Here is a 288,358-nt window from a genome sequence, read left to right as displayed (position 1 = left end):
CTCTGGATTGTGTCTTGACATAGTACTGAGGACCAAATGCGAGCTCTGTAGAAGATCCGGGAGGATCCAAAGGTACCAAGAAAGATCACCGAGGGGGTTTTAACGGTTAGGAATCCAACATAATTCTGTCGTTCCCCCAGAGGGTAACATATCTAAATAGTTTCCATTCAAAAGATTTAGTAACACTACAGTGGTTGAAGGTGATAGCTGCTACAAAGACAACAATGCTGTTGATGGGCTGGCCAGAGGAGGCTCCTGCATAGTCGTTTACTTCCCGGAGCCCGTCATCTTACTGTAAGTCGATGAGGCCAAATACTAAGCGATGGACGAGCCATGGAGAGTGCCAACAATAAAAAAAAAACAATATCTATATATAAATATATATATATATATATATATAAATATATATATGTATATATGTATATATCATAACCCCTTATGGTAACCCGTTATGCCCTGCACAAGGTCAAGTCTGCAAAGGGTCCTCTTGGCAGGACATGCCTGGAAGAGGACGAGACTGTTGTTCACGTATTACTTCGGTATAGGGGGGTAGTACTCCACAGTGTTACCGATCACGAATCACAGCCGTCGACACAAAGATCAACTGTGATTTCTCGAAGTTAGCTTGAGTAGGGCTAACTCCGACACAAAATGAAAGCGCCACTGCTTGGTTACGGAAATCAGCCCGTAGAGACGAGACAAATATAAAGCGTTGGTTAAAACACACTTATTATAAATACAGTCAATAATTCTTGTTTATGGTTTCTATTTTCATTTATAATTTTTGAACCCAACGAACCAGTAATAATTGTTAATAGTATCTTTATTTTGAACATTTCCTATCATTTCATCGAGACATAAACCAATAGTAATATAATAAGTTTACATACGTACAGGATAATTGGTTTTAGGTGAAAAGGCTTTAAAGGAGTAAATGTACAGCTCAACTGTCATTTAATACACCCATCCCAATATCAATGGTAAATAACAAATTAGGTATCGATAATATATGTGGTAATACTTTTTAAATGAAGATTTTTATTTTAAAGTAAGAAAATAATTTTTCCCGTACACTTTTTAACACCAGAAGTTATTAACCCGTCGCAATTATAAAAAAAAATTCAAAATGATCACCCTATACATGGTGATTGGATGACGTTCGCACGTAGCAAACCGCTCTACCTGAGTAAAGGCGAGTAGTGCATGCTGCTTAGGACGGCAGCATGGACCACAGGCAAACCGAAGACCACAGACAAAGCACTACAAAAGTAGGGATCGGGATCCAATCTCGGTTCACCTACACTGATCGCGACTGGGGAGCGGACTGCCTCCCCCCCCCCCCCCGCAGTCCGCCGTGCGGAGTAGCGCAGGCTTGCAGTGTTGTGTCTGCAGGATACGGTGTGGCGCGTCTTCGATGAGAACGCTGTGATGGGCATGAGGAGTACGCCTTTGACACATCTCTTGGTCTTTGAGCTTTGAGGGGGTTTGGGTGTGAAGAACGACTCAAAGTAGGTATTTGAGCAACCTTTAAAGAATTCTTGGACCGTTGGAAGTTTGAGGCCATTGTTTAGTGCTACATCGCGCTGGTATTAGTCCACCTAGTTAGCAATCCGAGTAAAGCTCTTTTGGAGCGTCTGTAATGGTTTGAGTGCGGTTGGTGAGGCGTGCGCGAATATAACGCTTGCCTAAGACTGGTTTTACGTAAGTTTTGTATAAGGGCAGTTTTTGTTCGAAAGGAAGTTTGCTTGAGGAGCATAAAAGGGTGAAGCCTATTAAGGTTGTGACCGGCTTTGGTCCTGACCAGGCGGATATGTTTGCAAATTCGCCATTGGAAATAGTTGTAATTTCAATCCTTTAAACTGTGCACCTTGGTTAATTTTGTAGACGCCAAAACGAGTATAGTCATGCACAGAGGTAAAAAAAAACTCAAAAGAAAATATTTCACCAGTTATAAGGGAATAAAAAACAGAAAAACTACACAAGTAATGTAAAAAGTCTCTAATAAGAATGTCCTCTAAATCAACGTTTTTTTCTGTGGTGGTGGCTAACCACAGGAAACAAGTTAAAGAATATATTTTTTTAAGCGGTCGGTTTATGTTAGCAGTTTTAAAAAGTTTTCTCTCTTCATACAATAGACGCCCACTGCGAGGTATTCTCTTTCTTAGCATGTGTAATAAACTTAACTAATGTTGACAAAAACAATTATGTAATATACTTCACACTCTTACCGAAATCTCAGATGGAATTAACGTCTCACTAACAATGCCAGCCATATCTTGTCTGTAATATATAAAATAAAATGTTTAGTACAATTTAGTGCATCCAGACTTACACTTGTATCTTGTATAGATTTAGTTTAGTACTATGAAGTTTAGTTCTTCCAGCATAGACACCCACTGCAAAGCACAGGCCTCCCTCAAGGATATATATATATATATATATATATATATATACCACAATATATATAGGATATACCACAATCGTCACGCTTGACAGGTCGGTTGGATGCTACCGCCTATCATCTGGAACACAAATGCCACTGTCATTTTAAATCATGCCAATGCAGTATAATGTTTTGTCTGCGGTTTCAAGAAAGGAGTGTTACTCGAAAGTAATTGTTGGTGAAATTGAGAGAAGTATACATTTTTAGTCAGAACCTTATAGACCCTCACAACAAATGTGACAACTTTTTGACTTAAATTTCGTTGAGATTACTCTAAACGATATCACTGTTAGTGCGATATTATGAAATTCTCCGAAACTGTATTTTTTTTTTTGGAAGGAAAGCAACAAAAAATAACACCAGTTTCACTGTTCACAATAAATGTTCAGTGAAAAAGTTTTTGTATAAAACTTTATTTTAGGGTTTTTAAATTAATTATAAACACTGCAATAGAAAACACTACATTTAATATAACTTTTATTTTAATCAGTGGAATAAAAAATAAATGCGAAAACAAATTAATTAAACATAAACTAATGTATTCGTATGATTATTAACTGGGATACTTTTTAAAGATAAAAATAAAAATTTTATTAAATATTTACGCGAATTGTTACCTATGACAACAAGCTTATGGCAACATTGCAAGATGTCACAAAGTGCGTAAATATTTAATTTGAAATTATGGTAGTTTTTGTGCATATTTTACCTAAACACTTTTTGTTACAATTTATATACATGTTTTAAATTTACAAATAATTAATTCAATTTAAGTTAGTATGGGGGAAATTAATGTTTGATACCATCTTTTAATATATTCATCGGGCATTAAATTACTAGAATTTATAGCAATGAACGTAATGACTTTCTGACTTGTCTTCGCATACAGCAACATTACAATGTCTAAAAATATTAATTAACAAGGATATGACAAAATATTATAGATGAATAGTAAATAGCAAAATGGGAAGCACTTGCATAGATGATCAGGCTAACAATAGTCGGCTAATCTTTGTAACTGCAAGTTTCAATCACAAAATCTTCCACAGCACATTAATGCAGTCAGGTGCTTGACTTTATAAACATCTTGGAATACAGACTTATTTATTTATTTCTTCATTTTCCTATTTTTATACTTCTTATGCCGTTTACATTTACCTTAAAAAAATAGAAATAAATATAGCTAGGTATGATAAACATAAAGACAAATTTGCAGAAAAATTTAATATATTATTATAAGAGATTTGAACGCTTTCTGAAACTTTTCCAGTAAGAGCCCTATCCCATAATGGTCCACTTTCAGCAGAATCCCATTGACGGGCACTTGTTTCATTATCATCATCATCATTTCAGGCGAAGGACGTTCACTGCAGGACATAGACCAAGTCTATATGTTTCCAATAGGACCGGTACGAAGCTTGCATACAGCGGCCACGAAGTCCTCTGTCAATATTTATTTTCTACACTACGCTTGCCAGTCTGTCGTCGCATCTCCAGAACGCTATGATCCCGCAAGCTAGTCTGCTAGTACAAACTGTAAATAGTCCAGTTAACAAGGATCCAGTTTAATTAAATTTATAGTTAAGTGAAAGTGTTTCAACATATTTCATAATGTATTTTACTGCATCGGGTGATGGTTATATTAAAAAAAAAAACTTGAAGATCTTGATTTCACTATCTTGAAGGTTTTCGGTTTCCTTAAAGGTCGCAACGATGACCGATCCTGCGCTGCCCGCATCCAGTGGCTTCCAGAGATCTTAAGTACGTCGTCGGTCTTAGTGGCGAACCTACCCACACCGCGTCTACCTGCATTTGGCGTCAACAGTCGTCGACTGTACGTGTGATATGCCACTTCAGACAACTGATTCTTTAAATTACATCAACGATCTTGGCTCTCTGTTGTCATACATAACCATTAACATTTTAAAGTTATTAAAAAGTTCTGATTGATATTTTCACATGTCGCCAATGTGCTTACAAATAATACTACTCAATATTAATAGTTTATATATGAATTAAACTAAAAATATTTTTTTTTATTTCGTCATGTTTTAATTTCGATTTACTAACAATAAACATAATAAAGGTTTTTACATGATACAATAAAACCAACTGGACTGTCGTCGTGGGGAAAAGGCTCTAAAATTGTCCCTTTACTCAGTATAGAAAAATCATACCTCGATTAGAGATTCCCGGTATCTTCTTCAAACAGTCTTTTACCGCCTTTTAATATCTTCTCCGAGTCGTTGTTAAACTTCTTTGTGTACTCTTCTAGTCTAATGAGCCACTGGGCCCAGTGCTCTCTCAGTTTGTCCGTGGATAGATGAAAAACATCTGCCTTTGAGCCGTCCGTGTACGCAATAACAAGTAAAGCATCCCTCACATTCAAATGTTTGTAATTCAGATCATTGCAAACTGCACCAAAATATGCCGCCAATTGTACGGGATTGTCATACGTCATGGATATTGCCTTTCTAAGCTTATCGGATTTCTTCCATTCAATCAAAGTAGGCTTGTCCCTGGAATGTCATAGATTCGATATTACAAAAAAAAAACATACTTATAGCTGGGGCGAGCGTACTTTTAATACAAAAACTAACAAATTTATCAATTAAAACTGCCTCTTTTGCGGAAATTATTAAGGTCACTATATGTTTTAGAAAAAATAATTTTTATATTACACCTAAGTCTCTTTTTGCACGGTCTTTTTCATAGAGTCCGTTTAAAACGTAAGAATTTTTTCGTCTGAATCAAACTCGGTTCATCCAGTCCAATCCTTAAAACACGTTGGTTATCAAAGAGCGATTAAGATTTACAAAATTTATTTTTATTCCAAATTTCATTGTGGACTAATTTTCTTATTTTTAATAAAAATTAACCGTTTTTGTTTTATAAATACAGTAATATGGTTATCATTATTACGTAATTTGTACGTTTTTTTTTGGAAATTATTTTGAGTTTTTAATTTTACAAGTTCTTTTAAAGTTGTCGAACATAGCTCCGAATTAACCATACGTTTTTTTTTTTTTTTGCATTTTTATCACTATTTTTTTTCACGCTTTTCTAAGGAACCATGTAAAATGAACTGGGTGTATCTTGTTGATCATTGAAATTTAAGAATGCGCGCGCGCTTCAAGCTTATGACTTAATTTTTTTTTACATTTTATATAAATGCAAAGTGAAGGTGATCCTCAGAAGTTTATTCCGTACAAGTTAGGCATAACCGCAAGCGCATAGGTAAGCACTTTTACGTAAAACAAACATTTAACTAATTATAAAAATATGACTAAGAAAGGAACTAATATCTATGATAATAGCTAACTAATAGCTACTTCCGCTATGCAGCAGTAGTCACGCAATGAAGTGCACCGTCCGCCAGACCGACCAGTGCCAAACACCGAGTCTGGGTGTTTGGCACTTGTCGATATAAATTATCTACAAAAATACACTTTTTTACATGCATTTTTAGCATATATATTGGTAAAATACATATGGCTCTAAAAGGGTTAAAACATCTCGCGTCCTAGAAATTTTAATTTTTCTATTTATTTAGCTTAGTTAATTTGATGTATAACCTCGCCTGTTCAGCTAGGCATGCTGATCTTAAATATTTAATGGATTCAGGCGTTACATTGCGGAAGTCCATCCTAAATAAGAAAGGACCAATATTTAGCCACTTCCGCACATGCAGTGGTTGTCGTGCATGAAAGTGCACCGCCCGCCAGCCTGCTACTCGGTGTTTAGCACTAATCTGTGTAACAACTCCTGAAGATGCCCCGTGGAGGGGTGAAACACGTGTTGAGTGAATTTACGGTGGCGGTTGTGTGGTTGGCATTGTCTGTCGCATGCGCATTTACGAGCGGGCTGGCGGGCGGTGCACTTTCATGCACGACAACCACTGCATGTGCGGAAGTGGCTAAATATTGGTCCTTTCCTATTTATTTAGAGCCATTACCAGAGAAAACTATAAATTACATACAAATTATAGGTGTAAAAGCTTTAAAGATATGCATATAGAGCTCATTTATGAGCAAAAAAACTTTAAAGTATCTTACACTTCCTAATCATCCTGTGTAAAGTGATCACTTTGAAATATATATTAATTAAATTTATTTTTTTAAATGCAACAGGCCAATAACTTCTCACAATGTCTTCAAGGACAGATAGAAAACAATAATTAATTATATTAAGTAGTAATCCGACTTTTTTTAAACGCTTCTTACTATGTAATCATTACGTTATTATAGTCATTACGTAATATTTATAAAACGTAATAAATAAATTATCTTTGGATATGATTTAGCATACATTAATAGACAGAAAATGGGCTATGTTTTAGCCACTTTAAATCTTTTTACATCTAATCACCCTACCTACATTCATCACATTTTCACTGAATCTCCCGTTATAGATGGACAAAACGTGACATGTTATATATTATATATAGACATATTATATATTATATATAGTGTAAATCAAGTTATTTTCTTTATTAAGCTATTATTAGAATATTTCGCGAGGGCAATTGGTAACCAAGTTAAAAGGCATATGCACTGTGTAACATCATGCAATGGAAGAATTCTAAACAAGATTGTTAAAGTACTTTCTGATAATAAATACGTGATCGTGTTATATGGGACACATTAACACATTTCATGTGGGGCGTGTATGAACCCCCGCAGCGCTTTCCATTCAGGCCATTTGCAGTTCTCATTGAAAAACAAATGATCCTTAAAAAATGAATTGTAAAGTCGAATATATGTTGAAAACTTCATCGCGTACGAGCGTACGTAATGCATATTAAAATTTATAACCTTTTCCAGCTAACTATAGTTTTGCAGTATTGAAAAAGTGTAAAGCATTCGTCTTAAATTAGTTTTTTTTTTAATTTTTAAAGTGTGGGTCGTATACGCCCCACGCGCCCTAAATGGACACGCGATACGGAACGTGTTAAGAATTGTTATACTTACTCATAATCGGCGATTGCATCAAAAATTCCTCTGTATTTTAAAACTGGGTGGACAACGTTTGACTCTATTGCTTTAGGCATTGATATGTTTTTTAATACATCCGCAACTGAGACCCATACTCCTTCGACGTCCTTGTCGATGCGTAGCTGAGATCGGGGCTGTGTGAAATAATTCTTCAACGTACTGTGAAATTTAGTCCCCAGGGCCAATTGTGCTGGAAAATAGATAACATATTTATTAAAATTATATATTTACTATGATTATCGATAAATATTTTTTTCCTGTGGCACTCATAGACCATCAAGTTAGAGATTACAGATCACTGGAATCTAAGAACTAATTTCTAGAACATCGTTTTATTTCTACGCATTTAGATACCTCAGGATTCAAAATCGAAGGAGTAAGGTCGCTAAGCTCTGCAATTGGACCTCGGCTTTGGCAGTCGCTCGAAACATGTTTAGCCTTTAGATTCCAAGGTACTTGAGAGGATGATACCTCCTGCTCTCTGATTGTTTTCTTTCTTACCAGTAATAACTAATCTACACTATATGAAGAGTAGTATATTGTATCATTGTTATCATTTGTACCGTAGCATGTCCACTACTAGATATAGACTTCTCTTAAAGGTTTCCAATAAAACCGGCTAGAAGAGGCTATCATCCAACGTTTACCGAGGACCTCATAAAGGTTGTCTGCCCACATTATGGGTACATAACCTACGCTGCTTTTGCCGATCCGTGCTCGCCACTTCCGGAAAGCCTCCAACCGCCTATCTGTGCTGAGCTCTGTGTGCCTTCTCATAGCCCACATTAACTTGCCACTACATTGGACTAGTCGGATAAAAGTATCCGTAGTCCAGTATCATGAATAGAATGAGATGAAAATTGTCGAGAGACTTTTACCTAAGAAAGGATCATTAATATATCTAAATAAAAGAGCGCTTATTATTTAATTAATTCCTTAATATAACAGGAGAATGTATATCGAGTCACCTAGTATATAAAATTAATATATCATAAATTAACAATGGATATACGATATACACTACCAGTGTACCATCAGGTCTAGACTTTTAACCCTAAATTAAATATTCATATGTCATTATATATTCATGTTATATTTTAACGTATGAAAAATATTGTATGTTGAATTAGATCGATAAACAACTTTGTTTATTTTATTCAACTTGGCTGGAATCCAAACATAAATATATATTTCTGTTGATAAACAATTAATATATACATTCTATTTATATACTCATCATTACTAATATGTTAGAGGAACAAAGGAGACCGTAATTCAGGGTTGTCAAACTCACGATCGCGTACCGCATGCGGCTTATGATGAACATTTATGCTGCCCTGTCAAAATATCCGATGCGTAATAAAAATAAAATAGAAATTTTAACGTGAAATATCAGCATATATTAGGGGAACCGGAAAGTAAATCGTTTCTATCGACATGTTTTACAAAAAAACGATTGATTTTTACCGCTCTGGCATTGAAAATGTGTATTCTATATGGCAAAAGATTGTTGACAACCTAGGTGAATATATTGTTGATTAGAAATAAATATTTGTTAAAAATGTAGTCGTGTGAATTTAACTCAAAAAAGCTACATTACTTTCCGTTCCCCCTAATAAAATTATAATACATAATAATACACTATATATAAACAATATAGATATTACGGGTCAATATTAAAAATTGTTTAGGCAAGTGAAATTTCTTCCGAAATAGGAAAGATTATGTATGTTTATTAAAATTTACTAATCAAAATAAAAGTATTTTTATCTATGAACATTAAACTTTTTTTGTGGACCACCTATAGTTAAGCATTCATATTTTCATATTTGGCACAAGTTAACTTTTGAATTTGACTACCCTAATCAGTGACTGCATTTATTGGTCACTCTTTATTATAATTAATGCAATACATTTGTAAAAATGGGTTGCATATACCTGAACAGAATTGTAATTCATACTAGTAAGATATCCAGTCTGCTTCATGATTCCCAAACAGACTATTATGAAGTTACACACTGGGTAAGATCATAGAAGACTAACTTAGTCTAAAAAGAACACAAAAATCTGATGTCATGTTATGACAGACATCACTAATAAAGGTGCTCTCACCTAAACTCTTAAAGTATTGTTGAAAGATCCCATCAGGGATAACGCTTTCGAAGCGGCTCCAGGATATGATAAATAAAAAAAGACAAAAGTCATGAGAAAATAAATAAGTACTAGCTGCAGCTATTTTAAAAGTCCACCATTACACAATTACAAAAAATATTAACAATGCATAAAATTAACACCAAATATTAATAAATTTGAAATGCATAGTTTAACAAAGGTTTGTAATAAATAGGTAATTTTATTATTATTAGTGTCAAAGTTCAAAAATTCTCAATGGCAATAAATTTTTTTTAGTGTAGTAATTAAAGTTTACAAGACAATTCACCTGGTAAATTAGTAATGGATACTTTGTGATTGAAAATATTACATAACTACTTCTATATTTAAATATTGAAAAAAAAAATGTCTTGATAGATAAATGATTAAGCATCCAGTGGAGACAATTACCATAAAGGTAGTGCAATTTTTCTCCTATCACATAATTAATAAAACAATAAGAATATTTTTAAAATCACGTAACATAGATAAACTCTTGCTTTTTTGTGTTAGTTTATATTGGAAACCATATTATAGTATTTTGAAATAATCATAATTTATGGGACATCATTTTTTTTTCATTATATGAAAAAACATGTAGTCTATTTTATAAAAAAAAATGGTAAATAGCAATTAAATATCTAATACAATTAGTAAAGCTTTCAATATATTTCCTCTTTTTCTAAAATGTTTATTAGGTATTCATCTTAGCCAATATTTTTTTAAAAACCTCTGTTGTCCAAAACACAAGTTATTCTTACCATGGAGATTAAAAATAATATCCATCAATGATCATGTCAATAACTAGTATATAATGAATAAGCTTTAAACTTTTGTTGTATGGAAATAAAATTTTATTTAAGGTTATTCTAGTATAACAAAGTTTCACGGTAATCAGTTCACAACTCTCAAAATTCAGGACAGATAAGAAGATACTGGATGTAGACCATTTTCATCTGGTCTAGCTTAAAATCTATAGCAGAAGCTTATATCCCGCAACGTCACATACAATAGCCAAAATTATATTGATGAATAATATCAATACTGTGGCAGCTTTTATTAAATTAATTTTTTTTAAATAGCAATTTAAGCAAAAGGAATGTCTTATTGTATGTGGTACAACTCGCCTATAGCATTTTTGCAAATAAACAGTGGTATTTGATGTTAATATTTACTGCTATTACAGCTTTATTGAACAGCAGGTTATATAATTCATGAAATAAACATTTATGATGGCTAGACAGTTTAATGCTTTGAAAGTAAGGCATTGAACCAAAGTACCTTTGGTGTGTGGTCACCAATTCTGATGGTAATGGTGTCTGTATTTGAAATATTAGGAGGACTAGAAAGTAATGTTATCTCTATTGATATATTTGTACCGAAAAATCAATTAATTTTTACCACTCCGGCATTGAAAATTTGTATACTAGATGGCAAAAAGTTGTTCATAACTAAGGTGAATATATTGTTGATTTGAAATAAAAATTTTACTTTCGGGTCCCCCTTATACATCATCAAGTATTAATACTTTTTTTTGTTTCATTCTTGCTACTGTACAATGTAATGAAGTTAAAATATATTGTGACAATGACATTATATCAGAACATTACATTATCTTATCAAAGACATTAATGTAAAGGTCAAGGTAAACATTTTTGTAAAGTATAAATATTTTTGGGTTATTTTCAACCATTACTTTAAGTTATTAATGTAATATAATATGATATTTAAGGTTATTATTGATAGTAACCTTCACAAATGAAAGGCTGCAACTTTCACTGGGAATTTATTAATTCAAGGTTAATAATGTGTAAAACATCAATAATTATCAATAATATTTAGTATGATATTAAAAATTAACTAGAATTAGATATAAAATATTGATAATATAAATGTTAACCCTTCATTAAAATTACTAATAAATTTGAATAATATCCTCAGCACATTTCTAAGGTAATTTAAATTTTTTAAAATCAATTTCAATTAAGATAACATATAAGTTTAGCATATAATAAAGACCTACCTTCACAGAACTTATTAAATTCATCCTGTCCTAGTTCTGCAATCCTTTCCTGTTTCCATTTCTCAAGTGCAGCTTTAGATTCTTCAGTCATGGTCTTGTTCAAGACCAAAGTGACAGACGGGATTTGCTTTGCAAAATCATTTTGATGTGGTTTGATCTGAAGTATTTTGTCTTCACTCACATAACCAGGTTCAGCTGGGGAGCTTATGGCAGCATTACTTGCAACAAATGTCTTAATTCCTCTCACAGTGGAGTTGTTAATTAACACTGCAGCATAATTCAAACAAGTTTTAGTATTCTGCCACATATTTCTTTTTATTATATCAAATGTCTGTTTGTAAGTTAAACACAGGCCATGCACATTTTCTGTCGCACTGAATTTCTTCGCACTTTCATTTGATACCCCCGCTTTTATGTTTTGATGAGACGTTAGGCTATTTTTAGCTGTAACAAATAGATATTTACTTGCGAATTGCGTCTTTCTCTAGGCGCCAGTGTCATATGATTCTGAAATTTTGGCACTGGGTGAATTGTTATTTACACTGTGTATCAGCGCTACAATCAAAACACGTTTTTGTAGTTGTTACAAATACGCGACAAAGTAACGTTTGAGCATCTTAAGATCTAGAAAGGTAAAAGAAAAATAGACTGTATTATTTCCAAGGTTAGGCGATACATATGTTATACTCACAGTTCTTTTGTGAACGATATTTCTTCGATTTCTTCTTATCTAACAATGGCCCGAACAGTTCCTTATTTTCTTTGTTGTATAATTTAATTTTTTGTGCTGGTGTCAGTATTGAAGAGGCCTTAACCACTTTTGTCCGGATTAGCTCTAGTTTTGTTTGCACAGCCACAAATTTGCAGCCTGTTAGACAAGCAGATCGAAACATTGAATAAATTATATAGCAGCAAATTTTTTCAAAATTCAAATTTTGTCAAAGCTGATATATTGTATAGAATCAAAAGAGAAATTTAAAAGAAATCAATGAATCGCAGATAATACATAATAATGTTTGACTTAAAAATATAAGACATAATTCTTTCGTTCAGCATTTCCCTTCATTATATGTAATGAGCATGGATATATGAGATTCCAGAAAAATTGATTAATAAATTCAAACTTTAATAAAGATTATTAATAACTTTAAGTTGACATGATTAAAATTTATTACTGAGAAGTTAATGAAAGTGCCATCTTTTGTTATTTTAATGTAATACGATGCGTTGTCTCAAACTTGATATAATGTTTATACTACAAATGTAAAGATGTCACTAAATATAAAATTAGAAAATAACAAGTAAAAGTATACTTTACATTTCAATAAAAAGTAAAATGGTATAGATATTATAGATGTAACGATCTTTATACTATATTTTTTTTCTTTATCGGAACATAGATTCTAAAAACGAAACCGTAACACTGGAAACCAATACGTTACATATATGGATTGCGATGTAACATAGCGTATGGTTTAACATATTTAAAAATCATTATTAGGCTTTAACAAACATACCCTTGCTGATTAAAAAAATTAGTTATTTTAACCATATGCCCAACATTGTAAAAAATTTAAAGTTAATTAATTAATAACAATTTTTTTTACTAAACTATTGTTTTTTTTTCTGTAATATTTCGAAGCATTTTTGTAATACAAATACGAAAAAATTGGTACTTACGTATTAACCCCACCAAAGCAGAACTTACGTTAATATGCTGATAGAGGGAAAGATTATTTTAAACAAAAAATGATAGAATTAATTTTATCATTTATTTTTGTTTTCATGATTTTTGACGCTATATATTGTTGCTACGAAAATGGGTATTAAAATCTCACCAAAAACTTAACAATATGCAAATTAGTATTATGAAAAAAAATTAAAATGTACCAATTTATCAGTCTTCTTGTGGCAGTATTAGGTTAAAGAAAATAGAATATGTTTCGAATATTCATTTAAGTCTACATCAGCCCATCTTCCACCAAAACTCGATCAACTACTTTTTTTAAATAAAGTATTTTTATCTGGACTTTCCCTACTGCACGAGTGGAGTTTGCTGTTTGAGCTAATTTGAAGCGGTAGGGCTTCCACCTAAGAGTTCTTTCAAGGTAACGAATCTCTGGGGTTCCCGGAGTTGCCTCGTTTCGGGCCAAAACATGCTACCATTTCACCGAATAGGGTGGCCGCCGAGCTGGAGGTGGGCGGGTCACGACCTCGGACCTCGGCTTGATCTGTTACTTGTTGATTCTCGATTGGGTCAGTTGCAATTACCTGTCTATTGTCACTACTCCCACTTCAAAAAGCGTTAGCGCTGAGAGAAGTGAAGAAAAGATCTCCAGCAACTCTCCTATTTTGTATAATCTGGGGTTAGAGTCAATTGTAATCTTTTGATTTTTAATATATTGTTTTATTTTACGATTTATTGCAAACGCTTTAGCTGCAGTGGCGTTAAAATACCAGCCCCAATATAAATAAAATAATGTAAAATAGAATAACGAGAAGGTGATGTATAAATGAAAACTAGAACGAAAGAGAAAAACAGATTGAATTGTGGTATGAAAGAATATCACGACAGATTATTTGAAGAATGACAGTAGAGAATAAAAATAAAAAAGACATTGAAAAAATTAATAAGATAAAAAACAACGGGAGCCATTAAAAAAATTTGTACCAGCTTTTACTTTGAAAAATGAAACATTTTATTTTTGTAAGTTAACGTAATTAAGATGTGTCATTACTTACGTCGCCTCATTCGTATTACTGGTGCGGTACAAGTTTATAAATTACATCATGTGTACAGTAACCCACATAAGTCTCGCGTTGTAAGTTGAAGCTCTTCCGCTTTTGGAGTATATTTTTACGATAATGATGTTACGTGTTCAGTAAATACAGGAAGAAATTTGTTTGGATTTGCTGCAGCTGCGCTAAGATGAAAGAGTTGTGGTACAGTCGCGTGCATGACTTGTAATATTCAAACTATGTTATATACCTTAACAAGTATTAACAAAAAAAATAATTTATTTTTATTTGTGCATCTTATTTAATTCTAATAAAAATTTGTTTACGGTACGTCCACGATACGATATAATACGGTATAAACTTACAAATCTTACATTTACTACTATAATACTTATTTTAAAATAATTTATCTCATTCATTTATTTATTACAAGTTTTGAGAAAAGGTAAGAGAGCAGCGATGTCATATATTATCCGTAAATAAAACAATGTTTCAATCCGTAATGTTTTATTGAAATCCTATCGTAATAATCAAGATTTATTTCCTTTTTTTATGGATTATTGAGATTTTTCTCTTTATAAATTTTGATCATATCATAAAGAAATAAGATCAAAATTTTATACAATTTCTAGTTCTCCAGCCTCTGCTAAATTTTATGTAGCTTATTTTTAAATAAATCATAGTTTAACTTAAAAATTACTCGAAGTAATAATGCAAATTGTGATCACTGTTTCAGAATATACAAGTTTTTTTTTGTTACGTAATTTTGTCATTAAATAAGATTTGTATATTTTCAAAATGTGAACCAAATAACGAAAAAAGATTGCTTTTTACATCATAATTATTGTGCTATTTATTTACGACAAAATACCACAATTCCTGAAGACGAAGGTCTTTGACCAATATGCGTTGCTGGTGATGAGGCCTATGCTTTTCATTTGGCATTTATAGGCCGAAAAGAAGAAGAAATAAGTGAGAATTGTGTGTTCCACATTCAAATAATGAATTTAGATTTATAGGCGTCCAGTAGCCAGCAACACGTCCTTCATACTAAAACCACTGTAGACCTTAACTAGTTAATAACGAAGTTATCTCACTAAGCTTATAGTTGGCCCGGCACCGGAACAGGAACTTAGATCATATAACTTCTCAAATTTAAGTTTTACCCCGGACACAGTGCATTTGCAGAGTATGTACGTGGACACGAAATTGCACTTGGAAGGGATTTCATTTCCCTCTCGTGTCTGCAAATTATTGCAAAACGTGTCATGGTATACAGGTTGATTTGTTATAGGTGTAAAACTTTAAACGAGTCAATATGTGTCATTCTGAATATCTGTTAGAATGTTTCATGCACCTTTTAAAAATTTCAAACATGTCTTTATATATTGAGTATTGTATTCGGAATACTTTAGTAAAACACCTACTCGTATACTACAAATTGAAAAATTCACATTAGCTTTAAAATAAATTGATATAAACATTTCGAAAACCTATGTACAAATTTTAAACAATATGTACTTTTTATTATACTTCATATTTAAAACGTGCAAGAACAAATAGTACACAATAATTCACTTTTACACCAATAATCAGTCAACTTGTATATATTTCATTTCCGTCATTTATAAACAGTTATAATGGTATTCGAGAAACGCACTAATAAGTCTATCCTCGACTAAGACTCTTTACGACATGTTAATAACGAACGAATCTTAAGTTATTTTGGGCATATCGCCCATAGACAAGCAAGGTAAAAGACCACGTGAACGATGTACCATATCGCTGACCTGATCAAGTCAAGTCATCAACTGGGCTCTATTAGTACTACTCTCAGGAAGACACTGAGCACTGATGGATGGATCAACAATCAAACAGCTGGTCATCAATTCTATTATGAAACTTCAAGACGAACACGACCTTTTGTAATGAAAAAACGTTTGAGAAAAATATAATTACATCAAGTCACAAAGAAATAAATGCAAAAGGAAATGAGAAACGAATTGTTATTTTACTTTCAATAACGTTTACCTTTCATAGTAAAAATAAATTGATTCAAACGAATCGTCTTGGAGTCAAAAAATCACACATCCCCAAGTTAAAGTTCTTGTCTGTGTTGACTTTATATTTAGAATGATTTTTTCCAATTTCCGGCCAGTATGTTAGACGTTTTCTACTGTGATATCGGAATTTAAAAGAAATACATTTCGATATTGTATTTGTTTTTCTTCGTTTATTACATTTTGGATTCATCGTATGACTTTTAATATTAATACTTTTATAGTCATATAGGTCATTGCTCATTTTCAGTCTCCCATCATTTTCCCATCTCTACCTTAAGATATTCGTTTTATCGAGGAAATTATTACTATTTCAACAAAACATCAACTTCTGAACATAAATCTCTTTTTAAGATTTCCAAAAAAATACTTTGGAAGCAGCTTGCATCCAGCATCTTTTGATGAAATAAATAAATTAGCAATTCCTTGGTGTTTCTAATCAATTTTTTCAAACAATTATAATAACAAACTTCGTAACTAGTATTGCAGAAACCAGAGTCTCCCAATTATAATCTATAACTCCAGGCTTTGTTGAAAAAATATTATGTAATATTCATATATTCTGAAGAGATTACTGAAAAAAATGCCTAATTATGAAAAAAAATTCACATGTTTTTGATGTTTGTGTTCATTCGTGTTTGTCCGTAAATGTGGTGTGTGTATAAATTCTCATTTCAGTCGTCTAAGAGTTTGTAAATTACGTTAGCCTTGTCACATTCTTTTCTAGGCTTTTCTATTTAAATCGAAACACAATAATTGTTTTAAACCCTATCGTTGCCTCCTTATTACGTATCACTAGCTCTTTATATAAGATACCAACTGTCCCCCGTCGACATCACGAATGAACGCAGTTTCAACGCCCCAGGCGGGTAGTCTTTATTTTAAGCAAAATCAATTCTGAAACGAAATCTATTCAGCGAACGGAATATTCTTACTGAACTTCAAGTCCCTAAGTCTTGCGATTCTAGAGATATCATGATGAGTGGAGGTGGTAATCTCTTATACATAGCGATTGGTTCTCACAGTAAATGCTACAAAACTTTTAACGTGATGTTAATGTAGTAAGAAACATCGTTTTCAAAATTTGGATTCTCTGCGGATTTTGTACTGCCAGGAGTTCAAGAAGTTCATCAGCCTGTTGCATTTCAATATAAAAAAATAGATTAATGTAACATATTTCAGAGTCACAAGTACAGAGAGATTGAAAATAGGTGTATTAGCTTTAAATATTGTAGCTGACAAATGAGTTATCATCCTATAAAACTTTTACACCTGTAAACAATCAACCTATATATAAATGAAGTGTTTAATCAGGATTCTCTATCTATTTTCTTATACATAAAATATTAATAAAAATTAAACTATATCTCTTTAAATAATTCTTCTCGCGAATGTTTCTTATATATATATATATTAAAAATATTTTCGTGTAGAATCGTAAAATAAAAAACAAACAGAATCCATTGCGAAGGTCAAACATTATTTCATTTAAATGAAAGGAAATTTCTCGCGGAAAAATTCTTGCCTTGAACTTATAAATCTTGTCTCCGTCATTAATTCTGCTGGCATAAAAAAGGATTTCAACCTTCTATGAATAACAATAGGGTCACGTACATTAATTTCGCAGAACAACCTTTGTTTCAACACATTTTTTTTCCTAAATTAGAAAAACGGAAAAAAAATTTCAATCATAATTTGAATATTAAAAATAGCACATGTTTATATTTATGTATTAGCATAGTATGTAATATATATTGTTATATACATTTAAATACAACGTAATGAGAAATAGACGTGGATTTGATTGGTATTCCAAAATCAAATATCTATTATTAAATTTATGCTTCTTTAGGCGCGGCATGAAAAAATGACGAGAGTGAAATTTAAAAATGGCGCGCGCATCACTAACAAAAGTAACAGGTAACGAGTTTCAGTTTCATATAAGTGTGAATTATATATGTTCTCTTAATTTATAATTATTCACCTTTAATTGTTGAACAAAAGAGTTTAAATAAATGAAATAAATAACGAAGGTATTTTTAATTCTTTAAAATTTTTACGCCTATTTTCTATCACGTTGTATAAAATGTACAATAATTGTAAGTGTACATATAATAATCCGAACTAGGATAACGATTTTTCTTGCTTTATTTTGAAACCATTCCTTGTAACACCCTATAAAGGGTGCACTGTACATTACTTGGCAGCGAATGAGCTATACATTGACTCTTTTAAAGCTATGAATAATGCGGAAGTTTCATTAGGCAGCAGTATTTCTATGTAGAACTTAATGTCAAACCATATACCCCAAGAACGTTTGTATTATTATGTTAAAAAAATTCAGACACTTGACCAAACATTGTCGCGTTTCCTGGTCTAAAATGTAACTTTTGTAAGTATATTCCACCATTATCCACGACCGTGGAAATCACCTCAAATGTACTTCCCACCTTCGTTACTATTAAAACTTTCTCAACTCCGGACGGACACTTGATCCTTGTTAAATTGAAGTTTGATAAAGTGAAAAGTTTTATCTTTTTGTTTTATGTCTGTTATAATGAAACCTTAATAATCTCTTCCGCGAGTTTCTTTTGGTGTTATATAAAGGGTCTTAGTTGTAATGGTTTGTTTATTGTAACACGTGTAAAATTCAGTTCACAAATTTGTGATTTTTTTACCGTTAATCGTTCTTCGGTGCACGCGGCATGGATAGGCCTTCCTCTCAGTAGACAATATAGTCAAGGTCACGGATATCCGACATCGGGTATTACACCTTTATTTGACTAACGGAGTATTTCTGAGATATTTCAAATCTCTAAGCCTTATGGTTCCAGAGAAATTGTAATATATATCTATCTATATCTTAGAGAGAATAGACTAATTCATTGAGCATTAAAAATAAATTATTTATTATTAGTCTGTAAATTCTCCTATGCAGTTGTAGCCCAGTGGTGAAGGACTGAGACTTTCGATTATAGGTCACAGGTTCAATTCACAGGATACAATCTAGTATAATTTACAATTTGTGCTTTAACTATGTAGAATGCTCATTGCTTACGACCAAGTTTCCAGAGGATGAGCAGAGCAGCGTCTTGTGCGTTCTGTAACACCACACTGCGATCACCAACGCGCCAGCCAAGAGTAGCGATTATGTATTACCCTCCATATCTTAAAGGAAGCCTATGTATTATTGTGGGCGATAATGAGTTGAAACAACGATGACGAAACTTTCCTATAAAACGTATAGTTAGTTTGTATGTAGTTGGAGGGAGGCAGTGCAACACCGGTCACTGTGGCGACCTTCGGGGGAGGTTTATGCGTTTCAGCGGGCATTTATCAACTTATATGGTGATGATGATGTAGCTTTTTAAATGAATATCTAATATATAAAATTCTCGTGTCACGGTGTTCGAACTTGAACTCCTCTGAAACGGCTTGACCGATTTTTACCAAATTTTATATGCGTATTTAGTAGATCTGAGAATCGGCTACTATCTATTTTTCATACCCCTAAGTGATAAGGGTTGTTCACCCTTAAATTTTTTTTTTTATTTTTTTGACGAAATTTTTTGTTTTTATTTTTTTTATGATACAACGTACAAAAATACATACATCCCTAAATTTTCACCCCTCTACGATCAACCCTTATTTTTAAATTGAAAATTAAAAATATTTTTTTTGCAAAACAACGTTTGCGGGATCAGCTAGTTACTTATAAAAGTGTTTTATTAATTTACTGTCATATTTATATCAATAGTAAAATACACCGAGCTATATCACTATAACATATCGTTGAGAAAAGTATTCGCCTATGTTTAATAATTAAATGATTTCGAATGATTATGAATTTATGAACATGTACTTACTTACGTATCTGCGTAACTTGAATAACGTTCCACGTATCTACGTGAGAGGATTTCACTCAACCTTTTGTCTTTTCATATCCGCCACACCTGGCGCCTATTTTTCATACTTACCTGACACAGAGCCCAGGCGCCCTAATATTAGTGCCAGGAACACGAAAATGTCGCCAGATGCTCGTAAATCTTTTATATAGCTCTTTCATAAAACCTCTAAATGCACCACTTAACTTTACATCTCCTTCATATGAAATCTAACATATTTCATACGTAACGTTTTGCTAATAGAAAAGATAGAAGTAATTTTGGCCTACATATCTTTACTTTTATTGTTTTAACTAGTCTTGAGGTGATTTTTACTTTTACATCTAGTGATTTATCATATTTTTGTTTGTTATTCTTTTACGTCATTTATTATTTTATTACTCTATGTCAAAATAAATGATAATTGGAACAAGATTGTTGATCGCAGTCCTATTAAAGACTTAGTTTAGTGTTTCACATACTGCTTAATGTAGAGGACATTAAAAACGATAGATTTAATGACATTACATAATTTAGAGCTGGATCTCGGCTTTTTGATACATAAATTGTTGTTATTCATAAAATAATTATTTGCTGATAGTTGAAACTCTTATAACCTATTTCACGACTATAGGTGAGAATTAGTTTTCAAATTTTGAGATAAATCAGTAATATTAATGAAATAATTATTATCTGTAAGTTTTTCGTTTAGTATATTTAAAAAAAAAATTAAAATAACCATACGAACGGTATGTGTGTTCATCATCACCACTAAAATTACAATTTACGTTATTTAGGCATTTATTTCGGAATTTCTGCAATTGTAATGAACGGATAACACAAAGATTAACCCCTTTTTTTTAGTAAAAGAACAGTTTTAAATGAATATTTTTTAAATTAAAATATGCACAAAACATTGCGGAAGCAGCCAAGATAGCAATTGTATACTACGATACAATAGATGTCAATTAAAATCTTTCAGTTCCTTGGCTAATATAATAATAAAAAATTTCAACGTCATTCAATGAACACATTTTTAATTTAAAAAAGCAGTATAAATTATTTTATTTTTCATATAAAGACATACAATTGAAATGCGGTCTGAAATGCTTACTGGTTCTATTCTGTATCCTAGAAGAGGCCTATGTAAAGCAGCATACGTTTTGCAGATGAAATCATAATCATGAACTAGATTTTGTTATGAATTTTATTAAATAACTAAGTGAATTAGTACTACTAATATATTTATATTTAAATAATAATATGAACGGTTTTAAAATGTGTCTTAGATTGCTTGTACTTAACACTTTAAAGTATTCTTTGTCATTGTTTCATAACATAATTTTATGAATCTTTATTAGCATTCCAGTCCAGCACTATTGTAAGATATGAGATTTGAAGTCATGAAACACTATATTCGCAGCACAGAGTAATGGAAACTCTTTGAACTCTATTTTTATAATCTAAGTATGAGACAGAATACAGTAGTGGGCATGAATATTTAGAAATATAAAGATGTGTTTACAATAAGTGCACGAGTAATATAGTTTCAATAAATTTTAAACTTATTTTCTTTCATTAATGATATGTTTTCAGATAGTTTCCTCCTCACTCAAAAGAGAATGCCTCCGCACTGAGCAAATAACAAACCTTAACTAACAATTTGCTCCGTGTAAACGCACCCTTAGTTAAAATCCTGTAAATGCTTCAAAAGTATCTATATCGATTTAAAATAAAATATTTCCCTTGTATTTTATAAAGATAAAATTATAATACTTCTACTATCTCTTAAGTTGATATTCAGGGTTCAAAATTTTGGAAAAAAATGTTTTGTTAATAAATTATTCAATAATAAATTTACAAACTGCTTTTGGTCTTGAATTTTCAATTCATAATTTATACCTTTATATTTTTATTTACAGATTTCATTGTTTGTGTATTATTTTAGATTTGTTTCAAATTCAACGGATTTTCATAATTCGAATAAAGTGGCCGCCATTGTTTTACTTTTTCAAGATGGCGGTAAATTTTAATTGACGTCAATTATTTTAAAGAGTCCTTGCTTCTCGTAATGAATGTGTTGCTCCGAGCGAAACGTAGATATTGAAGAGCGGTTCTCATTAATTATTTTAATTATACCATCCGTGTTATATGCCCCCATAATTGTCTCCTATTCATTCGGAAATGTTTTTATTGCCACATTTCTTTAAATTAATGTGCTGATGGTATGGTGCATACTTAGTTCTTAACGTAAACGATTTAAAGGGGTGAATGTATAACTCATTTCTCAGCAAAAAACTTTACACCTATTTCCAATCACCCTGTGCATAATAATTACTCGGTGAAATAGGTTTTTTGTTTTTAATAATAATAATAAAAAGTTAATTTATTTTTTTCTATCGCGATGATTTATTTTACTATAACTGCAATTCAGTTGAAATCTCTTGTTCTATATTATCATTAGGTTATTCATTATTTCTAAAACCATTTTTGGATAGGGTATACAATACATTCTTCTCCTTCTTTTTAGCCGATAGACGCCCGCTTCAAAGCTTAAGTTTCATAATTAATTGATTATTTATTGACAGCAAATTAGCTATACATTCACCCCATTAGTGCCCTCATACCTATTTCCAATCATGGTATTTAGAAAGATATGGTGTAATCTGGTAGACGTTATCGTGACGTGCATCGGCTGAAAAGAAGACGAAGAAGATATAGTTGAATGATTTATACACACAGCTTTATTTTTGTACAGATTTTTAAGAGAATATATTTTTGAATCGGCTTTACATATTCCGGCTGGAGGAGGCAGAGGGCAGGAGGCGCTTATGCTGAACCTCGTCTTGGTAAGTTAGCTTGTGAGCTCCGAGGAACCTATGCCCAGGTTGTTACATGACATGCAATATTACCTGATTAGGAGGCCGCCAGTCCCTTAGATTACTTGAGGTTCCAAGGTGCACTCACTACACATTTACCACCCGACGCAAGCGTGACCTAGATAGCTAAACCTCAACTTGATTGTTTGATATTCCCTGGATAATATTAATATTACGTCGGAAAGGCTATGCCGGTAAAAGAAGTGGCAAAAGAAACTACAGATCGCTGTCTAGGATACTGTTATGATGACATGTGGATGAGTTTATGAAACAATTCTTGTAACAATTTATTAAAAGTATATCTAAATAAATAACAGGTAATCTTCAAAATATTTCCACTATTCAGGGTTAGATGTTTTGATATGATATCAACATTCACCAAAAGTATTCTTATTCGTAGCATGATATTACGCGTGCCTTATTCAATAGCTCAGGTGCCAAGATATCGTAAAATATAAAAGGATTCTTATCTACATAAAACTGTCGCATATGAATTGTTTTGTCAACTCTTTATGTTTCACTATGAATGAAAATCGTATTTTATTACTTATCAAGATACATTTCACCTCTGATCACCAACTTAATACGGAATTTCACCTCTCTATCATAATAAGATTAATATGATAAAAATGATTTAATATTTTAAAATGGTTTGATAAGCCAATGAATGTATCCATATAATAAATGAACTGCTATATATATTTTAGACTAGATTTTCTGTAATCGGTTTAACATAAATATTTACTAAATATTAGTATTTTACTGTTTTAATATAAATACTATTTTTATCTTAAGTAAGCATTCGTACAATAAAACACAAGGTATATTAAACTAGGTATATTCGTAGACGGTTTGCTGTTTAAGCATCTAATTAAAAAACTGAATCAAAAGGCAGTTTTGATGACCGCAGCATAAACTAAAAAAAATAATATTTCAGAATCCTTCCCGGGGATATACCTAATAATTTTCCACATTAGCGGCGATTGGATGTATGGTTTTTAAATATATTGAGTCCAAACAGAAACACTAATTCATTCACATTCAAGCAGTAAAATGCTTATACGAAAAACGCTTTACTTTTTTTGCTGATTTTATAAAGCGTTATATAAAAATAAATGACACATGACCTTAGTTTAGCTCACAAGTCGGGTCGCTATTTAAAAATTTAATATTATTCTGGCCTCGGAACAATCTAGACATTTAGGCGTGCGGGTAACTGAAGTATATTTATTCGGAATTAAAATTACATATTTATAATACATAGTTGGAGTGTATTCTATTAGCTTTATTGTAATGTATGTTCCCACATCTGAGACAGAAGCTTCGTCTGAGGAATCAAAACCAACCAAAGGGTTTAACGAATCTTTCATATTTTTGAAACTGGAATGACTGTTAGAAATCTTATACAGGGTGATCGGTTATATGTGTAAAAGTTTTAAAGCGTTTGTAGGTGGAGTTTAACAGGTTCGGTGAGCAATGTTAGAGACAACACCTAACGAGCTGTAGCACGAAAACTAAAACGCTTGGATGGATTGGAACGCTTACAACTTCAGATACACCAACGCCGTAATAAATTATTTGTCATTCAAATGAAATAATTTTTATACAAAACTTTCACCACTCATTTGTAAATATTAAACATTGATTCGAAATTGATATAAGATTTCGAAGTTTTTAATTCCATATTACATCATAGCACTAAATATTTAATACAAAATTACAAACAACAACACATAATTATGTCACTTGACGCCGTTCGCCATTATATATATTTCATAATATTTTTCGGTGTGAGACGCGGTTTTGAAAACCGCCTACAAATCATATTCCGCGTGTCCTTAGTTTTTGCGCATGCGTAGACCGATGGATTGACAGATGAGCGAAAGCATTTTGACAGCTGTGATTATTTCGCTACTCATTGATTGTATCTTATTTTTCGGCAAAAGATTTAATGCTTTTAGACCTACATCGTCATAATGGTCAGTCTTGCGCTGCCTGTTTCCAGCGACTTCCCGCGAGCTTAGCTATGTCGGCGGTGCATGTAGTTGTCGACCTACCCATGCCGAATCTCTCGCGTCGTGGTCGTCGCTCGAAAATCATTCGGCTTCAGACTTAAATAATGTTTATGGTAAATAGTCAAAGCGATTCTAGATTGTTACGATTTTTACTGATGGAGGATACCATTAATAGAAGATTCAAATTAATGTCAAACATATCTAATCTAAATAGATTAAGAATAGTCTTCGAAGATGTGTGTGAATATGTATGTACGTACTTTGGGAAAATTTATGGCAACACTTCCACAATCAAGATGGCGACCACAAGCGGTATATAAGGCAATCCGGGCGGCTAAATAAAGAAGCATTATTAGTTAAATTGCAATTTTTAATCAAATTTTATTTATTAATTTAGTTCCTCGCCCGTTGACCCACGCATTATATGTAAGCACGGGAATATGTAACATCAAATACAGCGACCAGTTTTTACAAATGTTCAAATACGAGGATATTATTAAAGCCAACACAAGATGATTGCAACACCAATGCTAACGAAGTTACATTCGGTACGCTCGGTTATATAAATGTACAACAGTTGAAACCTAATTCCGATTCAAACATGCTCAAATACTTCGCCGTCCCAATTTATATAGAAGCCAATTCCACCTAACTCTATCAAATTCTCAACGTTGTTGCGCGATGTTTTAATAAAAAGACGACACTGTATTTTTTATTACAATGTGGCAACTTAAAAAGAATCATATAGAAGTGGAATAAAATATTATTGATAGTGATTAGAAAATCTATTTTTGTGCAGCCGTTTGAAATTACGATAACTATTAAACCTATTGACCTAATTCCTACCTATCCTAGTTAAATAAAAAGAGATTATATTCATCATATAAAAAGAGTACTTTGATATTCTGATTAAATCTCATGCAGTCAAGTGTCTATAGCTGATAAAGGTTTTTAAAAGGAAATTCTACGCTTCAGTGAGAAATACTTTGGTTTAATTTAACGATAATTATCATTGAAAGTTTTTTCTCTAATACCCGTTGTATTTTTTCTTTTTGCTGCAAGTATACGGTTGTTCAATTTGATTCTTGTTTATTTAATATAAATTAGTTCCGCTGAAATTCTACTCAAGACATACCAATGTCATAAAATAAGAAATGATTAGATTGCAGAAGATCTATGGTCACTGATGTAGCTTAAACAAATGCTCATCTGAAATGCACGTGGGTGGAGCATATCGCTAGTCCAAACGACATCCGTTGGGGTAGACAGGTTCTTGAGTGGCAAGACTCTAGCTGTACTATGTTACTAGCCTGTAGTTGCGGCGTGGAAAGACCCAACACTTGGTGGACCAACCTCATAGTTAAGGTCAGGAAGGCGAAGACCTAAGGCTTTGAGGGAGCGTCTATCTGATGATACAACAAAACTCTTTGTAATAGTCTCGATCATGGAATTTGTTTATATTACATCAATGATAAACTCCTGGATAGTAAATACGGTCATTTGCTACGAAACAGAAGGTTAGATATGTTACTAAACAGAAATCGAAGTTAGTGTAATTATTGAGCTTACTTACAACCATTAAAATAGAGTTAAGTACAGAATTTTGATTGCGATTATACTTTTACATCGTCCCTGTTCCTTTGTATTGTGATGCCGTTTGATTTACCATCAAGTGAATTTCCAGCTAATCCCGTTACCTTGTTCAATATAATCCCAAGTTCGTCAGTTGAAGATAAATTCCCATGATCTGCTCATCTACGTTTACCAACTATTCTTACCATGGAATCAGTGACCCCATTCACTATGTTTATAAATGAAAATTCCCACTCGATATATTTCATGTGCTTACGTATTTTACGTCGCTGGAATGCCAAAGCGATAAGGCTCTACAATTTTGCGTGCCACTATAGCTCGATGAGATTTATTATGACAATTCCATTAAACATGTACAGCATTCTGTATATACTGAATTACAGCTTTTTAGTACAGATGCGACAAAATGAACTCGTAAACGAATTTATTAATGTCTCAAACTCATGGAAATTTGGAATAAAATATAAGTTAACTGCACTGTTACTTTACTACTTACAAATAATCTTTTACTACTGTCTTTCTTACAAATGTGACTTGGTTCGTTCTTATGTTTTTTGTTCTAAATGTTCTGTAATAAAACCTCCTTCGGTAGTGGGTCAACAAAAAGTTCAACATTATTTCAGCTGTAGGAAGCTTACTTCTGTACATAGGCCTTCTCTTTGGATTTCGTTATTATAACACTGGTTGAAAAATGCCTGCCAGGTCTTTCGAGGCCTTAACGACTTCATCTGTCCACCTTGTGAACAGACTATGTTGGTGGACGTCCTGTGTTACGCTTTCCAGTCTGTGGTCTCCACTCCAGAACCTAAACCTGCTTTTATGTGTTTTTCTATCCCTCGTTCCACCCACTATTTTGTAGGGAACAGGGTTTTGTTGAGGCAATGAATTTTTTAGTTCCTTTTTATTTTATAGTTCTTTTCTCATCTTTCGCTTTTTCACATTTGCTTTATTACATTTTTCATTTATCTTTATTCCTTTTATTCGTCACCTTCCATCTTATCCTCAGTCACTACAATCTAGGTCTATTTTATTGTTACAATGTATTACATTTTTACTTAGAATATTTATATATACATTTCTACAGTTTTAACTTCATTTTTTTTTTCAATTAGTATTTTATTTACATTTTGTTTTGCTTCCTTATTTTAATATTTATTCACATTTACATTAGTATTGATTATTTACTATTAGCCGACCGTTTAAACCTAAGTTTTATTTCTTTCTATGATATTTTCTACGACCCTCCTGCAAAAACTGAAGAAGGGTGTTCTGTTTTCTATTCTGGAGGCAATTCTTGCCTTCTCAATCTTTATACCTATTCAGCATTTAGTCTCGATTCGGGCCCTCTCGAATGCGGGACAATCAGCAACCAGGTGGATTACGGTCTGGCTCTCATCCGGTTCACAGTAACACGAGAGATCCTCTCTGAGCTTGAACCGGTGAAGGTATTAAGAGAACTCCCCGTGTCCCGTGTAGAGTTGGACCAACACCGCTTACACCCCGCTATTATATATTAGTAATTCATTAAAATCTCTTTCGTAATTCATTAACGATAAATAAATCTACTAAATACATAAACGAATGTCCAATATCAGATTAATTAAAGATGGTACCTTATTTTACATTTACATTAAAATTTATTTTTTTCTGTAATTACATTTTTTTTGTATATGTATTTTAAAATGTAACGAAATTTTTAGTAAAGTACGTACGAAATATAAAACTTATATTATGTTTTATAATTACTTATTATTTAATCAATTAATTAAATAATCACATTGAAATGCGTTTTATTATTATTTATTCTATTTGATGGCCGCTATGGTCTTAAAGATCTGCGGTATAGACCGGACTGGTTAGTGCAGCGTAGGAACTGCCCTTACAAGATGGACAGGTCACCGCGCTGAGGCCGAAGGAGGAGGATATTTATATAGTATGACCGGTTGGAAGCGGCCTGCTTACAGGTAGGTCCAGGAGAACACGTATACAAGCTAATCAATTTTAATAATACGAAGTTCATTAGGACATTTAGTAAGTATAAAAAAGAAATCACATGGAATTATGATACGAAAATCTAAATTAGTGCACATAATAGTAGCTTTCGATAACGTTTGATCCGTACGGTTACCTTTATATGAAAGCCCGCAATCGGTTTACGGTAGTGTGCGAAGGTATGCGCATAATTAATACTGCATCACACACACATTGACCCAAATGCGGCGCTCCAGTTGCAAGTAAATTAGAGCATTCCGCATCGCTGTTAATCCTATTTTCTACTTGCCTTTTATATGCGGACAGTTACTTTTTAAAAAAAAATGATAATGTAATTCGATTGTGTTTCTCTCTTTTAAGCCCAAAATTTTGATTTAAAATTGTACTTATTTTGTAAGTTTCCCAACACACAGAATACAATAGAACTTCTTTTTAAAACCTAAAGAACATAAATTATTTATGAAATAATTAATCAACTTTTCATTTTTTTGATACAATCATGGTTTAGCGACTCACCAACATATATAAACATGGAATTTTTAAAAAAAAAATCAAATTGTTTTTGTTGCAGGATGGTTGGTGAAGTAAATAAGCGTAACAATACCATGTAACAAGACAAGAAATGTGGCGAGGGATGGGAGGCGATGCGTGCACGTAATGTGGGCGAATTCTGTGCGATTGATGAATTGTGAAGGATGAGAGAAAGAGGGTGAAAATAAGAAGGCATATATATACCTGTCACAAAAAGAAGATGAGCGTAAGCGTATTAAAAAAAACATGTATAAACAGCTGTTGACTAGTCAGTAAAATAATGAATAATACATATCTCTGTTATTCTATAGTATATTGTTGATATTTTGAAAACATAAATAACAAATATCAGCATTTGTTGTTATTTCAATTTGACAAATTAACCTATCATAATCATATTAAATATCTAATGTAAAAATATGTGTATTAATTCCAACTCATATGATCACCGCGTTGTTATCGGCTTTAAAGATTAACTTGTGATACTTTTCCATATGTTTCATTAAAATGATAACTCTTATGTTAGTAACTGCATACAGTATTACAATGCACTCTTCTGTAATATCTTATAATATATGTAGAAAGTAGATTTATCAAAAAAATTATATATTCCTGTTGTCTTGTCTTGTCGCAACCAAACGGCGCTGTGCTCATTTTGGGTTGGGGTTGGCCCTACCCAAGCTAACTTCTCGAGAAATCTCAGCAGATCGTTGATGTTACCGGTGATAAATGGGTGAGAAATGTTCCTATTACAGCGTGAATGTTATTAGTGATAAAGTTTGGGAATGAATTGTTCTATATTAAGAAGTAACCACTGTTATGGAGAGTAACTGGATGCGAGCAGTACAAAAGCCATCGTAGTGGTGAATTCTGGGGAGGCCTATACCTTGTAGTGGGCGTCTATCGGCATAAGAAGAATATCACAAAAAATTCGCTTGAGTTTTTCGACGCTATTCTCTTATCAGGGCACGTTTGGAAACCTTGCAGCTTTGTCTCATCATTGAAGAGTTGAAGTTGATTGATGATTTCTGCTTTTAATTAAATTAGGCTCTTCCAGCATTCTCGTGATTATATGTTATAATAATTAGCGTAAATGACCTGATTAATTTCTTCCAAATGAATATCCACTTATACTACCATTAATGTCTTTCTTCTACTACCAATTTATAAAATCCGTTATCATATTTTATGAAATAAATCAAAAACGAAATTTGATTTTCAAGACGAAATTCGTTTTAAAATCGTCTTGTTTTGGAATCATCCTATCTAACGTAATGACTCAATCGCGTGCGATAACAGTCCATTCCATCCTTACTCTGAATAAAAGAGCATCCAAATTTTCTGTAACAAGTTATTTAAATCTAGATCCTTAGAAAGTAAAGATAGCTTGTTCGTTCCATTTATAATTCTTCACTTTTGTATCTTTTCATTATATATTTTATTGTATACGTATAAAACTACATTTTGTAATGGTGTTCACGTGACAACGCTCTGTATTAATGGCCACTGCAATCACAATACTTTTTAGAACTTAAATATTCTTTTATTATTCTTCGAATTTAAATTCAAACACCGATTTGAATTCGGAAGCCATCAAAGATATTATTACCATGGTGTTTACGTCAAAGTTGTAAATATTGCAAGATTGTAAATAGTCTCTGTATATATGTTATACTAACCCAACTTGATCACTCTTGGCTTTTATTGTTATCGCCTTCGCCGCACGGGTGGTTCTCAAGGCATACCTAACCAAATACAGAATATTTGTTGAAATTAGCAGCGATACAACGCAAAGAGGAGTAAAACCTCCAGATTCAATCATCATTATATATAATTGTACATTTGATTTAATTATCTGAGAGTTTATTTAGGGAGCTTGTATCTATTACTTACTTAAAACAAAGTGTACGTGTAATCCAAAGCTTTGCTTGTAGGCGAACAACCTACTCTAGCAACCTGTAACTCGCGTGGAAGCAATATAAAGTTAAACCAAGTTTCAACCATATGTTATGGAACAAGTTTATTTTTATTACGTTATATTCGAGTTGTCAGCATGTTTACTCACGCATTTCTTCGTCATTCGGATTAAATGACGACGTTTGCGTGGAATGAAGATAAAAGATTGATTGCGCTTATACTGAACCAAGTTTTTATTAACTAAAGTGGAAAACTCTATCACATGTTTTATTAAAAAGATATTTTAGCGTATTTAGACGTGCACTTAGACAGACGCTCCCTATTATTAGGCCAAGGGTATTTGAGAAAGGACCAAACGAGGTATAGTAGCACATCTGGTTTTAATTCCGTTTCAGAGGCAACTCACAGTATTAAAACTTGACTTAATCGTTTGTTATTGCTGGGCTATCATTAGTACCACTGCAAAAAAATAAACATTGAGAGAAGTGGCGGAAGAAACTCGCGCAACCCTTATAACTACCACTGGAAAAAACCTTCTATGTTGGTGAGGACTACGTAGATTTATATAGCTTCACTCAAGTGGCGTGAACGCAGTTACGTCGACAACATGTTGTAGCCAGCGTGGGCAACTTTGAGTGAGCGAAGGTGCTCGTTGAACTTGGCACAAAAATCGTCGTCACCAAAATACTTAAGGTGATTTTACAAGTTAAATCTGACAAGACCGAAGCACTATTATTTGAACAATTACCACGTTCGATCGGAGTAGTATCAGTGCGTAGGAATCCTACATACTTTTTTTTTCAAATAAAATTTTACACGTTGTTGTCTAAGTAAGAAAAGGAGCAATATTTAGCCACTTCCGCACATGCAGTGGTAGTCAAGCAATAAAGTGCACCGCCCGCCAGCTCGCTGATAAATGCGTATGCGGCAAACAATGTGAATCACACAACCGCCACCGCCAAATTACTCAACACGTATTTCACCCCTCCACGGGGCATTTTCAAGAGTTATGTTACACCGATTAGTGCCAAACACAGAGTGTGTTACTGTGTACTACCACTGCATGTGCGGAAGTGGCTAAATATTGGTCCTTTTCTTACTTAGGATGGACTTCCGCGAGGTGACGCCTGATTCAATTAAATACGTTGTTGTCTGTTAGAGATCGCCACGAGCGATAAGTCTGCCTCTTGTTCCACATGAATTGTTTCTTTTTCCCTATATTTATTATCTATGGTGTGTAAAAAAGTGATAATAAATAAATAAATAAAAAATTGTACTCGTTATTTTTAATTTCATTTATATACGATTATCAAATACGCCAGAGTTGCACGTGACAACTGTACAAAGGATACAGCGGTGCCATTTTTATTTCTCTTTCTTGTGAAGTCAGTCGTTTATACTCATAGACAATAGCCCGCCATTTTAGGTATCGTTCGCTTTGACGGATGACATATTGGTGTGTCGTAAACCAAAGCTACTAAGCTACTCTATATCTAAAATATAAAATTTGGAGACAATCCTAAATGCCTTAAAAACGATGTTTTATGTATTAAATGAGGAACGTTCATCATGATCATATTCTTCAAGCCATAAGAACTCTACTGCTAGATATTGCCTTCCTCTAGGATTATGAAAAGGACCGGTAGGTGACCAGCATTCAGCGTCTTCCAACGATCTTGACAAGGTCTGTCATGTTTGTGGGTGGACCTCGCTTCGCTACGCTTGCTGGCCCGTGGTATACGCATTATAAACTCTATTATTAAAGCCGTATGTCAACAGTTAGACATTGGCCTCTCTGTAGATATTCAAAATGGCGATTATAGCCTGTGTAATACTCTGCGCTTGCCGATTCGTGGTCACCACTCTAGATTCTAAAAGTCTAAGCGGCCATCTATTCTAGGCGATTTATTGCCTGCCTTATTAGAAATGTTCATCGGTGGTCAGCCTTTTTCAGTTGTCAAACCGCATCGTTTATTCATCCCTATATTGCGGTTTAAGTTAACCGTAACTTTACGGTCTAATGATCTCATTATGAGGTCATTATGCTAGTAATTTTAAAGTCGTATGTACATGGGTGAATCATTCGTAAATTTATTTCTGATACACACATTTTATTTAAAAAAATATATACTATATCTATACGTATATTACGTATATATATATACAAACGTACACAATTTTTTACACAAGTAATGTAAAGTAATGACAATTCTTTCGCAAACAGATCTCTAAACTTCTTTTTAAATATATAACGATTTGCTGAGTCTCCATTTACAGAGAGAATTTGTCTTGTCTTGTCCCTGCGGGTTGCTTTCCGTAGATTATTCAGAAGAAGTTCGGTTTGAATAGTAAAAGAAGAATGAACGAAGCTTTAGTCAATAGAAGAACTGCTGAAGATGTTAACAAAGATATAATACCGTAGAAAGAAGCTTAAATGAAGGAGAAGAAGAGAGAGCGAAGCAGAGATGAACAAGGTTCTACATCCCCCCCGTGAATGGAAGTTAATCGGTAAATGAGCTTTTATATGAAGTGTTTAGATAATAGTATTTCTGTACTATAACATAATGTGGAAAGATGACCTTGTTAAGGTCGACAGATACAGTTGGTTGCAGATTACTTCCAATTGTTTTATTGGAAATCCAAAATGAAGTCCCATGTCCAACAGAGGACGTCAATCTCTCAGAATGATGATGATATATGAAGGAGTAAATTCAAAAACATCTCGCTTCGTATTAAAAACAAGGTGTGAGGATTATTAATCAATACAAGATATTTGATAAAAAAATCATCTTTTTTTTCCTGCTAGTACAAAACATGTTGATCATGTGATTGCTTCGTTCACGGAGCAGTTAAGTTTCAGGACTGATCGAAAGCATCGATTATGTAAGTATTAGGTTCGAGGGTCTGAATTAGGTTAAAGCCTGCTTTTAAAGGCATTAAAGAAAGATATAAATACTCTCTGGAAGAAGAAATACGTGCCTCATTGCCTTAAGTAGAAGTATTTTTATTATTTCACCAAACCGGAAACTTTAGCGACTTTTAGATTAAAACTTAATAAATATTTGTTAGTCGTATTGTGATGATATATATTTAGAGATACAATAAAAGTGAAACAATTGAAGTCAAACTTACGAATATTTTGTTGTATCATCATTGTTGGCGACTGACTTTGTCACTTAGAATCATATCATATTTTTATTTCTTTTTTATATTTTTTATATATAGACAGTTTGTGTCGCGATGCAGTTTAGCATGTTCATTTGTTTTATCAGTCTATTGTTACGTATTATTTTACGGTCGCCTAGTTTTGTAAAATTATAATTAAATTAGCAACATAATTTTAATTTATTTAATGCGTTCATGTTGTATCAAGAAAATCCTTGATAATTAAGTTCAGTGAAAACAAAATAAAGGATCGTATGTAAATAGATAGAATACTTAATAAAAAACAAAACATTTCTATTTTGAGTCTGTATAGCTTAGACAAAATTTGACAAAAGAATTCGAAATCATCGCGCCTATTGTGACAGCGCACCTAGCTGTCACATGCCAATTTTGGAATGGTTTATTACTTTGACATATTGTGAATGACAATCAATCACACTGTACGCAATAAACTATAACCTCATTGTTATATAAACATTTAAGCATCAAAAATATTCGTAAAACAATTATAAAAACAGATCAAAATGAAATTATTAAATATAATTGACAATAAAAAGCACATACGCATAAATCATAAAGGTATAATACAATTCTATAATTTATATCATTCCGGCAGCTTGTTAAGCATTTAAATTTTTTAAGTTTTACCTAAAATGACAAATATACAAGAATTTTAATTGCTTTGTATCGTAACCAAATTTCATAGAAAGTATATATACATTGACCTCTTTAATAATGGCATGCTTCAATTTCAAGCTCTGTGAGTACCAGCCGCGTACTCTGAGAAGAATTTACAACAAACTCAGACGGTTTTTGTTTAATTATAACTGTCCGAAGCGAGGTTTCCGAGGGAGCCCTCTTAGTAAGTTAGGCAAACGAGATTTAGACTAAACGCCTTCCGCGTTTTGCCTTTCAAGCCGAAAAACAGACATTTAACCGTTTGTCTACTAAGCAATTCGAGCAAAAACGCACGAAAACTGCCGGATATTTTTAGACTTGATGTTGTTAAATAAAACACACTCGTTTCAATAAATATCAATCAATTTCAATAATTCTTTTATTTGATTTTCACTAACCATAATCAAGCAGTGATTTGGTAAAAATAAATTAAAATATGTCATAGATGTAGCAACGGGGAGAGGCGCACATTTAGGAGCAATAACAACATACTGAAACTGACAGCGCTTTTGCGCTGCGTCGCGGTTTTAGAGACAAAATAACGTAGCGCTTTTACGCCGCATAGCAGTCGAACGGTTTTAAATACTTTTTAAATTTATTGCATGATAATTCAGAGAGAAGCTATAGTTATATAAAGAGCGGAGCCATCATTGTTTGGTAAGTAATAATTAATTAATTTATATGACATGGGTGGTCGAACAGTTTTTAATACAATATAAATAAATCAATCCTAACCCTACCGAAGCTGTTTTGAAAGTCGTACTAGAATTGAGTTAATGTTTGTCATTGATAGATCTAACACCTTCAGTAGGTCACAGAGATATTTCGCTATTATATCTTTTGCTTCTATATCCACCGATTACAAATTTACTATCAATTTATTCCTAGTAATTTCGTTCAATAGGTATATTTGTTTGCCAAAGAACATTAAGTTTTATTAGTACATTCCATGAAAATAGTAATAGCTCGGGTTTAAAAGACTTTACCACCATTGCCTCAAGGATTCTACATAGTTTCTCCTACGTATCAATATAATTGTCCGATAACAAGGTGTGTGCAATATAATCGTACACACTAGTGGAATCTAGACCATAAATTCTCGAAAACTGTGGGACAGCAGACATTTCTTGAATAATGTTATTATTGACCTGTGCAACCTTCGCCCGTAAGGTGGGCTCTTAAGATACTCCCGGATAAAAAAATTGGGCGTAAAAGTGAAGCAATATCTGGGCTCTAGGGAAGTCAAGGAATGTTACCTCCAAAGGACATAATTTTTCCTCTAAACAACTGTTGAAAACCCATTGGACGTACCGGATGTCGCGCTATCGTGTTAGCACCAGGTTTAGCTGTTGTAGATTTCAAAATTTGCAGTTGCGGTTATAACTTTTTATTTAAAATTGATATTTGCACGCCTTTTACGGCTCTCCTGTACCTTTTTGAAACATAACAATTGTACACACACACACACACACACACACACACATATATATATATATATATATATATATATATATGTGTGTATATATATATGTATATATATATATGTATATAACGAATATATTTATATCTATATCACCCAAAGGCTATACGTTTATATTATCACTTTTTCGTATGAAAATGTTTGTATTTGAAACTTACGTACTACGTTCCGTAACCATTTATATACACAGTTTAAAGAACGTCTACTAAAAATGATGATATTATAATGTTTCAACAGATATTTTTTGCATTATTTGAATAATTAGTACAGGTTAGTAATTTAATCATTACTTTTTTTAATTTTTTCTTCTATCATTATTCTTATTTCTTCTTATTCATTTTTTGTCTTCTGTTTACAACATTATTATTATGAATTATGTTATCTAACACATTAACATCGATCCCCTTATTGCGTCTATTGAGATCTGTTCTTGATGCAGCATCTGTAATGGATAACGTAGCGTTGGTAATTAAGAAAAAATCCCAGGGCACTTGAAATTTATTCATGAGGTAATAATCTATGTAAGCATGGTGAACGCCGTCTTTGTGTAGCCGTTGTGTTATTGTGTTTAAGATAAAAATAATTACAATTTATGCTTTTGAATAAGTTAAATCAATACAGCTAAAAAAATGCATTAGGTCAAAGATTTCGTTAGCTACTCTTTATCAGGTCAGACTCTTAAAATTTGCTTACAGGTAGAACGCAGCCCGGTTGAATGAAATCGATTTATAGAACTGAAACGAGGTTCCTTACTCTAGACCTTATTAACAAGCTTGCAGTCGCTTAACGAGCTATAGCGCTATACAAGGGATTAACCGAATGAAAAATGAGGAGATCTGTAGATGAACAGGAGTGCCCAAGATAGCCCAGTGGATTATCAAGTTAAAGTTGCAGTGGGCAGACCACGAACTTGAAGAGCCGTTGGCCACCGGCAACTTAAGGTTCTTGAGTGTTGACCACGGACTAACAAGCGCAAGGTAGACATCCAATCACAAGGTTAACAGATGACCTTATTGTGGATAGACGACTCCTGGATGACAAACTAAATTTCAAAGTGCGCGTCGAAAACGAACGAAAAAATGCGGCCGGACACGAAAGCCATCTATCCATTGCTATACAGCGCAAGTAAAAAGTCACTCTCGAATAATGTTACACTCTTTAAAGATGTAACCAGACCCGTTCTTGCATACGTAAGCCCGTGCTTCGCACTAATCCGTACATTATTCAGACGCCAAATCGTAGAGAAGAGGTTTATCCGTAGGGCAACAATGAAACCTGCAGGTTGACATGGAACTACCTGCAACCACCCAGTTTCTAAAACGGACATCAATTTATTATTTTGACTCGCTCAACGCACAAATTAATTGATATTAGGTGCCGCCACCTGCAAATTACACGTGGTAAATTCAAACACAGCACCGACCTGAGACCGAGACACATTTACGAGTTTCTATACGACGCGACGACTATAAGACAGGCTGCATATCATCATCATCACCATTCAATACCCAGCCATTGTCGTTGGAAACGAGGTAGGATCGTATATCACAAGGAACACCAACTCCAAATCATACTAGATAGAAGCGAAGTTCTGTGCTGAAGTTATTTCCGCTGCTCCTCCCAGCGCTAACTCTTTTCGAAGTTGTAGTAATGATATTAGCCAAGCAGTAGCAACCAAGTACTCGTATAGCTTCAGCCCTCTTGAACGCCTTTGCTTCGGTATGTATCAGTATTATTGACGATATTATCCCAAGCCGAGGTCGCATCGTGTCCCTTGAGCCTTGTGACTCTGTGGAGCGTTCCCGAAGCGATCTAAGAGCTTGGCGGCCTTCTAATCCTGTATAATAGTAGAAAGTAGCGGCCGAAGTCACGGCTCCCTTGGTGACCCTGTGCTTCTCTACTTAGTACTTAGGCTAGGCCTCAGCGCCTTGCCACCTCTAACCTGCGGAATCAGTGACAGTCCGGTTAAAAAAGCTAGATTCTGTAATTTAATTTGGGCGCCACGATTTTAGATCGAATAGGCGGTCGCGATCGATGCTATTAAGATATTTAAAAATAAATTAGTAGTTAATGTTCCTGAAATAATATTTATATTTACTTGTGACAATTTGAAGTCTATCGGAAGAGAAATACTAAAAATAAATAACGTATAAAGAGTAAAAAATATTAATTGTTAGCAAAGAGTCAGTCACCGTTCCGTACGAAGTTAAAATAAGAACCGATATCCAGTTGCGGTTAAAATTGTCACCTACATATCAATTATCAAATTTATTACTGACATGTGCATTTAACCTTGAATAGTAATCCAAATGGCATTCAATTAACTTTGAACTCTGTGTGGACAACAAAGAGTCTTTATTGAGTAAACGAGATTGTAAGTTCTATTAATATTACAAATTAGGGGCGAAAGCGATACTAGGCGGCAGTCGTTATTAGCTGATCTTTATTTGAAGGTTAAGGTCAGTGAACTTTTGTCAAGATTGTTTGAAAACGGAAATCAATACCCGATAGTGTGTACTATTATATCTATAGATATATAAAAATGAATTCCTATTTATAAGATTCTCTTAAAGAAAAGTTCGTGAAAAAAATATTATTACGTTATATAGTCTATATATAAATATATTATAACAACTTGCTTTAAAGATGATTATAAATATAAGTAAAATGACCTTCTCTAGGCTTTATAACAATTCTCATAATTTCAACTAGAAACTCTTTTACGTAACTGTGTACCATATTACAATAAACTCCTATGTTATATCTACACATTATCTTGTGTTGTATTTAAGAATTATCATAAAACTAAAAGTTTGGAAAAAAAATGGTATTATAATGTGAAAGAGTTTTGGAGTAATAATAGAACTTACCAAGGAAATGTCTCTACTTTTGTATTAAGGATATTAGGTATAACCCTTAAATGCATATTGTTGTTTTTAAACAACATACTAAAACCCTCAGATAAAATTGACCTTCTTTTAATTTTTTGTTAAATTTGACAATTAGTTCTTATTTGTGAACTAATTTTGTACATTTTTTAATGTTAGCACTATCCAATGTTTAAGAGCATTGAAAATAAGTTAATTTCAAATGTCACTTTGAAGAAAACTTTTCTAGTGGCGCGAAACTAAGTTTTGTAGCTGTGTTTGGACTTTGATAAAATATCATGTAAGTATATAATATATTTTTATTTGCTTGATTATATCTTCAATTACATATTTACGTTGTAAAACATTGAAAATCTCTTAATGCTACAGTCGAATAGGACGAAATCTGGTATGTTGTAGGAAAACTACAATGCGCATTGCCTGCTAAATAAATGCATGTTTGGTGAAGGATTTTTCTTATGGTTTTTACCATGCCGCGATTACTAGAAAGCAAAATTACAAAGTATTTAGAAACTCTTGAAGATTCAGAAGATGGCTTAGACGGGTGAGACTCAGATGAAGTAGAGGATGAAGGTCACTTTTATCGAGATATTCTTCGAGACCTTGAATATAGTGATGACAGTGAGAATGTCCAGCCTGATGAAGTGGATGCTGATCCTCTTCTCGTTATTGACAAAGATGAAAATATGCCAGACCCTCCTATTTTGGAAGCCGAAGAAGCAGCACCCCAGAGTAAATCACAAGGGATTCCTAGACGACCTCTGGTTTGGCGAAAACGAAACCTTGTTACTGCTGAAAACAGCCTTATTTTTAGGGGAGAAACTCAGATAACAGAAGCATTGATGTCTTGTAACACGCCGTATGTTTTTTTTTTACATTTTATTTTACATCAGATGTAAAAAATAAAAATGTAGAACAAGGTAACTTATACGCAGCCCAGATACAAATCTACTACTGCAAATGGCGCTAAACGTGGTCGACCTAGTGGGAGCACCATACAAAGAGAACTTGTAATGAAGAAGTTCCGAAACCAGCTCAAGCAATTCCTTCGAAAGACGTCAGATTGGATCAGAAATGTCATTGGGCAGTTTGGCTGGATAGGCAGCATCAGGTGCAAATTCCAAAAATGTTCAGGCTTTATATTCAAAATGTGCCAAAAATGTCGTGTATCTTTATATGATACGAAAAAAAGCAATTGTTTTCATAATGAAGCATAAATAAATACTTCTCAAAAACAATATACACTCTTATTTTACCCATACTTGCAAAATCTCAATGAATGCGCAATGTAGTTTATAAACAACATTCACATTATTGCAAAAAAAGTATAGTAAATTCATGTCTAGATTTTTTTAATCATTTTTCCTAGGCTGTAATACATGTCTATTAACAAATATATTTTTTTCAAACGTAAAACAAAAATCGTCCATTTAAGGGATAAGTATTTGGAATCATCTTAACTTTAAGTTAAAAGATGCCAATGTAAAGGAATTCAATCTGATTCTTTTTTCTATGAAATTAGGCTCTTTTGGCATTCTTTCCATGAACTTACTTTAACTGTAATGATCCTATGTATTTAACAATATGAAGAAATGAATAAATTTCTCTGGTCGTACTTGAAAACGACGACATCACCGATTTCATTCTTCTATATAGTATGTTTTTCTTTTACAAGTTTCCTTGTACAAAGTACAAAGAAGCTTGTAAAAGATTCCTCTTCTTCTTTTCTGTCCATAGACGCCCACTGCAAGATCTAGGTCTTCCGTAAAAATCGCCACGATGATGCAGACGACGCTGCTATCTTCTGGAAACTTGTCTGTGAGTAATGGCAATCCTATATAATTGATGCATAAAGTGTGAGTTATATAAGATTGTATCTCGGGGATAGCCCCGCCGCCTACAATTGTGTGTTAGTCCTCTACCGCTATCATGCTGCTCAGTACTGAAGTAAAGTACTAAAATATTAATATTTATTTTTAAATTTAAACCAATTAAAACCGGTTCTATGATTTAAGTAAAAAAATGTAAGCCGATTAATTTAAGTACTTCAAATTTTTCAATAAAATTTTTGAAATAGTCGATGGATTTCGTGATCATTGAAATTCCTGCGGTATTTTTCAACTTTTTTTTATGAAATGAGTTTAAACGAAGTTCAAGACGTCAATCAAAAACATGAAACGTGCTGGAACGGGGTGCTTTGTTCGGAATTTTAACAGGGTCGATTTCCATTAGGGTTTGATGAAATATTTAAAAGTCGACGGTGGCGGATGGTTCGTACCTCTATATTAATGTTATAGTAGAACCTACTTTTTTCATATTTAGTCACAATTATGAATCACAATTTTGCTCTTGTTATCATTTTCGCCATAGGTAATCCATTCCTGAACTTGTGCCGGTTGTAAGCGGCAAACAGCGTCCTATGACGACTTTAACAAGATTGTTTGTTCCCTTTGTGGTTAAGATACGCTTTTAAGATACGCTGCGCTCGCGGGTCCTTACTCTTCTCTCCAGTCTTAAAGCCTCACTGGCCATCTATTTTACGTGCTTTGTCTGACCACTGCTAATTCCACTTGCGTAAATTTAAATTGCCATCTTCTTCAGTCACTGATCGACTACGAGCTTTTCAATAAAACCCGAAGTGAGAGACCATTCAATGGCGTAAATTACTTCTGGTAACATACATTTTTTTAAATTTAATATTCTTTGTAATAAACGCTAGGATGTATTTGAATCGTTTCAAAATAATGAATTAACCAATTATTAATTACAGTTCTAGTAAATAGTTCCGAACATTTGTTTTAGTACTTAAATCATCGTAACTAAGCACATACATTCAACTCTTTCTTTACACGGTAGATATGTTTCTTAGAAAAGCGTGCAAAAAATCATTTAAAAATACATGCGACGTATGGTAAATTTTTCCACAACACTGAAAATTGTATAAAATCAAAAAAACTAAACTATTTCTCAAAAAAAACGTGCAAAAAAGTAATAATATAGCTGTATTTATTAAACAATTCATTTTTATTATAGTAAAAAAATTTAAATAGTTAACAATAGAAATTTAGTCTGTAAACACTGAACATAAAAATTCAAATTGAAATTAGAAAATAAAAATAAATATTGATATCGCTACTTGATAACACGCGTGCACGTTTATGGACGCGACCAAAAATGCTATCATCACTAAATATGTCCGATATGTCTAGCACAACCGTCGAATTTAATTCAAATGTGGAATTTCGTTCATTTGTAACTTTTTTTATTGTTATAAAATAGAACAAGTCAGACACATCTATACCCATAAGCTGACCGACGGTTAGTTTACTTGTGTATATAGATAAGTTTCTGTAAAACACTGTCAGAATTAGAATAAAAGGAGTTTTAAGACGTCTGTGCTAGAATAAGAGATTCTTGTAAAAAGTATCACCATAAAACTATGTATATACTAGCATAAAACAGTCCGTGTTTCCATTTATTAATAATTTAAAATATTAAAAGCAATCTCAGTAAAAGAATTGTTTTGTTTTCAACGCAAAACTTCATAAAAGATGTATTAAACTAATTATGAAAGTATAACGTAAATAAGTTATGATTTACCAAAGCAAAGACTCGCTAAAGTTTCTCAGAATCTGCACTTACTGCAGGCCATGTCTCCAGTTTATGGCAGCCACTTTATCTTATGCTTTAAGAGCTCGCTGTCCTTCCGCTAAGTACCATTTTATTTTATGTCAACTTCAGCGCTAACTTTAACTCATGGTTATACCTTATAAAAATAACTAACTTATTTACGTTTAAATACAATACTATGTATTGATATGAATACGAAATCACATGAATTATGATAACATTAAAAAATGCATGAATAATCCGCATAATTGTTTATTATTTAAACTACTATTATATAGATTGATTAATTATTGCTATAAAGCTATAAATGTCACATTTGCTGTCTATTAACGTATGGTATCTTAAGATCACTGGATTCAAAAATAATAAATACCGATAAAATAGTCAGAAAAAATATTTTTTTGAGCATGGAATTTTTTCTTCCGCTTTTTAGCTGTTGGGCGCCCACTAAAAGGCATATGCCGCCCAATAAGATCCCAAAAACGACCGGTCGGTCCAACTATAAACTAGTTTTTTTTACTGACAGAAGTTATATGCTTGTTATATTCCGATGTAAATAATAAAAAATAACACATTTCTTAGTGATCATTTTAAATAATATATAATTGACAGCGAATAAATAAATTCGCCTTTTTAAACATATATTATAAACTTTTTATACATCTATAACCAATCAATCTGTATTTATAATAACATTCCTTTGTTCGTTAAACATGGTTGTATATATAATTAATATTCCTTTGTATAGTGACATCGTGAATATTGTTCATTTCGGATTAAAGTTTCAAATTACGGATAACTTCTGGCAACTAGATTGCGGTCGTAAACGGTTTGAATATATCCGATTAGCGTTATACTAAATCATACAGTCGAATATCTCGCGGCGGGAGCAAAATAGAATTATTCAAGCTTTAAGTGTTATTATTATGGTATGCGTTAGTATCCATAAATATTGTTACTTATTTCATATGGACTATAGTTATGGAAATAATAAATAATACAATGACAATGTACTAAATGCATTTTCAAAATTCAGATTACTATATATTAAAATTAGTTATTCTTTACTATATATCTCTGCAAATCTTATATAGTCAGAAATTATTGATCGGTTGTTTTCCAATAGAAAAAAAGTAACGTATTTCAGACATGTCACTTTTTTATAATGTAATTAGAAATAGGTGTAAAAGTTAAAGCTTTTTGAGGAAAAATGAGTTTGAGACCATTTTCTAGTTCATTTAATATTCAAAGTTCCCTAACGCAAAACTAAACGCTTATGACGTCATCCGCCTTGGAAATATAGATCTGTTCGATTTTCTTGTAGATCTATATAATCTGTATATACCTACTTGTATAATGTTATAACATATAAGTCAACATGGACTGCCCCGGTTCTATTACATCAAAGCAGAAGACAATTTCCCATACGTTATACATTCACCCTTTTAAAACTTTTACACCAATCAATCTTTAAATAAATGATAGATTATCAGACAACCATATGATACTTTTCTTCATTAAAATGTGTTACTAATCTGTAGCTATTGTGTGAAATATTTTATAATTTGAGTACAGAAGTATCCATTGAAGAAGCAATTATACAATTCAATAATTGCTAATATTGTTGTCAATTGATTAACAACCTTATCACTAATAATAATGATTCATATTGGTTTGAATGTTGTCCATCACATGGTTGTGAAATCTGTCCTTGTACCAATTTCTCTGAAGAGGGGAGGCGGTCTTCTTTGGCTATATTCTTATGCTGATTACTGCAGGAATGCAACGCACATGTGGCGGCAAGTTATTTTTTTTAACTTTTTGCAAGTCCATATTTGCGGCTTCGCCAATATGGCGTATTTAATTTCGCTTCAAAGTTGAATACAAAATTAAATTCACCATGTTTTTGTTGAGTCTTCTTGAGTGTTTATTACGTAAGTGTTGTATTTATTATTCGACTTCGTACACATTCGCGAAAAGTATTAAATTATTATATACTATTATGGGAGAGTTCAATTTGATTTTAAATCTGTCGAATTTAGTTCTTTTATTCATCATTTAATTCTATTTTTTGACTTCGTTCGTCGCTTGTAACTTTTAATTTTTAATACCTAATTGTGTTTTTGCACATGGCGTGAATTATAATTTCTGTAACAGAATTTCAAAAGTTATCGTTTCTCTCTTAAATATATTATTTTTTGTAAAATTTCCTAACAAGCTAATATTTCCCTAGACAAATTTATTTACTGTTCTGTCTACGCTTGTTAGAGGGGTTGGCTGTCTGAAAGAAAGGTCAAATACCTATATTAAAAAGGTAGGTAAAGCTTTTCGACTTGTCAATGTAATATTTCGTCTATATATTTTTGCTTACTATTGGATACGGACATATTTTTATTTTGTCTTTTTACACGTCGCGTAATGGCGGAATTAATGAGTAAAGTCATTCTCTACCAATCAACCCAAGGTAGTGCAGAGACAACAAATAGGAAGATATTTAAATGTTCTAGAAAATACATAATATATATCGTATTATAACTGAGTAATAATACTTACTAATATATTGGAATTCTTATCATTTGACGCCCGCTCTTTATTTCCTTGATAAGAAATCTAAAGTTTCTCTGATCTCTTCTAGTTTTGACTATTTCATATAATTTATTCACGTTAAATTTAATAAGATGTGCAATGACAAAATAAATATAATAAGTGAATGAATAAGACAGAATACTTCTGGTCCATATACAAAGATCGATCCACCAATCGTTACTAACCCAGCATTTAGGAATACAGCCTGTATGAAAGATCGAATTAAGAATGAGAGTTTCCGTAGAATTTTACGTTACTCTCGGCTACTTAATTAACATAGCCTTGTGGATTGTTGAGGTGTTAGTGAGAATGTCACAAAGCGCGGAAAACAGATTAATGATTCGCTTATGGATTTGAAGATCACGAACCAGAAACCGTAGCGCAATAGAACCTCTACCCATGGAGCTGACACTTTACCTACTCTCCTCTACTCATTAAGGTCATCGCAAGACGCCGGATGCAGGGCAATTTTAACCGATCCTTCTAGAAATCTATATAGAAGGCCTGTGTACAGCAATGTGCTACAAATGATGATGATATAAGCTCTATCTCATCTTTATCACAGTTTCAGCACCCAGACGCCCACTGTAAGGCATAGGCGTCCTCTAGACAAATCTACGAGAGGATATACGTATAGCAGGCTAGTTGGCGATCGTAACATGGTATAATGGTACCCATAGGACACTGTTAACCGTCATATGGTGACTTTTTTTGAGCAGCGACGACTACATAATGAATGCACAAAGTAGGAATTACATAAGATTGTAATCCCAGAATCGAACCCGTGACCTATGATCGCAAGCTTCAGTCCTTTACCGCTTCGCTACCACTATCTCATATCAGGTAATAATAAAAGAAACGAAAATATATCTCACTGGTGCCTTATTAAATTTTATTGGCGAGAATCTTCAAGAGACCCGTTTTAATGAGAGATAAGAAAGTTCCTTGAAGTATTCGGCTGGATCTCAAGGGATAGCGTGTACCATTGTAACGAAAAGTTAATTAAGGTCAGTGACATGACTCACATCCGTTGCGTGTAATATTAAATGGTATGTACATACGTTCGTCTTGTTTTACGTAACAGCTTTGCCTGTACTTAAAAATTTGTCAAAGAACTTTTTTATTCTAAGGCTTACTACAATTTAATTTAAGATGGCACACCTTGAAAATGAAATATTCGTTTATTAAATGTGTATGTTTGTTTTACTAAAAAAATATGTATTGTCATGTTGAGTTTAGTCTGTGCGTGCCTGGGGCATTTGATACTTAGGAATTTATGAATTGAGCTTTTTGTTTGGTTTGTACTAATAAACGAATATATTTTATTCATATGATAGAGTTAATATAATATTGATTCAACAACACAACGATAATAAAATGTACCATTTATAAATAATTACACTATGATCATCATTTTAGTCGCCCTTATCGTCCGTTGGTCTCCCCTACAGGTTTCCAACGGGCCCAATTAAAGCGGCTTGCAACCATCAAAATTTGCCATCTCGTGGGTGGACGCCCAACGCTTAGCTTGCCGGGCAGTTGTCTTCACGTCATAACTTCAAGGTACCGGTCGAACGTTCAGATATGATTGAAAAAACAGAAGAGAAAGATAAAAAGGAAGAAAGAGAAAGATGAAACAAATCGCTTTGAAAATTAATATATTTTTTTGTCCTACGAAAAGATGTAAATTTATATACACGTCACAAACAGTTAATATTAGCTGATTGCACCTTGTTAGCGTTTGCATTTACTGTATAAAATTTTCTTTTATTCTTAAATTCCGCCGCCGCAAGCAACAAAATTTGAATGGGTCACGGAGTCAGTAATCTTTGTATAAATATCTCATCAAACTTTATAGGAAATCGATCTACTTAAAATTCTAAAGGAGCTCTGTCGTTGAAACCTTTTTACTGTTTTACGTTTTACATCCTCCTTCAATTTATTAGATGAATTAAAGATTTTATCGGGTCTGTTAACGTAATTTGTTTGGCTAGGCTATCGATAAAATAGTTATGATTTTTGATATAGTATACTTTTGTATTTGATTTTTAAAAAATAAAGTCTGTTCCGTAAGAATCGGTACTATTAAACGTTAGCGACTCATTATAGATCAGTTTAAAAAAATCTGTACATTTAAAACCAAGTCGTGTTAGATACACTATTTGTAAACCAAAAACAATTGCTAGGAAAATTTTTGTCGGGATTTGGATAAAAAGACTTAAAATGGGATACAAAAAAAATAATAAAAACATCACTCAGAACATTAGCTTAGACTTTCATGTCTATTTTTACTTTTAAAAAACTTACGTATTAATATTTTTTATTTGTGTATATCAGTGTAGTTACCATTAAATAGATGACACTTTAGAATAATAAAAAAACTAACAATAGCTGCAAAGTATTTTGCATTAATTAAAAAGTCGCTTCTTAAACGTGATGATGTCGATGACGATGATGATTTTAGAGTGATCACTTTAAACAAAGTAATTAGAAACATGTGTAAAAGCTTTAAAGCTTTGAAGTTTTTTGCTGACCTTTGAATACTTTTATAACTATAAACAATCACTCTGTATAGTTATAATAAATATATATGTATACTATAATAATTCCAATAACAGTACAAATACAGTTTTGCATCTCATCTTTATCATTTCCAATACGTAGTAATCCAAATTTTACCCTTAAAAATACCTGTAATTAATCATCCTGTATATGTAAACACATAAAAATAAAATGGGAACATGAATTGTCGAAAGTTGTGGCAATATAAATGCCTCACGATCCAATTTCGAATCCGGCTGCCGATTATGGAATGAAATAGATTCCGCAACGGTACATGGAACGAAAACTTTTCCAAAATAAATCTTCGCACAAACTTTGGGCGGTTAACAGGAATGTTAATAATGTAGGCAAAGACAAAAAGTCACAGCGCATGGTTTATAATTATAATCGCATGTCGCTTTTCGTACATGGTTCGTAAAGAAACAAAAACGACTCCATGCCACATTTAGATGAAATGACATTTATGATTCATAAAAAGTTAAACATGCGACTCTCGCAATAACCGCCGCAAGTTTTCAACAAAAGAATCGTCGCTTCTTTAAAAATGGAACAAGGACAGCTAGTACAATTTTTTTAAATAAATTATTAATTTGCAGTTATTGGTGGCCAATAACAGCCGCGAATTCAAAATATCTGCTTGTGCATTTTATTTTTATTTTTGTTTAAAAAAGATATGTATTTATTAAATTTACACCCCCACAAAAATAAATATACTGGATACGGCTGCATTTATGGATGCATTCACTCTATAGAATTAATAACTCCTTTGTAGGTACTGTGTACAGTTTACAAACATGAAAAATAAAAACGGAGATAGATTATTATTTAAAAAAATATTACAGATACAATATAGCATATAGTGCGAAATCAATGGGTACATTATACGACATAGTTGAGAATATAATAAATGTATAATTTAATCAAAAACGAATACATAATGTTTTTTTTTAATTTTCTTATACTTACCAGTAATAAATAAATAAAAGAATTGTCACTACTTTTAAAAATGGAACAAGAATAGCTAGTGCATTTTATTCTTTTATTTAATGATTTTTATAGCATTATTAGTGGCCATTGACAGTCGCGATTTCGAAATATTTGCTATTGTATTTTATTTTTAAACTAAAGTTTTACGTAATATTGTAGATCTTAACTACGTTTTTTCGTGTAAATACATGTTTCTTTCGTTAAAAATCATCTAGGTTTCTTATTTTTTATATATATTAATAGCTATTTTTTATGAGAAACATTGTTAAATGCAATTGAATATAGAATTTGCAGCAATAACGTTGTGACATATGATGCTTAACAAAGTATTGTGAAGCTTATAGCTAATTACGTAAATTATTTATTGGGATAAATAAATTGAGTAATAATGGTTTGTTTAATAATAATTTTAGTTTTATTAAGTACAGGGTTTTAATGAGAAATGCGGTAAAATTTTTTGTTTGTCAATTAAAAAAAAAACGCTTACGTTAAAACGCAAATGAAAAGTAAATCTAAAAATAAAATTTTAGTCAAAGTAACAGAAAAAAACATTACATGGTGCATATAATGCGTTTACATTTCTTTAATGACTATAATTTTTAAAATTAACGATTAAGATTTTTTTAACGGACGTTTTGGCAAAGGAAATAGAAGCGAGAGGTATAACAGTGAAATCTATTCACGATCTGTTAAATAATTTAGGCTTCTTAAGAGCTAAAGTAGTTAGTTAGCTAGTCATTTCTGGAACGAGCTTAAAGCAGTATTGGTACGGTCATTAAAATTTGGTTAGGTAGGTATCGGAATCACGTAGGTGAAGGTAACGTTTCCTCAAATTTGCAAAGCAAGTCGTCGGCTCCGAGTTCCGTACTCAGCCCTTCATTCTACAATATCATAGTCATGGCATTTGAACGCTGAACACACAGAATGCTGAGAAGTTACGTCTTTTCTTGAGTTAGTCACTCTCTTTACTATAACCCGATTTAAAGTTGACGTTGAAGTTTTTAGGACATTCTTTAAATACCGTCTATACGCGATAAGCTCGCGGAGGTTAGTTACCACCCTAAGACGCATGTTTCTTTTAGATGACAAGGAAAATGATAGCCGAATTCAAAACGTTATGTAACCTTAAAATAAAAATATTCTTTATCCAAATAAACTGTTAAAGGAACATTTAAATCGTCAATTAAAAAATCTATATTGTTAAGCCTAAAGAAAGCTGCTGTCGACTCTGATAGCAGTTGTAATGAGAAGAGACGTCGATAGACACAACAGTTCTATTTTCAAATATAGTTGTAAAATGTGTCCATGGTAATAATTAGCTTCCTGAGTGAGCATCAATAACATTTAATTCCACAGATTAATATTAGTGCAGTGTTTTTAAATAAAATAATATACTTTTTTTAAATAATGTGTTTTTAATGTTGATTTTAAATTCCTCTATTAGCAGATCTGAAATTGTGGGTTTTTTTATACATATCGTTACAAAGCACGAGTTACAGAAACCTCTAAACAATAAACATGGAAAATTACCCTACCTTGAAGCTATTTATACATTTTTGAGTATTGTCCTCAGAAATTCTAACAGAGTACTATCGCGAACTTTCTAGAACTTTCTCCGTGTACATAGGTATATACCCAATGTCGACATTTCAGTGTTGTTTTTTGAGTTATAAGATTAAGATCTACGATTAGTAATGCACAGTGACTATTTGGTATGTTATTTACACAGTGATTTCTTGAACGATTTGGAAGAGAAGTTTGGAATAAGCGAAAGTATACTTTGTTTTAAAGTAGGGAGACCATCTGATTTGTAAATAAAAGACTTCTTGTAAACCAGTGGTGTTTCATTTCCAGTCAGAACCCACAGTAATAACCTTGTGCCATAAATGTGTTATATATTACACAGTGGCTATTAACAATTTACAATTTCGATCTGAACATGACAGCAACTATATTATTGATAGCTTTTGAATTAAAATCGGCGTTCGAATTTAAATTCGGACGCGCAAGAATTATTTGACACTAAAAAGTATTGTAGCCGTAGTGGACAGCAATATAGGGTGTGAACGCTACGAGTTTAAATTAATTATTGAATAAATACATTACTATTGAGTTGCAAGCAGTAGAAATTATGAATGAAGGGCCGACTTTACAGAGCAATCCATTGTCTTCGTATGAATGTATGCTATTGTATTGTTTATTGTATTTAGGTTTTTATCGTCGGCGATATGAAATGACACAAACGTGACCGGCGTACTACAGATGTGTTTTGTTTACTATTGTCTTGGTTAAGCGTTTCAATGATTCTCTTTGTTTATCCACGGCTAAGCGAAATCAACATAACACAGTTACAAACAAAACTTAAAATAATTTAACATTTAATAATAATGTAACTGCTGTTTTAAATTTGTCTGGTAACCGTAAGAGTACATATGTTGCTAAACGATGTCATTTACTTACAAATCGCCTTATTCCTGATTTGATTTCGAGAGAGAAACACTATGCTTAGATCTCTCCATAGTTCGTTCGTTAATGGGGTCTAGTGGAAAAGACATGTTTCAACGCCGTGAGTCATTACTAGTAAAATACATTGGTAAACTTTCCTCTTTAGGCAAATAGTAAATATTGAAATAGTATGTAAATTATTCTTCTTAACAATCCATTATTTTATATATACTGTTCGTCGTTTCTGCCCATAGACGCCCACTGCAAGGCATAGATCTCCCCCAAAGATATCTATGAGGGGATATAACATAATTGCCACGCTTGGTAAGCGGATTTGAAATCGCAGTGTGATAGTACGGTACGCAGAGGATGCTGTAGCTTCTGGAAAATTTGTTTATGAGCTATTGTAATCCTATATAAGCATAATAATTTATACCAAGAATCGAACCCGTGACCTCCGCTAGCAAGTCGGACTGTGACTTGCTACCACTGCTCATAAATTGCTCACATACGATTCAATACAGAGACAAAAAAACATTGACAAAACAAAAAAAAACATTGACAAACAAAAAAAAATTACCGATTCTTATTATATTTAGCTTGAATCCAATTCGGACGAAGTACGGCAAGTGGGTAATATAAAAAAATAATATTGATATGATCAGCAATCATCGGTGCGGAGATATTCAGGTAATGATTGATTGGACCGTTTCGATTTACCGAATTGTATTGGGTTACACAAGGTATTTTTTATTGTTTATAGGCAAAGCATTTGACTTTTGTCTCGCTTGATGTTAAGCGATGGTACATATTTATCTAGAAGATACCTATTCACTCTAGACCTGAAGATTCCTAAGTTGTAACTATATGGAAACTAAATACCGGTAGTATTTCTCGGTTGTTCGCACTAAAAGTGTAGGTGCAAAACGCTTAATGCAGATTGAATTGATTTCAATCGCGTATGGATGCCGGGAATGCATCTCAATTTCCGACGAAAGAAAGGAGATAGGGGATTATTTCATTTAATTCCGACGCACACTTTCCAAAATGCAGTTACGAAGCTTAATGTAATATATTTTTAAAGCCAGGACACACTGGTGTATTGATTAGCTTTTTTGTTTGAAATTTTTACATTATTCTTGCGAAAATAATCTTTTAGAATCCTTTTTTTTAAATTACATATATATGGGTTTATCAGAGTACAGGAGTCGTACAATACTGTATAATATTAAAATATCTAATGTATTGTGTACGATATTTAAACAATAAACTCCCATATCATTGTTCTTGATTTTTGTATTGGTATATTTGGTTAATCCTTTTTAATATATATTACTTTACACTATAGGGGAAGCCATAAGTGAAAATTACTAAGCTGTCTGCATGCTTATATTATTTAAATTTCGAACGTCTGTATCTATAATTACAGATTTCTAAACTGAACGGTGATAGTTTCAGATTAAACGTTCGTTAATCGCTATGCCGTTTGGACGAACCGACTTTATAGGCCGATGAAATGTTGTAATTTAAAGTCGATATCTCCGTTTAGTGTGACTATGTCGCCTCGTGCATCTCATTTATTTAATATCATTAAGCTACGCTCTGCGTAAGGGGAAAAGTAACAATAGGTTTTTTTCACATAATAAAACGAAATAAACCCAGCAACGGGTGTCAATATGATTATGTAAAACATTATGTTGTAAAGTTAAAAGAAGGTGATGTCAGTTACAAAAGAAAGTTATATATTTTTTAAAACGTGATAAATCTCCCAAGCTATCATCATTATATCAGCCGATAGACGCCCACTGCAAGGCATAAGCTTCCCACAAAGATCGCATATATATATATATATATACACATATAATTATATCGTGTGACAGAAAATTAGCTATTCATCCATCCCTTTTAAAATATTTAAGCCAATAATCATAATCGTAAATGGTAATTTGTTGAAGTAATTTTATTTGTCATGTATTACTTCACAAGGGAACTCGTATTAAATGTTACATTACAACCGGGCTATTAAGCTGAATGCACACACTTAAACCGTTGCCGAGCGCCATGTGACAATGGCTGCACTTTATTCCGACGAGCTCTTCGTCTATTGCATTTTCTAGTCTCGCCGAGAGTAACTCTTCCATTATGTCAATTGCGGTTATAGTTTTAAGTGTTACTATTATCTGACTTGTAAAATGATTTGTATTTTTTTTTGTTTCGTCTAGCTATTAAATTGCTTTAAATAAATACAATCCTGTTTTAATGACAAACAATATCATGATAAATAAATTTATAATTGACAAAATTAGAAAATCAACATTGGCAGGTCAGGCAATATAATTTATTTTAATTTATTTATACATTTATTTTTTGAAATAGGAACAGTCAGTTACAATCGCTAGTATATAGAATGATTGATCAAAAAGCTTCAAAGTTGCGAATGTATAGTTAGTTTATTCGTTGTCAATCTATACTATATCCTATCAATATAAAAATGGTTATAAATAATTATTAACGTATTGAGAATACAAGTAAAAAGTGTGTTTTAAAATGTATATTATAACATAATAAAATTAATTATTGTTTACTATGGTGTTGCAGACTTAATGAAAGAAGTTATTGTTGTATCGTATTTCAATAGAAAATATAATTTAACATATTTCAGAGTAATAACTTTATATATGATGATTACAAATAGATATTATATCTTTAATACTAAAAAGAGCTATATATTTACTGACTTAAAGCTTTTACAGCTATAATGAATCAAGCTGTATATTGGTTCAAATTAAATGAACTTAATATATTATACTAACACAGCTAGAACCCGATATACAGCTTGTGCTGTTCCGTAAATAGTTTTTTATTGACACAACACTTGATGATCTCATGGCGGCACCATTAGCAATCAGCAATTTTAGGTCGAATGCTTCAGTTTACGGCCTGTAAAATGGCCGCCGTAAAACGACCGAACCGGTGCCCAACATTTCATTTAACACACGTCCTAAATGCTCTTTTACATTTGGAAGTATATATTGTAATGGTTTGTAGATGGCATATATACTTCAGTTCATTGTTTCCGGTTCACTGAACTCGTATCGATTTTTATTTTTTTTTATAAATTTATTACGTTATGAACATAGACCTCATGCGATAATATCGCTACTATATCGTGTGCTTTGACTTCCATCGTCTCTTTTACTTGTTTCGCAAGTTCAAATTTAAGGGACACTATTCAAAAGCATCGATGTAATGGAAATAAAAATAATTGCGCTCACAGTTGATCAGGTATTGGATAACTATATAATATATAGAATTACCAAGGTCATATCGGCTACGTCTTCTAGACTTTTTTCAAAAAAACATAAATACGACGAATAGGTATTACTTTTATATATGTCACCTTGTCAAGGAAATTCTAGGAATGCATTAATTGTGAACTTGCAAGCGGTGTACGTAGAATTGAGAGGTAATACAGCGGATTATCTGTTAAAATATTTAGGCCTAACAAGCGCAAACATCAGATGATTTATTGAAGCGGATTTCTAAGGGAAAATTGCTAGAATCATTTAAATTTTGGTTAAACAGGGAGAGGAGTTTGTTCTACGATGGTAATCTACACATTGATAAGTAAAGGTAAAAGCCTCCAGACCTTCTTGGATTACTTCCAGAAGGTAGTTAACAAACTAATGAAAGGTAAGAAAACGCAGTAGTAATTGAAAACAAAAACGGTAACAAAATGTGATAAACAAACTATATGATAATACTGTGATATAGACATTAGTCGAAACATTAAAATAAGAAGTTAGAATGTAATATAATTCGAAATAAAGTAAATAAATAAATCGAAATTGTAAACTAACAATCCAGGAGGAGCGGTGAAGGATATGCGGCAAGGTATAAAAAGTAAAGAAATGTGACGAATAAAGGAAGAATGAGTGAGATATATTAAAAAGGAAACGTAACTGACCGTGGGAACCTAAGACAGAGGTTTTACGTGAGGTAGAAAAAAAATAGGCGCGGTTCCTGCATTGTCATAGTTATTTAGTTGTTGTCATAGTTATTTTATTAAAATTATCCCAATCTTTTAAACGACACTTCCTTTAAGGCTATATTTTGGCTAAAATTATTTTTTTTAAAAAATAATGATTATATATTAACCCATCATAATGGTGTTATTGGAAAGCTTATTTTCCAAGATTTAAAGAAACGAAGGTAGACGCCAATGCTTTGCAGGAAGACTGCCTTAAGCCTGCTACGTGGGGCGTCAGCTCCGAGCACCTCATCCGTTTACAAAAAGGTTAACAGAACTCACACACGATGACACTATGGAATACTGCAAAGTTAGTCTTGAACTGCAATTTTTATCGCAGTATGCCTTAATCGGTATTTATTACCGATATTTCAGAAATTCCAATTTAATAATAGTGGTTATAACCGTCTAGATAGATTCTATTTTCTAAACATTCTATTGTTCTATACTTCTACTATTCTCTTCTTATACTATTTTATTATTCTGATATATATCGCCCAGCTGCCATGTTTATCGAGTTCGGCATCACGTTTTTTACGTCGAATGGTTACTGGATAAATAAATTTTTATACTACTTTATAATAACAAAGCATTGGATATCTTATGGCTCAAACAATGATGATGATAACAACAGAGTGCTGTTAAACTTTTCATATTGTAGTCAAGGATCTTTCCGTCCCGTGAACTTAGTTCCGGTGATGCTGTTAAAAACGCCCGGGCTAACAGCATGAACATCATACGAGAAAACACATACTGTAGTATCCTACTCAACATCGTGTTGATTAATAAGACCTTGAGGTATGAAATGATCTCGAACTGAAAAGGAGGTTTTATACGATTCTACCACTGGGGATTTCCCTTATATAACTATACCAACAGATATCAACATACGCATGAGCTTCAAATATTTATAACGGTTAAATAAAATTAGTATAGCTTTGGGGACAACTGTCTACGGTTTAAAACACACTCATGGGAATAAATTATTAAACACATAGGAGTTTGTGGTAAATACTACTTGGTATATACTTTGACCTTCGTAAAGTTATTTGATTAAAACGAAACTCTTAATAATCATGTAATAGTGTATTTGTTCAAGTGTTATTCGGAATAAAATTTGTTACTTAAAAATTTAGTATTATCGTAGAGTACATACGGATCGAAAAGTGAAATTAAGACAAAAGTCCATTAATTATTAATCAAGAATGGTCCTAGGTAATTAAGGTCAGATACGGAGCGTGTAACTAAGTTAGGTGACGATTAGTTAAGGAACATAAGTTAATTGATTTATAGCGGACCCTATGCCGCAAGTCCAAGTTCGATAAACCTAAATTAAAACAGAGCTTTTAAAATGGATATCAACAGATACTATATTTGTTAAAAAAAACAGACTGAATTTGAACTGAACACACTATATTTCAATACGTAAAACAGAAATTTAAAAAAAATCATGGAAAGTTGCCCATAGTAACAAACTGCTAAAGGTACAAATATGTCAATAACATAAATAATACATGTGTGGCAAACGGTATTTGCTTTAAATTGGACCATCGCCTTATTTATGATAGCGTCATATGAAAACGCACCGCTTATGCTGATTGTACCATACGCAAAAATAGCATGGTACGCGAATACATATAACTGCACTTTCTCATTTTTGCTTGTCTATTGTATCTTCTTTTTTCATTTAATTTCTTTTCCAAACTATATTGCTTTCCTTAATAATAATATAAGTTTCCTTTATATTCTCATGATTATTTAACTTCAGTTGTTTTGCTTTTATTAATGCTAAGATTGCAACAGTTTATTTTGGTGAAGATATACTAATATTCTGCTATGCATATAAAATTTTAATATTTCTATTACAAAACTAGAAATAATCTGCTTCAAAAATTTTTAATATTTGAAGCAGAGTTGGTAAGCGTCAGCATAGATAGCTTAAAAAAGATTACTATAAAAGACTCATTTTTTTTCCAAAATTAAGGCTAACTAAATACACCCAAAGCAAGTCAAATTACATCTAAAATACGATATAAGCTTTGTTGAAAATACAAAAAAAATCATTGTTAAAGCTATTGGCTGTTTTTGAACACAACGGTCAGCTTTTAATCCGGCACGCGTCGGATAAAAAAGTTATGGCGGACATCGAACTTGATTGGACGAACGTCGCCACGAACATCGCGGTTAAAAAAAAGCAATAAATTGGCTTGGAGGGAATTAGATTTCCCGCCATTTCTAACGTTTGAAAGGCCAATCGATAGTTTTTTTTATTGAATTTTTTTATCTAATATTTATGTAATTAATTTCCAATTTTGCCTGATCTATGTTTTATCCGATCGTTTATTATTTTATGTTAGATCGATTGCATATCGTAGCAGTTTTAAAACTTTAAAAGCTAAAATGGCACAAGAATATATAGAGAAATATATAAAAATAAAAAATTGGCTAGTAAGCAGGTGATCCTATATGATGTTACTTTAGCTAAGTTTGGAATGGGGTGGCGTGTGAGCTAAATCTAATGTGCTTATATATACAAAGTGGGGTACTGCAGCTCTATCCTTAGGAGTTGAGACACTGGGCCACTCTCGTTAAAACTACGGTAGTATGCGGACCTTTTCCGTAGTTTTTTTTTTTAAATGACTTCCGTTATTGAGGACCTATCATTTCACCCCTATCTTGTGAGGGACAGTATTTTACAATTCTATAATTTTTTCACATCTATTTTTATTTTTTTCACTCCATTTTTCTTCAAAATATCTCACATTTCTCTGGCTTAATAACCTTCTTCTATACATCATATTTCTTACTTCTCCTTCGCTCCCAAAATATCAATTGCTTTCCTTTTACATCACTGTACAATTTAATACTTGTCTTTGATTATATAGCTCCCATTGTCCTATTAATTACAATGTTATGAAATTTTCTTAATATTTCAATTATGATATAATATATATATTTCCCATAATTTTAGCCAAAAGTGCTTCAGAAGATAGCGGGGTTTTAGACGGTAGGAGTTCTACATAACTGTTTCATTGCCTCCGCAGCGGAGGGATATCCTGTGCAGGATTTACCCAAGAAAAAAAAGAAGAATGATGAGGCTGCTGTTTTGAAATTGGAAACAACATCAGACAACTGGCTCACTACCTTCCGTGGTTCTAGCATGGACATAATAGAGACGTTTTCACATCGTCCAAAATTATCTCCGTCGCAATATATCTTACGGTTACGGATATACTTTAGTTATTTAAACTGTCACTTCACTATACATTGATGCTCTTTCCTATTCACCTAAGTACATCCTTAATTAACCTTACATGCACCTCTGTATCGATTTCACTTTTCGTAACGTGTAAAAATGTATTCTACATTTGTTTTTATAACACTACATGTTTCAGTTGTAACTTTTATTTAAAACAATACTTGAACAATAATCATTATCGCATCAATATTATTGGATTAGTCTTCATCAAATATCTTCACGAATTTCTTCATACTCTTACTATTGAACGGGTGATATAAGTACACTTTATTTATTATTTCAAAAACCATATATTTTTTGGAATAATTGACAGCGTACAAGCTATATATTCACCTCCTATAAAAATATTACATCTATAACATTCTGTGTATACTGAATATGAACTCGTGCATATAAACGTTGCGATGAATTTATAATTTTCTCACTGCTTGGGACCACCGGCGGTGCATTACGTCATTGATGACGTCATAGTCAATGTATGTATTATACGTAATAAGTATTCCGCCTCTTGTACCTCTAAATGAATTTTTTCTTCTTTTAGTTATTATCTATGGTGTACAAAAATGTAAATTAATAAATGAAATAAATAAGTATTCTCTTCTATAAATTTATAATGTTTAATGTACTAATAATGTTCGTCAGGAATTATTGACAATTTTGTAACACTTGTTTAATTAATAATATGAAAATGTAGGCTATTTAATATAGAGATACAATCTAACCCGACAAACATTTAGCTGTATTAAGTTAACTGAATTGTTAAAAAAATGTACGAATGTATAATATTGCTACTGTTTTCTTGCCTGTTCTTGAGTTTTTGAGATATTCAATAATAAACAAGTTTTTGTCTTTAGTTTAATTTATTATTGTATTGTATGTGTAATTCTGTATGTCATTTTGATGTAAAATAAATTTTATCTTATTAGACTTTAATAGTTATAACGACTTTAATTGAAAATGAATGGAAAATATTCGTTAACAAAAATATTTTACACAGTTTACTAACACTTTAATAAAACTAATCGTATTTTGTCGAAATGTAATAAAAACATACTCCAAATATTTGCGATATACAAATTCAAAGTAATTACATTCAATGTGAGGTCAAAGGAATTTGATAACGAAGTCGACCCAACAGAGCAGCTCTCAGCAATATCGACTGAGATGTCTATCGCCCTTAGCTTGAGGTAATTCAGGCGTAGATATGGGGAGACACGAAGGGAAGCCATTTTATGGATTTCTAAGATTTGAGTATAACAGTGGACTTATTCAAAAAAGTGTATAAAACGTATTAGGACAGGCAAAAAGTCCTTGCGCAAATACTATGTACAAAATTGTTATAAAATATTTTTGGGTGTACTATTTCTGTCTCTGGTTGGTTTTGATTGTATTAAAAGTGTTACATTTTAAAAACGGAACAAGTTTTCTTTCTGACAAAATGTGCGCATCTAATAAAGAAATTCGCCACATTATAAAACTTTGTTTAAAAAAAATGAAAACTTTCTAATTCAGCATCAAAAGTAAACGGCCAAAACAATAATTAGCGTTGTTTTTTTATACTACAAGATCCTAAATCTCTACGGCAACAGCATCATGTCACCATAGGATGGTAAAAAATCATCGACAAAAATGGCGTCTACATATATAATATAGTTAAATGTAAAAAAATACTCGAATTTTCTGTACATCTACAACCCCTATAAATTTTATTTTGGTTTAAATTTATTTCGTGATTCGTTTCCGAAAAGTAACATTCAATATTCTGTTTTATTTGAAACTAACTGTCCGGGCAGACTTTCTACCGCCAAATGTGTTTTGCCTGCAGCATTTCAATAAAAAAAAATAATGTTTCATATTCCAGTGAGTGATCACTTTATTTGTTGAAATGCTGCAAGCAAAACACATTTTAAATATTCACAAATCAATTCTGTGATCATTAAAAACTGATGTATGTAGCTGTAAAACGTCAATATAAATTCGCAGAGCGTGAACTGTCAAATGCGCGAGGTTCATGACGAATTGCACGAAGATTCAAAGGTCATCCTAATATTTTCAAATTTTATGAAAAATTCTTCGTCGTTCCAAAGTTATGGCCTGTAACAATTTTATAGAAAATATTTTTATTTTTATTAAATGGCAACACTACTCGACCCCGTCACTCTTTTGTGACAACTTCCCGTAAAAGAATTGAGAGTGGTGGGGTTAAAACAGCGTTTTGATTATAGAGTTGGGAGCTCGGTCACTCGTTATATAACCATCGAAGTGATAAGTTGTCTAGTGGAAACTATGCTAGTTGGCCTATAAGAGTAATTACTGTGCTGTGAATTGGAGTTTTTTCTGACAGGGATGTCCAAGGAAAATAGAGATTCATTTATCTATGTAAAAAAGGCACAATGATGACTACCTATAAATAGATAGAATAGGTTACGTCACCGGTCGTGTACGACAGCCTTTTCTCAATTGAACCGAATAAATCACAATAATGTCTAACGTAGCTGCTATCTAAAATCAAACTTTATGCTATGAAAATTTGAATATACAAATTTGAATTTAACTTTGAAAATAAAAAAAACGTCTCAACGAAGGGGATCGTATGGAATTTTAAGTAGATAGATTTCCAATAAAGGTTGATGAGATATTTACGAAAAGCTTACCAAAGTCGCAACCCGTTCAAGTTTAATTTTAGGCATAAGGGAAAGAAATAGCCGAAATATTTTTGAGAGTAAAATGTTTAATAAATGTGAAGATAGAGTTTTTCTAATAAGCATTTTTCTGTGTACGTATTTCAAACAAAATTTATGTCTTGTCAGAATCGAAAGGGTAAAGAAATAAAAAGCTCGGCAACATATTAATGTGACATTTCTAGATTCGTTTTATATTAGATTTGACTTTTTATTGAAATTTACTTAAATTTACTTGCATGGTTCTCATAACGTTGTATTGTTTATGTTTCCAATGCGAAATTTACAGAGTATTTAAAAAAATTGTATGATGTCACTTTAATATTATTGTCAGCAAATCACAAAGTGATTTCTTAACGATACCTTTAAAGTATTCCAATTCATAAACTTGTCTACCTTTATTATAACTTATAATAACTAAAGAATTATAAATTGAATGAACTTGCAAGTTTACTAAAGGAGCAGCAAAATAAATTAATTATTTTGAAAATAAAATCATAAATTGATTTTTTTTTTGGTGTCTTAGTTAATCTGATTTTTCAAACTGGCAAAGAAGACATATAACGTCTAGAATGTCAAGGTGGTACGCTGCAAGCACACTTTTTAATTGCAAAATATTTACTACCAACACAACAACAGATTTTGTATTGTTATTGGGTTGCCGAATTACAATATAAAAAAATAATAATTTATGAAACATATTTCAGATAATTTAATAATTCAATGTGAAATAAAGTGAAAACTCTTTATGCTAGTTAAATACTGATAGAGGCAGACTTTAAACAGACAGTGTAAATTTGCGTCGTCTTAAACTGTCAAGCATTCTAATTTCAAAACGATCTGTCAAAAGCGTAGTTACAATACATATTATATTTTTTTCCATACTTTTAAATTTCGCATTTATTTTTTCTACAATTACCTTCAGTATTAGGAAACTTTTAAGAAATAAATAAAATCTGTCACTTGTTTCTTATGTCATAACATTTTGTGTTTATATAAATGCATAATTACCATATACTTCATTTAAAAAAAAAAACATAAATAGAAAAGCCAGTTATACCAGCCAAACTCGTAGATAAAAAGTTAATTTTAAAGTCATTTGGAATATACATAGAATGACACAGATAGCATAAAAATAGAACATTCCCTTTTGGGAAATTTACGTTGTTTCAATCTTATTTTATTGGGATTACTTTTTAAATGCACTTAAATAGAGGGCTTATTTGTAGTCTGTTTTTACAATTTACATAACAAATAAATTTAGTTAAGTATTATAACATCATAGCAAAAACATTATTAAATTATAGATTGCAATTGTCATAATTTTACATGATCACTAAATAGCATTTAATTAAATTTACATATAACTGTATTTTAAGTGTTCGTTGCTACGTTTAATGAATTAATGAGTCAATTAGCTGTAATTTAGTAACGGTGTGGTATCAGAACAACTAATTACTCTCCGATATATATTTTCATTTTAGTTGTCAAATGAGTAGAAGCTAAGATTTGCGAGAAGTAATTAAGTCGCATTAGGGTATTTTTTGTCGGAACATTTCTGTGTTTATTTTAAAAAGTTCTTTTTGTATTATTTACAATCTGTAGTATATGTTGACCACATGTCGCAAAAAAAATGAGGCTCCAGGGTCTACAGATAAATTACTATACTTTAAGAAACAGAGATAGAGTGAGAAGTGCAGCCGCACAGTCTATACGTTTTGCATTAAAACCTTTTTGATAAACTTAATTCGAAAAAGATATGAAAGTAACACGTCAAAGGTCGAAGTCGAAGCTCACAAAGCTCAACTTACCATGGAGGCTTTGCTCAAAATTTCTCAAAAAAATCGAATAAGGGCTTATTAAGATCGTGGAAAGACATTGAGTGTGGGCAGTCCTGAAGGAAATATATGACGTAGGCCTATGTCCAGTAGAGGACGTCTTACGACTGAAATTATAATGATTATGAAACCCTATTGGTCTAAGTTTAACTATTCTATATTGTATTTTACTTTCACTGTGCTGTTTTAGTCAGCAATAAATTATGTAAAGTTAAAGGGACTAGTTTGTATTTAATATTAATAATAGTCAGGATAAAAAAAATTGTTTATTTTTTAAATAAAACCATGTCACTTCTCTCAGAAAAAAAAATTTCAACATTATCTTTGATGAACTTTTTAAATTAAATGTACGACGGATGGCGGACCTCCTGGACCACTACCACCTTTACAAAGTGGAGTTCTCTTGGCGGCGTACTAAGCGGTTCAATTCTACGTTTCTAATCTGCACAGCTCGAGTATCGAATTATCTGCCGAATTTCTTATTTCCTGAGAAATATAACTCAGGTAGTTTCAAGGTCAAAGTGAACAGGTACTTACTGAGTCCGCTGGCTTCATATTCGATCACATTGTCGCTTTCCAACAGACGAGTTGCTGATGTAAGGCTGATTAGTAAACTATAAAAAAATAAAATTACATAATTGTTACGCATTTCGAGAAAGGTTATTGTAAAAGCGTTTACAGTTGCCTGTAAAGGTGTTAAAATTTTCACGAAACCCAGGGAAAGTATACAACGTAATTGGTAATATATGTAAAAAGTATTAGAGACGAAAATCGATGTTTTCAGAAATAATGAATAAAGTCCTTATAATATCCTTATAGCATACTAATAAAAAGTGTTTTTAAAATCAGATTACAATGTTATAAAGTTAATTATTGTTTACTGTAGGTCCCTGCAAACTGCTGCATTTGTACTACCAAAAGTTATTGGCCAGTCACATTCTAATAAGAAATAAAATTGAAAATTCCTGGCAGCGCAAGATCAGTCATTGAGGCAATCTGTGCGTTGCATCTGGTCACGCAGGCCTGTGCATTGCAGTTTATCGGATGTCCTTATGATGATCATTTCAAAACCATCACTTTATACAGGCTGATTGTAAAAAACGTGTAGCGTTAAAGTTTTTTTTTTGCTGACAAATGAACTTTGCATTCTCTCTCCAAAGCTTTTATATATGTAATCATTCTGTATACTGTAAAAACGCGAACAGTGTCCTACAAAGGAGCTATTATTTTTATGCAACCTTTAGCAAGCTTGACATAAACAATGGTGATATAAAGAATGATAATGTTACTTACAGAATAATAATGACAACACATCTGAAATTACTTCCACTTGGTGATATATTGCGCGACATTAGCTGCCTTCAGTCTGGTAGCGGCGATCATTAGTGTAGTCCATCACATGGGAAAATACAGGTGCTTGTTAACCGTAATTGGATAGAGAGGTACTATGGTCTTCTTTAATATTTTTTACACGTTTGCAATATCTATAATAGACTTCATATAAACTCAACAACGTTAATACAAGCGTACTATACACTAAGATTGGTTATAATTGTTTGGAGATAAATGTATGAAGTGTTTTTAATAAATTTGCGATATCAGCTTTGCCTGCATTAATAATAAAATTTGGATGCATACACCACTGTTCCATTACATCCCAATGACAGAGTTTCGAAGAATCTGTTTATATTTGAATAACAACATAGCAATATATCGTTAATGTCTGAGCCTTAGTGTGAAATCATGAACTGGCTTGCGTAGCGCAAGACTTCACCCACAAGTTGACAAACAATTTCTTTAAAGTGTGTATAAGCTCATTTTTCAGAATAAGGCTTTTAAAACACGTATTTCATGTGTATGTTCAATATATTGAACTAAATTTATTATAAAAAATATATAACGTGTTTAATTTTATCGTAATTTTTAATAATTTTATGCAAATTAACGTCTTGTATCCACAATGATTTTTGCATGTTTTGATAGCGAACATTTATGACGGTCAACGTGCTTGACATGTCCAAACAAAGATAAGACCCCAATGTAAATTAAAAATAGAAATGAATTACATATAGTCTAAAAATTTCTTAGCACGCACGATACTGCCCTTGCATGGTAACGCAAGTTTCAATCGCGTCGTGCAGTCTGTGTAGTCGATGATGTCATAATCAACACATTTAGAATCGAAACCGCTATTGCGGCTTTACCGCTCTGAACTGAATCATTGATGCCCCATGACACATGCATTATTGCATGAATAATAATAGACGCACAACTGCACACGTTTTCAGTTATAACAATTTGCAAATCATTTTATGATGGTTATAGAGGATGTAACACGATGGATCAAACTAGGCCTAAATATGGGGATATTCAATACCCATTTTTACACAAATCTTAATTTTCTTACTATGAATATAAACATAATTTAGTCATGCCTAGATTAATTTTGTGAAAGCCTTATCGTGATTGCTGTTTCCCTGGTTATTTCCGAAAAACCTTTTCGAAAACGATTTGTACAAATCTGAGATTATTAATAAAGTAATTACTACGTACCGGTAAATAGTTTTAGAATTTTGCGATTTAGTACTGATTCTTTATGTACACATGCATACATTTAGTTTTTCCTGAGAAATAAGCGACTTTGAATTTGAAAATTTCTTCAGGTATCAAAGATGACTACACCAGTAAATTTAATACCATGACTAAGAATTTATAAAAACTAATCCGCCGTTGCAATTCAAATTGTCACCGATACGTTCTTTTATCACATATGAATTCAAGCTTAAACTCAATAGTTTTTTAATTTTCGACTCAACCGCAATAAACACACGATCTATATTTCAATGAAATGTTTTTATAAATATTGTATACTAAAGCGAAGTGGTAATAAATCATTGAAGTTTGCTAACATTGAAATCTCTAAATTTCTGTAGATTTCAAGTTTAGCTAACTTTACTTAGCAACAGTTGAGTATAAAGTTATGTTCACAAAATGAAGGCCTGCGAATCAAAATTTAGGTTAGTGAAGTAAAACTTCTTCATACAGTCTATGACGAGCATTTGCGACAATTGTTTAACTTAGAAAGAAAGTAAAAGACATAGCTCAGTGGATTGGCATATTGTGGCAATGGGCAGATCAGATAGCGCACTAGACAACGGACCTGCTAGTGTAGAGCAGACGTTCGCTCACGAGTACGATCTTATAACAGTCGCTGAATGCAGGCCACTTCACATAATGGCGTCCTATAGCTGAAATGATGATAAGGAATCCTATGATAACAATTAATCAAGATTTTTTGCTGCCTAGGATACCTTACGACCTATAAATCTATATATAAATACGAGATTTCTACATAGGTAAAATAAATAGATATTGACTCATCGTGATATCTCTGGAACCATAGAGAGACTTGAAATTTTAGTAAAAATGTTTTTATTTCCAAGTTGAACTCAACTAAGAACGAATTTTCCAGAAATACACCTGTAAGGAGATTGAAGTCAATCAAATTGTAAAATGGTAGGTATAAAACAATGACAGAATATTTTTTTTTAGCCAGTAATATTTTACCAAAAGTTGATTTTATATGACTGTAGCAATAAAAGCCAGTGCGGGCTATGCGAAGATGGCGGAAGGCGGTTTGTATTATAGAAAAGAACTAGACCAAGATTTCTTCTTTAATATTAAAATAGATACTGAATAATTAAAATTAAAGGTCGATACGTTATGATTCTGGAGTGGAGACTGCAGATTGGCTGTTACATAATAAATTTTGTCATTTAAAATAATTATTTATATTTGCGATTGTAAATGAGCCCGAACAAAATTAAATTCTACTAATAATTTTAGATATATTTTTTATGAAATTTTCAGGAAGTAATATACATTTCGCAACGTTATCTCATATAAATAGATCAAAATAAACAAAAAGAACAAAATAATATTCGGGAACTAGTTCAAATGCATTCAGTTAACTTTAACCCATTTATGTTCTGTTTATTAATTTAGGATCGCGTAACGTGATGCGTTTGTTATGTTATTCTATAAACGCAGCAAGATATCTTATTTATTTTTCTAATATTCAATTTGTAGACGGCTATTGAACAGACTTGAACGCATTTTTGCGTGTACATGTTTATCTTTTTTAAGGAAAAACGAATAGCAGATGTAAGTTAATATAGTCGATACAGCAGTATTTCTTGAGCTAACTTGAGTCGCAAAACTACAACTTACTCCTAATATTTGCTATTTATCAAACAATATATTTTGCAATATATTTAATTATTAAAACCAGTCAAAACCAAGTTAAACAGATATGAGCAGTATTTTCATTTAATCGAATTAAGTCGTATCGTGAACAGTAATAGCTCAGCGGATGAGTGATAATCAGGAGGACGAAGACCATGACTTGCTAGGTCGCGGGTTCAATTTCCGGGATACAATCGACGAAACGACAATGTCCTGCCGCTGTTGATATTCATATAATTTTTGTACCATAAAAGAGAGCTATTCGAGCAAACTATAATATGAGAGCTAGAGGTTCCTTAAGAGAAAAGTTTCATGAAGTAATTATTAGCTACCGTATGAAGGTAATCGATATTTCTATACATATACACACATATACATATTTTAACAATATAGTAACTATCAGGTAATAAATGTAAGAAGTTCATTAAATAAGTTAGAAAAATTTTGAAAAATCGATTCATGATTTTCGTATTTCTGTTTCACAAAAGTAAACACTTAAAATTACAAATATTTATAATTTGTATAAGTTCATCATTAGTTAAATAGTATACATAAAATAAAAATTATTAAACCCATGATTTACATTTAGACCTCTGTTCTACATCGATATTTGAAAAGTTATGAAGTATACACGTAAGTAATGTTATATACTTAAATGTTTTTTTTAATAAGTAGTAAGTAACGGCTATTCTCAAATCATTTTTTTTCTATTCATGAATATACTGGCTGCGTTAAGATATTATTGTATCTTCGGGTAGTACTCTGCTCTATTTATTTTAAAAATTATCTTTTTTTATATCTAAAATTACTTGCAAAAAATAAACTTAGTAAAGCGTTACATTAATTTTCGTAATGCGGTTTAACACATTCATTAATTCATTAATTCAAATGTATTACGAGAGAAAATTATTTCATTGACAAATAAAACATAATCTGTTATAAGTGTTTTAATGTGCACTTGAAAATATCACATACAAGTACATATTTCTAACACAATATTATTGTGTATATGACGTCTGGTTTCTGAATTTAATCACTAAAAATGTTGGGAAAAGAATTTGTATTTCAAAACTCTTTTGTGCCATTGCATTTTCATGCTACAAAGAAATAAGCTTACTGTATATGCCTTCCCTTTTTATTCTATGTTATTAAAAGACATTATTTCTCCAATATTTTCCAATAATATATTAAATTATATGTATTTATCATAATTAATAACATTTATTAAAAATAAACTAAAGTAAATGCGTGATAGGAAGCAATGTATTACTTTGGGATTTAAATTTTTATTTTGACATCCACCGCCACTGTCACGGTTTGCTGTTATCTGCGCTCAACATGAAAATCGCGAGGTTTTTAGTGACGTAAAAATAAATCGTAAATTTACAATAAATACTGCTTTTATTGACAAAGTTGAAAAATAGTTTTCAATAGCTTTTTTTAGTTTACAAAGAATTAAAAATATCAATAGATTTCTCCCAACCGTTCTTAATTAAAATGGCTACTTACTAGTCTATATTTAGATAAATATTTTCTAACTTACAGCACGATATATATCATATAAAAATGAGCAGTCATGGGTCGTAGGTCGTGGGTTCGACATCCGATAATCTTTCGTAATTTACATATTGTGCGTTATTATATAGAATATGCAATAGCGTCCTCTGCGTACCATAATACCAGACTGCGGTCGTCAAGCCGGCTGCTAAGCGTGGCGATTAAACGTAGCCTATTTTAGATTATGCCCAGGAACACTAAATAATACTTAATTATTTAATAAAATACAGTTTTAGACAATTCAGTATAACATCATAATTGAAGTAAAATTTGGGTCCGATTATAGCATTAAAGTTTTCATTTTATAAAAGATCACAAAGCAAGTGAAATGATCTACAAGCTGTGTTAAAGACTTTTGTAAAATAATTTCAATAAAACTCTCAAAGTATGTTTTGGTCTCATCTCTGATCTGCCTATGAACACACTTACTTTTATTTAAGTATATAAGTTCCAGTTCGTCCGAGAGTTTGATATGATCAACATAGTCTTTATCATTTTAGTCGCAGGACCTCCACCGCTGGACATAGGTCCCAACTACAGAGTTCTAATGGAACCAATTGGATACAACCTATTTACAGCGTTTTCCAATGACCTTAACAAGGTCGTCTACCACACTGGTATCTAAGTTTGTCCACCTTGGGAAATGACGTCCCATGCTGCGCTTACTGGTCTGTGATCTCTTTGTCCAAATTCTACGGCCCCAGCGACCAAGCTCACTTTGGTCTTAAAGCCCTGCTCTGACGCTATGTGGACTGTCTTATCACTTCAATTTGCCGATCCGCTTAACTAATTCGGTCACAAAATCACATGGAACTTTCTTTTAATTTGGGCTCTACTTGTTATTTTCTCTTGATTTACATAAGTAATATAATTTGTTGAACTTTGATTTTCAATTTATTCAAAGTGGAAATTAAAGTCATTAAATACATAATCAGAATTTTACTTTGACAACATATTAAATTAAAATACTGTGATACGCATTTAAATATAAAATCTATTTATCCTATGTAATTATGATCTTTTTGTATGTATTTGAAAGTAAGAGTAGAAATAAATATGAACAAAAAAGTGGAAAAACGAAGATAATCCTTTCGTCTGTCATATTAATACAACAGACATATTGTTGCATCGAACGCGGCGGATTTGTGGTTTGCCTTGTTAATATAAACTAGGGCTCGTAAAATAAAATAAAATAAACTCTAAAATTCCTCACTCATATGTAATAAAAATGTCTATAAATCTAAGAGAGAATGGATCATCTCATATATTTATATTTAGAATGATTGTTTACGAATATTTTGTACATCTGTGGACGACAGATATATTCAAAGTAATGATTCACCTTATTCCTAAGAATGTATTATTAAAAACAATTATACTGAACTATATGTTCTCATTACGAGCAGTGGTAGCCCAGTGGCGGAGGACTGATACTTGAGATGGCAGGTTGCGGGTTCGATTCCTTAGATACAATCTTATATAATTCACACTTTGCGCATTAATTATATAGAATTGCCACTACGCCAAAATAAGTTTTCAAAGGATCGGCAGCAGCGTTCTCTGCGTATCAAAACACCACACTGCCATCGCTAACCCGCCTGTCAAGTGTGCCTTTTACGTTATATCCTACCTTAAATATTTTTGGGGGAGGCCTACATCTTGCAGTGGGCGTCTATGGGCTGAAACGAAGGCGACGATATGTTGTCATAAGATTTGATTGATTTAGGTTATGTATTATTTGTATATATACCCATGTAGATTATTTCCTAATATCGATGAATACAGTTTTTAAACATATGATAACATATGTTGAGCTCCAGGACGTGTAAATCATAGTTTAATTTCCTGAAACAAATCCTATTAAATCATTTATAAACTGAACACGAGTTACTCCCACATTCCAGGTGTTATGTGAACGATCATGATATATCTAAAGAATAGTAAAACGAATCAAGGAAAAATTTTTTAATAAAAGTTTCATAAAAATCTTTTATTTATATTTGTACCTGAATGTATTTTGTTTTGAAACGATTGCCTTCACAAATCAAAAGGTCTCTACAAAGTGCCTTCAAAAAAATAGCTGACAGCAAGTAACAAGAAATTGCTTTCAGAGTGATTAAGTGACTCTTGGGACAAAGGCTCTATGACCAAAAGTGTATTTGCAGATACGAAAGGCCCGTATATAAATTTTACGGCCTATATAAATCTAATTTCACAATACCCAAACCTCAGTATTTATTACTTTGTCCAAATGTTTTCTTTATTTTCACTCGCTGAAAGTGATTTTTATGATGTACATGTACTCCTTGATATAGTTCCTCATCATACATTAAATTAGTTCATTTAATACAGTGTTTATTGTTAAAATTCTTATATACATGCATAAGCGGCAACCGACCGATAGAAGTCCAGATTTTGCTTTAGATGTCATTTCTAATAACTAATAATCAATGTAAATATTGATTTCTGATTCTTTTCAGTCATTAGGAAATGTAAAATGTTTACAATACATTTAAGCGTACTTTTCCATTAGCTGTGCCCAAACAAAAGTTTCTTTTCCTTATAGGTATATATATATAAATGGAATGTATGTTTAAGATATTCGATCAAAGTTTTTCATTTTTCAATATTTTTTTTACCTTTAATAAACGTTTATTTTTTTAACATGTAATTTAAACCTTCGTAAAAAACGCAACAAGCGATTAGTAATATTAGATTAGATAAGTTTCGTTGTCATAGTCGTTTCAGCTTATATACCTACTGCATAGCATAGGCCTCCACCAAATTTATCTATAGATATACACCATAATTGCCACGCTTCGAAGTGTTCCTGGGTTGATGAGCGCAGTGTGGTTTTATGGTTCGTAGAGAACACTGTACACAAAAACACCCCTCTGAAAGCTTGTTTTTGAGCAGCGGAAATCCTATAAAATTAAGGTATGAAGTGTGAATTACATAAGAATGCATCTCGGGAATCGAATCCGCTACCTACGATAGCAAATCTCAGTTCTCTTCCACTGTGCTATCACATTAGATAAAAAAATAAGTATTAATAAATTCTCAACAATACTGTTTTACATTTTAAAATGCTTATTATATACATTTGGTTCACAAATAGATTAAAAAATCTGTGTACTAACTTATTTTTTATAACTTATTAATTTTAATTAATGTAATTATATTCTTTTTGCACATATACATGAAAAAATAAAATATATCAAACTAAAACACTAATAAAATAACTAATATAGAATAACAGAGAATACATACACAATTTCAAAAACAAATTATCACATTTTTTCGTAAGATGCCGTCCTCTTCATGGTAATTAACACACCTTACTCAAGGCGAAATGACACCTAGTCAATACAAATAAAACACCATATTTCTGCTTGATACCTTGAGATAGATGAGAATTCTTGTAATACATTTTTACACCGTGGAATGATAATCAACAAGAGGCTTCATCAATCTTGTGAAATGTAAAGTCACCTACTATTTATTTAAGTATATAAAATTGTGAATTATTACGTAAAAATATATTTCAACTAAATTAAGTCAGAAATTATATAACACACAACATAAAATAATTTTACATAGCAGTTGTGTTTTATCGAGGTTATTATACTTTCAATAAATTCAGTTTGTTATTTATTTCATAGTAAAAATTGAAAATTTACTGTATTGACTCGAAGATTTGTTCATCCGTTTATGCGCAGAATCAAATTATCCTATTATCTAAAAAGATTTCATCTTTTTTGTACCTACGGTTCGAAGTTATATTTTTATCTTATAACTTGAAGAACTTCGTCGTTTCAGTCCTTAGATGCCAACTGCAAGGTACAAGCCTCACGTAAATATATCTATGGGGAGTTATACCATAATCGCCATAATAACGGGTTTGCGATCGCAGTGTGGTATGGTACGCAGAGGATGCTACTCATCCTTTAAAAGCATTGAACCATCTCAGTCCTAAAGCTAAAACAAACATGGTATTTGTTATATGTAATAATCATAAAATTAGTGTTTATATTAATAATAAACATACACATTTTGAAAGTTCATGCTCAGCAGAGAACAACCTACCACTGAAGTAATGAAGTACACCACATTTTTTTAATTTAAAACAAAAACAGTTTCTTCTATTTCAATTATTAGATTCACTGTTGGGTTTAAAACAATAATTACATTTAAAATGTTGTAATCCGAATATTGAAAGCTCTTATTTCACAATAAATCATTACGTTGTTTATTGTTTCTGGAAACTTTGATTTTAGATAGAGTGTACCGTACATTATCTAACCGCAAATTAACTATACATTCACGCTATAAAATAATTGTCAAAAAAGTAATAATAATATAAGTACACGCGAAAGTAAATAAACATAGGGAAATACAAATTACGCTTTGATTTGCTTCCACGTTGTACTCTCCTGATTAGGCCCCTAGCGACTGCTCGCTTTTTACAGACATGAAAAAGATGAAAATCATTGATTATCGTTAGATTGAATGTTTCACTCTTTAAGACGGTTGTCTTATTGAGTGATAATTAAAAGAAAGCTTTTGATTTTAGCTTGCCTTAATAATTCAAAATCAAAATATCTTCATTTAGGTAGGCGATTGACATGCGATTTTGAGTATTCCGTTATTTTAACTGTGTAAATAAGCTACCATCGGTACGGAACGCTGATCTGTTATAAGAGCTGATCAAAAACTCTTCAGATGCTCTCTTAATTGAAATTTAACAATTTTTCATTTGTACTTTATAATAACAATCATGTAAATAAGTCAACAAACCTAGTTCAACACATTTTAATCATCTAAAATCTGTTTAATATTTATTTATAAGATTTATTTAACAATTTATTTTTATTTTAGAATTAAAACTAAAAAAACGGTAGGCCTAAGATATTTTGTGGAAATTATATATGCATACACCTAGAATCCTTCATATTTATTAAGTTTTGAAAACGAAATTTAGGTGTTACGAGTTTATTTTTATTTCTAGTATTTCTCACTTGTATGTCTCTATTTTTCATACAATATTTTAAATAATAGCGCATAAATAATATGTAACTAAAATATACTTCGAAGCAATCGTTAGAGTACCATTTTACTTAAATCTCTCAGCCTTTTAGCTATAAATAGAATTTATTTTACCAAAGAAAAATGTTAAATTATCTAAGCAATGTTAAGTTGTATGTTAAGTATTGTTATCTTTGCATTGCCATAGGTTAATTGTTAAAGAATGCGTATAAGGCATTAAGTTTCTACAATGTGTGAAAAGTGTTAAAAAGTAAATTATTTAATAAACCACATGAAGTATTTTTATCAAACTATTGATGTCCTGTTTTATTACAGGTTTATGACACAAAAAAAAACGTTTAACTCTTTGGATGCTTTACGACCCACCAGTGGGATTAGCATACTGCTCCATTGTGACCGACTAAAAGCAGTAAATCAATCATTTTTATTAATTGAAATTTAAATTTTGTAGTATGTAAATTATTTACTTTTAACGCCTACTTATAACTCTATATCAATAAGACTAAAACAACGGTTTTTATTAGTTTGGAAAACCCCGTCACGTTGTCCAGTTTGGCAATTGCAATATGTGGTTCGTATAGCGCTTCTGACGGACGTTAGACACGGGTCACGGGTGACCCCTATTGCTCCGGTGAAAGATGGCTCACCGGTGACCCGCGTGGCCTGCATGAAAATACTCGATTTTTCACATAGCGTTCAACATGTTAGAATTGCATAAATATCTTCTCCGATTTCTTGTGATTACGGTAATTTTTTGTAATACCCAGGACTTTAGGTATGATTCCAAAAAGAATATCAGTTGCCTATAGATAACGAATGATATAGTCACGGGAGAGATGCGAGCTGAAATAGTCAGAGCGCGCTCGTCGGCAAACGACTATGGGTATTCGACGTAGACGGTCGTCGCTCTGTGCTCCCCTGCGTGTCGTGTCTCGAGTGCTTTGAACTACGTAAATAAATAATATAACTAATTGATACTTTATCATAGTGCTAGTGGCAATTAGTGGACTAATTTCATACAGTTTCTGGATATAATTTTCACTTGTAAGTATATCCATTTTATTATGAATATATTAAATATTTCTAATTATTGTTTTATAGTAAACATGTTTGATATTAAAAAAATATAATTATTAAACCGAAGCAGTTCCCATATATTTATATATTATTACACATATTTTTTTAAATATAGTCGCTGTTATAAAAACCAAAACAATAAAATATTTATTAAAACATTAACAAATTAAGATAAACGATTGTATTTTAACTTCATATAGTTTTTGTTTGTTAATAACAACAATTCATGTATTAAATTGATATAAATATTAGTCCATATTTCATAAATTATCCTATGTTAAGTGGAAAACAAAAAATTATATTTTGCCGGCTTCAACTTGATATAAATGAGTTAGCTTGTTAATGTGATACATAAGACGTAATTTGTTTTGTTCGCAACTTTTTGTTTTTTGATTGCATGTTTTTCCGATTTTTTGGAAACTATTTCAATTGGTTAATTAACAAAATTAACTGTTTGACCTTCAAAAGCTTAGTGTAAACACCGTACTGCTTACAATCATTTGTAAATTCAGTAACAGGTACGAGTATATAAGGGTATATAAGGGTTTTCATAAGAATGTGAATTGAAATATCAGAGATCGCTCTTGCTTGAGACTCTTTTTGGAGGTCGGCGTTTCTATACCGGCCGGAAAACAGTAGTGAACTGTCATTAATGTTTTTGAAGGAATATTTGAAAACTCTTAATAAAAAAAATTATCATAAAAGTACTATAGTTAAAGGATATTTGTAAATTTTAATTAAATATATAGATATTTCTGAATCGTCGAAAAATGCTTTCTTCTTTCGTCGGAAATACAGATGTTAAAATCCTTTATATACGTATATGAGGGTGTAAATAATACATATGTTCATAGAAATATATATAAAAAGAATAGCGGCATACATCGTCGTCATTTGTAATAAAGACAAGCTTATTAAAAATTTCTCTAGACTAAAATTAGAATTAACTCGTGTGTGGTTTTACGAAAAAATTCTTCCTTGTGTTTATGAATTATACAAGAAACTTATTAAGTTTTTTCAACATAATCTTGTAAAAAATATTCTGAAAAGGATTTTTAAATAGCTAACTACTGTGGCAAGGATATTATGGAAGTATTAACAAAAAAAGATCCTGTAAGGCTTTGTTATACCTTTTTTTTAAAGTCATGGAGCATTTTAAATTTAAATAAAGAAAAAAAAAACACGTACAGAAGTTAATAACATTGACAATTGTAACATAAATGACTCGAATATGTTAGCAAGTGTTTAATGACATGGATTTTTGACTAACCGGTGTGAAACTGGAGGCTGTTGTAAGTCAAAAGACATCGAGACAAAAATTAAACAAGATATATTTTTAAAAGTATACGAATTTCAAGTTATACAGGATGATTGCTTGTAGGTGTAAAAGCTTTAAGAATATAAATATATAGAATTTGCAGTCAGTCAATATGTCGTATACCCTATCCAAAATCAGTGGTTTAAAATATAATTCATAATGTATATAATTCATAGTAAGAAAAAACGTCTACAAAATTTGGATTATATGTGTAAATTATTTATGGTTTACTATCTATCTCTGCTTTATACCGTCAGAAGTTGTTAGCCTGCTGCAAAAATAACTTATTTTAACATATTTCAGTGATCACTTAATGTAGATAGTGATTAAAAAGAGAGTACCATGCCACAGAGTAAGCCGGTAGTGGCGGAGGACCGTTCTAAGCCTCTACTACCAGAATATGTCGCCTTTAAGTCGACATCTATGGGTCATAATGAAACGGAATGGTGATTAGAAATCTTCTAATCACCATCCCGTTAATCTTTTACACTTATAAACAATCACCCTGTATTCGCGGCGTTCTTATCAATAGTGTATTGGTTAGTTTTACAACAAAGAGGTTATATTATATTGCAATATATGTCCTCGCCGACATCTGTGGTAATTCGATTACTATTCGACACGATAAATTCGGGAGGTTGTTCGCACTCTGACTATTGTCGACTTGGAAATCAATAGTTCCTGTAAGCTTGCTCCAAAGTCCCTTTGACATTTGATTCAATAAGAAGCTCGTATATAAAACAAGCTTCGAGTTTGTTATTAAAGCAATGAATTTTACTTTTCAAACATAACATTAGAAGATAGATTAATGAAATTAGATATTTTGTTTGTTAATTAATATTTCATAGAAATTATTTAAGTACATACACTCATTTATCAGTAACTTATTTATTATTTTCCACTTTTGATCATTTATACTGTATAGTAATCATTTGTGTAGGAGTATTTGATTTTATAGAAAAGAAAATGAAATTGAGTTCCAAAAGTGTTCTGATCTGAGAAAAGCTCATAATAAACTAATTCGTATTTTTTTCTAATAAATTGCAAAGTTATATTATAACTTAAAAATTATTTGACTGTAGTAGAACTTTTTACTCGTGTTTGTTAGATAAGAATTTAAAAATTAAGGTGATATAAATAACATGATATAAAATATTCAATTTTTTTTTCTCATCGTTAGGGAAATCTTGGTTTAAAGTTTTGCTGATTCAAACTAAAAACACCCAAGGGATCGTCTTTATTACCGTTACAAGTGCATTGGAATAGCACTTCAGTTCATTCGGGAATATTGTAAAATCTTGCTGCGTCGAGAAAATCTCAGCGTATTATATTGATTAGGGTTATAAATACATTTAGAATTCAGAGACAAAGTTCATCTCTGACTTTAATCAATAATACATAAGTTATATCATCAGTTAATATTTCCATTATAATAAAAATTTCTTTATTTTACTACTAGTTTGAAGTTTAACTACAATTGGTCACCGGATTTTTCTGTAAGAAAATTAATAGTTAAGCCTTCTCGTTTTCCATAAGTTGCTTTAAAACAGCTTATTGAGCAGTGGAAGCCTGACTTTAAATGACTGCGATTACTGATTCATACTTTGTTCATTAATTATATAGAATTGTCACTGTCTCACAAACTATTTGCCAGAGTCCATAGATCATCAGAGACCATAGATATCTCTAGGTGGAGGCCTATTCCTTGCAGTGGACGTCTAAGGGCTGAAATGACAGCCTCACGACAAATATTTCTACCCCCTGAGCCAAGTATCCTTCTACCGACTGTAATTTTGGCCAAATAGCCAAGAAGGACTATCAAAACCTTGTAATTAATAGCTATAGGCAATGTCGATGGAAAACAAGAGGTTGTAATAGCATCAGTTAGTCGGATTAAATACGTTCATATCTTAGACATGAATCTTATTACTGCGATCGACGATGCCTAAGGAGCCACCGCTTCCTGTAGATGAAGATTATTCCATGTCCAGAGGGTTACTACCTTCAGAAATGCCGACAAAGATATTAGGACGATCTTATCAATAACAATGAAGTATACTTGTCAGTTAAAACCTACTATCTTACCTCTCAAGGTTTTAAAAACTGTGGTTGGTTTCTTTAGAGGTGTCTTGTAATTTTTGAAGTCGTCGGAATACTCTGGATGCGGCCCGCTTCCAACCAGTTATATGAAATCTTCGGCGAAGGTCGTATACAACAGTGAACATTCGGCTAAAATGGAGTAACAATAGGAGTTATTACCGCTATCTGCTTGTTTTAAACAGATTCAGAAAATATTTTTAAAAAGAATCTGGTGTGGATTCTTTGCCATTTACTATGGAACTACCCTTATTGATACTTATATAACTACATATATAAACATAGTGGAGTTAATAAATTATTAAAATAATATTTAATTATGAATATATAATGTATATTTATACACATTTACGAGCTTTGCTTGTTACTATCGGACAGACTAAATCATTGTAATAAGTTCAAAAAAATATTGTCAAAAGTTAGAGACATATTTTCAAAATCAATTATTTATAATAAAAACGACTATATTATATAATGTAAAAAATATAAAGTAATAATGTAGTAGAGGAATATAAATTTGAATTTTTAACAGGGACTATATTAACTACAATGTAATATTTCATAATTTAATAGGAATTTTTAAATGGGAAATTCTTCAAACAACATTATAAATCTGGCTCTCTCAAATGTTTTTAATGACACAGACCTTTGAGACGGATGTTACATATTCAATATTCCCAGACTCGCTTTTACAGGCCGCGCTTTTTGACATGTGAGAGGTTGGATAAATGTTTCATAACATTCAGACTCATGTCTCACATTCTACAGTCTGTTCCTTGACTTTTAAACGGATTGATATGGTGTCACAAGTAATAAATGTTAGATATGAATGATGTTTAGTGCTACCAGTGTCGCTTTACGGCGCAAAAAGGAAAAAAAGAGAAAATGTGTATTATGTAAATGTGATATATCTGTCTTTTGATTACTTGAGAATGTGTTACTTGATCAGTATATTGCAAATATCATAGACTCAACAACGTACTGATATTCAACAAAATAATATATTTTTTAATTTTACTGATACGAGCGTGTGTCGGCTTCCATCCGTGCTTATTAGAAATCTATATATAGCCTATGTCTAATGGTAGATATCCTTCGGCTGAATTGAAGATGATGTTATTTAATTCTTCCTTTTATTAATTCTTCTTATTTTCATCTGCCATCTACTCCATGACTTACCTCACTCTCCTGTCTGCACCAAAAGAACAAAAGATAGCGACAAAGGAATCAATGACATCGTAACAAAATAACAGAACATGTTACCGATTTTAATTAAATAAATATCAACTAGTTTCGACCTGATCTAATATTATATACTTACCAGGCATGCTATTGTTAAGAATATCATATATTCGCTTAAAGATTTGCCTTAACGATATTGGCTGTAAACAAAACCGTACTTTGAACGTTATGATAGGGGAATAGATGTTCGATGGTTTCTCTAATAGTCATGCTCGTTCCTTAGAAGAGATGCACTCAACGGATCGTCAATCCAACACGGTCTGCGTACAGCAAACTATGTATTGAAACGACTATGTATTACAATACATCATACAGTCCAACCTGAGATACCCTCGGGGGTCCCTTGAGTTTAATCACTCTAGTGCCCGTCGAAACAATCCAAGAGCTCAGCTGCCTTCCAATGCAGTAAAATTGTAGCATCTAACGACCCGAAACGAGGCTTCCTAGAGAGCCTTCGAGCTTCGCAACCTTAAAAGAGGTTTTACGCTAAGGACCCCCACTATGCCCCCTCGCAATCGCGGAATCTTCAAATGACTCTTAGACAGCGGTGTAAGTCAGGTATTCAATCCTTTAAACCTTGTATACAGGGTGATTGGAAATTGATAAAAGCGCTTTAAAGGGATGACATTATAAATCTTTTGATATGAATTAATGTATGGTACACAGTATATAAAAGTTAATAATTTAAAGTAATAAACAACGTGATGATAATATTGTAAGAAAAAGCATTTTCAAATTTCGGATTACTACATATTAAAAAAAATATTGTTTACCATCTGTCCCTGTAGATTTTGTACTGCTAGAAGTTCAACCCTTTACATGATTTAGAGATTGTGTTCAAATGTAAATTATTTTTTCAGCTGTGAATTTTATTTTGCTTCCTTTCGTGCTCTATATTTTCTTTTCGTCGTCATTTTTTGTTCTTAACATTATCGCTAGAAATTATTGTACTGTCGCATTCAAATTGGATTTCAAAGTTATGTCTTTATAAACGATTATTGAAAATAGGTAATAAAAACTTCAAAGGTATAATGTATAAAAGGTTATTTGCTAACAACTGTCACTGTAAACTGTCAAAAATTAAGTCTGTATGTTTGTATAATGAGTAGTACAATTCGTATGTATTGTATTTCTAGTTTCACCGTGCTATAAACAATATACGATCTTAAACTGTAAAGTGCAAGTATTAATAATAGTAATAGATTTTTATTAAAACATTTTCTTTCCTTAAGCAAACGATGCTTATTGATGAAAACTAACTGGCTTCGTACGTGACTTACTTTTTATTCTTCGTTCATTCACAAACAGCTATTATTACATTTACAAAAGTATCGCCATCTGTTGAATTCTTATTAAAGGGGAAATGTCACCTAATCGATAATGAAATATACGGTCAAATCTAATAAGGAATTCCGCTCGGGGTTGACTTTAGGGACGTCTTTTATATAAAAGAAATTCCGAGACCTCTAAATTTGATCAAATGCGAATAAAATGGTAGTTTAAAACATGACCTTCCTATGACATTGTATATTATGACGATATACGTTTTAATGGAAAATTAAATATTAAACTGTTTGACTATACTCAAGTTATAAGGGAGTGATTATCATCATAATATATATGTATGTATATGTATATATTTATAAATATATATTAAATATAGGTTACAAGCCTTAAAGATTTCAATCTATAGCTATTCTTCTTCTTGTTTCACGTAGATAGACGCCCACTGCTGGGGATAGACCTCCCCAAAAATTGGCATAATGGCCGGTTTTGCGCTGCCTACATCCAGCGACTTCCCATGACTTTAACTATGTAATCGGTCGACCTAAGGCATAGGTCTCTTGATGTACTTTTAATAATAATTACTCTAATGACAATATAGTAAGAAAAAACTTTTTTTTCCTTTTCTGATTTTCGAATAACCAGACATTAAAATTAATTATTGTTTACTACGAGTCCTTGCAGATTGTACTGCCAGGTGTCGTATTTAAATAGAAAAAAAAAAAACAAATTAACGTTTAAAGCCGTTTGCTGACAAATGAACTATGCATTAACTCCTTTAAAGATTTTATACCTATTACTGATCACTTTGTATTTGAACACCAGCAAACCACATTTGTTCAGAGAACTTACATACTACTTTATATTTATGAGTTTTTTTTATTTTTTTTTAATCGTTCAGGATACTTAAAAACTAGTTGCAATTTAATAGGCGACCTATACATCAAAGGGTCATTATAAGTTTTCGCCTTTAGCATTATCACATTTACGTATGTGCATGCACGCACATATTCATACAATGTGTAAATAAATAAAAAAGTTGTTATTTTAAATTCGAAAATCAAAGAAATCGTTTATGTATTTGCGCTTTAATACATATGGATTGACACGAAAAACGTCAAATTCTAATTCTTCGCCCAATTCATTCAAACTGCGCGAAGCACGTAAAAAAATGAGTTATTTATTTCTTTTACAATAAGTAATCTATTTATTTTACTATAAGTAATTTATTTATCCACAAAAACAAACAGGAGTCTTGTTAGTAATTCTAAACTTAGTGAGATTTAATGTAACAATATGAAAAATCTATTCACGCTACAAGACTAGACCGCGTCGGCAGCTTTAAGAAAGATTAAGTTGTCAAGTGGGTACTCGTCCGTTTCTCTGGGGCTATAATAAAATCGAACGTCGGCCATAACTCTTGTGCCGGAGATAAACTTTAAAGAACTATTCATATCGGCAAGAGAGCGGGCGATGACCTTGTGAAGGAGCTTTTGTTATGTAATAAATTAACGTAACAATACGATCTGTAAATGTTAAGTAACTGTTTAAATTGTTCATCTTGAACAACTTGCATCAACTAAGATCTACTATCAGACATGTTTTTTTTTAATAAAAAAATCTTTTACTTTGTGATCAATAACAGATTTAAAAGATTAAAACGAGTAAATATATATAAAGTTCATTTGCTAGAAATTAATGTTTGGTACTCTGTCTAGAAATTAATGGTTCCAAACGAAACTTTAGTAAAAAAAACACATTTTAAAAATTTGTGTAATTAATTAATACTTATTGTTAATATCTGTTCTTACACACATTACTGCCAGAAGTTATAGCCCTATAGTATTACCAGAGAAAAAATGTTTTACCATATCTCAAGTGATCACTTTATACATGGTGATTGTAAATAGGTGGTAACGTTTTAAAGCTGTTTGCTTTCAAGTAATCTATACCATTAACCCTTCAGAGCTTTTACACAAATAACCAATCATCTAGTGTACTTATTAAATTCAATATAATCACAATGTCTACTGGAGTAATTTTCTTAAAAATTCACGGTTCCACCCTGCAACTATTTACAGGAAAGGACTTGATATTAATTTCGCTGTTTCAGCCCATAGAAGTCCACTGCAAGGCTTGCCCCAAAGATCTATGGGATATATATCACCACGCTTGGCAGACGGGCTGCCAATCGCAGTGAGGTATTTTAATATGCAGAGGACGCTGCTACCCATCCTCTGAAAACTTGTTTGTCAGCAGGACAATCCTCTATATATTTAATACACAAAGTGAAATCGAACCCGCGACCTACGATTACAATACTCAGTCCTCTACCGTTGAGTTACCATTACTCATTTATTAATAAGTTATCTTTTTTAATAATAAAATGGGAGAAATCTATTCCATTTTGTAATAAGATTTATATATATCATTTAAAGTTTGTGCCTTAAAAAGGATATATAGGATCGCCACTGCTCACAAATAAGTTTTCAGGCGATAGGTAAAGCGTCCTCTGCGAGCCACAATACCATACTGCGATCGCCAACCAGCCAAGCGTGATTTGACGAAATCACACCTTTCGAATCTTGTATTTAGAGATATTGAATTAAATATAATAACATAAGTTCTATCGTAATAATGTTTTAAAAAGTGTACAGTTTGCCTTTTATATTCTGCCTCCTGCTACGTACCATACCATGATAATATTATATTTTAATATGGAGGTATCAATATAAAAGGTATTCTTTATAGAGAAATGTATTAGTCTGTTTTCACACGATCATTCAGGCAACGGTGACAAAAATCGATATTTTGACAAAATATCCCGAATTCTCAAAAACAAATTTTTAAAGTCAAACTGTACATTTTAACTGTTATTGTGAATAAAATTTATGTTATTATATTAGGGTGACCGGAAAGCAATGTCGTTTCTGTAGAGATATCATACAGAAAAAACCGATTGATTTTTACCGCTCCGGCATTGAAAATTTGTGTACAAGATGGCAAAAGGTTGTTGATAACGAAGGTGAATATATCGTTCATAACAAATAAAAATTTGTTAAGATGTAGTCGTGTGAATTTAACTTAAGAAAGCGATATTACTTTCTGGTTCTAATATTTCATACAACTTACAGTATAGTACAAGTCGCTTACGGTTATTTGGGAACTAACAAAAAATGTATGAGAAATGTATGAGACATTTTAGTCATCATACAACATACGAGATCAAAGAAATGAACACAGTACAGCGTATGATATTTCTTTGCGTGCCTGACGCGCTCTTCTTACTTTCACAGTATAGTAAGTTGCAATGGGCTTCTTTAGTAAGTTGTGTATTTGAATTATAATGTATATCTGATATAAATTCGTGTACTGATGTCACGCCGATGATAAATAAACAATTCCAGTCTGGCGCAGTACGGGAGAGGAAAATTGAACAATAATAAAGCAGTGGGAGATATTACGAGTTGAAGATTAACGGTAATTGTTCCGCAGACGGTCGTTAACAGATTCAGCGCCTAATCTAAATATAAACAATACGAATTGTAATTTTGTAGGGACTCTTGCTCTAATCGCTGTATTATACTGTTACCGTATTCTATTTTCAAATTTACATTTTGATATAACAATCTTATATAACGTTAATATAAATGTCTTTTATTATTTTTGTAGAGACCAGATTTTTTAAATAGTCTTGACCGAGATGAACAACTACTAGTAGGATATAGAACATAATACATTTTTTCGTTCTACTCACTTTGTTAGGTGGAATCATATTCCCTAAACTACGAAGCTAAACGAACCAAATGCCAAGCGCATTAACAAGTTTAAGTCAAGGTGTAAGTAAGAGGCAGTAGGCAAAATGTATGGACTGACAACTTTTGTTAAAATCGTCGGAAGACGCAAGACACTAGTCGCTTCAAATAGGTGTTATTGAAAATCTATGGAAGAGGCCAATGCCCAGCAATTCTTCTTCTGTAATGGTGATAATTATGATTCTGTACTTACGCTTTCTTTTGCCGGTCTATCGGACGGACAGTATAGCAGATGATGATGATGGTGATGAAATTATTTAATGCGGAGGCTAATTCCTATTATGTCAAAAACTGCTTTACCTATATGGGTCATTAGAAAAATGTACACCCAACATATTTACACCCTTTTGCAAATGAAATCAACCTACTAATCTAAATATTTTTTCCTATTATTTGACGCTTGACGAAAAGGATTAATTTTTTATTGGATTAAAGTTGTTTAAAAAAAACCTCTCTTCCAGATTTTTTATATAGGACATAGCACGTTGTATAATCTATGTACGTTAGGTTATGTTAATAAAGTAATTAACAATTAAAAAGTATGTTAATTATGTAATACATTTCATGTAATTATGTCGTATAAAATGTTTATTCAATGACAGCCGAGACAGAACCTTAAAACAAAGTGTTCATGAATAATAAAATATTTATAAAAATGCCTAAAAGTGTTCCCGACGTATTCCGAGAATTATACTTTCGAAATGGAATTTGATTAATAAAACAACAGGATTCGTGTTTTGAAGGTACGCTTTGATTAACAAATTGTTTTCATTAAAACAAATAGATGAGCGTGGGCGTTGAAATAATATTACACAAACATCTTTGTAGATTTATAAATGGAAGTTCATATCGGGGAAGAGTCTGTGGAAATATTAGACAGTGATGTATTAAAGAAATATAATTATATTGTCAACATATATTTAGAAGTACAAGGTTGTTCACAATACCTTATCTAATATCATTACATTTATTTTACGGTTATTTTTCTAACAAAACACAGTAATGTTTTTAAGTTAGTTAATTTTTTATCGTACGTGTCATTTATTATTACTACAGTTTAATAGTTTAACACATCTATATAGAAGTATTACAAATATGTACATAAAATATATAAAGCTTATTAGAAGTGGTCTCTATTGGCCGCAATACAGTCGTTTAAACGGTGAGACCACTTATTAAACTAGCAAACTCTAAGAGAAAATTGTTGACTACCAATCGTACTGATTGTTTTAGTCTCCTCAATATTATGGCATTTAGAGCAACATTTACTTTATAAAACTGACCACATCATAATCCAGTAGATTAAAATCAGATCTAGATGACAGCCTGTCTTCAGCTCTGGTAAAGTCTGTGACGTTCGCTTTTATATCTGTTATTTTATGTAAAAATAACAGATACCAAATTCAAAACTTATATTTTGTTTACTTTTAATTATAACAGTGTTTATAGCAAGACTAAGTACATAAATACAGTGCTTAGTGAATGTAACTTCTAAACTCAAAATACATGACGTGATTAACGAAATAGTGCCGCCATTTTGTCAAACTGTAATCTGTCGGACAGTATTTTTTCTTTTCATGATTGTCAATCTATTTTATTTCAAATGTAATAAGAAATAAATATATTTTGTACAAGCTTTGTTTTTTTTTGGGTTTTAAGGAGCAAGGTTGTTGTTGATTATATTAAAATTTTAGTAGGTGTTAAACTTTACTAAACTACTATATATTTTAAATCAGATACGCAGTTCCTGTTAAAAATATAATTTTTTTAGCGCACACTAACGTCTAAAGAAGACATTTATAACTAATATATAATAGGATATACAAACCAAAAGAAAATCATCAAATATCACTGCAAAGACCTAACTTTGTATATCATTACTTGTAGAACTAAGTGACAACTTTTGTTTTAATAGTGGACATATTACAGGATTTATTTAAATGAAGATTAAAATATGTTTAAAATTAACAAATATAATGAACATCCTTTCAGCCGTGAGACGTCTATTGCTAGATAGGCCTTCTCCACAGACTTCCGGTAGAACATATTGGAAGCGAAACTTAAGAAAATAACTAAACAATCTTCATTTACAAACCGAATTACATTAATAGAAATTTTTTATGAAAAATTTTCACGTCTGATGTAATTAGATTTGCATAATAGTGTTTTAATTTTGTGATCGTTTATTGTTTTATAGTTATCTATGTGTAACCAAATATATTACTTGGACAATATTAATACTAAATTTAGGCATTTTATCGTCTACCATCTTTGTATTGTTCAAAAGACGTCTGTTACATATGAGATAAACCTGTCGCTTTCAGGCTAGAAATCGTTGTCCGCAAATAAAAGGTGAAATGAGAGAAAGCACTCTTCTAATTGGGCTGTATTGTATTAATACGGATTTAGATAAAGGTTGTCCCATTAATCGATGTCAAAAGGAAACTCGGTGACAGGGAATGGTTTTTTTATGATTTTTTCTCTGGTAACTAATATATATAGCAATTTTTCCAATACCAGTACGAGATGGAAATGAAGCTCGAAGAATTGCTCGTTTAAAGTGTCAGGTTCTCTATTGCCAACCACGGGTCGCTAGACGCGGTGTGGGGAGGTCACCCACTTGGTGGAAGGCATTGAAAAGGCTTCGGGGAGGTCTTTGCCTTGCACTTGAGCATCTATCGCCTGATATGAATGAAAGAACGGAGGTACTTTGTGATTTTTTACCTATAATAAGAATACAGTAAAATAGGCAATCAGAATAACGCAAGCTAATTAACGCAATATTTTTAACATGCCGAGTATATTCATAGGTAAAAGTAGCAATGTAAATAGTAAAAAAAATCTTTCTAATGCATCGTTTTATTTAATTTGTCGTTAGAAATAGGCTCTAATTCCAACTAATTATGTATTCAGAAGTTTATAATAATTTTAACTGGTTTCATTTTAATCTCTTATTTATTTACGTAAATAAATTCGTTCAATTTTAAAACCTCGCCATGTTTCCTGTTTTATATGGCTCGATCGTTTTGTGGAAAGCGGTTTCTGGGTGACAAATGACAAAATTTATTTTAAAAATACCCGTTACCTAAACAAAATAGAAATTTAAATAAATATAACTAAAGACATTTATATTTAGTTATCGAATATTCTTCTTAAACGAGTGGTGACACTACAAGTTTTTAAAACACAAAAAATTAAACTAATTATCAACTTAAATGGTTTGTCACCTCTGGCATCCTTGGCATGGTCATTGTCGCTCAACGTGGCATGAATCTGGCTAAGCTTAAGAGTTGTCTACGAGATCAAATCAAGATTGAAGAGATAGGTAGACGAACAAAAATAACCGACATAACCAATCTGATTGGCATTTTATTGGCCACCCTTTTCGGGGACCTCTCGTATTTCTATCATAGGTAGACAGGGATTTTTTTGACAATAACAATTCGAAAAGATTTTTATCTTCACTCTCGTCTTTTATCTGTTTTAATGTGACACATTCTTTCTCCTCTTTTATTCATCACAAACTCTTTCGTTCCTTCTATACATCGTAATTTCCGTTGCCTTCTCTTCGAAATACTATAATGTGACAATTTTGTATAAATATACTTTTTTATTTTTGTTTCTACAGCATTTACTTTACATTTTACATCTTAATCTGTTATCACAATTTTATCATAAATTTTCAGCCGGGCTGGTAAGTTAGTAGCAGTGGGCACGCCACATAGAGAGCATAACAGATAGTCGCTGGGGCAGAAAGATTCTAGATGAAAGATAACGCATCCATCACAAAGGGTGGACAAATGACTTGGTTTCATGGAAATCCTGAATGCATACTGCTTCCAACCAGTTCAGTATCAGCAATATGGTGGATAACCATTTCCAGTAGTGGACTTTCTTGAATTGTAATAATGATGATGATCAACTTATAAGTAGTTCATTGTTTTTCACAAGAGTTTCCTTGATTGTTTGTGCGTCGTTGATTACATTATAATCATTTGTGAGAAGCAGTGGGCTCACTCCTGTTAGGAGATTTTTCCATGACGTTCTCGAACACAGGTAATGTTTCTTAAAACCATGTCCCATGAAAGTTTTACTGTAATTTTTGGGAATCAACGAAAATCTCATGGTGCAAGGGTAGCACTGTAACTAACTAGATTGTATGTTTGACCTAGTGCTCTGATGTGTTTTCTTTATGAACAAATCTGCTTCGTAATATTCTAGAACTTTCTAAAGCAACATGCGAACAAATATTAATATAAAATGCTGTTACTATTCTTAATTTCGAGAACAATTTTTGCATAGTATGCCTAATCAAAGAACGAACGAAGAATTTTTGTAGGCAATTAAAATTAAAGAAATACCCGCTGTGTGGATTTTTTATTGGATTTGGGATCATTGTTGAGGACTGGCTGAGCCATTTGAAACATCTTTATATTTTTATTTGTTTTTTATACTTTTTATAATAACGTTTGTTTTGCGATGCATTTTTGCATGTTCGTTTGTTCTGTCAGTATATTACTACGTATTACTTTACTGTTTATATCTATTATGTTACCGACTTTCGTAAAATTATAATTAAATTGTCACTACCATTTTCATTTATTTAAGCCGCTTATACAGTCCACAGGCTCGCCTACAATCATATTAAGAATCTATGCTTCGGGTCCGGTGATAATGTTTTGCAAAGTTCTTCTTTTATCGCTTATGTCTCTCTTATCAATCATGAACATTGGCTGAGTAACAACAGTGGGTTACGTGAGTTCAATGTTACTTAGTAAAGCAATGGTGGCGGAGAGTCGCTTTTAATTTTTTCCGTATGAATATATCGCCTCCAAGTAGTCATTATGAAACAATGAGTCACTATTTGCAGTCCGTGATCACCCTGTAGTTAAAAATATATAATTATTCAGCATCGTAACCCATTCAAATAGCGTTTCTCATTAGATGTAGGGTACACATTGACCTTCAAGATAAGAGCCGCTGTATTTGATTTATTACCTCTCAAAACGGAGACGACAGTACTAAGTAATTAAATTAGTTTCATCAACAAACTATACCGTAACATAGACGTGACGTTTTTATTAATGTATTGTATCATATAAGATAAGTTTAATTAATATAATAGTTTTAAGATAATATTTGGTTACATTGATTCTATTTTTAAATTTCTTTGAGGCGTCGTACAATAGCTACCTAAAATGATTTCAGATTTTTATGTCAAATTTGATAATGGGTAGTAAACAATTCGTGAACATTGTCAAGATCGTTGGAAAACGCTAGATGCAAGTCAAATCCCGCAGGTCCTGTTGGTAAGATATGGAGGAAGCTTAGTTCTAGCATTGTACGTTCTACGACTGAAGTGAAGTGATTATGATAAAAAAAGTATTTTTTTTATTATCATCACTTGAATAAGATATATTCATCAATTTGAATAAATAATATATAGCTGTTCGTGAGAGGCACGTTCCGTCTATATTTCGACATTTAGGCAATAGAGTAGCAAGTTAGGTATTTTATATAATATATATGTTATATAATATATATGTATAAGAGATTTTTAAATAAAAATTTTCTGTCACATCAAATTTATAAAAATGAATAGAAAATAAATTGTAAAAATAGAATAAATGGTAGTTTTATATCTATTTCAGTCTAAAAAATCTTTGAAAATATTAATAACACAACTGAAATAAATTCGTGAAAACCAAAATTGTCACGCATCGGACCAAATACGTAATCCAACCGCAACAATTGTTGACCTAAATTCTTCGCTATATATGAACTATCGTGATATCATACATAACTTGTCACGTAACATTCTTTATTGGTTTTTTTAAAGGTTTGTGACATCTATCAATAAAAGTACTTTATAACATATCAAGCATTGACATTTCGATCTTGTTTTTATTTAGCTAAGTACAACCTAAGTATACTAGTGGAGGTTGTTAGGCATTGGGCACTAATCCCTGACTTAACCTAATAAGATTCTTGCAACCTTCCATGTAATATTATTTTAATTATTATCTTTGAACTAAGTTTGTCGAGAGTCCTTCTCAAATCTTAAAGGACTCCATTGGTTCAAACAGATTCTATTAATTATAAAATTAGGTTTTTCAGCCATTTTTGTGGTCACTCGGAATGTTACAAATTCAGAAAACTGTAATGTTTGAAAATACTAACAATAAAGGACCTTTCAGTTTCTGAAATAAATCTTCTTCGAAAAGTTATTACAATAACGCTTTTGATTTATTATTTGATTATTATCATAGTGCTAGAGGAATTCTATTATGTAGAATAGCAGATGTTCATATAGTGACTGCTTCAACTGTCGTGCTGAAGAGAAATAATGAAGGTCGGTTGCCATTGTAAGTAGAGCAGACGTGCGAGCGATGGTTTCTCTTGTGGTATTTGCGGAAAGGAGGCGTTAACACCTTAGTAATTTCAGGGAATGCCCACTAAAGGACAGAAGTCTTTTGTAAGAGTTACACTATAGGGGATCTTATGTCACTCAATTTTGATGATTTTGCCTTCGATTGATACTGGCAAATTATGCAATTATATACTATAATTATATAATAGTCTATTACGATAATAAATTTAAAAATGGAACCGTGACTTATTTATGTTAATATTAACTTTTTGTTAAAAAAAGAATGTTTTGAATTTAAATCCGCAAGTTTCAGAGAGCGGGCCTGTTGACGTGTAATATTTTTTTAATTAAATAGTTTTTGGAATTAAAGTACGGAGAAGCTTTGTTGGAGGGTGGAAGTAAAAACCGTAGAGTACTCGGTTTCTCGTCGAAATTACTAAAAAGTATCATATTAATTCGGGACGTTTCAATTACTTTTTTTTATACAGAAATATTTTCGTATTTAGATTAACTCGACTGCGTTTCATGAGTCGAGTTTGAATTTCGAATAATATCAATAAATTTGGGAAATTTGTGATGAAAAATATCAGGGAGCTTTGACAAAATTATGAAGTAAAAAAAAACAAAGGTTTAAGGCACTATTGCCTCTATCCACTTCAGATAATTTTCCAGTTAGATTCACCCTGAGAAGATTGACGAAACTTTCGCAATCTCCACGGACTGGGCGCCCGGTTCTTAGACGAGCCCACAGTAAACTCCTGTGCTTCACAGTAACCAGTCTTTATAGTCACATTTATATTAGTAGAGCAATTGGTTCACAGTTCGAAAGATTTCTAATTGATGATAAAGCATCAAAAAAAATCTTTCGATTTTGTTTTCGATGAACTTCTTAAATTTATCTCATGATAATTAATCAGACGAATTATGTATTGTAATGTCGTAAATAGTTGCCTAATAAAGACTTACTATTTTTAAGAAGATTAAAGAAAGGAATAATAAGATAAATTGAAAATTCAACTAAGACAGCTTAATGTTTAATACTTGGATGTGTGTTCAAGTATATACATTAAAGTGGACTGAAACTAAAATGGTAAACAGTTTATGTATATGTATATTTTCTTCCAAGCGCATAATTTAGACCACTCTTACTACTGTAGCGACCTATTTGCGAGTTCTAGAAGCATCTATTTACCGTCTCTTTGTATTTTTTCTAGGTAAGTAGCCTTTCGTAAATAAAACTAGAGAATAAATGGCACGGTCTAGACTAAGTCAAGTGCTGCAACTAACTTGAAATGTGAACATGTTAGAGTAAAGATTTGGTTTCTTTATATTTAAGTATTTGTTACTTCACGAATCTTACCGGAGTGAAGAAGTCATATACACTTAACACATAATAATCAGTTTAAAAGTAGTAGAATAAATACGTCATACGATTTCTCTACAAAATCTAATTATGAATAAGGAGACCCGTAAAGGAGTGAAAGTAATTTATATAGCACGACGGATTGTCAAGCTATAATGGCAGTGTGAAGGCCATATGGCTTGCGGAACAGATGACCGCCGGGGCCTAATGACTCGAAGACCAAGGATCTTCAAGCGTAGTATATCCATCTGAACCAATTGAATATCTTTGGAAGATGCCTTTGTCTATTAGACGTTCTACGGCTGAAATGCTGTTGATTATAACGATATAATAAAAACATTTTTTTTAAAGTTAAGCGATTATTACCCATTTAAATGCTATACAAAAGATTAATATTAAAATTTGATAGCTAGCCATGGAACGCCGGTCATTAGGCGCCAGCAGGGGACGCATCGGAATCCTTTTTTCTTTTTTAAACCGCCCGCAATGCCCGATTTTGCTGAAAAAGGAGCAGTGGGCAGCTGTCGGATAAAATGAAGAAGAATACGTAGCACGAATAAAAAAGAACTGAGGGAAGCAGTGTATCGGATATATATGTCACTTTGGGTAAAGGAAACAATTGTTTTGAATTAAAGATCTTTAACACGGCAAACAGAAAAAGATGACGAAGGATGATATACTACACGACTATATGATGTGTGGTCACTACACATCATAAGAATATTTTCAGTAAAGTCCAATTTAAATAAATCGGATTGAGCTCTCTTATAATAGTTTCTTGTAATTTAAAGCTACGATAGTTCCGAACGCACTTAGATCTTAGAGGAGCACGCAATCCCCGCCACTATCATTTTACTGTGTAGCATAATACTCCTCATGCACATAGATTATTATTAATATATATAGATTATCTACCGTCATATTATTTTTTAACAAAACCTTTTTATTAAGATTTCTCTCTTTCGATAGTACCTCCTCTCTAGTGACGATCGTGTCCTATTTCAGAAAGTCAGTCGCGCACTATATGCAAGTCTTCGGCGATTTATATTGCTTCGTAAGAAAAGGACCAATATTTCGCCACTTCCACACATGCAGTGGTAGTCGTGCATACGCATTTATCAGCGGGCTGGCAGGCGGTGCACTTTGTTGCACGACTACCACTGCATGTGCGGAAGTGGCTAAATATTGGTCCTTTTCGTACTTAGGATGGACTTCCGCAAGGTAACGCCTGATTCCATTAAAAATTGATATTGCTTCGACTCCTGTGGCGTTAGTTATTCTCTTAGATAGTCACTTTTAAAAAAACAAGATGTATTTTTTAAAGCCTAGACACTATTTAACAACGCTCTTTTTTAAGTCAGAACTAATAGTACTTTGGTCAGTTCAGTTTTAGAACGTCCCACTTATACGTTACCTATCGATAAAGATTTAGTTGACCCGTTGATTCGTGTTAAAATAAAACAAACGATTCTTTATTAGATCTGTTCATTGAATTATCAGGGTGTATATAAACGAAAGTAGTACAAAAATGTTTAAGAGGCAGTAGGCAGGTCAAATGGCGCGTAGATCAAATGACCGCTGGGGACTTGAGGCGTGTGACCACGAACCAGCAAGGACAGCGTAGGATGTTCACCTACAAGGTGGATACTTCCAACTGGTTCTATCGCAAATCAAAGGGGGAGATCTATGTCCAACTGTGAACGTCCTGTAATTAAAATATGATATAGATTTGGATAAAGCAAACAACTAATGATACGTAACTATTTTTTTATAATAGAAAACAATAAAAAAAATCTGCTAGTAAAGTCATTTGCGATGGAATTAGCTTCATCAATTTACCGTCAATTTGCCTCCTCAAAGACAGAAAAGTTTTCTCTAAAGAAGTTTCATCTTCCGGAATCATATCTGTTTTCAAAGGAAGTAAAAGTAAAGCGACTATCTTAAAAGTAAAGTACGACAAGTCACCAAACAATTTGACTGCTATGTTCATATTTCTCCTTCGGAACCAGACAACCTAGATAATCAGTTGTCCATATGAAATATAATATGACATGCAATTTTTAATTCTCTGCAGAATTCGTACTGATAGAACTTATTGACCTATGTTCCTCAAGATTTTTTAAGCGGTCACTTTATACCGGGTATTTGGTAATAGTTTAAAACCTTATTGTGACAAATTACTTATAAATTCATACTTTCAAAGCTTTTATATTTATAACCAACCAGCCCTGTATAATGAATTAATAAACTTTTGGAATACCACATTTATTAGTTCACGAGCTGCAAATTCATGTTTTCGTAAAATAGCTACATCGGGCAGTATTTATTCATTATACACCTATAACCAAACACTCTGTATATAAAACTGACGTACATTTACTTTTATTTCTTCTAGTAAATATAACGTTACAGATATTGCGCCTAAAGCGATAATATTCACCATTTCTTATAACGAATTCAATTTAGGTAAATAGGTATTATTTACGACTACCAACTTACTGCTTTATTAGATATTCAGTTGTATAATGACAATTTAGCCTGAACTTACTTATATTTACCACCATCATTTTTTTTTTTCGATATCCCTAGTTATCCGAGAAAGACATAAAACCACAGATTAAATGAAAATCAATGCAATAACATGCTAATTTGTAAGGTAATATATAGTAATCAACATAAGCACAAAAAACGTGCCTACAATGTGAAAATTAAATACATGTAAACACATCCTACGTCCTAAATTAATAGCTAAAGTTGTCTTTTGGTATTTATGAAAAAAATTATACGTACCTTTGTCATAATTATATAATAAAAGTAAAAGCATATATAATGTTATATAATTATAACACCGTCTATAATTCTCTGTAAGTATAAACGGAGTACATTTTGCGATCCATCAAACGCAGGAGCGTGCATCATAAAGTTAAAATTTACGGCCAATAAACTTACGTATGTCCCCCTAGATGTTTCAAGTGAAGGGATCGTTATTAGCTACGTTAGGAATATATTAATATTTGTTTCCTTTGAAAACACATTTACACATAACACTTGATAGGCATCAAAAATATAATATACGTACTTTTTTGTTTACAACGTAAATGAACTTTCACAATCTCCCTTATATACAGAATCATTATTATATCCGTAGGCAGTCCATTCCCTGCCGTACAGAATTTCACAGGGACCAGTTGACTGCAGCCTGCGTCTAGCATATTCCGACGATCTTTAAGACCGTCTTTCCACCTTATGGGACTTATACCCTTTCCAGTCCAAGGGCTCAACAGCTGAACCGACAACATTAAAAAAATTTGAAGCACACCCAGTTTTTAATAATACCGTTAACAATATTACAGTTCGAATTCGAGTGCCAGTCTGGCGTAAAAATGAGGGAGGAGTCAATAGCCTCCCTCTGCAAAACAATTGCAAAATGTGCCATTGAAAGGAACAAAACGCAAACACAATAAATAAATAGAAAATAGATAAAAAAAAGGATAAAATAGAACCAAAGTGATATATAAAACTGTGATAGAGAATAATTATAGGATAAGTAATAATAATGTAAAATAAAAAAATGTAAAATGAAAAATGTAATAACAAAAGAGGAAAGAATGAAAGATTGAATAGAACAAAAGAGAAAGATAGAAGAAATGTAGCATGAAAGATAGATAATAGACCGAAAGAGACAATAAAGTTCGAAAGAAGAGAAAGAAAATAAAAAAACTATGTGAAAGAATAAATTGCAAATAAAGTCCCTGTCCCACCATAAATAGGGGTACGAGAGGCCCCCAATAGCGGGGTCATCAAAAAAAAAACAATATTACAGTTAGTCAGACAATTAATATTTTCAATAAATATGTACACTTACCTAAAATTACAATATACATATAAAACTATGTGATTTAAACTTTTCTTTCTTGTATTCAGAATAGTATTCATACTATTTGGACAAAAGCCTCCTTTTATAAAGAGAGTTTGTTCATAGAAAGTAAGCTATTTAAAATAATTTGATTGACATCTTCATAAGTATAGTTTATGTTTCACATTTTTTATTTTCGAGCGTTTGTTTCTTCAGATGTACCCTTTTCAGACTATTTTGTATCCACTATTCTCGCTCCTGAACGTTTTTGCTTGAAAGTAATACCTATCCTTGTCCTTTTTTACTGTATTCACGCATATTTTATTCTCCATGTAGTTTACCAAGCATTTAGAACAGTGTTTCTATGTAGGGCATATAGTCTTGATTGTCTTTGATTGGTGAGCTCTAAGGTTTTCTTTTTTCATCAAACATATATAGAAAATATTAATTTGATGCAACAAACACATGCGTTATATACAGATTGAATACGTCCAGATATGTGTAAATTATCAGCAAACTTTAAAGCCTTTATACATAGTACCAATCACCCTGTATAAAATATATAATATATATATATATATTGTTTATATATATATATATATATATATATATATATATAAACAATCTTGTATGTATTTATGTTTATATTAATATATATTTGTATTGGTATGTTTGTATATATGCCCTCTGCCCTCTTATTCATGTCTCTCATCTCCATCCAAAGGTCGTATGGTTGAAATCGCCTCGAGCGATAAGACCGCCTCTTGTACCATAAGAATTGTTACTTTTTTTTCTTATATTTATTTTGTATGGTATTTAAAAAAGTATTAATAAATAAAATATAAAATAAAGTGATCACCCTTAATTTTATCTATTGGAACACAACTTCTTGCAGTACATACACTACAAGGATAGATAGTAAACATTAATGAATATGTAGTAATTATAAACTTTGTTGATTTTTGGACAGAGTGTAACTTATATTAGTTGACAGAAAATGAGTTATACACACTCTTGAATATCAATACACCCGTTTATACCTATTTCCAAGCATCATGTATATATTACAATGAGTAATAATTCTAATAATAGAATATGGGTGGTAACGTACAGTTTACGACCGATGGTAGTGTTAAGATATGAAGTACGTGCATGATAGGTGGCGCTCTATTCACTTTATTACATAAAAGCGGCCGCACTAGATTCAATCTGTCTGATATCAGCGTTCCCGGAATAGTTGCTGTATTCTTGGAGCGGTTTCTTAGAACTATTTGAAAGCCCTGAAGCCCTGAAGCACTGGTTGTTCGATAATAGATAGGCACAAATAATTGTTATTTAATTAGACATTATTAGTCACAAACTGGAACGAAATACATCATAAGACAAATTTGTAATTTTAGATGATTCGGTATCATAAGAATAGCTAATCTCAGTGGCGTAGCTATGGTATTTGGGGCCTGGGGCAGATTGGGGCTTGGTGCCCCCCCTCCCCCCAAGAGTCTAAATTACTTATTTATATATTTTTCATATTTTGGAACAATTTTTTATTTTTTGCCCATAAAATAGTAAAAAATCTGAAGCTCAATTTTGTTTTGTGGTTTATACATTAAGGGAGAGGATCATGTCCTTAAACGTTGAACACATATATAACTTCTTTTACATTTCATGAACACAGATATGTGTTATTGTGATTTAGGGCCCTTTTAAAAAACACTTAATGTGTTTTGCGAATGAAAGGCTTAAACACTGCGTATATTATAATTTGTAACCGTTAACTTTTTTAAAGTTCATATTATTTAACAACTTTTTAGCACAAAAATAGTAAAATTCGATATTCTTTTTATTCAAAAAAAAATTCAAAAAAAATATTTTCAACTTTGGTGCCCCCCCTGCTTGTGGTGCCTGGTGCGGCTGCCCCGCTCGCCACTGGCTAATCTGCAATAGACCTACGTAAGAAATTATGGTAAATAGAATTTCTTCATGAGGAACCTATATTACCAAATGCGTGAATAATGAATGACATGACTATAAATATGTGTATTACATTTTGCTTAGTATGACAAAATAAATATGATAAAATAACATTTTAAATTTGGAATTTGACGTCGGTTAATAAAGAAAAATATATTTAACGCAGTTACACATTTTTTGTAATATTAAAATGAAATGGAAGAAAAGAGAAAGAGCTATTTTGAAAACTCCGTCCGTTCATTATTAGTTGAAGGATTATGTACCGTAATTGTATATTTATTAATAGGTACAATGAAAACTCTTCATATTTTGCTTGTGTTTCTTGTTACTTCACATAACCCTAATGTTTTTTTTCCCGTTTGCAGAGGTTTAATAATTTTTTCAAGTTCATTTTCTGCTTCCTATCTTACAACTTCTTTTTCTATTCTTGCATCACAAAGACTTACATTCTTTACATTTTTTACGTGACTTACAGACATCTATTACTGACCATCATTTATAACACGGCCTTTAACCATAATTCATTATGTAAAAGCCTTTAATTATTATTTACTGGGGTCTTTCTTTAACTTCTTATTTTTAAATAAAAATCCTTATCTATTTATTTTAAGTTCTATTTTTGTATAATATGTATACGCTACATTTTCCTCTTTGATTTTGGGGTCAACCCGTATATATTTATGTTGCGAATATGAATAATAAACTATTTTTTTATCTTTATTCCAACTCTAACAGTGACATCGTAGATCGTAGGTACGGTGGATGGGTATCGTAAACAAAGACATAGAAAGTTGGGACGAAGAAGTAAAGGATAAAACGAAGTGAATAAATCTAGGAAGTAAAAGAGATTGATTATTCTTTCTGATTATTCCCTTCAACATTATCATCATCGTTTTGGCTATAATACGTCCACTGATGGACATAGGCCTGCCCTGAAGATTTCTTTTCCTTTCAGTTGGAAGCAGCCTGCACCCAGCGTCTTTAATGACTTTAACGGAGCCTTCATCCTTGTGGGCGGAAGTCATGTGCTGCGCTCGCTAGTCGTAGTATACCTAACCTAAAAACCCCAGCCCCAATCATTCCCTTAATACCTTTGAATGTCTCATAAATCTTGGGCTTAATAGAGTGAGGCGCGAACTGGTAATAACATCGGCTGTAACTGTTAACTAAGTAAGAGAGGATTAAATGAGGTTAACTACGAACATTCGGACAGTAACACTTGACAAGGGTGCCATCTATTAATAAACGTTAGCCGTAACTGCTTAGTGGCGAAAGGGTCTGTTCAGAACTTTAGCTATTATCAAAACTGACGGTTTTTAAAACGATGATTGTTTATGAGTGTAACAGCTTTGAAAGGGTGAATGTTGAGTTCATTTGCACTCAATATATGGACGAAAAAAAAGTTTTTCAAAAATTCGATTTCTATATATATGAAAGTTAATTATTGTTTATTATCTGTCCCTGCAGACTTTTTATTGTATTTGGACACTGTGACCAGCAAACTACATTCCTTTACTAAACCTAAATAGATTTTTATGTTAGTGTAGTTTATTTATCTATAAATATCGAACACGAGTTTGATTAATACTTTTAAGTTTAATGATATTAAATACGAATTTAATATAACAATATGAAAAATCTATTCACGCAATATAATATCAATAAATATCAATTCCAATAGAAAAAAATAAATGTATAAGTGACATATACTTTCACCCGTTTCATTATGACCCATATACATTACGACTTGAAGGCGACATATTCTCATACATACTTTCACCCCTTTACAGCTTTTACACATATAACTCATCTATGTATAAAGATATAAATAGCCTGTTTTTCTGTAAATTCTATTCTTATTTCCATTTATTCATTCTTTATTAATTCGAATTTCAAATTTACTCATAACTTTCAGACTCGTTTTATATAATAATCTGATGCGACGAATGTGACGCTTTCTGTATGTGATAAGACCTACATATGCAGAATTGTACAGAATTTGAAATGTCTATTTTGTACAAGAGTATGTCAGACTGTTTTTCAAAAGTTCATATAGAAACAATACAACAGCATTCTTTTGTAAATTCTCTTCAAATTTATTTATTTTTTATTAATTAGAATTTTAAATTTATTCATTTGTTTTATATGATATTTTTTAAAGTGATAGGCCCTACTCATAGCACAACAATATTGTACAGGTTTTAAAATATAAATTATGTATTCCTCAAAAACATATAAGACCGTTTTTAAAAGGAATTATATAGATAAATTATACCAGATTCTTTTACATATTTTCTTGAACTATGTAACTTTATAAAATTTCTTTCTATTTATTTGTTCATTCTAATTTGAAATTAGTTCATAAAGTATTTACTTCTGTTATGTACTATTGTGGCTTGACGAATAAGGAGTTTTTTTAGGTAAGTGCTAACTATACAGCTACCTGGCCTTACTTGCATGCCCACCTGTGGACTTCCTATGGCTTAAATTATGATGAGGATGCCAAAGGTTTGATCAGAATGCTGGCTATGCACGTATGTGTGGCTAGATGTCCTCTACGCTTTCATGTCTTTAACCTTCACAAATTGCAAATATAACTAACATAAACTGTTACCATAAGTCACAAAAAGAAATAAAATATAATTAACACTAACTTTAATTTACTTTGTCTATAATAAAGCTAATTCCTGATAAATAATTCTTATTTTAAATTTTAAATAAACCGTTATTTTTTCATAACTCGTTCAAGTCTAAATTTATTTTTGTTTTTATTTTAAAAGTCGCAACCGTGCTTGTTCAAATGTTTTTTTTTTAATTAAAATAATGCTCTCCAATTATCTACTTCGCTACACTAGAAACAGCGGAATGTCACAAAGGCTTTTAATTAAAAATGAATGGATTTCTTGTATTTACGGTATCTTTAGTAAGGTAGCAATGTGAATGTAGTTCACCTATTTTCTGGTAAAATTAGAAATTTTTCGTGTTAATCGTAGGTGTTCATGCTTTTATATCATCACCATCATTGTAGCCGTAGTTTGCTGCTAAACATAGGCTTCTATAGAGATTTCCAGTAGGACTGGTTGGAGTTTCAGTTGTTGGCTTTCATCTAGTATCTTCAGATGACCATAACAAGGTCATGTGTCTTACTTATTGGCTGATGCTCTAAGCTGCGCTTGGCGTCCAGAACCTTACGGCCCCAGCTGTGATCTATACTGCGAGCAATGTGACTTGACTGCGATCTTTCTATATATTTATAGCTAATCTTTCTCAAATTTAACTGAAACGAAAATCTTTGATTACAAAACTAATATGTTTTTAACAGAATTATATTCCAATGTAAACTGTTTTCTGTAACCAAGTTTACTTAACAATAAAACTATTGTTTTATTCTCGTATGCGTTTGGCTCAAGCTTGCACAAACATATGAATGTCTGCAAAACAGGTCCAGTCAAATATCCGTGAAGGCTGAGGTCTAGTGTAAATATCAAACATGAGAACGCATTCATTGCATCATACGTAGTTATATAAAAATGACAAATAGCTATTAATTTTCTTAATTAATAAAAACGTATAATACGAATTCGTGCTAAAATAACAAATAAAATGAAAAAATATTTTTACAGGATAATTCTTTATTGGTGTAAAAACTTTAAAGGAGTGAATATATACCTTATTTATTAGCAAAAGACATTATATTTTTTACATTTATTTCCAAACACCCTACATAAAGTGATTAGTCAGAAAAATGTTACACATATTTTTTTCCAATTAGACAAAGCCAATAAGTTCTCGCATTACGAAGTCCGCAAGGACAGATTGTAAACAAAATTAATTTTAACATGACTTTATCCGAAAATTATTAATTTTTTTGTAGCTAGTGGTTGTCACTCTAAGATACCGAAAGGCAACGGGTCTGATATCATAACAATGTCATAGATATCCTCCTTAGAGTGACAAGAAAATGAGAGAGACTGATCACATTGCCATAAATAGATTTCTGGTGTAAGAACTGAATAGAGACTATGTAACCAGAAGGGCCACGGAGAAGGCGATTAAAGTCGTAGATCTTATCCTAAAGCAATAAATATATATAATAATATCCTAAGGCAATAAATGGACCCTCACTACTCTAAAAAGAAAAAATTAAAAAAAAGATGATGGAGGCCAACATAAAAATTGATATTCGAGGCAAAAGTTGAAAATTTATTGAGGTACAATGGATTTCGTCATCATTTCAGTCCCAGGGCAAATGCAGTTTGAAGGAACATGAACCCAACGTAGTTTGAAATGCAAAATAATAACACACACACATTTCACACAGCCTACGACAAAACATGTATCACACACATAATAAATAAGTATACATTTTTATTGAATTTAAAAAGTCATCCAAGGTAGTAAAGAATGAAATGAGTTCTGGCTGGTAATAATTTAATATAAAGAATGATATACGCACGCAATACAATTACAAGATCTAGCGAAACAGACACTTGTTTGCAACTCGTATAATGTTAATAAGCAGCTCAAACTACGCTGCGAGAGATATCATAAATTAATAAATACAAATGTAAACAGGGAAAATTAAAAATATGATAATGCTATTATACTCCATATTCATTAATTTAAAGTCGGATAGAAAGAATAAAGTTGTAATTATTTTTCATTTTCTTTTTAGGTTATAAATGTATAAAGTAATTTATTTCATTCGTCTTCTTGTCACGTTTAAATTTGTTTGTCTGGTCCCGGATTTGACAAATTTTTGCGTCATCTCCCGACCTTTTCTCCTCTTAATAAGCACTTAGGAAGTTCTTCACTGAACAATGTTTCCTTTTAATATTAAAACAACAACATTGTTTTGCACGAAAAAAAATTGACAACATACTTTAATTTACATATAATATATTTAGTTATTGACTACTGAATCCTAACTGTGGATAAACATAGCTACTGTAAAAGTTTTTACAAAAAAAAACTCCCTTGATGTAAAACCAAATAACAAATAAAAAAATTTCATCACGCAAACTAGTTAAAAACGTAACAGATGTTTGAACTTCCGATAAAGTAAAAAAATAATTGCTTTAACTACTGCATTGAGGACCTCTGTGAAAATAATCTCAAATAAAAAAGTACTAAATTTGATATAGGCTTTTATCAGATAATAAACTCTTCTTGTTTTATTTTAGGCTGACTATTATCAATAATGAAAAATAATTATTAAAGTAATCAATATGATATTAGTTCCTGTCAAATTGAGCTCATCTGATATCTTTCTTTTAATAAACACATACACACTTTTAATATATATAGTATTCACTATAATTAATTTTGAAATAAATTCAATTTTCTCCATAAAAATAAATATAATCTTTGGTAGTTCTTATTTCAGTGGATAGACGCGCATTACAAGGTATAGGCCTCTTCCAGAGATCCTCGAGGACTGGTTTTGCGCTGCCTGCATTCAGTCACTTGTTGCGACTTTGACTATGTCTTAGGTCTACCTATTGAACCTACTCGAACTACTCGAAAACCTTTCGACCCTAACCGCCATCAGTTGCACAAGCGATGTACCCCGCCCTCTACCAGTACAGACGAAACATTCTTCGATCCATATCAGTTATCGTAATTCCTCTACGGACCTTCTCATTTGTTATTCGATCTCGTAGAGAAACTTCGATCATAGTCCTCTCTTTTACTCTCTGGGTGACTGAAATTTCTTATGGGGTCTGTCGTAAGCGACCACGTCTAGTATCATTAGTTGCTAGTAAAGTTTAAAGGTAACTTTTTTAATATCACCAAAAACAACAAAATGTAGATTATACTGTAAGATAAATCTTATTACAAATTTAGATATACTATTTGCGAACAGATTTTTTATTCTAATATTAAGGGAAAGTCACCATTTTACTGTTGGATGGATGACATTGTTAAATTCCTTCTAAGACGGTAGATGCAGGCCGCTTCCAAATGATCGTTTTGAAAATTTATAGAAAAGGCTTTCATTCATTGTTTAATTTCAAAGGTTTTCTTTTGCACACAAGTTTAGCACATTACATTACAATTACATTATCTATTATATATTATTCAATATATAAAGTATATTGCGTTTCCGCTACCTCCGCATTTTAAACCGCTTGGCCTAATATAGGTCATCAAGCATTCAGTTTATAGTTAACCATCAAAGCGCGTGGATCCATTATCATCATTATAGGTAACAATAAACTTTTTTCTAGCAATAAAGCTTATTATTTAAAGTTGTAACCACACATCGATCGTATATACAATAAATATTGTATGCACCATACATGTGTAGTTCTATAAAATAGAACAGCACCATATTTCTTGTAATTTTAGTTTTATTGTCTGATGTGACAAATAATATAAATTCAAAAATATTTAGCTAAATCTGGCCTGAGAAATATAAGTTATTATATTCTTAATAATATTTCAAAAATAATAGTTAAATTACATATTATATTTGAAATTTTGATTAAAAATATATATGAAGAGTAGATACAACAAAGCAACGATGAATCTTTAGAACATCTTGAAATTCTTTATAACGACAAAAGTAAAGTTGCTTCTGAGTAGCGAGGCTCGGACGGAAACACCGGGACACAAAGTTTCTTAAAGGACCTCTTATAGTGCTTTTTAAATATTTCCTTCTTATATAAAATGCAAATGTTACATGTCAAATAATTTGTATACTACAGAATTTTATTCTAATGTACGTATAGATAAAATTCACATGGGCTTAAACGAGGATGGTCACGAGAGGCCTGTCTTCCCTGACCTCAAAGTAGTTCTCGATTCGTAAACCTACGTAACAATTCATTCACTACACCATAAGCCTATAGGTATAGACCCTCTTCATGCGAATGTCACAGAACATCCAGAGTAAATTCTTAGCTCATTTTCGAAGAAACTTTACAAAGCCTAAATCGGTTAGCATCATTACCACGACCACATCAAAAATAAATTCTGGGATAAATAACAAAATTTTTCACAAGAAATTTGTTCTTATATTTTTATGTACAACTAAAGTAATAAAATATCATGTACACAATTTTTTTATAAGATTTATATATCCATTCAATCATCATGTGATCCGGTAGACACCCACTGCAAGGTATAGGCCTTACCTAGACCTCGCCACGCTGACCGGTCAAGCGCTCCCCGCATCCGGCGACTGCCTATATACGGATAATTTAACAAAATATCAAGAATTTATGCTTTCGCTTTTACGGATAATAAAATTATATATATTACATTCAGCAGAGGTAGCTAAAAGATAGAGGATTGAGACTTGTAATCCTTGGTCACGGGTTTGATTCTCGGAACAGTCTTATATAATTCACACTTTATTATATAGGATTATTATTATTTATATATATATATATATATATATATAGGATTATTTCCCAAATAAGATTCCTGAAGATAGGCAACAGCGTATTCTGCGTTCTATAATATCACATAGCAACCGCCAACCCGCCTCCTAAGCTTTGCGATTATGGTACAACCTTCCAGTGGGCGTCTATGGGCATTTATAGATATATATTTAAGATTACACCGACCATTTGTGATATTTGTTCGAAATTTGCCGATAAAAGTTATTCTCAAATTCCTAAAATAGGAAAAATATTAAAAAATAGTTCATGAAAATTCAAGAATTGTTTTTCTATTTTGTGGTTAATTTCCAACATTTCAGCAATGTGTAGCTGTGGGATTCCAGCAGTAGAGTACTGTGACTTGCTGTTTCGATTCCCGGGATTATAGTATTCACTCTTTGTGCATTAATTATATAGGAGTACCACTACTCACAAACTAATTTTCAGAGGATGAGCAGCAGCATCTTCTGCGTACCATAATACCACATACCGACCGCCAACCCGCCTCTTAAACTTGGCGATTATGGTATATCCCTCAATAGATATCTTTGAGAGAACCTATACCTTACAGTGGCCGTCTATGGGCGCATAAATATGGGTCTATGAAACGACTAACAACGACAATATACATTACAATTTATTCTTGTACTCTTATGTACAGATAAATTATGAAAAAAGTTGAAAAGTATGCAAAATCTAATAAATTTTTCGGACAATTTCACGCAATCTGCGAGGTTCGGCCTGGTTGAAACTGCGCTATTACGTAAGCTTCTGGCTTCGATTATAAATAATAAAATTTCAATTTATAAGAAATGAGGAAACGTATTAATTCGTAAAAATATATTAACTGAAAAATAATATTACAGTGTAAAAGAGTTCTCAAATGAAATGTCTATTATATGACGTTAAAACAGTTTTATTACCAATGTAAACTTTTGACATTGCATTACTAGTGACTAATTTTTATGGGACCTTTATACTGGGACCCACGCGTTCTTGAACGGAAACCACGGCCTGACAAGGGTAGCGCAAGAGGTCCACGTGCAAGGTAGATAGATGACCTCGTTAAGCTTTTTTTTTATTCAGTATTATCTGATATATGTCCAAGATTATTTTAATATATTTATCGTTGACCTGATTAAACACGTTGGAATATTTTATTGTCACTTTCATTTTGCATTTCAATATAAAACCCTACAAATGTTTAACAAATTGTATGTAGTATCTTGAATACAATATGTATATATAATCTTTGTCTATATTAAAATTAAAGAAACTGATTAACATAATCACTTTTACAGAGTTTATTTTTGTTATCGCAGCGATGTCTTGTCCTTGTCCACCCACAAGACAAAGTGGACAGACGACATTGTATTTCGTCGGAAGACACTGAAAGCAAGCGGCTTCCAAACGTTCCCATTGGAATTCTCTGACGATGTCCTCTGTTTAGCAATGGTTGTCTTACGTTTGAAATGATAATGATTGAACAATTTGTTAATCATAAGATTTTGTACAATCACTTTGATTATCATCAGTTGAAAGTAATGCTCCTTTCATAATGTTTTACTACAAAAGAAATCTACCTAAAATCCGACCCCGAACCTCTCAGTATATATCTGTTACAATTTAATACCATAATTGTAAAATCGTGTAAAGAGGCAAAGCGAATTACACGACCGACTTAATTTCACATTATGAGTACGTGTACACTAAGTGACGTATTACGTTAATAATTAACAAATTCTCGGAGCTAAGTGTTCCTTTACTTCAATCAATTAATTACGTTAAAGTTCACTAAGTGTATAATTGAGGTATATGAGCTATACTGTAATTAAATAATTATGTACCTATTCCAATGACGATATATTTTAAAGTTATGTAAAAGTATTTCATCATCATTATATCAGCTACTATTACTACCATTGTAGAACCAAAAATCCCTTCGTCTTGCGTTGCCCGTATCCAGAAATTTCCGCAAACTTGACTACTTTCTCGGTCCACCTATGGGACTTATCTATGGCGCCTAAAGGCTGCACAAGCGATCTGATCTGCCCAATGCCACTTCGAACTTTGTCTGTAACTTTAGTTCGTCTGCGGATCTTCTCATTTTAAATTTGATCTCGCAGCTTAAAATCTATTTACTTTATTTAAATATTCAATGGAATCAGGCGTTATTTTGCGGAAGTCCATTCTAAGTTAGAAAAGGACCAATATTTAGCTACTTCCGCACATGCAGTCGTAGTCGTGCAACAGAGTGCACCGCCAGAGTGCGATGCGAATACACAATGCGAATTACACCGATTAGAGTCACTCTGTGTTTGGCACTTATCGGTGTAACATAACTCCTGAAGATGCCCCGTGTAGGGTTGAAACACGCGTTGAGTGATTTAACGGTGGTAGTTGTGTAATTCGCATTGTTTGCCGCATGCGCATTTATCAGCGGACTGGCGGGCGGTGCACTTTGTTGCACGACTACGACTGCATGTGTGGAAGTGGCTAAATATTGGTCCATTTCTTATTTATTTATATATTGTTATGGGCTTACATTTTGAGAATAGAACAAAGCCCTGATTTTATCTGAATATTTGTCAAAAGAGCTGTTGACCTGTGTTCGTTGACGTTGACCCCTCGATGCTTACTCGAAGAGTAACCCGGACGCAGATGACCTCGTACATTTTCCGGCTTGCCACGCTAATTTACCTAAACGTTTCCCAGATATATACTACCTATTTTCATAACTACATTGTGTGTTTAATCCAATTTATTTCTTCTTTTTGGGTTGCTCGTCTTATCTGACTTTAATGGAGAACTCGGAACTGTAAGCGCAGCGAAGGACATACATCCAGAAGATGGAAAGACACCTTGTTAATGTGTTCAGAAGACATTGAACTGAACCGGTTCTATTAGAAATCTATTGAAGAGGAAATTGGATAAATTAATTATGATGATGAAAGAATTAAAAGAATCTCTCTATGCAGAAACTTTCAACTACTAATTCAAAATCTTTAAACAATGCAATATTATAGATATGTATCGGCACATACTCTGCCCTTGATGAAAATAATCAAACAAAAAATTAATATTAAAGAGAGTAGTGTTAAAATTCAAGATCAAACAGAAACAACGGGAAACTTTTCATTGAACCAGTACTAAACAATATATATTGGTTTCAAAACGACAATATGTTTATACATATTTAGAAAAAAAAACTTACATATATAAGCATTCTTAAATTCGTATTAAAAGGACAAATTCGATATAATAAGGGTTTCAAGAACCCCAAATGTTCCAACCAATACTAAACAATATATATTGGTTTCAAAACGACAATATGTTTACACACATTTCGAAAATAAGCTTACGTACATATATAAGCATTCTTAAATTCGTATTAAAAGGACAAATTCGATATAATAAGGGTTGCAAGAACCCCAAATGTTCCAACCAATACTAAACAATATATATTGGTTTCAAAACGACAATATGTTTACACATATTTAGAAAACAAACTTACGTACATATATAAGCATTCTTAAATTCGTATTAAAAGGACAAATTCGATATAATAAGGGTTGCAAGAACCCCAAATGTTCCAACCAATACTAAACAATATATATTGGTTTCAAAACGACAATATGTTTACACACATTTCGAAAATAAGCTTACGTACATATATAAGCATTCTTAAATTCGTATTAAAAGGACAAATTCGATATAATAAGGGTTGCAAGAACCCCAAATGTTCCAACCAATACTAAACAATATATATTGGTTTCAAAACGACAATATGTTTACACATATTTAGAAAACAAACTTACGTACATATATAAGCATTCTTAAATTCGTATTAAAAGGACAAATTCGATATAATAAGGGTTTCAAGAACCCCAAATGTTCCAACCAATACTAAACAATATATATTGGTTTCAAAACGACAATATGTTTACACATATTTAGAAAACAAACTTACGTACATATATAAGCATTCTTAAATTCGTATTAAAAGGACAAATTCGATATAATAAGGGTTTCAAGAACCCCAAATGTTCCAACCAATACTAAACAATATATATTGACTTCAAAACGACAATATGTTTACACATATTTAGAAAACAAACTTACGTACATATATAAGCATTCTTAAATTCGTATTAAAAGGACAAATTCGATATAATAAGGGTTGCAAGAACCCCGAATGTTCCGACCAATACTAAACAATATATATTGGTTTCAAAACGACAATATGTTTACACATATTTAGAAAACAAACTTACGTACATATATAAGCATTCTTAAATTCGTATTAAAAGGACAAATTCGATATAATAAGGGTTTCAAGAACCCCAAATGTTCCAACCAATACTAAACAATATATATTGACTTCAAAACGACAATATGTTTACACATATTTAGAAAACAAACTTACGTACATATATAAGCATTCTTAAATTCGTATTAAAAGGACAAATTCGATATAATAAGGGTTGCAAGAACCCCGAATGTTCCGACAAAATTAAATTACAGTGTCGAAATTTTAAATGGGTTGTTCGGATGTTTCAAGTGAAATGTCTGCACGGTGCCCGTGTCGATAAAACATCAGCTGTTCAGAGGTCGCGAACATTCGTAAACAAGTCCCGCGGGACATAAATATTGATATTACAGTTCTATTTCAACAGACCCGAAATAAATTTATCGCATGACGGAAATAATATGAATTCTATATGTACATAAGATTATTTTTACTAATATTAATCAAAAAGTTAAATTTAGCCTATACATGATTATAGATGTAATTATTTTTAAACAATTCAATGTATAGCTGATTTGTCAGTAACAAACTTTAAAGTTTTTACATCTATTTCATTACTTTCTTTTCTAAAATGCGACAGGACAATAAATTCTGATTAATAAAAGCCTGCACAACAAAATAGTAAACAATACTTGATTATAATATGTGGTAATCTGAAAATTCAACACGCTTTTTCTTACTATATTATCATTATGTATGTTATTTATTATTTCTAAAACTTAATTTTAGATAGGCTGTATTATACATTAATTGACAGCAAATGAACTTTATGAGGACTACGAACCTTCGTTCTCGTTTGTGTATGAAATATAATAAACTATCGTCTTGCGAGATTTTATTCTTTAAATTCGAACGAGGAAAGACTACTAGTACCGTCTTTTTTCTTCAATTTGTTTGGGCACCAAAGAATTTTTTTTTTTTGAGTTGATGTTGGCCAATATAAACTTAGATGTTTGTACTGGTGCTCATGAGCAATTAAAGAAAACATGTTATTAACAATTGCCTAAACTTAAAACATAACTTAAAGTAATGTTTTAAATTCAAATTTAGAACTAATCTCATGATATAGAATTCAAATATATCATTTTTAGTGTCACTCCACGTGTATTAAAGCGCGAATACATGAACTATTGTTTCAGTTCTAGAATTTAAATATATGAAAATTTTAAGTTTGTATTATTTGTCATCCTATATTTGCTGTTAAACTATGTCTACGTTTCACAACTCCACACTATCTAAACTGAAACATGTGATACCCCTTCTTGTATATGTCATTATCATGTAAGTAGCTTTAATTAAATAAACAAGATAAAAAATATCTTCTTCGTCGTGATTGTCATTACGTCGGCTTATAGATGCCTACTACATAAACTTGACTAAGCAACTTCCCGGGACTTTTTAATCTAAAAACAACTTTAAATGAAGAGACGATTACGAAACACTTGCTAATTTTGTTTTAATCTTTCTAAAATAAATGACCTAAAATGTACCGTACATGATAAAAGACAAGCTTCTTTTTCAGCTTCGTCGATCACGTGAATGATCAAGATAAAATTGTAAAGTAAAGAAATCTCTTTGTTGTGTATATTGTTTACAAAAGAACCTAAAGCTTTGTCGTTCACAAAAGAGTGGAATTCTTTACACGCGTCATTGTTTCCTTTATAATTGGATTTTTTAATCAAACCCGATTTCTTGCACAAACAATTCCTTGGATATCTTGAGTATGAGATACTGATCTTTTGATCAAAATAACTGAAATAGTATCTTTCATAAAAGTAAGTTTTATGTTAAGCATCAAAACAAATTAGAAATACTCGTATATTTTAAGTTAAGAGAGATATCATAATATGCACCTCTTACTGGTTCTTACTTCCTAATCCTAATCACCCACGGTAAACTGAGAGGAACTAATGAGCGGTCTGAACCGAAAAGTGTGCCCGAGGACGTTCTATCGAACTAAGAAAAATGACTAATATATAGCTACTTCCGCTATGCAGCAGTAGTCGTGCTATAAAGTGCACCGCCCGCCAGCCCGCTGATAAATGCGCATGCGGCAAACAATACCAAACACCGAGGCTAACTAATACTAATACTAAGGCACTAATCAGTGTAACATTACTCCTGAGGATGCCTCGTGGAGGGATGAAACACGTGTCGAGTGATTTAATGGTGGTGGTGGTACAATTCGCATTGTTTGCTGTATGCGCATTTATCAGCGGGCTGGCAGGCGGTGCACTTTATTGCACGACTACTGCTACATAGCGGAAGTATCTATACATTAGTCCTTTTCTTACTAAGGATGGACTTCTGCAAAGTAACGCCTGAATCCATTAGATATGTTCTTTCGAACTTCGAGCTCGAAGGCAAAGGTGCATTTGCCTCTCCTTCCACAGCGAATTCTAAATAAGCATGCTGGGATGTGACGGTAGGGAATATTTGAATAAATAAATAAATCAGTCCAGAATGTGCATGTAAGCATACATAAATCTTACGTTACACCTCGCTCATAACAATGCTGTTTTGCACAACATTTTGTAACACTATATCGTGTATAACACATCGTTTGCGTTTATCAAATTAAGATGTGACATTGTAACATTAGTCCAGTACTAACATTACCTACGAAACGCTGTAAAGCTTATGCAACGCTATTTAGGAGCAAATATTGTCGCATTTGTACCTGTTATAATGGCATCTGATAAGAAGTTACTACCAGTAATTAAGTAAAAAAGACACCCTGTTGGTGACAAGACAGATGAGTCTCCATTATAAGGTTTCAACGTTTGTTTATCAATAAGGTTACGGCTTATGGTTGTTTTTTTTTTACTTTCAAAATAATGACAAGATGAAGTATGATTTGAAAGCATTTATTAAAATAGTTTGTACAACACTTGTACACGTTTTTACAATTATTATATATCCGTGGATATACTAATTATATTGATATGTTTTACCACTCTCTATCTTCGTTATATGAGGCATGTAATTAAAAGCGATTTGTAAGCAGTTTTTAATTATATTATTTTGTTTACTATTTTATTTTTTGTAATTTTAATAACAAGCAACATCTATAATAATAAGTCTTTTAGCTTGGTAGGTAAATCTAGATAAATAATTGCAATGAATAATAATAAGTATAGGTAATGTTAAAAAAAAACAACTGTTAGCTTGAATGAGTGTAACGGATTTTTTAAAATCTTTATTACATAGGTATTTTTTCCTATGAGAAGCTACCTTTCATTTAACTTACTGTAAACAGATACAGGTAATACTCGTGCACTGCTTGCATTTATAAACGAAAAGAAGTCTAAACAAGAAATATACAAATATAGACGAAAATTTAAAATATTCCACATGAAAACATGTTTCAAATATTATCCTTTAATCTTTGCGGAGCGTATTGGTTTATGAAATAGTCTAAAGGTTAGGGATTATTCAGATACATATTTTTATGTACCTTCATAAAAAGCCTTTCACGTTTCACATTTCAGAGAAACAAGGTTAAAGATAAATGATAAATTTTCGAAAAATTCGAATCTAAAGAAATAATTGAATTATTAAACTTTCTCTTGGACATTTCGTTGCCAAATAAAACATTTCTTTCATGGCCTATGTGCATTCGATTTTTAAAATTCGAAAATCGTACCAAAACAGTACTATTATAATTTACTTTTTTTTAAGAAAATATGTATCTAAGTCCATACAACTAAGGTGAATTAGTACTACGATTCAGTCAACGACATAACTAGAAATAAATTCATAGTGAATTTGAACCCGATAGAAGTAAAAGCAAGACCGCAAATTCTACACAGTTTACTAAAAGATTTAGGCAAGTCAAGATAAAGCATCAGCTCATTACTAGAAATGGCTTCAAAAGCAGCGTGAGTAGGAATATTTGAAATTTGGTTAGGCGTTCGTTGTACACGCTGTCCTGCTTCATACAACGCGATTTACTCGGCACGTTTGGTAAATCCACGGAACCCAGAGAAGACACGTCTCGATTCTTATAATAGAATTCAGTTTACAAGTTCTAGATAAATATTAAAACAAATTCTGTATTAAAATGTGAAAGAAGTACTTTGAAAAAAAATATAATTATTTTCTTTTGTTTTTTTATTTAAATTTATGTTCTTTTGTTTTTCCATTAATCTGAATATGGAACAAGACAACGCGTAGGTAGTTTCAATCTCAGCTAACCCGCGATGAGTCAGACGACATAAATCTACGCATTTACGACTTTAATACAAAACAAATAGAATATTTTTAGAAAATTACGTTATTTAGGATGAAACATACATTGAACGATGAGGCGTGTTTTTATATACTAAAAATAAAGAACGATGCAGTTACAAAAATCTAAAGTTTAATTAAAAATACTACTTTTCACTAAAACGCTGACAAAACATTTTTAAATAGTTTTCTTATGTTTTATAGTTGTATGTATTAATGCAAGCTTAAAACTCACACATTTAAAAAACTTTCACATTTACTCCATTATACATAATACATATATATACTTTAAGTATACATAATATTAAAATTAAAGTACGTTATTTGTGCTTAAAAAGCTTCCACTCTACGCAGATATCATCTTTAAATATGATGGTATAAGAACAGAAAAAATATCTTTATATTTTAAATTACCTACTAGTTATTGTTATACATTTATATATATTTATTTACTAATATAATCATCATTACCATCTCAACTGTGGGAGTTCTACTGCTGAACATAGTCGCCCCCGTAGATTTCAAATAGGACAGGTTAAAAGCGGCCTGAATTCAGGCTTTTCCGAAGACCTTTCCAGGCGTGACTGTCAACCTTGTATCAGAACGTCTTACATTGCGCTTGCCAGTTCGTGATCTTGATTCGAAAACCATAAGGCTTTTACGGTAATTTGTTCTGCATCTATATGCTATGTGGACTACCGATCGACTTCAACCAGCCAGTACTTTGGGTAACTAAATATTCAATTTTAAATAATTTATATGTATAAAATGAGTATAAGGAAACTTGTGTACACAAATTATCATAATAACATAATATCTGTATTTTTAGCAAAAAGAACTATATTATTAATTTTTCATATTCTTTTCTTTAATCCTTCTGTTATTATTTAGTTAATTTCTTTTGAATATACAGTTACATCTGGCATTAAATCTTTTTTATAAAAAAATACCAACATAGGTAATTAATATATTATGTATTTAATAATAACTCTCAATCAGACAAACATTTACCTACATGATAACAGATAGCGAGAGCGTCAAGGGCACAAAAACCGACCGAGGTACGACCACTCTTACAAGAGTCCACGACTGATAAGAAGAATTAACTATATCACATCTACTGTACATAATTTATATAAGTGAAGCTTTATATATTTTCAAATTTAGTAACTTTTATTCGCAGTTGTTCGTAAAGGCCTACCGTCAGCTCGATCGGCTTCTATTAGCAACATTACTATCAATTCGTATAGCATTAGCGCTAAAAACTTAAGTGAAAAAACTCTAGCTATACATCTATATTTAATAGGATAGATGTAAAGGGCCACTCCATTTGAACTGTCTCATAAGTAAGTTTGTTTTCATAAATGCATACTAAATATAGTGATACATAAAGCTGGATTTATTTCCTAAATGGTATCCTTCTGGGAATTTAATCGTAATGATAATTTAGTCAAAACTAGATCAAATGTTTGTGTGTTTTTTTATATTTAAATCAGTGATTCCCAAAGTGGTCTATATCGCCCCCTGGGGGTCTATGACAATCTGCAAGGGGTCTACGTCCACCAAAAATAAATTGGGGGTCCATGAAATGAAAATGGGGGTCCACAGACTGTACATCATTAGTCGAGGAGATTTAAGATTAACCCTTACAAAATTGACGCCAAATGTCGATGATTTATTATTAAAGCATCAGGTTCATCCTTCTCACTAAAAATAATGACTTATTGCTTATGTTATTTTATTTATAGTTTATTTTACGTAACGTATATTTTACATGACATTTTATTTTGAGTAGTTTTAATTTAAATTCTATCAATAAATGTTTAAATTAACATGTGTTTTTACTTTAAGTTTTTAACACTAAACTTCACTACAGTTAGAAATATACAGAAAATGAATATCAGGTAAGTAGGGGGTCTACCCAACACGGAAAAACATGTCAAGGGTTCTACGACACAAAAAAGTTTGGGGAACTCTGATTTAAACTATTCACGCGTAGGAAGTTTCATATTTCATTTCGAATCTGTAATACGATAGTTGCGTTATATCTTTAAGCTCTGTTGAAAAGTTAGTTGCACATATTATTCCTCTGAAGAAATAAAAATGATTTATAAATACAATAATTATTTCGACGTGATTGATAATGTTATACCACGACCACGCATATTGGTTATATTTTCAAATAACTCAAGTTCTGTTTTATAGTATTTAAATTGAAGGAGCCTATAAAAATCGTTGTTCGAACGGAAACCGGAGGCGACGACGGAGGTGTGTGTGGGCGGTGATTAAACAGCTATTGATAACTTAAACTATGTTTAACTTGTATCACTTATATATAAATGTTTAATTTTCTCGAACTATAATATTAGTTAATAATCTGTGCATCATATCATACGTCATCATCACCGACCTCCTTCTAACATTGCCACGATGACCGGATTTAGGCTGTCCGCAATTCGCGACTTCTCTGAACCTTAACCACGTGGTTATCCACGTGGCGTCTACCGACTTGTGATCTGAATCATCAGTTGCAAGCGCCCACTGCCACTACAGACTGGCAATTCTTCGAGTTATGTCAGTTACTTTGATTCTTCTCCTAATCTCGTCATTTTTGATTAGGTCGTCTTATTTATTCATCTATCACTATATTTCTCATTTACATTTCATACAGTGAGAATTAAAACCTTCATCCTTATGAACGGCACTGAAAAGTGATCTCACTCTGAGCATCACTGGCAAGCTGACAATCGCTTAACAAACCATGAAGAGGACTATACTATGAAATTCTTCACGAGATCAAATAGAAGATCATGGTTGATCAAAAAGTCATGGAGATAGCCCTCTCCATAGATGTAAGAAACGAAGTATCATAAGAAATAAATTACGAATACACTATTAATGAGAATGCTCGCGATTATTTAGGAGATCGTATCAGACATGTGGAGATCTATAGACGAACGAAAGTCACAGGCATTACCCAGGGGGCAAGTGGAAGTGGTGGCAGACAGAACACATATGCATAACGAATGACCGCTGGGGCCTTAAAGTAGAGTCCATTAAAAGTTGGACACACGACCTTGTTAAGATAAATGGTAGCTGGAAGAAGACCACTTCCAACCGGTTCTAATGGAAATCTATGGAGCAGATGTGTGTTACAATAAACGTGCGATTGCTGAAATCATTATGATGATGACAAACTCATGAAAAATATCACGTGTAATAAAGTCGAAAATTTCTCTAAGTGGTAGCACAAGCTAAAGTTTATTTTCGGGGATCATTGCCCCAGTTAAACTATATAGCATCCGCCTAAGTGATCTACAAATGTAGCGGCCTCCTGATATAAGTATTACCTTATGTGGAGTAAGTGAAATAGCTTTCCGTTTAAAGACCTCTAAGGTGACCCTCGAGCTTGGTTTCTGTAAAGAGAGTTTAAGCTACATCACCCTACGACCGGTTTATAACACCAACAGACAAACAACGCGAAGAAAGGAGTACAATCTGTGTAATGCTTCTTCAAGCCTGGCCATCCGTCACAGAGCAGTTTCTTTTTTAAAAAAATTAAACATTAGTACCAGTAATAATTGAATGATTTGATGTCATATACATTTTGTGATTTAATTCCATGGATATGTGTGCATTTTAACATTTTTACATTCGCCGTTTTCTAGCGGCGGCGAAGTTATTTAATTTACATAAATGTCGTTTGGAATTAGAACTCGCATTTTATGATCAAGACTCTGTTCTTAGCAAGCTGACACTGTTTATAAGAGCGTTAATACCAAAAAGTTTTTAAATAAATTCGCTCATTTCTTTATTCATTATGATTTGATTACCCAATCCCATTCCAATTATGAATTCTATTTGTTCTTCTGAACTCATAATAAATATTTTCTTGAAAGCTCCTTTAAAAACTTCATCGTGACCGCAGTCGAGCAATTTCCCAGCGGTCCGAGAATGAATTGAAAATGTTATAAGGTCTAATAGTTTTGAGAGATTTTTTTTTCATAAAACGAAAGGCTGTGCCGCCATAATTGACTTTTTATTCACTTATTCTTAATTGTTTTCAACTCAAACATAATAATTGAAATACAAAAAAAAATCCAATTTTAAATAAATAAAACATGCTGTTGTGTCCCGAACGATATTGTTTGATGTAATAACTTTAGGGTTTTAATGTAATGAGAGTAAATAAAAAAATTATAACGCAAATTTATTTCCACGCTTTAAGAGGTAGATTGTTTGATCGAAATTTTTTAAGGATAACAAAATGTAGAGCATATTTTTAATCTATATCTGACAGTCACCATGTGGCTAAATCAGTTTTTTTTTTAATTTTTAGAACGGAATTAAATGAGATATAATGACTTGATGTCTTGTATCTAAGAACCGAATGTAAGTTTACATATTATTTAATGGAATACTATTATTATTTAATGGAATCAGGCGTTACCTTGCGGAAGTCCATTCTAAGTAAGAAAAGGACCAAACACAGAGTCAACTAATGGCTTAATGGCACTAAACGGTACTAACTGAACGGTAACTCCTGAAGATGCCCCGTGGAGGGGTGAAACATGTGTTTAGTAATTTGGCGGTGGCGGTTGTGTGATTTGCATTATTTGCCGCATACGCGTTTGTCAGCGGGCTGGCGGCCGGTGCACTTTGTTGCACGACTACCACTGCATGTGCGGAAGTGGCTAAATATTGGTCCTTTTCTTACATAACTATTATTAACATATTAATCAAGCACATAAAAACGCACAGCATACACACTCCGTACAAACATTTCATTATGCTCAATCGCAGTATTTTTCATACCTTTTATGATCATGCCCTCTTTCAAAAATTCTTACACCTCCCTATGTAACATAAAATTAAATTAAAGCAAAATTTAAACTCATGTCAAGTCCACTTTCGAATCGTCCTCTTTAATAATCAAATTACTCCCCTGTGGCGCGGGTGCCCCACGTTGGGAAATACTGCTCTATCATCTAAGTAATTTTATTTGAATTGATAGTTATGTCTTGTATTCGGCAAGTGTATCTACTTTGAGTAGTTACTTCAAAAGGAAAAAAATTACGAAAACCATACTTGAAGAAGAGACGAATGAATTTTTTCCCACATTCTATTCACACTCGTATCATACCATTCGCTTTCATCATTGACCCGATTCACGTTTTAATCTCTTACATAACTTGAAGTTCAGTTTCGCGCATCAGAAAATATTAAACATAAATAATTATAATTTATTACGTCTTCTATATATGTATATGTATAAATATATATGTGGATTAAAGATAAAATTATTTTTAAGTTTTTATTCACTCATTATTTAAACCTTCGAAAGACGTACCTTATTTGTCACTATAGTTTTCAGGTCGATGTAATGTCACGAGAAATAAAGAGTAAAAAGATTGTTACGCTGCACCGAATAATATAAACTTGTGTTCGGGAACGCCGCTATTAATAGTTTAAATATATGTATATATATATATATATATATATATATATATGTTTGTGTATTATGGTTTGGTTTATATCTTAGTTAAGCATATTTTTATAGTAACTTTTTTTAACAGAAAACATGTGTCAGTGTCTGAGATTGATAATTTAATAAATATTTTAGTGAAATTTGGTTCGAATTTTGTTTTCAAATCACATCTCACATATATATATATATATACACACAAATATGTATTAATCCCTGTATTTACCAGATCACTTGATTACTGTATGTGTTAGACGTAATTAGATCCTAATATAATTGGGATTAACTGATCGAACTTAACGCTTAATGGATTATTGATAATTAAATTTAGTACGAAGATAATCGTTCATAAGACAAATGATTATTACATATGTATTTATTCGATTTATATAATATTTAATTCTGCGAGTATAACTTAATTGCGATACACATGCTTACTACACCTTTCTTTAGCCTACGTAAAATTTATAAACACTTCAACACAATACACTCCCTTGTAATGTGTCTATATTATCATGTATTTAATTTAAAAATATATATTAATTCAAAATGATAAAAAACGAAATTGCAAAATCCTTTTACAAAGTATATAATTTTTAAGCGAAAATAAGTTGAGAGATTTATCAATTGTTAAATACAAGAATCGATATTAGGATGATCAAGAATCTTTGGGCATTCAAAGTAAAGGTTCGAAAGCTGTTGCATAAGAAGCTGACGGAATCATCACCATAATTTGATTTCACTATTTATTATATTTATGGAAATAGTATATCTAGATATTTAAAAATATATGGTATATTTATACACAATCATAGTAAGTAGTAGTCATTAGTATATTTATTTGAGGTTGTTTTTAAGTGATGATTTTTCCTCTCATTATGATTTTACTTTTTATTTTATTTTTGTCTTTTATAATACTAACTTGTTTCATCTACTTTTATTATTAATCACTGCACCGCCTAACGGTTAACTGGTGTAGAATGCCTTAGTGCCACAAGAAGTTTAAAAAGTGTTTTAAATTAATATTCCATTGTACATTTTAAACAAAACAATGCTCTCAAACTTTATTTTAGCATTATAAATAAGTAAAACAAGATTACAAATACATATTTTTCTTTCAAAATCTATAGTCAATAAATTAGTTCTTATAATTCAGCTCGAGAAATTAAGTGAAAATGTTGATAAAAAATTTATCCAAACCTTTAATTATTTTAACACCGGCATCTTCCATACGTGACATGTGAAACATGATCTTGTTTTAAGAGTCCCTGCAGTGCGATTACCACTGTCTACATGCTGCCACTGACACAGCGTTATATTACAAGAGTAGGATAGGTTATGCAAATTTTAAAGTGTCCATAAATTACAAACTCGAGAACGTTAGCAGTTTTTTCATCTGGAATGAATTATTTAACTTGAACTACTTGACTAAAATTGCTTTAGGACGTCTGTTTCTTTTGTAAGTAGGTGTAAATGTAAAGATAGAGTAAACACTTAACAATTACATGCAATTTAAATCAAATAAACGATTGAGATGACAGGGAGGTTCTATAAGAGAATTGTTTTTACACTCGGTCTAATAATTTTGACTATTGACATTTAAAAGCCCTTTACCAGAGTATAGCCGGGTCATAGACTCATATTGGAACTCATATGTCTATTATAAATATCTTTTGAGGAATATGCCACTATCGCCACACTTGGCAGGCGGGTTGGTAATCGCAGTGTGGTATTGTACTACGTAGAAAACGCTACTGCCAATTTTATGACAACTTGTTTGTGAGCAGGGAAAATCCTATGTAAGTAATGCACAAAGTGTGAATTATATAGGATTGTATTCCGGGAATCTGACCCGTTCAGTCCTCCATATGGATACTGGTTTGTGAGCAGTGGCAATTATATATAATTAATGCACAAAGTGTGAATTATAATATTGTATCTAGGGAATCGAACCCGCGACCTACGATCGCAAGTGTCAACCCTCTACCACTGGGCTACCACTGCGCAAGAGTACAGTAATGTCTTAATACTATCCTTAGAACTCTAAAATTTACTTACTTTTCTAATTCATTAAAATCTGTTATTGTATAATTGAATAAAGTCTATATTTAAAGCGGTATTAATTTTTAGAAAACCTAACAGATGTTGTGATAAATAGATATATATATATATATATATATATATATATATATACGAATATATAGATATACTCCACCGCTTATTGTCAAATAATTCTCTATATCTCTACATCATAAATGTCAAAGTACAGTGATATTTGGCGCCATATGTAAAACTTAAGGTACCTTCACATTTTGATAATACTTTTGCGCCACCTGTTAGTTACTAGATACTAGCTTTTATGAAAATCAAAGAAAAATACTACAGGCTAAATTTAAGCATTATGATAGTAAAGGTATGTGTACACCAGTAAATTCCGATTGGTAACTATTTTTATACAGGATGATCGGTTATGTATATGTAAAATCTTAAATTGCCTTGCTATATTTACATTCCTTTATTTTTTATATTGACATAAGGTATTCATAGATAAAAAATTAAATAAATACTTAACCACAGATTTCTCAATATATTTCCCTACTTCATACTTTAACAATTTGTTCGTGATATTTTTCACTATGAATTATTAATATTATCATTTGTATATATCAAGTGAAGACCTGTGCATGAACTTTATCTGATAGCGGCTAATATTGAATTAAGCTCTCTGTATAAAATTATGTGCACCCTGATCTGAGAACATCTTATAACTTATAAATCTTTTACAATTTTGCTTAAAAAAGTAAAAAGGACAATTCATTCCAAAGCTGAATAATCACTTAAAAATTCATTTACTTTTTCAAAATTTATCGCGTAATAACTGTAAAAGGTTCTCGAGCTATATCGCAGCTTAAACTAGCCAAGTAGTAAAACCAAGAAAATCCACAAGGGCCGTCTGTAATGTAAAATTCCATTACAATTCCACTCCCACTATAGCAGATAATCAAAAAGCTACTTCCAAACAAAATAGCACTCTGTTAATAAAGCTGAATGGTCGAGTTGTGCGAATCAATTTTAAGAAGAGTAATTATTTAAATACAATTTCAATTAGGATGCGATTCGCTTTCAGCTGTTTAATATTGTGCTCATTTCGCAGTGAAACGATAATTAAAGTAGAGTGGATATCGTTTAACAATTACGTTAATTGCTTTAGCGTGAATTATTACTATTTAACGCAACGAATGTACGGAACCCTTGCATTGTTAACTGTAATTTTTAATCAATGTAAAATAAACAATGGTATTGAAATGGGCAGCGACTAATTTCACAGAGCAGTTGGTAACAAGTATAATATATATATATATATCCATTTAAATTTATTATTATATATATATATATAAATATATATATATATATATATATAAATATAAATATATATATATATATATATATATATATATATATATATATATGTATATATATATATATTTGTTTTCAATTAAAATATTCAACCTATCCAAAAATCAACAGTTTGAGAAATAACATACAACGTAATAACTATTACCACATTTTCAAATTGTTGTTCATTATCTACCTCACCAGAATTATAGTGTCAGGAATTATTGACCAAGAAATTAATAAAACTTATTTCAGAGTGATCGCGGTGATTGGAAATTGGTCTAAAAACTTTAACTAAAACTAAACTTTAAACTTTTTTTACTGATAAATGAACTACTACCCTCTAAAGATTAACTCCTAATTACAATCAACCTATATATACTCCGTTAGTGTATAAATTTATACGATTTAAAAAAATCTTTCTACCATTGTCTAAGGGTGTTGCAAAGCACTAGAAACGTTAAAAACGTAATTAGACTCCAGAACGGACTGCCTGAGAGCCCAAATTGGCATCAGTTCAGTTACGAGCTCGCTTTGCATTTGCTCGCGAACACATCGGTTGGACGGCTGAACAATGGCTATCGGCACTGTTCACTGTCAAGTGCATGACAGCGACAGGAGAGCTCAACTCTACCGACGTCCAGACGAGCGAGTATAGAAATAAATTATAATAGAGAGTATAGAAAAAAAAAATCAAAGATTATGTAAGTATATACATGGGATATACATTTATTCAACTCAATTAGTAACGGATTAGGGTTGAGCAGATTACTGTTAGAGAATTTCTAATTGATAAAGGATTAAACAGGGTCTCTAGCGATCCTTTTGACCCTTTTGGAAAAGGGTCACGTATATTGACAAAAAAGTATTTAATATGTGTTTGGAGAAACGTACTGTACACAGGATGAATAGTAGATTTAAAGGCTTTAAAATTGTAATTATATAGTCCATTTGCTGTCAATTGCAGGATGAATAGTAGATTTAAAAGCTTTAAAATGGTGATTATATAGTCCTTTTGCTGTCAATTAATGTATGGTGCATCGTGTTCAAAAATGGTTCCAAAATTAATAAATAACATAGTTATAATATAACAAGAAATAGTGTTTTGAAAATACGGATTACTACATAATAAAATTAAATATTATTTAATCTGTATTCTTGCAGACTTTATATTGCCATAATTTATTCGGATGTCGCATTCCAATAAAAAAATATTAATAAATCATATATCAGTTTGAACACTCTATACAGGATGTTTTTAAATAGATATAAAAGCTTTAAAGTTCTTTGCTGACGAATCAGCTGCACATACACTCCTTAATAGTTTTTAAACATTCGTCGAATAGAGAGAAAGAGAGAGAGAGAGAACAAACAGAAACCTCTCTACCTTTAACTAAGCGTGTTGCAAAACACTTGAGACTTCGGAAACATAAAAATATAATAGTAAGCGATATATCCGGTTGAAAATTTGTTTTATTTCTAGGTGACTTTAAAGATATTTTCTTATTAAATTTCAATATTTAAAGTATTTCTAGACTATTTCTCAAACACAATTGTAAACAAAAACATCGTTACGAAATATAGCAAGTGTTAGCTGGTTTCATTACTCGTAAAACCGTTACCCCAAACTGCTCTTAACCCCGCAGTATCGGTTATTCGAAGGTCCACAGACGTCGTAAATAACCCCAGAGTGCCATAAATATTACTTCTACAGTTTTGTTTTTACATGAGTGTAATAGAATTATGAAAATCTGCGGTAACTGCGTTAATTAAAGTTTTCACTGGATAAAAAAATAATTCTTTAACCAGAAATCAATTTTGAGATCAAAGTCAATAATATATATGGTCTGAAAAATATATCTTCACAGAGTACAATTTGTAACTTGGCGAAGCGGTAACATCGAAGAATCATAAACACATAATATATAACAATTCATTTAGTAGTATAGTAAATATGACATACAATTTCTCTATGAAATCAAATTATAAAAGAGGAACTTCGTAAACGTACGAAAGTGACGAACATTGCTCAGCGGATTGGGAAGTTGAAGTAACAGTGGGGGACATAAGAGTGAAGACTGCTGACTGGCAAACAGCGTAGGATGTCCACCCATAACTGGACGCAGGTCGTTTCCACCTGGTTCTATAGGAAAACGGAGACCTATGCTCAGCTCTACTGTTCTATTTTACACGTAATTTTTTAAATTACCCACAATTTACAGAAATGATGTTAATTTACATGAAAAATTGTAGAGTTCTAATTTCGAATATATTTTATAATATATTTTTCAACAGTAACCACAGTAATTCTCTCAATAAAACAGTAGTTTAGTTCTTCCGCGTTGTAGGAACTACGATATATTAAAAAAGTATTGATTGTAACGTCCTTAACGATCTCATGTAACGCGTTATGTAGTAAAAAGTGTATTTGAGTAGAACATCAAGGAAAATTCATGTGAAACAAATATTTTAGTTTTATTAAAATCACATTTAGAACATTATTTGGTTTTATTTATTGAAACATAATGTATGTTGTACAATACAAAAGAATTTGAGATATCCCCGAATTATGGAAGTGGTGGGATCGTGTAACACTCCTGTCTCCATCCCCCCATCATTACCTAACATCAAATTACGTAATATGAAAACGTGATATAAAATAAAATTAGCATATCCCATTATTTCTAACATATACATCGTTCAGTACCTTTAAGTATGCAATTGCTCTGACGGTGGAAGTGTTTATACGAAATTACAGAGCAACTTATAGTACGTGATCACAAAGTATATGGTTGATCTTTTGTAAGAGCTCTTTACAAGAATTTATTTGTCCCTAAGCGATACAAGTCACTTGAGGAATAGAACAATTTACTTAAAAGGTGTCTTACAACCGTTAACGGTATGAGATATCAAAAAATACAATTTGCAATTCCATTAGTGTGTGTGGTGTTATTTTTGTGTAATGCTTCTCTACGTATGTAATTCGATCATCATTTAAATAAATTCACTGTTCTTTATGTGTTACTTTCTACAAATTTGGCATTTTTTTATATTTTCGTAAAGACACAAAGAAGGTTCTTTCGTGTAAAAAATCTATCATAAATTACTAAAGTGAATCATTTTCATCCTTTCAGTCGTAAGACTTCCACGCTTGGTATAGGCCTCCCCCATAAACTAACGCAAAGCACATAGTGTAACAAATTAAAAATAACGCCGTCTTATCGCCTTTCATAAAACATAATTATAATAATATAATCAATAGTTTTTCAATGTATTATAGAAGAAATTTTTTTATTGTACATGTTCGTTTTTAATTTATTTAGATATTATATCAATAAATAAAGTGATTACTTATCTTTTGACAGTAGGTATGGTACCGTTAATAGAGATTTACACTTTCTTAAATTCTTCGCCCGTCCGATTTTTTAAACATTACGCTATAAAAGCTAGACATATCGCCTCTGGAAATAATGAATATTCAATTCGATCAGATTTTTTTTAGTAATCATAGTTAAATAAAGTATAGCTGAAATAATAAAAATAGTTTCTTTATTTATTAGATATGTACATTCGGCATTTAACTATCTTGACGAACGCGTCACGCTATTTTAGACCTCTTGGTCCCAAACGTATTTTATAAATGGCTCTCAGTCTGTCGGAGCAAATATAACATATTACTTTTTCATATATTTATCATTTTAAAAGGGGATAACAGTTTAATTTTTTATCACAAAAAATCCAGCTTGCTATTTATTTGTGGTAACAATTTTGACATTAAATAAAAAAAATTATTAAATATTAAATTAAAATATGACAATGTGTATGTATATGTAACTATGACAAAAATGTACAAGTCTCTTTCTGTGGCACTAGCGGTATGATTATACGCATTAAAGATGGTCATTCATTAAAGTATTTAATTAGTAAAAATGTATACGTAATATTAAACTATTTAGTTTGTAGATAGATTCTTAATCAGTCGCGATAAAAGATTAGAGACCTTCTAAATCCTGACATAAACCTTATATTTCCTTAACCTGTAACCTTAACCTAACAACCTCTTCCAAGCATCGCCACGTCTTTGGACAATCTAGTGAGGGACCTGCCTATGCCGCTTCTCCCCGCTCAGGGTCGCGACTCCAGAATCGCAGCAATATAGTACGTAAATATTAGTTGATCGAAATTCACAGAAGTCTGGATTTCTTCAGTGCGTTCCACCTGCAAATCATTTCTCTCGAGATGCGTTGCTGACAATAAACCGCATCTCGCGCGTACTGACCCACTTGTGCAACTACACCTCCCACGTCTCTCCGTGTCCGGTGTACAGTGAACTTCCTCTAGAACTCTACCTTCAAAAAACTAATTTCATTTAATGCTTTTGATATAATATATTTCATTTATACACAAGACTTACATCTGTATGTAATCTATTAAATTGGAAGAAAACAGTATAATCTCTTTGACTGTATTATTTATATGATGACATTGAAACGGTTACTTTAAAAAAAGAACAAGTTAGTAAAATATATTTCCAGACTGATTTTTTTTATTTTCTCATCGAGATTATTAAATGTAATATTTAAATTCTTCGCATTTTAATGCGAAGGAACGTTTTTCCCAATCATATACATTACATATATCTATAAATAAACGTAAAAAATTATTTTTGTAATGAATTTTGATTGCTATTTTTATTATGAGCAAAAACATCGAAACAAAACAAATAAAGTATCATATAGGGTATCCGTTTCATAAAGGAGAGTAAACAAAACTGTAATATGTATCACAAAAAAGGATCATTCGTAACTAAAACTATTTGCGCCCGTGGGTGTCAGCCTTCAACTCAACTGAGCGATGAGTCAGAATGCGTTCCAGTTATAGACACGTGTTTATTGAAAACAATGAATTATTTTTAACGCATATTGACACTAGAGCGCATGTGTAACGTTCCGATTTTATAAAGGAAAATTCGATTCACACACACAGATGTGTACAGGTTGATTAGTTTTGCTGTCAATTCACGTAAATTTCACTCTATCCAAAAATGAAGGGTTCGAAATAATTAATAACATTGTGATAATATTATAAAAAAATCTTCTAAAAATCGTATTACTATTATATTATATTAAAACTAATTACTGTTTACTATCTATCCTTGTATTTATATTGCTAAAAGTTATCTGAATACAATATCCATTAGATAAAAGAAATTAATACAAAGTATTTTAGAGCGTATGTAAAAAAAGATGTAATAGCTTTAAAGTATTTGCAACTATAACTAATTACCCCATATAGTACACTGAGAAAGTTATGAGTAAACAAAAAATATGTGTTCAATTTTTGTGTTATCGAAACCGCTGTACCACGCAATATGCACGCGGCGTGTGCACAACTGGAAGTGTCGGCTGATCCGTTCCGCTAGCATTGCTTATTTTTCCTCGCCCCCGTCGAAGAGTATTCCTAAGACGCGGTACACTGTTTTTGGTAGCCCTTTATTTATATTTCTTTATTAAGTCTTTATAAGTACAGCAATTTTTCGATTTACTATGAAGAATGGCGAAAATCTTTGAACAACTGTTAATGACTTAATATACCGAGGGCAAACATTCCATCGTAGTTTTATCGGAAGCTCCGAAGAAATCTACTCGACACTTGGCACTTCATATTGTGTTCCCCTGTATCAAATACAGGTACATATAACATAGTATAATGAAAATAAAGGCTGCTTCATGTCCAAGAGACGCCCTTCGCCAGTAAAGATAACGAATCGAGGACAAGGATGTCTTTTCAAAGAACTCTTGAACATCAAAACAAAGATTCGTTTGAATAAAATTTCAAAGCAAAATTTATAATCCGAAAAGTTCAACGAACTTTACGAACTCCGCGTTTTTAGAGAGTAATCGCAACCCTCAGCGTTTTAAATAACGAAGCAAGGAGGAGAGAGTCCTTTTGAAGAACTCTATAAGGTTGACACAAAGTTTGGGCGACGAATTGAAAGTCTTGTACGGTGAGCGTATTTTCGGCCGATGAAAACGGTATCTGTTCCTTTAGGATTCTCCAATTTTGATGTACAAAAATTTCACATTAACAGAAGTTAAAATAAGTCAATTAAACGAATTGTCTACTTTTAACTTGATTTTCAACTTTTTTGAAATTAATTTCAACTCGCCCGGGTTCCATACATAAATAATTTTCTGAGGGGCTTCATATAACAGTTATACAATTGTAACTTATTACATGGCTGGTTTAAAAACAACCTCTGTATTGATTTTTAACAATTCACATTTAATAGACCATTTTGACGACGAATATTTGTAATAATGCTTCTTAGCGCCTATTATCTATATATTACGCGATTAAATTAAATATCATTCATCACAAAAAGTTTATGTTTGTTGTGCGACAACCTCCACCTCTCGTCGATATATTGTCAAGATCATACAGCAACGTAGAAACTCTTCACGTTTAGAATGCGATGCGCTTTCTGCGAATGGCGTCAAATGTATCGACTTCAATTTCTACAAACATTTCTCAAGCGCTGCTATAGCATTTGAGTCACTCTATACGTCAAATGTTGTTATAAACAACTTTTACGCTTTGATGTACCAATTGCATATATTCTGGTTTAGTCCAAAACTTGAACATATAAAACGATTGTCAAATCTAAAACGTGATAATTTATTTAGTTAGTTCTTTCTATTTTGCTGCATTCGCTAACTTAAAGCCGCTTAAAGAACTAAAAACAGAAATGCTAGGGATTTATCTATGACATCGACCGAAGAAGAAACCGATTTATTGGTGTCAGAGGGGAGACCACATAGCCCGAAGAATGTGGTCTCCATTCCAGAATCTTCACCAGCGATCATGTAGATGCCATAAAGTTTTAGAGAAAAAACTACAAATCAGCAAGTGCAGAGTAGTACGTATGTAAGGTTGACAGATCTTGTTAGGATGGTCGTAGAAAGCTGGATGCCAGGCGCTTTCAATGGGTCAAAAAAGGAAAGACCCATGTCCACTTGAGGGCGTCCTGCGGCTAAAATAATATTTATCATCTTAATCTAATTAATGCTTCTAATGATATTCCTATGGTGTCTATTTCTGTCCACTATCTTAAGTGCGCACACACTTATATAATTTGATTCAAGTATTACTGGGGTTACTTCCGCTAATATCTTGCCATTCGGTGATGCTTTTCAAGTATATTAAATAAAATCCTTGTATCAATCTTTTTAACACTAGGATTACTACCTACTCAGCCTACCTTGGTGACAAACGGGAAAATTATTTCGTTCTTTTCCGTCACATTAAACACCACAAATGTCTTGTTGTTTAGAAAATATACTTTTTTACTTTAATAATTTTTAAATAAAACACATACATAATTTTAATGTTTTAGTAACTATTGATTTTAAACTATAAACGTTTAAATTTATTTTCATAAAATAAGTGTTAAAAACAAATTTTGTATTCGGACCAGATTCCGACTTATAATTATAAAAAAATATACATTAAGTGAGGGCAAATAGTTATAGAATATAGACATCCATCTATATAAATACTTTACAAAATAATTTACAGTATCGTAAAATTTGCCCAGGTACATACATATACATATACATATGTGTTAATTGCTTTTGGCTTCATTTTTAAGTGCAAAATTGCTAAATGACCAATGGAGGGTTGAGGATTTCTCTACGAGATTCCTTTTAATGGGGAGACCCGTAGACGATCGAAAAAAACTGGTATGGCCAAAGGATTGGCGAGTTAGAGTGGCAGAAGACAAGCCCCATAGCGTGCAGAACAAATGGTCACTGGGTTCTTAAAATTCTGGAATGAACATCATAAGCCGACAAGGGCAACGAAAAGATGGTCAAAAATATTGGCGAGCTAGTGTACTATATAAGCAGGGTGAATAAATTGAAATGATGGCGGTAATTTAATTATAATTTTACAAAACTAGGTAACAGTAAAATAAAAAATAAATAAATATAAATACGTAACAAAAGACTGACAGAATAAACGAACATGCAAAATAGCATCGCGACACAAACTGTCAATATAAAAACTAAAAATATAAAAAACAAAACAAATATGAAAAGGTTTTAAATGACCCAGTAACTCGCCAACATTGCATCCATCATTTTCCGACGGCCTCAAAAAGGTCGATAGAAAATATATATCGCTTCCAACCAGACTTATGGGAAATCTATGGTGGAGAAATATGTCCCGCTGTGAAAGTCTTACGGCCTAAGTGATAATAATAATTATTATTTCTATTAATTCATCACCTGTATGCTAGTGGTTAATTATTTATGTTTTTTTCATCAACATAATAAAATAAATTCATTTAAAAAACACTATCACAAAAGAGTAATCTCTTGTACAATTTTCAGGAATAATTTATAAATATTTGCTGTTGCTTTTTATACTTTAATCAAAGCACATAAAAAATTCACATACGAACAAAATGAAACGTGTTAAGCTCATAAATATTTATAATGCATCCTACGTAAATATTGCGGCGTGAAATATTATTTTAACATTTTATATGCAGGTAACAATGTTTCACAGATTAAATGTAAAGTCTCCGCAATATTACATGTTATTAATAATATAACTAATACCTACGTTGTTAAACGAAAGATACAATAAAAATATCTACCTCTTGCACCCATGGATTCTGCAAATTTCATTTAAGTATCAGTTTAAGTCAGGTCACAAAAAAAAATTTCTTTCAGTTAATTTATGGAAAATCACATTCCGAAAATCAATAGTTAGTAGAGATTTTCAAATATGTCATTACTACATAAAAATAATAATTGTTTACTATCTGCTCCTGTAGAACAGTGTTACGCTACTTTTTCTGTCGCATGCCCAACCTAAGCTTTTCTAAAATTCTTACGCTCCCTATGTAACGTAAATATTTTTTATATTAAAAGGAAAAGGTTAAACTCGTGGCGAGTTAATTTTACAAACTTTTTAAAACGATTTAAAATGAAATATAACTAATCGATGTCTTGTATCTTATAACCGAGTGTAACTATACTATATACAACTATAGTAAACATATTAATCAAACATACACAAGACACACACTCAACATACGCACTCCATCCAAAGTTTAATATTACTACATTGCAGTATTTTTTAACCTTTTATGTATCATGAGCCGTTAGTCTTTCTTTAATTTTTTTTGCCCCCTTATGTAACATACATATATTTTTTTAAGTTAAAGTTAAAGGGTTAAATACGTGTTGAGTCCATTTCAAAATTACCCTTCCTTACAATTAAATTATTATATTAGAACTAATTATAAAAGGAATAAATTAAGTATGTAAATACTAATATTGAAAATAAGAAAACTGTGATATAGGTACTAGATGTAAAATTAACTAAAAAAACCTATGATATTTATAAATAGTATAAATAAACTAAACTGCATTAATTGAGAATGGATGAAAGGATATTAGAGCGGAAGAGAAAATAGACTGAATTATGGAATGAAGAACAGAATGATAGAGATTGTGTAGAATGGAAGAAGAGTATGAAAATAATATAAAAAGTGAAAATTTATATAAAGAAAGCAAATTCCTGTTCCCAACGAAATAGGGGGTGGAACAAGAGGTCCCCAATAGCAGGCGCCATAAAAAAAGAATCAAATTGCCTCTCCGTGGGCGTGGACCAACGTTGGAAAACACTCCCGTAGACTGTACTACCAGAAATTATTGTATTATACCCATCGTATTGCAAAAGTGTTTCATAGTAAATTATTTATACAGGATGATTGGAAGAAATAGTATGACAAACACAGACACAAATTTCTCAAAGTGTCGATAAAGCAAACTATAAAAAAATTCTGTTATATTATAGATTTAAACTATCAAAGCTCTGAATACTAGGAAACGTTGAAGATGGTTCTAGTTTTATCTGAAATTATTCGTTTTACTTTACACCGTATTCTTTCTACTTGTTTCTACTGATTAAACAGGCACTTCGCCAATTTTATTCGTTTAAATTTCGTTTTCATTTATTTTATTGTAAAAGCAATATAATCGTCGATTGCTTCGACGTTGAACTACCCCTGTACTTCATTGTTTGCCTATTTCATCCTACATCTTGTTATTTCTAGTATTTCTTTCATTACCTTCAGCGAATGAGACGGTTAAGTAGAAAATATTATATATATATATATACATAGATATTTTATCAGCAGGAAATCTTTGGAGATGATGATATTTTGTTAAAAATTAGTTACAAAATGTGTTTGTACGTATAAAGTTAATGTTGATAGGTAAACAATTTACATCGACCATAACGCGTTGTAACACTTCCCAGAAATTATAAACCTATACATGTTAATGAGAGAATCTATGTAAATTCCAGAGCTATTTTCCATACCACGTAACCTCGTTGGGTCTTGTTCAAATTAATTTAAACATGTTTACCAAGAAAGGCGAGCAAACAAACAAGATCATTGTTTGTTAGACCTTTATAGTTCAAATAGTTTCCATTCAACAATCTCTACAAATTAAAAATTATATATTACAATTTCTCTTTCCCCCCGTTTACTAGTTTCTAGTCGCATATATAATGATTTACTGGTATATTAGATAAAAAGTTATATATATATATTTAAGTTTATTTCGCCACGAACCAATGCACAAATGCATCGACCCAAGACTTTATTTTTCTAGCAACTTTCTACCGAGATATCTCTCTGACAGCACTGACACTTCTTCGCAATATAATCTATTCAATAAAGAGTTTTTACTTGATATTTTAATGGCCAGTAGTCATTGCCATTCGGTTAAAAGCTTTCAAGCTTTTCTTGGCTAACTAACGGAATCCTTAAAGACAGACAAGTTTCTTTAGCATTCATTTTCACAAATGTGTTTAATACAGTTGTAAGAAAAGGACCAATATTTAGCAACTTCCGCACATGCAGTGGTAGTCATGCAACAAAGTGCACCGCCCGCCAGCCCGCTAATAAATGCGTATGCGGCAAACAATACGAATCACACAACTGCCACCGCCAAATCACTCAACACGTGTTTCACCCCTCCACAGGGCATCTTCAGGAGTTATGTTACACCGTTTAGTGCCAAACACAGAGTCATACAGTTGTAAAGAGTAATACAGTTGTTTCAGCCCATAGACGCCCAGTGCAAAGCATAGGCCACATTCAAATATATATGGGGGACATACTATAGTCACCACGTTTGTCAGGCGGGCTGGCGATCAGAGAGAGATATTACGGAACGCAGAGAGTGTGCTATCCATCGTCTGGAAACTTATATGTCAGTGGTGGCCATCCTATGTAATTAATGCACAAAGTGTGAATTGTGTAAGATTGTATCCCGGGATTCGAACCTTGCGACTTATGGTCAAGGTCTCAGTCCTTTCTGCAAAGCTACTGATGCTCTTAATGCAGTAGTTAGATCAATTCATATTCTTATTTTTCTATAAAATCACCATAACTAAAGTATCTTTCCTATAATTAATTTGACAAAGATTGTTCTTTACTAATTTTTTATGGTATAGAGAGTCATTCAGTATTATTTCTCTGTTATATTCATTTATTAACATTTCGATATAAGCTATGATAATTATGACAAGGAGTATATACATCTACAATACGCAAACACTGTTCTATGTTAAACGTAACTATGGCAAACTTTTACTGTGTTTAAGTATAGTTATGCATATTTAAATAATTTCTAATATCTTTTAATAAAGGTTTTATTCTGTACATGTTCATTGATTGATAAATAAAAGACATTACAATGGAGAAAAGAGGATATAATAGTTTAAAGGTATAGGTAATTTAAAATAGCCTAAAGAAAGTTGTAACCAACCTGTCTTTTATGTATTTAACCTCAAACTCTTTTTTTTACAGATAGCCAAAGTAGTACGTGATTAAAAACAACAGAGCTTCAAAAATGTTAGTATCTTATTTTCCTTTTTATAAATTACTTCTATTCTAAATTATTTTTAAATGTTTAAACAAATGGGCCTCCCAATATATATCTTAATACAAAGATAATTGAAAAACGGTATAAAGGTACTTCGATACAAATTGGTTTTTCAATAGAGAAGGATATAAAAAAATATCACTAATATTTGAGAAAAACGGAGCATTAAAATCTAGACGTATTAAAACTTCATAGCACGAACCGTAATTTAAAAACATTAATTGTTACTATCAGGGCGTCGTTAGAAACAAACAAGACACCAATGGTTAAAAAGAATGATCATAATGATTAGTTCACTTCAATTGAATTTTAAATTATTAACGATTTAAGTTAGTAAATAGATTAAGAGACTTAATAAACACTGTAACATGCAAAAACGTTAGCAAAAAATAAATTACGGAAATATTAAACGTTAATGTAAAAACAAAGGTACGAACGCTAATGTCTGTAGAATATAGATTCTAGTATTCAAAAAAAAAACTTCATCAGGTATAAAAAACAGGAGGAAAGATAGCAGCTGTAACTTATAACGCTTTTACAACCATTTCCTACATATCACACAACAACCTATATAACAACGCTGAAATATATAAGAGAAATTTATATTTTCTATCTGTCAATACAAAGTCTACAGAGACAGATAGTAAACATTAATAAATCTAAATATGTTTAAATTCTAATATTTTTAATACTTTTTAAATAAACTACACACATACGCTTTCTTAAGCTTTTACCCTTGTAACCATTCACACTATATAGACAAAGGTAAGTCATGGCTGAAAATTTTATTAGTATGAACTACAATCATTTATCAATAACGGATAGCTGGATAGGATATATATAAAGACTGATTATATTTATAACAAAGGGTAATTAAGTCCCACTTGTATACATCTGCGTTCTGAAACAACTGTGTAAGTTGTGTTCTTTTTTTAAATTATACATATAGCAAATAAAACAAAGATAAATTATCTAAATTTGTAATTGGAACGTTTTTTATTTTTTCAGTCTTCAAACTAATAATTTAAAAACCGAACAACATTTTTAACTACCCACATAAATCAGTCACGTGGGTAGTCAAAAATAGTAAACAGTAGTCAAACTAGATAAGTTAAAATATCGTTCACCAAATATAATGGAGGTTGAAGGCGAAAATAAATAAGCGAGTCATTTTCGCTCGAATCGAGGACATGCAAATAAGTCAGCATTCATGCAATTTAAATTATGCATCGTCACAGCCCGCGTCGACTCAAGCTGCGGCCTCCTACGTGAAACTCGTATCATGAAGTTATCTCCACATAGTTGATGAACATGTAACTGATTCAGAGCTTAAGTTATTGACGTGAATAAGTTATTAACGAACTTTTGATACAAGATACCAAAACTGCTGCGTAATATATCGCAGAAACCTTTAAGGATATATAGAGAGAACGTAAATGACACTTTATCAATATATATGAATTCAGTGTGGTACTGATATCTGTATTACATAGAAAAAAATATCAAAATACCCCGCCTGGTATTCAATTATTATTAAATTTTGTAATACTTAGGGAATATACACTAATGAAAGACGAACTAAAAACGAAGATAAGACACCACGAGACTGTATTCCTTTAAATATTGTATTAAGATTGTAAGTGTAACTCAATTTGATACTTCTTCTTCTTGAAGTGCCTCTCCAACTAGTGGAGGTTGGCTATCAGCTTCCTGCTCTCTTCCTTATTTTTGGTAATAGCCCGGCAGCGCTGGCGATTCCGGTCCACTCTCTAATGTTACGAAGCCACGACTTCTTTCTCCTACCAACCTTCCTTTTACCAGCGACCTTTCCCATCATGATAAGTTGAAGGAGATTGTATCGTTGGTGTGGAAGAACGTGTCCCAAGTAAGCGATTTTCCTTCGTTTTACTGTGAGCATTAGTGCGCGTATATGGCCGATTCGTTTCAGAACTTCGACGTTGGTCACCCTCTGAGTCCAGCTTATGGACAGCATGCGTCTATATGTCCACATTTCGAAAGCCTCTTTACACTTACGAAGGTCTGTTTGATACTAGTTTCAATCAAATTGTGATTGATACTTGAATTTGATACTAGTTTCAATCAAATTAAGATTATCTGGAGCTCTTCGTGACTTACACATATGGACACATAAAGAAAATTATTCCAATGCATGTCGAAGCTTAACCTTACATCTTTACTATAAAAATGCTCGAAAGAGGAATCCTACTCTTGGTATCACTATCTGATTGTTACTTATTCTGTTCGATGAGTGATAAGCCGTTCCGCTCATGTGGAAACGCCGTAAGTGTTTTGATTTCTAGATAGCCGCGGAAAATGAATACTTGTCGAGGCGGTATACAAGGTCTGTCAGAAAGACATGAAAAAGTTGTAAAGCTGTTAGGACCGAAGAGTTCTCATGTTGGTAGACGTGGTATAGGTAGGCCCCCCGCTTGTTGGACTGACGTCATAGTAAAAGTCGTGGAAAGTCGCTAGATGCGGGCAGCAGAAAACCGATCATTGTGGCGATCTTCTGGAAAGCCTTTGGCTTGGGTCTACTGGCTTAAGCAGCGAAGGTAAGTTGCGCGCATAATTACTATAATTCAAAAAGTAAAACAAGGTGAACAAATAAATAAATCTATACAGATTTCTTTTCCAATATCAAGATTATAATTACCTAACTTAAAATCATAATCGAGTTTTCATTTCTTCAATTAAGTAAAATCTCTTCCTAATCCGTTAATTTAGAACGGCTGAGAGCTGATAATAAGCTATACAGAATTAGAGTGAGAGGGAGAGAGATTAAATGAACGTTAATCAAAGTCAGCTTAATTATGTCCAACCGACTGATGTGTACAGAAGTCATTGAAATTCCGTTGGGGTACGAATTAACCAGATAATGTTATTATCTTTTCAGCGTTCCAATATGCTAATAAATTTATATCTTATCTCTTTCGATTAAAGTACAATTTTCTTTGATATAACGTTACAGTGATGCTTTTGTTGAATTAGACATGTTTTACCGCTTAATGTAAATAAGACATTTATGTAAAAGGGATTTTTCTTTATGAAAACCGTGAAATTCATTGTCTCATTTAAATTAAAAAAATTTAAATTTACGATCATCATGTCGTTTCAACCCATAGACACTCCGGCTTAGGCCTAGGCCTCCCCCAAAAGATATGTATAGGAGGATATATAATAATCGCCACGCTTGGCAGGCGAGTCGGTTATCACTGTGTAGTATAATGATACGCAGAGGATGTTGCTGTCTATCCTCTAGAAACTTCTTTGTGAGCAATGGCTATCCTATATAGTTAATGAGCAAAGTGTGAATTATAAAAGATTGTTTACCGAGAATCGAAACCGCGACCTCGTTTCACGTTGAATTAACTAATTAGTCTTACACAAACGAACGGAATAAAGAAAAATTAACTTTTCTAGAAAGAAAAAATTTAAGACAGCATGACAGCAAACGTCAAACAGAAAATGGTATAAATATTGTTTTTCAAAGTACAGCTTATTGCTAAAAACACAATTTAAAGTTCTGTATTGAACTGTGTCTTTTTTATTTTTACAAGATGTTGAATATTTGTATAATAATGTGTATTATTGTTATTATAACACATAATACATAATTCTGATGATTATATTTTGATATTGACATTATACGTAGGTAACTTATTAACTTTCGTATCAATTGATGTTAATAAAATTATAATCTATTTGCTTATGTGTTAAATAATCGACAAGATAAACCTAACAGACGTCTTGAATCAGGAAGCGAAAAAAGAACTAAGTGTACAGTAAAAGTTGAATTTAAATAACATTTTCCGTGTACCAAGGAAAGAATGGTACGGCACAGTAAGAAACTCAATACCGTGTCGTTAACGCTTCTCAAAGTTCAGCAAACTTGTCTGAAAACTTTAGCCCCGGATATTCTTTCCTCGCTTGGTGGCTTCATTTTACTACGGCTTACTTGATATCTCGCATGTGCTTATTCCGCTGTTAGTACAAATTACAATATTTTCCCTTTAATGGCTACCTTAAAATTTCCATATACATTTTTGTACATCGTAAGATTTGTAAAGATGCGTTCACATATTTGATGGATAAAGTTAAATAGTAATATATATATATATATTGATTGTTATATAAATATTTAATAATTACGCTCTGGCTTATTCTAATTTTGTATGTACAGGTGAAGCTTTTGTCGAAGCTATAGCAATGTACAGGATGATTTGTTATGAGTATAAAGGCTTCAGGAAGGTTTAGTGAATTTGGTTTTAAATAATCTACTTCTCTACCTTCAAATTAGTAATGGTTTTATAAATAATAAATAATATAATAGTAATAAAAATCGTTTTCAAAACCCGTATAGCTATATATTAAAAAAAAAAATTTGTTAACTATCTTTCCCTGAAGACTTTGTACTGAGAAAAAGAAATCATTGGCCTGTCGCATTCCAATACAGTTACAAAATGATCAATTTATCCCGGTTCCCTTGTTTCCTTCCCTTCCCCTTGTTCTCTTTTTATTGTGATAACTAAGTGCCCTGTACATACATATTTATTAGTAAAACATACTAATACTAATAATAACGATAAAAATAATATATAACAAAAGAATACACCAACATTTAAACGTCTTACTGTTATGTATGGAACAGCGTTTTAAAGTGAATTTTTTTTAAACAATTTAATTTTAGTTACTACACAAGTTAAAAAGCTTAGTTAAAAGAGATATTTAAGGTAGTCGTTATAAGCCACTATTTAATAAAATTTATTATGACCTAACTATGAGTTATATGCCATGTGCTATGAAAATATCCTGAACTGTAATTACCTATGTATGTATACCAAACGTGTTGTCCATTGGTTGGAGTGTTACTATTAATAATATAAGAAAGTAATAAAGTTATCGACTAGCCGCAAGTGGTCATCACTTTTAAACTCGTTCTCGGAAATTTATTTTCATGTTCCAACGAATTCTCATCGCTCCGGGAATAAAGTTTTCAATTTCCCAACGGTTCGGCGCGGTACATACTTCCAACAAAAGGTCTTACATGTGAATTTATAATAAAATGAAACTCGCAAAAGTTAAGAATGATTTGGGAGGCTACATTTTAGAGTATAAAATTGAAATAGTTGAAGTACACTCTTACAGTTTTTTATGAGTTTTATTGAAGCCTGCAATAAATCTTAAACGTTATTTATTTTTTGTGTTAAACTTTTTTAAACTTACAAATATGTGTCGGATAAAAAGACTTAGTAATGTTTTCAAAAACAGTGATGTCAGCGACTATATCATCACTAAGAAATTCAGTGATTACTTTTGCTCCAATAGAACCTAATTTCAGGCAATATACCTACATACGACTGATAGCTTAAAAACGTCTTCAAAGGCAAGACAACTCTTTATTTCTCTGCCACCGTATGTGTCTCCCATCATCAGCTTATAGACACTTGCTGTACGACGTAATCCTCGAAGATGGCCACAAAGATCTGTCTTACGATGCTCGCATCAAACGACTTCCCGCGACCTTTACTATGACTTCGTTCCTTATAGTGGAAGCCCTATCTATGCCGCGTTTACAGATTCGTGGTCACCACTAAAGGATCTACAGCCTCAACGATCGTCGACGTCCCTCCTACAATAATCAATTTTAAATCCATATATATTTAATCAGCAAGAAACGTATTCAAATGGAATTTTGTTTTTGCTTCAATGATTTTGGATACAAAGCATTATTTTAAAATTACACAATAATAATCTCTAATAGATATTTAAAGAAAGACATGGAGAGATTCTCGACATTTTTCCGTAATACTTTAAGTATTTATGAGTAAAATAATATCAACCATTAAGAATCTAAAGTTTAATAAACATAAGTAAAAAAAAATCACCGAACGTATGTTGATATTATGTTGAAGTTGCTCGTTATAAATAATTCCAAATTTAAATTATTGATTTGGAAAATTCCACAGACAATTTTTCTTAGATCTAATTTAAAACTACAAACGGCCGGTGTTTCCATTTATGAAATGGATGTGAAATCACACGAAACAGCTCGCCATAAGAGTCTATCCAACTAACGAACTAAAACAAAACAACCCTCAATGAAAATGGAACAAGGCTTTTGAAATTGAGCATTTCAGTTGGCGCGAAAGCTCTGCATAAACGAACCACAGACCGCAACAATTTAGGGGCAATAAATACAGATATAAAATATTAAATTCGCTATTAAACTTTGCTAGCAACTGCGAACATTTTTGCGAGTAATGTTGCAAAAATGTATTTTATTTTCTTTGCTATAGTAATATAAAATTTTAGACAAATTAATATAATTCTACCCAAACCGCTGTACCGTGCCATAGATAGAAAAGAAGGGGAAGTATCAACCGCTCTCTTCTGTCACGCCATCGTCAACACTCCCATCCCGTCTTTCTCTCTCTGTTTTCTTCGACCTCATCTCACTGCGGTTTTTGAACGCGCGGTTCTGGGGTTTTGTTAGCACTATAAGATCTACAAGATGAAACTATGAATGAAAAGAAACGAAAGTAGCCAACGTATTCCAAAAGATTAGCAAATTTAAGTGGCAGTGCGCAGGTTCTTGAGGCTCTGGAGGTTACAGGCTGGCACGGTAAGGTAGAACTAGGACATCCACCCACACGGTTGACAGGTGACTTTGTTAAGGTGGTCAGAAAACCCTGAAGAGGATCTAGCAGTGAACGTCTTATGTCAGATTAACAGAAAATAATTTATATTTCTACCCGAAAGACAAATATTATTCTCGTCGAGAGCGCAAAAAATGTTATATTAGATGACGTCATAAATCCTTTATCTCCTTGTTTGTAACTTACAGAGTTACGAATTTACCATCCTCGGAATTTTTCATCTCGACGGCAATAAAGTCACGACTGCGGCGGTCTGATGAAAAATTTTAAAAATGAAAAATAATTTTCTTTTTACATTTCGGTCCTCGCTCTCGATGTGAAGTGTGTGCAAACAATTTACGAATTATAGCTTTAATTAAGCGAATTCTAGGAAACTTCTAGAAATATCGCGGAAACCTACATCGTAGGCGGAGGCGGCGTCACAGCGGGCCGGCGGAATGAAACGGAACAACACTCGACCCATTAAACCGAACAAAGCTTTTGAAGTCGGGCCGCACAACAGTCGTGAAACCGCACCAGTGGAACAATTCGCGGCCTGAATGAATCCCCGCCGAGGAAACCGACCGCAACTCACTCGTTTACAATTCGAAATAACGCATTTAGTTCGTATATTTTTCAAACAAACTATAAAAATGTACACCATAATCTCATTTGCTAACCTATTTTGAGTATACTAAAATCTTTATGAACCTAAATGCATATCTTTTGATCATACAAAACTTTAACCATGAAATACTGTATAATTTTACTTGCCTTTAAATTATCTTTGATCTATAAGTCACCATATTTATTTCGTGTTTATAGTAATGCAGATAAAAAAAATTCTTAGCGGCTGTTCTCATAATACCTTTTTAGTATATCTTCTACAGCAACTAAACTTAGCAATCCAAACTTACTATACGACAATTACTAAGCATACAAAATGTACAATCATTTCATTTATCACTTCTAGACATAGACCTTGAAAATTTTTAAAATTACTAATACATATAATAATAAATAATATTTAAACGATATAGGTACAAAAATAATTTTACCTATTTGTGAATGTATTTGTGCGTGCTAAATCAGCTTTGCCGAAATCGCTAACATAGTATTGAATATTCGAATATAATAAAGTTTTGGAGAATCTTACAATGCGTATTTTAACACAGTTCTGACGTTTACGAAATATGTATGTATTCTTTAATAATCAATTGTAAATAATTGCGTAACTTGTCGTTGTCCCGTCGACACGGCCAATCTGGTGTCATTCGTGCTGTATGTAATAATAAACACTTTAGATATAAAGAAACAATGTAATTAACAAAACATAAATTGATGATTCGTTTCAACGCAGAGATTCCCACTATAAAGCAAAGGCCTCCCCCAAAGATACCTATGGGGAGATATACCATCATCACCACGCTTGACAGGCGTGTTGGCGATCACAGTGTGGTATAATGGTACGAAGAGGATGCTACCAATCCTCTAGAAACTTGTTTGTGAGCGTTGGCAATTCTATATAATTAATGCACAAACTGTGAATTATATAAGATTGTATCCTTGGAATCGAACCCACGTCCTTAATGCAGGGCTGTCATTGCTCTGCAAAAACATTGTGCACATCTATTATTAATAAATGTTTTTGTCGACGTTGTTGATGTGTCGCAATTTGTAAAATAATTTTATTTTTCATACCCGAACAAATAACTTTAAATATTTCACAGCTTTAATCAGTTATAATTCGTACATATCACCGAAATAGTAATAAATGCTACTGAAACCGCTGTACTGCGACTTAGAAATACGCGTCGAGGTGGGAACCAAGGAAAAACTATCATTAGCGCGATAAACCTATATAACAAAGGGAGGCCCAAAGATCTATGATCTATGGGGAGATATACCATAATCGCCAGGCTTGACACATGTGTTGGCGATCGCAATGTGGTATTATGGTACGAAGAGGACGCTGCTGCCCATCCTTTAGAAACTTGTTTGTGAGCAGTTGCAATCCTATATAATTAATGCACAGTGTGAAATATGTAAGATGTATATCCTGGGAATCGAAGCAGCGACCCACGATTGCGATCTTAGAAATTGTTAATACGAATTGTAAGAGATATTGGTTTCTCTATTTTTTGTAAAAAATGGATTATTCACAGTTTATTAGTTATGTTGACTACATGTATAGTTCGACTGAAACTGCTATGTTGCAATTATACATAGTACGTCTTAATTTGTTAACGTATTACCTTTTTTCTTTTGTTATAACTTTCTAATCCTTTTTTTCGCTTTTACCAATACCAATTATCTATACAGGGTGGTCGGTTACATATGTTAAAACTTTTAAGGGTAAATAAATTAAACGTAACTAAGTTATTACTCTAAATTTCTTTTCTAGTGGGTGTGATAGGTGATAAACTTCTGGCAGTACAAATTCTGCAGTCTAATTCGAATTTTAAAAACGCTTTTTCTTTCTATATTATCATTACATTTGTTTCATTCCTATTCCATATAGCTGGCCACTATGTCCACAATACTTTTATGCCTATTTATTCTTGCGCCTTTAAATTCAAATTTGAAATTGTTATGATCGCTAACGTTAAAGTAAGGTCATGTAAATGGTAAATACTCTTTGTACGTATGTGAATATACCTTCTTCGATCACTACTGACTCTTGTCTTCTTCGCCAACGTGCACGAGTGATAACACGCCTCTGCCAGTTAATCGAGTAATGAACGTTTGAACGCACAAGATTAATTTGACACAAAAGTATTTTGGACGTACTGGTGACCAATATGCGGTGTGATCTGTAAATTATTTTGTAAAGTCAATGTTGCAGATGTGATTTTTACGATTCAAAATCTAAAATAAGTAATATCTGGTGAAGCATATTTATTTTATTGATGTAAGTAGTGAACATACAGAGGAAGACTTAGGTCTCTGTTCTATCGTTAAATATATGAAGAATTATGAATGAAGTAGATATGGTATGTGTACAAAATATTAAAAGGTTATGGGGCCAAGTCACGTATGAAAATAATTTGAAATTTAAATTAAAATTGAGAAATTGATTTAAAAAAAAAACTGAAACATCAATACTATTCTCTTGTTTTATTCAACTGTTTACTGAATAATTGAAAAATATCTATACTTTACCAGATATTATTTATTTCAGATTTTGAATAGTAAAAATCATATCTGAGTAATCATATCTAACATTGACTTTTATAAAGTAATTAACATTTTTTCCAAATTAGCAGTCTATTCTTACCAGCCAGCTTAAGAAGGAGGCTGAGGTTTTATTCACAACATGAACGCTTCACGGTATAAACTAGTGATTCGGATATGGAATACTACACAGTATTTGACAGAAAACTAGCTATACATTCACAGCTATTACACTCATAACTAAACACCTTGTATACAGATAAAGTGTATATACACATCATATATCGCAACCCCGAACAAACTAGCATCTATTATGTATCCCCCAAGCATGACATCAATTGTAGGTCAACGTTGATTGATTTGTAACATTTCATACGAACATGCGAAATTCATAATCCGTTCGACTAAACTATAACGTAAATATTTCATATTTTAAATAATTCTAATAGTGAAACATGGCGTACCATGCGGAATATATCTCTCCCTACCTATTCGACACGAATATGTCTATCGACAGGGCACTGTGAAAGTGAATGAATTATTTTATCCGCACAACAATTCACAGATCTGTATAAAAATAAAATTCAGCCCGAAAATAACACTGAAATCTATCTCCGTCCGTATAACGGACCGAAAGGGGTGAATGTAGAGCTTATTTGCTGTCATTTTGAAATATGTATTATTTATTAATTTTTTTTTAATATTGGAATGCGACACACCAATGACATTCAGCAGTTAAAGTCTGTTGTAAAGATTATAGTATAATATAAAATTCATTACTCGAAAATAGGCCACCGTCATATATTCCCAATAGGACGACCAAAATAAATTAAGTACTTCATAGACAGTAAATAACTGGGCTGATAGGAATTAACATCTTCTCACAGTAAGAACCATAGGTTTGTGTTGCACAGGAAACCGCTGCGATCGGGAACTGGTTTCTGCCGCTAAACAGTAATGCGAAAGGATTGCTGTATTCCGGACTAAGGGCATCGTACCTAGTAGATTACTACGCTAATAAGAAAACCATCATCTCAAGGTGATAAGTGTAGGTTTTTTATTGTAAAAAATAGCTTTTTTGCCACTTTATTTCTTCCGAAGCGGCGATAACTAATATTATTACTGATATATCGATTAGTATATTGTTATGTAGTGATAAATATACACGAGATGCTACCCAACATTTTGTGTTTTAAAATCCTGAGCGATAACATGACTTACCTTTGTTCCTGTTACTCCATAGTATATAAAGCTTGTTCGATATGCAGTCTCTTTAACGGCTTAAATAATCAATAATCAATTACTGCATTTGAATATTACAAAACGTTCAAATCAAGTAATATTTTAATTATGTTAATTAATTCGTATAAACGTTACAGTTCATGGTAATCAACTCTAAGAACTAATGCATACAAACACTTGTTATATGTTTTAATTCAAAATTAATTTCTTAAAATAAGTTTTATCACCATAATTTCAGATGAAGAATGTCTAAAAGCGGATATCTAATAAGACTGGATAAAAACGGCTTGCATCCAGCGTCTTCCGATGATCTAAATAAGGTTTTTTTTTTTAAAAAAAACTCTATCGTATTTATGCGACAGGGCCTTACAATCGTATTAAGTTTTCCACATAATATTTTATTTCTTTGCTCATCTTTTATTCGTCGTATAATCTTTCCTTGATCATCTTACGTTGTACAATTTTTTCTTACATTCCATTCCATACTACTTCCGATCTTGCTTCGCCTCTTTTCCATCACCTCGTTCCTCAAATATCACAAGTATTGATTACTTTTATTATTTTTGGCTTATGCATATGTTTTAATATTCAATATCCTTAATTAATATATTTAATCAATATCACATTTTATCACAGTAATCTTACATGGTCGGCAGTCTATTTTGTAGGAGGACATCCTTCGCTGCGCTTATCGGTTTATGTTCTCTACTACAGAACCTAAGAGCTCTAACTGCCATCTGCATTCTGTGCTATGTGACCAATCCAATGCCACTTTAATTTGTCAATCCGTTGGGCAATGTTGTATCCTTTCTTTCATCTGTATATCTCCAGACGCCTGATATGATCTCATAGAGAAATCACGATCATCCTGATTAATAGCGTATTCATATTTTTTTTTCTTTTGGTACTTCTTTTTAACGTTTCGTGAGCTTGCTCATTGCATTCGATTGAAATAAAGAGGAAAAAGTGAGTTTATTTCAACCTATTTATAACTTTGTATAAAAATTACTTTTGTATTAAGGAATAAAAATTGTCTCTTCACAAATTTCTACATGTGCATGGATTTTCAGAGCATAAATTGCATCTTTATTATTTAAAAAAAAAAACAATGGCGAACGGAACCTGTTAGTCAATTAGTATAACAAGCTATCATAATAACAAAACATGACATTGCCATCGCTCTAGCAATATCAAAATGGCCACCATTTTTTACTAAATTTACTCTCCTATACAGGATGATGAGGTAAAGGTGTAAAAGCTTTATAGCGGTGAATATATGTGGGTGCTGCTGAATTAAAAAAAATTAATATAATGTAATGAATAATCATCTATACACTTTTAACTGTTCATTGTTTCTGCTTTAAAATCACAAAACGACACAATCAAACAAAGGGTGTCACCGACATTATAAAGTAAATTCATACAAAAATCACTATCACAAAAGAATAATCTTTTGTACATTTTTGAGGATTAATGAACAAATACTTGCGCATACTTTTTATACTTGAATCAAGGTATATAAAAATTCACATACGAACAAAATGAAACGTGTTAATCCCATAATGTAAAGTCCACGTAATGTTATATGCTATTAACGAAAAAGAGGTTTATTTATTGTTACTTGCGCAGCAGTATAAGTCTGGTCACAAAAAATCATTCAATGGCAATTAATGTATGGTACACTACCTAAGATTAACGGTTTCAGAGAACATAAACAACGCGTTTTCAAAATTACAATTACTACAATTTGAAATTATAGTTTACTATCTGAACCTTTTGACTTTTTCACTTCCAGAAATTATAGGAATATCACATTCCGAAAGAAAAAAAATTTCCAAAGTGACCACTTTATGCACGATGTGGCGTTTTTTTTTTTTTCTGAAAGCAACTATTGTAAAGTATTGGCAACCTTGACAGGACTGAGATTTCGTCTTGACTTCAACGCACGATATTAATTACCGTATACTAAATAATATATTAATGTAAGTATCTCTAAGTGCTTGTTTAATTAAAGCGTCAATCCTTCAAGATTAATTGGGACACTTAAAGATTCCTAAAGCTTCAAATATTTTACCTGACAATTAAAATATAGATTTACCACTTTAAAGATTTTACATATATAACCTGATGAACTCGTATAATTGTCATATATTGTGTGCCACAGTATATAATCTTTGATTAAATACATTTAAAATTAAATTCTGTGCCAAATGTTAATTGTGTTCGATATACGTATGTATACGTTCGACAATAAAGCTTAATCAATGTCGAGGGAGCCGTACGTTGGACAAAGCGCCCTTCGCAGTCCACGTAATCGGATTCCGGAACACGGCACTTATTAACGGACTCATGCAATTACCTCATACTCAGACCTGTCTATATCATACTGCCATATCTGCCAATTTATTCAGAAGTATAGGTAATCATATCTATCATATTAGAGTTCTGTGGTAATGTTTTGTATAATACGAAGTGATTAATTATAGATGTAAAAGCTTTCGGGGTATAAATGTAAGGCTTTATTTCTGAAATAACGAATAACGTAATCATAACATAGTAATGAAAATTGTTATCAAAATTCAGAATTATTACATATTAAAATTAATTATTATTTTCTTACTGTCTCTGTAGAGTCTGTAAAAATTATTAGCCGTTTGTATCTCTATAGAAAAAATAAATTAATATGACATATTAAAGTGAACATGTTATACAGGGTGATATAAAATATGACTTAAAGCCTTAAAGCTTTTTGCTGACAAATGAGTAAACTCCGACATTCAACACTTCAAAGTTTTTATCTGTGTAAACACCACCATAATATCAAATTTTATGATCCCGTAGAAGTGCCGCCATAACAATACAATTTAGTGTAATTAAAAGTGCATCAGAAAAAACAAAATTGAAAAGTTCATTAAAATAATTATAAAAAAATATTCTATTTATAAAGAATTAAAAATAGGTTTATAAATAATAAATAGAGCTTTGAAATCTCCCCTTGTGGGGGCCCGGAACCTATCTAATCCATGGAGCGTCAATTTCTAAATAAGAACTTGGCGGTCTCCCAATTCAGTCTAAGTCTTAGGCTAGGAGCCTTCTTCGCCCTGCCGGCTCGAACCCGCGGCATCTTTTATATCACAGCAAATGCCATTTAGGTAGCAATGAAAGGCCAACCTCAAAAAAGGCTTGATATGAATTCCTCTTCTACTGTATTAACATAAAACCGTCTGAGTTTTGATGAAGGTTCTTCAGGTGAGGGCTGTTGGTAACCGTCACAGCTTTAATTTGAAAAATGCTTTGATAGGGGAGAACCATCTGATTGTAATTTCAATGAAATTGGGCTCCACGAACAAGTGATCAGTTTAAATAATCTTAAGTGGATAATAATGAATATACATTTGATTATTTTTTAAGCTAATGAGGTATTGAGTGAAATATTAAATCACAAGAATCTTCATATGTTTTCCTAAACCATAATCCATTTTATAAGTTGACCCAGCGAGAATCTGCGGCTTCCATTAAGATATTACTACCCTAATACGTATCAACAAAACACATGTACCGAATAAAGGAGACAAAGGGAATGAAAAATGTACATTTTTTTATTTTATTACGTTATCGGTAAAACCCATTACTCTTATAGTGTCACATTTATTATTCTTCAAGTCGGTGTTGGTAAGCATACATTATTATCAGAGAGCCAATTATTTGATGCATATGTACAAAGTTTTTAGCTGGAAATAGGATTCTGAAATTAATTTAGGGATTATGGCTGTTCTGCCTGCTCACAAACAGAAGATGGTCGCTTTAATAGGCCATTTATAAAATGCATTTCATAAATTTCTATCATAATAAACCAACACTTTCACCATCATCATTTCAGCCATTGTACTTGACTTGGTCCGCGAGATCGCCGTGCTTCGTCTTAGCTCGCTTAGGTCAAACACTCCATGAAGGAGCTGGCACAAGAACCTCGAAACCTCGGCATGGGTGGTTGTTATTGTCTGGCTAACCTATTGCCACTTCGGAAATCGTTAGTGCTGGGAGGAGAGGCAAAGGAAACTAAAGGCGGCCTGAGAAGAGGCCAAGAAGCCTTTGTGTTCCGTTACTAAAAACGTGACTGAGGCTAGGCGTTTCTTTATGTTACATTATTAGAAATGAGACTAAAACTAGGTGCTGTTTTGTGTTCCATTAATAGAAAGGAAACTAAGGCAAGGCACTTTCAGAGCTAAAACAGGCTAAAATGGACTGTCTAGTCCGTCGAAAATAAACAATCCATACGGGGCTCTGGTCATAACTGTTGTACTGAGGGTATTCTAACAAATATATAAATAAAAAGTCGCAGGTCAATATCGGTAAAATAACAAGCCAACACTAATGATTACATAAAGGTTTTCTGTTCTAAATCCAGCAATAAAATTAAAAAAACAGATGTAATAAAAGTATGTGGTTTTCATCACACACTTTATCCGTCGAATTCAAATTAAACAAAACTCTAGAGTGCTTTCATCGCCGCCATATCCGAACGTCACGCGTACCACGTGACCCGAATGATTGAAGCACAGATTATGTAACACGCTTCACGCACTGCGGTGTATTTAATAAACAATATTGCACAGACTAGAAATGAATTTATAACATATTTTTTATTTGTAGTGTCTAATTGCGTTTGTTATTTATATTCCTACTATATATAATGGAAGCGCACTATAAATATATACAAGGTATTGTGTCACGGGATAGTGTGAATAGGCTAATGTCGTGTATTCTTCATAGAATTTGGTGGTACAGTTCGGTTTATTTCGGTTTTTCTTTCATCGTTAGTAAACAGAAGTGATTTTTTAACTTTAACACAAAGATCACCAACAATCTAGATAAATATTGAACTAAAATTTCAATTAAAATTACACTGAAATTATTTAATTTGACCTATGTTCTAAATTTTATCTGTTAATATTTTTACATGCATATTGATTTTTTTTTCCATAAAATATTTGACATTTTATTTATTCATTTAATATTTTATTATATCCGCAATATTTCCTTTAGTAATACGCAACCTACAAACATAAGTCACAATTGTTTACCACTAAGCAAATCGGAATTTCTTCACGAATTCAGTAGACAATAGATGTCTAGACGAATAGAAATACACACAGCCAATTGGATTATAAAGTTTATGGAGCAATGGGAAATCACATAGCGCAGAACACATGGCGGTTGGAATCTTAAGATTCTGAGGTAAAGACCATGGACCCACATGTGAAGCGAAGAGCGTCCGCTTCCAAGGTAGACGGATGACCTTATTAACGTCATATTTTCTAATGACCTCCGCTATCGTGGGCCTCTCGTACCCCTAACGTAGGGATAGGAACTTTTATTTTTCTTTTAAACAATTTTTTCACATTCATTATTTTATTTTCGCGCTATTCTTCCATGCGTCTTAAGATCTTTCATTCTTTTCCGTACTTCCTATATTTCATCTGTCTTACCCTTTCATTAAATTTTCCCTTTTTTCCAATGCCTTGGTTGTACAATATTTATCATTATTTTACTTTACAGAATTTAATTTATGTACATTTTACTATTATTTACAATTATTTTTACTTTCTAAAAAAAAATTAATTCTTTTTTTCTATTTATTATTTGTGATATAATTTTTTTGCATAGCTTAAGGAATTCAGATCGCATCTCATCGTTCTCAATTAGCGAAGCTATTTAGTCCTCGCTGATCTTAGTGCCTAACCGGCATTCGGAGTCTGTTAAGGTCATTAAAAATACTGGTAGCAGGCAGAGAGGCCTATGATCAGCAGTAAATGTCCCATAGCTGAAGTAAGGGTGATGATGATAAAGCAACTTCTATAAACTAAAATATAATATTACATAACAACTATAATTTGCAATTCAGAGTATGATGACGTCATTCATTTAAGTTACGTACAAATTAGCATCAACTGCGAACATCGCTGGTAAGGGCATGCAAATAAATAGAAGCAACACAACGCAGACTGTTTAGTTAACCTTATTATACAACATCTCTAATTACACAATGAAAGCACTAAGTGTGTATTTACATGTCTGTTCGCACTTTCTATTAGTATATTAACTTTTTATATAATTACGCCTATCCCCCGTTTTACACGGTACTTGTTTTACACGTTTTCGCTTTTACACGGTTTTCTGAATAAGTTTTATTTTTGTTTTAATAACCGATTTTATTACCATCTCTCATAATGTAAATATTTCTGCTTCAAACATCGAACCGGCACAAATTACTTAGAGTGATGAAAGTGAATTCGAACCTTCGATTCCAAAAAAAGAATGAGAGTAATTTCTGACAGTGATGAAGGATAATAAAACACCTTTGCTTTGGATTTTTGTTCTTCTGCTTAATGTATTGTAATTAAATAAATAACAGTGTTTCCGTAATATAATTGATATTTTCACTTGTCAATGCATTTTATTTCTATTTCTGTGTACACCAAAAAATATAAAAAAAAATCACAACTGTTAAATAGCAAAATTATGCATTTTCTGCAAGTTTTTCGATTTACACGATTTTAACTTGAAAATTTTAAAATTTCGATTTACACGTTTTTCTCAGGAGCGTATCTACCATGTAAATCGGGGGAAATAGGTGTACTGTGTTTGTTTAAAGTGTTCCTATATCAAAGATACCTAACACAGCTACAGAGAACATTAATTTTAAATTGTCTTAATTTTATATTATTTATTGTACACGCTAGAAAACATTTAAATATATCAGAAAAACTTCAATTCATAGCACAGTAATATACTTTTATTCCACTTTTAATAATCTTATAGGCCAACTAGCATAGTTTCCACTAGACAACTTATCGCTTCGATGGTTACCGAGCTCCCGACTCAATAATCAAAACGCTGTTTCAACCCCACTACTCTCAATCCTTTTACTGGAAGTTGTCACAAAAGAGTGACAGGGTCGAATAGTGTTGCCATTTAAGAAAAATAAAACTACCTTTTATAAAATTATTATAAATAGTTATCCCGCGAGGCAATGTCTTACAGACAACCATAGTATGGAAACAGTATAGGTATAAATAATGGGTAGTTAACGTGTACTAAATATACACATATACAAACATGCATATATTTATTGCATATATGCTTGTAATAATTAAGGTATAATTTACATTTCGGTATAATACATTTTGTTAGTGTAATGCAATAATAAATAAAAACATTAAACTGACTTGGATCGCATTTGCCTCAGAAGGAAAAAAGAAACAGCGAAAGAAAAAAATTAAAGGATTAAAAATCATAGGTATAATAAATAGTTCTAAACCATATTCTTGTCGGAAGATATAATGTTGCCTTTTTGGACGACGATGAGTCATTCCATTTCCAACCATTTCCAAAGTACTGCAGAAAAACAATAAATATATATATATATATATATATATATATATATATATATATCAATTACAATTAATCAAGGATCGGGTAACACCGAAGAAATGTTAAAATATTTAAGAATAGATATAATACTAAAGATAAATAAGTATAAATTAGTTGTAGAATATAATAAAATGTAAGATACAAAATTCAAACGACAAAACTAGGAAACAATAATGTTATAAATAATCTGTGATACTTTGGGAACAGAGAAGGTTGAAAGGCGATGGTTAAATAACAATAATGCTTATGCTGTGAAAAAAATTATGATGGATAAACGAAAGAAAAAAACATAAAAAGCATGCATAAAGAAACAGCAGCAAATATATTTGAAATATTTATGATCCTTAATTATAACGCCCCTGTCACACAAAAGACCATCATCTTAAAAATAGGTAGTGATAGCACTTCTTAAAATATTATAATAATGATAAAAATAGGCCGTTTATTTTATTCCGATTTTGTGCCATTTTCCATTGGTCCCAATCTTATGTAACTATTCTATAATTTCGAACTGCTATTGTATTAGTTACAACTTGCTATCTGGTATTCATTGTATTGATTATAAGCTGTCGCCCGCTCAATTCGCGAATTTAATGAATGCTGCTTCAGACTCCTTTGCGAATAGAATTTCGTAAAATCCCTTCTTAGCTGACCACAAATTAGCGGAAAAAATATCCCCACCAAATTCCAAGATTGTACATAGGTGGATATCTTTTGTACATACATGTACAGGGAGATTGGTTATATGTGAAAAATCTTTAAAAGGATAGATTTATAGTTCATTTGTTGCCAATTAATGTATAATAAGAATTTTAAAAATGATATATAACGTAATGTTAATATAGTAAGGAAAAGGCTTTCAAAATTAGGAATACGACTATTAATTCACTATTGTTTATTGTCTGTCTGTATAGCTGTCGTATTCTAATAAGAAAACAAATTAATGTAACGTATTTCAGAGTGATCACTTTTTTGATTGGAAATAGCAGTAAAAGACTTGTTGACAAGCTAAACACTCACTCCTTTAAAGTTTTTACAACCATAACCAATCATCCTATATGAACGACGGATGCTATACCTATCTGTATGTATATGTACTTAAATAGATATATAAATACATGTAACATACACATACACAAGTTCATATTTTTACTAGATAATGGACAATTGGAGAGAAACCTTGTCGGTTATTCCGCCAATAAACTATGAAGATTCGAGGCAAGCGTACCTTTAAACATGTAACGATTTGGTTCTCTAATTTTCAAAGTGAGAATTCTAAGTTAGAACACTTAAGACAAGAAAAGAATGAACGAAGATCTCTGAGAAGATCAAAGTTGTAAAAGATAACTTTGCTATGGAGGAAATGAGAAATGTTTATCTTTTGGTAATCAGTTCATACATTCTAAACAAAGGTAATTAAATGAATGTATCCTGAAAAAAAACAACGTAGATTTGAATAAATCAGATACTAAAATTGATAGAAATTTATGTAAGATAACAGAAACAAAATGATACCAATTGCAAAACAAGAAAATAAAAATATATACTTGTATGTAATCCGAAAACTTCGCACCAGCGACGCTCAGCTTGGGCTCACAGCGAGTGAATTTATTTCATCCGGTAAATGTTTTATTTGTGTTACATTTACACAGGCGAGTTGGACAAAGGAAACCCATTTTGCTTCGCAGCCGAATGATGTTTACATTCACGGCCGGAGCGGTCAGAAAAGCCCGTGCCCACGATTTAAGCTGATTTTATAACAATACGTTTATTTATCGTACTTCAGCCCTGACACAGAAACTGGGTATGAGTGGTTGAGCTTGACATCTGTGTAAACTTTAGTTCGATGACGTCATCCATTCATCATGATATATTTGCAGTTTCGTATTGCGTTACATCGGATGCAGAAATTTCTGAGAATAAGTAAAATTATTTTGTTATAATACTTCTACAATCATCATGGTATCAGCGGATACAAGAAGAAGGGCTCCGCCAAAGATCGCAATGACATCCAATCTTACGCTGCTCGCATCCAGCGATCTATCCAATTTCAGGACAAGGAAATTTAGCTTCTAATTTTTATCCTCTTTCTTTCATACTTCACAATTTCTCTCTTTATTCCTTTTTCCATCCTTCATTTTTTCTATCCTTCAGCATACATTCAACATACAGCATTCACTCACATCTAATTTTCGCAACGCTTCCCATCCCTTACCACACTTCCTGCTACACGGTTTTGTTTTGCCTAATTACGTTACCCGCCACCCTGTGACAAAACCTTAAGAAAGCATGGCGTCTCTCCTCGTCTTCCAAAAGGGAAGCGACGCTGCCGCAAGCATTGCTCCGACCCATTTTCACTTCGCAAGCCACTCTAAGCCCTCCATATACTACTTTTACTCTACTTCTACTTTTTTACTTGGGTTATACTAGATTAAGTCCACCTTTCTCTGAAAACCGTGTAGATAACAATTAGTCAATACAATACGAAAGGCGACGCATTTGACATATTTTTTTAATTTATTATATCGCGGATTTCGGATCCGCGAGCCTTGAGTCCGAAGAAGCTTTAAAATCCGGAACCGCTAACGGAATCCATCACCATTTGAATATAGCTATAGTTCACCTAGTGTCACCACATAACAGGAATGGTGTAATATAGCGCAACTAGTAATTATTGTCTGTGTAATTAAGGTATTTGATAAAACAGGTTAATGGATCTGATATCTGATGAAATAGACGAATACTAGACAGAAATATTTAACTTTTAAAATAATGTTAAAATAACTTACTACATTCGAGTTCATCTAATTATATTCAAATATGTATCATTGAATACATTTAAACGTAAAACATTCTCACAAAGAGGTTGTCTACTAAAACTCTATTAGCGAAAAGGCCGGGCGTTATGTATATTTACATGTAAATTTTTCGTGTACATGTTTTATATTTTAATTCTTATATTTTCTTACAAGTTTTTATTTTCCTTCTTTTATGTATGTATATTATATGTATAAACTTTCTCGACTTATAGGCAGTTTTAGTTAGTTTTAATAATTGATATTTGATTTACAACCAACGAACCAACCAACTTATACCACTGATCCCAGCAATCTCATATTATATGACGTCATCTCAGTGGGCTGCATGCGAATTAGCGGCTACTTCATTTATAGTACGTGCCAATAGGACGTTCAAATACATTTGGGCCGCAATGTTTGTTCAACCTCATTGTCAGTGTCAGTGCTTTTATAAAAAATGGTATATTTACATATTATTTTGGTAGAGCTGAATAATGGAGGCCAACTAAGAGAGACAATACTTTCACATAATACTTCTATTTAACTTGAACTCACAGTATGTTGATGTATTGATGTGAATAACGAACATGAAATATACTGTTTCAACCTTTATCATGTCTTGGCTTTGAATCAACTAAAAGTGAAGTGTGAAATGATCAAAAGAGCAATTACATTAGATTCGTATGATACACAGAAACTATATCGATCATAGAGTTTATAGATATAGCAATGGACGTTTCAAATTACTCAACCGAAAATTCCAGAAGAAAAACACGTTCGGACACATTTAACTAGATGAAAAAATTTGACAGTTATTGTATTCATTTATTTATATGGAGAAAACAAACTCATTAAATTTTCTTACTTCTTATAAGTAAGAAAATTTTATCATAACATATTTTCTGGGATACGCATACAAAAGTTTTACAACGTTTGCTATTGCAAGAGATATAGACAAGTCATACAATCATTATGCTGGGGTCTTTATTCCAGAACCTTATGGCCACAGCGGTCATATGTTCTGCTCCTCATATGGCAACTCACTAAATTCTACATTCTCCAGAATCACAAGATCAAGCTGCGCGTCTCGGGAATTGTTCACGTTAAGAAATACATTAGCAACCATCCACTGGTATATCAGCTTTGCAATGAAGAAATCAAGAGATACCCTCATTGAATTATCCTTGGGTATCTTCCTTTTAAATGCCTAGTTGAGTCCAGATAGCTATCGACTGTGAGAAGGAAAGTGCAACCACCCCCATTAACATAACTCCTATGCTATGTACTATGCCACGAAGAAGATGCGTCAGATTTTATCATATCAATTTATTAATTACTTTTTTTTAAGAGTGGTTAAAGTTTTTGTCACTTTTTTCTATTAGTTATAAACATACCTCTGGTTTTTCGCCTTTTTATTTAATATAATACAAAGAAACCCTAAACGGTACTCGCAAGGTTCATAGTAAGTTAAATTTATTACTCACCATGAAATAAGATTTGCTAAAGTATTCCTATTTCCATTCATCATTCTATAAGTTGCAAAAAAAATTACGTCCAATTACTTTTACAAAATTTGTCATATTTTGTAAATGTAATATGGGAAGATTGAACACAACTTTAAATTATTCCAGATCAATACTACTTACTATTGAAACTTAGCATGTCAGACAGTTCGCTGTGAACTTCGCGCGTTTGACAGTTCACTTCGAGTTTCGCGCGTTTGTCAGCTCTCTATGAACTTCGCCCATTTGTCAGTGCAAATTGTACTATTCGCGTTTGACAGTTCATTACGGTAGAAATAAATATTTTTATTCAACTGGTAAGTCGATCATCGACTACAAAATAAAATTATTTATTTTACATTCTTTTAAAAGTGTTTCCTTTGAGAATGTAACATATATTTTTTCAATTGAAATATAATAGGACTTTACCTTGAGTCAATACAAAGTCTGTAAAAGAACCTTGGAGAAATACTTACATATGTTTCAGTGAGCTTAAATAGACAAGACATAAATTCCAGACAAAACTTAAGCACATATGTACAAATCCTATTGTAATTTAGAGTTTCCTTTGCTCGTCTAGTGGGGACGTAGAACAAATAAGGAGAACTCACTCGAGCCGTTAAATTGGGACAAAGCTTTTCGTTGTTGTTGCGTGGCAGTGATGTGAAATGTTTCAGCGACCGCGAGATTACGTGTTTGTCTAAGTATTCATAAAGTTGTAATTACTCAAGTTTGAGTAACGTACGCTTTGTACAAACGAGATATCTAAATTTGTGAGCTCATTTTCATGTAAATAAATTAAACGTGTTTATTAAACAAAAACGAGATTAATATATTTTTAGCTGATAATAAAGCTTAGTAAAGAGTTACTCTAACTATTTTAATAAAGATAATTGTGTGTATTTAAAAACAAACTCCTCTGAGTTTATTGCAGGCGTAAATCAGGGCGCTTTGGGATTTCTCGTTGAAGTTGAAGGATGCTATAATAAGAGAGCACAATTTGAAACTAGTTTTTATCGAATTAAGCTAAACTTGTATTCTTCTTATGTACGCAAGTGATCACTATAAATCATATAATTTGAATAACAGCAAACCTATAGACACCGCGTGGACCAGCCTCCCATTAGGAGGGCCGTTGATATATTTAAAGTCGAGGGAAGTTGCTGAATGAGGACAGGGTAGCAAAACTAGTTATCGAGGCGATCTTTAGCCATTACATTTGATGTATTGAAGTTATGCTACTAGCGGATTTAGGCTTTTTGCAGCTAAAAATTTAGGCTGGATGATCGTACCCCAGTTACAACGAAGACAGACACCCGTAGAGGAACTAACATATACCCGGGTGATGATAGATGTATATGTAGTGAATGAGGTGTAGTGTAAGTTATGTGAAGCGAGAACTACTCGGCGATCGGGAGCGACACGGGCCTCCCTAGACCGCCCTCGCTTGAACACAGGTTAGGCGGGCGCGGTAACTGAGTCGTGTGTACAAGTATGGTGACTGTTCTGTGTATCGTGCCCTGATGTTTGGAGGAGACCTTTGTTTTACAGTTGGCGTCTATCGAATAATAAGAAGACGAAGAAGAATGATAATAATAATATTACAATTTTTTTTGTTTTCAGTTTACTTCCAGAATATCCTTTATATACATCTTATTAAAGTTAATACAAAAAAACCATACATATTTGACAATTACCCATAAAAGAGGTACTCATTTTACGAAGCTAAAAGACTAGTGTGAAACCTGTTTGAAATAAATGTAAGTTATATCTAAACACTATTTATCCGAACTCAAATCAACATACGGAGTGTAAAAGACAAAAATCATTTTGTCAACCAAGATCTATTTCCAACCGCTCGATATAAGGTAATCTTTAAAATATGTTACATTAATTTATTTATTTTTTTCTATTACAATGCGACAGGCTGACAAATTCTGGCAGTACAAAATCTGCAATGACAAAATGTAAACTTAATAAAACAATTAATTTTCAAATATAACAATCAATTTCTTTTACTATATCAACACGTATTTATTTAAATTTCTGAAAGAATTTATTTTTGGATATATTCCACCATATATGTTATTAACTAAGAGCAAATTGACTATACATTCGTCCCTATAAATATTTTATATCTATAACCAATAAATATATATGTACCTGTAATATTTATATAATTATTTTATACTTAGTAAGAAAAAGACCAATATTTAGCCACTTCCGCTCATGCAGTGGTAGTCGTGCAACAAAGTGCACCGCCCGCCAGCCCGCTAATAAATGCGTATGCAGCAAACAATGCGAATTACTTACTTAATTACAACTGCCACCGCCAAATCACTCAATACGTGTTTTACCCCTCCACGGGGCATCTTCAGGAGTTATGTTACACCGATTAGTACTCTGTGTTTGGCACTAGTGGCTAAGTATTGGTCTATTTCTTACTTAGGATGGATTTCCGCAAGGTAACACCTGATACCATTAAATATTTTATACTTTTTATTTAATATTTCATATTAGTAGACGTGCATTCCTTCAGCGTTTTATAATTAGTACTTCCTTGTTATTTGAAAATAGGTTTGTAACAACATACGTATTTTATAAAATGGTACCCAAAAAGGTTATAATATAAGGAAGTATGTCAATACCTTTTTTAATAATTATAACGGCAGTATAGCAGACTTAAACGTTACTTTAAAGATCATCTTCATCGCCGCTTTTCTGTCAACTTTTCAAGGTGTAGTATTTCTTGCAATATATCCAAAATATCAAACATTCGTTTGAAGAATATATACAGAGTCTAGCAGTGATTTTAAGTCGCTTAAGTACAGAAGCACTGTCCAGCTAATACGTGTAACACGGATTGGTAAAAAAACTGACGTTAAAAACATTTTTTACAAAGAAATACATTTTAAAACATACGCATCTAAATTATCAAACGCGAAAGCATTCACCTGTGCTCTTCATCTAATTGATTCCTTTGAATGTTAATGGAACATTTCGAGTATCACTTGGGCGAAGGTAATCGCAAGATTCGTGCTCTCGAATTTCTTTCTTTAAGATTTTCACTTCGTTATTGAGGATGTGAATTTTAAAGTAACATAAATGAAGACGCTTTTCGTTTGCAAATCGGCGAGGTTGAAGACCAATCTCTCAGCATTATATGCGAAATAATAAAATAGCATTATAATATTTCAAGAGTTTTGTTATTTAGCGAAAAACTACGAAACATCTCGTCCAATATTCCTCAGAAATATGAGAGTCTATGACCAATATGTATTACTAGTGATGATTTAAGCGTGGACACTCACTCTAGGCTCCACTGGCTCACAATCACATAACTAACCATGGAGAGATTTATGCTCGGGTTTCTTCTACGCGATCGAATAAGAAATTATGAGATTCGTAGACAAACGCACGGGACCTTAACCCAGCTAATTTTTAGGTCTAAGTGGCAGTGGACAGGCAAGACAGTGCACGGAAATAATAGTCGCTCGGGTTTTAAAGTTTAAGTGGTAACCAAGGATCAACAAGCACAGCGTTCACGTGATGTTTAGTAACTAGCAAGGATTTACAAATCTTTAATATTTCATAAGTTTATTTAAATTTTTACAAAAATATTCTCCTGTAGATTTTAAATAGAACATCAACCGCAAATTGCAAAAGAAATTTTAAAAAATATCAAGCAATATTCCATCCTAATTTATAGCGTTTAATTAATTTATAATTAAGCAGCTTCATAAATTTATTTAGTAATGAATCTAAAGCAAGAGTGTATTAACATTTAGCTGGAAAATAAATTATAGGTTAGTGGATAACTCTGTATCGTAGAAATGAAAGTAATATTTTATGTTTTAATTTTCACGGGTTAAAATTTTTAAATATTTTGATCCATTCATTTCGTCATGGAATGGAAATTTTCCGAAAAACAAATGTTTTATTTGTTTGTATACCGGAAGTACATTTATTGAAAAATAATATAAATTCCCTGTTGACCGTTATCAGGCTATCATATCCTGCGAACATTGTTGGGCGGATTTGATAATTAACATATAGATGAAATGTCCGTTTATTTGACCTATTTACAAAAAAAATTCTCATGACTGTTTAAAAAATTAAGAATAAAATTGTAAAACAATGCTTTTTTTCCAGACAAACCACAAAGTAAATCAATATATCGCTAGCAATCAAACATTTGACGGCTAACAAAAAAGGCGTATAGACATGTAATTAAATAAATAATATCGTGACCATAAAATTGCTGAAAAACCAAGGGTACCGATTTAAATTGAAAATGTGAAATTAAAATGTGCAATTGTGTACGAAGACGATGATAATAAGAAGAATGCCAGAACAGCCCCATTTGATAGAAACTAAAAGTAAACCTACGTATTCGAGACGTGGGCGCTTACGATGGACGTTTTAAAAAGGCTCAAGGACAAGCAGAGAGGAATGGCCTTTCCATGATATGCTAAGAGTTTGTGTATGGGATCGAAATTAAGAATGCAGAGATAAGAATTGCACGTCCGAGGTGGCAACGGGCGTGATACACGATTCATGCAGCCTGTGGCCGTTGTGGCCGAAGGGTTCTCGAGTGGCGGCCACAAGCCGGTAAACGCAGCGTGGGCATACTTACCACTAGATGGAACGATATTTAATGGAATCAGGCGTTACCTCGGGGAAGTCCATCCTAAGTAAGACAAGGACCAATATTTAGCCACTTCCGCACATGCAGTGGTAGTCGTGTAAAGACTCTGTGTTTGGCACTAATCGGTGTAACATAACTCCTGAAGATGCCCTGTGGAGGGGTGAAACACGTGTTGAGTAATTTGGCGGTGGCGGTTGAGTGATTCGCATTGTTTGCCGCATACGCATTTATCAGCGGGCTGGCGGGCGGGGGCGGTGAATTTTATTGCACGACTACCACTGCATGTGCGGAAATGGCTAAATATTGGTCCTTTTCTTACTTAAGATGGAACGATGACATGGTCAAATTCACGCATCGCCTGATGCGGGCAGCAAAAGACCAGTTACCTTGACGATCTTTTGGAGGGGCGTATCCCTTGCGGTGAGCATCTACCGGCTGAAAATAAGAAGGTACGATAAAGAAAAACAATATAAAAAGAGAAAAATGACAATGATGAAAAATATCAGTAGAAGTATCTCAAATATAAGCCTATCCTAAAAATAATTCTCAAATCAATAAATAACTATGTATGTGTATATAGTTATGTATATATGTACAACCTAAACTGCTCTCTCCTTCATGTCTCTCATCTCCATTTAAAGGTTGTCTGGTACAGATCGCCTCGAGCGATAAGAACGCCTCTTGTACCTCTACGTGAATTGTTTCTTTTTTATTTATTATCTTTTGCGTACAAACATGTGTAAATAAATAAATATTTTTTACACATGTTTGTACACAATTGTTTGTTTGAGTAAACAATTTCTCCAATCTACGAACGTACAAGCAACACCATAGCTTATCCTCCACTAGCGTTTACTGCGAAACTTTCCGTGGAGTAATATGTTTAATAAATGTTACAAAATTTAAGTTAGCCCATATACTGCACCTGCGATTTAATATTACCGGTGAGGTTTAATAATAATATGAAACTTTATATTGCATACCGAGTCAAAAAAAATGTAATAACACTTTTAATAACATTCTTCTAGGATCACCTGAAGTTTACTTGTTTTTTTCTTTCATTAATTCATATTTATCCATTAACTTTTAACATTGTTTTTTTGCACATATGACACAGGTAATTTAAACTGTCTTAATTTTTTCCGTCCACTTTTCATTATACTGAAAGGTTTTTAGCTAAAAGTCACGATAAAATCCATATAAGATAATTGAAATATTGGGTTTTCAAAAAAGAGGTACTCTGACCAAATATTCTAACTTTGAATTCCTGTTCATTCTATCGTATAAATAAAATAAAATAAAATAATAACTTTTATTTTATTGTAGATTACAAAATGATAAAACAAATATTATTTAATCGAATTCTATATTGGTAATTTAAATTTATTTTAATTTTTATTAGTTTTGGTTTCAACTTTTTACAGCGTTTATTAAACCTATATGTAAACCTATGATGTATACGTTGCTTCCATTCTCAGTAAAACATGATTAAAATCGTTTCCTTTAATATTTCTGACATTTTAAATACCTTTTTAAACACCGAAGTACATGCAACGTTGATTGTAATTAAAATAATTGTAACATAAATTACTGTTCTTTTTAAATTTACCTCATCTCAACTGTAATTTATTTATTTCCGTAATCATGTGTAATACACAATTATCATTACATCTATTTATCATTACATAAATAGTTCAATATATATTTAAAGTTAAAATAATGAAACATATGAAACGAACCATATACAACAATAACAATGTAATAATCAAATAATGATATTTAATAATCATAGCGGAGCACATCGCTCGTTCAACCGATGGACGTTAGGGTCTAAATGTTCTCGAGTGGCAATCACTAGACGTTAGACGTGGCGTGGGTAGTCCCCCCACTAGGTGGATCGACGTCATAGTTATGATCACGGGAAGTCGCTGGGTGCTTGCAGCAAGGAGGCGTCAAGGACATACTTCCAAAACGCCGTACACCACCCGAACCATCTAGTGGCCCAAGCGGCCAGTTACATACCAGAAGAAAACCCTATAACAGAAAAGCATAGGCCACGCCATGCAATACCGAACGAGAACGCACCGATCCCGAAAGGGATCAAAAGACGCCCCCCAAAAAAAACCAAAAGGGCCCCCAAAAAGAAAGTCACACACAAAGTGACGAGACACGCCCGAGCAAGAGGGCCCACCGAATAGTAGCTTCTAGAAGGTAGAAGAAAGAAGACAACACCAACAACGGAGAATAGCAGCGGAGACAACAGCAATACACCGAGTCCCACACAACGCACCGACGCGCCGGGAGGCGAATATAGTATAGCATTAGAAAATTCTTGTTAGCTCGCGGGTCGAAGACTAGACGAAGTTGTAACAGCCTTACAAGGCTAACAACAGATTCAACAGCCAGAATACAGAGGTGCTCGCAGCGCAGGACTGGTCATCGTTGCTATCTTTGGAAGAGGCCATTCCTTGCAGTGGACGTCCATCAGCCGAAAAGATGAATAAGAAACAAATAAATGACGAAAGCTTGTAAACATATAAAATCAATTAGAATTATTATTCACAAATCATAAAACACTTTGTTATCAGAGTTTTGAACTCTTTTGCTTATTGTGAAAGATGTCTATGTAAATCATAGCAAGTAACTCATCATTGCACAAATTAATAAATATGTCAAATCATGACTTTGTAGAATATAGCACACTGATCATTTGTTCGCCTCCAGACTGACTCAATTAATAAAATGAGATAATTTTATATTATTTACAAAAAATACATAGTGAAGCTTCTTTAGCTTGTTCTTCTAAAATCAGAGACATTTCATGTCAGATGGAAGACCCCACGTACCGCGAAGGCGCTTAATTTCATCGTATGTTGAATAAAGATTTTTTGAATTTGAATTCGATAACTTTAAATTATTCTTTATAAAATACTAACGCGATCCGACGATGCCATATAAACTGTAGTGCGAGGCAATAGACTAATAACGCCATCTATCGACAATATCTGAAGAAACAGGTTTCAAACTTCAGCTTTTAATACTCAAATCGTTATAGAAAATTCACAGTGTTACGTATATAAAAAAGAAAATAGAAAATAAAGCATTTTAATCGAAATCACTGTATAATAATTACGACAGTTCAATCAAAGAGTAATTAATGCAGTCGGTAGGTACTTCTGTTTTGACGAACATCGACGGTAGTATTGAAGGCATAGACTGAAGAGATAATCACATCAACGAGTCACTTCCGGATCGCACCCAACGTCAATCCAATCATTTTGACGTCAACTATACTCATGATATTCATCTAGTTAATACACACTACTTTTAGTTTTAGTTCTAAAAAATGGATCTGTGGAAACTAATGAGTTAAACTAAAATATTAAGTAAGAAAAATCTTTTCTCGAATAGTATGTATGAACTTGTAATAAAATCCCTTAAGGTTTTCTATTTATATCTGGCTGGTTTTTCACTAGAAGGTTATTATTTCAAGTTTAAATTAAAGTTGCTAAAATTTGGATTTCAGCTGTGACCTTTTTTGTTCTTTTAGATAAAATTAATGAATCTAGTGAAGAAATTCGATATATTTTAAAATTTCATATCAAAAAACAAAAATGCAAAGCATGTTTGGAAAAAAATTGTGACGTATATAAATCAAAATATTTACAGCAACTGTATCATGTCACTATTCCGAAATTGGCAAAAAATCAATAAACTTAATGATATTTAAATGTAAACGTTTCTTAACTTATTAAAGTATGAATTGAATTATTATCGAACTATTGGAAACTTTCATACAAACAGAGATATCAACATTTTAATAATAGAATGCAATAGAATGTATCAGAAATATTTTTCTATACAAAACAAACGACTTTGCGACAACACTAATCATAATTAAACTAATAACGACGGACTTACAAATTTCTTTTACGTTTAAGCATACCGATACCATTCTACTAAGTAAACGCCTTGTGGGACTACTCAGTTCTAGACAAGTACCTAGGCCAATCGACACATAAAATATATGGATAAAAGATAAAGGAAAATATAATATAAAAGGTAAAAGCAATTTCTAAGGAACAGATTAAAAATGTCATGAGATTTTGTCAAAAAAGTCATTGATTGCTCTGCACCTTTTCAGACGATAGTAATGTAATATATACCTCAATTAAAATCACATAGCTTACAATAAATAAAGATCTTAGAGGCTTCCTTCCGTATAACAGACCTTTCATTTTTTGGTATGAAAAAAACCATACAGATACAGTAAGCAAGATCTTCCTTTATAATTTGAATACATCGGGTTGAATGTATCATGTTTACTCCAATGGGAGATTAAAAAAATAACCATTGACTTCGCACATTCATTTCAAATTGAAACGATGTTCAATCACCTAAGCTCCTATACCTTTCGTTATGTGATTGAAAAGTTCCGTTTGATGTCTGGAATTTTAGTAAAATATTCATTTCACATCTCTTTGAAATCGGAACTGTTTCGTGCAATTATTTATAATTGCTACCTATCTTTGCCGAGATCCAGTGAAATGAAATAAATACTGATATAACATGTGTATTTTCTTTTTCGTCTAGATACGATAACATCGAAATATGTTCATAATTTTTTTTCTAAGTTCCTTTCTTGTTCGTCACACATTTCCCTGTAAAATGTACACCATTTTTAACACATATAAGGGGTAAATAAAATAAAACATAACATCGTGAAGATAGTGCGTTAGAATCCAAAATGTGAAACATAACTGAAATTCCACAATCCACATTGAACCGGCAAGATGAAAAACTTAACGGTTTCCCCGGTATTATTTTATAAGGTAATTCTTAGGTAATCGTGTTTCTTAATATATCCATTTAAAATGGAAGAAAATAGAACAGGCACTTGAAAATAAACATAAAATATAATGACTGTTGAAACTTTGCACATTGGATAGTTCGCAAGCCTTTAACAGTTCACTCGTTGCAGATAATTACTGTCGTTTAACAGCTGAATCGCTTATTATTTGTCGATTGTGGAAGGCAATATTTACAACATTCTTTTTTTAAAAATAGCAAAGCAATTTCTCAATTTGATCTTAGTTTTACGTTTCAAAATTAGAACAAATTTTATTTCATTTACTAGTGATTGCAGTTTATACTATAAATTATAATACAAAGTTTTTACATCATATTCTTAAAGATAAGCGATTCAACACGAGTATCATATATCCAAGACTATAGTCTGTAGTTGTTGTTGGCCCAGGGAGCTTTTACAGCTTTGTCGAAACTGAGTTCACGGAACGGTGCTTCCCCCAAATAAAACCGATACCGGTGGCAATGTCACCGAAGTCAATGTCACCAATAATGCTCGTAGTTCTATCAGTTCAATGCTGAAAGTATAATCGTAATTTATTATTTTATTTTTATGTCTACCCTTAGTTTAGTCATAAATATTCCTGCAAAGAAAATGTTTATTTTATAATATGTAATATTTATAACTATTGTAATGTATTAGTTTAATACATTAATATATAACTATAAAAATAAATAAAGCTTTTTCCATGTGGTCACTGACTGAAATATAGTCTTTTAATCGTTGAGGATAGTAATTAATACCAGCCCGTACTCTTTCTATTGGTAAATTCTTCTTTGCTAACCGTTTGTATTGTTTTAGGGGCTTCAAATTATTATGACGTTTAAAGCAAGCCTTACTCTAAAAATGACCATAAATTATAATAATTTCTAACTAAGATTGGGTAGACCCGGCTCAGAGTCTTATTGAAAGAGCCATTCTTGGCTATTGAACATGTTATTGTTAAGAAGTCTTAACCACCTTCTCAAGAATCTATCTTGGTACACCTGTGCGTATATTAATTACCTTTTTCACAAAGTTATAGCTCATCGCCCTTTCATAGCTAACACCTTCTCAAATCATAACTGAAGTCGAATTATGCCACGTTGTACTCCGTTGAATAATTGGGAAAGTTATTTAGAGTTTTCAACATAAATTCGGTTATTTCCTTTCTTAAAATATTGCTCAAATGTCGAAATTTTCTCATCAGTAAACAAAGTTTATTTGTGACTTCCCATTACATGCCGCTTAAGTAGTTGTTTTGATTTTACTATCCTATCCTTTTTTAAATTATCTGTTAAAAAAATTACCAATGTGGCTCTTGCAGGCTGTAAAGTCCTGAGTCATCTTTGAGAATACGCGTCATGGTTCTCGATGTTATCTTCATCTGCCGAGATACAATCTTTTTACTTTCGGACAGGATTTCATCGAATTACTTCTCTTATAACCTTGATCTCTTTTTTCATACGAACACTAACGGCTAGATCTTTTCCTGTCACAAACAAAGCAGATTTCATTATACCTATTAATATAGCCCGGTACATAAACATTTGACTAATACCAAGCGTATGAAGCATTATAAAAATTGTTTAACACCATACTTACTTTATGTAATGCAATCACAGCGATTCGGTTCCTTTTATCAGTCCACTCCATTTTAATGTCACTAAATATTTTAAAATATCTTGAAAAAGAAAACACAATGAACAATTATTTAAAAATGACAGATTCCAAATTCAAAAGTGATATATATTTTTTAATTATAACAGTGTTTATAGCCAGATTTATTGCAATAAGCTACGTTCTCTCTAGTTAATATTTGAATTAAAGTAGTATTTAATAAACTTGGATCCGTTTTAACCAAATAGTTTTTTACTATACAATAACCAGGCCTTGTATTATCCTCAAAATAAATATAGTATGTCTTGCTGCGCTACACGATGCCAAGGATAGGAACAGGTGGGACATAATTTATGTTAAGATTATCCGTGTTATGCGATAAGGGCGTTTTATTATTTATTGATAACGCTTATAAAATCAACCATAAAAACTAAACAAACTTCCTTCTCATTAGTGTCTACGGAGAAACTATTTGGAACAACTTACCTCAGTGAAAGATACGGACGTAGGATTCAATGAATGCCATGAATGTAGTTGACGTCAGTCAATGGATTTGTGTCGAGTTCGATCCGCAGATGATAGGTTGAGATCATTACCTCTTCAGGTCGTGCTTTTGATACCAGCGTCGAAGTTCTTCCAAACCAAAAAGAAGTATATTTCGACTACATTAATGACGCTCTTTCAATGAACGGTTTTAATTTTAAGGCAACTGTGTTATTACGATAACAAATGTCAGTTATGTTATATATGAGCAGATCTATTATTAAAAAATATGATGCAATAGCAATGCACCAAGTCGAGATCCGAATCGATTCTTGGGTTAAAATACCAAAAAGTCACTCCATAGACCTTCGACCAAGGCGATGTAAAAGCTCCGCGACCTCCTAATCCTGTAAATTAGTATATAGTGACCCTAACCAAAGGTCCCCCGGCTAAACGCCCTCTGCGCCCCGCCGACTCAGACCTAAGAATTTGCAAATGCCACTAGAGCAGCAGATAATTTAAAAAAAAAACAACATAAAATATATCGCCTCGTGAAAGAATAATTTCATTTAGAATAATGTCGCTTCAAGCGTATTATCTTCAAATGATCTTCAAATATTTACAAAAGAAAACCTTCGTCGTTCTTTAAAGACAAATAAAAACCTAAGAGTAGACGATTGTCGCGTCAAATTTATTTCTGACGGGAATCTTTGACATACGTTTTCTTATATGTTTACATATAAATATTTATTAGATATTTACATAACTATGTACTTATTATGATGAGTGTTATTCTTCTGGAATTGATGGAGAGAAGTTGTATCAAGATATTTCGTGATCCATGATATAGTACACAACGTTGATTTTATTAAATAACTGGTTGGTATTGACTATATTACTTTACCCCTACGGAGAAGTCTGCTTTCATATCACGAAAATACTTTATTCTAGGAACTACTTGTTTATTTATATTTTTTAATGGCCGCCGCTACTGGAGGCCTCTCGTATCTCTAACTTATTTATGTATTAGGAACTTTCATTTCTTTTTAATAATTTTTTCACATAGTATTTTTACCACGCGCTCCTCAGTCGTTTCTCATATGATCTTTCATTCTTTTACTATCTTTCTCTCTACAGTTCTTCTACCTTTTCTTTCATCTATTTTCCTTTTATTCGACCATTCTTTTTTTTCTCATATCAACTATTACAATTCTTGTTTTAATTTTATTTCTTGCATTTGACCTATTTTAGGTTTACCTTTTTTTACAATATTTATTTATATTGTTTCTCTTTACCATTTCTTACTACTAATACATACCATACCAATTTAATATAAATTTATTTCCAATTATTTCATTGACTATATCGAAGTCCTTGTTCGGTTGAATTGTATGGTCTTTATATATATTGGTTTCCCAAAGAACAATAGGTTCAACTAGATACATGTTTCTGTGTTGTTTAAAATATGAATAAGTCTAATGTAAAAGACGTCTTCCATATACTATACTGTTCCAGTATTTATTAAGTATATATCTATATTGATTCGAAACCATGATAATGTTAAGTAAGAAACACCGAGTCATGGCACTAATCGGTGTTACATTACTCCTGAGGATGCCCCGTGTAGGTGTTAAACACGTGTCGAGTGATTTAACGGTGGTAGTTGTGTAATTTGCATTGTTTGCCGCATGCGCATTTATAAGCGGGCTGGCGGGCGGTGCACTTTATTGCACGACTACTGCTACATAGCGGAAGTAGTTATATATTAGTCCTTTTCTTACTTAGTATGGACTTCCGCAAAGTAACGTCTGAATCTATTAGATACTTGATAACGTTATAATAGAAAACTCGTTATACCGAGCCTTTTATTATTATTTCCTGGAATATATTCCTGGAAACAAATTGTACAGTTAATTTTGAGACATGGATCGACACCCGACTATGGACTTTTGACATATTCAAGTTCGTAAGAAGACCAGTCATTATTGCGATCTTTGGGGGGGGGGGGAGGTCAATGCCTTGCCTACTAGTTCATAAGAATATTTTTCTAATAAAAAGGTAAAATAATCCTACCTGTCTATTCAAATATTAAAAAAAATGTTTTAAAAAAAGGTTTATCTTTCCTGCCTATTTATATCTATCTGGTACCTTGTTAAGAGAACTAAGACCTTATAATGTTGCTTTAAATTACACCGAAATTCCCAGATGACTAACCTTTATCCCATCTTTGAAGAAACTTGAAAATTTTTCTTTAAAGAAATTTATATTTTTTTTTTCATGTTCCTTATTTTCTTTTGCAGATTAGTTTGCAGCCAGTATATTAGCGACTTCAACGTCACAACTTTCAACGTAAAGTAAGGTAAGCAGAAAAATACTTTCTAACTAAAAATATTTTTTTCATTAAAGTATTTAATACACCTTACTTATGAATTACAAATATCATAACATTGTAAAAAAAGGGACAAAATAAATATAATTACACAGGATGATTGGTTAAAAGTGTAATAGTTTAAAAGGAGTGAATGTGTATATCGTTTGTTACCAAAAAGCTTACACACCTATTTTCAATGAACGATACGAGTTATAACTTTGAGATATGTAATATTATCTAATTTTCTCATTTGAATGCGACAGTCAAACAACTTTAAGTACTACTAAGCCTGCACAGACGGATAAAAAACTGTAATAAATTTTTATGTGTATTAATCCAAGTTTTGCAAACCCCGTTTTTGTGTATTATTGTAATGTTATTTATTTTTGCTGAAATCATTTATTTTTCAACAACTCTGTCACCTACACACGCCTGTAAAATACATTAATTGACAACAAGTATGCTTAACATTTACCCTTTTAAAGCATTTACACCTATACTGAAACAACTTGTGTTAATAAAAATTAAAAGAAATAGTAAGTTAATATTTATTTTATTAAAGACTTAGAAACAGTCTATTTTTCAACTTTGATATATTGACGCGACGCGGTAGCTGGTTCGGATAATACAGGTTCTATTTTAAAAAATGTTAACTGTATTAAAAATATCGTAAAAGTGACCACAAAAAAGAAAACACATCCGAGTTTGTTCTGTTTTTTAGATCAGGGCGCGTTCTTGATATCTTCACATCTTCTGGCGACCTTATAACGAATACATCCATAAAATTTATGAAAATATATAATGTATTACGACTTATTATAATAAATAATAAGTAACAAAATCCACAGTTTCAACAATAAAACCGTTTTAATTAATATTTAGAACAAGTACAGAATATTACTTATTAAGGAAAGGTATAAGACGATTAAAACCCTGAAACAAATCTACGAAAAATTAGTGTATTCTTATTGGTCACATTAATAGCGTTCCAGTAATTTTAGTTCTTAAGATGCTTCGTTTTATATCCTGTGCCGTTATTGAAAAACAAGTTTAACAAATGAAAATAGAAGTGTATTCTATATCATAATTCATCATCATCATCTTCTCTTCATAATCATCTTCTTTTTCTTCTTCTTCATAATCATCATCATCATTTACATAATAATAATCATCATCATCATTTACATAATAATCATCATCTTCTTCATCTTCATAATCATCATCTTCTTCTACTTCTTCTTCATAATCATCATCATAGTCGTCGTCGGTTTTTCCTATAGATTTCCAATTGGACCGGTTCGAAGCGGCTTGCATCCAATGTTATCCAAAGACCGTAACAAGGTGGTTTAATCCAAGCTGCGCTTTTCTGTGCGTGGTCTTTACTCCAGTACTTTATAGACCTAATTATATATTCACTTAAAAGCAGCTCCTAAACCAAAGTATGAATAAAAAATGTCTGCAAAAATGAACAAACTTTTGTATTTATATTTTGCTATTCCGAACGAATTTGCCTACAACGGATCGAAGTACATTAACGTTTAAAAATAAATCTGTAACACTGTGATGAAAATGTTCGCGCTTTGAGTTTGTAAAAATTCCCAATGCGTAAGTTGCTATCGTAGTGAAGCAAACAGATCCGCCCGTTCCCATCAATCACCCGGCCGAGGGTACAGCCGACATCGCCATGCATTTAAAGAGCCCGAACATTTGAATAACCCAATTCTTGCGCTACGAAAACTGTTTTGTAATTGGATGAATCAACGATTTATGTACATTCGACGCCTAAGATATCCATTCTCGGGACAGCCGTTATTCTTTTTTGCAACTTGTTTAATGTAGATTGCGTACTCTCTCTCTTCATTGGTTTGACGTATATCTATATACATGTATGATGTCGGAAAAATAGCCTGAATATTGTATTTAATTTTTTTGGACTGGACTATCACTGCTGCCTAAATGGCATTAGATTCCGCGTTTTTTAAATAGCATGGCACAGAGGACGCTTAACCTAAGACCTCTTTTAAAGGAAAGCTCGAGGGCTTCCTAGAAAGCCTCAGCTCGGGCCACTAGATACTACTATTTCAGCGGATAGGGAGGTCGCCTCTATGGATTGACTAGGAATAAGAGCCCTAACGAGGGGATCTCTTCTTAAGTTGTCACTCTTTGATAGTACCCGCTTAGCATTCCGATACAAGGGCGCCCGAGAGAGGCTACTACCGCTTTGGAAAACGTTAGTCCTAGGAGAAGAATTGGCGGAAGAAATTCCGGCAACGCTTCTATCAAGTATGATGGGGAGTTGGCGTCCCCGTGATGTACGATCCGACCTCATTTTCGGCGAGACCTAATGGTTATCGAATGGCGATGATGACAGTAGGCAATTTGTCTTATTGTCGTCATTTCGTCTGGAAACTTGAGTATGTGTCCAGGTCTAGGAGGGTACGGTATTTCAATGTAATAGGTGTGATTATATTGTTGATGACAGCGCCAGTGAATTGGTTCCAAAAATTTGAAACCTGCAACTTTTTCATCACCAATTTTACAACATACCTTCGATACAACAGAGTTTCTGAGAATCTTCTTATATTCGACTAACAAACAGTCGACATCCAAAGTTCAGCGATATTTCTCTTCCTTATGTGAATTACTTGTTATGTTTTTGACATAATAAATGAATGAAAAATTGTTAAAATGTATCCCGCTAAGTAAATAACTAACTAATAAGGCTAATAATTTCGTTTAATCCTTCTAAGGTTAACTCAGAAACATTACAATAATAATACAGAAACATAATTTACAAGAAAAACAAGAAATTAGTACTAAATATTATTATTTTATTTAATAATAATGAATAAAAAAAAGAGAAGTCAAAAACGTTACAATAAAAGAAAAAAGAAAAATATAATTCTAAGACATTGTCAAATATAACAACTTTATAAGTCTGTTAAAAGTCCAAAGAGATTTGGGTCCTATTTATTGATGCAGATAAATTATCCCACATAAGAGTAGCATATGCAATAAGTTGCAGAGAAATTTTGTGATGTGAATAATATGACATATTCCTATGAAAACGAAGAAAATAGAACACTCTGTAAACTTCCTTTTAATCACCATTATCATAATATCAGCCGATACAAGTCCACTTCAAAGCATAGACGCCGCAAAGAACGCTGCGATGAACCGTCCTACGCTATCAGCGTTCAGCGACTTCAGGTCTCCCTATGTCGTACCATCGCCATATCTACTGCCTCGTGGTCATCACCCATGAACCTTTCGGCTCCAACATCCATCGGTTTCATGAGCGATGTGCAACTTCTTTGTGAGACGATACAGACGAGCTGTTCTTCCAGATGCGTCAGACCTAGATCCTTGATTCGATCTTGCAGCAATGCTTTGAGCATAGTTCTCTCCATTTCTGTCTTGAGTGACCTTGAGCCTTCCTTTGCAATTTAATAAAATTAATATGCATATTTATAATCGTACAACATATGATAAATCACATTCATAGCTTTGTATATTTTTATAGCAAAGGCGTGAAATGAGCATATAAATCGTTTTAGATAAAGCAATTACCACGCGCTATTTCATCGTATGTAACACGAGAAAAAAAATAGTCCGGTAAACGAGGCACATGACGCCTATAAATACTCGTTTTATTACTTGAGTCACCATCACAGTATTGTGCTATATTCCTGCTAAATTTCTAACGTAATGTGCTATTTATTATGTTTTATTTATGAACAGATTCATAAGATATGTTACAGTACTTTTTAAAGTATCATTTGGTATTGCAAATATAACAGTTCAATTAGTTTTGTCATCGTCAACTTTATTTCAGTAGCAAAAGACCGGTAATTTCATCTGTTCACTATGTGGGTGAACCTCTTACGCTACCCTTGCCAATCCGTGGTCTTCACTACAGAAACTTAGACCCCAAAAATCATCTGTTCTAACTGCTATATAGCAAAGAATGAAAGAAAATTACAAAATAAAAGAAGAAGAATGACAGAAGAGCAAAAAATTAAAAATGGATAGTAAAAAAATAATAAAAGGAGAATAAAAACACAGACCCAAGCAAGCTCGGGGTACAAGAGGTCCCAATAGCGCGTGCCATATAAAGAAAACAGCTTTGTGCCCTACATATCGTTACTCCAACGTACCAATCCTCTGCGCTATTTCGTATAATTTCTTTCATCATAACTATTACTTCTGAATTATAAAATATTGATTTACATCCGATTATCAAACCCTTTTATATCTTCATAAACCGCCTTCACCGCCCGCTATATATTTTCTTAGTAAATAAGTCTATCAAATGGCTGTGTCAAAGAAATCGCAGTTTGCAAATAAACCGCCATTTTCATTTATTTCTTTTCTATTTTTACGTGATTTGTTTCGTTCCCTGGGTCTTGTCACTGAACAAGACCCAGGATACAAAAATACATGATACATACTGATTCAATACATCAAATGTTTACAATTATTTTAATCTTTATTGTTTTGCTAGTATCATTGTACGATGAACTTAAACACTGTTTTAAATCAATGTATCCATTCAAACGATACTATTGAATGACCTCTTTTAGTAATGGATCCTATCAGGCTAAAGGTTATAGATAAACATAGGGTAACAGATATAAGGTAACATAGGGTCTCTGACAGAGATCCTTCAGTAAGAAAAGGACCAATATTTAGCCACTTCCGCACATGCAGCAATCTCCCTGCCAGACGTGGCGATTATGGTATATCCCTTATAGATATTTTTGGGGAATGCCTACGCCTTGCTGCCGGTGTCTTTTGCCTGAAATTACGAAATTATATCGCATAAAAATCGACTTTGTACAAAAAGCTGGTATTACACGACCATTACTTCAAATAGAAATGAAAGATGAATCTTGCAGTAATTTAACCGGTTTGTAATTTATAGCTTTAAATTTAATCTTCAATGATTTAAAACGTCCGTGGAGAACAATCCTAATTGCATTATATCGGTCACTGCGAGCGTAGGACGTGGTTCACATTGAAACATAGTTTTCGCTATAACAGCATGACATCACATTTTAGATTATCGCATAAAGGTTAGTTCACACTCATGAAAATCGTAACAGTTGCTTGTTTACACACGCGTTACAATTACGTTTCTTTATTTTTCATTAATTTACATGAATAATTACAACATTCAATATTAGCCAGACAAAAAGACAGAGAGCCAATATTCAGACAATATTAGCCAAACTTGTGCAACGTTGAATGTGCATGTATGTATGATAGTGTGAGTGTCATGGGTGAGTGTGTGACTTTGTATGGTTTGTCACTGGCAATTTTAATGACTCTATAGACTACTGATGTAAATTTAATGAAATCTTTGTACGCTTTCAATTTAAAAAAAAAACCGAAAATATTAATTAATGTATATACAATATTCTCATATGTAAATGCGACTCTATGAGACCATATTCGAACTATCTGCAAACAACATTATCTTAATGCCTTTAACGAGAACGGAAAGACGACTGTATGCGGCAGACTAAAACGATTTCTTTGTTATAATTATAAATGGGCGGATGTTTTATGATGTCATTTCTGTGAACGGCTTCACCCACGGGTACATTAAATTCTTACACAATTTTGCAAATGTGAACACAGTCTTTTTTATTTTAAAATAATGCTTCTTCTCTTATTTGCAAGAGATCCTGTAAATAGTTAATCAATACTGTGATTCGGTTCAACAGGATAGTAATCAATAAACTTACTAAGATAATGATAAATTGTAACGATATCCTTGAAGTAAATATTTTAAACTCTTTCGTATTGCGTCGAAAGAGCAAACATGGACAAATCAGCCTATTCTAGACAATGAGCTTCTGAAGCAGCTTTGATAGAATCATTTGAAATTTGTTTAGTTAGGCAGAGGAATATGAACGCCAATGCATTCCAAAGAATCCTCCTAAAATCGTTTACTCCCGAGAACTTCATCTGGCCATCTCTCCAAAAACGGAATGGACTGGAAACCTGCACTATAATTTTATAAAATGCTTAAAAGTTGATCTCTCAAATAAAATTAATAGAAAAAAAGCTTTTTAATTTTGGAATGACGTTGGCTATATTATACCATATTTACATAGAATTTATTGTTGTATTTCATTATCTTTATTTTTTATATGTTTTAATATTTTTATTATGTTTCACAAAAATATGTAGTATTTTTAAATATTGTACCAGACAACGTACTTGTTTGTTTTTGGTGCTTACATTCTTTGTTGTTTACTTATATCTGCACTTACATTATGAAGTAAATAAATTAATTTACAATTTACATTTAATTTAATAACATCAACTATTATCTACAAATTAAAAATAAATTGTTTGTATATCACTTTGTTTAATTTTTAATTTTTTTATATACACCCAAAAAGCTTTTATATATTTAAATACGTAAAAACTCTTTGGATATATCATTTAGTACGGCGGGCATAGTATTTGCTAGTCTTCGCCTTCCGTAATAGTTATTAACTTTTTTATTTGCAGTTATCCGTGGGTAATGTTCCTTGTGGGCAATTTGGCCATTGTAACTCATTATTTTGCAGTTGTGTTAGTAATGACACATGAACTCTGTTGTGGATGTTCCATTTTGTTTAATATCTAGCAAAAGTAACCTCGGCAAGAATTCTTATTAACACATTCGACAGAAAAAATCTCTTCGTAGATAGACATCTTCGTTCATAGATATAATTAAAATACCAGTTTCTAACGTCATTTTGGTATTAATAAAATCGGCGCGAACATAGCAGCCAATGGTGTGTAAATATGGCTTTAAAAAAAAATTTGCGCTGGTTTCTTATTTATTTTAACATTTAATTACAAAGTTATTTTTTTATAATTTACTATCTAGTCGCCAGTCCCAAAATTAAATAAAAAATAAAACAAAGGCTTCCCGAACCGCATAGTTTTCATAAAAAATAAGACCTGCCTTGTCAAACGCTATCAAAATATTTGCTCCATAAACCGTGGCTTTGTTTGCTCTGTATGACTCGGTTCAGTATTGTTAGTTCTGTGTCAACTAAATTTTCTCATGGAACTATGAGCTGTTCTATTTTGACCGAAATTATCTTAAGATGTTATAAATAATATTTAAGAGTAGAAGGGTTCTTGATAGTAATTAAAACAAAAGACTATTACGAGTGCGAAATAAGCTGAATGACTGGCTGTTCGAGGAATGATTTTATGAAATGCTTGTACATGCCAAAGTTGCATGGCCGTTTATATACCTAAAGGAATAATATCAAAGAAAAATCCGAAAGTCACGCGGCGAAGCTATTGAGCTTAGCTATCTAAAAAGACATTTAGTCTAGACGCTATCTACGCTTTGCCCTCAAACCAGGGAAAACGGTAAACTCTAGAGAAACTATGACCATCCGTCATTAAAATAAAAACATCCTTAATAATCTTTAAAGATTTTTTAATAAAAGTATATCTGTTTCCTTTCAGATAATGAAAGACTACACGATGGCTCTATGGAAGATCATCGCGTTCACCTGCATCATCTTTCAATCAGCTGAATCAAAAGTCCATCACAGTAATGAGAAGATTTCTCCTGGATTCGATGATTCCAGCATATGCGCACCAGCATTCAACAGCACCAGTGAAATACAATGCTTTTGTTCCAAAGACTCACGTGACGTAGTGCGTAGCGCCGAATGTTACATTGTTAACGAGAACATAAGTCAAGATGACCCGAACTGGGCGAAATTTAGTTACTTGAAAAAAGCTACTAAATTGAGTTTTACCAACACCAGAAACATATCATTTAAATATATACCGAAGCACGCTTTACAGTACACCAAAAATCTAGTTAAAGTAGAATTTAAATATGGGAATATTAAAACCATAGACTCGTACGCTTTTGCCAATTTAAGCTTGTTAGAAGAAATAGAATTGAGTGGAAATCAAATAGAGAAAATGAAGGCCTTCGCTTTCGCCCATCACGATACATTAGATAAAATCAGCTTAGATTCCAATAACATAGTTGAAATAAATAGAGACGTGTTCATAGATCTACCCGGTCTGGAGAAACTATTTATAACGAACAACAAAGTAGCCATTATTCATGACAAAGCATTTATACATTTATCTAACCTAAAAGAATTAGAGATTGACAGAAATAAACTGTTCAGTTTGAACAGTGAAACATTTTCCGGTCTGACTAAATTGATGAAATTAGATTTAAGCGGAAATAGTTTAGAAGTCATCGGAGATAACACGTTCAAACCACTCACTAACTTGATATCATTAAATTTAGATGACAACAAAATCCAGATGCTAGATTCAAATGCTTTTCACGGATTAGTAAAACTTCAATTACTTTCTTTGGCCCACAATGAACTCAGAGATATCGATAATGAGAATGTATTCAAAGGGTTAGTCTCGGTGACTTCGCTTAGCCTAAAAGGAAACAGAATTCGTGAGTTGCAACAGGAAGTGATGGCGCCAATATTAAGTAATTTCTATCTTAATTCAGCGGCTCTGGACGTTGAAGGTAAGACTCGTTAATTTATACTTTTACATGTATATGTAGTATTTTTTTGATCTTGAAATTTTATAATGACTTCTATGAGGTCATAAATCAAATAAACAGTCGTTACGGTTTTTATTGTTCAAAATCCGTTGAAAGTTAGTTTTATTATCACTGTTGAAAGAAAAACGTAGTCATTAATTCTTTATCTTCTTGTTTAAGTTCTTTTTTTAACATTTAAGTTAAAAATTATATTGCAGACGTTTGCTCCTTCGTGATTAACGTATCACTTACCACCAATCATCCCACAGGCTTGTCAAAGTCACATTATGAGTATAATCTACCATTAGCCAATAAAGCTTAAAATTTTGATTTTGATTAAATGATAAAACCCACAAAGCAGAACAGCAATTATTATCTCTAGAAATATTTAACACAAACTTACAGGCGCTTTGTTAATAATTGAATATCTCCTTTTTTCAGATAACGATTTCCCGTGCGATTGCCGTCTCGAATGGTTCATGGAATTAATGAACAAAACTGAAAGTGCACCATTGAAACTGATGTTGGAAAACTTCAAATGCCTCCCCGACGCTTTGCTCCGTGACAGATGGATGAAAAAAATTGAGGCTGAAAAAATTAACAACCTTAAAGTGTTTGAGGGCGACGAACCGCCTGCACAAAACCAAGACTACGATTATTACGATGAAACTGAACTTAATGGAAAATTATTTTATACAGATATAAGAGAATACTTGAACTGCACCGCTTATTTAAAAGCGAATAATAAACCCTCCAAACAGGGTATTGTCAAACCAACTACTCCACCAACAACAACAACGACTATGGAAATAGATAACAGAAATGCGGGATATTTCGACGAAAGTATCTTTAATACGACTAAAGCTCCAGAAGCGGATAAAAACAGCAACGGCCATGAAGTAGCTAATCAAGAGGAGAGAAAAGAAGAGGAAGGTAATATAGAAAAGAATGATAAGGATAACATTTACACGACTACACGTTTAGCAACAGTTTCAGCTAAACCTTTGGAAGAAAAAACAGCGGATACACAGGATGCTATGGCTTCTGATGAAGCTAAATCATTCACTGTGGTAGCACATAGAAGCGTACAAGAAAAAGATGAAGATTATAATGATCTGTTTGGAAGTGCGGATAGCTACTTCCAAGGTAGCTTCAAAACAGTAGTATTCGTAACTGTTTTGAATGTTAGATTTCTATTTTATTAGGTTACCAATTAGGGTATAGTTAAATAGCTTACTATGTTATAGTGTTAACTTAATCCCACAGTCATTATAATAAATAAATAGTTATTAAGATAATTATGTTTCTTTCTTTTGACCGAAATTTCATAAAAGCAAAAGAATTATAACGATCACACTGCACAATCATTTTACTTATACTTTAATAGAGGACAAAGCAGAATATCTAATAAATTAATAAAGACAATGCTATTCCATTATTACGCAAAGAATATACGACTTTTTAATTCTACAGATCATTCTTCAACGTACTACCAATTCATAGTTTTAACCCACTGGTTTTAAAACTGTTAAAAATTGGACATCAAATAAATCTTTGTTCTGGAGACGTATATCGCTTTACTAATAAAGTTCGCTTCTGAGGACGCTTTCTGAAAAAAATTGTCGCGCACTATATTACGCCTTTCATGTTGGTCTTCGGCGATGTGTATCGTTCCGACTGCTGTAGTATCGAACGTTGTTCGTATCTGATCGGACAAGCAGACGGGACTGCGATCTCAGTTTTTAGTGTCACCAAATAAATTATATAGATATTAGTTATCGAAGAATGCACTAGATTTTCTATATCATGAGAATTATTTAATCAAAGTTGGGACACGTTATTTCCCATAGATCAGATTGAAATAATTTTTAATTTCAAACTCACAACATTAATATCACTAAATATAAATTTCTTAGTATGTATAGACAAAGATACTAAGTATATATACTAAAAAAATCTAAAATATGCTGCCATACTTTTTATTGTATCGCGTTACCATAGACAATTATTTTATAGCATTCATCGACACATAATTAGACGAGCAGAGTAATATTTCAAGGACATTAATTCAATATAAATAAAGTAAATATTCCAGATACAAAATCAAACGTACCTATTCTAAATAAATTTCGCATCGTTATTAATAACTTTTATACTATTTTATTATTTTTTTGTGTGTTTTCTGTGCTATGTGCCATTTTGTAGTCTAGTGGGAATAAAACTTCGTCATTGGACAAAATACTCTAAATAAAAAAAAATGTACATTTCAAAAAAATGGAGGATCTAGTTTGCAATTTTACTTTATAAGCATAAGTCATAAATCACTGAAAGTAGAGTATTAGCTATATGATATTAATGATAACAATAAACTCAAAAACATGATAAGAATAACGAAGACGCTTATCGAATTATTAAAATAAGCGTACGTCTATCATGATTTATCGTTCATAATTAGTGTCCAACTATATATGCAATTTAATTGCTCATTTACATAATTTAAATTCTTTTATAATTGTTTTGTGGACATATTTACAAAGTTAATTTGATTGCATTCTCAAATTTTAACTATCGTTACTTTAAACATTGTGCCATATTCTTTACATTCTATTAAATCATTAGAAATCTTTAACGAAAATATTATTGATATTCTATTCTTAAATAAAGTATAAGCAATTTTCATGCATTTCCAATACTATTTTTATACAATGAATATGAATAATAATAACTCATATGTTAATTATAATAATTTAGCTAATTAGCTATCCAAAAACAGTTCGCTGTAATTATAAAACATTAGCAGTTCATTCAGTATTTAGTAGTAATTAGTTATTTATAATAAAGATATTCCTTATTTAAACGCGGTGGTGTTACCATAAGAAATATCTTTAAGTGACTCCATGACATAAAACTTACATTGCTATAAAAAAAAATATTGCAGCGTATCAAAGCAATTTGACGCACAAACGTGTTTGAAATGCAAAATTAATTGCTTGTTATCTGCTGTTGTATAGATTTTAGAGTGTCTAGATGTGAGATGCATTAATAAAATACAAAAAAGGTAAAGGAAGAGCTCGACAACAGCTATTTATTTTCAATGTGCAAATAACAAACCTCTTTGGTAAAAGTAAAAAAATATCCATAAATCAGTAGTATTTTTCGCTGTATAAATATATTTGTTTAAATATGTTGCTTTAGATAAATTGTAAAAAATGTAGCACGCCAGTTACTTTTCACACTTCTGGGCTACATTTTTTTTTAAATTCTAAAAATGTCTTTCTAAGTGTCACATTAGGCCAAATGTAGACGATGTTTTAAAAATGGGTAAAAAAAAAACACAGATAAAAGAAGTAAATATAGACACACATATCAATTTTTTTTGCTACAATCTAAATTTATATCAGCTGTTGTTTTTAGTAGTATAGCTAGCTAAGCTGTTGTAATAACATTGCTATGGTTATGCCCTTAGACTTATTCATATTACATCTTCAAAGTTAGTTCTTCTTCTATCTGGTATATTTGTTTTAGTTTGTAAAATTTACAATTTAATTTTATTGTAAATTGTCACTAATGTTAATTATATTAAATTAGTATTAAATATTTAATATCACTTCATATATTTGTGTTCGATAGCCGTTCTGTTTTAAAATTTATATCATCACAAATCTTCATAAAAATTCGATGACTAAATAAAAAAAATATTCGAATAATAAAAAAGCATGTGTTTTATTTGTTGACATAAGCAGAATTTACACTCTGGGAAGTAAATTGGAAGAGGAAATTTTTGTCAATAAAAAAAACATTGAAGACATACGTTAGATTATTGAATACTATGTAGTGCGTCCAATAGACGAGATGTCCATCTGGTCTGGACCTCGGGCCTTTGACTGTAGAAATGAGGGTTTTCGTGGGGACACATTTGCGGTGAGAGAGGAAATACCGAAGACAGGAGCTGACAAGACCAGGCTAGTATCGATGAGGACCGTCGGCCAATTAATTTGTGCTGGGACCGTAGCTAAGGTACCTGTGGGGATCTTTTATTAATGGCCCCATTATATGGGACCTCTGGTACATTCCCCTATCTTAGGTACGCAGGAACTATATGTTCTCAATAATTTTTTCACTGAGTTAATTATTTTGATCTTCATATTCTACCCTTTACCTCCACACAGCTTTTTTTTATTCGTCACACTCTTTTCCATTACTTTTAATGTTTTATTTTCCTTCCTTATGTCACCTTTCTTACATCGCCTCCACCTACAGTGTACTTTTACATTTTTACTTTCGTTTTATTTTTATTCATTTACTTTTGTTTATTAAAATGTTTTACTTTTTAATTCACATTTTTTATTTTGCTTCGTTAAATTCTACATGACATCAGGTGCACCACGGTCTGGTCCCCTACAGGGTCACGAATGTATGAGGAACGAATCCCCCGTGCTCCGTGGATATTTGTACCAAAACCGTGTCTATCTCTAACCAGCGAAGTACGCGGTAGGATGAGACGGCGTTCGGGAAAAATATCCACGTCACTGAAGCCTTCGTGCGTTGCGCATACCACATATTCCATTCGCCACGCGTGTCCAGCTTAAGCTGTTGCTTGACGAATGAAACAGGACATCTCTCGTACTCTGATTTCTTTTGATTCTTCAGAGACGCGTCCTTGGCCAGCAGGTCCGCCCTTTCGATCTTTTCCATCCCCGCGTGCGCTTTTACCCAATATAACCTTACAATCTTCCCTTTTTCTCAGGCTTTCATTACATTTTCTTTTAATCTCAACGCTAGAGGATGGAGAGTGTCTAATCGTGCGACAGTTTTGAGGGCGGACCGTGAGACGCTCATTATGCCTATCCGCCAGCCACGTACCCTGTCACTTTCACAATGGTAACAGCTCTGTCCGGTGTATAGTGCAAAAGTTGCCCATCTTGAGTTTTTTGCAGTACAACTGTGCGGCACCAAGCATAACGCAAAACGCCGCACCTACCTCATCCTCAATGTGGCTGCCGTTGGTGTAAATTTCCGATCCGGCAGCCGCGGTGCCAAGTTTGAAATTCCACCGAACTTTTTCCAGGCACGAAAATTCCAAACCTAATCGATCAGAAGGGTGTAAAAGTCTCAAGAAGCTGATTGGCACCTCCGGGCTTGGCCAAGTTTGATCTCAAATAAGCAGAGTGCTTAACCGTTAAAGGACGATGAGGTCCTGGCTTGAAGCCCAGAACAAAAATGTCTTCGCCTCGCTAGCCCCTGCTGAGCAACGCACCAAAGTGACATTTCATCGCTGCATCCGTAACCCACATCTGCCGCATATGATGATGCATGTGCCAAAATTAAATTAAATTGAACAAGAATCAAATCAGAAAAAAAGTCAAATCAAAACGGTAATATAACAGGACAATACGTCTGCACTTATATCAATGACGAATGGACGTAAATTCTTCTTAGCTTGGAACTAATCAATAAGAGAAGTCGTAAAAAACTGGTAATTAACTTACTGTCTTAATAAAAATTTAATATTAAATATATTCGTGATACATTTTTTATGCTCCATTAATATTGCAAACGTCCATAGATTATAGCCTATGAATTTAGTAGTAATCTGTATACATTGTCTGTGCTTATAATGTACAGCGATCGAATTAATGGTAAATTAATCACACAACAAAGTGTATTTAATTATGTCGACTTTTATTAATTATTGTTGATAGCAAATATAATTTATTTTTCAACAATCGTTTTCTTAAATATAAATTTTGTTTCTGAACAAATCTTTGTTATTTTTGTCTCGAAGTCCCGAATGTCACTACATTAATAAACATGAAAACAAGTACTTGTTTACGTTTTTTTTCTCACTCCCTCACTGAACTTTTATGAGATAAAAATATGTTATCGAGTTTAGTTTTGCGTAAACGGTTATTACAAGAAAAAAAAACGAGTTTTGAAAGTTGTTTTGTATACGTATCCCATGACATCCAAGGATTTTTTTAGCAACAGGTGAATACATTTAAAATAGTTACACAAAGTGGAGTTCAAAGTCTAAATTGATAACTTGCTGTCTTTGACAATATTGTTCGAATTGTTCTTCTCGCACTCCGTTTAAAACTTCCGCCGGCAAGGTACGTGTTCGTTTTTTAAATATTATTTCATATTTAATTTTTAAACATTTAATTTTTGTTGACTATGCATAATTGTAGTTTTGCTGTTTTCTGTTATTATAGTATATTAACTCTTTAAATATATTATTATTTATATATTAATTAAAGTATAATTGCTTTAATTAATATTATCTCTTCTGAAATGACAAATATAATTTAATCACATTATAAACACAAAACTTTGATTGCAGTTCTTAAAAAAGCATGGCTAGTGCTTTAAGACAAAGTGTACTGTATTTAAGGAAACAAACACAAGTGATCTCAACGCAATGTGTTAAACAATACAGTAAAAAAAATGAGCCAAATATCCTCAAATCTGTTTATGATGATGTACCAGTTATTAATAGCACAGTTAATCAATATGTGTGGCAAAATTTGGATCGGTGGCCAGATAAAACTGCAGTGGTAAGTGCAATATTTTAAAATTTGATTTTAATTCATATGTTTACTAATATCTAAAATCTTTTAATGTTAAGATACATTGTAAGTGGAAACTTTGATACAATTTATAATTTAAAAAAAAAACAACTTTAATAATCAGATAAATGGATAAAATTTCCTACTAAGATAAGTAAATGTTGATATTGATCAGTACTGTTATAACATTTAATGTTCTTTAAAATCATAATGTGATTTATGATAATTATTCCTTATATATATAAACTTTATATAAAATTACATTGATGATTATTTTTAATTTTGGTAGCTTTAAAGGGGTGACTGTATAGTTCATTAGTCGCAAAAACCTTTAAAGCTTTACTACCAACCAGTCACCTTTTATGTATGATCGTTTACATGCATAACTTATTACTTATATTTTATTTATGCCAAACCATACTTTGTATTTTTTCTCATTTCTTTATTACACCCAATATACTCAGTATTGTTAATTGTGATAGTAAAAACTTCATCCATTGATTAAAGAACTTTGTACAATTGTTTTGTACACAAAGTAAGAATAATAAATTTGATTTAAGTAGATATATAATGAAGCAGTCAATATTTCATAGCTTTTTATGTATAATAGCTGTCCCCCACCAGCTTCGCATGGTTCATACTGATTTTTGTGGAAGTCATTACACAATTATAATATAAGAATTTTTCTAAAGTAAAAGTAGCCAAAAGTTAAAAAAGTTAGTCCTTATTCTATGAACTACTTGCCAGTATAAGTCCTGTTAAAATCTGTCTAGCCATTTCAGAAATTAGCCAGGGACAGACAAATATATATAAATAATAAAAAAATCTATGTATTCATATGCATGTGGTAAAAAACAGCTGTTTTAGTTTTAACATACACTTCATTTATATTTATTTGAATATATTGTCTGCTATGATTCTTTTGTATATGGTAGAAGTAAAACTTTAAATAATGTGTCTCATGTAAAAAATTCTTACCATGAATTAGAGAAAAATATATTGTTTATGTGTTACATTAATAGCCATTATTATATGACAGATCATTACATATCACATTAAACAGTGTTAGCCCAGCAGTAGAATGTGAAGAATTGTGATCATAGGTTGCAGTTCAGTTCTTGAGATACAATTCTGATTAATTCACACTTTGTGTATTATTTATATGGGATTGCTACTGCTCATAAACAAGTTACTATTTTTTTAGTATATTATCAAGAAAAATTACCATCGCAAAAAAAAATTATTTACATATACACTTATTATGATATTAATTTGCCTACTTAAAATTGTATTCAACATTTAAGTTTTATTTGAAACAAAATTGCAGTGTTATTGTTCTTTTGTCAGTATATTGACACAAAATACCTGCTTTTGTTTTGTGTAGTTTACATTTATTTGTTCAGTCCATATTAATTATGTCAGAAACAGTACATTGTAATGACCTCGTATTTTAATAATATATTACTGGCATACACTTAATATTATAGAAGTTTATGTAATTATCATCAGAAATAGTGTTATTACAATGTCTGTTTTATATGGTGAACTTTGTACATTATTAAAATAAAACCTGTGTAACTACTTTATATGAATATATACATACAAAAATTATTTTAAAGATACTACATAAATTTTTAACTCACTAAGGTTTCTGTATATTTTAATATATATTAATAATTTATAGCTATGTTTTTGCTAAATCTCCTCCCACTGACATAAAGATCCAGATTTTGACAATTTGATTTCTTTGATTTATTATGTGTCTGTTATAAAACATTTTATGCCGTGTCTTAATCGTATTTTTGATCTTGAAGTAAAAGTTTTTTTTCATATTTGGTAATCAATAAATTTCAGAAAAACCCAATTAGGTATTAAAATAATCTAACCAATTTTGATGTATTTCTAATTCAAATGTGTACATATATAGAAGGAATTTAGTATATATGTTAGTTTAGTTATCTGTCATCAAAAATGAAAAATAGTGTACATACATTTATTAAAAATTAACTATTTTTAAAGGACATTTAATCTTGCTACAGTAGACCTGGTAAGGATAAAGACAATTCTATTTTTGATGAAGTAAAGCTAGATATTGACCACAAAACTATTTAAACTCATCAAAAAAAAATGATACAATGCAGAAAGTTATTGAAAAAAATATTATATAGAAAGAAGATTCACGGACCTTTCCGATCCGTGAACTTTTGACCGATGAAGCTGTAAAAGCTTCAGGGCTAACAGCACAAACTTTTATCGAAACAATACAAAACGTTTGAGCATGATTAGCTCTACTGCAAGAAATCTTCTCTTCTAAATAACATAATATAATCTCCTCTGTATAAAGATTTTAACTATTGTCGATGATATTTAATACAAATTCAGACACGTTCCAGGTGTGTGCTGCAACAGGACACGGATACACCTACGCTCAGACTCACAAAATGTCAATCTCTTTAGCCGCATCGCTGCGTACCAAATTGAAACTAAAAAATGATGACGTAGTTGCTGTAGTTCTACCCAATGTTCCTGAATATCCATGTACAGTTTTGGGGATACTGGAGGCGGGCTGTATTGCAAGTATGATGAACCCAGCTTACACTGCCGGTGGGTAATTGTACTTAGATTTTTTATCACTTTTTTTTAGCGTTACAAAGTATCGAATCATTACGGTAGTGAACAGTTTCTATATATATTATGTAATAAACCCCCCCGGTCGCCTAACAAACTAAATGAATTGTTTTTATTATTCCCTGTCACCCGTCTATTAGGCATGGCCTGCATCGCTTTTATTGGTATAATTTCATAAAATATTTTCAGTCATTTTTGTTATTAAAAAAAAACCCTAACGCCTCTTGCGGATGGACTTTCGCAAAATCTGTTCTTAGCGGATATCTACTCTGCTAAAGCAATAATCCTACTATATTTCAAGTCTCTAATTGTTATGGTTCTTGAGATATCGTGATGAGTCAATACATATATGTACTAGCTGTCCACAGCCCTCTTTGCGAATTTAATGAATACATCCTCAACTTCTTACCCTAATGTTAACTTTATTTAGGCCGCTGGAAGTTGTTGAGGACAGCTCAAAACAGTTCATCATGGCGATCCTTGAAGGAGACCTAGGCCTTGTAGTGGGTGTCTACCGGCTGATATGACGATGATGAAGTCCAATGGATCAAAATATCATGATGATTCAAATGAAACTTTTTTATATATAGCTTTGTGTTATGGCTTGGCCCTCATAAAAATAATCAAGGTCACCCAACGAGCAATAGAGAGAGCTATGTTCGAAGTTTCGCAAGATCGAATTGCAAGTCAGTAGATCTGCAAAAGAATGTCACCGACGTAGCTCGAAGAACTGCTGGTTGAAGTTGCAATGAGCGAAGCACATGGCCCATGCAATCGATGGCCGTTGGAGCTTCGAGGTTCTCGAGTGGCGACAAAGAGCCAGTAGACGCGGCCTGGGTCAAGAGAAGTCGTTGAAGCTGCAGCTCAAGATATCGTGGCGATCTTTGGGGGCAAGGCCTATGCTTTACAGTGGGCGACTATAGGCTGAAAAGAAAAAGATTTGTGTATCTGACTCTACGTAACTGTAAAGACAATTTTTTTATTGACAAAGACGATTGAAACTACTGCTAACCTCAATACAATGCAGATCTTTTATAAGTGATACCAACTAAGCTATTTAGATAAGAAGCATAATATTTTTTTAATTGTGTTAATCGCTTGTTGTCTATATTATCTTAGAAATAATATTTTTTTATTGTAATCATAATTGTTTATTCTTAACAGACGAGATAAAGCGACAAGTACAGCTAGTTGAATGCAAAGCGATCGTGACGTCTAAGCTGTCTTACCCGAACGTTGCGGAAGCTATTAAATCGCTTAAAACAAAACCAGCTATAATTTTAATAGACAATGATGAGCTACCAGCTGGTACTATAAAGTTTGCAGAGTTCGCAGAGGATGTAACAGTGGACACTGATTGTCTGAAATCGGTACAAAGAAGTAAAAATGATGTCGCGATATTGCCCTTCTCGAGTGGTACTACCGGTTTTGCTAAAGGAGTTGTACTAACGCATCAATCTGTTATTTCAATGAACCAGATGATTTATGATCCGAACATTCTCGGGGTTGATGAAGCGACTGGTAAGTTAAAAAAATTATATGACGCTTTTAAATTAAGTTCGCTTGTTTATTTATTAAACGGTCTTATTTAGTTCGACCCGTACGGAATTTATTTGGATTAAAATTAGAAATTGAAATTTATGCACCTTCCCGTTGTCAGATTGATCTGAAATTTGGTACACACATTTAATTTAGATGACAATACAATATAATAAAATCAATAACACTATAAATCTAAGATGGCCGCCGATACAAAATGGCGGATTACGTATTTTTCCTTAACCCCCTCAATATGGGTACCAAATGAAAGGGCTACACTAGTAAAACACGATGACTTTGTCAAAATTTATAATTCAAGATGGATGCCGTTCCAATATGGCGGACTAGGTACATATTTTTCCACAACCCACACAATATGGGTGGGTATCAAAAAACCGTTTAACTTAAAAGTTTTTTAAATGTATTTATTTATTTTATGTAAATAGTCAAATGATTCTAAATTAGACTAGAACTTTATTACGTGGCGAAAATTTCAACATATGTACCAACCAACTAAAATGCTATCATCTTGATATTTACTAAGTAGGTTTTGCCAAACTAAATCTTAGTTACTGGAAGATTGCGTACAGTTTGTAAAGCAGCGTCTTGGGTACACGATAATGAGTAATAAAATTTATCTATATTGAAAATATAAAATTGATTATGGGCCAAAGAGCAGAATGTTTCATAAAACGTAGTAAAATTTTCTGTTTCCGTCAAACAGTTCAAGTTCGGGTAGTTTTGGAAAAGATTCTTTTTCCTTCTCTTTCCTCGGTTTAGATACACATCTTGATATAGGTAACTTCTCTCGATCGTGTAAGTCACCAAAACTCTTGAGATACTTACTCCGCAAACTAGATATAGAATCTACCCTCCGAAATTCATTTTCAGTCTTTCAAAATTAGGCATGAGAGAATTTGTGTTTTCATTTATTATCAATAAATCGCGGACATCTTTCCCTCCCTTTGTTTTATTATTTCCTCTGATTTTGAAAGATATATAAATCTTGCATTTGCTCAAGTATAGTTTTCTTTACGTATATATATATATATATATATATATATATATATATATATATATATATATATATATATATATATAAAACACGGCTTATTTTGCATTTAGAATGTCTTCCCTAGAAATTTCTCCATCTGAGTCTGAAGGCAAATTTAAATTTAAACAAAGTTATTTGCTCAGTGTCGTATTGTATATTATTCTGTTGTTAGCATATCATCAAAATCCTTAATATAACGTGTCTATCAACAGAGATAAAAATGACAATGTACACTTTACAAATTATAAATGTAAAAATGAACACATTCAAGACTTCGGAGTATTTAAATTAAATTGTTTTAGTGTATTCATTCATTCACTTATCATCATTCATAGTGATTACTTGTTTACATCACCAAAAGATAACTTGATCCCAATTTGATAGAGACTAGAATCAGATTTACATCTCTCGATAGTCCGTTACCTAACCCGATGTGATCCGAGCGCGTTACAAACTTCATCAGGTTTCTATTTTTTTGTGACCATTTTCAAATTCTAATTCGAAATGTTTTTTTTCACGTATAAAATATTGAATGGCCAATTGTCATCGCTGTCAACCTTAGAGTTCATGCGCTGCAAGTTCAGTGACATTTGCCTCGACGCCCCATGAAAGCCTTCCTGCGAACAGGGGCGGCTTAACCTATAGTGAGACAGCTAAGAGCATCGTCTTGAAATCTATCACGATTCGCCGATTAGTTTCGCAACAGAAAGGTGCTACAGGCATAAAAACAACGAGTTAAAACAAAGTTATTAACTCCTGAAGATGCCCCGTGGAGGGGTGAAACACGTGTCGAGTAATTTAGTGGTGGCCGTTGGGTGATTCGCATTGTTTGCTGCATTTATCAGCGAGCAGGCGGGCGGTGCATTTCATTGCACGACTACCATTGCATGTGCGGACGTGGATAAATATTGGTCTTTTTCTTACATAAAAACAACGAGTGTTATTCTGCCGTAGTAAGAAAAAAGGCCGTAACTAATACCATACTGTAAGCTATACCTACTTATAAAATAGCTTGTTGGAATATGAAAAAAAATTATTGCTGCGACTACGACAAAGTTAATAGGTATCGCCGCAGAAGGGGGGGGGGGCGTCTTGAAGGCCAGGGTTACATTGCACACGGGCCCTACACGAGCTATAGCCGCCCCTGCCTGCGAAGGCCCTATTATCAGACAAACTTCTGGTTACACTATCCTATCTAATGAATGTGCAGTTCTTATAACGGAATGTATAAACAATTGTCTGCCATTTCTTTCTTTGATTTATTTTGCGGCTCTTATAGTGTTTAGAAACCATATTAATAATTCACTGTATACATAACAGATATTTAATTTCAATTGAGTATTTTTAAACACACAGCCTTGAAAAAGATTGCGCACCGGAGGAAACACTTTAATATTAAGAGGCCTTTTGGTCTAAAGTAAACCAGATGTATAAGTAAAATGAATAGATACACTAAAAACAATTTCATTTAAATACTCCGAAGTATTGACTAAATTTAATTTACATATATTATTTGTAAATTCTATATTCTTATTTTTTTTATTTGTTGATTGGCAAGTTATTTTGAGGATTCTTTGAAGATATGTTAAAATACAGAATTATATAATTAAAACACCGGTAACTTTGTCCAAACTTTTAATATTGCCTTCAGAATCAGGAAAAGAAATTTCTAAGGAAGTCAATCTAAACTTAGGTGCGATCACTTTCTCTTTAATATTTTTTTTTATTCCATTTGGTCTAATATTTCTGCAATGTTGTATAAAGTATATTTTTAATGTTGTGTTACCTGTACAAAGAACACATACATAAACATTACCTATGCGAAAACTTGATGTAATTTTAATTTATGTATACTGCAGATGTATAAAATAGCAAAGTGGGCATTAACACGCGTTTTTAAATAGTCAATTATTTTTATTATTATAAAAAATTGTACTAAATCTGTGATTAAGCACGTAATGCGGGATCTCCTGAGGTAAACTGGCAAGAAAGTCAACAATTGCTCTTTTAAAATCTTTACACTTTAATAAAAAATACCAATATTTATTTAAACTTAAATATATTATATAATAATCCAGAGTCGTTACACGGCAGTATATTGTTATGCCCAAAGAAGTTATTAATTTAATTAAGCCTAGAGGAAGGTTTAACGAGCGTATCTTAATTTCTAATTGTTTGAAAAAGCCTACGTTATATTTTGACATTAATTAAACGAACATTATAGTGCATACGCTTTAAGAAAACAGTCACAGATCATGGTCACTCTTTTTTGATATTGACAAATATGCGTCCGTATATTCAAATGGTCAATGGGAACATCTCTTTCCAATTTAGTATATTCTATTTAGTTACGCGAATACGCGATAGTGCTTCCTAATATGCAAGTCATCATGCGGAATACCTTCAAAAGTATAGTTTCCAAAATATTTGAAGAATATAACATCTTTTAAAAATTTCATGAATAAGAATCAATTATATACTGTTCCTATATTAAATGATAATCTAAGGTATTTATGTGTAACTTATGTGGTAAACGAGAGAAAATTTAACGTAAAAGATATTTTTTTTTATCTACTAGCTGATCCCACGAACGTTGCATCTTAACTGTGAATAATCAATTTGAAACAAGCAAATAAATAAAAAAAAAGGTTTTGCTGATGTAAACGCTATATTTTTTCTCAATATTTCCCCTAAGAACTTTCTAGAAAATTCAAACTAAAAAAATGAATAAAATCGGCGTAGTAATTTTCAAGTGACGTAACTAAAAGAAAACAAGTTTAATTTTTATATCATTAATAATAGTTTATTTCATTATAATTTAATCAAATTAGGTAAAACTTGTCGCAATTAACACGGATACTGATTTGGAAATCCTTTACTGAAACATAGTTTCAAATGTAATAACTGCTACCTTGAATCAACAATTACGTTAAGAAATCAAATAAACTGCTTGTTTGATTTATACGAAATAAAATTAACATTTGAAATAAATTCGCATAAAAACATTCGTTATTTCCTGTCAGTGAATTACTTGTAGTTATTTTTGATACTTTTAATGTTAATTTAATATAATTATGCATATTTTTTCGAATGTACAATTTAAAATCGTAATATTCAAGCATTGATATACAAACTATAATGTGTTTCTCTATATTTAAAGTTACAAACAGAATCATTAATAATATATATTTATTGTTTATAATATATTTTTATTACATATATTATAATATATATTTACAAGTTAAATTGCAGTAATTATTGCACACAATAATTACAGTAATTTAACTTGTAAAAATACAAACATACAGATACAAAAAAACTGTACTCATAATAAATATACACACACATGAAGACATTTATTAATTGTTCCGAACTAAATGGTATTCTTGCAGATGTGTGTGTAGTGTTATGTTATATTTTGTGTATGTGTGAACGCGCCTATTCAGCAAAGACATAAAATTTCCACTGCTAGACATATCTCTCTTCCAGAGATTGCTAATTGAACCGGTAACATGGACCTTGACTATGTCGGTTATTATCGTATGTTGTTTTAGCTATGAATAATTAAGTATTAATTAATTTATTTGTCTAATTTAAAACATGGACAACTAACAGCTAAAACCTTTTTTAAATAAATAAAAAAAGTTATTCAAAAAATGCAGCGTTCTCCGTTTTGATACAGCGTCAATAACTTATATTTTTTAGTGCGTAAATAAATAATCTTGATATTTTTCCAACATCGAAATGAGCGACAATTAATTAATATAAAATACTTGAATTTGATATTATTGATGTCACAAACCCTTTGCGATTTATTTATCGTAGTTACAAATGCAAGTTTAAATGGAAATAGCAACTTTTTCCTATAAATTGTACATAAATTATAAGGAAACTTAAAAAAGGAAATTAGAAAAAAAAAAGAATTAGATAAGCGAAAAATTATTTTTTATATATAAAAATTAATTAAATTTCGATGCCTCGGATAAAAATCGATATTCCTATATGAGACTGACATATTCTCCTTAAATCGCTTTTATTCAAAAACTATAAATATATCACATTTTGTGTTGAATCTTATATCAATCTTTGAAATACAAAAATATTTTGTATCATTTTTCTTATCACCCCTGTAATTTTACCAGATATAGTTCAAATAAAAAGTAAATGACAAAAATATAGGCGAGCACATCGTACGACGTGTTCGATTGTCGGAAAGCACTTAATCATCATCATATCAACCAATATATGCCCATCACCACCTATACAAGGCATAGGTCCTCAGTAAGAATCCTTATCCCCACGATGAGTGATCTTGCGCTGACCGTATCAATTGACTTCCCACCATCTTAACTATGCCGTTGGTTCTCTTAGCCGCTTTTTTTCACCGATCTTATTGGGAAGTTTACAAGACCTATGTCCAGCGGTGGGCTTCCTAAGGCTGAAATGATAGCCTGTGAAAAGCATCCCAAGAAGCTAGTAATACATAGGTTTAAATTAAGCTTCTTCATTGCAAACTTGGTAAAGGTGTATTTGCCATAGTAACAACGCTAATAACAAAAACAAAACAAAAGATTAGATAAACAAGTCCGACAATAATATTGTTTTGTGAGTGCCATGTATATTATATAATAGAATGGAAAAAACAAAAATTCTAATATCGGTTTTTTGTGCATGGCAACATTTTGTGCTTTGTTATTTAAATATTTTTCTTGCGCATAGAATTGTCTAAAAAATTAATAGCGCTGCTTATTACTAGTCATAGTTAACTATACGTTATTATTACTCTATTGAGATATACTTTGACATTGAAATTTATTTCAATATTCAAAGGTGAAACAAAGATGACGCTGTAAAGTTTTTATTATTTAAAATGTTGCGTAATAACTTCAAGGGACGAATATATCGCTTAAAACACGGACTTTGTGTCTTGACGTGAAATCATAATTATGAATGACTCTCTGACGTAGTTTTTAGATTTCGGCTCCGCGAGCCCTCAGTCCGAAGAAGCTGTAAAAGCCAGAACGGCTGATAGCGTCCGGCACCAATCGAATATAGCCTAGGGTCATAATTTTTTTTTGTTCTTAATGCTTCTGAGCTTCTGCCGTGCGAGTCTGTGTCTGTGTTGCTCCGTGGTAGTATACGCAGTCTGGCCTCACGCGTACTTTGTAACACCTTTCACTCTAAAATAAGTTTTTAACGTTTTCATACACTATTTTTTTTGTTTTTTATAATACGAAAATAATTATTAAAATCGGTCTATATATTACACACACACACACACACACACACATATATATATATATATATATATATATATATATATATATATATATATATATATATGAACTGTCCCTTTGAATAGCAAAGCCTGTAGTGAAACTACAAAGTGTATACCTATATTAAATAATTGTTATTAAGTCACCCTCATATAAACATTTATTTGCACTCAATTCTTGTGTTATAAATTAGATCGCGCAACTGTTACAAGACCCTAAATCTGCCAACTCTGACAGAATCAATGAATCCTATCTCAGAGCCCATATTACACATTACATATTTGACTTCCTATACATTTATGCTTCTTCTTTTTCTTCCTAAACATTGTAGGGAAACCTCCATGTTAAGTCAACCGCGGGGAGATGTTTCATCCAGCCTGAAATCCAAATTCCCACTCTCGACTGCATTTCCTTGCGTCTCGTAAACGCTACCACTTCGCCAAGTCCATCTATTGCACTGAACGGTTGCCTTTTACATCTTATTATTACAAAATCTTTTTTTAAAAAAGGTTTATAAATGGAGACTCAGAACAGAATGCTATTTGTGAGCAGGAGCGTCGCGGATAGGTCTGTTTAGTGCGGAGGCGCAGCGTGATCTATCTCAAGAGGTTTTAGTTAAGGGCTCTATGCACCCTGCCACCTCGAACCCAAATGCCACTTGCGTAACTTCGATACTAATAATTATGTAATATTTCCAGCGAACTATCAGCCTGCGCTTCCAGCCATATTACCCTTTTTTCACATCTTCGGCTTCAATGCAGTGATGTTGAATCTATTGGGTAGAGGCACTAAACTGATCACCTTCGCCAGCTTCAAACCTGAGCTGTTCCTGAAGACCATAGTCCAGCACAAGGTTGAACATCTTTACATCGTGCCTCCAATGGGTATGTATTTAAACAATAAAAGTAATATTCATTTAATTCAATAACCACACGTGACATTCAGACTAATTTATCGTCCAACTTTTGTACCTAACTATATACAGTTTTTGAGACGCGAGAATATTCAAATATTTTACATCGGAGAATTAAAAATACAGACTTCGATAAATCTGTCAGACATAAAGAAAATATACGTAAGACGAAGACTTTAATATCTTAATTACAAAACAAATTTGTCGTCGTTTCAGCCACTAGACGCCCACTGCAAAGCATAGGCCTCTTCCAAATATATTAATGGGAATATTTACCATAATCGTCACGCTTGGCATGTAGTTTGGTGGTCGCAGTTTGGTATTATGTCACACAGAGATTTCTGCTGCCCGCCCTCTCATTGCTTGTTTATTAGCAGTGATAATACTATGTAATTAATGCTCAAGGAGTGAATTATTTAAGATTATATTCCGGATATCGAACCCGCGACCTACGATCGCAAGTCTCTGTCCTCTACCACTAGGCTACCATTGCTTGAAAGTTTTGCTATAAGTCTCAAATGATCTTGATACGCTGGAATCAAATTATAAATCGCCAGTTCCGACATTGACTATGTCGTCCGTACATCTAGTTCAGCCTCAACAGCCGTCGCTTGCACTAGCGATGTGCCCTTCAAAATTTCACTTCATACGAGAAATTTTTCGACCTACGTCGATGACCTTAGTACGCGTTAATTAAATTTTCAAATTTAAATCGTATATTATAAATAAATGAAAGTTTCATATTCAACCATTATTATTACTTATGTATAATTTTATTATTTTCGTCAAGATCAAATATTTCGTTTTACAGCCGTTTTGTAATCTTATTGTTAAAGCGTTGAAAAGTACGTAACAATCGCGCGTGCCATGCATTACTTTATTTCTTTTTCGTAATTTAACTCTTAATGAAGTTTCATGCTTTTTATATGCTCCAAACACGATATATTTACGTAATTATGTATCAGAGGTATCGAGTGTAATCTCAAAGATCAATATGGAACCTTAAGGGGGATATATAATTAGTAAAGTGACATTTTGACGATAGACGGCATTAATATATATCAACTTGGTGTAATTTTTTTTTTTCAAACTTTACTAAGTTTTTATAAATTACTCGTATATGTCGGCCAAATGTCCGTGTGTATAATGCCTGATTAATTTATAATTAATAATGAAATAATGCCAAGCTCGTATTGCTACTAGTAATAAAAAAGAGGTAGTATGTGGGTGTTTAAATAAAATATCGATAACTATGTGATAATATAAAAATAGGTGAACCTATACGCGATTAGCAGGCAGGAGTGCAGTTACTGCCCTAAAGCGTTGAAAAGGTAAATAATAGAAGATTGTACGCGATGCTGTATTCATACGTACAAAGAGTATTTACAGTTTACAAGACCCTTTTTTTTCTCGTGGGGAAATCCTGCATGGGATAACCCTCCGCTGCGGGGGCAACGAAAGGGTTACCGGACTCCCACCAGCTAAACCCCCACGGTCTTCTTGAAAGCCTTTTGTTAAACCTAAACGCTTTCGCATACTGCCGTAGTTTCTATGGCGGTGATCTAGTGCCTAACTCCTTAGACTAGAGCTGAAGTCACGTACCCAACATAAATACACGAGATTTAGTTTACGTAGCACCGTAAGATCATACGTGCGGTGAATCACCCCGAACCCGTCGCTAAGGCCAAGTTATGGGGGTTGGAGAAGGGCGCGGTATAACACCCTCCGATGTCCAGATCCAGATCCTAGGTCGGACTAGGATAAGGAGCTCAGATGTTCTCTCTTGTTTTGTACTTGTGTCTCGTCTCATGTTCTTTCTCCCTCCGTAGCCTCCTTCCATTTCAATTTACACGACCCTAACACAACAGCTTACACATAACAGTTGGCGTTCGAATTTCAAATTGAATTTTTGAAAAAAAAAACAAGTATTGTGGCGATAGTGGACAACAATACAAGGGTGAACGCTACAAACCTGATTCTCTGTTATTCAGATATTCAGGGTAACCAGGCACATTAATTGACACTTTGTCGACGGTAAACAAAGTCATATTCAAAATATCTTTATTCGTGTATGTATTTACACGCACTTTTAAATCTTCAATTATTTAGCGATATATATAGTATGTCGACTCAGAATCTTGATTGAGCCTATCAGAAACTCAAGTCTCTCCTTTTAAATAAAATTTAACAATTTTTATATGTACGCTTTAATAATAATCATATGAATCAACAGAACAAATTCATGTCGATCAACTAAAAATCTCTGAATAAATTTAAAATTTTAGATTTGAAATTAAGAAAAGGATGGTCTTAGATATGTTGTGGAACTTTATTATATATGTGTAAAAATAAACCTATGAAGGATTTGTTAAATTTGAAGACGACAGATCTATTATTCTTTTTAAAGAAAACAATTGAAATGGAAACAAACCAACAGTATCTACCACACCCAGACCTGATATGACCTCCACATAAATTAATTATTTAATAAAACATTTTTTATCAAAGGCATTTGTATCTCATAGTCGCATAATCTAGATAATCATAATTAAAATTAATTCCGCGCAAGATTTAATAAAATTTAATTTGCATTATATTATGAACCTTATGACAAAATTATTAAAGTTACTTTTATATAATTACAGTGGTATTCCTTGGAAAACACCCAGCGGTGACACCGGATCATTTACAATCTGTACGAGAAATTATTAGTGGAGCGGCGCCTTTATCAGCAAGCGATGCTATGGCAGTATTAAATAAAAATGTAAGTTTGAAAAACATATGTCATACAGGATGATTGATTATAGATGTCAAAGCTGATGCACAGATCGCGGCCCGCGGGCCGCATGCAGCCCACCGGTCGAATACTGGTGGCCCGTCGACAGCAAAAATATTACTCTCGTACGTTCGAAAAATATTGAATTCTATTCCAGAATAAAACCAAAAAAAAAATTAATTACCTATACTTCTGGCGGTCGACCCGCCATCAGTTCATGATTTACCCGAGTGGCCCCTAGTCTTAATAAATCTGTGCAACCATGCTTTAAAGGGTTGAATGTAGCTGTACATTCACCCTTTAGCTGTCAGAGAAGAGCCCTTATTATATCATTCTTCGACTTCCTGTGACCTTTATTAAGTAGCCGATCCATCTACTAGGAGGAACCTATTCCTCTTCTACCATCATGAGTCGATCTCCAGCCTTGACTGCCGTCAATTGCTCGAACGTTGTTCCCTGCCTAGTGCCAATTCAGTCGACCAATACTTCGAGATACATCAGTGACCTTTGTTCTTTGGTAAATCTCTTTATTTTTGATTCGATTTAGCTTCGAAGCTCTCAGCATAATCATATGTATTTCTCTCTAGGTGATCTTAAACCTTTAAAGCCTATCAAACGACAGTATCTATGTCATCACCAGTAACACAAATGCTCATCATCGATCTTCATCTATAGATATTGCAGTATTTCAAATATAAGACATTTATTAATATATCTTATATATCAAATAATGCATACGACTGATAATATATCATTGCAGAGAGTTCAAGTAGTAATAACAGATAATGATACTTGTAACAATCCGTCAACTTGAGATATAGTCAGTTTACGCCTATCTATGTGTAATAAACATTATGCTATGTTTAACTTTTTTCATGACCGCTTATATAATTAGTCAATATCTGGATTTGCTATATTAATAACAAAAATATAAATATCTATATATCGAAAAATTAACCACCATTATAGTCGGATACGATTTTTGAGTTACGAATAAGAATATTTATATGTTCGTGATCGTGTAGACTATTTAAAAGGATTAAATCAATAATAAAGATGGTGTTAATTTATTTATAATTTTACAAAACTAAGTAACAGTAAAATAATACGTAAAAATATACTGTCAGAACAAACGTACAAGCAAAAATGTATCGCGACATAAACGTCAATATAAAAAGTAAAAAATAACAAAAATGTGAAAAGGTTTTAAATGACCCAGTTAATCGCAAACAGTATATTTATAATAAAAACTGCTTTAGTATCATGTTTAAATATTATAAATATCTATATACAATAATATGTAATTTCTGAAATTCGTATTAATTCTGATTAAGTGTAGTTTTGAAGGTTATGGTAATGTTACGCACTGTGAGTTATGACTCTAAATGAAACACCACTAGTTCACAAAGAGTTCTTTATTCACAAATTAGATGGTCACCCTACTTTAACACAAAGTATACTTTCGCTTAGTCCAAACTTCGCTTCCAAATCGCTAAAGACATCACTGTCCAAATAACATACCAAATAGTCACTCTGTATCACTGATCGTAGATCTTAATCTAATAACTCGAAAAACAACACCGAACTGTCGACATTGTATACACCTATTTATACTACCGAGAAGGTTCTAGTAAGTTCGAGATAGTACTCGGTTAAAATTTCCGAGAACCGTACACAAAAATCAATTACAGCACTTCTTGATCCCAGGGTTCCGTGTTTATTGTTTAGAGGGTTCTGTAAGTCATTCTTTGTAACAATAATAAAACATTAATGTAATATTTTGTTTTCTAATAATTTCAGACGTGCAACGTTCACTGCTAGGCATAAGCCTCTCCCATAGATTTTAAATAGGAACTTTGGATCATTTGTCCACTTTTTTGGTAAACGTGTTACTCTAGAATGAAACCAAAGTTTTTAATATGTCATGTAATATATCTTTGTAGAAAAACATAGGCTTCCGGCAAGGGTACGGACTGACTGAGACAAATGGCGGTACATCGATAGGGAGGTTGGGAGACACCAACCATGCAGCCGTGGGCCACTTGTTCGGGAGCTGTGAAGTAAAAATCGCTGATCTTCAAACTAAAGAGGCACTAGGACCTGGAAAGGTACTGACAAATTCACTTCTTACAACCTATAAGCTAATTATTTATAATAATAAATAATAACATTTTTTTCGATTGGATGGGTGGCCGTGCTCGTAGATCGATTTGGATGCACCATGGAGTGACTAGGCTTTATATTTTTTATGGCGTTCCTACACCGCCCAAAAGGACTGTACCTTGGCTTGGTCGGTTGCTATTGCCTGATTAATATAACTACTATCACTTCGAAAAAGCGTCGGGGTGAAATGGCGGAAGACACTCCAGCAACGCTTCTGTTTACTATAATCGGAAGTTGTCGTCCCCCATGATATACGATCGGAACTTGCTTCCGACGAGACTGGCTGGTTATCGACGACGATTATTTTATTAATATGATAAAAATGTATATTTATTTAATGACATATACATCAAAATGTATGTTATATAGTATGTTACCAGTCGTACACGTCGCATTTGGCGTAAGATTAGTGTAGATTACCCAAGTCTCGCAGAAAGAATAGAAAAAGTAACTCCTGGATTTTTTTCGAGAATTTTTTTGTATCACTATAAGTGGGTACAAATTAAAACAATTACAATGAACAGAGGCGTCGACCGTTTGTAATGCTCGTATATTCGTACTGACTCTTTCTTAAATATATTTCACGCCTCCACACACCGCGCTTACCCCTCGCGACCGTTGGTTGTTCTTGGTCTTAACCGCTGTGTGTAGCCCATAGCATTTACTTTATTCTTCAAAGAACTAATTTACCTTGTTTCTTAATTGTTTCCGATTATATCTTCCATTGTTCCGTCTTGCGTGCTATTAACTGACTTGGGTATTTGCTTATTTCTCTTGTAATATTGCTTTCTTCAACCAAAACCCCAACCGATACGCGGTCAATATTTTATGTTTGCTGTGGCGCCATCTACCAAGCCGTGCTGGAACCACGTCGCTAAACGTTATGTACACCAGTGATGACCTTCAGAACAGAAACGTGGTCTCTCACACTAAGCCTCAGCAAGTTCACAGTCGCTAAGTTTTTCTTGAGGCATATATGTAGTTAAAATGTATGATTACATCTGTTATACCCAATAGCGTCCGACATACGGTACTTCTTTTTGGCATGATCATATTTCATTTCGAGAAACCTGTGAAATTCTTTTTTTTTAACCGAACTCTAATGTCGAACTGGCATTTGCAGATTACATGGGCTTGAAGTGACAAAGTGCAGAGTGCTCCTAGCTTATGATCTGATTTAAAGTAGCGAAGTTCTACGGCTCCTTGGGAAGCCTATCGCTACCTACTATTATTTTAACGGATTGTCAATATCTTTTATACTAACTATAGTATCCCTTTTAAATTTACAATTTATTTTAAAATTTGCTTTGTTTTTCACAGGAAGGTGAAATTTGGTTCCGAGGTCCGAACCTTATGAATGGTTACTTCAAAAACGACGAAGCGACGAAAGAGGTTCTTACTGAAGATGGCTGGTATAAAACAGGAGATATTGGAAAATATGATGAAAATAAATATCTATACATCACTGACAGACTGAAAGAATTAATTAAGGTATTTAGTATTATGCATTATAAATATTATACGATGCTTAGGTAGGCCTCCCATTAAATAAACGGTATTTCCGTGTAGTAATGTATTAAGAAAGCACAACCCAAAGAAAACTGTGATAAAAAATAGAATAACTCAATAATAAAATAAAGAATAAAAAAATGTACCTAGCCACCTAAGAGTAATAAGATGATGGAAGGAAGGCGATGAAAGCAAGAAGGAATGAAAGAACAAAATGAAAGATATTGTGATGGAAGTAAGGTAAGAATAAAAGAAATTGAGAAGAATGACAGTGAGTGAAGAATAAAGATGAAAGATCTGAAAAACTTAATTGTAAACAAAGACCCTGATCCCAACTAATTAGGGGTACGGGACGCCTCCAATAGCGAGGGCCATTTAAAAAAAAAAACGGTATTTACAAAGTGGTTATTTCTGTGCAACCATAAGTATACAGTGGCATTCATACAGTGAAATATTGCCCTAGATAAAACTTTAAGGATCAGTGATTAAATTATATCATTATGGTTTTCAATGCAACCAAAGTATTTAGTGTTTGTCATGATTAAAAATGGTAGACTGTTGACATAGTCAAAGTAGTTGGAAGTCGCTGGATGCAGGTAGCAAGATAGGAGAGGAGACCTATTCAGTAGGCATCTATCGGCTAAATTTATGATATAATAGCTTCGCAAGAATTCAAACATATGAAGGATCTTAAAACGTGTATAATGATAATTAATTTTATGTTCTTATAATGATATATATCAGGGGTGGCCAAACTGCGGCTCTTTGAACGATTATTTTTGGTAGCAATTGATTGTCAAGTTATTTCAATATTTAAATTTACATAAGCTTTAATTATCATTATTATTCAACCATAAAATTAGCGAAATCCAAATACCGATCATAATTAAATAACTGGCATCTTAAGTATTATTAAGATTGCTGGCATATATGTGTGTCATCATATCTAACTTCAATACACATATTTTGTGCATGCAATTGTAAAAGTTCGCGAAAAATTTCAAATTTCGAACGTTGGTTCGAACTCTTAAGGAACTTGGCCATCCATGATCTACACTCACGCAGGATTACTAATGTGAATTGAAATCACGACCAATATATATAATAAGTAGAGAAATCAAAACTAATCTACTTGTAAACTTATCATCATCATCATTCCAGTCATAGGATGTCCAGCACTGGACAAAGATTAACATTAATGCCTCTTCCAATGACCTATATAGGGTCATTTGCACAGCATATAAGTGGACGTTCCATGTTGGGTTTGCCAATCTGGTCTTCATTCCAAAACCACAAGGTCCCAGTGGCCATCTGTTTTTGTGAGCTATGTGACCCGCCCACTGCCAATTGAACTTGCTAATTTGCTGGGCTTTATGGATTACCTTTTTACGTCTACGAATCTCGTCATTCCTAATTTAATCTTATAGAGAAATTATAAATGCTTAACAAAAATTTCATATAGTTATCTTTCAGCGACAATTATAGTTATGAATAGATATAAGGTTTTAATTTTATCTGACTCTATCACCTATAATTTTGGGCTTGTCACGATTCTATAGTATATTTATTCATAATATGTGCCAGGGATTTAAAAGTTTTGTATTATTCACATAATGTGGGCGCTTTTACGATCAACTGTTACTCAACTTACAAGAAAATAACAAACTAAGTGGATACTTTCAGGTTAAAGGCTTCCAAGTACCTCCAGCTGAGCTGGAAACGATCCTGCGAACACATCCGAAGATCTTAGACTGTGCTGTAGTAGGCATACCGGACTCTATAACAGGAGAGGCGCCTAAAGCATTCGTAGTCAAACAAAAAGGAGCAACTTTACAACAAGACGAAGTATCACAATTCGTCAACGACAAAGTCGTATCGTTCAAGAACATAAAGGAAGTGCAATTTGTTGATGAGATACCGAAGAATCCAGCCGGTAAGATTCTTAGGAAGGTTTTAAAAGAGAAATATTGTTAAAAAGTAAACTAAAATATTCGTGACGTTGTGTGCTACTACTTCTATTAACACATAAACAAGCATCACACTAACTTACTTAAATATGTAAAAAAAAAACAATTTTTATACAAAATAATAAACGAAATAATATCTTTTGACTACACTTAAAACAGTTTTTTGTATTATATAAATAGTTCAATCTATTTAGAACATAACTGATTAAGCTATCAATAAGAAAAACAATTGTAGGTAGGAATAAAGCACAAGCATGACAATGGAATGAAATGGATAAAATAAATAAATTTTACAATTTAATTAATGTAATAATATATTTAGACTAACCTCAAATAATTTTTGTGCATTATTTTATTCTGTATATAAAAAGTTCAATCTACTTGAAATATAATTGACCAAATCATTTATTTAAAAAATAGAAATGATCTAGTCACACAATGAGCATCATAAACGACTGGAATAAAAAAAATGCGTACTAATAATTTTATTAATTAAGCGTTTGTTAATAAAGTAAATAGTAGCAAGTACGATTGATTTGTGTCACAGTAGTTTGAAAAGTAAAACAGTATTTATGTCATGTAAGACAGCTATCCATTTTACAAGAAAAAAAATTATACCCTTTCTTACAAAGATAATTAACTTTAACGGCTGGATAACATATTATAATGTCATGAAATATAGAGGTATTTCATAATACCCATTTCCTCTTAGACACCCTACTGTATGAAAAAAAATGAAAGAGCACACGCCCTTGGTGGATTTTTTTTTAAATATATCCATTAGAGACACAACGTCGCGGTCACATATAAGTCTAACAATCTCTACTGTGATGGAATTAAATTTTATGTTTACTCTTTTCACGTTTTCATTAAGAAACTATAAAAAAATCAGTGTGGATTATATATGTACATGGTTGATAACATAGCCTCTAATACGGGATTATGCTATTTATTATAAATCAATATAATCTACTTTAAGAACTAAATGCTAAATGCTATTAACGTATAACGTGCATGCAAAACCGAGCTTTATAGTCATAGTACTTAAGACGATTTTTATAAAAATGAAGCCAACATATAAAAACTATTTTGCCAATATCAAATTAATATTAAAAATATAAAATAGCATTTATTTACAAGGTCGGATAACTGTGCAATCGGTCTGTTATTGGACCCTAAAACAAATTTTTAAATCATTTTTATATACATTGTTATACATATAAATATATACATATTCATTGTTATTTCGGCATATAAATGTCTATGTGTACTCATTTATTACACAGTTTAAGAACAAAATATATTTCACTATACCTTTTTTTCATATACAATTGTTATTAAAATGTGTTTATAAAGACATATATTTTTATAACACTAATGATACGTAATTGATACATGTCTAAGAATATTTTACAAAGGGAACTATGAAAATCAAAATACATATGTATGATATGTCAAGCTTGTCACTAATTAAAGTTTTCATGTAAACGCATCTTTACAAATGTTGACGCCAACAACCATCTGTCCCTTTCACTTGCTTACAAAAGTGCAGTGAAAGAAAGACTAGAGTAAAGTGGATAAAGAATAATGTTGATGTCCACTCTGTTATAGAGTGAACATTTAGTAATTCTTTTCAAAATGGGGCTATATATTTACACAAAACATATGTCGTATTTATAGCAATAATTAATAAGTATAAAAAACTCATTTATGGGATTTTAATTGCGAATAGGAAATACTACTGAACATTTAAAAAAAACAAGAACAATAAAAACTTAATGTTTGTTAAAATGTGTAAAAAAACATTAAAACCGCTTAATATTAGTTTATTAAAAATGCTATATTTTAAATTTTTTTCGCAACATCACAATAGTATATAATTTTTGATTCTTCAATAATTTTTCTGAAAAAAATTTGTTTTAAAAAATAATATCTATTATTTTTAGTTTTATATTTAAGCAAAGAAATTTGATCAGTGATTGTTTTTATGTATATTTACTATATATCAGGTGTATATTTTATTTAGAAAGATTGGTGTGAAGATATAGTTGTGAACCAAAAAAAAAAAATAGGTGTTGGATTACTAGGGAAAACACTTTCTTATCAATAAAATGTAGGTTTTTGATTAGTCAAGTGAGACAGATAACAATTCCCTCTAGTGTGAGTGAGAGGACAAACTATATCTATATGTGCAGACATCAGAAACCCGAGCTTAGTAGCTTGCTACTTATAATATTAAAATAATTGACGATTTAAGTGTGACGCTTACTTGAACATAGATATATTTAATTCTAGTAAATTTGAAGGTACTTCCATAATTTCTTGCCTAAAAATAGCTCTAGGCTATACATCCTTATATCCAATTGTTATAGATTATGTTGTGTGTTTATGTTTATGTTCAATTTTCACGATTTTATTGTTTGTTAAATTATCATTTTAGACTAAAATGAAAAGAGCTTTGATAAGTGATACAATAAATGCTAATAAATTTAACTTTAAGTTAAATAGAATATATTAAATCCTTTATATCGTTAACATTTTTATAACAGGTCTAAATAAATGTACAAAATATGAAAAAAAAATAATTAAAGAGCATACTAATTAGTTATTGCTGTAAAAGATATAAGGGGTGATTGTATAGCTTATTTGCTGTTAATTAAAATAAATTATTGTTTATTATCTATTCCTGCCTACTTATGTCAAAAATTATTAGGCTGTCACTTTCCAATAGAAAAATAAATTTGTGTTTCATATTTAAAAGTGAACGCTTTAACCTTTTGTATGTCAAGATTAAACAAAAAAAACCTTTTGTATGTCAAACAAGCTATACATTCACCCTCTGAAAACTTTTATACCTGTAACCTAACATGTTGTGTACTACTAAGCAAATGTCAATGTAATTTTATTCCTATAAATGCTTATATAATAGTAGGTTTACCCATTAATGTGTTGCTGTTTTGTATCTAATTAAAAATCTGAACAAAAAGGCAATTTTGATACTCAAACTGACTGAAAAAACTTACAAAAATACTTTTCCAAGATGAACCTTATAATATGCCAAATTTTCACAGCAATTGGATGTATAGTTTTTGAATCTATTGAGCAATGACAGACAAACACACGTTCATTTTTATAAATATTACTCATTTCTATACATATACAATTACTGCAAACATAAACTATATAAAAGCATTTACTTAGCTAAGTCAATTTATTCAATTCACAGTTAATTTTAATATGGACCCCTTTTTATATCTGCCTTAAAATGACTTTTATACAACTTTTTATACATAAGAATGTATTGTCTTATTTTTTTTCATTCGTTTTTTTAGATAAATGCAAAATTTTTAATTATTTTAACCTTTTTGATAAAAGTTAATAAAAAACGACTTTGCTTATAAGATTTATGGGTCTGTTTTTATGAATATGGTACTAAGGGTTAAATATTGAGTTTATATATACTCATAATTTGTTAATTATTTAAATGAAATAATGGTAATTGTTATTTGCTTTTAAATATAAATCTTGTTTATTGTTTAAATATTATTTTACTGTATATGTAACGGCCTATTCATTTGGCATGTATATTGCTTTGATAATAAATCTTTATTTCATTTATTATTAAATTTATTTTTAATGATCCTGCATATTGCATTATTGTATCCTGTCCTATGTTTCTCTATTCAGAAATATTTTTCAGTGGGAGTATTGTACTACTATTGTCTCGGATGAAGTTATTTCTGTTAGCCCTGAAGGCTTCATCCTAACAGTTCAGGGAACAGAATGGTCTGTTAACTATTCTTTGTAGTAATGTTTACTACACAAATTTCTCAAAAAAGAACGCCCAATGCAAGGCATAGGGCAAGACTCCTCCAAAGATAACAGGGTTTATACCATAATCCCTACGCTTGGCAAGCGGGTTGGCAATCGCAGTGTGGTATGCAGAGGATGCTGATGTCCACACTCTGGAAACATGGCAATTCCATATAATTAATGCATTGTGCATTATATTTAAAACTATCCCGAGAGTCAAACCTGCGACTTACAAATGCATATCTCAGTCTTACAGCTTTCATTACTCAGACTAAAGGATATTGGTACCAAAAATTTTAATCTCACTTTATAGTTGGAGAGATATTATGATGAGTCTACATAGGTATAAATCTCATATACATAAAAAATACAGCGGTCACCCAAAGCAACTTCTCTCAACAATAATATTGGAATGGAATAAGGAGAAGAAGGTAGTTGACATGTATATTGCATAAGATAGTTGTTTATAATTCCTTTATGCTCCGACACCTCAAACGCGTATACGCTGTAAATATAGTAACGGGCATTAAATTTAATACGTTGGAAATATTAAACTATTTTGTTTATATATAAAGAAAAAAAGTTTTTATTGTGCTCAGTTTCACCTATTATTAATCTATGTAGTTACATAGTTTTATTATTTACAAGGGGCTTAGTTTTAGTGATGTAATTTTTAAGAGGTTGCAGTTGTCTGAAAACTAAGTAAGGAGAGAAAGAATACCAGATCATGACAATCATAAACGTCAGCTTAAAAATTAAGTTTACGTTAGTTCGTAACACATACTAAGAGTTAATCACTAGAAACTCAGGGGAGTTTGTAATGTTTATTTGATAATAGTATCAAAAAAACCTTAAAATTTCAAGAATTAATTTTTAGACATCTTTATCGTGAACATACTCTGAAAAAAAGTAATACGCATTTTACCTGAGCCTATGCCAAATAAATTTCTTCAATTTAAAGCTTGTCATAATTATCGCTTACATTGAATTAGAAACACTATGGAGCCTAATAACGGTCAATAAAAACAGATTACAAGAAAAAATCATTTGTTAATGACAATCATTTCATTTCCTGAAAATATTTTTTAAAATATAATCCTCAGAGAACACTTTTGCAAGAAGAAATAACAATAGAAGGAAAATGACTATCTATTTCATTTCCGATTATTACAATGACGTTTCGTTTTGCATTTGTCTTATTTCGTTATTGTTGAATGATAAACAACCTCATTTTAGGTACTTAACTAAATGTTAAAAAGAGTAACTTTATATATAAGATGGTGCAAAAGTAATGTCATCATAATGTAGATACACTCCATCGCTTGTTGACAACTAATTCTCTATATGTCTACGTCATAAATGTCATGGCAGTGACATTTGGCGCCATTAATAAAAATTAAATCACTTTCACATTATGATATTGTTTTGAGCCACTTGTTATTTTAAATAACCTAAATTAACAAGTAACAATTTTTTCCAAAATCAATAGAGAATTTTATGTGACAAAATCAGATAATATTACAACATGATAGTAAAGCGATTAATTCAGGTCGGCAACTGTTTTTATATTTCGCCGACTAATCAGACCCCGTGACGGATTACGAATTATTATCAGTGTCACGAACATTTTTGTCTAGACGAATTTCGTTCAGATTTTCTTTATAAAATTATTATCTATCATGTATATATTTCGTTCTTGTGACAATTGTTGTTCAGTCCATTTTTATGTCAATGAGTGACCCTTAGCCAAGTACAATTCTGATTTTTGCAAAAGAACCATTGACTTCCTTAATTAAGCAAATATTGATAAACGTTTTTAAATATTAACAAGAAATGTGGCCCAAAGAAATATCCGGCCTCTTACAAACCATGTTATTAAATCTTGTTTAATATACAATTTGTTCAAAATGGACAAATGAATCTTATTTCATCATCATAATCATTTAATTCCTAAGAGGTTCACTACTGGACATAAATCGTCCCATAAATTTGTAACAAGATCGGTTTGAAGCGGCCTGTAACATGCGCCCTCGACTAAGCGATTACCTGAAAAAGATTGTTTGTCCTTCTAATGGGTCCACGTCTTACGTTGCGCTTATCAATCTGCAGTAATGTCAAATAATTTGTGTTTTTAGTCTTGTAATATTATCTGGTTTTATTATAAAGATTTAGAACCAAAAGATTTTTTTCGTGCAATTAGCTTCATCCATTGCAAAATATAGACATACGCGATTAGAGGGTTGTGATGAGTTACACCCGAGCATGTATTTGTACTTCCTTGATGGGGAGGAAAAAAATCCACATTATTGATGTCGTTAGAATCAAAATCGGCTCGAAATTAAATTCAAACGCACAAGAATAAATTCCCATAGTAGCCAGAAATACGTATCTTGTACGCTGCAAGTCACAATTACCTCACTATCACAAAGTATGATACAGCTATTACGGTGCCGCTATAATATATAATTTACCAATTAAAACTTTTATCTAAAGCCCAATTCGGACTATGGTAGTATTTTAATCGAGTAGCGAGTAATTTAGTTGCTAAAACACTCGCCTCTGTCCAAAAATCATTCGCATTAGTTCGAGTACAGCTTACAAGTGCTTACAATATAATAACAAACAGGTTAAACTAATTGTAATGGTTATTTTCTTCTGCCTCTTCTTTTCAGTGATAGACGCCCACTGCTGGACATAGGCCTCCCCCAAAGATCGCCACGAAGACCGGTTTCGTAGCAACTTCTTGCAACCTTAACTATGTCGTCAATTTGCCTAATGGGAGGCATACTTACGACGCATGGCAATTTTAAAAGAAAAAAAAATTAAAAAAATATCTAACTTTAACTTTGTTAACTTAAATTTGATTTAAATCAATTTTTTTTATAATTTACAAATTTTAAAGTTGTTTTTTATCTCCATCGTAAACATATTTTTCCGGCAACTAATGAACTCGACTAATTTGATTCGATATCTCGGACTTATTTTGCCGGTGAAGCATAAACACTTTGTAGCAGGTGATATATCTCCAAAATATAATAAAATGTATCAACTCTACTTAATTACATAACTACTCGGCTAAATTTAAGGTGTTCAGCTACTAAATTACTCACTACTCTACTAAAATACTAACATAGTCCGAAATAGGCTTAGGAGAGTCTCTGTATATAATATTATAAATTACGCGAACAGTTCTCTTTTTTATTACCAAAATTATATTGATATTAGCAGCATTACCGTATACAAGTGACCTTAAGTAAAGACGTCAAATTTGATTAAATATGCTATATGATTTATTCTTTATTATTCGTCATCATCATACTAGCCGATAGACGCCGACAGTAAGGCATAAGCATTTCCCAATGATTGTCAAGTGATCGATTTCTACCTGTGCAATGTGGTCCGCCTAACTAACATTTCAGACGAGAAATTATTCGAATTACGTCGACGACCATGGTTTTTCTTCGGATTATATATTGTAATATACTCAACTAAAAATCTTTTAAAGCCTACATCTGTTCGTTATTAAACGACACATATGTTCCATTAACACCTGTTGCCAAATTGTAGTGCGTAGGTATATTTATTTTGTTTCCAAAACAAACAAGTGATTAATTGTGGTACAGTTCACAACGTTTTCACAGATTATTTACGAACATTTCCACCCCAGATATTATATATTATTTGCTATTATAGCTATACTATATAATCAAACACAGATGATAACTCATGCTTCATTATTATTACAGGCAGATTGTAACTAACATGTATTTTATTCGTACGTGACTGTACTTTGATCAAAGGGGAAAGTATTCCTTACATTCAAGGCGAACGAGCTGCAAGTTTCGCGTAAGGTTCAACAACCGTTCTATTTGTCGATATAACACTGTCTGGGTATGTGGAAAATGAAAAAGAAAGAATGCTTACCGATACTTTCGATGTGATGAAATTACAATTTCTAACTGTAACGAATAACTTTGTACTGCCCCAATTTATCGGGAAAATTTAATAAACGTAACGTAATTTCAGAGTGATCAGTTTGTTTTATAAATAAATGAGAAATCAATTAGTTAATTTCAGCATCTTTTAAATGACAACATAAATTTGCAGCGAGTTAATTGTCAAACGCGCGAACTTCATTTCGAACTGTCAAATGCGCAATCTCAATATTTATTCAAGTTTTTGCGCAATTTTCTAATATATTTTTCCATAACCATCTACAAAATATTAGAAAATCTATCAAAAGTTGAATAAAATCGATAACCAATAAAATTAAACAGGGTTTCAAAATTCAACATTGAGAAAATATCTATAACTGAAATAATATGTTGTCAGTGCCAGAAATATATACCTAATGCGAGGTTATCCTAAAATTAAATTCGAAATCATTGCCATGACAAACGAAAGAACAATATTTAAATAACATTATTGTAAATTTCCTTAAATGTTAGTAATATTCACAGATAATATATTTTTCTTGTTTGCATTTATTATTCAAAATGTAAATAAGACTCGAAGGATTGAGGAAAATCATACGTAAAAAACAAGACAAGATAAAAATCACATCAGCGAACCTAAAACTAAATTACTTTGTTTATTATTGCAGAGTTTATGATAAAACAAAATATTATACTTGGCAGCAAATTTTAAAAAATGATTCATTTATTTCCAAATGGCCTCGCAATTTTATACGAAGACTAGTTTTCCAGATATGTTGGATAGTAAAAAATGGCATCTTGTCCAGAAAAAAGTCCATTAAAGGTAAAAGAAAGAAGGACCTGGAGTCACTTGGGTTACTTGATCAATACAACTGCTCATTTCGGATATAGAACTCTTTTGTTTCTATATTTTGACTGAAATTCGCGGGTTGATCACCATCATCATTCCAGCTGTTGAACGTCTACTGGAGGAAATGGGCCTCCCCAGAGGTTTCAATGACCTGTTGGAAGTGCCTGTAACTAGCGTCTTCCAACTACAACGAAATCTGTGCACCTTGTAAGTGGAAGTATGCCCATCGTAGTGTCCACTACAGAACCTTAAGGCTCTAGTGGCCATTTGTTCTGCGTGCCTTACCAACACAATAAACTTATATATATAGTGACTTGGATAATAACAATCCCATCTACCTCAATCCCCTTAGATAACAGATTTAGTTACGTAATCTTTGCGATGTTTCACAATAATGGTTTATAATGAAGGTATTTCGCAAAAATATTGCATAAAACAGAAGTATTAAAGAAACGCCACATCTACTGGCTCGTAGTTGTAACTCAAGAACCTTTCGATGCCTATTTGGTGAGGCCACTTAAGACGTGCAATTTTTTTTGATCTCCCAGCACAACTCCACTACTCTCTGGGTGACCTGATCGCTCTCATAAGACCCATCGTAAGCAACGATGTCTCGGATCCAAATGTCATCACTGGTGGTCACATTCAAAGACCTTCATCTTTCCTCTCTAGATGAATAAAAAATTAAATAATGATAATGAAATAATTATGATACAATAATTATAATACAAATAACCTTAACATCCGTCCTGTTTGCCTTCACCTTTGTAGAATAAATCTTGCAATTATAATGTAATTATCTACCAGAACTCTAATATTTTTATTACTAATTATTATATAGTCAAATGCAGTAAAGTTTACCTTAACATGTTATTTATTGATTGTCTTTAAACAACAATATCGAATAAAACAATATTCTATGAATATTAAATGATATTTTTTTACCAAATAATAACGTTTACTGTTTACTTAGCATATACTATAACACATTTTATATAGAACAAAGAATACAGGGCTGTCCTCGATTATCCTAAATTCCTATTTTTCAGGACCATTTATCGGGGCCCGTACTTCTCCTATTTTGGGTAGACAAGGACTAGTATCATAAAAATATTTTTTCACATACTCTTTATAATATATTTTCACATTCTTTACTTATTCCTCTGTTATTTTTCACATTGTCTTGCAAACCTTCCGCCTAGATCTCTATTTAGAACGAGCAGAGCATTGCTTATTTCTTTCTACACTTCTTCTCCCGCATTAACGCTTTCAAATGTAGAAGTAATGTTAGCCAGGCTATAGGCAGTCGATCAAGTCGAAGTTCATCCCTCTCGGGGGGCCTGGTGTCTGCATGCTTAACGTGACAGGTCAGAATGAAGGGACACCCCCTTAGTCACTCCATGAAACGCCCGTCTAAGCAATCTAAGAAGCTCGGCTGTCTCTCAATTCGGTAATATTGCATGTGATGTACCGGTCTGAACTGAGATTCTCAGAAAAAGGCCGAGAGATGTAAAGGAGGTTTAGGTTAAGTGCATACATTAATATTTCATTCTCAAAATATTTAATGAATAATCGATGTCATCGAACACCAGTCGATGAGGTCTCGAGACAATGTCAATTCTGTTACACATACTACCTGTAAAATTACAAGTTAAAAATTATTTTTATAATTCCTAAAAATGACTTCGATTTTGTTTGTGGGCTATCTGTCCGTCTAAAATGTCCGTCGTATATAAATTAAAATCCATAAATCGAAAGTAAATATCAAAAGTACAAATAATAGTGAAACATTTACGTGATAAGATGAAATTGTAACGGAACACAAACAAGTTGTCGTAAAAATAAATCGAGAATTGATAAACGAAAGTGTGTGAAATCCAACAAACGTGAGCTACTTTTGCGCGAATTAGCAATTTGTGCAATTTGCTACTAAGTTTTACTATTTCCTATACAAAATGATATCTTTTTACGGACACCAATTGCATCATATAAAATAATTTAATAAATTACCTTATTATACCTTATTATCACGATTTACATGGGTATAAACCTGCCCAATAGAATTAGATTAATTAGACCGCATGGAAGCAGTCTGCGGACCTTATATGAGGGTACGTCCTTGGCTGCGCTTGCTGGTTCGTGATCTCTTCTCCAGAACTTTAAGGCCCCATCCGCGATCTGATCTGCACGCTATGTAGCCTACCCTCTGCACTACAAATTGCCAATCCGCATATCTCCTTGTTTCTGATTCGATCTCGTAGAGAAATCCCAGATACAGAATATCCTCTCCATGGTTCATTACACGACTGCGGACTCCTCAATGAGGCCCGGAGTGATACTCCATGTTTTAAAGCCGTAAACTATCATTTGAATTACATTAAAATATTACGTTAATTATTAAATATTTTTTGCGTATAACGGAATCAAAGGATTTACCTCCTCATTTATCAGACATTGGCATTTTGATAAACAATCACTTAATAGATATTAAAACAATTTTCGGTAATCTCTTAACTGTTATCGGAAATGGGTGTGTGAGTAAAGTGGGCGTTGCAAAGACAGCATAATGACCACAAGTTCGTTAACTTTAATGTAAACGATAAAATTGTAATAATAAATGTGAACTACTTACATCGCATGACACCAACTTCTACAGAAGATAAATTTGACATTTAATAAAGATCACGTAAACAAAGCAAAGAGTATTTATTTTTGGTTTAAAAATTGGAAAGGTAATGCAATGTTTGTTTGTGTCAAATGACCTCACAGTTTTTTTTTTTTTACTAGTTGCTCTGCCGGACTGTAAAGCCAGAATTTATTAAACTGTTGCATTCCAGTAGAATTAATCCCGCAATTTCAAGGTATAATATTAATATAACATTAATTTATTAACTTATTAATGATTTATAAGTCAGAAAATGAATGCACCAAAAATCGAGCTACACGACGACGCTTTGCGAGAGCAGCAGGGGCACCAGAACCGACCAGGACACAACCACGACCCAAGCAAGAGTACAAGAATGAGAAGGAGAATTAAAGTGGAAAAAATTAAGAGCGTTACATATCTCAGATTGAGAATGACAAATAAAGTACAAATTAATAATTAAATTTTGTGATTAGTAAACCATGAAGCTTTAAGCAAATTATAGAACGATGTATATATATATATATATATATATATATATATATATATATATATATATATATATATATATATAGGAGTGTGTGTGTGTCTATGGTATACCCCTTACTAGGTAGACTATGTAATCAAAGTCACGAGATGTCGCTAGGCAGTGCAAGACCGATAATCAATGTCGTTCGACATGATAATATATAAGAATCCGATGAAATTATATATATGAGTTCACGAAGCAATTTCATATTCCTTGAATTGTATTAAAAATAATGCATTGAGCGACGTTTTTATTTAGATAATACCGAAAGTAGTATTATCATCAAAGATTACAAAATTTGGGGGCAATGACTTAATTAAACATATTATCCGGCACGATAACTTTCCGGGTAACATTTTTTTTTAGAGTTAATATGTACATGACTATGTACTTTTGTAATCGTAAAATTTATCTAAATTCTTTAAGAAAATTAGTGAAAATTAAAATTAACAACAAAAATTTATCTCTATATAACATTATAATTACAATAAAAGTTACTGTGTAACAAAGTTCTACTCTAAGAAAAGGCTGCATCGTAGATTAAATTAGTTTAAAATAACATTCTCGACTGTTGTGTAAACAAATACAATTAAAGACAAGGATAAAGATTAGTACAGACGATTAAAACTCGTCGTTCTTGTAGTTACTCTGTGTTTTCCATAACATTTTCGGAGACCTTTTTATACCAATTTATTATTTCTTTTGTAGTAAAAAATTATATATATTTTTAAATTTTTATTAGCGATCTAATTTTTTCAAATAGGCGCGCCAGCACCAATACATAGTAAAGATTAAGAAAAGGATCAATATATAGCTACTTCCGCCAAACACAAAGTCTGTAATCAGTGGCACTAATCGGTTTATAACTCCTGAAGATGCCCCGTGGAGGGGTGAAACACGTGTTGAGTGATTTAACGGTGGTAGTTGTGTAATTCGCATTGTTTGACGCATGCGCGTTTATCAGCGGGCTGGCGGGCGGTGCACTTTATTGCACAACTACTGCTGCATGGCGGAAGTAGCTATATTTTGGTGCTTTTCTTACTTAGGATGGACTTCCGCAAAATAACGCCTGATTCCATTAAATAGTAAAGATTATCATTAGTTTCATAAAATTAAGTACAAAATTAAATATGTTTTCCTATTGTAGGCGTATCCACACTAGATTGACTGGCAGCTTAATCATGGTCAGCGTGAAGTCGCTGAATTCGGACAGCGCAGGGCCAGTCTTTATAGCGATCTTTGGGACAGATCTATGCCTTACAGTGGACCTCTATCTTGTCATAATGATGGTGAAGATGATGATTATAGGCGTACACAACCTTGTCGTTAGTTATGTTAGTTTATTAAGTAAAATTTGTTACATAAACAACGTTTTCGGGCTTTTCGGACTGGAGGCAAAGGCATGTCAGATACATAATCAGATAATTTAAAAAAAATACGAAACTAGGTATTATAACCAAGAAAAATGAACTGAAAGAAAAAAACATGTTAATGCAAAAATACCAAGATCAAACACAAATTTTGAGGACATGCAATTTGGCAAACGCTAGAAGCAACAAATTTTTTTCCAGAATTTTTTCACTACAAGTTTTAATACGACGTTCTGGAGATAAAAACCGGCAAGCGTAACACCTTCAAACTGAACAGACTACCTTGTTAAGATCCTCGGAAGATGCAAAATGAATGCCAGTTCCAATCGACCCTATTGTCTATAAAGGCATATATAATCTATAAAGGCCTGTGTACACCAGTGTTTGTCCAACGACAGAAATGCCAACGAGGATACAGACACACTACTACAATAATGAATACACACGCTCACACACACATAAATCGAAGTGCAATAATCGTAATGGCATTATTGCATTTTAAGATACTTATAAGATACAAAGTTAAAAAATATATAAGTATCAAAATTGCTTAAACCATAAAATTGTAATTTAAAATTATATATATAAATATATATATATATATATATATATATATATATATATATATATATATATATATATATATATATATATATATATATTATTTACAGAAAGAGCAGGAAGTTTGATCGACCAGTTATTTAAAAAGCTTTTTTTTTTAAATTAAATAAAATGTTACTATAATTATTACATTTGGTTCATAGATAATAAATAGTGAACTCGATACTTAACATTTATATGAACATAGGTAAACTTGTTTTTGGAATAATATTTTTTATATATGTTTTTAAACATATTTATGATAAATATCTTTTTTTATATCGTTAAATAAGGAAACAATAATCTTTCGTCTTAGTGAATCATAAGCCATGATTACAAATTTTCGAACACAATACTTAGCTTGTAGAAGTTTTTGTTAACCCAGCATTGAATGACTGAATTTAAAAATGACTGAAATTAAAAAAAAAACTTCGAAAAATTTGGGGCAAAAGATGTATAGATACACGTAAGTTTATACTTTATAGTAAGTTAGTTAGTAAGTAGTAAGTTACACGTATATATACATATAAATTTCGTGTACAAGTGACCTTTTATGTGTAATATAATTGTCAGAGCATTGTTATATATTATGCCTGTTAACCTATGAACCGTCATGAACTAAACGTAATTGTCTACTTTATTATAAGTAACAGGTAAAGGTAACTTCAAGTAACGAAATTGTTTGGTACTTTATCAATTATTATAATAATTTAACAATGTATTTTTTTATTTACTACCCCCTTATGTCTATCTTTGACAGTGACCGCTTGTATTCGTCATGAGAATAATTCCAGATGAGTCCAATTTGACAGAATATAAAATAAATTAAACTCCATTATAATGGCGTCCTTCAACTTAAAGCTAGGGTTTCAAACGCGTCATTTCCTGAGAAGAGCCCACAAAACTCTAACGGGTTTTCTTATCACTTTTATTGTACAATATCCTTAATACAGTATTAGAGCGATTCAACGTCGTGTCACCCCAGACAGTAGATACCCAACATGACATAATCCTCTCCCAAATATTTCTACAGGGGGATATCCCACAATCGCCACACTTGGCAAGCGGGTTGGCGACCGCAGAGTGGTATTGTTGTACACAAAAGACGCTGCTGCCCATCCTCTAGAAACTTGTTTGTGAGCAATGGTAATCCTATGTAATTAATGCACAAAATGTGAATTACACACAAGATTGTATCCTGGGAATCGAACCCGTGACATACGATCGCAAGTCTCATCCTTACCGCAATGCTATCACTGCTGTAGAGCAATTTATCAAGTGCTCAGTATGAAGTATTAATTATTTTCAGTTTCAGACTTAAAAATAGTTTTTAGTTTTTAGTACACCAGTAGTCCGGTGTACTAAATTTAACTTACAATATTGCACCTCTTTGTTGTTACTTATTATTACAAAGATTAAATCGATAATCGTATTACGACATGCGTTTTGCAGAATACAGGCTTAAGAGAGACTTAATAAGAAAACCTAAAAAACAAATATTTTTTATATAGCAACCGTTGATAAACCAAGATAATTTCAGCCGGACTTTCAATAAGGCCTAAAACTATCTGAAGAATCTTTTAGAGAAATACCAATTAATATGTTATGAAGAATCCTGTTACTTATTAAATTAAGCTTCCAAAATTTATTGTTATTTTACCGATAATGAACTCTTTCAAAAATAGATTAGATAAGTTTTTGAATCAATATGTCCGACATAAATTAGTAATTTAGCTGCCAATGTGATTTGAAATAAACAAATAAATTAATTATGAAATAATTTCGCTATTTGTAAAGATTATCACTAATATCAAGAGTTACCAAATACCTTCTGTTAAATTTTTTATTGTATCAAGGTAATGGTAAAAAATAAGACTCAATCTCATGATCCTCAAAATGTTTTCTGTTCAAAAAAACTTAGAATCCCTAAAAACTGTACAAATATTGTTGCAGACATTGATTCTTAAAGTATTGTAAGAGGAATACGTTACTGACCTTGTTTATATGAATTATTTCTTCTACATTTACATGAAATTGTCGGCCATTCAACCCATAAAAAGCCCAACATAACATCACATTTTAAAATTCAATGAAGAGAAATTTGTAAACACGTATATTCTTTACATAATAACTAACTCTAACATAATAACAAAGTGACTTTTTGCCAATGAACATCTTATCGAATAGATCAATTAGGTTAGGATTGTTTTTACTTCTTTAGCATATGAACGCCCACTGCGAGCCACAGACTCTATTTGTTTAGTAAACAATGGAAATGTTAATGGACAAAGTGATACGTATGATTGTATCCCGATAATCGAACCCTTGACCTACGATCGCAAGTCCCAAACGTAGACGTAATACTATAACTAATCGGTAATAAATAAGAAAAGGTCTAATATATAGCTACTTCCGCTATGTAGCAGTAGTCGTGCAATAAAATGCACCGCCCGCCAGCCCGCTTATAAATGTGCATGCGGCAAACAATGCGAATTACACAACCACCACCGTTAAATCACTCAACACGTGTTTCACCCCTCCCCGGGGCATCCTGAGTGCACTTTATTGCACGACTACTGCTACATAACGGAAGTAGCTATATATTAGACCTTTTCTTACTTAGTATGGACTTCCGCAAAGTAACTCCTGAATCTATTAGATAATCTGTAATATGTGTGTGTATCCATTTTCAATAATATCCTACAATATACCTATCCTTGACAATAGTCTGGTCTATTTCTTTTTATTAACCAAGTGCATCAAATGGTTGTCCTAAATCGGAGCTTGCTATAAGACCGTACTCCATAATTGGTTTTGGCCTTTTTCATCTGATGTATTTTTAAATCATGTTGATATATAATAAATTAATTTGTATGTTGGCCAAACGTCCGTCTTTATAATAACCGGATAGCATTACTTCATCACCCAAAACATCCTTCAATATTTAAACGCTTATTGACATAAATCGGGAAATAAAAATGCATCAAATAACAGCTCTATATAACAATAAATAGTTTAGATACTTACCATTATATTTTTGCTTAATTCAAGCAAATAGCATTTTTATAATAAATAAATAAATAGTTAAATAAACAATAATGTTTACTTACAAAGTTTTAAATAAGATATAAATATGTAGATATATTATTTGTTGATGTGATTTTTATTTTCAAAATTTTTATTACTATGCATATGTGTGGTATGTTATGTATTTCAAATAGCATTTAGTTCTGTATTATTTTAGTAATTCATATAACCTTTCATGAATAAAATTATATTAAACTAAAGACTTTCAACAAATAGACAAAAACAATGGAAGGTAAACTGCTTGGGTTACTTTAATATTGATGAATATACTTGTTAATTATTTTTTTATTGTATCTCTTGTAGGCAATGGGCATTGACGTTTTGTTTTTTACGCAAAATCGTCTCGGAGACTATATTTTTGTTTAAATAAGCATTAGTTTTATCGCGTTTAACAGCGTTGGGGCTCGCGAATCGGTAAACGATCAGTCTACATTCCGTTGTCGACGAACGCGCGCGCGAACTGTCAATTATGGCGCGCAAATTATTATTGCGTCGAATCAAACAGTTGAGATCGCTTCGGGAGTTTTCGGCGAGCGTTACTCATAGAAATCACGAACAATACGTGATCAAGTCTCCTCTAGAAGATGTTGTAATACCTAAAATGAGATTTCTTGATCGATTATGGCAGTACTCCCCAAATTTCAACGATCACGTAGCCATCGTAAGTGACAATTTTCATTATAATATAAATATATTTCAATTTTGATTTTCAAGTTTTCATTTTCAAAATAAATTATACGTATTTTAAAATACATAATGAACTTTTTGCAAAAAAAAACTTTTTTTTTAAATTTTCACTTACGCAGTAGTTACTTCAACAACTTCAGTTACTTAGCATATAAACGTGAAGTAATTAATTTGTATACCAGGCGTGATAATACCGTACGATTTTATTTTGGACTATGAACTTATTTTTATTATCATTACACCAACCGTACTTGCTGGCGTTGTGGCATACTTTGAATATAAGAGACAGGAAACAATAGTATAGAAATGTGTCGCAAAATTGTTTAGACTCTGAAGAAGCATAGTGGGTCAAAGGTTCGATTCTCAACTTCAAGGGTCATTGCTACTTACACAATACATCATAGGATAAAAATCTACAAGATATTTATTTAATATCCTAAGATATGCTAATAGTAACATACAACTTACATTTTACTGAGATGTATATATAGGAGCTCAAATATTAATATGTTTGCCTAATTCATACACAGCCCTGGACATTAATCTATAAATTAAACTTTAATAAATCAATTATAAAAAACGTGCTTACCTAATAATAATAACAAATTAAACATAATCTGCAACTAATCATTAATAAGGTCCAAAAAATTATGGTTATTATCCATTCGTATAACAAACTAGTAATAATCATAAGATGTAGTTTTTTTTTTCAAATAAATATCAATAGTTTTAAAATATCTATTATAAAATCTTAATTTAGTTTCTTATTCCTTGGAATACCAACATGTTAATGTACAGATTACTCAATACAGGTGACATGCACTACGATCTAGTTAATGTAATAAGTAGAAATGAATAGAGTGAATTTGTATATCGTGGAGGTAGGAGCGAGGTGAAATAGAGTAATCTTTCTATAGATTCTAAAGGATTCAGAAAAGAGGGTACATAATTCATGGAACGGGCATGTAATGATGCAATGGAAGGGTGAGTGTGTCGGTTAGGTAAGAAGTGGAGTCTAGTCAGTAAATATGAATGCATTACGAAGAAGCCTACCAAGTCTCTGGTCCCTATAACGCGACACACCTAGCACACCCACGATGAATCCATGGAATATTGAGATGTTACATCTATTATTTTCAGTCCAGTAACTTTATCATTTATCAGTGGAAACAATGCTGCATTTTTTGGGATACATTCTTATTATATACATTTGTTATATTCTGTTTTAAAATAAACTTTAAAACATAATTTATTTAAATACAGAGCTGATGTTATTGCGGTGAATTTATATCCGTGCTCTTTTAGCGAGCGTAGGCTTATCGTCCAACAGTGAAAAAATACAAGAATTTTTTTATGTCATCTACAACACTATTTTCCGTTGACATGTAATGATGTTGCGTTTGCGGTGGTATAACAAAACCCTAAGTCTGATTCTCTATCTTATTACTATACTCGAAGGCTATTCAAGGGGCAAGGAGTGCCTCTGGTCAAGTCAACCGTGATAAAAGTCTTCTCAGGCATTGGTCAAATCTCAACTCGAAGAGATGCTATATCTTTTTGACGTTCTAATTAAGAGCTGGCACCAGTATTAAGTACGCAGGTTATTAATTTAAAACAGACGCCATTTTGTTATTCGTGTTCGGTTCTATGAATCATCATTGTCATCTTTTCAGCCGTAGAGCGTTCCCTGGTGGACATAGGCCTTTTGCGTAAATTTCCAACAAGACCGGGAGAAAGCAGACTACATCCAGCGTTTTCCGACGACCTGACAAAGTGTTGCGCTTGCCTGACCATTGTCTTTACTCCAGAACCAAAAGTTCTAACTGCCATTTATATCTGCCAAATACAAAAAATTCGGGCATAGTAATAATTAATTACGTGAACGATAGGAAAAATGTTTAGAAACCGATAATTAGTATTTTGTATAAAATATTTCCATTAAAAATGTATTACTTTTTCATTATAAAACCCGAAAAATATCTGGTGTTATGTAATTTTAGAGAGAACTTCTTAACCTATCACTGAAGAGAATAGTTCGAAAACATTTGAAGTTAGGCCGAATAAACAACGGCACAAATTCATGCAACGCTTCTATCGTTAATAAGGAAAAAACTGTAATATACATTGCATTTTATTTACTTGTGTAAGTTATACCAAATAAGTAGATAACAATTCGCGACGTTTCATTAACAACTATGTCATAACTTTAAAGGAATTGATACGTTCGAAACACAATAAAAATTTGTTGATTATTTTATTACATTTCGCATCACGTCCACAGACATACATAATTGATAACAATGTATATTTGATGTTTGACGATGATTAAGTAAAAAAGAACGTTAATTATTTTGGTATTTGAAATTAAGGTTGTCTAGAAACATTTACGCTAATAGATGTTTAGGATATTATTGAATCATTTTAAACATGAACTTTGGTCACAAAAAACGAAACAAAATCATAATTTATCTAGACGTGCTTCAATTAGCTACTACTAGATAAATTGATAAACAAAATTATTTCCGATGTTGGAGGTTTTATTTTTGCATTAATTTAATAAACAATAAATGTACTAATGTATAAATTAACAAAAGGAAGTATTTACATAGTTAATTTCTTTATAAATGGCGGTGTTGTTTGCCCTTTTACTCTCATTAGCATATAATATAGTTATCTTTCTAACTCGTTCACTATCATTTTTGATTTTTTTTAACTTAAAAGTGCTTTCCATATTACCAAACACTAAGTATACGCTCTCTGATCATAAATCAATCATTCAAAGTTAAAACATTTACAGTGGGTTTAGTGCAAATTGGCATTGTTCACAGAGCTTCGAACTGAAGCTCCCGAAGGAAGCATTAGAGCCTAGCTTACTTAAAACAAGGTTTAAGATAACAGCCTCCTGCGCCTTGCCGTTTTGAAGACTTGAAAGGCTAATATGACCTTCGATCAAAAATAATATTTTGACTGTTTGAACCGGTATGCCTTAATGTTTGCGGAAAACAAAATCAGCGAGAAATATTTATAAACATACGTATATTATAAAAAAAATTAACTCATTTAAATATTTTGTCATAGCGGTAACAATGCAGTTAGCTACAGCTGGATAGTCTTTATCGTCTGGCCTTAAACTTTGCTGCCTTTATAATTTCGAGGTCATGTTTACTACAGCTTATATGATTAAAATACAAGAATGACACAAAACAAACATATTTCTGCTAATTAGCTAGATCGGTGTCGTCAAATTTATTATCCAAAATTGCCAAATATAATTAGGATCAAATTTAAAATACCTTGAAAAGTAATATTTTGGAAACAAACAAGACATTTTTAACTCATTAGTGCTACATATATGTACACTGTTGTATATCATTCTAATATTCCTCAATACGTAAAGACGAAGGTCAATACCAATGTGAGTTAGAAGTCATGAGTTACGTTGCAAAAACGTGGTCTCTCACTACATGTCTCATTGGCAAGCTCACAGCTGTACCATGGAGAGAGATCTATACTGAATATATCTACAAGTATGAATCCGGAAATAGGAGACCTATAGATCTATATGGTAACAAAAGTTACCGACATAATTCACGTGATTGGCAAATTAAAGTTGACCGTGCGCAGGACATAGTATGTTAATTCCTTCCTAATGACGCTCTTTATGAAATTAAATGTAAATCTCATGTGACCCATGAAAATCGAGGACATTTTCATAACTATAAACCCTTCCGTCCTTACCTTAACATGTTACGTAAGAGTTTCAAATAAGTAGTCAAAGTGTTTTTTGTTGCCATGGTTCACTAAGTTGGAGACGTAACTGCCTAGGCTGATATGGATTCAAAGCGCGCTAACCGGGCCCAATGTTTGGCTAACGCTCACTGTAAAGCATGGGCCTTCTCCAAAGATCACCACTATGACCGGTCTAGCATTGCCGGCATGCAGCGACTTCCCTCGATCTTAACTATGTCGTGGGTTCATCAACACCAAGTCGCCACTCGAGAACCTTTCGGCCCCAACAGCCGTGAGTTGCACGTTCAATTTGACCAACCATAGCCTCTTCAGACCAGTAATTGTTAAAGTTACCTCAGTGATATTAGTTGTTATGCAGATCTTTTTGTTTCTGATTCAATCTCGCAGCAAAATTCCGAGCATAGCTCTTTCTATTGCTCTTTGAGTGACCTTGTGTCTTATGAGACCCGTCATAAGCGACAACGTCTTGGACACCTAATTCGTCATCTAAAATATCACAATGTCTAAAGACAAATGTTTATGTCCAATGTGTGTTACCAGTTTCTATCGTCGTCTTTGTCGTTTCAGCCCATCCACCCACTACAAGGCATAGGCCTCCCCCAAAGGTATCTGTGGGGGGATATATAATAATTGCCATGCTTGGCAGACGGGTTGGTGGTTGTGGTATTATGATACGCAGAGGACGCTGCTGTCCATATTCTTGAAACTTGTATATAAGCAGTGGCGATCCAAAATAAATAATGCACACAGTGTGAAATATGTATAATCCCGAGAATCAAACCCGCCGCTTACAATCGCAAGTCTCTTTCTTGTACCACTGGGCTAACACTGCTCGATGAGTGAATACAAACGGATCTTAATATCACTACACTTTTACCTCCTTATCTTTGTATTGTGTCTTTATCATATTTTCTAATTTTAATTGGAAGACTTCAGGTAACTCTTTCTTCTTGTCTCCTTCATTACATTCATGTGTAAACGGATACTTTTTCTTAAGCTATCTGAATATGTTGCCTGTATGTTAGCAGGTATGGGTCACAATGAATTGGAATATAAAACACATCCTTTTCTCATCACTGTGGTCGCGTCTTTGTCTGTGGTTTTGCACTATCGGTTGCGGTTTACAGTATATGGCTTCATGTACTTTTTTTTTGTCTAATATGGTATTTTGTCTGTCCGGTGCGATATCTTCCAGCTTCTATCTCGATAGTGACAAAAATCTCCTCAAAGTTCCTTGCCGTATAATCATTATAAAATTGTTACTATTTTGAAAACAACAAAATATATATATGTCCACATTCTTTATTATATTTTGTAAATAAAGGAATTGAATAAGATCAAAATTTATATGTTATCACGTTTTCTGGCTAAAAGTAATGTTTGGGAAATTCTAAATACGATTCATATATTATCTTGTATATTATACGGATGTAATATGTTTACTTTATTTAAGGACACACGTTTTTTTCCACTTTTTAAGCTGTGGAACAAATAAAACAGGCGCAATATTCAGAACAATTTACGAAAAATTAAAACCAGTGTATTCTTACATTAAAACTGTTATTTCACAAATGAAAACAATTTGATCTGTAAAATAGCTAAAATTGTTTTCAAATTATGATGGTGTTTTATGTATACTGTTGTCAATTGTCGAGGTGAATCACATAGTTATTGATAATTAGAAAATAGATATGAGCTCCTCATATTTTCTAAATCCACTTATCATAATCTTTCGCACGCAGGGGTACAGCCTTGAGTGTGCAATGTTCAACTGATAACGCCTGTTATCAATATAATACTTAACTTTAGGTGCTATCTAAGTCTATACCTACTAAGTACTACTAACCTAAAATTTATACCTACTAAGATTATTTTACAAGGAAAATGAGACTGTAATTCTAAAGCCTACTTAATTTCTTATTAAATATTAAAAAAAAAAACAATGATATATACTGTGTTAATACAGGAAATAAAAATTACCTTAATACACCTAGTTTTGACCTTCGAAAATGAAATAAATCATTTATGGCACAGGGTATACATATGTACAATAAAATTTCACTATCACTTTCAGAAATGCCACTGGAGAGATTTAAAACCAAAATTAATAAATATTTATTGAAAAACAGTATTTATTCTATCTAACAATACTACACAGATGTTAATCCGTGGAATTAACTGTTGTTGATGCTCACTCAGGAAGGTGATTATGGTCAAGCACTCGTTATGAAACTATATTTATAACCAGCAACTGATGAGTTTCTCTTATAGTATAACTGCCGTCTCAGCCGGTGGTAGCTTTCGGTTGGAACAAAAATACCGACATTTCATGTTGTTTTACAATTCGAAATGAAAAAAATCTATTCAAATAAAGAATATAAAAAAAATTATTTGATTTAGAAAGATCATCATCATGATGTCAGCAGATAGTTGTCCATTTCATCTTCGAGGCAGACATGACCTCTTCCTGCCCCCTACAAAAGTCGCCACAGTGATGAACCGCCACCTAATTGGAAACTGCCCACGCCGCGACTACCGGCTTGTAATTTGCACGAACGTGTGCACCACCTGTCTCTTCTCTCTCTTCTCTAATATTAGGAACTCTTACTCAGCTATGTACTGCGATACAGCCTTTTTAACACCTTAGTTTCGACGGCGTTGACCTAATGCCTCTACGTCTTAGGATCATGAGTCATCAGTGCTGATTTTCAGTAAGAGACTTAGTGGCCAGTAATAATCGGGCCAAACAATAGTCAAAATTAAAAATTACTTTTGATAAAATTAAACATGTGACGGTACTGTCAATGTCCTTGGAGACTTTTCATCATCATCACTCTCATGCAGCTTGCATCCTGCGTCTCTAGACGACATTAACAGCGACCCTGTTCTTCTATTACACCTTATGGGTGTACCTCTTACAGAACCTCAAAACCCCAGTGATCATCTGTTCTACATGTTATGTGGTCTGTTCGCTGCCTCTTAAATTTGTCAATCCGTGATTCACGCTGTCTTCGTTGTTGATGGACGTCCTTTGCTACCATTGCCGGTCCTTGATGTCCACTCTACAACCTTAAGGCTCCAGCGGCATTTTGTTTTGCGCGCTAAGTAGTTGTAAATGCCATTCGACAAGTAACAAATTTGCCAATGACAAAAAAGAAAAACTGGTTAAGCTGGTTGTTGTATAATGTATAAACAACTAAATGTTAAGTTTAATGCAACAAAATGCTTGTAGACTAAGTAAAAAAAGTGTTTACGTACACTGTAATATATTAGGTTAAGTTGAATAATTGAGTTTTTTTGGAGACATTTAATCAACACAGTCTTGCAACGGACTGGTTGATATTCATACCTTCCATGTTTATTCTTTTAAAATAACCTCGGTTTCTTTTAAAAATACAACATACTTATTAAATTTTTACAATACAAATGTCAGTATTTTTAATACTTCTTATTATATATATGTATATAAATATACAAAAATATATATATTTATCTAATTATATAATATATAAAGCCAATATCAATGAAGAGTGTAAAAAACTTCGTTCGAATAATTACGATTAAGAAATGGATCCGGAATTTAAAGTGAATTTTAAACATCAACTTCTGTAATTATTGTAACTTTATAATAAATTAATGTGAATGTTATTTAATAAAAATTTGATTGTGATGGAATTGTCATCATCATCTGTCTGATAGACATCCACTGCCCGACATAAGCTTTCCGCTGTGCTTTCTGTCCTCACAGTGTGGGGCCACACGCCGCGTCTACCGCCTCCTGATCACCACTCGAGAATCTTAAAACGTTCATCACGGAATAACTATAGCATGGATTCAACACCTCAGTCCTGCCCGTGAAATTTGATACTAAAAAGCATTCCAAACTTCAAGAATTAAAAAAGATAAAAACTAATGCGATGTTTTCTCTTAAAAATATTAATTTTTTATCGTATTGCTCGTGTAAAGCTAAGAATCCATTAAGTCATTATGTAATAATACTGTTAAATATGTACACGAAATAAAAAAAAAAACATTTTTAATATTCATTAGAAATAACTGATCAGTATTAAAAGGCGTGTAACACATTGTACGCACAATACTGTTTTTTTATAAAAAGAATAATTTAAGAATTAGTCTCTAATAATTCGCTTTCGTCAGAAATACTAATTATTGTAAAAAAGCTATGTTATAATAGAATATTTTCTTTTATTAATATAAAACAGTGACAACTGGTTATTATCCGTCGTGAGAAGAATGTTAGATGAAACAAATTTGATAGAATCTAGTAATAGATCGAGCTTGCAAATAATGAGATCTTTGAACTTATAATTACGACAGATCCAAACGCACCTAAGCAACACAACGCACCCATAATAAATTCGGAAGGTTTTTTATACTCATCCGACTACAAAAAATTTGCGTAATATGCCCTTAGGGCGATAGAAGCAATGGGCAGGCCGTATAGCATGTCAGATGAAGAAGAATCCAAGAACCAGCAAGCTTAGGACGTCCACCGAAACCTCGGACTCAAGCCGCTTACAATCGGTCTAATTAGAAATACGAGTACACGGGATAAAGCACTGGACCGCTTTTCTACCTTAGATTGAGTGTTGTTGGGTTTTCTTCCGCAATTTCTTCCAAAGTTTTAAGAAAAGAAGTTATGGTATCCAGTTAATATAAACAAATCAAGTCGACGTGTATTTCTGGGGCAGCTTTTTAATTTTTTTATACGTTTTTGGTTTGTGTAGGTCAAGAATATTACAGTTTCGGGTTAAAATATTTTTTTAAATTTTGTACATGCATTTTCTTTAATCTTTATCCTTTATTTACACACAATTTTTTTTTCTCTTTCATCATCAGACAAGGATACATTTTCTTTTATTTATTCCTTTCTAATCTTCATTCACACATCATCTTTTTTCCCCTTTCTTCATTCCTGGTGACATTTGGTTTTTTACACCTTCTTTTACTTTGTTTCCTTAAATAATAATCTTAATATTTTTAATTACTTTTACTTTTATAGATTTATTTAATTTGTAATTTTTTTATTTGTTCATTTATCCTGTAGTTAGGCTTGAACAGCCTTAAATCAGATTAAAAACACGTAATGAGTGACAGTTCAACTTGAGGACTCTTTTAAGGGGTCCACGAGCCCCTTAAAAGCTAAATAGCCCGAAGTAAGTCAGCCACTTAGGTTACTTATTAAAACTAGGTACCAGCATTGTCTTACCATCTCCACTTTTTAGAATCTGTAACTTATTAACAGTAAGGTAATCAACGATCTTTACTTAAAATGTAACTTAATATAAAATATTACTTATAGTTATGTCGCTAAGAGAACAATAAAGTTTTAATTCTACCGGTAGTGCTCGTGATAAACCTTGTACATTAGACTTTGAAAAAAGAATTTCAAGAATATTTTAGCATATAAATAATTAGATTTTAATTGTTTATTTAAATATACAGTAACAACGACATAATGCTATCGAACAATAGGTGCCACTTGGTGTTATATTAAGGTACAAATATATTTCTGTTGGAAACAATAGAAATAATAAAAAAAATATTTAACGATTGCAGTATTCAGTATAGTTAGTTAATATTAAAAAAAGTCAACACACGTAAAGATCAATCTTTTGGTTTATATTTAAACCAAGATTAAAGAACAGGTGTGCGCGGAGATACGAAATATAGGCACCGAGATAACAAAATAAACAATTATTCACTTTATCTAGCGATGACTGCCTGAATTGCGCATGACGAAAATCGGCACATTCTTCACCATCATCAACGCGTGGTTTATTTTATCTGTGCATAAATGTTATATACAATTACTTCCATTATTAAATTATTTCACGATTTTGGATATTTATTTATCCATATAAGATACAGTTACCACTCGTACACGCCTTGATGAAATTTCCAGTAGCGCCCAATTTGATAAAAACTAAAAAAGGATTGAAAACCTCTGCGGTATCCTTCAACCTAAAGCCACGAAGGTACAAACGCGCCCTGAGTTGATAAAAGCCTCCTACAAACCTAGACGGGTTCTTTTGTGGCGATTTTTACAATATACTTAATACAAGATGTATTATTTCCAATTTATTCTCTAGATTTATTATCGTCATATACATGAAAATAAAAACAAAAGAAATGTATATGAAAAATCCTGAACACAGTAATTAGGTTTTCACATGCTTTAGTTTCTAACTTCTTAAATTCTGTACAACATTAATTAGAGACGTTAACATACACGGGATGGTTGCGTAATACCGTCAACCAGGGGTGAGCAACCTTTTTAGTCAAAGGGCCACTTTCAATTTTAATTTCTTTTTTGGCGCGTCGTACACAATGTAACACCCGTTAATAATTTACAAAACTATATTTTTGATGAATATTACAATTAGAATATATACAATTTTAATGAAAAATAAAAATAAATATGATTAAAATGTAAAACCGAATGTACCTGAAAATTTGAAGAGGAAATTGGCATCCTGTTTTAATCGGTGGCTTAATTAAATATTTCGGATTAACATGTACCACCGTTCAATTACAATTGATTAAATGACAAACAGAGAATGTCGATAAAATAAATTCAATTTTACGAAATGTTTGGCGAGCCGCATATACATATTTATCGAGCCGCAGGTTGGTCATCCCTGCCGTAAATAGTTGCCAACAAAAGATTTAATTATGCTTAATTTGAAGACAAAACGTAGTTACAAGCGATCTAGATGGCTGTGAAATATTTTCGACGACTTGTTCATGTGTGACGTCACATATTGACACAGATCACGTCACGGCCTCTATATTTAGATGAATCATAATCACTCGAATAAATCCGAATACAATTTTGTCACGTTAACTGTTCGTTCTTTTTTTTGGCCAAAATTCATAGGTAATCCATCCCCGTATTTTGTAGTTCAAAACTGTAGCTTATAACTTGACTTAATATATAAAAAAAACTTTTTCGTCATTTACTTATTTAACGATAATATTGTTTTTCCCATCTTAAATTAAACTATGCATACGAATCCAAAAAAAAAAAAAAAATTACCGTATTTTTTTGTTATTCTACGTTCTTTTCTTTTTGTTTGTTTTGCAAAAATGATAAGTCATGATTAAATGGTTTTTAAACAAAAACTCGTTTTCAAACCCTGTGATAGTGTAACATATTAAATATATAAAAAAGTTTAGGAATTAGTTGGTTTAACTACTAGAATATTCGTAAAACTGTTCAAAAAAAACTGTTTTAATTTTTGTGACCTTGATAAAAGAAGCCATTATGGAGGAGCTCATTTAAATTTTAGATTATTACGAATATCTGCGTCTATTTATCTTATGACGTATATAAATTATGACTAATATTGATGTTAAGTAGATATTTTTCGTTTCAGCCCATAGACGCCCTCTGCATAACATAGATAGACCTTTTCCAAAGATATCAACTATAATCGCCACGCTTAGCAGGCGGGTTGGCGACCACAGTGTGGTTTTATTGTACGCAAAACGTCTTCTGCTGCCCATCCTCTGGAAGCTTGTTTGTGAGCAGTGGCTATCCTATATTAATGCACAAAGTGTGATTTATATATAAGACTGTAATCAGGTAATCGAAATCACGACCTATGATCCCAAATCCCAGTCCTCTACCGCTAAGTCTCATTGCTCAATTGGATATATTAACAAATAATGTAAATACAGTAGTACAGTAGACTAGATAAGATTTTGTATATATATTTTTTTTTATTAAAGAAGAGTATAGATAATAGGTGTGGCATAAAAAGGTTGGCCTTATGTGAAAGGTCATTCTTGTTAAAGGTCATATAGATATCTAATAAAACTGCGGTTTTGTCACCCTAAAAGTAACACTTTAATATTACATTATTGCGGTTTGGTGCAAACAATTTATTGTACACACATCACAGAGTTAATACTTGAATAACGACAACTTATCTCATGAGATAGACATATCAATGTAAGGATATGTCTACATTAAAGCAAAATATCAATGTGCATTTTTTTCTCTCCTCACAACTTGCTGGCTTTAATTTACTTTGTTGATCAGTTAGTGATTATTTTGGAGACGAATCACTTCAAATGTGACGTCTCATTAAACGAATTGGACTTAATTCAGACTGAATCTAGTCTCTATCTTTTTAGGTGGAATACGCTATCAGTGGTTTTAAAAATTTAAATTTTAATCGTTACACCCTATAAAAATAGTCACGTATAAAGTCATCTTTATAAACATTACTCATTTTTTAAAAGCAATGAGATGGCCTTTATACATATCATGGAGTATATTACGTGAATTTTACACCGTACATTGAGTTACCAGTTCAAATATTAAATTATGTCAATGACCAGTACAAGAATTATAGTTAAGGGTCCGACCTATAATCTTCGATCGTAGGTAAAATTTGATCACGGACCCCTCTGTTCCGTGAACTCGTTTCGATGAAGCTGTAAAAGCCGCAAGGCTAACAGCAAGAACTTCGCATGAAACAATAGACAATAATATTAAAAAGAAAGGTCTAGAACTTATCAAAGGTGATTTAACTGATGAAGATGAAAGAATACATTATCTTAGTTGTATAAAAGAATACATTATCGTGGTTGAACTGATTCGAGATACTTGAACCCCAAGTCAATCCAATCACCATTACATAAACAGTAAGGGAAACCTCGTGTAAAGGCTGAGAGGTCGTTGGACTAAAAATTAGAGAGATGGCACCTCTCATTTCGTACTAGATGTACAATTTATTACGCCCTATACCCTCTTTCTGAGCAGGGCTTGGACGATACATTATTATTATCTTATGTATGATGACTTTATCATTAGTAGCTCTTCAAAGTTTATAAATAGACAACAACACTTGTGTCAAACAATACGAGCGATAATGTAATATATAGATACAAACATAATTATTATTTTATTATTATTAATACATAATGAAAAGATCTGTAGATGAACGAAGTTGTAATGGCACTAGGCAGGCCACATGGTGCGTAAAACTGATGACCGCTGGGGCTTGAGGTACTGGAGTGGAGACAAGCACCAGCGCATCGTAACAAACAAGATGAACATGACCTTATAAAAGTCATCGGAAGAAGCTGGTTGCAGATCTCTTAATATCTACAGAGACCTATATCCAACAGTGAATGTCCTATAGCTGAAATTAACCCAGCCAAGCTAATCTAAGTTGATTAGCGGTGACAATAATATGGGAATCTATTTATTAGTTACATCTTTACTAAGTCATGTTACTTACTGTTAAATAAGTTAGCATAAATAAGTCAAGCAAGCAATATAGGAATCTAAAGACTCACCCATGACAGTGTCATTTGAGTATCGAAAAAAAAGGTGATGAGGCTTTTTGGTCTTATTTATTGTAATGTACGAACATATATAATACTGTGATCAAAAAGTAAGGTGAATTTGTTTATAAAATGTAAGTTCTTTATTTATTCTTCCAAATCATTTTCATTCTCTTCAAAGTAATACTTGTCCGATAAAATGTACTTTTGCCAACGCTTTTTCCAGTCCTCGAAACTGTCGGAATAGTCTTTTTCCGGTATAGCCTTCAAGAACTCTCTGGACTCTGCAAGATCGATTCGGTTTTTATCTCCTCAATCGTATCAAAGCGGTGACCCCCGCATTGTCCTTTATAGTTTGCTGAATAGCCAAAAGTCGCACGAAGACAAATCTGACGAACGCAGAGGTTGCAGAACGATATGCGTCTAGCTTTTGACAATTCTTTTTTTAAAATAATGAGCGATTTTGGTACTAGTTTTGTCGTATTTGTGATAAAAAATATTTGTCAAAATGGTTTTGGCTGAGCCAAATGATATTCCTACTTTTGACAAAAACAGACGCTTTTCTAATGTTGCAGACAGTCTTACCAACCTAGAAAAAATATCTTCCTTCCTAATGCCCAGAAGTTTTAAATGAAAATTTCACCTTACTTGTTCAAAAACCACAAGTATAGCATAAAGGTTTCAATTTTAGATTAATTGTTTGAATTAATATTTAAAATATTTCCAAGGTGAGTTCTTCGTAGATCGCTCCCAAGTTGTGCTGAACAATTATGCAACGACGTTAAAAATTTTTTGTTTATCTTTATATTATGTAATGCTAATGGTTAATTTTTTACCATGTTTATGTAATATTGTTTAATGTGCAGATGTGTTGTTTCATTTTTGTTTAACACCTTATAACAACTCATAAATGCGTAGGTATTTTCTTTATTGTTCATAACTAGCTACTCCTTTGACTAATCGAAAATTATTTAGGGACTTCGACTTCACTATGTTGACGGTTCTCCTAGCCACCTCTAACGACCATGTGTAGCACGAGAAATATGCCCGTGCGGGGCCACAAATGTTACAGGTTAAAAATAAATAAAAAAAAATATTTTAAAATTAACTTTTTTATCTATTTAATGTCCTAATAATAAAAAAACATTTACTTACATAAACAAGTCTTGTTTTTCGTATATCGAAAGACTTGTACCTATGCGATTATATTTACATAGTAATTTGACAGTTGATGTTGTTTTTCGCTTTATGACGTCCAAACATTTGATTGGCGTCATATGTGTACCAGATGATTTAATTTACTAAATCGTTTAAAAACAAAATAATGTTATTTTAAATTTTTGTAATGCAATTTTTCGAAATCAATTTTTCTCTACATAAAAAAACCCACCTTGTACTATAACAATAATATGAAAAAATATTGTAGTATTATATCTTTTTTTTTTGATAAAGCCTTTCTCACGTGTTACATTTGGCGATTGAATTTTATTCATATAATTAGATTATTAAAATTCCGTATATTGTCTCCTGCATATTAATAAACAACGGAACATAAAGATAAATTGCCGTTTGTTTATCAGTTTAAAATTAATGTATTAGCCGACCATTTTTAACAGCGTACGGGATAAATATGATATAATAATAATTTTTATAACTAAAATACTTTAAAGGGTGTATAAACTATTTGTAATGTCTTCGGGCATTTGCGTTTTACTTAATAAACATCAACAATCCTTTTCAAGTGTAGATAGTTAAAATAGAGCGAATGTATAAGAGGGCAGTCGTACATCCTTTTGTCGTGTGTTTTTAATTTAATTTTTAACAAATTATTTGTTTTTCAGGAATGCGCCGAGTCGAAGAGGAGCTACACGTACAAACAGCTGCGTGGAAACATGGCGGCTTTCGCTACTTCGCTGCGGAAGAAGTTGGGTTTGAATCCCGGTGACGTGATCGCTGCCATGTTGCCCAATTGCCCAGAGTTTCCAGTGGTGGCCTTTGGCGCGCTGCAAGGTGGATGTGTCCTGACACCCATCAACCCTATTTACAAAGAATGTAAGATATTTTTTTTCTTATAATTAACCAATTATCAAGATTTGATGTATAGATATTTAAATATATATGTATATATTTATATGTACATAAATACCTCATTTATTATAGTAAGTATACATACATATTTATTTACTCACATTATTACCAGGATTCTAAGTGCACCATTTTCTAAAAAGCATATAACAAACTATGGCCGGTTTAATGTTTTTTTAAACATCTTTAATACAGCAAGTTAGAACAATTCGATTCCAAACATCTTCTCCTCGGTCGTGCACTCTTGTAAGAGTGATCGTGGTCCTGACCTGGTCAGTTCTGGTGCCTTCGCTTCTTTTGCTACGTGTCGCCATGTAGGTTGATATTTGACGGACTAAGAGTAGATTTCTTTTTTGGACCCGTGGTGACCCTTTGGTTTCCGGACAACTCAGGGTGTTGGTCGCTACGCGTGTCACTAGGCACTGGTTTACTTCTCTTTGACCTTAGCACGACTGTAAAAAAAAGTGACTTAGAAAATTCTTTACCCAGTAACGTGTATTAAAACTTCGCTAATATGCATTAAAACTTTTTGCGAACAAAATGCTGTTTGAATTAAAAACAATATCGCTGCAAGTCTCACGTAATCCTTTATTACAATGTTAAAACGTTACAATATATTTGATTAACTATTTTTATCATGACTTTTGAGACTAGAAAACAAATCTTACTTATATTAGGCAGCTGACATCATATCTATTATAAAAGTAGATATTTTTAGTATAAATTAGTATTAATTAATATTCGACAAACCAAAACGAACTAAATCTGTCTGTTACAATAGCATCTTTGCATATTAAGTTATACAAGGTGATTGGGTATAGATGTAAAAGCTTTAAACGTGTGAATGTTTTGCATGTTTGCTGTCAATTAATGTATATGATTCCGTGTCTATATATTTAATGGAATCAGGCGTTACCTAGCGGAAGTCCATCCTAAGTAAGAAAAGGACCAATATTTAGCCACTTCCGCACATGCAGTGGTAGTCGTGCAACAAAGTGCACCGCCCGCCAGCCCGCTGATAAATGCGTATGCGGCAAATAATGCGAATTACACAACTGCCACTGTTGTTACACCGATGAGTGCCAAACATAGAGTGAGACTCTGTGTTTTTGGCACTAATCGGTGTAACATTACTCCTGAAGATGACCCGTGGAGGGGTGAAACACGTGTTGAGTGATTTAACGGTAGGTTTTCTTACCTTGTCTATAATTAATGATTATAGAAATAATAAATATGTAATGATGGTTTAGTAAGAAAAAGCGTTTTCAATATTTGAATTACTACATATTAAAATTGATCTTTGTTTACTATATGTTCCTGCAGACTTTGTACTGATTGAAGTAATTGGCCCGTCGCAATCCAACACAAAAATAAATTAATGTAACATATTTTAGAGTTTTCACTTTATACTGGGTAACTGGAAATAGTTATAAAAGTTTTTAAGGATTTTTGCTGATAATTGAACTATACGTTCAGCAGTTTAAAGCACACATATCTTACGCCTCTAGATTATTCTTCCGCGGCATTAATATTGTTATTGTAAACATTGTTATCATACATGCTATTTATAAATCGAAGTCATATTTTAAATTTACCATTGACAGAAATAATATTAACTCTATGTTATTTATTTCTTAAAAAGTGAATTGCAAATATTCATTTTTATAAATAGCTGTGCCCCGGACTTCATCCGCGTAGCATTTAACAAAGTAAATTTTAACGTAAATTAGTTTTTTAAAAAAAAACTGTTCTAAAATAAAAGTAGCAATAGTAACTTCTTATTACTTTAGTTACATGCCAGTATAAGTCTCGTGAAAATCGATCCAGCCGTTGCAGAGATAAATTAGCTTAAACAAACGAAGAAACGAAAAATTAATTTATACATATATATACATTGCAAGTATATATATACATCGTATGTATTCATATGCAAGTAAAAAGCGGTTACAATGTTACAAACAATCACTCCTGTTTAATTTATTTGTTTGTAGAGATAACTGTCTTGATTGACCTCGTACAAAAGTATATTATATTATATTATAGTATAGTATATTATATTATATTATATTATATTATATTATATTATATTATATTATATTATATTATATTATATTATATTATATTATATTATATTATATTATATTATATTATATTATATTATATCTGTCTCAATCTAACATAAATTTATATTAAATAAAAAAATTATAATTATCTCAGAAACGACGATTATTCACAAAAATTATAACAATGTAATTTATATCTTCATTGTAACGGTAGAGGATGATTTTTGTTTCATATGCTATCAAAATCTATCCGAAACGCCTTCTTCGGTCTTGATTGTCGTCAAACGTTTGATAGCTGTTTATTTATTTATTAGTTATTATTAATTCTGCGGTTTCTACAAGATAAGAAAAATGTTATCTTTACTAATTACCTTATAAGTTTTCTTTCCACGTGTGTCATTCTCGTGTCTTTACGAACACGTGAAAAACAAGACAAATTTTTGAATTTGTCGACCTTAAAAGCTAAACAACACATGTAGCGATTCATTTAATTAAAAGAATTAACATTACCCGTATACAATATTATTTATTTTATTTATATCTAGTAAAATAAGTGGTTTCGACTAATGGATAGATATAAGGTGATTGGTTGATACCAGCTTTCAAGAGCTAAATGTATAGCTATGATAATATAATTTATAGCTATATATAAAATAAGCGATCTTAGATAATGATAAAAAATAAAGAAAAGCTTTTCAAAAATCGGATTACTACATAACAAAATTGTTTAATTTTTGCCCCCGAGATTTTGTGCATCTAGAAGTCGGATTTTAATAAAACATAAAATGTAACATACTTTATCCTGATCATTTTATACGGATTATTGAAAACTGGAAATAGGTTTAAGGCTTCTCGCTGAAAAATTAGCTCTATTTTCTACACTTTCTAGCTGTTACACCAATAATCCATCACCCTATATCGCTGTTAAAATAGGTTAGTAAATTAATATTAAATTCAGACCAAAAAATACCTCGTATTCTCATTATAATATTATTCAAACCTAACCAAACTATACATAACGTTGATTGTATATTTTAAAACGTCATCCTCGACCTTGATTCGATTTAAAAGTGTTACATAAGAATCACAAAATAGCACATATTGTAAGGTTACGATATTTGTTTGGTGGCCGTGATTCTTTTTTCACGGCTATACTAAAAGGTAACTTTGGCCGCATGACCTCACATTACGACGATCGAGGTGAAAACATTGCCAATACTCGATGTAAAGTAAACAAGAGAATAGCTACCATTATTATTTGTTCTCTTCGATTTTGCAACAGATGACGAATGTTACAAGGTTTAATTAGAAACAATGGTCAATATAACGCAACGGTTTAACAATAAACTTGTATTTGTAATACTATTAAAGTCAATTATAAAACTTCATTCTTTTACAGAAATATACAATATTATTAATGAATCTATAGATAGTAGTAAATCTATAGATAGTAAAAAAATAACAATGCGTTGAGTTCGACCACTAAAATAGCGAAATTCGACGACTATTTCCTCTTAAACTTTGATCCTACATATATAAAGGATATAATATATCTATGTATATATATATCATATATATATATATATATATATATATATATATATATATATATATATATATATATATGATCTAAGCTGTATATACCACATATGTAAAACTGGTGAAATTGAATGTTATGTTTTGCGTTTGGCGTGCCAAATTAAAATAAATAATGTTAAATGATCTTTAAAGTAGGAATCAATCAGTGCATTTTATCTTATTTCGAAAATTCAAACATTTTCCTAAATCTTTGTTTCCAGTTGAAATCACTCATCAATTGTCCACGACAGAGCCTAAAGTTATTGTCACTATCCAGCAGTGTTATGATACAGTGGTTAAAGGTAAAAATAACGCTAAAAGCAACGCGAAGATTATTATCATTGATAATCCATCAGCTCCTGTACCAGAAGGTGTGATTAGGTACTCGGAGATAATACAGTCAAGTGAAGCTGACTTTGAATTACTGGATAAAGTGGAAATGAAAAACGATGACGTAGCTTTCATTCCATTCTCAAGTGGAACAACGGGTTTGCCTAAAGGCGTAGAAATAACATATGGGAATCTCTTAGCAGCTATAGAAATTATGCATCAGGAGAAAACAGCTTTTCCAATTCTCACACAAGGTAAGATTAAAATTATTTTTTACTACAGTATCTATTTGCTTAATGTTTGATAGTAACGGTAGAGAAAAGCGAGAGGTAAGGCAGCGAAATTTTTCTGTAACCTAAAGATTTTGACCTGTCAAGAACGAACAAAAGCTCATGTTAGGAACTTGGGTTTTACAGCATTTGTTCATTTAATATTTGAATAGATAGTGGGAGGAGTCTGGTCTATGAAGGTCTTGACCTTTTGAAAGGTCAATCCCTTTCAAATACGCTTTTAAGGAGCTAAACTTTTCACGTAAGCCGTCAGCCTCGAGGATCTCTTCAATAAAAAAATAGCTATTTATACTCTTTTCTGTAATGTAATGATTAAATAAAATAAATAATAAGTGAAAATGAACCATTCAGGAGTATCTAAAATCTTCTAGAATTTCCTAATCACAATTTAAAATACTTTAATAAAATCACATTTTTTTAAGAAGTATGTCTTCTACTTCATAAGAATACAAAACACACAGAATCGATTTATATAAACTTTATTTTGTGAACACAATAACACAACACACAACCCATACGGATTCACGAATTTGTGGTCTTCCTACGCTTCGCTTGCCAGTCCGTGGTCCACTCCCGTACTAATGCACCAGGGACCATTCTGCTCGTTATGAAACCTGTAATACTTAAAAGTAAAGAGTAGTCGATAAAATGCAAAATTTAAAAAGGGAAAAGTTTAAAACCTTATTGTTTTTAATAAATGGAAAATGTTCCAAGCCATTTTTTATTTAGGAAATTAATTTAAATCAATTTAAGTATCTTTTTTGTTATCAGTTTTATATATATATTTGTCCCCTGACAAAAAACGGTGAACAATAATAAATTTGAAATTATTAATGATATATGTAAGTCGAAAGAACTTAATTGATGATCTATTTAGCTTTGTCAATGTCGCCGAGGATCATTGGAACTTATGCAAATCTACAGGGGAGGCCTATGTGACAAAAAACTTAATGCAATTTTCAGGTGACTTCCAAGATGTGGTGCCATGTATACTTCCGTTCTTCCATATATACGGCTTGGTGGTTACATTGATAGGACATTTGGGTAAAGGTTGCAAGCTATTGTCCTTGCCGAAATTCTCAGCGAGCTTGTACCTCAACGTGTTAAGGAATGAGAAGCCTTCGCTACTGTATGTAGTTCCACCAGTAGGTATGTATTTAATACTGCAGCTTATTCCAGAACATTTGTTACTATTTTCATATTCACCCATCTTCTCGGCGTAAAAGATTTCTATATTTATTACTCTACGGTTTTATTGGGCCATTAATTTGGATAAGATTCTTCAGTGGAACGTATTTATAAAGAACGTATCGACCGTGTAAAAACAGAGAGAGGTGTATTTACATATATATATATATATGTGTATGTATTAATCAACAATTAATATAATATGTGTATCAAGTATCCAGATATATATAAAAAAAAACGTAAAAAAAAACATGGTAACAGTAATACATAGAGCAATAGTACTGCTGTCCTGGGCTATCGCCGCATCTTAACTAATTGGCATTGTTCCTTATTAACCCCTAAATTCAAAAACTGTAACTGCTAACTCTGAACTATATAATTTTGATGATTTGAAATGTAGACCGGTAGAAAATGAAGATTCGCCGCATTCTTAACTAGACCGAATTGTAATATTCACATATAACTGTGTTTCAAACACAGATTTTCACAAAGAAACCATACATCTTTAGTTATTAGCAACAGCTAAATATATACAAGTATATTGATAACATAATATTACTTTTAAAGCAATCCTTCTTGGAAAGCATCCAGATGTAAAAGAAGAACATTTCGGAAATGTCAGGAATATAATCTGCGGTGCGGCGCCGTTGGCGGCATCTGATGTTGATGCTATTCTGAAGAAATGTAATGTAAGTTCAGATAATTTTCACACCTATGCATATAAGGATAATGCATGTTTTAGCTTAGTTACAAATTAAAAACTACACAATAGATCACATACCTCATTACATCGCATTAGACTATATACATATACGAGAACGATGCGAATAACTTGTTACGCTTGATGTGTGTTTGACTTTAAACGTTTTACATTTTATAGTGTTCAACTAGTGATGATTTTCAGGGTTATAATTCAAAATCTGTGTCTCGCTCTCTAGGTGATTATGGTCATTGAATTATGGCCTATTTCTACTGCAACACACAATTACATCCGCAATAATGCTTAAATATTTTCGTCGTCGTTTCAGCCCACAGAAGCTCAATGCAAGGCATAGGAATCTCCCATATATATCTACTGAAGGCATAATCATAATCGCCATGCTTGGCAGGAGAGTTGGCGATCGCGATGTTAGACTTCGGTGAGGATGCGGTTCCCAGGATACAATCTAATTAAATTCACAGTTTGTGCATTAATTATATAGGAATGATACTGCTCACAAATAAGTTTCCAGAAGATGGGCAGCAGCGTCTTTTGCGAACTATAATACCATACTGCGACCAAAGCTTGCAATGCGGTCAAGCATGGCGATGATATATCCCCCATAGATATCTTCGGAAAAGGCCTATGCCTTGCAGTAGACATCTATGGGTTGAAACGACATAGTGAATAGTTAACAAATATTATAAAACATGTTACAGAAAAAAATAGAGTTCAACCAAGGCTTCGGAGCGACGGAAACATCATCGCTGGCGACTACCACATTCAAAGGTACCGAGAATCCTGATTATTCCGCTTGCGGACATGCTATGAGTAGTATTGAAATGAAGTTCGTCGACCCTCTTACGGGGAATCCCGTTCCCATTGGACAGGTAAGAAATCATCGTCATCATTGAGTCTAAGATCATCTGTGTACGATATACCTCGAATTAAATTATTACTATAAACTAGAAGTAGCCAAGGTCCTTGATAGTCCGTGCATTAATTATTAAAAAAGATAAGCAAAAAGTTACTAATTTACTTACAAGAATTATATTTATCAAAAAAAGATATTAGTAAAAGTAGAAATTATGTGTATTGGATTTAAATATTAAAAACTACACCTATTTATTTTACTTCTTTCTCTATAATTCTTTAAAATTAGGTGTCAAATGGTGACAATACTTCTCAGTAATTCTTTGAGTTATTAAAAATGCACGAAAGTAAATTTTATAGTAGAATAAATTCAATATTTGACTAATATCGCGAGCCATATGTTGGCCTACCCTGAAATAGATGGAAATCTAATTTATCACTCTCTGAACATAAAATATCAACTATTAATACGAATTGCTAATACTCTTGTAATATGCTAAAAACTTTGAATCTAGTCAATTCGCCTAAATATTTTTTTTTTATTTTTTGTTGCTCCTGCACTAAATTATATTTTTAACATGTATATTACTATCTTATTGAAATTTTCAGGAATTATTTTATATGAACTCTTATAGTTTTCGAGATAGGTTATGTGATTTTTTTATTGTGTACATTCTCAAAATTAACGTTGGATAAAAATTTCAATCTAAATGTTATATATTTTATACGGCATAGAAGATGTAGTATTCAGCTAGTTTTAAGTTAAAACCAGAGCGATTTTATTAAAAAATCACAAATTTAAAATCTGCCGGCCCATGGAAAACCCTGGGCCACGTTTGATTCGCCTGTAGTATTACATCCTGTATACACAAATATGGAGAGCAACTACACATAATATGTGCAGTAAATTACACTCACATTTCATCAAAACTTAGCTTGTCTCATAAGTTGTATTGAATAAAAACGTTGTTAATTTGCAGTCTGGGGAATTGTATATTAAAGGACCAGTCGTGATGAAAGGATACCATAAGAATGAAATAGCAACAAAGGAAAGCCTAACCGACGATGGCTATTTCAAAACGGGCGACTTGGGTCACTATAAACCCGGCGTTGGTTTATTTATAACCGATAGAATCAAGGAACTTATAAAGGTAAGATTGTTCTAGAATTGTTGGACAATTTTACGTTTCACAGACCAGATTCGAATTTAGATAGACTCCTAAAATGAATTAATAAACATATTTCAGGGTTATCGTTTTATTATTGATTTAATAATTAACAAAGATTACTTATATAAATATGTTTGTTATTTTACACACTTTAAAACTTTAGTGATAATGTCACTATATTTTTATTATTATAATTATGGTACACGATTTTTTTTTAAATTACTTCCTAACTCTGCTTTTTTATTTTTGAATGGCGTCAAATGTATGACAACTCGACGGTTGGATGTTTTAATTTATTGATGTATGGGAAAGGTAATTGTTATACATATTATTTTTCTCGAAAATTTTCCTTTTTTTCTATTTATCGAAGTAATAAATATACGATAAGCTTTTTCTTATACCTTTTTTAATTATTAAAAATATTTTTTGTTTGGCAATTACACTCTCACGCAATAATATTTCAGGTGAAGGGAATGCAAGTAGCCCCGGCCGAGTTGGAGAGTATACTCCGCTCCCATCCGGCGGTACAGGACGCTGCCGTTGTGGGAATCCCACATGAATTTTACGGGGAAGCCCCGAAAGCTTTTGTGATACCCAAAACTGGACAAAATCCCTCAGAGGAAGAGCTGCAAAGTTTCGTAGCAAACCAAGTCGCAGTGTATAAGAAAATAGAGGAGGTGGTCTTCATAAAGGATATCCCAAAAACATCGTCCGGGAAAATATTGAGAAAAGACTTGAAAAAAATGTACGCGTAAATTTTTAATTTACCATTGGACTGTGATAAAAACTTAATATTCAATGAAGTGACAATATTATGTAAAAACAAATCTAATATCTTTTCATGTTTGTATTTATTTTACATTTGTAAATCTGTCTTATTCAACCCTTCGATAAATAATTATTTGTTTCGATTAAAAAAAAAAGTCACATACAACACTATATTATCTATGTTTATCTGTCTCCTTTTAAAAAGTAACACACTAGGGTTTTTGATTAATATTATTTGAATATGGAAACTGTCTTAATGGGTTATTTTTATCAATTAAATGGAATGTCAGGAATGTAAGCGATATGTTTCTAAGTTGTAACTGGTCTTAAAACTGATTAACGTTGCGAGTGAACAATAGTGAAGACTGAAGAACGGAGAGTGAAGATATGATCGGATTTAATAATATATTTTATACGGTGTATTAGTTTTCTGGTTAAAAGCGTTATTAACTTTAAGTTGAAAGTCATTTGGCTTGATTCTTGTTATTAAATAACTTCTGCTAACAACTGCACATTCGTGTATCGACTATTTTTTTTTTACAAAAACGGCAACAAGACGTTTATGGAAGATTTATAATGTTGAAGTTTATTGTAACCGTGTTTTGACGGAATAATAAAAATATATTTAATTATACGCAAAAAAATAATAATGACTACAATATTATTTATTAAAAATGTTACAGGAATAAATTTTTATTCTATATACATTGGCTTTATGCTAACGTTTTTCAACGCCATCTGTTATTAGATGCGATAAATAAGTCTGATATATAAGATATTGGCCATTCCGGAAGTCTGTACTGCTATAATGTTATTAAAATTCTATTTACAGTATGATCACTTAATTATTGTTGAAATGTGAAATAACTTGATTAGTTTTGTAATCGATAAATACTGACAGATGGCGCTATTATACCGTGATACAAATTTGCAGCGCGCGAACTGTCAAACGCGCGAAAATCAAGATAAAATGGCACACGCACGAAGTTCATTGCAAACTATCAAATGCCAAATTTTTTTTTTAACCATAGCAAGTATCTGTATATAATATATTTTTATATTAATAAAGCTTTTATGTTTAGATGATTAAATAATAAATCGAAACTAAGTCGTTTGGAAGTACAAATTATATTCCGTGGCAATAAAATAAATGCAAAGATGATATCACAGGATATTACGAAAAGGAATCTATCAAATAAATCTTCGTAATTTAAGCCTAAAATTTTTTTAATAAATTTAACATCTAGATGCATAATATATGAAATATTACTTTATTTTTGTATAAGGTGACTATTAAGAGTGGGTCTCTATATAATATAAGCAAGTTATTTTGTTAATATTAATACGTATTAAAATGTGTTTGGAAATAACTTTTTTATTTTACCAATTCTTGCTTGTGGAACATGTGCCTGATTTTAAAGACAGGCGCAGTTGAGCTGCATATGTCATCAATGTAAAATTTTACCCTCGTCCCTAACATAGACTTTTACCGCATTAGAAGGACGAATTTTTAGGCCACTAATGCAGATGCTCCAGGAGGCGATCACAGCTCGGGCTATCACTCAATACGTGTTTAGCATTCCAATTACACGATGCCCGACGGGTCGGGTCCGAAACCCGACTTGATCAGTTACTTCAGAAATCTTACTGTACTACATCTGTACAGTATCCGGCGATAAATACGAGACAGAGATAACGCTCTACGAAGCCGAAATTAGCCGATTGTCTCTTTCCAAAGGTCGATGTGCAATATTATAAAAGACTAAAAACTACAACTGTCTTCTGTCCATGTAATGTCTACTTAATTAGTTGTCAAAAGAGCTGCACTAGAAGTTAATAGTTAATATCATCATCGTGACATCGTGGCGATCTTTACGAGAGATTCATGTATTGCATTAAACGTGTATTGGCTGAAACGAAGAAGAACTAAAAACACTAGATCACTTGGTTTGTAAACGAAAAGTAATTAGTAAAATACAAAGGCAAGTTTAATATTACTTTACAGTTGCAAATGTTCGATCTTGATACTGGCGTAAGGCAGATTACTATTAATACTGGCAATACTGGTTATATCAAAATGAAAGATTAGTTTTGACGACAACGCCATCTGTTGTGTTAGATACAAAACTAGCAATAAAAGTTAAAAGTTAACTACCACTTAGAGACAGTTCCTCTTGCTAGTGCTGGCACTGTTTTTGCTAGAGTTAGCGTGATTCCAATTGAAGTATGGAAGATAACCCTCTGTTAGGCCAGTATAGTTCCTCTATGATCTTGGTTTGACATGAAGGCATATTATGCGCCTGTGTATTTTTAAAAACAATTATATAAAAGTAACTATTTGGATTTTAGGGCAAGATCGTAGTGTGACATTAAAGCGAGAGATGTCGCTGTTATTAAAACAATCAAATACCATTATTCGCATAAAATGTAATTAAACGCAATAACTCATTACTGGTTGCATAATTATCATTATATCTTTTAACAAGACCATAAATAAATAAAATGGTTATTAAAATTTTACTTATATACCAAGATTATGTGACGATGTAAACTTCTTCTGGTGTTATTTCATTAATAATTTGATTATAATTTTTTGAGCATGTTTGTTTTCTTTTGTAAATCAAAAAACAAATGAACGTAATTCAAAAAAAAATCTTTATTAGGAAAAATTGTTTTTCGTCTTTCTTAGTGTGTACTAGGTATTAAATAATGTAAATCATACGCTCAGAACTAACATATATATTAATAATAATATATTTCCGACTTTCGAATATTATATTTATGATAAAAAAAACTCTATTTATCTAAAACAATAAATATACTTAAATAATTAACGAAAAAAGACGAACAATATTGCCTTAGTGTCCTTTACATTTTATTTTTTTCATTAAAAATTCTACTTTCTTACTTATATCCCTGTTTATCGTTTTCGAAACTGCGTACATGTTTTATTTCTTGCGTTACGATCGTCGGCTGCAATTTTATGTACACAAGGTCTAGTGATGGGTTCAACAATGCGTTCGCTTGCATTTTAATTATCGAAGTATCTATTTCAAAATCTACCAATTTTAACTATGACGCCCCAATTTACATTATTTAACTGCATCAAAATAATATAAAATGTACGCATTGGTTACTAAATGCGTAACTGTTGGCTTGATAGTTTTAAATTAAGCAATAAATTAATTACGTTAGATAAATAAATCAACGCGTTCAGCATATTAAGTATGGCTTTATGTAGCCGTTAGTTGATCTAAAACTTATAAAGAATCTTATTTTTATCTGCATTAGGTTTAATTTCAAGTACGTTGTAGTTTTGTTCTAGGAGCCGGTATGTATTGTTTAGAAAATAACATAGTTACCAACACTACGGTCGTGAGTGAATCGTGCGTACAACGACAACGCAGTTTATGCCAGTTTATCGAGACAGTTATACGTTATTATAAATAGGTCGGTTAATGATACAAAAACAAATCGCGAAACGTGACTCGGTGAAATAATAAAAATAAAGAAATCGTGCATAGAATCAGTTATTAAGTGCTATTTGGATAAAGGTAGAGTATGTTTTAACTAAAGTAATGTCTCGAGCTATGGCGACGATATTCCAATACAGTTTACATTCGTGGGAATCAAAAAGGGCTTATTGTTTATGTGACGCTCATCACGAATATAGCGTTTATGAGCAATAACTTCAACAAGAAAATTATAACAATTAAACTTTATAAACTTCTTACAAAAAAGGTTTTATATTTCTTAAAATGTTTTAAAGTACACTCCTTCAAAGTTATGTTTTTAACTATATAAAATACTACAAATTTAGAGAAAGATATCAATTTAAACACAATATTTATTATATTTAATTGAATGAACTTCAACATTAGTCAGGTCATCTAGAATTTTATTGTTTTGTCAATTTTGTGACTTTTAATCATAGAAAAATTAAAAATTAATAATGTTAAATTATTTTATTGTATGATTGTTATATTTTTAACAATAATCGTTTCACAACAAATGTTTTCCTAATTATGTAATACCAAAGATCTTAATATAAATAGCAAACACCGATGCTGTTAATTCAAGATGTGATAATTCAGTGTAAACAAGGTGTTGTAAACAACCGACTATCTTAATTTTGACGTCTATAACATTGTATCTTATTTGTAATATTCCTCAAACGTCCAAGAAATATATTTTTTTATTTTACAATTTAATTATTTATAACCAATTATCTGTTAGTAACATAAATTTATTTTATGTTATTCTGGATTAAAAATTATTGACATAAACGTTAATAATGACGCCTTGATTATAAATACAATTCTTTGTTCATATAATGATGAACAATGAATGCTAAATATAGAAGTTACGAAGCAATGTGAGTTGACATGAATAAAAAATTTTCTTCGATTTTCGAATAAATCGTATGGCGAAGTTATAATTCAACATAGGTTATTATTTATATAGCATTTATTATTATTAAGTTTATTTTCTTCGATACTTACTAAATTACCTCATATGTTTCAATATTGTATTTATACGGCTAAACTACGATGATCGCTCATTTTTTTTCGAAGTTCAGAAATTTAAAATATTGATAAAAATTTTCTTACTTTTTTGTTATCCGGGTGCAAATGTTGCTATAATAAACTTTTTTGGTTGCGGGGGCAATATTCTGGATTCAAGATGCCCTGACTCTGGAAAGAGGACAGGGTTATATCTGGTTCATATTGTCATGCCAGTGGATGAACGCCCACTGATGGAACGGAATGGGAAGTTATTCAAACCCGACAATTATACTAGACATCTGCATATCAGACGTATCTACTGTCGATAGCATTTTTGGTACAGTCCGTAATAAACGTGCGCGCTTGCTAATAGCAAATTGCAAAATTGACTTTAGTTCCTAATTTAAATTTATGTTTTTACATGGTCTACTGTACAATAATTTAATTTTTTTTTCGAAATTGTAATTCCTTATTTTCACTTTATAAATACATATATAAATTTGATATAATATTTACTTCTTTTGGACGGTTTTTTTTTTAGTAAAAATTTTTAGATTTCTTTCATTTTATAAAATTTTTGTAAAGTTTTTGAATTGTTGACGATTTTTTGACTATATAAATAAAGAGTTTGGTTTATATAAATTACATAATTAAAAAAAACAATTTTTTAATATTAATATGTCAGTGTACAGTGGTAAGAAGTTTAAGTCGCCTTTCAAAGACTGGCAGAGATTTCGCCTTTTTTACACAGACAACTCTGTGCAGGACTCAATGTGCAGGTTAAATCTGAATTAAAGCTGTCTGTGGATTTAGTTAAATATGGAGACGTATTATAATATAAATTGTAATGTATCTCGTGATTTTAACTATTCATTGAAATATTACATTGTATTCTGACTTGCTGTGAGAAAAAGAATCCGGAAATGGAATTAATTAAAAAAATATTTAAGCAGTTACTATGCAATGTAATGAAATAATTTGAGCAGTTTTAATTTGTAAAAATTCTAATAGGACAGTTAAATGCGCGGTGGATTATATTTTAATAAAAAAGGACAAAAAAACTGGTTAATAATGTAGATATTTTATTAGCAAAATAATATATATATAATGTATAATGTGAAGAATGATAGTAGAGTATGCTAAAAAAATTGCTGAACTATTAACTAGGGAACGAGATAAAAATGGGGACGTAAACAATAAAAAAATAGTTTGGTTCTTGTTATCGTCTTAGAATCTTGTGTATTATTAAGTACATTAAGTTTATTTGCATTGTTTTGAAACAAGATAATCTTGTGTACATTACGTACACACCTAACCTTGTTCCCATTGCATATTTTAAGTCTTACGAAACATTTATCTTTTAAATTTTCTACGTCAATGTGGATACTTTCGTTTTCTTTTTCTTTTAATTAATTAAATTCAAGAAAAAATTAAACTATCATATCTAGTATCATTGAGCGCGTTGCATACGCAGCCGGGCTGGTTTCTGCAACCAATCAGCATTCCGCTCATTTTACGACAAGTCAACTACTTTCCGTGTAGTGTGTATTCAAGCAATAGGTCAAAAACCTCCAGGCTGTTGAGTCAGTTTTGGTCTAAGTCAGTTTTAAGCAGTTTACTCTCTTAAAGACTATCTTTTATTATATATCGTATATTATGTGCTATTGTCTTATATTCAGACATATATTAATTTCTTGTGGGTCACCACAATTCTTCACTTTGATAGGGCAAATGCCAATTTTGTTCAAACTAACTTACAGGTACGATGGTGTCATTTGCAAACTGCACGGTACTTGCGGAAATAGTAAAGACAATATAAGATGAACACAATAGTCTTGTAATAGAAATCGATTGCCCCGATAAATATGCTTATTTTTTGTTGCATTGACAAGCTGAAACTTTCTGATTATTTTCGCGTGTGTCAGCTGCTTGCTTTGTTTCGGTTGAAGTTGATGCTGCTAGCCCGGTGGCTTTTACAGCTTTATCAGAACTGGGTACACGGAGTGAAAGTGTCCGTGAAGTTAAAAATAAAACAGAAGTTATACAGACGCATTCCAGTTGTACGATGATGTTCCCGCGTAGTAAACCGCTCTACTCGAGTAGAGCTGTGTAGTGTTTATGTTGTGTATATGCGGCTTGGGACGAAGGCGTGGACCACAGGCGAGCCAAGGAGAGATCCAGATCCAAGCTCTGGTCACCTACGCTGTTCGAGGTTAGGGAGCGGCGGCCGCCTCATAGGAACAGGTGTGGTGTAGTGAGTAGTGTTTTGTTCTATTGTAAATGAAGCGATGTCCTGTGCGGAGTGTTGCAGGTGTAGGTTGTTCATACTGTGTGGTTAGCTTTTGTAGTGTTTTGAGTAGCATAGGTCAGTCGTTATGTTAATAGCAATTGCTTGTTTTAATAATTACTATTAAACGTCAATAGGGTATATATGTAATAGTATTGAAGATTGTTCTCTCAATCTTAGTCGAATATTGGAACTTGTCATCTTATATCATCCTATTCCTCTTTTACTATTTCTTACATTAGTTATCACATATGATTTTATTGGATTTATAGTTAAGGTCGCTTTTCTGCTCATCATAATCGAGTTTCTGAAACAATGTTTCGGTCGAGGGTTTTGACAAATGTTAGAAGGACCCCAGATCATTTACATGTGTTTTATCTACATGTATTTCGAAAACTTCCCGAATTACATATTTGAATGTATTCTGTAAAACTGCTTTAAAGAGTAACAGAGAAGGAAATCGTTTCGCCTTCTTTCTCAAGTCTTTGCTGTTCAGTTTGGAATTTTGAAGCACTGTTTTTGTAGCTTTTTATCATTCTTAAGTATTTATTTTCAGTTACATAATTGATTAGAGTATTACGGATGTTTTAGTAAATCAAATAGTTTATTGTAATCAATGAACGATCGTTGACCGTATTCATTATACTTTTTGATTCATAATGTAAGCCGAAAGACGCCCACTGCAAGACAGGCCTTCTTCAAAGATAGCTGCCATGACCAGCCTAAACTATGTCGCCGTTCCACCTAGAAGGGGTTTACCGACACCTTGTCTACCGGCTTGTGGTCGCGAACTACAGGGCACCCCCACTGCCACTTCATACTTAAATAATAAATTAGAAAGAGAATAGCCCTTTCCAGAAGGCATCTAGGCGACCTTTTGCCTTCTTATAAGGTTCGTGTAAACAACTTAACTCTTATCTTTCGCTTATATAATTTAATTAAAAACACTAATGTAATCAGTATAATTGAATAGTCGGCACGAAAACATATTCTTTGAGAGTACACCTCGTAATTAAATTATACTCCTCAAGATTATTAATAATTATTTGTTTTATTAAATCTTCCTTGTTTTGCGAGATAATAGTGAATTTTTATTCATTTCATCGTCATCATTATAGCCGTAAGACGTACACTGTTACTGTACATTGACATCTCCCATTAATAACCCATAAGGACGGTAGAAAGCGGCTTGGATCCTGCACCTTTCTGCAACTTAATAAAGGTCATCTGACAGCCTTATGGGTGATGGCAGGCGCTACGCATATTGGTCTGTTGTATCAGCTCTAAAATCTTAAGGGACTAGCGGCCAGCTGCGTTTTGTGGCCTTCCTAGTGCCATTTCAACTAACCAATCCGCTTGGATATATCATTTTCTTCTGTTTTTCTCCGCGTTTCCTGATTCAATTTCATAGAGAAATCTCGAGCAGTTCTCTATTCTGCTTATTGAGCAATTGTGAGCTTAATACACAGGCACTTGTCTATTTAGTAGGATAAACTTCTAAATAACTATTACGATTGACTTGTTTAAACGGAAAATTTGTATAGTATCTATGATGTATCATTTAATATGAAATTTATATTACGTAATGCACATTTATATGAAAAATAAAATTGTTTCTCTGTTTTATAATTTATCCCAATTCATTATTAATATTTATATTTTAGTATATTTTCACGGAAATCGGGAAACCGCACAAATTTTGGTTGAAAGTATTCAGTAGTAAATCATGTAAATAATAAAATTTTAAATACAATTGTTCTTTGTTTGAAAATTTAATCAAAAAGTATGTAAAATTAAATAAAATTTTCTAAATAGATTTTAAATAACCACTCACCGATGAGGCGTATGTGTAAACTTTACAACCGTATGTTGGAATAATTAGATATGTTAAGTTCTAAAGTTATTTATAGTATATCATAATCGCCACGCTTTATAGATGAGTTGGCCGGTATTATGGTACGCAGAGGACACTGCTGCTCATTCTAAGGAATCTTGTCAGTGAGCAATTGCAATCCTATACAAATAATGCACAAAGGATAAATAATATAAGATGTATCCTCGGAATCGAACTCGCGACCTACTTTTGCAAGTCTGATCTTTACCGCTGGGCTAGTACTGCTTAATCAGTCAATTAAGAAGCTTGGAATAATTAATATCATTCGTTGTTTTCAAACAACCACAATATAACTTAATTCTTACTTTACTTTTTATTGCACTTCTAAAAAGTTGTACACTTTCGATTCTAATGTATACCTCTTTATTTATAGTAAGTCCTTTGTACAATCAACTGATTTAATGAATCAAATAAAAGAAACAGATATCGTATGCATGTTGTGTCATGATATGGTTGAGAGAGGTTAAATTAATGTTGCTATTAATAACTTCATTGCCAGTGTCTTAAACATGCGAGTCAGTCAGAAGCCAACTTTCTTTTTTGTTGATTATTTGTATAAAAAGGATTCAAATTTTATTATTTAAGTACCATATGTGCCATCAATAAGGTATTAAAAATAATGAAACCGACACTATGAAAGGAATTTTCATTATCAGTGTTGAGTCCCGCGTGTTTTGGATCGTAGCGAACCCTTTCTGGTACTTATATTGCAGGCATAATAAAAAAAAACATAACAGATAACTAAAAAACTTACTGTTCCCCAACGAAGTAAGAACGTTCAAGCTCAGTGCTGACACGTTAGCATGATACTTCACGCGATGCCGGCGCTGTTCTAGCTCATAAAACTAAGTAGGCGGAAATCTCGCGCCGGTGCGAGATAGGCCCCTCGTCATACACATCGCGTCTCGCGCCGGTAAGAGACCGGCAGCTAAATCGCTAGTCGCTATATAGCAGTCTTTTAAGCTTATTGCAAAATCTTCGGTTTGATAAAACCAAACAAAGTTTTCAACTGACGACATCAGATGATACGTCATTTTACTAAAGTTAGGCCTTTTGTACATTCGCGGTTATCAGTGTTGTATGTGTCACTGTGGGAGTTTGTAGACATATGGTGGCAAAACTTCACGGCACCGCCGCGCATTCTCTTCTGTGAGCCACGTCTTTTTCTCTACTTTTGAGTTTATGTTTAAACGTGTGCAAGGTTAATTTCTTTCTTGTATAGATTCATAAGAACATCCGAAGCTTAGCGCAAAAAATCCCAAGCGGCCATTGGCCGGTGTCTCGATCGATAGCTTTTTCGTCCCATGTGCAAGATTGAATGTTTTCCTTCGACTTTTTTAATTTTTTTCCACCTACTACATACTCCTGACCAAGTAGGATTTGCAAATTTGTCGGGTGTGAGAGGGCATCTTTTAAGGCAGTGAGGCACGACTACTCCGCTTAAAGTTATGAAGACATGTTGTGGACAGCAAGCCTTACATATGCCTAATCCTATCTTCTTCAAGGTCACTAGTTGTTTGCAAAGCTAACAACATTTTTTGTATAAATAAAGCCTAGATTTAATCAGACTATTGTTTATACATACATATATATTGTCACGAAGGAAACGTCAATATAGTTGACACTCGCAAAATGTTTGGAAAAGGTCCGAGAAGTTGGTATGAATAAAATCCATTAGAAGGAATATCCAAATTATAGTTTTGTAACGACTGCAGAGGTTTTATGCTACATCTGGCTTTAAAGAAAATATACAATGTCATTAATTTCAAACTTGCAAATATCAAAATGATTACATACTAGAATGCCCGATTCAATATTGACGACTATAAAATCTTTTATGGGGGGATTATAAGTCAACCTCGTAAGGCGTCTTAAAGACGTCCTTACAGATCCAGTCGCAGGGTTCCCACAATCCACTCACCACACACCTCACGCTTATACTACGATACGATACTCAATACACTGCAAGCGATAACTCCCCAACTACAGCAACCACTGCACTGGCGATCGCTCACTAAAAACGCGTGCGATGGTCAAAAATCATTCACCATACTTCTTACCGCTCGTTACGTAACGGCGTCGGCCTCCCGACGTCGCCGCCGCGAACAGCGTGGGCGATCCGAGGTAGTATCAGTATACTTCCTTAGATTGCCGAGTGGTTCACGCTGCCCTCCACATTTAACTCCTCACTCAGTACACGATCAGTAACACTGACTAGAAAGACTTACTTGAGCGCGCTAGCCGCGAGGTCTGCCGGCCGACCGGGTCGCGCTGGGTTTGTGTCCTCGAGGGCTGGCTGGGTAAGCCCCGCTGCTACGATCTCGCGGCCACTACCTGTGTTACTTCCTCGTCCTTCCACCGAGTACTGATGCGGGTTCGGAAACTCAAATCCTGTAATTTTATATAGTTCACCCTCCGTCCCGTAGACTCGTTTCCGATGAAGCTGTAAAAGCCGCAAGGCTAACAGCAAAAACTTCTCATGAGACAGTAGAATAGACAATAGAGATTACAAGTCAGTCTAAATCCTGAAGAGAAGTGAGAAGAGAGTCTGCATTTCACTATCCCTAATTAAAAATATATCTTTTTAATTGAATACGAATTCGTTGATAGTAATGAATAACTGCCGTTGAAGCTGGAAGGTTCATGACTGGTGAACAAGAGCCGGTAGACGCGGCGTGAGTAGGCCCGCTCCCCCCACTAGACCAACAACATAACCAATGTCGTGGGAAAACGTATGTTGGGAGCGCAAGACCGGCCATCGTGCGATCTGTGGCCTTGCGATATGCGTCTCTTAGATGACACCACAATGATGATTATTCAATGCGTACATGTTTCCGTGTGCCTATATTCAATTGCGCGTGCGCGTCTGTTTGAGTTAGCTTTGTGATTTCAACTAGTTACTACTCAAACATAAAAGTAAGTCAAACAACTTGTTTTTTAACTAGTGGGTACTGCATTGAAGTCATAATAATGTCAGTCGATAAGCGCCCAGTGAAAAGCATATGCCTCTCAAAGATCGCCGCTACAATTGTTCAATTATATATCCATTGGATGGTACAAGTTCTACTTCTTATAATATTAATTAATGGTGTATATAAAAACAAGTAACTTATTACCTATATATCTTTAAAGAAACCGATAAATCTATGTTCAAGATCGAATTAACATAAGAAAGTTACAAAATGGTTATTTTAAAGTTTTTTAAAACATTAAAGAATAGAAACGGGTTTTTGCATTTAAAACTTTAAAACCAAATATCTGTTATATTAACTTGTAAGGTCGATGTCACGTGTTATCACAACGAATGTTATCACGGTAGAAAACTAACCATGGAGTACATAAAATATTCCATCCATTACGCTTTGTTATGAAAATACTGTAATCAAACAATAACAGATAGTAAATTTGGTGCTCCGAGTTACGCTGCGAGATCAAATTAGGAATGAGAACTGAAGAACCAAGTTCACCGACTAAGCTCGAAGAATTGCTCGTGTTTGAAGTGGCAGTGGCACATTGCTTGTGCGGCCGGAGGCGGTGGGCGTAACGCGGGGAAGTCCCTAATTCCGCGACTTTTATTATGTCCACCTGTCATAGTTGAGGTCGCTGAAACTCGGGTCGGTAAACATAAGTCATCGTGGCGATCTCTGGCCAGTATGGTGATATGATGATATGTTATTTTAAAGATTTTAAAGATTAATAATATTATTGTGAGAGAACTAAAAACGTGGTAGTGATGTGTCTTATGTAACTACGTATCGGTTGAATGGGCACGGCAAGGCCGTTATGAGCACAACGTCTGTGTTTTCTTATTTGTAATGTCTATTTGTATTGTATTTATATTCGGTCAATATATATATATATGTATACTAGCTGATCCCGCAAACAATGTTGAGCAAAAAAAAAATTCATTAACAAATAAAAAATAAGGGTTGATCGTAGAGGGGTGAAAATTTAAGGTTGTATGTATTTTTGTATGCTGTATCATAAAGAAATAAAAACAAAAAATTAAAATAAATATTTAAGGGTGAACAACCCTTATCATTTAGGGGTATGGAAAATAAATAGTAGCCGATTCTCATACCTACTGAACACACATATTAAATTTGGTAAAAATCAGTCAAGCCGTTTAGGAGGAGTTCAAGTTCGAACACCGTGACACGAGAATTTTATATATTAGATATATACATACACACACACGCACATATATATACCTGGAATTGCTAACGATTGCTCAATATCAAAAACGGGCATCGATTTATTGACTCTGCCGCTCAGCACTGAAATTCACTGCTTTTATATATATATTTTATATACCGCTACTTACTACAAAATGACATCCGATACATTCAAAAGCCGCATCGTTTTGAGACCAAGACGCCTATTAAAGTTTCGATTCAACTACAATATATAATAACACAAGCCACGTACACTGCACACTGTCATCGTCGCCATTCAATAACTGACAGTATCATGGATCACAGGTAAAGCTAGCCCATGTAGATACTGGATAGAAGCGTTGATGGATTTTTTCTCGTGCTAACCCACATAAATAATCGATAGAAGAGCAACCGACCAAGTCTAAGTTTGGCCTACAAGGGACCCTAATGTTGGAATACTAAGCGGGTATTTTCAATAAGTGACAGCTAAAACTAAACCACTCTCATGGGCCTTTAACCCTAGTGCAGGGAGCGTTCGCGATTTAAGTGCACGGTTGCTTACTAATCCGGTAAAAAAGTAATAGGTTAACAAATTTCGTCTATTTACACATACATGTTTCGTCTATGTTCACTTACGTAAATATATTTTTTCAAAAGAAAAAAAAAACTGATATATACGTAGTAAATAAATGTGGTATGTACTTAAATAATATGAAGTTACTTTAGGTACATGACAATAATTGTGAAAATAAACACATTTGCTAAGTAATTTTGTTTATTGGGCATGAGTAATATATCAGAATACAAAAAAAATTGTAAATATATTCATATATTTTTTTTTTATTTTCAAAATATAAAGATAAAACGAAGTATTTGAGCAAAAATTTAGTTAAAAATATTTACATGCGAACGAGAGAGAAAGAATAGAGATCTGGACGCTGAAGAATTTGGATAGTCGGAAAGTTGACGTCCTAGATACGTGGTGTTGGAGATAGATGCTCAGAATCCCGAGGACCATGCACCGAACCGACGTTCGGATCCTCAAAGAACTCAACATAAAAGAGAAGTTATCGTGCGCAATTACGAAAGTTCTTTGAACATATCACTCGTAATGAGGACTCAATGGAACGTTTGGTGATGCAAGGAACTGTCTGTAAATAAATGATCTCACTATCCCAAACACCGAGCTACACGGAGACGTTGCGAGTAGCAGGGGCCAGAATCGACCACGTCCACTCTGAGAAGATTCCACGAATGAGAAGACATGCAAATGTTGATTCTTTAATCAAATATCAAATATTACGTTAATCTATTAGGAGGACCGGAAAATAATGTTGTTTCTGTCGACATATTTTACAACAACCAATTGATTTTTACCGCTCCGGCATTGAAAATATGTATACTAGATGGCAAAAGGTTGTTGATAACGAAGGTAAATATATATATATTACTAGCTGAAACCGCAAACGTTGTTTTGCAAAAAAAAAAAAAATAAAGTTTTTAATTAACAAATGTAAGATAAGGGTTGACCGTAGAGGAGTGAAAATTTAGGTTTGTATGTATTTTTGTATGCTGTATCATAATAAAATAAAAACCAAAAAAATTGTCAAAAAAATTAAAAATAAAATTTAGGGGTGGACCACCCTTATCACTTAGGGGTATGGAAAATAGATAGTAGCCGATTCTCAGACCTACTGAATACGCATATTAAATTTGGTAAAAATCAGTCAAGCCGTTTCAGAGGAGTTCAAGTTCGAACACCGTGACACGAGAATTTTATATATTAGATTAGAAATAAAAACTTGTTAAAATGTAGTCGTGTGACTTTAACTTAAGAAAGCGACATTACTTTCCGGTCCCTCTAATATTTTGTAAATAAAATCAAGGAGTTTAAGTTTTAATAATGTAATCTTTTCGATTCGCTCTGTATAAACTCTAACAAAGCTCCATTAAAGAAATAATTGCAAGAATGAGGCTGCCAATTAGCAGCTGAAAACGCGATCTAGAATTTTTCGATGCATTGAACTCATTGTTTCAATAAAAACGAGTTATTACGCATTATCCTATTAAAACCATATGACTTCAGTAAAAAAATCCTTAATGTTGGCAAGTACATTCAAATCTATTTTTCGGCGATGGATTGGCACCGCATATAAGAAAAAGCACAACAAAATCACAAAAAAAATTCTTGTTTAGCTTCAAAAACTAGCTTGCGCAAAATTATTAACAAATCAATTATTATTATTATTATTATTATCATTATTATCAATCAAAATATGCAGGAAATAATTCAAAACTACACAAAGTTATAAGAAATCGTAAAAACGTATTACCATTGTTCTTCGTAGTCTAAAAATACGCGATTTTTTTAAGGTACAGGTACGTAACAGAATTAAAATCGCTTTCGTCACATGAAGATAACACGCACTCGTTTTGAGTTAACTTTTTTAGTTTAAGATGACGACTTGTTTTTACTACACTTGAATATGTCTCCATGGCCTTATATACAAGAACTGATCTACTTCATACACCGTACAAAAAAATTGCACAATAAAGTACGCACAAAAAAAAAACCAAACCACAGTATGGAAACATTAGAGTTAATATTGGGTAGTTAACGTGTACATATAGACAAACACATACATATGTATATCGCATTTATTTACATAAACTTATTATAAATACAGAATAATACAAAATTGTAAATTCAATAATAAATAAAACATCAATCTAACCTGGATTGCACTAGCCTCAGAAAGAATAAAGAAACAGAGAATGAAATAATAATAATAAAAGGATAAAATGTAATCATAGGTCTAGTAAATATTTCTTTACCATTATTATTTAAATAATCAGGTAGTATTATATTTATATAATCAGGTAGTGACATAGCACTACTTTTGTTCTTATATATATCTAATATATAAAATTCTCGTGTCACGGTGTTCGAACTTAAACTCCTTTGAAACGGCTTGACCGATTTTTACCAAATTTTATATGCGTATTTAGTATGTCTAAGAATCGGCTACTATCTATTTTTCATACCCCTTAGTGATAAGGGTTGTTCACCCTTAAAAATTTTTTTTTATTTTTTTGACGAAATTTTTTGGTTTTATTTTTTTATGATACAACATACAAAAATACATACAACCCTAAATTTTTACCCCTCTACGATCAACCCTTATTTTTAAATAGAAAATTAAATAATTTTTTTTTGCAAAACAACGTTTGCGGGATCAGCTAGTATATATATATACATATTTTTAGTTTTATGCATTGGTTATAAACATTTTTATGATTACTTCCTCATTTTCTTATCATAAAAAGGTGGTTCATTTACACTCACTTCACTGTGCATTCATATATTACGTTAACCTTTGTCAGCGTCTGGTTCTCCTTGAAAGATAGGCTATTCTGTTATTGAAAAACAACTTTTTATACCTTTATTTATAGTTTACTAATTTGCACTGTCACTTTATTGGTATAAATATAGTAGATTATTTTTTTTAAATCAAAGTCATTAATGCAAATGTTGGAAGTCATTCGTATTAGAAGTTAATTCATATGTGCGACGTCATGTTTATGAATGAAATATTTATATCCTTGGAAGCCGCTGGCGTCACAATCACCGATAACTACAGTCTCGTGTTCTTATTGCCTTATCGACGATAAAAATAAAAATAAATCTAGAAGCTTAAAGATTACTTTATCTACCACATAATATATATTACAGTGATCATCTGTATCATCTTTAGAAGAATTTTGATAGCATGAAAATCCAGTTTGATATAAATAAGAACCATATTGGAACTTCCTTTTAATAGCATCTTAACAAATTAGAGTCTAAATCACAAGTACTGAGCAAAGTATTATATTTATAGTAATTAAAAATATATTCATTGTCATGTTAACCTAAATTTAAATAAATAATCACTTTAGTGCTACCAAAACTGCAGTACCACGCCTTAGGAATGCGCGCGGTGAGAGAAGGGGAAGTAAGACAGATAGCGCTCGTGTATTTTTTTCCTCTGTCATCATATCTCTACGTTTTTATAAGACGCGGTGTAGCGGTTACGATAGCGTTATAACAAAGCATATATTCAAGAGTATAGAAGAAAGAAAGAGATGCTGAAGTAACAAAAAAATGCTACATTTAAACTATAAATAAATGAATATTCGATAAAGTAAATACATTACGCTACAATTACTATTATAGAGAATCAAACAAATGTATAAAGTCGTCAATGTGATTAGGTACATTATAATCTATTTTCTATTATCGCAATTTGTTTGTCCCAATAAATTGAAGATTTAATATCGAATAATGAGATAATGAACGTACCACTTAAATGTAAATAATGCTAATATGCAATGAAGATAAGGTCGATCGTAAAAACAGTGTTGTAAATGTACATTACATTGTGTTTTAGTGTTCTTAAGGAAACCGTTTGCGACGCTACGGAACTTAAACTGAATTAACAACATTGTAAAGTGCACAACGACGTGTAATAGAAATGTTGAAAAAAATTAAATCTATCAACAGTGTTATAAATGTGTTGGAGAATTTACCAAAATTTGGATGTTCGGGTGCAAGAAGATTGAACGCGTGGGCGCAGGATAGAGTGATCAAGTCGCCGTTCAAGGATATAGAAATACCAAATTGCACGCTATATGAATACGTGTGGCAGAATTTGGAAAAATGGCCGGAACGAACAGTGTCGGTGAGTATCTATAGTTTTATTATTAAAGATAACATATTTATACTCTTTTCGGTATTTATTCGGTCACTCCTTTAGGTAAACCGACGGCAGTGCAATATCATTCATTGTGAAGATTTTTAGGTGATGCCTTTTCTTTGCAGTGGACATGTATCGGCTGACTTGATGATGATATTGTTTCTTCTTCTATTGTAAAGCCATCATCATTATTTTAGTTATCCACCTATACATAGGCCTTTCACGTAGATTTCCAATAAGACCTGATAAGACCGGACCGAAAGTAGCGTATTCCAGAGTATTCCGATGATCTTAACCGTCCTTCCCCGCGCTTGCTAGACGGTTCCTTTCACTCCAGAACCTAAAGGCACCTGCGACCATCATTTTTAAGCGCTATTTGATTTAGTCTATACGTATGAGAATATTATTAATTATAAGAAGAATTTAATTACTTAAGATATATAATAGCGATGTGGTTAGTTTCATATTTATGGGAAACTGCGTGTGGTACTACTACTTGAATATTATATCTCTGAATTATATTCTCATTTAATATGTTTACGACAAGGTAGATAGGAGACCTTGTTCATGACTTGTGGATTCAGGTCAATTCAACCGGACCTCTTGAAAATATATGCATGTGCCTGTGTGCAATGGACATCCTAATTTAAAAAAAATCTTATTATATCATAAATATTTTTAATTCATATTAACGCATGGAATTTAATTACTCTTCTACAGTATTAATAATATTGTGAATGTAACAACAAAAAAAAAACCTTTTGGTTTTTGCTGGCTTTTCTCAGCTCAGGACGGCTTTAGAAACTTTGTAGTTGTAAGTTAAGGGATGTCATTGAGAGCGAACTCAATCTGGTTATAATTTCTATCGAATTGGGATCTTCGGTCTTTCTTTACGTGACGTATACGAGTTATAACTAAAAATGATCTTATCAAAATAATAATACAAGTAAGTCAATAATTAAATGAAAATTGCGATATATATACTGCGATCAAAAAGTAAGGTGAAATTGTCATTTAAAACTCTCTGGCATTAGGAAGGAAGGTAAGAGAAGTTGGTAGGACTTTTCTTACATTTGCCAAACATCTGTTTATCAAAACTTGGAATACTTGGTTGAGCCCAAATAATTTTGAAGTATGTTTTGTGTTTGAAACGCGTCAAGTCTCGATTGGTGCCAAAATAGCACAATTATTTGGTAAAAAGGCGTCAAAACCTCGACTCGTATTGTTCCGCAATTATCGTATTCGCCTGATTTAGCTCCCTGCGACTTCCTGCTATTCAGCAAACTTAAAAGTCCAATCCGGAGACGCCGTTTTCACACGATTGAGGAGATAAATCGAAGAAGACTATACCGAAAAAAGACTATTCCGACTGTTTTAGGACTGGATATAGCGACTTGGAAGAATAAATAAAGACTTAATATATTATAAACAAATTCACCTTTGTTTTTGATTCCATTATAATATATTGTATTTATAAAACCAATATAGAAAATATCAGCATATTAGTTATTGCATAAAAACTACAAATTTGTATAACATCAGTTGCAAATGTAGTTTTTCCACGGTACGGTTCTACACTGTTGTTTTATTGGCGGCATATCGCTCGTGACACCTACGGCTATCTAGCTGACAGATTTTCGCTCGAGCTAGTTGACAAGGCGTGGGTAACTATATTAGGGAGACTGACGATCTTATGGGGTCTATGCTTTGCGGTTGGTATAGGTAGGGTATAGTTCTCATGATGATTATGATCACTGGGTTGGTGGAAGAATGTTACGTTTTTTTATTGACCTGGAGTCTCACTGCTACCAAAATGGCATTTGCAGATTCCGCGGGTTCTTCTAGCCTGGGACCCGTTTTAAGATAATGAAGCTCGATATCTACCAGAGAAACCTGGGTTCGGGCCGTTACATATTACTATATGACCGGATTTGGAGGCCGTCGAGCACTCAGGTCGCTTTTGCGAAATCTGCATACAGTGAGGAGACTCAAGGCTTTCGGGGGACCTCAGTTTAAGCTATCACTCGTCAATAATACCCGTTAAGCATTACGAAACAAGAGCTCCCAAGAGAGCCAAACTGGTAGGTTGCTATTGCCTGGCTAATATGTTACACCATATTTCTTTAACGATCACAGTGTATAACTCTGTGTATAAAACTAAAAGAGACATAGATGTCCTGTGATTATTAGTTAGTGAACTTAAAACGAAAGTAAATGAAAAGCAAGAGGTCTGAAAATCAACAGGAGTTCTAGTTTTTTTTGGCTATAATTTTCTTCTGAAAACAAAAAAACCGCAACTTCAGACTTTAAATTAGTTAATCAGCCTTACCTCCTAAATAAAATAAATTTATCTACATAAATAATTAAAATTGGAATGTCTTTTTGTAATATTAAAATAACCCCTTTTAACTATATACTTACATCTATACGATGCTCATTCTATTTTTAAAAAAAATTGTTTTTATCTGCCTGTCTTACTTATACTGGTAGGTAACTGATGTAATAAGTAACTTAGGCTACTTTTACTCTGGAAAAATTATTAAACGAAAACATAATAAAACAAACCAAATATCTTTTTTTTAAATTCCACGCGGACGGAGTCGCGGGCTCAGCTAGTTAATAAATACTTTTGTAATTACTTTATATTTCATATGAAGTTTATTATTATAATTAATAAAAATATAAATTTTAATATTAATATTTCATAAGAATTATTAATTAATGTTTTAAATTTTAGAGTGATTTCTTTGTACAGGGTCATTGTAATTAGGTGTCAAATCTTCAAAGCTATATGGCCTATACATTTTAATCCTATAATTAATCATACTTTATAGCCACGGCAATATTAATTGGCTAAAAGAAACGAAAGCCAATTGGTCGTATATGGACAAACTCTCTTAAAATTTGAATATTATTTTAGGAATCTCTTGATATCGGAATAAATTAATATTTATGGAATATGATTTTGTTGTATAAATAAAGATCTGATTTACCTTTGATTCTAAATCCAGTTATTAAGTTTTCGGTTTCTCCTAATCTGATAAGACTAATCTAATCTTCAATATATTAATACGAATTAACGCTCAGGAGGGAAACAGTAAGCAATCGGATGATAACAAGTTAGATAACATTCCAAAGATTTCATTACTTTTCCTCAAAGTAAAATGAAAGCAAAATACAGTTGTTCAGACTACTAATAGTTATACAGATCGATAGATTACATATGTAAAAGTTTTAAAGGGGTAAAGTTATAGATCATTTGTTTTTGTTGAACCTTTAGCTTTTACACTTATTTCCAATCACGCTGTACATACAAAGAAATTACTTTATGTGATTAGTCTGAAATGATGTCACATTAATCTATCTTTTCTATTAAAAAGGCCAATCTGGCAGTGTAATTTACAGGGACAGATTATAAACAAAACTAATTTTAATACGAGTAATCAAAAATTTTGTAACGCTTTTTCTTACTATATTATAATCAGGTTATTTATGATATCTGAAACCACTGAAGGAATATGGTATACCGTATATTAATAGGTAACAAAAGTGCTGTGTATATATATATATATATATATATATGTACACATACACACACACACACATATATGTGTATATATATATATATATATTTATATATATATGTATATTTATAATTTATCATAAATATTCTTTCAATTCAAACAGGTTCTATTGTACATTTAAAAGTACCTATAAAAATATGATAAAATTAGTCACGCCATTGTTTCAAGCGACGTATGCAATACATTACATGTGTTAATAAATCATACGGGTTATTTTATAAGAATTCCTATCGATATTAACAACGGTACATACAAAAACATAGCAATAAAAGCGTACGTTACTAATTGAATAAAAAGCAAGACGAAAAAGAATGATATAATAAATTTTCTATATTAGCATTAAATACGAAAAACAGTGTAATATTGCAATTATTTTATATGATCTATTAATTAGGATATAGGATTTATCAGAATAAACAGTTCAAGACATACGGACCACTCAAGATTATTATCTACGGAATCACATAAACGGCTTCTTGTTATTGTTTGATTATAAAAAAATTGTATATATTGTATTTTTTTCCCCTCCTCCCATATCTAATTTTGGAACAGAGCATTTACATTTTTTTAATAATTCTTTTCACATACTTTTTTATTTCTATACTTTATTTAATTTTTTTCTTTTAATTGTTAAGTTTGAAAGATAATAAAGCGATTGATATTGTAAAGGACTTGTGAAGAGAATGCAAATAAAGAAAATTATATTTTTTTTTGTAAAATTCTTCCCTGTCGCAATAATAAGATGGGGGAACCCCAAACAGTCCATTTAAAAAAATGAACGATGTTATACAATACAATACTACAGTAGGTAATCAAAACAAAAAAAAAATGTCAATCACATACAAAATAGTAAGTCGAAAATAAAACACAAGTAATGTAGATAAATTGAAAATCGTATCTGCGATAAAATTTGATAACTTGTATTGAATAAATAAGAATATAAAATAGTATAGCATAAAAATAAAGCTAAATGCGAAAAAATGTGATAATTACTTAATCCTGTGATATTTGAGGAACGAGGTGAAGAAGAGAGACGATGCATGAAAGGAAATTAGTATGTAGAGGAATACTAGAGAATTATAGAATGAAAGAAGAGTAAAGAAATAAAAAAGTATGCGAAAAGTGTTATTTAAAAAGAAAATGTAAATGCCCTGTACCAAAATCAGAAAGGGCAGTACGAGAGGATAAAAAAAAACAATATATACTATTTTTCTTAAAATCCAACAATAACAAGAAGCCGTCTATGCTATTCGGTACATAATAATCTTAAAAGGTCTGTATTGTCTTACACTATTTATTCTGATAAATCCTAATTCCCCGAATTAATAGATCATTTAAAAATAATTGCTAATTTACACTGTTTTTCGTATTTAATGCTAACATAAAAAAATTATTATATCATTGTTTTTCGTCTTGCTTTTTATTCAATTAGTAACGTACGCTTTTATTGCTACGTTTTTGTATGTATCGTTGTTAACGTCGATTGGAATTTTTATAAAATAACCCTTGTGATTTATTAACACATGTAATGTATTGCGTACGTCGCTTGAAACAATGGCGTGACTAATTTTATCATATTTTTATAGGTACTTTTAAATGTACAATAAAACCTGTTAGAAATAAAAGAGTATTTATGATAAATTATGCTATAATATAACTGTGCAGGTTGATTTTTTATACCTGTTACAACCTTAGAAGAAATATATAGCTGTTTTACTGTCAATTAATGTACGGTACACCACTTCCAAAAGTCAATGGTTTCAGAAATAATAAATAACTATAATTATTTATCTCTTAATTCATTTCCTTTTCTTCTTCTGTTCCTTTCTGAGGCAAATGCGATCGAACCAATACTGATCGAAGTCAGTTAGATGTTTTTATTTATTATTGTATTATATTTATAATACTTAATATATTTATGTATTAAACCTTATTTATTATAAGTATATATGTTATATACATATTTTTTTATAGAGGTTTAAAAATACTTTTACGTATCATAGGGCCTGATGTTGGTGCCCCGTATGTCGGACTCGATCTAGACATCAATACCGACTAAAAACAATCCTCTCTCTTCGGTATCCCTGGTCCCCACGGCATGGCCGTCAGGCATTACTTCGCGGGGGGGATTTACCCGCAGCTTTCTCTGATAGAGTGGCTGTTCAGGCCAACTTCCTCCGCTCCTGCTCTATTTTTCGCAACTCCTTCAGCACCGTCGTACAGTACGCGCTCGTAAGTTCCCAGGCCGAAGGCGAGGATAGCATTGTAGCTATCAGAGTTTCAGGATACATTTTGCATCCTACACCTTCTTCCCAAGACCTCCTGGCTTCGTTAAATCGGGGGCAGACGAAAAAGACATGCTCTGCATCTTCAATCAGTCCGACACAATTAGGACAGTCAGGGGAATCTTCGTATTTGAACCTATGGAGATACGCTCGGTAACAGCCGTGGCCGGATATCATCTGAGTCAGGTAGTAGTTCAACTCTCCATGATCTCGGTTCACCCATGGCTCTAGGTTTGGTATTAGCTTACGCGTCCATTTTCCTTTCGTCGACTTATCCCAGGACGATTGCCACTGTTGCAAGCTTTTCAGTCTTCCCCGAATTCTAAGTTTAGCTGAAGTTGGGTCTGATTTGCTTTTTTTGCTTCGGTACAGATCAGTTCTTTCGTCTGCAAGAAGCGCAACAGGAACCATACCTGCTAACACGCATGCCGCATCCTCCGATACTGTACGAAAGGCGCTAGCTACCCGTAGAGTGCTGACTCTATAAACAGAGGCGATTTTGCGTCGGGACTCCTGTTTGCTCAGTGCGTCGGACCATATGGGTACTCCGTACATAAGCACTGACGTAGTCACCGACGCTAATAACGTTATGTTATATACATATGTATGTATGTTTAAGTTTGTATGTCTATGTATGTTTATGTTCGTTTGTTTGTCAATATGTATTTTATGTACACGTAAACTACTCATTATTAGTACTTTTACCTTTTCTATACTATGATTGTCTTTAAGAGATTGCCTTGTGTGATAAGACCGCCCATTGTACTTTTTTGTATATTATTGTAAAACTTATTAAACGTATCTTTACGTGTGCAATAAAGAATATTAAATAAATAAATAACGTTATGATACCTTTGTATTCAAAATTCAAAGAAAAACTCTTTGATACCTCTTTAAACGATTTGTTTTGCCAATGATGACATACGAATCCGAGACGTTGTTGCTTACGATAAGAAGGCTCAAGGTCACGCAGGGAGCAATGGAGAGGGCTATTCTCGAAATTTCGCTGCGAGATCGAATTCGAAATGAGGAGATCCGCTGAAAAACCAAGATTACTGACGTAGCTCCAAGAATTGCTCCTCAGAAGTGGCAGTTGCAACAACCGATAGTCATTGGGGCCGAAAAGACTTAGAGACTAAAAGGGCGATCACCAGCACGATAGACAGACTGTGCAGGTGGTGACGGGCCAGGCAAGAATACTCGACTAAGACTTTCCAGGAAGGGCACGACCTTCAGTAATGATGATAAACGTCCAAGAACGAAATATATTAGAAGTATTTATTATACTATCTTTACTTGCAGACTTTGCACTGGCATTTTGGCCTGTCGCATTTCTATAGATAAAAAAGTTACTAAATTAACATGTTTTATGTAATAGTGATTATACAGGTTAATTGTAAATACGTGTACAATCTTTAAAACGTTATGCAGATAAATGAGCAATGCATTAACCCCAAAGCTATTTAATCTATAACCAATCAATCTGTATAGATAGACCATTACAATTGTATATTTTATATTTTTCACTGTGCTTTTTTGATTCGAGATTCTTGCGTAATAAATGTGTATTGAATCTATTGAATTATGTATTGAATTTTATGTTTTTGCAGATATGCGCGCTGACAGGAAGAGGGTACACATACGAGCAAGCTTTTAAACTGTCACATACATTCGCTGCAAATCTCCGTACTAAGTTTAAACTGCGAGATGGAGACACAGTGGCCGTTATGCTACCTAACATACCTGACTACCCTCTTGTTGCGCTCGGCATTATGGAGGCTGGCGGCATCATAAGTACAATAAATCCTGCTTATACTGCTTGTAAGTACGAAAAGACGGTGGATTTAAATTTATAATTAATATACGAAACCAAATTTTGACTATGATCGTATCTATTAGATAATATCGGATTATTAAACAACTTATCTTTTGAAAGTATAAATAACGAATACAGGAGGTCATTCACTTGTAAATGAAATGCAGAATACGTCAAGTGATATTCACACACTTTTGTAAAACAAATTTGACGTATGATTTGTCATATTTAATCTGTATTTTTAAAATTTTAGGCACTCTTAAATTTAAATACAACTACTTTTTCGAACCTTTATTAGGCGACATCTAGTCTGGTGGCTGGGTCCTTGAAGAAAAGCACTTTATCAGCTCTGCCTGAGATAAAAGGCATGTGGTAGGACACTATAGCTCTACCTCTACTAGTGCTAGTCCTCCGGATGCAACAGGATGATGATTTATAAGTGAGAGACTAAACCCGGTTGTAAACCAGTCAGCGCTGGTGGCGGTCATGTAACAATTTATCGCTATTTAAAGCCCCAAGGTAGCTACAGGAGTCGTGAGTAGCTAAATAGTCCTAAAAGTCTGAGAGTTGAAGGACGCGGGAACCAACCACAATTTCCCAAACCCCTCCATATGGAAGCATCCGTGGAGGGATCATGACCCTCAGCAATGATGATTACGACGGGAAAAATGATATCTACCTGAAGCAGCTAAGACTAAATATTGACTGCTAATAACAAAAGAAACAGGAGGACACATACCATTATCTATCCTTTTTTATTTAATAAAATTTGGTCTTGTACAACTGAGAAAGCATTCTAACGTATGCATTCACTATTTTGATTTTCAACTCTTATTAACCGAGTTTGATGTTATGATATTGCAAGATATATTCACTAGAGAGAGTTCATTAATCAATTCATTCTTTCACTTTTCATTTATTCATTCACCTACCAGTTTTTATGAATATTTGGTTCGAGAGACGTTAGTGCCATTATAGTGATAAGTCCCTTACGCTTTTATAAAATAGATTTAGCATTATCATAGCATTCGATAAGTGATATCGATGTAAAACTATTATTTGTGATAAGCAAATCACGAGTAATTTATTGTTGTAAACATAACGTAATTATGAATCGTAAATAAAAAATATTTAAAATGCATATTCATCGTGAAGTGACATTACTCTTAACGACAATTATTTTTCGATGTGACGTAACTTCGCAGTGTTCTATGAATCCACCGTGCCGGTACCAAATCCGCTGCGTTCGGGGCTGACGACCCGCGTATCACTTTCAATGACCATACTACACTGCCTATCTAATCAAATTTTACATGATGAAAATATTGGATATAATATTTTTGTTTGATTAACACGCAATGTATTTGAATTACAGACGAAATACATCGACAACTATTGATGAGTAATTCTAAAATTATCGTAGCCACGTCTGGGTTAGTAAATATTGTAAAAGAGGCTTTAAAATTAGCCAAGCTGAATATTCCTGTGATAATTGTGAAGAACAACGGAGAAGTGACTCCCGAAGGCGTCGTTGCATTTAACGAACTAGCTGAAGACGTTCATGTTGATATATCTTGTTTAAAGGAAGTAAGAAGAGGCGTCAATGACGTTTGTTTTCTTCCGTACTCAAGCGGTACCACAGGCTTGCCAAAAGGTGTCATGCTGTCGAATAAAAACTTGATAGCAAATTGCGAACAAATAAACGAACCGTTAATAAAATGCCACAACGAAACTACTGGTAAGTAATTGTTTCTCTTAGTTGTGTGCTTTTGACTTAGCAATCGTGGTCGCATCTGTCTCACCTAGGCATTACGCATGCATTCGAGGTGGTTATAGGTATAAAAGTTATGATAGAAATAAAAAGTGTTTTCAAAATTCGGGCTGAACTATTGTTTGCTAGAAGTCATTGGTTTGACCCACAAAAAAAAATTGTCACATATTTCACAGTGATCATTTTATAACGGATGATAGGATGCTGATAAATGAGCTAAATTCACCCTATTAAAACTTTTACACCTATAACTAATCGCCTGTCTAAATCGATAGGGTGATTAGTTATTGAACGGTGATTCAGTGACCCTTATTTGATCCGTCTATTGTAAATATGGGTGACCATGTCCAATAAGTCTTTTCACATCGTTCTTTAAACAGCTTGTCGAAAGTATTTTAAAATTCGATAGTAAAAGAATAGTTAGACGATATTGGTCCAAAGCGAATGCGAATGGAAACAATAGTGTGGTTGTGAATCCTGACGATAAGTAAATAAAAACTATTAAAAGACTCAAATTAAAAACAAACTAAGTTAAGAAACATCCTCAATATTCTGTGACAGTCTTATTGCTTAAGATTGTGTCTATACATACGTAAGTTTACCATGGTACTTTGTGCACATATTTTGTATGATTAAAAAAATGCCACTGCTTACATACCTTGAAAGACACTGGAAATAAACCATAAAGTATGATTTTCTGGTGTAATTTGGACGAGAATTTAAAAGGATCTATTACCTAGAAACGCTCACTAGATTTAGTGCATCCGGTCAATACTCTAAAGCAAATTTATGTCCCAATGTATGAACAATTCAGCTATAAAAACATGTTATTACTTTCTTTGGTTTCAACTGTTAAATCACACCAGATATTTCAGTTTAAAATTTATAAATTGATTCTGTAGGTAACGATTGTCTGTAATTTCTTTTCAGTGTCACATCAAGATGTCGTGATGTGTGTGCTACCTTTTTTTCACATTTATGGGGCAAGTGTTCTCATGTTTCATAAGATGTCACAAGGAATTAAACTGGTGACCCTGCCTAAGTTTCAGCCAGAGGTTTTCTTTGACGCGCTCCAGAAGTACAAAGCGAATATTCTATTTGTTGCACCACCACTTGGTAAGCATAATTAAAACCAACTTACTCAATGCTTTTTGTGTCATACCCCACCTAAGCCTTTTTTAAAATTCTTTTATCCCCTTATGTAATTTTTAAATTAAAATCTCTAATTGCCCCCCCTTAACAATCAAATTGCCTCCCTGTGAGGCATAGCTAAGCCTCACGTTGGGAAACACTGATCTAAATCGTATGGTTAAAATTTTGTTTAATAAAATTACTGAATTTCTCGAGCACATTTTACAAAGTATCATAATATCAGTTAAAAGGGCCTAGAGAATAGAAGGCAAATGTCACATTAGGTAATATTCATTTGCTATTCAAACATGCATTGGCAAGGATCTAGGTCCGATCCTAGGTCCTTGCAAAACAGTTGACGTTACGAGCGATGAAGCGAATATAAAAGCGAATCCCATGAAGAAAATAAATCAAACAGACCACCTTAAGGTCGGCAAGCGTAAAACACTCTGAGAACTTTATTAAGGTTATTCAAAGACGTTACATACTGGCAGCTTCCAACCCATCCTATTAGAAATCAATGGCGGAGGTCTAAACCCAGAAGTGGACCTTTAAATGATAGTGATGATAATGATACCAAAAGTATAGATATATGAAAAGACTACAAAAGATTGTTTATATATGTCGCAAACAACTATTCAACATATTTTTTTATTGTTTGTTGACTCTTCGACCCGTTCTGCTGTTCTAAGCTCTGTCCTTTTCATGCGAATAAATAATGCGTGGGTAAATTGACGATGAACAATTGTGCAATACCGTTAGTATTATGCTTTGATTAGTAATTGAAATTTTAACTAATACTAATTCTTTCACATGTAATCACCACCTTTACAACGTTATCCAAAGCACGCTAGAAAAGCAATTCTCTTAATATCACTGGTCATTGGTCGCCATCTTGATGAATTTCTGAACGTGCAATATATTTTCGAGAAGTGCCTATATACTTTTTAATTTTGAATTGATAGACGTTAACATAATTAAATAGTAAGTGTAAGTATACATATAATATTCTAAGGCTATGTTTTAATTAGTAATTGATTAATTAACAAAATAATTAGTATAGATGTAATTTAGTAGCAGTATAGTCTAGTAGTCTTAGTATAGTATAGATGTAATCTGGTAGCAGTATAGTTAAGTAGTCTTAGTATAGTATAGATGTAATCTGGTCGCAATATAGTCTAGTAGACTTAGTGTAGTATAAATAAAAGTAATAGTATACATAACCGTCTTCCTGCCTTTTATAATAAGCCAATAATTTTAGGTTAACTTTAATCAAAAAATCATAGATAACAGAAGGGTGATAACAAAATAGCCCTGTCGTCCCGTGTTTTGGTACATGTTCTTCCAGAACCAAGCCTTCTCTTAACAGAATCCATGTCTTCTTAGTGTTGCCAGGTTCTTTGGACTGTCGTTCAACTTAGTGGCTAAGTCACGAAGCATTTTCTGCACATCTTAAGAAGCAAAATTTTTTACTGGCTTTCATCACATCTTCCATATTCAAAATCGCTTTAAAATAATAGTTAAAAATAAAAAAAAATGTTTAAATCTGTCTGATAAATTATATATTTCATTGAAAATTATCCAAAAGACGTTTACAGGATAACTTAGAAGTGAATATTTTTCCGGAAAATCGAGCCATTAACTAAAAAGCGTTTATTAAAAAAAATATCCGCCGTTCAAAGTTTTAATCATTGGTACGTCCTTTTTTAAACACAGTATCGCACTTCTGCAGCTGGCCAATAACATATTCACATGATTAAAAACTTATTCGTAGCATTTTTAGCAGCCAGAAAAGAAATCAAAATTTAAACGTTCGTAGGTGTTTTTTTTAAACTTCTAGATGACTGTATTCTTCATTGTTCTCAAATTTAAAAATGGAATTCGTGATTGAAACCTGATTGATCAATGTTTTAAGTTGTATACTATCCGGTTATTAGTTGCAATCTGATGAAACTGTTGTGTGTAGAGGTCCGAACCGAAGCGAAGGAGGGAACCACCGAGCCTCACAATCTTAAAAACGTTTTAGAATAAGTGCCCTTTGTGCCTTGCTCTTATGAACCCGTGGACACTGCAAATATCTTTTGGGCAGCAGTGCAAGCTAGGTAAAAAAAAGTGTTTGTTGACATGTTTTTTTTTAATTTTAGTGATAACAATGGCGACCCATCCAGCCGGTACTTGGGAGAAATTCCAGCACTTAGAAATAGTTATAAACGGTGCAGCTCCACTGGCTGATACTGACGCAGAGAGATTTTTTACGAGATGTAAGGTGAGAAAAAATCTTCGTTTTCTTTCATTATATTCTATAATAACCCCATGGTGCCTTCTTATGTTGTTTTTTAATAGTTCGGTAACGTAACCGTGTCCTGATTTAAAAGATTCTTCAGGTTTGAGATCACAGGAGTAACGGTGGGCATACATACATGAAGGCTTTAAAAACTCGTAAACCTTTTGTGAACAACTGTTTACATTATTATAATACACTGATGTAATATCTCTGAATTACCATGTAATCAATTGAAGACGTTCCTTAAATAAAAATATAAAAATATACCATAATAGTCCAAAGAGTTTTTTTTAATGACAATAAATCTTAGAAATAAATTACTCTTCAATTGTGTTAAGGATATTGCAAAAAGTGACCACAAAAAACGTTTGATTTTATTGTTGGTTCTTTTTAGATCAAGGCGCCTTTGGAAAAAAGGTAATAGCTTTGATTCGAGGATAGCTCAATCTGGTTATATTTTCTACCTTCTGGCATTATTGTTACTTTCACAAATATTCACTGTAACTGATCCTAAGTAAACAGTGATATTAATAAATAAATGTATACATATGCAAGTGTGCATATATGCGTGCATTTATATATGCATATGCGCATATATGTGAAGCGATCATTTAAGAATGCGTCATATTGCTAGCCGCTGAGATAGCCTCATATATTTTCACAATATTCGAACGAGGGTTTCCAATATACGCATTTAGCGGTTAGTTGGAAAATACCACCGGTGCACGTATTTGTTCCTTAAAATTAAGGCTAAATGTAAAGACGACGGTAGCATTACTGGAGGCTTCCGAATTTAAATTCTTGTTCGAATTCGAACGTGCAAATATTTTTAACAGTCTTGTGAAATGAACGAACGAATGAACGCTACGTTTGTATGCCTATATGTATATAGGTGCTCTCAATCGCTCGTGGTTGTTGAGGCCGAAAGAACTTATAGTGATGACCACGAGTCACTAGATGCGGTGTGGGTATCCACTCCACCAGATGGAACGACGAAATAGTTAAAGTTACGGGTAGTCGCTGAATGCAAGCAGTGCAAGATCAGCTTTCGTGACGATTTTTGAGGGAGGCTTACGCCGTCTATTGGCAAGTATTATGATGATGATTTATAGTGTACACCCAAGACCAAAGCTTTCTTTTAGAAATAATATTTAGCCATTTCCGCACATGTAGTGGTAGTCGTGCAACAAAGTGCACCGTCCGTTAGCCCCATCCGCATTAAATTTATTTTAGAAAGCTAATACAGGTCTTAATAGGCCACGCGGAACGAAAGCATATTATAAGACCTTACATATTATTCCAAGTTTTGATTCATTAATCAGAATCTTAAAAATTTTTATTTTTACAACTATGAACATTGGGGGTGTTTAATGATCACGCGAGATATTTGTTAACAGACGATTTGACTTTTGTCTACCTTCTCCGTTTTTTTTTCAAATGTTTATTCACTGCTGCACAAATAGTATTTGAAAATTTTGCGGATTCAGTTTAAGTACTCTTTTAAGGTCGCGAATCTTGAAGGCTCTCGTCTCGGCTTAAGCCGCTACATACTACTATATCACCGAAATGGGAGGTCGCTGAGATCTTATATCGCTACGGCTGATGCTCCATGAAGTGACTAGGTTCAAGGATCCTTATTGACACCAGCTTGGGTTGTCACTTGAGGATAATACTCGTTTGGAATTCTGTCACAAGGGCCCTGAGACGGCTGAACCTCAACTTGGTCAGCTGATGTTGCATGGATAGTAACTATCACTTCGGAAAGCGTTAGAGCTAGAAGAAGAAATTGCAGAAGAAACTTCAGAAACGGTTTTATATAGTATGCTGTGGGATTGGCCCTGCGATATACGGTGCGGTGTCGTTTCCGGTGAGACCGGTTGGTTATCATACAGATGATGACGATGTACAGTGTAACGGTGCTTATCTTATATAGCTGATAGTACTTCTGAGTATATTACAGTACTTGTCGTGTACTAATGTTTATTTTACATTCCTTATAGTGCTATTGTTAGTAGTAGTGCCTTGAACAGTGGTAGCCCGGCGGTAGAGGATTGAGACTTGTGATCGTAAGTAAGAAAAGGACCAATATTTAGCCACTTCCGCACATGCAGTGGTAGTCATGCAATAAAGTGCACCGCCCGCCAGCCCGCTGATAAATGCGTATGCGGCAAACAATGTGAATCACACAACCGCCACCGCCAAATTACTCAACACGTGTTTCATCCCTCCACGGGGCATCTTCAGGAGTTATGTTACACCGATTAGTGCCAAACACAGCTTCTTATTTATATATATTATATAGGATTGCCACTGTTCACAAACAAGTTTCCAGAGGTTTGACAGCGGTCTCCTCTGCATACCATGATACTACACTGCGATCGCCACCGTGTCTACCAAGCATAGCGATAATGATATATCCTCCCATAGATATCTTTGGAGTACGTCTCGTCCAGGGGTGGCAAACTGCGGCGCGCGAGTCTCATGCGGCTCTTTGAACTGTTATTTTTGGCTCCGGTTGATTGTTGAATTATTTCAATATTTAAATTTATATAACCTATGTCATCTCTTGGGAAATCGAAACAAATTACTGGTGTGAATAGCAATAATTATTATTCCGCTATAAAATTAGCGAAATTTAAACACCGATCATAATTAACTAATCGGCATTTTAAGTATTATTAGGAGTGCTGATATACGGGTGCCACTATATCTAACTTCAATACATATATTTTGTACTTTTATCGTATAATTTTTGTAAAAAAAAAATAGTTTTTTTGTTGTAAATTGTATTATTTTGCGGCTCGCGACTATCAAGGAATCTGGACAACCCTGACCTATGCAATTGACTCATCACGATATTTCTGGTACCATAAGGCTTAGGTACCTGATATTTGATATGAATATCCTTTTCGCTGAAAAGAGATCAGTTAAAAGAGTAATTCAACCCGCAAGGGTGGTAGAACAAGCGTTTTTTAAGTTCGTTAAACGGACTAAGGACTGCTAGTATAATAATGTATAAGCGGATTAAACTTCCGTCTTCTATCTTTTATATTAGTATACAAAATATCTACAGTACGTATTGAAGCTTTACTAGTTTAGAATACTGGTAGAGATTTAGTCTTTCCTACCGACACAGTCATGCTAATTGAAAGTGTAAAATTTGTCGTGTATTTTAAGTTACGTCAATTCAGATAGGTTTTTAGATACTTTTTTAGTTGTTTTTTATCGTATATTCGAAATATGTATTACTCACTAGTAAATATGAGCTCAGCAAAGTAAATATTCGTGTGATTTACTGATGTGGTAAAGCTCAGTTGTATATTACGACAGATTATAGTTTTGGAGGACACTTAAAAGTGTGTATTTCTCTGCGACTTACTTCCCTACGCCATGTGCTGGTGAAAGGCATATATTGTTTCTAAATTACATAATAGTAGATCGATGACCAAGGTCGTGGAAAGCCGGTGCTCGTCAGCACGCTTATTCAGGTTGAAGTGTTTAATTTTAAAAACGATGTTTATAGCGCAAGCTGGATTTCCGTCAAGGCTATGGTTTGACTGAGACAGCCCCAGTCGTGACGATGTCACCTCGTTACATGGAGAACTACGGTTGCGTGGGATACCCCATCCCAAGCACGGAACTTAAGATTGTTGACACCGATATGAAGAGTTTGGGACCCAATGAAGTAAGTTACATATTTCAATTACTTTTAATTTTATGTAGCATATTTCAAAAAGAAACATAGAAAATTTTGAACTCATATTCTAATACTGCAAATATTTGGACAAAGCAAGCTTTGTATAAATGCGGTTGAAAATCCGAAACAATAATGGCTGGCCGTGTGAATGAACAAAAATGTAAAATATTACATATAACTCGTTATATTATAACAAAAAGTTTATTCAAAAGATGGTGCCAAAGTTAAAAAAATATATATCTGGTAATTTACGCAGTTTATTGCACATAAATTGGCCCATTAACAGGCAGATTACTATTGGTAGGTGCTATGGTAAATATAATCTTTATAGAACTAATCAAAAAATCCGAAACTTTAAAATTTTTTGCGTTATTAAAGAAAAACTTTTATATAGTCAAAATAAGTTTGGAATTTTTTTGTTGATTGTGTTGTTGCTTTTTATCAATTTTCACTGCTAAACTATTGAATATTAAAGAAACAAAAAGAAAAATTTTAAATAGTATTAAATCCGCAACATACGAAGAAGTTTAAAAAACAAATTTGTTAGTAAAGCATAAATTATAAATACATGAAGCAAAATAATAAATAAATCTTTTAATCAATAAATATGTACATTTTGTATTCTTTCAAGGTAGAATTAACAAAAAAAAAAAACAAAACGACAAAGTAAAAGGATTTGCAAGGGGCATAAATTATATTAACGCTTGGCAATATGTTAGGTGAAATTCGGGGTATGCGGGCCGAACCGGACTGACGATCGAGCAAGTGCGGAAGTTTAAATCTTCTTAAATCTATTTTCTGTACTATAACATCCGACATACGGTATTTCTTTTAGGCATGTAAAGACAAATTACTAGAACAATATATCAATTATAATAATATATAAATCAACAATATATCAATTAATAAATTGATCATAATTTTCACAGAAAGGCGAGCTTCTGGTGCGAGGTCCTCAAGTAATGCTTGGGTACCTCGGCAATCCTCAAGCGAACGCGGAATCCTTTACCCAGGACGGATGGTACAAAACTGGCGACCTGGTGGTCGCAGACGAGACCGGCAACGTCACTATATCCGACAGACTAAAGGAACTGATCAAGGTAAAACATTTCTTATTATGTACATCGCGGACGAAGAAACTTTTTTTAATAAGTCTAAAGTACAAGATGCTGTGTAACAGTGTCCATCATGCCATGGTAACGATGTCACGTCACACGAACTCAGGTGTGCATTACACAGATGTGGCGAATACAGCAACCGCCGCACAAATACTGGAGTAGGTGTGAGGAAGTGGTCACACGAAACGTAATCTTAAAAACTGGACATTAGGGCGTCGTTAAGATACATTAAGAGACTTACTCAAACACTACAATATGCAAAAACGTGACCAAAAATATTAGAACCAGAAATAATAGACAGTCCATAAGGACTGTGTTCTCTGTGGTAAATTGATCATAATAATAAAAAAGTGTAAGGTGGTAAGCGAAGGCTCCAGTAACTTTTCTTTGGAAGCTTCCAGACATGTGAATGTATAGCATATTTGTTAGTAAGTTTTTTTTTTAAAAAACTTACACGTTTTTGAAATAACCGTATATCAAGCAATTACTCAGAAATATACATTCATTTATTTTTTTCTATGGAAATGCTAATAACTTTTGGCTGTAAAAATATGTTACATCAAATAGTGAACAATATTTAATTTTAATTTATAGTAGTCCTTTTTACCTGTATTGCACAGACATTGCCTTTGTTTTTACAATTACACTTTTTGCGCGCCTTTTTGCATGTTTGCGTTTTATTAGGCGAACGGAGCCGCTGAAACCTCCTACCCCCTCCATTTTCTCCTTTTTCGTCTTGCTACGCTTATACTTAATGCGCGGTACAGCGGTTGCGGTAGTGACTTAGTAATAATAATAATGACTAGAAACGTAGTCTCTCGAGGGCTATGCTCGGGATTTCTTAACAAAATCGAGATCCTTACACTAACAAAAGTAATCTAAAGTCCAGCGGATTAGCCGGTTAAAGTGGCAGTAGGTAGTTCACACTCGAATAACAGATTACCGCTGTGGCCTTAAAGTTGACTTTATTGAAAGACGTTAGATGCAGACCGATTCCGACTGGTCGTATTCTAAATCTGCGAGTGAAGTCTATGTCCAACGGTAGAAGTTCTACGTCTGAAACGATCTGAAATACACAAATCTAACTTATTCAGAATTAATCAAACGTTGTTGTAAATACAAAAATTTTGGGCGTAATACGGAATAATAAATACTAATAGAAAGGCCAGTTTCTAGTACGTTAATTTGGAGATATATTCTGAAATATCTCGTGTGTGTCTTGTAAAATTTTCTGTCGTCTTATATACCTGGATTATCACTTCCGCGAATACGTAAGTATTAATCCGAGAGATGTGATAGTTAAAAATCATATACGAAACCTGGAAACATCATGTTATCAAGAGTATAAATAAATTATTCAAATTAGTTTCTAGAATATTCCAGTGACGTCACTGCTGTGGTGTGTGTTTAATTTAGTTCAAATAACGCAACGTAACTTCTCTAATTTACCATTTAAACCTAGCAGAGAGTAGTTGGCTTGGGGCGCTAAGTAAATAGGGCGCCTCGATACCTAATTATTCGAATATTCTATCCAATAGTTCAAGTGTAATTAAATAACATTAAGTTTGTTTAAGTTACGACCTAAATACTATGAAGGGTTTTGTTTATGAGTCTTGATTACATTGTATTAAATGAATATATTGATTACGAGGTAGATTTAGAAATGAGGAGATGCTTAGACAAATGAAAGTAAACGACATAGTCCAGCGGATTGGCAAAGTGAATGTCAACGTAGGATGTCCATCGATGTCCTGTTAAAGTCCTTGGAAGACCCTGAATGCAGGCTGCATTATTGAAAAATTACGTGGAATGCCTCTTCACTAATAATAAAAATGTAAAAGATATATTTTTTATTTGTATCGCAGTATACTACATATAGTTTATCATAGTAAAAATTTTCGGTAATGACTGCAATAGTATAGAAAAGTATCGCAACAAAATTGTATAATAAATATGTATAATAAATCTTTGGGTTAGATCAACGCCTTGCAATGGGCGTCCATCGGTTGAAGAAGAAGATTATATTTTTTTATCTTAGGATGAAAGACGAAGGTCTTTAACTAAGTGATGACATAATGATCTAAAACATGATCACTAAGGATGGGCCTTATAAAAAGGATCAAGGTCACCCAGAAAATAAGGTGATATGCTCGGAGATCCGCAAAGGACCCCAGTTCATCGTCGTAGCTCGAAGAATTCCTCGTCTGAAGTGGCAGTGGTCAATTTTGCGGGGGGGGGGAAGGTTCTATGCCTGCGGGTGTCTTTCGGCTGCCATGATGATGACAATATTGTGATTGGAACAGGTGTAAAAGGTTTAGACCTTGTTGCTGATAAGAGGTATATATACAATAACCACTTTTCAATTAATCACAGGTTGATTGGTAGATGTAATGTATAATGAAGGTGATTTTGTACGTAATGAATTTAGACAGACACTTAAATACGATTTCAGAGGATGTTAATATGCGTTGCATTCACTGAAATAGGTGCATAGTATAGTATGCAGTTAATATTCTCTGGAGAGAGGCGTTTGCATTAACTTTGAGAAATCACTAACGTCAAGCTGTTCTAATATCGTGAACATTAGGGCAAAGCGAAACGCTTTGTACGAATGCAGTGGAATATTGGATAGAAAACAATCCTATTCATACGAATATTTTTTATCCAACAGTTGCTATTTTTAAATGAAATATAACAATGAAGTGATTGCTCTGAAATATTTTAGATTTTGTAGAAACGCAACAGGCCAATAAATTCTGGCAATATGAAGGCTGCATGGATGGATAGTAAATTATATTTAATTTTAATATGAAGTTATATCAATCCGAATTTCTGAAATCATTTATTTTTGGCTCAAGTGTTAGACGCATTTGTTATTGTAAGTAAATGAGTTATACACCCTTTTTAAGGTTTTACACTTACAATGTACCCTGAATATATACTATATTACATATTAATCATTCTGCATGTATTTATAGGTCAAAGGTTACCAAGTGCCTCCTGCAGAGCTGGAGGCAGTGCTCAGAGAACATCCCGACGTAAAGGATGCGGCGGTAGTGGGGATACCTCACCCCACCACGGGCGAAACACCTAAAGCCTTCGTCGTATTAAAATCTAATTGTAATACTAAAGCCAAAGAAATATGTGAATTTGTCGACAAAAAAGTGGCCTCTTACAAAAGGATAGACGATATTGTTTTTATAGATAGTGTACCTAAAAGTTCGGCAGGCAAGATATTAAGAAGGGTGTTGAAAGAAAAATACTGTTAACACGATTCAATTCAGAAGTAAAAATAATTATTACATTTAGTAATACAATTTTTTATTTACTGATATCGAGAAATGCTTGGCCACTTTTTTTTGGGACACGGTAATAATCGAAAGGTGCCATTGTGTTTTGGAGGAAGAATCGATTTCAAACATTGCTTTTATTGTTTAAAAACATGTGTTTAGAAATGAAAATGTTATATTTTTATAAATTATATTTGTAATAATACTTTATTGAATATCATATTATAAAATACAATATTATACAACGTTACGAAAAAAAAAATATTTTCTATTTCTTTAGTTTTTTTTTGACATTTTCAAATTTTCCTTTTGCGACACTTCGGCCTCTACTACTCGCACCCAAAAAAGTCTAGCTTATATCTGTAAAAGTAAAAAAAAAAGTCTTAATCGTCTAATGTTTATACTATGAAGTGAAATATGCTTAATTAGAAATTAACCAGGGCTTTTTTTTAATTTAGCCGTAATATATATATTAGACGATCAAATGAAAATCTGAAAAAAAGTGATAGTTTCATTGACATTTTTTAATCTGTGCAACAGAGAAATTCTGTGTAATTTTTTTTATTTGAAAAATAATGTCATTTATTTCAGAATTATGGGTACATTTAAGGGGGTACTATCGGATTTTGAATAGTTTTTATGTCTTTTGTTGTTATTTGGACATATTTTCTTCTTTACAGTCTACAGACGTCATCTGCAAGGCATACATCTCTTTCAAACATCGCCACGATGACCGTTCTTGCGCTTCCTGGATCCATATTGGGCATTTTCCATAACTAGAATTGTAGTCTTGATGGCAGTTATGTATTGTTTTATTAATTACACAGATTTGTGATTTTTATCAAAACAGTAAAGAACCAAACCATTTAAAATTTAATATCAACACGCAATAAAATTGAATAGTATTGTGGACAATGTTCACATAATTTTCGATGACACCACATTCGTGATGTAAGGTCACTTTATTTATATTTTTGGATTTCTTT

At 32.4% G+C, this 288,358-nt stretch overlaps 5 protein-coding genes across 6 annotated transcripts; 4 read left to right on the top strand and 1 right to left on the bottom strand.

The window, feature by feature from the left end:
- Nucleotides 1–2,893: 2,893 nt before the first annotated feature.
- Nucleotides 2,894–12,576, bottom strand: LOC137929381 (mitochondrial genome maintenance exonuclease 1-like). 2 transcript variants are annotated; one of them, XM_068772310.1, is made up of 6 exons: nucleotides 12,303–12,576; nucleotides 11,966–12,055; nucleotides 11,612–11,878; nucleotides 7,414–7,627; nucleotides 4,621–4,962; nucleotides 2,894–3,601 (listed from the first exon to the last, which is right to left on the bottom strand). In XM_068772310.1, exons 1-5 carry the CDS (start codon nucleotides 12,502–12,504, stop codon nucleotides 4,626–4,628), a joined length of 1,110 nt encoding a protein of 369 aa, XP_068628411.1. In that variant the 5' UTR covers nucleotides 12,505–12,576; the 3' UTR covers nucleotides 2,894–3,601; nucleotides 4,621–4,625. The 2 variants fall into 2 exon arrangements, with proteins under 2 accessions (XP_068628411.1, XP_068628401.1); XM_068772300.1 differs by having other exon boundaries at nucleotides 11,612–12,055.
- Nucleotides 12,577–75,184: 62,608 nt separating this feature from the next.
- Nucleotides 75,185–183,240, top strand: LOC137929666 (connectin-like). Its single transcript, XM_068772720.1, has 4 exons — nucleotides 75,185–75,342; nucleotides 172,175–172,233; nucleotides 179,731–180,778; nucleotides 181,238–183,240. The coding sequence occupies exons 3-4, from the start codon at nucleotides 179,734–179,736 to the stop codon at nucleotides 181,999–182,001; spliced, it is 1,809 nt and encodes a 602-aa protein (XP_068628821.1). The 5' UTR covers nucleotides 75,185–75,342; nucleotides 172,175–172,233; nucleotides 179,731–179,733; the 3' UTR covers nucleotides 182,002–183,240.
- Nucleotides 183,241–187,149: 3,909 nt separating this feature from the next.
- On the top strand, nucleotides 187,150–207,200 carry LOC137930080 (uncharacterized). Its single transcript, XM_068773192.1, has 8 exons — nucleotides 187,150–187,350; nucleotides 189,756–189,966; nucleotides 191,155–191,511; nucleotides 198,558–198,743; nucleotides 201,418–201,536; nucleotides 203,492–203,656; nucleotides 205,032–205,202; nucleotides 206,904–207,200. The coding sequence occupies exons 1-8, from the start codon at nucleotides 187,150–187,152 to the stop codon at nucleotides 207,192–207,194; spliced, it is 1,701 nt and encodes a 566-aa protein (XP_068629293.1). The 3' UTR covers nucleotides 207,195–207,200.
- Nucleotides 207,201–224,461: 17,261 nt separating this feature from the next.
- Nucleotides 224,462–250,115, top strand: LOC137929693 (uncharacterized). The gene is made up of 8 exons (XM_068772756.1): nucleotides 224,462–224,676; nucleotides 239,615–239,825; nucleotides 243,721–244,083; nucleotides 245,083–245,268; nucleotides 245,875–245,996; nucleotides 246,727–246,897; nucleotides 247,861–248,031; nucleotides 248,514–250,115. Exons 1-8 carry the CDS (start codon nucleotides 224,485–224,487, stop codon nucleotides 248,802–248,804), a joined length of 1,707 nt encoding a protein of 568 aa, XP_068628857.1. The 5' UTR covers nucleotides 224,462–224,484; the 3' UTR covers nucleotides 248,805–250,115.
- A 2,075-nt stretch (nucleotides 250,116–252,190) lies between these two features.
- LOC137929684 (uncharacterized) lies at nucleotides 252,191–287,373 on the top strand. Its single transcript, XM_068772745.1, has 9 exons — nucleotides 252,191–252,371; nucleotides 266,091–266,381; nucleotides 273,876–274,086; nucleotides 275,457–275,819; nucleotides 276,783–276,968; nucleotides 279,128–279,249; nucleotides 282,791–282,952; nucleotides 283,894–284,064; nucleotides 287,061–287,373. The coding sequence occupies exons 2-9, from the start codon at nucleotides 266,175–266,177 to the stop codon at nucleotides 287,349–287,351; spliced, it is 1,713 nt and encodes a 570-aa protein (XP_068628846.1). The 5' UTR covers nucleotides 252,191–252,371; nucleotides 266,091–266,174; the 3' UTR covers nucleotides 287,352–287,373.
- The last annotated feature ends 985 nt before the right edge of the window (nucleotides 287,374–288,358 follow it).

Source organism: Battus philenor, unplaced genomic scaffold, assembly GCF_028537555.1.
Source record: "Battus philenor isolate CCGP_79_NKW_IND1 unplaced genomic scaffold, ilBatPhil1.0.hap1 SCAF_11, whole genome shotgun sequence".
Taxonomy (NCBI): Eukaryota; Metazoa; Arthropoda; class Insecta; order Lepidoptera; family Papilionidae; genus Battus; species Battus philenor.
Note: the sequence above shows the minus strand (reverse complement) of the source record. Positions and strands in the feature narration are given on the sequence as shown.

Coding starts and splice junctions, on each gene's coding strand:
- LOC137929666 (XM_068772720.1), top strand. CDS start 179,734: ATGAAAGACTACACGATGGCTCTATGGAAGATCATCGCGTTCACCTGC. Junction 180,779..181,237: donor AGCGGCTCTGGACGTTGAAG/GTAAGACTCGTT, acceptor TCCTTTTTTCAG/ATAACGATTTCCCGTGCGAT.
- LOC137929381 (XM_068772300.1), bottom strand. CDS start 12,504: ATGTTTCGATCTGCTTGTCTAACAGGCTGCAAATTTGTGGCTGTGCAA. Junction 12,056..12,302: donor ATATCGTTCACAAAAGAACT/GTGAGTATAACA, acceptor TATTTGTTACAG/CTAAAAATAGCCTAACGTCT. Junction 4,963..7,413: donor GATGCAATCGCCGATTATGA/GTAAGTATAACA, acceptor ATGACATTCCAG/GGACAAGCCTACTTTGATTG.
- LOC137930080 (XM_068773192.1), top strand. CDS start 187,150: ATGGCTAGTGCTTTAAGACAAAGTGTACTGTATTTAAGGAAACAAACA. Junction 191,512..198,557: donor CGGGGTTGATGAAGCGACTG/GTAAGTTAAAAA, acceptor TAATATTTCCAG/CGAACTATCAGCCTGCGCTT. Junction 203,657..205,031: donor AGGCACTAGGACCTGGAAAG/GTACTGACAAAT, acceptor TGTTTTTCACAG/GAAGGTGAAATTTGGTTCCG.
- LOC137929693 (XM_068772756.1), top strand. CDS start 224,485: ATGGCGCGCAAATTATTATTGCGTCGAATCAAACAGTTGAGATCGCTT. Junction 245,997..246,726: donor CTATTCTGAAGAAATGTAAT/GTAAGTTCAGAT, acceptor AACATGTTACAG/AAAAAAATAGAGTTCAACCA. Junction 248,032..248,513: donor GAATCAAGGAACTTATAAAG/GTAAGATTGTTC, acceptor ATAATATTTCAG/GTGAAGGGAATGCAAGTAGC.
- LOC137929684 (XM_068772745.1), top strand. CDS start 266,175: ATGTTGAAAAAAATTAAATCTATCAACAGTGTTATAAATGTGTTGGAG. Junction 266,382..273,875: donor GGCCGGAACGAACAGTGTCG/GTGAGTATCTAT, acceptor ATGTTTTTGCAG/ATATGCGCGCTGACAGGAAG. Junction 276,969..279,127: donor ATTTGTTGCACCACCACTTG/GTAAGCATAATT, acceptor TTTTAATTTTAG/TGATAACAATGGCGACCCAT.